This window comes from Lithobates pipiens, unplaced genomic scaffold (assembly GCF_037356315.1).
Source record: "Lithobates pipiens isolate NorthernLeopardFrog02 unplaced genomic scaffold, aLitPip1_a1.2 Scaffold_16, whole genome shotgun sequence".
In the NCBI taxonomy this organism is placed as follows: Eukaryota; Metazoa; Chordata; class Amphibia; order Anura; family Ranidae; genus Lithobates; species Lithobates pipiens.
This window is the reverse complement of record NW_027507748.1, coordinates 548,060,756-548,349,113: the sequence shown is the minus strand read 5'-3', so window position 1 is coordinate 548,349,113 and position 288,358 is coordinate 548,060,756. Positions and strand designations below refer to the sequence as shown.

At 44.3% G+C, this 288,358-nt stretch overlaps 2 protein-coding genes across 8 annotated transcripts; one reads left to right on the top strand and one right to left on the bottom strand.

Annotated features, from left to right (window-relative positions):
* Positions 1–86,778: 86,778 nt before the first annotated feature.
* Positions 86,779–218,426, bottom strand: RNF41 (ring finger protein 41). Of its 4 annotated transcripts, none has more exons than XM_077483390.1 (6): positions 218,314–218,426; positions 156,409–156,520; positions 139,219–139,490; positions 137,034–137,169; positions 101,396–101,499; positions 86,779–89,866 (listed from the first exon to the last, which is right to left on the bottom strand). In XM_077483390.1, the coding sequence occupies exons 2-6, from the start codon at positions 156,496–156,498 to the stop codon at positions 89,515–89,517; spliced, it is 954 nt and encodes a 317-aa protein (XP_077339516.1). In that variant the 5' UTR covers positions 156,499–156,520; positions 218,314–218,426; the 3' UTR covers positions 86,779–89,514. The 4 variants fall into 4 exon arrangements, with proteins under 4 accessions (XP_077339516.1, XP_077339515.1, XP_077339517.1 ...); XM_077483389.1 differs by lacking the exon at positions 218,314–218,426 and adding an exon at positions 217,888–218,081; XM_077483391.1 differs by lacking the exon at positions 218,314–218,426 and adding an exon at positions 174,259–174,280.
* NABP2 (nucleic acid binding protein 2) lies at positions 218,388–264,864 on the top strand. Of its 4 annotated transcripts, none has more exons than XM_077483393.1 (8): positions 218,389–218,503; positions 236,012–236,123; positions 240,256–240,394; positions 244,221–244,292; positions 251,409–251,490; positions 253,000–253,063; positions 253,490–253,552; positions 253,673–264,864. In XM_077483393.1, the coding sequence occupies exons 2-8, from the start codon at positions 236,045–236,047 to the stop codon at positions 253,849–253,851; spliced, it is 678 nt and encodes a 225-aa protein (XP_077339519.1). In that variant the 5' UTR covers positions 218,389–218,503; positions 236,012–236,044; the 3' UTR covers positions 253,852–264,864. The 4 variants fall into 4 exon arrangements, with proteins under 4 accessions (XP_077339523.1, XP_077339519.1, XP_077339521.1 ...); XM_077483394.1 differs by having other exon boundaries at positions 218,390–218,503; positions 253,523–253,552; XM_077483397.1 differs by lacking the exon at positions 244,221–244,292 and having other exon boundaries at positions 218,388–218,503.
* Positions 264,865–288,358: the final 23,494 nt, after the last annotated feature.

Sequence of the window (288,358 nt, the reverse complement as noted above, 5' to 3'; positions counted from 1 at the left end):
ACCGCCCAAGCTCCCCAGAACCTATTCCACATGCCAGGTGAGACGTTGCCATGCCGTGCTGCGTCTGTTGTGCCTGGAAGCAAAGAGCCACACTGGCCCGGCACTCCTTTCAGCTTTGCGTTCACAGGCAGATGAGTGGCTAACACCGCTCAATTTGACAGTTGGTAAAGTGGTGTGTGACAACGGTGCCAATCTGCTTAGCGCATTGAAACAGGGCAAAATCACGCACGTGCCGTGCATGGCACACGTCTTAAACTTGGTCGTGCAGCGATTCCTTGTCAAATACCCTGGGGTCCAGGACATCTTGCGGCAGGCAAGGAAAATCTCGGCCCATTTCAGAAGATCTTACACGGCCATGGCTCGCCTTGCTGACATTCAGCGGCGACACCATCTGCCGGTCAGACGTCTTATTTGCGATTGCCCGACGCGATGGAACTCAACCTTCTATATGCTTGATAGGCTGCTCCAGCAGAAACGTGCAGTTAACGTCTACCTGTATGAACTCTGCGAAAGAAACGGTTCTGGGGAGCTGGGTTTTTTTTCACCGCGCCAGTGGCTGCTCATGCGCGACACATGCAGACTTCTGCGGCCATTTGAGGAGATCACCAAACTGGTCAGTCGCAGCCATGGCGCCATCAGTGACATGGTACCTTATGCCTTCTTTCTGGAGCGTGCATTGCGTCGTGTCATTGATCAGGCTGTGGAGGAGCAGGAGCGGGAAGATGAGGAAGTCGCAATGCTGGATGAATTCCCAGGGGGGGCTACTCTATCTGAGACAAGTCAACAACAGGAGTCTGATGAGGAGTCAGAGGAGGATGGTGCCGGGGCGGATGAGCAGGAGCAAGAAGAGCATGCTTTAAACCTTTCTGGGATCCCTGTTGTGCGAGGATGGGGAGAGGAGAATGAAGAGGACGACATTATCCTGGATGATGAGCAGGAGCCAGGCCACCACACCGCTTCCACTTTAGTGCAAATGGGGGCCTTCATGCTCCAGTGTTTTAATAGGGACCCCCGTATAAAAAGCATGAGGGTCAAGGACCAGTACTGGGTGGCAACGTACTTAGACCCCCGGTACAAACACAAAATGGCGGAAATGTTACCGCCGTCGCAGAGGGCTGTCAGAATGCAGCACTTCCAGGCCTTGCTTCGAGAAATGCTGCATTCTGCTTTTGCGTGCGCTGGCAGAGGAGCAATTCCCACTCCCAGAGAAGGATTTGCGGGTACCAATCCAACAGCGCCTGCAAGAAGAGGCCGGTTTGAAGATGTGTTGGTGACTTCGGATATGAGGTCATTCTTTCAGCCGACCCATCGACAGGTGTCATCCGGATCCAGCATCAGGGAACGCCTAGACCGTCAGGTGTCCGACTACATTGGGTTAACGGCCGATGTGGACGCTCTGAGGAGTGATGAACCCCTAGACTACTGGGTGGGCAGGCTTGACCTCTGGCCAGAGCTTGCCCAATTTGCAATCGAACTGTTGGCTTGCCCCTCATCCAGTGTCCTGTCCGAAAGGACGTTCAGCGCAGCAGGGGGGATTGTGACCGATAAGCGTACTCGCCTAGCTCACCACAGTGTTAACTACCTCACATTTCTAAAAATGAATGAGGCATGGATCTCGGAGGAATTCAACACATGTGACCAGTAGACCATGTATATGTCTATAAACTATTTTTTTAATCAAGCACACAGACCTTCTTAATTCATTTGGCTCACTTCCTTGACCCAAAAAAGCACACCGTACTATATGCCCCTACCCTCCTCTTTGAAGAGGTTGAGCGGTGTCATATTTCTACTGGGGCTGCTTATGATATCCCTGTGCTGTGCTGACTTCCTCCTGGGGGTTCTTATTATGAAGGGATCACACTATCCCTGTGCTGTGCTGACTTCCTCCTGGGGGTTCTTATTATGAGGGGATCACACCATCCCTGTGCTGTGCTGACTTCCTCCTGGGGCTGCTTACGGTGCTGCTGTCAGTGCTGTATGTCACGGTGCTGCTGTCAGCGCTGTATGTCACGGTGCTGCTGTCAGCGCTGTATGTCACGGTGCTGCTGTCAGCGCTGTATGTCACGGTGCTGCTGTCAGCGCTGTATGTCACGGTGCTGCTGTCAGCGCTGTATGTCACGGTGCTGCTGTCAGCGCTGTATGTCACGGTGCTGCTGTCAGCGCTGTATGTCACGGTGCTGCTGTCAGCGCTGTATGTCACGGTGCTGCTGTCAGCGCTGTATGTCACGGTGCTGCTGTCAGCGCTGTATGTCACGGTGCTGCTGTCAGCGCTGTATGTCACGGTGCTGCTGTCAGTGCTCTGTATTACGGTGCTGCTGTCAGATGCCTCTATCACGGTGCATGTGTCATTCCGGTATGTCACGCTGCTGGTGATCATCTCCTGCACCCTCTTCTTTGCCTACCCTGGTCCCTGACCTTCCCTCTCCTCCATTGCCTTCATTAGCTCCATAGTCCTGAATTGTTAGAACAATTTCCCAAATAAAATAAAAATGCTTGTAGTTATCGATCCCAAATTCACCTCATACATGTATTATGTCATTGTCCAGATGGTGGGACTACGTTTTACCCCCTAATAATTACCACGTGGCCGCAAATTCGACATGAAGGTTTGCAAAGTTCGCCTCCCATTGAAGTCAATGGGGCCCGCGGCGAACGTTCGGTTTCGCGAACGTTTGGGTCCGTTCGCATTTCGCGTTCGCGAAACGTCCCGTCGGAAGTTCGTCCATCACTACTCTGCATTATGCCCTGATAAAATAAAATTTTATTACAGTGCAGGTCAGTGTGATAATCACTATGATTGCATCAGCTAGCGCTTATGTACAAGTTTCATATAAAAACACAATTTTTAACATATGTACAAAAAGTGACCTAATGGACAATTCTGAGTGAGATTCTTTTTGAACCAAAGATGTGGGCTTTATTTTTTGATTGTGCATTGTACTACAGCAGAATTAAAAAACATACTATATAAAAATATACTATGCATATACAATATACTAAACCTAGTATTGACAAGATATCTTCTCTATTAACCACTTGCCGACCACCGCACGACGATGTACATCCTATTTCTGAAGAGGGATATCTCGGTAACGGCAGCAGCTGCTGCCACAACCGAGATATCCATCTCTTCAGGCGGCGGTCAGCTGTACGATAACGGTGGTCTCCGCAGCGGATTTGCCGCGAGATCACCGCTATCGGCGGCGGGAGAGGTGCCACCCCCCCCTCCCGCCGCCCTCCCGCACCTTCTGCCGCTTACCGGAGCCGTCGGTAGCGGTGGAGGCGATCGGGTCCTCTTCCTAGCTGGGCATAGAGACAAGTGAGGCTAAGATGGCCCCCACTCGTCTCTCTATACCATAGGAGGGCGGAAGCGACGTCAAAACGTCACTTCCACCCATACCTCTTAAAGGTATATATTTTTTTTAATGTAATTTTTTCATTTTTTTTTTTTTTTGCATTTTAGCCCAAATATGAGATCTGAGGACTTTTTGACCCCAGATCTCATATTTAAGAGGACCTGTCATGCTTTTTTCTATTACAAGGGATGTTTACATTCCTTGTAATAGAAATAAAAGTGATCCATTTTTTTTTTTTTTTTTAAACAGTGTAAAAATAAATAAAATCAATTAAAATAAATAAGAAAAAAAAAAGTTTTTTAAAACGCCCCGTCACGACGAGCTTGCGCACAGAAGCGAGCGCATACATGAGTAGCGCCCGCATATGAAAACGGTGGTCAAACCACACATGTGAGGTATCGCCACGATCGATAGAGCGAGAGCAATCATTTTAGCCCTAGACCTCCTCTGTAACACAAAAAATGCAACCTGTAGAATTTTTTAAATGTCGCTTATGGAGATTTTTGAGGCTAAAAGTTTGACGCCATTCCACGAGCGGGCGCAATTTTGATGCGTGACATGTTGGGTATCAATTTACTCGGCGTACCATTATCTTTCACAATTTAAAAAAATTGAGCTAATTTTACTGTTGTCTTATTTTTTTATTCAAAAAGGTGAATTTTTTCCAAAAAAAGTGCGCTTGTAAGACCGCTGCGCAAATACGGTGGGAAAAAAAGTATTTCAATGACCGCCATTTTATTCTCTAGGGTGTTAGAAAAAAAACAATATAAAATGTTTGGGGGTTCTAAGTAATTTTCTAGCAAAAAAAAACTGTTTTAAACATGTAAACACCAAGTCTGAAAAAGAGGCCTGGTCCTTAAGTGGTTAAAGAAGAGGATATGTAGAGGTGGTTGTCCATAAAAAAAGGCAGGGATGAGGAACAAGGAAATTACTTCTCACTAGTATATATATTACTTATTTATATATTAAATTACTTCTCACTAGTTTTATATATATATATATATATATATATATATATATATATATTATTATAATATATTAAATTAATATATATATATATATATATACATATATATATATATATATATATATATATATATATATATATAAAATGACTACAGTATATTATATCATAAACTTTATGGTCAGGCAGCCATGTACCTGATTGGCGGCGTCCCGGCCATTCCAGTATTCAACCACCTCTAACACACTAACTGCAAGCTTCCGTCTGCCTACCTGATCAGCGTGTCATACAGACAGACGGGAGGACATTGCAGTGTTCAAAAGCCACGCCTCCTCATCTGTGATAGGCGGAACACTCAATTTCCCAGCATTCAGTGTTCCGCCTATCACGGACATCCGCTCATCCTCATAACACAGACAAGAATGAGAGATGCTGCACATGTATCAAAAAAGACCCACATCAAAGAACTTTTCAAAATATGCAAGGAGTCAGCAGCATCCTGCACAATGCAGAGCTATGCGGCGGGATGCAGTCGGATGGCTGCCCTTAAGCTGGCCCCTGGAGGGCATCCTGCCTCGTTGGAGATGTGCCTCCTCCTCCTCTCTTCTATCAGGCACCCACGTAGACTCAGTGACCTCATCATCCCCTCCATCCTTGTCACTGGAGCAAACCTGGCAGTATGCTGCAGCTGGGGGAACATGACTGCCAGTTTCTTGACCTTCTTGGGCACCCCCTCTCTCTGGGCTCACGTTACTGCCTTCCTCAACCTGGGTACCATCACTGGAGCCTTCAAAACGCTGCGCATCCTCCTGCAGTATGTATCTGACACTGTGGTCAAACAAAAATTGGAAGAAAATGGCAGTGGGGTCCATTTCAGATACGGCACCTCATCCCAAATGTAGGTTGCAAAGGAGGATATTTGGGAAAAGAGGGATTATTACGGTGCCAGATATTCAAAACAATAAAAGTTTTAGTATAAGAAATATTTAGTGTTCCGCCTATCACAGACGAGGAGGCGCGGCTTTTTAACACTGCAATATCCTCCCGTCTGTCTGTATGACACGCTGATCAGGTAGGCAGATGGCAGCTTGCGGTTAGTGTGTTAGTGGTGGTTACGGTTAGGGGTAGTGTTAGCTAGTGGTGGTAGTGTTATGGTGCCAACTTGCCAAGTCATTGCAGGTCATATAGTCCAAAGTCAAGTCGCAAGTCAGTAATGACAAGTCAAAGTCAAGTCGATTAATTTATTGAATTTAGTCAAGCAAGTCGCAAGTCCTCAAACAGGTGACTCAAGAGCACTGCTGGTTCCAAGGAGAAATCTGCAGCAGAAGAGGCCATAGAGGAAGAAGAAGAGGAGGGGGTGAAGGAGAGAGGTGTGGCAGAATCCCCACTACTAGCATTTTGGAGGCGTAGTGGTGGAACAAGCTCCAACAATACTGCACCCTGTCCTGCATCCTTCCCAGCTGCCAGCACAGTTAGCCAGTGCACCGTGAAAGAAAGATAATGCCCCTGTCCATGCCTGCTGGACCATGAGTCAGCGGTAATATGCACCTTACCACTGACCACCCTGTCCAACGAGGCCAAGACATTGTCTTCCACATGCCGGTAGAGAGCCAGAATGGCCATCTGTGAAAAGAAATGGTGTTTGGGAACCTGCCATTAAGGTACCACACATTCCACAAATTCACGAAAGGGGGCAGAGTCTACCAGCTGAAAAGGCAGCAGTTGAAGTGCTAGCAATTTAGCCAAGCTAGCATTCAGCTGCTGAGCATGTGGATGGCTGGGACCAAATTTCTTTCAATGGTTTAGTAACTGGGGTAGGGAAATTTGCCTGCTACAATAGGATGTTGGTGTAGTGATAGCAGATTGCCCGCAAGTACTTGGCACGCCTAATTATACACCTTCATTCCTCTCAGTGCAGGTTTATGAGAGCTGATGAGGAGCAAGGAGAGGTCCGCCTTGTTCTTTGGTGTTGGTCTTTTAAGTGCTGTTGCCAACGGACTGCATGTGAGGTCTACATATGTCTGGTCAAGCATGTGGTGCCCAAGTGGCTGCTGTTTCGGCAACGCTTAATACGCTTCAGACATATGTTGCAAACAGCAACGGTGCGATCTGCTGCACATGTATCAAAAAATACCCACATCAAAGAACTTTTCAAAATATGCAAGGAGTCAGCAGCATCCTGCACAATGCGGAGCTATGCAGCGTGATGCAGTCGGATGGCTGCCCTTAAGCTGGCCCCTGGAGGGCATCCTGCCTCGTTGGAGATGTGCCTCCTCCTCCTCTCTTCTATCAGGCACCCACGTAGACTCAGTGACCTCATCATCCCCTCCATCCTCGTCACTGGAGCAAACCTGGCAGTATGCTGCAGCTGGGGGAACATGACTGCCAGTTTCTTGTCCTTCTTGGGCACCCCCTCTCTCTGGGCTCACGTTACTGCCTTCCTCAACCTGGGTACCATCACTGGAGCCTTCAAAACGCTGCGCATCCTCCTGCAGCATGTATCTGACACTGTGGTCAAACTAAAAATTGGAAGAAAATGGCAGTGGGGTCCATTACGGCACCTCATCCCAAAAGTAGGTTGCAAAGGAGGATATTTGGGAAAAAAGGGATTATTACAGTGCCAGATATTCAAAACAATAAAAGTTTTAGTATAAGAAATATTTTTATTACAACATGATTAAGCGACAAATATTACACTCAAATGCATAGAAAGAGACAATTAAAATACAATATGGGGAGTACAAATGATATAGTGTGTAGGGCCAGAGTGGTAAAAGCTACATCAAGTGGCTCTTTCTATGCATTTGAGTGTAATACTTGACGCTCAATCACGTTGTAATAAAATATTTCTTATACTAAAACTTTTATTGTTTTGAATATCTGGCACCGTAATAATCCCTCTTTTCCCAAATATCCTCCTTTGCAACTGTGGTCGAACTGTTTGGGGGACTCCTCTGTGCTTGATGGCAGGGCTAGGGAAGGAGTGACTGATGACATTGAGCTGATGGAATAGGCTGCTTTGGCAGCTGCATTGGCAGGCAGACTACTCTGAGCCTGGGTGACAGAGGATGAGGAGGATGAGGACGGCTTAGTTATCCATGCTACCAACTTTTCTGCATATTGTGGATCAACACGGCCAGCTGCCGAAAATAATGACATGCGTGCCCCACGGCCACGTGCTGAAGATGCACCATGTCCATGAAAACGCACTGTTGGCTGTAGACATAGAGCCTGCTTGCCCTCTTTTAGTGGCCTGTGAGCATCTGCCTCTCCTTGGCGGGCTTCCAGACATGCTGTAAAATTTTATTAGCAAAACACCGCCTGAAGTTTACTAGAAAAAGTACACCAGGAATGGCCTGCAGTCAGATATAGGCTTGGCTAGACTGGAATGCAGCGGATATATATATGTAGGAGACTGTATATATATTTTATGCACACAGAATCACCTTCCTGCCTGAATATATATTTGAAAACATACACCAGGAATGGCCTGCAGTCAGATATAGGCTTGGCTAGACTGGAATGCAGTCAATATATATAAGTAGGAGATTGTATATATATATTTAATGCACTGCAGATCACTGAATCACCTGCCTGCCTAATAGTATATTTGAAAACGTACACCAGGAATGGTATGCAGTCAGATATAGGCTTGGGTAGACTAGAATGCAGTGGATATATATGTAGGAGAGTAGGAGACTGTATATATATATATATATATATATATATATATATATATATATATATATATATATATATATATATATATATATTATGCACTGCGGCTTACTGAATCACCTGCCTGCCTGAAAGTATATTTGAAAACATACACCAGGAATGGCCTGCAGTCAGATATAGGCTTGGCTAGACTGGAATGCAGTGGATATATATAAGTAGGAGACTGTATACATATTTCTTGATCATACATCATGGGACACAGGAGCTCATTACATAGTGGGTTATATAGGCACCTCTGGTGATTGGACACTGGTTAATTAAGGAGAATTCCTCCCCTATATAACCCCTCCCATACGGGAGCCACCTCAGTTTTTTCGCCAGTGTCTATGGTGGTTGGAAGTGTCAGACCTATCCTGGATCTGAAGGATCTGAACCGGTTTTTATGCATCCAGTCCTTCCGAATGCAGTCAGTTCGCACTGTGGTCTCCTCCCTGCAAGGGGGAGATTTTATGGCATCAATAGACATCAAGGATGCATATCTCCATGTGCCAATTTTTCCCGCACAACAAAAGTATCTAAGGTTTTTGGTAGAGCGGCGCCATTTTCAATTTGTGGCCTTGCCGCTCGGGCTCGCTACGGCCCCTCGAGACTTCACAAAGATTCTGGACCCTCTCTTGGCAAACCTAAGAGCTCAGGGTATAGCCATCATGGCTTATCTAGATGACTTGCTTCTCATGGAGAAAACAGTAGCGTTCCTGAACCACAGTGTTACCAGAACGCTAGAACACCTGGAATTGGATTATAAACCTAGAAAAGTCGTCCCTACAGCCTGCTACCAGGTTGGAATACCTAGGTATGTTTAACGACACCGCTCAGGGCAAGGTGTTTCTTCCAAGGCCAAAAGCCTTGGCCATCGGGGATCTGGTGCGCCTAATTCTGGGCAGGAGATCTTCCCCCATTTGGTTATGCATGAGACTGTTAGGGAAAATGGTCGCCTCCTTCGAGGCCGTTCCATTTGCCCTGTTCCACTCAAGCCCTCTGCAAATATGCATCCTTGCGGCTTGGAACAGGAAGCCCCAATCCGTGGATCTTCCTATGCGTCTATCCCCAGGGACACGCAAGAGTCTCGTCTGGTGGTTAAAAAACCAAGAATTTGCTGAAAGGCAAAACTTTTCTTCCTCTTCCATGGAAGGTTATTATGACAGATGCCAGCCTGACAGGCTGGGGAGCAGTGTTGGAGGAGACGTGCTCGCAGGGGAAATGGTCTGCGATCGAGAAGCTATTGCCCATAAATGTCTTGGAGATCCGGGCAGTTTATATGGCTCTCATAAAGTGGTCTTCCAGACTACGGGGTCTCCCTGTTCGGGTTCAGTCCGACAATGCCACAGCAGTGGCCTGTATCAATTACCAGGGAGGTACCAGGAGTCTGGTTGTGCAAAAAGAGGTGAATCGCATACTTGTCTGGGCAGAAAAGCATGTTCCATGCCTTTCTGCAGTCTTCATTCCAGGAGTGGAAAATTGGCAGGCGGATTTTCTGAGCCGCCAGCAGTTGTGCCCAGGAGAATGGGCTCTGCACCCCGACGTGTTTTGGGACATATGTCGCAGGTGGGGTACTCCAGACGTAGATCTGTTTGTGTCAAGAACAAGAGATACACTTGCTCAGGGGTCAGATGCTCTGACAGTTCCCTGGGATCAGTACAATCTGATTTATGCCTTCCCCCCATGCCCGCTTCTGTCGCGGTTCCTGGGAAGAGTCAAGAGGGAGACAAAATGGGTTCTTTTGGTAGCCCCGGCTTGGCCCAGGCGACTGTGGTACGCAGAGATCATGAAGTTGGCAGTAGGCAGGCCGTGGATCCTCCCTCTCCGGCCAGATCTGCTCTCACAGGGTCCAATTTACCATCCTGCTTTACAAAGTCTGAATTTGACGGTTTTGCTGCTGAGACCCACATTCTGAGAAACCTTGGGCTTTCAGGGCCAGTCCTTTCTACTCTGGTTAATGCCAGAAAGCCGGCCTCCAGGCTTATTTACTACAAAATCTGGAGGGCATATGTTTCCTGGTGTGAACTCAGGGAATGGCATCCTAGAAAGTATGTCATTAGCAGGATCTTGGCCTTCCTCCAGTCAGGCCTAGAAATGAATTTGGCCGTAAGCACTATCAAGGTGCAGATTCCGGCCTTGTCAGTGTTTTTTCAGAAGCCACTTGTATCGCATTCCCTGGTGCGGGCTTTCATCTAGGGGGCTATGCGGATAAGGCCGCCAGTCAAACCTTCGGTATGCCCATGGGATCTGAATTTGGTTCTCTCGGCTTTGCAGGGGGCAACCTTTTGAACCTTTGCATCTGGCTTCATTAATTCTTTTGACCAAAAAATTGGTTTTCTTGGTAGCCATATCCACGGCTAGAAGAGTGTCAGAACTAGCGGCTCTCTCCAGCAAAGAGCCGTATCTAATTGTTCATAAGGACTGGGTGGTCATGTGCCCCAACAGGTCATTTCTACCTAAGGTGGTTTCAGGATTCCATTTGAATCAAGATGTAATCCTACCATCCTTTTTTCCGGACCCACAGTCCGCAGAAGAAGAATCTTTGCACACTTTGGATGTGGTTAGGGTAATCAGTAGCTATCTTCAAGCAACGGCTCAGATAAGGAAAACTGATTGCTTATTTATTTTGCCGGAAGGCCCTAGGAAGGGCAAAGGCAGCATCAAAATCCACTCTCTCTAGGTGGATTACACAGATTATTTCTCAGGCCTATAGTGTTAAAGGGAAAATCCCTCCTTTTCAAGTGAAAGCGCACTCTAATAGGGCTGTAAGTGCTTCTTGGGCAGTGCATCACCAGGCTTCCCTGGCTCAGATCTGTAAGGCTGCAACTTGGTCATCAGTCCACACATTCACCAGATTCTATCAGGTGGATGTCAGAGGGCAAGAGGATATCGCCTTTGGGCACAGTGTACTGCAGGCTGCAGTTTAGGTCCTCCGGCCCATGGCGGTCTATAATTATGATCTGTGTCTCCCTCCCCTCAATCTGAGCATTGCTTTGGGACATCCCACTATGTAATGAGCTCCTGTGTCCCGTGATGTATGATCAAGGAAATAGGATTTTTATATACAGCTTACCTGTAAAATCCTTTTCTTGAGAGTACATCACGGGACACAGGGCTCCCGCCCCTCTTGGGTTTTTACGTGGTTTCCTATTGCATTGCTACAAAACTGAGGTGCCTCCCATATGGGAGGGGTTATATAGGGGAGGAATTCTCCTTAATTGGGGTTAACCAGTGTCCAATCACCAGAGGTGCCTATATAACCCACTATGTAATGAGCTCCTGTGTCCCGTGATGTACTCTCAAGAAAAGGATTTTACAGGTAAGCTGTATATAAAAATCCTATTTTTATGCACTGCAGCCCACTGAATCACCTGCCTGCCTGAAGTATATTAGAAAGAGTACACCAGGAATGGACTGCAGTCAGATCTAGCTAAACTGGATACAGTGGATATATATATATATATATATATATATATATATATATATATAGACTGACTGTATATACATATTTGTAGCCATAACCCTTTGCGGGACGGCCTTAACTTTTGGGCTTACCGGTTACCTCCGCTTGGCTTGTTCTTCCATGTCTAGGGGATCCCAGGGTTGGTACCCAACAACTTTAGACGCTGAAACACCAATAAAGTCCTTTTGAAAGGTTTTTATTTGCAGGGGTAACATCCAACAACACAATCTCGTATGGGAACAGAAGGCAAGGGTGAAAGAACTCAGGCACCTTGAACTGCTGATATAACAAAGTCTCTAATACCACCCAAAGAGTAGCCACTCGCAGCTGGGCACTTCAAGGCTGAACAAATCTCTAGCTAGAGATTATGGCAATCAGCGCTTCAACTCAGAACTTGTGAAATCTCTGACCTTGAACAAGTTGCAACTGAAAGTGAACAGGAACCTTTTTCCTCAGTACCTGGAATGTTCTCGGTCTCCTTTACAGTACTGGGAAAAGCGTGGATTCGTCAATGTCCTTCACAACTCAGTAACCAGGCACTTCTCAGGATGCCAGCTTTTGGGCCCTCCTCCGAAGAGTCCTCCCCGGTCACTTGCATGAGCTGCGGTGACACTCCAAACCAAAAGCACACCCGGACGCCTTGAATCCTCCCTCAGTTACTGCACCTCGGACCAGCCGGTTCCGAGACTCTGTAACAGACGGATCCTTACCCCAGACCAGGCGGGTCTATTGGGGTTAACCAACCAAATGCATGTTGTGGAGCGTCCGATGCTCCCGTGATCGGGACCCCTCGTGGGGCTACCCCAGTCCAGAACCAGGAAGAGACCGCTAGGGCCTCACGAATGAACCACACGTAACACGTGACCTCAACATCTTAAGTACCCCTCCCCAGACTCCTCAGCGGGGCTCGGCACACCCACTGATTGGCTCAGAGGAAGCTGATACCCAAAACGTCCAACCAGGCCTGGTTCTGGCCTGTCATGTGCACCTCATTGTACACATGACCAGGCAGAACTCTCACACAGTCCAGCCAAACTGATGTCAAAGTTAATCTACATAATTAACCCTCAGAACCCCATTACCGTTCTGAGGCAAAAACTAAATTTACACTAGAATGACACTTTGTCCAAAGTGTCACCGCTACATATTAAATACACTGCAGCTAACTGAATTGCCTGTCTGCTCAATCTAAATGAAATTACACTCTCTCGGTCAACGCCAGCAACACACGTGCAGACGGCCTTATATAGTGTGGGGCGTGGACTAAACCTCCTGAGCCATAATTGGCCAAAGACACGCCCCATAATGTTCGTATTTAGACGAACAGTTGAACAGTCAATGTTTGACCTGTACATAAAGCTTGTCCCTAGTTGATATTAACATTGGTAGTGCCTTCACCCCGCGCATGGCTTCTGTGTACAGAGGGGGTTCCCTTCCTGGGAAATAATCCAGTAATCTAATCAAAGTACTTGGGAGCAGAGGTACTACTGTACCCAGCATGTAACATTAGCCTCAAGTATATAGATGTATGCCAGTATGGAAATGATACAAGCTTTATATAAGAAATGATTAATAATAGTACATACATCCAATGTATAAAAGGGTATTTCTGGCAAAGGGCTCAATAGGTGGTCTGGTGGAATTGTACACATATACCGGAGTATATATAGTCATTAATAGAGATATTGTACCTCCATATGAATGTTGCAGCAAAGTTCAGTTGCAGGGGCACCTGAGGAAGATTGCAATGCAGCCACCCTCTCTTTGTCAGAGACCTGAAGATAAGATCAGTTGTGATGGGCAGATCCTCCAAATGTTTTTCAACCAGCCTGGAACGCAGCTTACCAGAAAGATGCAGATGCAGAACCATGGTATGGCACTTGAACTCAGAGTAAGCCTATCTACTTTGCACTTTAGTCCCTCCCAATTAGTTCTAATATGACATGCAATCGGACTTCTAAGTACCAGATGTGGTCATTGGATGCCTAACATGAATCTAGCCTATGCTGTTATTGAGTCCTAAACTTGCGCAGCCCTGGTAATCCTAAATTGTTTCTGGAAGGAAGAAGTCTCCAACCCAGTGTCCAGGTTTTGACAGTAATCAGCAAGCTGAGTGGGCAGATGTTCACAGCCCTTATAGTCTAGAACCTGACAATAGTTCTGGACTTCACTGAGAGACACGATGAGCCCAATTCTTCCTCAGGAGTCAAGGAGGCTGCACGCGGCAGCCAGAGCATGTATGTGGGATTAAAGGTACAGAGTGTGTACAAGAGCATTGAGGTGCTGTGTTAAATTGTCTGGAGGACCAAGGCAACAGGCCTGAGCAGCGGTGCTGCCAGAGAGAGCCATGAGGCTACATTTAGTTTATGTTTGTGCTGATGTAAAAACCCCTTCCGGTAAACTAATTGTCTGTGTAGCACTGACATTTTTGCCAACTAATGCAATGTTAATGTGAATACAATGTAAACCTATGGACAATGTTATTTGTTAGTATTTGGCGCCATCTAGTGACCAAAACTGGAAATGGACTTTAGTTATTTTCCTTTTCATAGTGTTGGAAAGATAACAGGAAGTGACTGTGTTTACTTTTGTTATTTGACCTTATCTACCCAGAATGCCAGGTGACCTACCCATGATCATCCTCTACTAAACTGCATACTGTGTAGGCTATAAAAGGGCCCGTGCGGCCATTTTCTTTCGCTTTTGGACACATGGCCTGCCTGTGAGGACCTGTGAGGTGGTCTCCAGAGAACTGCAGCCTGCGGGGCAGTTATCTAAAGCCAGAGGAGGACTTCAAACCACAGCGTGCTGGGACAGCAGTGTGGTCAGATCAGGAAGGATCCAGAGGCACCCTGACGGAGGTAACTGAGAGCTCATGGTGACCTTGTGAAGCTGAACAGCGTGAAGGCGTGGCCCCAGAAAATGGACTGTGACCAGCGGAGTGGAGCTGACTTATTCTTCAGACCCAGTTTGGTGAGAGGGCTGTTGCCCACAGTTTCTTACGCACTTGCATACACCTAGACTTTAACACAGTGTTGCTGGGACTTGTAGTCCCATGGAGGAGAATCTAATAGACAGACTGAGTTAAAGCAGGCCTCAAGCCTATTCATCACAATACTATTAGCACTGTGTTACACCAGAGGCAATTACAAGTGTATCACGCTACAGGAACAGTTCTAATGTTCATCTCATGTTAACCCTTGTTGTTCCACTGCCGGATTACTGTTGGATTACAATTGTTACAACAACTATAGCTATCAGAGGAAAAGAAGATCAAAGACTGCATCCTTTATTGCAAGGTCTTGCATCTTATCAAAGCAGGGGGAGCTCCCTAGGGATTGTGTTGTAATTCATTATTGATCCTGCATTTCTATAACTACTAGTGTGCTGGAAGTGGGAAGGTGTCCAGAGTAAGGTGTGGTCCCTCTGAGCACTAGCCCCAATTGGAGCCGCATTCTAAGGGGTCATTTAAGACAACTGTACAGGTATAATCTGTTGTGTATACCTACTGTGCTGTTACATTATGTTTATGTGACAGTACAAATATTGTACTTACCATTTTACTTTACTCAATACAAATTCCAGTAAATATATACGTTTCTGGTTAAGTACTTTGGTATGGAGTGTTCCTTTTTCTCCCAGCAGGTGGAGCCACTGAATCCTGAGGTTACAATACAGGTATATTGCATTACATTATATTGTACTGTATTGTGTTGCACCACAGCTGTGTCAAGGGGACTGAGTTAATTCAGGGGGGTTCATTGGCAGAGTGCAGACCCGAATCAAAAATTCAGCTACTCCTTCGGGGGTAAGTGCTGCATCTATATAAACTTTTTCTGTTTATTAATAAAAGTGGGCCAACAAGCCCTTAAACATCACTTCTGGAGTGGACTGAACTCACTGAGAAGTACTACTATTGAGTGAAAACCCCCAAAACAGTGAGTTTGCCTGAAATGGTGTGTGCTCTGCAGTATGTGCACCAGGTGGTGTGTATGCAAAAGAAATGCACATTGCAGCCCTTAACACGACTACTCCAAACTTTTATTTTTGTGCAAAGTTCAGGTGTGAACTGTGTAACAAGCCAGTGTGTGCGACTCGAGAAGATGTCTCCATATGAAGATGTTTTGGATTAATGCATTTGGCACCTGGCAGCATTAACCCTGAATGAAAGGGAAGTGCGTACTGTTGCCTTGAGCAGCATGGATTCAGATGTGCTACAATGCAAGAAGTTGTCTCATTCCACCTGTATTGATTGAAGTTGAACCAGGATATGGCATTGGGTATAGCGTGAGGGAAGTATCCCTTAGCAACTGGGGAAGTACCTCCATGGGAGACCCAAGCTGTAGTCATGAGTGGAAGTCTGCTGTTGAGTGTCTCTGGTCTCATGAAGCTGCATCTGTTAATCCATAGGAGCAGAAGTCCAGGATTGCTGCACTGATATTTGTGTAAATGGGTGTGCTGTGGCGACAGAAAGGAAAAAACAATTGTACCTGTAGGGGGTGCCAGAGAGCACAGGAAGCCTGTTGAATCATCATCTGGCCACTTGGGTGAAGTGGCCAGTCACAGTGAAGCAGAGCTGCGTAAGCCAAGGAGGATGGGAAGACCTCCTAGGTCAGTAAGTAAGATCATCTGTGCTGCAGCGCATGCTAAGACTGTGAGACTATCTGTTATGATGCTGTAATGACTTCTATTGGAAGACCCACTGAATGTCATCTTGCCCCTGTACAATGTGTTTAATGGGAAGGCTAATGCCACTGGTGTAAACATAATGTGGAATACTGGTAATAAAAAGACTCACAATGATAATGGGTTAATGCAGCCTCCTAAGGCTGACAATGTAAATGTTGGGAGTGGAGCACCACCAGTACACGGTGGTGAGAATGTTGTATTGCAACCGTCTATGTCTAAAAATGTGGTATTGCAATGTTATTTTAAAACAGACAAGTACAATGTGTCTGATGCTGTTGGTCCATCTGCATTTCCTTAAGCAGGTGGTGTGGTGCTGCAGAGTGCCAGAGGTTGAAGCACAATTGATTGGGATGGTTAGGCCAAGAGGCTAATAGCAACACTGAACACAGTGCTGGCTGCTGTAGAGGTTAACTCTCTCAAGATAGAAGTACTGAAAATGAGGATAAATGCACAGTGGGAGTTTTGCCCACAACCCATAAAGAAGTTACCCTCTTGACGCCGGCTGCATAGGTATACTGTATGCGGCCCTGTGTAAACCACTTACCTCGCTGAGAGCGTGCTCCCAGTGTGGTAGCCAGTGGGGATCGGTAAGCTCCCGATGCATACTTGTGATTGGGAGCTTTTAAATCATGTGACCACATCACATTGGTCACATGAACCGAATGCCCACCTCTGCCTTCTGGCTTTTAGAACTCTCAAAGGGCCAGGAAGCAGTCGGTGTGAACGGGTTAATGATATGGTATACTAAACTGACATTGTCCCTAAAGATGACCTGCAACAGATTATTGTCACAGCTTGAGAGATTTTTGGTGAATCCCACACCTAGCAGCACTTTGGGAGAGCACCATTATTGTATCAGGTGCCTCCAGTGGGGAGGAAGCCCATTTAAGAAATATAACCTTTAGGGCATGAGTAAATAAGTCTCTCGTCCCTCACGTCCCCAGTAATATGAATGACCCCAGGAAAGTCCTATGTGTGGAATCAGGGTGCCTTTTTTTGACAGACATTGGAAGTAGAATCCTTATGGGCAGAGCTCCAAAGGGATGAAGCTAAGGGGAAAATAATACTGGGAGTATGCTATAGGCCCCCTAACCTGAGGGAGGAGGTAGAGACGAATCTCTTATCACAATTTGGATTAGCAGCAAGGATGGGAAGTGTTATCATAATGGGGGATTTTAATTATCCAGACATAGACTGGGCAGAGGGAACCACGCATTTGTCTAAGGCTTACCAGTTCCTAAATGTCTTGCAGGACAATTTCTTGGGTCAGATGGTAGACGCACCAACTAGAAATAAATAGTTACTGGATCTACTGATTACCAATAATACAGACCTGATTACGGATGTGTAAATACGGGGAAATTTAGGAAACAGCGATCACAGGTCAATTGGCTTCAGTATAAATCACACAAATAGGAAACATAAGGGGAATACAAAGACACTAAATTTCAAAAGCGCCAACTTCCCTAAACTACGAACCTTGCTAGAAGGCATAAATTGGCATAAAATCTTAGAAACAAAGAACACGGAGGAGAGATGGGTTTGCTTTAAGAGCATATTAAATAAGGGCATTAGCCAATGCATCCCATTGGGTAATAAATTTAAAAGAGCGAACAAAAGTCCTGGATGGCTTAACGCCAATGTAAAAATGCATATAAAAGCAAAGGAGAATGCCTTAAAAAAATACAAGGTTGAGGGATCATCATCAGCATTCAGACTTTATAAAGAATGCAACAAGAAATGTAAGGGTGCAATTAGGGCTGCTAAGATGGAACACAAAAGACACATAGCAGAGGAGAGCAAAAAGAAAAACAAGAAATGATTTAAGTATGTAAACAGTAAAAAAGGGAGGACAGACCATATTGGCCCCATAAACAATGAGGAAGGACATCTGGTTACAAAGGATGGGGAGATGGCAAAGGTATTGAATTTATTCTTCTCTTCAGTCTTCATGAGGGATTTGGGGGGCTTCAGTAACCAAAACTGCAGTGTTTATCCTCATGACACATCACAGGAAGAACCTCCATGGTTAACAGAGGACAGAATTAAACTTAGACTTGGGAAACTTAACAATAATAAATCACTGGGATCAGATGGCTTTCACCCGAGGGTACTTAGGGAACTCAGTCAAGTAGTTGCCAGACCATTGTTCCTATTTTTTATTAAGTCTACGGACTGGAATGGCATAAATGACATAAACCTTTACCGTACAAAATAAGGTCCATTGGCATGGACCATACAGTGAGTACATGGATTGAAAACCGGCTACAAGGGCGAGTTCAGAGGGTGGTGATAAATGGGAGTACTCAGAATGGTAAGGGGTGGGTAGTGGGGTCCTCCAGGGTTCTGTGCTGTGGTCAATCTGTTCATAAACAACTTGGAGGATGAGGTAAACAGTTCAATCTCTGTATTTGCAGACAAAACTAAGCTAAGCAGGGCAATAACTTCTCTGCAGGATGTGTAAACCTTGCAAAAAGATCTGAACAAATGAATCGGGTGGGCAAGTCAAGGCAAATGAGGTTTAATGTAGAAAAATTTAAAATAATGCATTTGGGTGGCAAAAATATGAATGCAATCTATACACTGGGAGGAGAACCTCTTTGGAAATCTAGGATGGAAAAGGACCTGGGGGTCCTAGTAGATGATAGATTCAGCATTGGCATGCAATGCCAAGCTGCTGCTAACAAAGCAAACAGAATATTGGCATGCATTAAAAAGGGGATTAACTCCAGAGATAAAATGATAATTCTCCCGCTCTACTAAGTCTACTTAAGACTCTGGTCTGGCCGCATCTAGAGTATGCTGTCCAGTTCTGGGCACCAGTCCTCAGGAAGGATGTAATGGAAATGGAGCAAGTACAAAGAAGGGCAAAAAAAGTTAATAAAGGGTCTAGAGGATAGTTGTTATGAGGAAAGGTTGCGAGCACTGAACTTATTCTCTCTGGAGAAGAGACGCTTGAGAGGGGATATGATTTAAATTTACAAATACAGTACTGGTGACCCCACAATAGAGATAAAACATTTACGTGGAAGGGAGTTTAAAGAGGAAGTAAACCCTGATGAGTTTACTTCCTCTTTGATTCCCTGCAAAGGTAAAGCATAATGGACTACTATGCATCACATAGTAGCCCAATATCTGTCACTTACCTGACACAGGAGCCAGCGAAGTCACCGCTGTCCCCTGTAGTCCAGAGCATCCATCTTCTTGGTGGGTCTCGCTGCTCCGCCACCGTCATTTGACGAAGCCACGATGACGTCACTCCCACACATGCGCACGGGAGCTGCCACTCGCGGCATATCGCTGTTGACAGCGGCACCCTCTGTGCCTGTGTTTTGGCAAATATCTCCTAAACCGTGTAGGTTTAGGAGATATTTCTTGGACCTACAGTTAAGCCTTAATCTAGGCTTGCCTGTAGGTCAAAGTGGTTTGTAAGGGTTAACAACCACTTTAACAAGATGCGTGGCCACTCATTAAAGTTAGAAGAAAAAAAAGGTTTAACCTTAAACCACATAGAGGGTTCTTCACTGTAAGAGTGGCAAGGATGTGGAATTCCCTTCCACAGGCAGTGGTCTCAGCGGGGAGCATCGATAGTTTCAAAAAACGATTAGATAAGCACCTGAATGACCACAACATATAGGAATATACAATGTAATACTGACATATAATCACACACATAGGTTGGCCTTGATGGACTTTTTTTGGATGTGTCTTTTTTTCAACCTCACCTACTATGTAACTATGTAACTAGCTGAGATAAATGTTAGAATTTTGGAATACACCGCCAGTATATATATCTTGCCGTCTGCTCCTAAGTTGGATGAGCTGGTTCTACAGAGTAGACCTGATTGGGTACGGACTGGCCAGGTCACATTTCCCTCCTCGAGACAGATGCTGTAAGCACACCTGTGACAAACAGCTACCCACAAATCGCTGTTACATCCTCTGAGTGCTTCCAGTCGGCTTTCCTTCCCATCGCTCTTGTTGTGCATTGCCAAACTTCAATTACAATGTATGCCTTGTCAAGATCCGAGGGATAAACAGGGGCTGGGAGACACTTCAGTCACCTTAACGTTTGCTTTATTTAGCAAAATAGGAAAATAATGACAGACTATCTTTACGGGCAGCTCAAAACAACACAAGAAACTCTGCTCATCAGCACACCATAGTCTTAAATTATGTTCAGCATCCACGCCAAAACATCCACAATATTGCAAAAGACCCAATTACAGGCCAGCTCACCCAGCAGGTTCAAGACAGTGCAGAGAGGCTTCCATACAGCATTCAGGTCTCCTCATAGCTGATAGCAAAACAGCCATTAACCACCCTCCCTGACCAGCTACTTAAAACACAAGGCTGAAGGGAAAGTACATTCCTACTTCATTAACCCTCTCTTAACCTACCCCAGGCTGACTCTTTACAACCTGTTACTCTGCACCTGGATGCTATGTGTTTTCTACCCTAGCACCAGTGCCGTCTTTAATATTGATTGGACCCTGGGCAAAACTTTTCTTGGGGCCCCCTATGCGGTTTTGTTCTCCGCCTGCTCAGAGAAATACAATAAATAGCAGCTAGACTCAAAATCAGTTTACTGAATCAGATCAGGCAGCTATTGCGATTGGTTGCCAGAGGTTACAGTGTACTATTACCACTCACTGACTGGTTGCTAGAGGTTACAGCAAACATTATGGCTCACTGATTAGTTGCTAGAGGTTATAGCACATGATTGTTGATTGGTTGCTAGAGATTACTGTGGATATGACCTCAGAGGGGCATGATATACATATCAATGCCTCCGGCCGCCCCTATTTACATATGAATGCCTGTAATTTACATGTAAACACAGGGTCTGCAGTAAGTCATCTTTTCACAACAATAGGACAGAGCTGGGCAGCATTAGTAGCAGCACTTCACACTGAGATATTGGGACAGTACAGGACTAAAACCTCAAGGGATGAGGGAATTTAAACCAGGATAGTTGGCAAGTATGAGGCAGCTGCTTTGGGCCCCACAACAATGACAGGGCCCAGGGCAGCTGCCCCTTTTGCCCTGCCTTAAAAACGGCCCTGCCTAGCACCACGCTGCACCTACCCACAGGCACTTGGCAGCATTAACCTTGGATGTGAGTACTGTCGTCTTGAACAACATGGATCCAAATGTGCTACAATGCGTGAAGATGTCTCCACTTGTAAGGGCCAGTCCAAAGGGTCCCATGGTGTTTGGAGGTGGAATGGTTCAAGTGGGTCGTCTTTTAACATCCCTGGCGGTATGATTATGTCGGATTTTAGGCGCTGAAAGTGGTACAATTATTTTGCATGGAAATTTGTCTTTTTATATTGTAGTCCAGTAATTCTTAGGAATAACTCCCTTAAATCTGTCCAAACCAGTCTAGTAGACATCATGGGTATGATAAAGTTTGAAACACAAAATCATTATTAATTATAATATAATAAATAACTATAAATAATAACAAATAATATATCATAATAATACATTTTATTCAATAAATTTTAGTCAATAACATAAACAAATCAGAAACACTGACATTTTTTTGGGCCAAACAAAGGTGCAATATTACTACTCATATTGCTTCAGTAAACATCCCGGGTATGGTAAATTTTAAAACATGGGACTGCGCAAAGTCCAACATCACAGTCAGGACAATACAACCTGGTTTCTTTTCTAATTTTCCTTCCATTGTCATCACCCTTTGAGCAGCAAACTACGTACATCCTTGTGAGTGCTGCCTTTTTTTCAGTTGGTGGGATGTGGTTCATAAAGTGACGATCAGTCAGGCGTTCCGGGTAGACAACACCAGCAGCACGACGTCCAGCTCTGTTTCCAGTCATTGGTGATTGGTGGTTCAAAAAAAAAAGGTCTGCAACTTTCCAAAGTCAACATGAACCACAGGCTTGACACTTTTTTTTTAGTAGAATGAAGGCATTCCATAGGCACTGTTCAAGAAGATGACTGAAGATCTTCTTATAATATTTTTTTTGTTGTTTACTCATGGCTGGATAAAATGTCATTGCCTGGTCGGCTCTGTCAACACCTCCCATGGTGTTGTTGTAGTCTATCACCACTTGTGGTTTCATGATGTCTTTTCTGCCTTTTGTGTGTACCATGACAACGGAGGTGTTATGGATTGTACTCATTAGGCACACATCTTTTTTGTCCCGCCATCGCAGTGCCATCATTTTGCCTTTCTGCCAGGAAACGATTTCTCCCGTCTTGAGCTTTTTATTGCCAAAGGTTGGCGGGCATGTCACGCCGGTTATCCCTAACGGTTCCATAGGCATCTGTTTTCTTATGTAGAAGGAACTTATAGACTTCAGGAGATGTGTAAAAATTGTCTGTAGTTACACAATAGCCCTGATTCAGCAATGGCTCAATCAATAAAAAAAATGAAGAGGTTGCCATTCCATGACTATATTTTTTGGTTGAATTTGGTTCCTTTACCGGTGTATAGGACAGAGTTCTATTCTCGATTCACATAGCATGAACGATTTACGCCAAATCGTGCCCTCTTTGACGCTATATATTGTACACAGCTGAGCCTTACCTTGAAAGGCCATTACACTTTCGTCAATGCTGATGTCTCTATCTGGGACATAGCTCTGTTGGAAATTTTTCAGAATCATCTGATACACCTCCCAAATCTTCTTGAGTTTAGGGGCTGGATGAGTGGTTTCATCAAATGCTTCATTATTTTCAAAGTGCAAATATTTCATTACCAGGGAAAATTTGTACTCTGACATTATCATGCCAAAGAAAGGCGTGTCTAGTAATTTATTGGTTGTCCAATACCACTTCTGCAGGGGTTTCCCCACCACTCCCTGAAGAATTATGAGGCCTAGAAATTTCCAGATGTCCTCTTTGGTCACTGGTTCCCACTTTCTGCTCCTTGAAAACCTTTGAGGTGTAGCAGCTTGTTGCTCCTGGTACCTGTTTGTCTCTGTAACTATTTTTTCAATGACCTCATCTGTCAAAAATAGTTGGAGGTATGCCAATGGGTTGTCATCTTCCACATCCACTTTGATACCAGGTGCTCCAGTAAATGGGAATCTTGGGGGTGCTACGTGATCCGTACCGCAGTCGATAGAGCACATCATTGATGTTAGTCGCAGGATCGTTGCTGAAATCACTTTCTGTGTCTGATGACGAACTTCCCCATGAATCTCTATCACTCTATTCTGCAAGTGATTCTGTATCGCTATCGCTTTTTTCCAGCATGTCATGAACCGCTTTTGAGTTAGAGGAGCGCTTTTTGATGCCATGGTCATTCTGCAGTTTCCAGGCAGAAAATAGAGTAAAACTGCAGGCAAGGGCACTGGATTAAGCACTGGGGGGCAAACTGAGGTCAAATTATTAGATACAGTAATGTAATCCAATAAGATTACAATGTATGGTGTGTGTTGTGATTTATACATTTTGAATCTGGCGCCGGTTCCACCCCCTCAGTTGCAACGCTCGCAGAGAAGGGGAGCCGGAGCACACAGAGGATCGAGCGGAGGATTCGGCTGCCATACACAGCGGGAGTACATTGTAGGATCCCGGGGACAAGGTAAGTAACCTCTTACAGGATCCAACGAAGCAATCCCGAGTGTGGCTCGGGGTTACCGCTAATGGTTCTGAAATCTCACCCCGAGCCACACGCAGGAATACCGCCAAGGGGGTTAAAGATTTATGCTTGAAGAACTTGTACAGAGAGGGACTGGGGTGCTTCAAAAGCAATTAGCAACAACTGTGAGAGGACAATATTCTCCCATAGTAAAAATGAACAGTGAACAGTTTACTCCCTCACAGCTGGATATCATGTGGGGGGGGAATCACTCTGGCATCTGATTACCTTGCTCCAATGTACAGCTGCTGGTATCCAGTGCAATCTTCAGAATGCTATACAGTCACAGGAATCATTTTTGGGGTCTTTACTCACAAGTCACCCCCTTCCAGCTTCCACTGGACACCACTCAGTGAACAGCCCCCCCATTCAGGGGAAAGCGCTTCCAGTCACCATCTGGGCACACCTCCCCAGAGATTGGCTAGGCCCTGATAATCTCCAGACTAAGCATTTCAATTCTCCCTCCCTAATCTCTTCTGCAGACAGGATGAAGCAATCAAACTTCCAGCCCGTGAAACCCTAAACAGACCAGACCAAAACAAACAATCTCTGCTCCTGCTTTATTATAGAAGGTGCCAAAACTATGCTAGAAGGGTGCTAAATTTATTACATCTTAATGTAGAACTATGAGTAGAACTTTATTTTCCATTGACTATTGTAAGGGGGTGATAACGTCTGTCAGGTCTTTTTTTTTTGCCCATTGGGAAGATTTCCCTTCAAGTGGGAAAATCTCTTGCGGCAAGAACTAGTGGAAGACCTCACATCTATTAATTTTCTGGGGACTGGGTTCTGTCCAGTTCAGTAGATTGCTTTAACCACTTTGCATCCAGGCCAATTCTGACATTTCTCTCCTACATGTAAAATTCCTATTTTTTTGCCAGAAAATTACATAGAACACCCAAACATTATATATGTTTTTTTTAGCAAAGACCCTAGAGAATACAATGGCGCTCGTTGCGCTCTTTTGTGGCGCTTTTTATCTCGCACGGTATTTGCACAGCAATTTTTCGAACACGTTTTTTTCCGAAAAAAAACGGTTTCATGCTTAAAAAAAAAAAAAAACAGTAAAGTTAGCCCAATTTTTTTGCATAATGTGAAAGAGGAGGATACGCTGAGTAAATAGATACCCAATATGTCACGCTTCAAAATTGCTCGTGGAATGGCGCCAAACTTTGGTATTTAAAAATCCCATTAGGCGACGCTTTAAATTTTTTTACTGGTTACATATTTTGGGTTACAGAGGAGGTCTAGGGCTAGAATTATTGCTCTCGCTCTAACGTTCACGGCGATACCTCACATGTGTGGTTTGAACACCGTTTTCATATGTGGGCGGGACTTACGTATGCGTTCGCTTCTGTGTGCGAGCTCACGGGGACAGGGGCGCTTTAACCACTTTCAGACCGGACCATTTTGCTGGTAAATGACCAGAGGTCTTTTTACACTTTGGCACTGCGCTGCTTTAACTGGTAATTGCGCGGTCATGCAATGTTGTACCCAAACAAAATTTGCGTCCTTTTCTTCCCACAAATAGAGCTTTCTTTTGATGGTATTTGATTGCCTCTGCGATTTTTATTTTTTGCGATATAAACGTAAAAAGACCGCAAATTTTGAAAAAAAATGATATTTTCTACTTTTTGTTATTAGAAAAATCCAATAAACTCAATTTTAGTCATACATTTAGGACAAAATGTATTCAGCCACATGTCTTTGGTAAAAAAAAAGTCAATAATTGTATATTTATTGGTTTGCGCAAAAGTTGTCACATCTACAAACTAAGGTACGTTTTCTGGAATTTACGCAGCTTTTAGTTTACGACTGCCTATCTCATTTCTTGAGGTGCTAAAATGACAGGGCAGTACAAAACCCCCCCAAATGACCCCATTTTGGAAAGTAGACCCCCTAAGGAAATTGATAAGAGGCATGTTGAGCCCATTGAATATTTTATTTTTTTGCCTCAAGCGATTGAATAATGACAAAAAAAAAATTTTTTTTTTTTTTTTACACAAAGTTGTCACTAAATGATATATTGCTCACACATGCTATGGGCGTATGTGAAATGACACCCCAAAATAAATTCTGCTGCTTCTCCTGAGTACGGGGATACCACATATGTGGGACTTTTTGGGAGCCTAGCCGCGTACAGGGCCCCGAAAACCAAGCACCGCCTTCAGGCTTTCTAAGGGCGTCAATTTTTGATTTCACGCCTCACTACCTATTACAGTTTTGAAGGCCATAAAATGCCAAGATGGCACAAAACCCCCACAAATGACCCCATTTTAGAAAGTAGACACCCCAAGCTATTTGCTGAGAGGCATGTTGAGTCCATGGAATATTTTATATTTTGCCACAAGTTGCGGGAAAATTACAAACTTTTTTTTTTTTTTTTTTTTTTCACAAAGTTGTCACTAAATGATATATTGCTCATGCATGCCATGGGCATATGTGAAATGACACCCCAAAATAAATTCTGCTGCTTCTCCTGAGTACGGGGATACCACATATGTGGGACTTTTTGGGAGCCTAGCCGCGTACGGGGCCCCGAAAACCAAGCACCGCCTTCAGGCTTTCTAAGGGCGTAATTTTTTGAGTTCACTTCTCACTACCTATTACAGTTTTGAAGGCCATAAAATGCCAAGATGGCACAAAACCCCCACAAATGACCCCATTTTAGAAAGTAGACACCCCAAGCTATTTGCTGAGAGGCATGTTGAGTCCATGGAATATTTTATATTTTGCCACAAGTTGCGGGAAAATTACAAACTTTTTTTTTTTTTCACAAAGTTGTCACTAAATGATATATTGCTCACGCATGCCATGGGCATATGTGAAATGACACCCCAAAATAAATTCTGCTGCTTCTCCTGAGTACGGGGATACCACATATGTGGGACTTTTTGGGAGCCTAGCCGCGTACGGGGCCCCAAAAACCAAGCACCGCCTTCAGGCTTTCTAAGGGCGTTACAGTTTTGAAGGCCATAAAATGCCAAGATGGCACAAACCCCCCCCCCCCAAATGACCCCATTTTAGAAAGTAGACACCCCTAAATTTAGGGGTACACTAGTGAGACTAGGTAATAAATGGCGGGTGCCCTGAAACTATAAAAAAATAACTAACCAACCAGCGTCACCTGTAACAGTTATATGGTGATCACTGGTGAAAGGGTTAACTAGGGGGCAATCAGGGGGCTTTATGCGGTAGTATATGGGGGTCCCTGGCGCTATAAAAAGCTGCGGCGAACCTAAATACCTACCTGCCTAACTAGCGTCACCTGTGACACTAATACAGCGATCAGAAAAACGATCGCTTATTAGGCTGGGTTCACACTGGAGCGATGCGGGAACGCCACGAATGCGCGGCGGGTTCCCGCATCGCATGCCTCCCGGCGGCAGTTCACACTGCCCTATGCGAACTGCTGGGAGTGTCAGTGAAATGTTAATGACACCCCCAGATCAGTTCGCATATCGCAGTGCGATCTGCAAACTTGGATCGCATGGTGTGAACACCCATGCGATCCGATTCTGCTGCGGACCAAAAAAAGGGTCCCGTGCGAGTTTGCGGCGGGTGCGACACGAATTCAGCCATACTATCTGTATAGCTGAACTCGAATCGCACAGAGATCGGATGTGATTTGCACTGCAGTGCGGTGCGAATCACATCCGTTCTCATAAACCGCTGCAATGTGAACCCAGCCTTAGTGACACTGGCGACGGGGGGTGATCACGGGGTTAAACCTTTATTGGGGGGGTTAGGGGGGTACCTTAGAACTAAAGGGGGCTAACCCTAACTGCCCTAACAGTTATTAGTCACAAATGACACCTGCCGGGTGATCAGGGGGTTAAACCTTTATTAGGTAATAAATGGCGGGTGCCCTGAAACTATAAAAAAATAACTAACCAACCAGCGTCACCTGTAACAGTTATATGGTGATCACTGGTGAAAGGGTTAACTAGGGGGCAATCAGGGGGCTTTATGCGGTAGTATATGGGGGTCCCTAGCGCTATAAAAAGCTGCGGCGAACCTAAATACCTACCTGCCTAACTAGCGTCACCTGTGACACTAATACGGCGATCAGAAAAATGATCGCTTATTAGGCTGGGTTCACACTGGAGCGATGCGGAAACGCCGCGAATCCGCGGCGGGTTCCCGCATCGCATGCCTCCCGGCGGCAGTTCACACTGCCCTATGCGAACTGCTGGGAGTGTCAGTGAAATGTTACTGACACCCCCAGATCAGTTCGCATATCGCAGTGCGATCTGCAAACTCGGATCGCATGGTGTGAACACCCATGCGATCCGATTCTGCTGCGGGCCAAAAAAAGGGTCCCGTGCGAATTTGCGGCGGGTGCGGCGGGTGTGGCGGGTGCGGCGGGTGCGGCGAATGGCTGAACTCGAATCGCACAGAGATCGGATGTGATTTGCACTGCAGTGCGGTGCGAATCACATTCGTTCTCATAAACCGCTGCAATGTGAACCCAGCCTTAGTGACACTGGCGACGGGGGGTGATCACGGGGTTAAACCTTTATTGGGGGGGTTAGGGGGGTACATTAGAACTAAAGGGGGCTAACCCTAACTGCCCTAACAGTTATTACAGTCACAAATGACACCAATGCAAAAAAAAAAAAAAAAAATGACATTGGTGTCACTGTGACTGGGGGGCAGGGGTAATTGGGGGGGTGATCGGGGGGTAAAGGGGGGGTGTGAGTGTGCCTGGCATGTTCTACTGTGTGTGGGATGTGTTGGTGCAACTCACTGATCCGCTCTCCTCCGTGTCGGAACGAAAAATACCGACACGGAGGAGAGAATACATCACTTCCTCTCCTGTGTTTACATTACAGGAGAGGAAGTGATGTCACCGGGGATTTCCATTCGTCGGGAGCGATCGCGAGGGGGTGGCCATGAATGAATGGCCGTCCCCTCGTCCGGGATCGCTCCCGAACGAAAACCGACCGCCGCAGGCACCGGGCGGGGGCCCGATCGGGCCCCCGACCCGCGGGAGGCAAAGGACGTACATATATGTGCTTATGCCTGCCCGTGCCATTCTGATGACGTACATCGGCGTGAGGCGGTCGGCAAGTGGTTAAATTGTATTTATTTTTTATTGTTAATTTTATTTAAATTTTTTTTGTTTTACACTTAAAAAAATAAAAAATTGATGACTTTTATTCCTATTACAAGGAATGTAAACATCTCTTGTAATAGGAATATGTCATGATCGGACATATTTACAGTGAGATATGGGGTCAATAAGACCCCATATCTCACCTCTAGGCTGGGAAGAATAAAAAAAAACAAAAAAAAACGATCCTGGCTTCCTAGCCAGATCGGCGCCGTTAATTTGAATACAGAGGCCGGGCGTGATGTCATAACATCACGCCCGGCCTCCGAACGATCATAGAGACTCCGGGGACGATCTAGTCCGCCGGAAATCTCTATGGTAACTTGCTGGGGCCGGCAGATCCTGTGACCGACTCAACAATGGAAACGGTGAGTCGGTAGAAGCACCGGAGGGCGGCGGGAAGGGGGGCGTCCCCTCCTGCCGCCCATAAGAGCGATCAAGCGGCGGAACAGCCTCTATAGTAACTATGGTAACTTGCTGGGGCCGGCGGATCCTGTGACCGACTCACCAATGGAAGCGGTGAGTCGGTAGAAGCACCGGAGGGCGGCGGGAGGGGGGGCGTCCCCTCCCGCCACCCGTAAGAACGATCAAGCGGCAGAACAGCCACTATGATCATTCTTATGGTGCAGGGAATCGCCGGCTGAAAACGGCAATATCTGAATGATGTCTGTGGCCTCAGGCATCATTTAGATATAACCACTGAAAGCCCATGACGTCAATAGACGTAGTGTGGTCGCCAAGTGGTTAAAAAAAGGCCTGGACTCTTTATTTTTTTCCTCTATTACGTTTCTGGGGACTGGGCTCTCTCCAGCTCAGTAGATTGCTTTAAAAAAAGGCCTAGATTCTTTATTTTTTTCACTTGTACCTACAGGTAAGCCTATAATAAGGCTTATCTGTAGGTACAGTCAGAGCCAATCCACCCTATACACCCACTACACAAGCTGCGTAGGGCCCTACCGCTGTGGGGGGGCCCCCAAGGGCGTATCAGCTCTGCTCAGGGCCAGACTGGCTGCCTGGCTGCCCCTGGGGCCGCAGCCGCTATGAGGACAGGGGCGCCTGAAAAAATATGGCTGCAGGGCCGGGCCAGTGCTGTTCCGAAGTTAACCATGCTCTGGAAATGGTGGGCGCATGAGCAGTGACACGATGGCGCCGAGCGGCGCCATTTTTAAAAGTAAAACAGTAGCGCTCAGTGAGGTCTCGTCTGGCGTGTGCTGTGCCTCTTCCTACGTCCCCTCCGCAGCCTCGGACCTCCTGTCCACCCCGCAGCCTCTGACCTCCCGTCCCCCCTGCAGCCTCTGACCTCCCGTCCCCCCCGCAGCCTCTGACCTCCTGTCCCCCCCGCAGCCTCTGACCTCCTGTACCCCCCCGCAGCCTCTGACCTCCTGTACCCCCCCGCAGCCTCTGACCTCCTGTACCCTCCCACAGCCTCTGACTTCCTGTACCCCCCGCAGCCTCTGACCTCCTGACCCCCCACAGCCTCTGACCTCCTGTCCCCCCCCCCGCAGCCTCTGACCTCTCCTGTTGCCCCCCTTGCAGCCTCTGACCTCAGGTCCCCTCCCACAGCCTCTGACCTCCTGTCCCCCCAGCAGCCTCTGACCTCTCCTGTTGCCCCCCGCAGCCTCTGACCTCCTGTCCCCCCCGCAGCCTCTGACCTCCTGTCCCCCCCGTAGCCTCTGACCTCCTGTCCCCCCGTAGCCTCTGACCTCCTGTCCCCCCGCAGCCTCTGACCTCCTGTCCCCCCGCAGCCTCTGACCTCTCCTGTTGCCCCCCGCAGCCTCTGACCTCCTGTCCCCTCCCACAGCCTCTGACCTCCTGTCTCCCCGCAGCCTCTGATCTCTCATGTTGCCCCCCGCAGCCTCTGACCTCCTGTCCCCCCCGGAGCCTCTGACCTCCTGTCCCCCCGCAGCCTCTGACCTCTCCTGTCGTCCCTTCCACAGCCTCTGACCTCTCCTGTCGTCCCCTCCACAGCATCTGACCTCTTCTATTGTCCCATCCGCAGCCCCTGACCTCCCCTGTACCATCCGCAGCCCCTGACCTCCCCTGTACCATCCGCAGCCCCTGACCTCCCCTGTACCATCCGCAGCCCCTGACCTCCCCTGTACCATCCGCAGCCTCTGACCTCTCCTGTACCATCCGCAGCCTCTGACCTCCCCTGTACCATCCGCAACCTCTGACCTCACCTGTACCATCCGCAGTCTCTGACCTCCCCTGTACCAACCACAGCCTCTGACCTCCCCTGTAACATTCACAGCCTCTGACCTCCCCTGTACCATCCGCAGCCTCTGACCTCCCCTGCACCATCCGCAGCCACTAACCTCTCCTGTACCATCCGCAACCTCTGACCTCCCCTGTACCATCCGCAGCCTCTGACCTCCCCTGTACCATCCGCAGCTTCTGACCTCCCCTGTACCATCCGCAGCCTCTGACCATCTCTTGTCTTATATCACGTCTGGAGAGGAGTCAAGAGTGGGAATGCCACCAGGATGGGGGTCATGGGAGAAGTCAGACATGTATGGACTGTGGAGAGGAAACGATGGGATAAAACCAGAGCCACCAAGCTGGAGCCGACTGACTGAGCCCTGCACAGTGCACCTGAGAGGTGGTCAGTGACAGCACCGCCAGGACAGTCTGAGGGGTGGGTCAATACAATATTGTAAGGGGGCACTGATATAAAGGTTTCCTCCTTATATCAGTAAACCCCCTTATCTTAGTGTTTTCTTTCTGCGGAAGGTGGTCTCTGGTCACCAGAGTCCTCCCCACATTCCCAGAGTTCCCCCTTACAGTGCAAGGGGGAACTCTGGTGTAAAGGGCAATGCTACAGACCCTGATGTAAGTGAGAACTCTGATGTAAAGGGGAATGCAGTGGACTCTGATATAAGTGGGGTCTCTGGTCACCAGTGCCCCCCTTTATATCAGAGTTCCTGCTTAGATCATGATCTGCAATGTTCTCCTTTATGTCAGAGTTCCCTTGCACTGTAATGGGGGAATCCTGCAGACTCCTGATGTAAGGGGGAACTCTGTGCTGGATTATATTCAGGGGTCAAGTCCTGGGGAAAAAAGTGTGGGAACTCCCACCCAAGATCCACTCCCCCACCAAAAAAGTAAAAAATAAATAAAGGTACGCTCATATGCATATATATTTCACAGAAAATACAGTACATTTATTGTAAAGTGCCAGTTTACAAAAACAAAATAAGTTAACTTGTCAAACAGAATAATCAACACAATGGGTGATGATCTTTCCCTCGCAGGGAATTTCTAACACAAATACACCCTGTTTCAAATTCAAATACAGCAAATTAGAAAATATCCCACAAACTGGAATAACGTTTCCCTTGCCGTGCAAGATTATCGGCAACGGATCAAAAAACTCACAGATCAGATCATTCCTTGGATCAGAGTCACAGATCGGATCATTTTTCGGATCAGCAAATAATGATTGAATTTGCAAAAACCTGTGAAAATGTCACCACCATATAGTCCCCACTGCAATATACATCTCCCCCACTGTAATATCCACGTCATCTCCCCCAATAATATTTTGGCTGAGCATGGATGGGTATGGCTGGGTATTAGCAGAATATGTATTGGCAGGGTAAGTATTGGCAGGGTATTGCAGAATATTGGCAGGATAAGTATTGGCAGGGTATTGCAGAGTATTGGCAGGGTATGGAAGATTATTGCTGGGTATTGCAGATTATTGGCAGGGCATTGCTGGGTATTGCAGGGTAAGTATTGCAGAGTCTTGACAGGGTAAGTATTGCAGAGTAAGTATCGGCAGGGTATGTATTGCAGTGTATTGGCAGGGTATTGCAGAGTATCAACGGGGTATGTATTGCAGAGTATTGGCAGGGTATTGCAGAGTATTGGCAGGGTAAGTATTGCAGAGTAAGTATCGGCAGGGTATGTAATGCAGAGTATTGGCAGGGTATGTATTGGCAGGGTATTGCAGAATATTGGCAGGATAAGTATTGGCAGGGTATTGCAGAGTATTGGCAGGGTAAGTATTGCAGAGTAAGTATCGGCAGGGTATGTAATGCAGAGTATTGGCAGGGTATGTATTGGCAGGGTATTGCAGAATATTGGCAGGATAAGTATTGACAGGGTATTGCAGAGTATTGGCAGGGTATGTATTGCAGAGTATTGGCAGGGTATGTATTGCAGAGTATTGGCAGGGTATGTATTGCAGAGTATTGGCGGGGTATTGCAGAGTATTGGCAGGGTATTGCAGAGTATTGAGTAATGCAGAGTATTGGTGGAGTAATGCAGAGTATTGTGTAATGCAGAGTATTGGTGGGGTATTGCAGAGTATTGGTGGGGTATTGCAGAGTATTGAGTAATGCAGAGTATTGGTGGAGTAATGCAGAGTATTGGTGGAGTAATGCAGAGTATTGGTGGAGTAATGCAGAGTATTGGGTAATGCAGAGTATTGGTGGAGTAATGCAGAGTATTGGTGGAGTAATGCAGAGTATTGGTGGAGTAATGCAGAGTATTGGGTAATGCAGAGTATTGGCGGAGTAATGCAGAGTATTGGTGGAGTAATGCAGAGTATTGGCAGGGTATGTATTGCAGAGTATTGGCAGGGTATGTATTGCAGTGTATTGGCGGGGTATTGCAGAGTATTGGCGGGGTATTGCAGAGTATTGAGTAATGCAGAGTATTGAGTAATGCAGAGTATTGATGGGGTATTGCAGAGTATTGGTGGAGTAATGCAGAGTATTGGTGGGGTATTGCAGAGTATTGAGTAATGCAGAGTATTGGTGGAGTAATGCAGAGTATTGGTGGAATAATGCAGAGTATTGAGTATTGCAGAGTATTGGATAATGCAGAGTATTGGATAATGCAGAGTATTGGTGGAGTAATGCAGAGTATTGGGTAATGCAGAGTATTTGTGGAGTAATGCAGAGTATTTGTGGAGTAATGCAGAGTATTGGTGGAGTAATGCAGAGTATTGGTGGAGTAATGCAGAGTATTGGTGGAGTAATGCAGAGTATTGGTGGGGTAATGCAGAGTATTGGTGGGGTAATGCAGAGTATTGGTGGAGTAATGCAGAGTATTGGTGGGGTAATGCAGAGTACTGGGTATTGCAGAGTTTTGGCGGAGTAATGCAGAGTGCAACTTAACATACTAGTGACTAACCTGGTTTACTTCTCGGGAGAGAAGTAAACTGGTAGCAGTGCAGCGGCTGTGGCCCGAGGAGGCCTGGACTGTCTGGCACTGGGTAGAGGGGAGGGAGGAGACAGTCCGCATCCCAGCGGTGTGTGTCTGTCGCTGGCTGCGCTGACTCCAGTGCGTGCCCACGTGTACGGCCGACGTCATGTGACCGGTTGCTAGATGCGGAGCGGCCCTAGCCTAGCAACCAGTCACTCGGGCGGCAGAGGAGCGGCGGACTACGCACTGAATAGCCTCAGGCGGCTAATGGGAACGTTGTGGAAATAGTACGGGAACGCCGTTCCCATGCGTTCCCGCAGGACTCGAGCCCTGATTATATTGATCTTCATGTAAATGGAGAAATATGGTTTTTGACTTTTGTTTAACCACTTGACCACTGGGCACTTAAACACCCTTAATAACCAGACCAATTTTCAGCTTTCGGTGCTCTCACATTTTGAATGACAATTACTCAGTCATGCAACACTGGACCTATATGACATTTTTGTCCTTTCTTTCACACAAATGGAGCTTTCTTTTGGTGGTATTTAATCACCGCTCGTTTTTTTATTTTTTGTGCTATAAAAGAAAAAATACAGAAAATTCTGTAAAAAAATGAATTTTTCTTTGTTTCTGTTATAAAATTTAGCAGATTAGTAATTTTTTCTTCATAAATTTTGGCCAAAATTTATACTACTACATATCTTTGGTAAAAATAAGTACAAATTGGTGGATATTATTTGGTCTTTGTGAAAGTTATAGAGTCCACAAGCTATGGTGCCAATATCTGAAAATTGATCACACCTTAAGTACTGACGGCCTATTTCAATTCTTGAGATTCTAACATGCCAGAAAAGTACAAATACCCCCCAAATTACCCCTTTTTGGAAAGAAGACATTCCAAGGTATTTAGTAAGAGGCATGATGAGTTTTTTGAAGTTGTCATTTTTTCCCACAATTCTTTCCAAATCAAGATTTTTTTTACTTTTTTTTTTTTTTTTCACAAAATTGTCATTTTATCAGTTTATTTCTCACACAGCATATGCATACCACAAATTACACCCCAAAACACATTCTGCTATTACTCCCGAGTACGGCGATACCACATGTGTGAGACTTTTACACAGTGTGGCCACATACAGAGGCCCATCATGCAGGGAGCGCCATCAGGCGTTCTGGAGCACCCAGGACAATTCTGACATTTCTCTCCTACATGTAAAAATCATCATTTATTTGCTAGAAAATTACATAGAATCCCAAAACATTATATATGTTTTTTAGCAAAGACCCTGGAGAATACAATGGTGGTCGTTGCAACTTTTTATCTCGCACGGTATTTGCGCAGCAATTTTTCAAATGCTTTTTTTTGGAAAAAACAGTTTTGTGCTTAAAAAAAAAAAACACAGTAAAGTTAGCCCAATTTTTGCATAATGTGAAAGATGAAGTTACACCGAGTAAATAGATACCTAACATGTCACTCTTCAAAATTGCACAGGCTCGTGGAATGGCGCCAAACGTCGCTACTTAAAAATCCCCATAGGCGACGATTTAATTTTTTTTTTACTGGTTATATGTTTTGAGTTACAGAGGAGGTCTAGGGCTAGAATTATTGCTCTCGCTCTAACGTTCGCAGCGATACCTCACGTGTGGTTTGAACACCGATTTCATATGTGGGCGGGACTTACGTATGCGTTTGCTTCTGCATGCGAGCACATGGGGACTATGGCTGGGTATTGCAGGGTATCACCGACTATGGCTGGGTATGGCTGGGTATCTCAGAGTATGGCGTTGCAGAGTATTGCGTTGCAGAGCATTGCAGGATATTGGCGGGTGTTGCAGAGCATTGCAGAGTGTTGCAGGGTATTGGCGGGTGTTGCAGAGCATTGCAGAGTGTTGCAGGATATTGGTGGGTGTTGCAGAGCATTGCAGAGTGTTGCAGGGTATTGCAGAGCGTTGCAGGGTATTGCAGAGCGTTGCAGGATATTGCAGAGTATTGCAGAGTATTGCAGGGTAATGCAGAGCATTGCAGAGTATTGCAGAGTATTGCAGGGTATTGCAGAGTAATGCAGGGTATTGCAGAGTATTGCAGAGTAATGCAGAGTAATGGCAGGGTATTGCAGAGTATTGGCAGGGAATTGAGGGGTTAATTTTCGGTGAGCAGCGATGTGGGCACTGCAGATGCAGCCCACATCGCTGCTGACACCGATCTCTTCCCCCTCCGCTGTTCCGATCGGTACAGAGAGGGGGAGGGAGGAACCAGCGTCATAACATGACGCCGGTTGGTTTACAAGTGATCACTCCGTCATTTGACGTAGCGATCACGTGGTAAACGGCCGCTATGAGCTGTGGACCCGGTGGTCACGGATGCTCTCGAGTGCGCGCCCCAGGGGGCGCGCGAGAGCGGAATTCTGGGAGGACGTCATATGACGGCCTCCCAGAGTTAAGAAACCGCCCTGTAGCTGTCATTCGGCTATAGGGCGGTTGTTAAGTGGTTAACTTAAACACATTGCTAATAGCTTTAGCTACAGCTAAAGCTGTAACTATAGCTTAAATGATGATATTTGCACTGAAAACTGCCATGTTAGGCATTTTTATTGCAGTGTCAGTAAAAAATATGTCTGTGCCAGTAAATGACATGATTTTTGCCAGTAAAAAATTGGTGTTGTTTGTAAATTCCACGTCTCTCTTATCTATATATAATACGAACAGACTATCATTCTGAGCCCAGCATTTTTCTTTCCCGTCCCAATCATTTTTGGTCACTACTGTCTCTTGATATGTAAACCACTTTGATAAATCTTACTGATCAATAAGAACATCTAGTTAACATCATTAAATGTAACACAAGAAATATGTTCAACAATGCAATACCTGTCTCAAGCTGGGCCCCACCACATGTTGCTGCCTGGAAGGCCCAGGTTGGACATTGGAAGCCTCAGCTGGGGGTGAAGGATGCCTTGAAGGAAGACTGGAGAGTGGTGGCCTGGGTACCCCCTGGTCTACCAGAAAATGCAGCCTCTCAAAGTAAACCATCCTGGGGTAATAAACGGCATCTGTATCTCCTGCTCTCAAGGATTTCAGGTGCTTCTTTCCCTCCCTGAGATATGTAATCTTCATGGCCCCAATTTTCCTATTCAGATAGGCCATGTCTGCCGTGGGGACCATGATCCGCACCAAAGAAAGAAGTTTCTCCAGTGCTGCGTTCCTCTTTGTTATGTCGGCATAAAACTCGTTGTGGAACTGCCACAGGCAGGGCATCTCCTTGTAGAGTTCGAGGAATAGCCCCATAAAATTTGGGTTTTTGAATGGATCCATATTGTCTGCAAGACACAACACAAGACAAACCCTCAAATACTAATAATGCCATTAAAAACCCTCTTAATCTTGTCTCAACATCGGCCTAGATAGAAGCAGTCTAGTCTAGTAATGCACCAAGTTAAAGATTTTACCTTCGTTTGCACGTTCGTCGCGTCCGTGCCTCACTCTCTTCCCAGATCGTACGGACGATACACGCGTGTTGCGTTTTATATACAGTGCTCATGTGTGAAACTCCGCCTGCCCCTGACGTTCTTTCTAGACTATTCCCCGCCCCTTCGCTTCCGGCGCAGTGGGGAGAGCACATGGCGGAGAGAACGCAGGTGCGCACTAATAATAGTTCCACTAACGAGGAGGAGGGTGATGAAAGCCCGGAGCCTGAAACGTCCTGATCCAGGAAGAAGATTTAAGGCCTCAAATATGTCTTTTGGAGAGATGTTGGAGATGGTGGACATATTGAACAGGATCGACTATGATGAGAAGTATGGCCCTTACCCAAACCCAAATATCAGAAAGGCCAAGATCATGTCTAAAGTTGTGAAAAGTCTTCATAAGAATTTTGGGGTACGCCGATCCAAGGATCAACTGAGAAAACGCTGGTCAGACCTGAAACTGAGGGAGCACGAGCAGTACCTAAGGATCAAGCGTGTTCTTAAAAAAAGTAAGTAGTTGTCGTGTGTTCATATGATTATTCTTGCTTGCATACTGCTCCATGTGCTTTGATTTAATGTTGTGCATTTTAAAATGGCCACTTTCAAGTTCATGGTTTCATTAGTTCGTAAGAAACATCGTTCTGCAGGGAAGTATTCCAGCTTAACAAAGTGTCCCCAATAATGTTCTCACCTTGGAACTCGGCCCAAAAAACACAATTGTACAACACTTCCAAGCAATGTTTCAGATTCCTATTTCTGCCCTCTGTGTGCTAATTATTCTTTGTTTACATTCTTGTAGGGGAGAGAAGACTCGGCAAGTATGAGGACACCAGGGACCACACCCCTCTCAAAGAAGGGCAACTTCCAAAAGCAGAAACAGAGGAGCAGGAGGAGGAGGAGGAGGAAGGAGAGATCGTGGAGGTTGGGCAAATTGTCACCACAACAGGTGAGTGTCGGAGAGCACAGCTTCCGGTAAGCTCATCAATGTATGTCACCATATTTTTATTACATGGTGTGTTTTTTTGCTTTGTTTTGTAGGTGATGTGGAAGAAGATTCCGTTTTACCAGTGAAAGTGCCCAGATCCTGATTGGGGAAATAATGGGGTGCAATCGTGATTTGGAAAATATACAGCAAAACATCAATGATGTTAAAAATAAAATGAAGAACATCATTGATGTTTTGGGGAGAGTGTGAAACACACAAAACTAGATAGGGTTTTATTTTTGATATTTTAAACAAAAAATGTTGTATTTCTCAAAATTACAAATTTGGAAGATGCACAGAGTGTGTAAACATGCGCTATCTCCCATCATGGGGGATCAATGTACGTGTTTTGTGTAAAGTGTCTGAGATGAAGGGGTTGCAGCCCCAAAGCATGTATATTTATCCCCCATGATGGGAGAGAGCACATGTTGACACACTGTGTGCATCTTCCAAATTTGGATTTTTCAGGGGTGAAACCCCATGTGATGAAGGCAATATCAGCCCAGTTTGTACATACTCATGTCTGATATTGTCTTCACTTTTCAAAGTTGAACTTTGTAAGTTCCTGTGTTCTGTATTTTACGGTTTGATACATGCCTGTTTACACAAAAACACCAAGTAAACAAAATTTGGATTAAACTCTGTTTTTGATACACACAATTTCTTGGTTTGTTGTAAAAACCTTTTCGAAACGCACATGTGAATGTGCTTGTATTAAAAAGTTTAATTATCAACAATGTGTGGCTTACTTTTTCATTGCACCAAAAATGTATTTGTAGTAAAATTGTATTTTGTGCTGAGAAGGAGTGTGATTTACTAAAGGCAACTCCACTTTGCACTCCAAGTGCAGTTTCAGGTGTACTTTTGCAGTGCACTTGTAGTGCATAGTGGATGTGCCTTTAGTAAAAAACACCCACAGTGAGGTGTAAATTTGGACAATCATGCCATTTTCCTGCCATGGTGCAGAAAATGAGCATGATTTTGGTCAGTAATGCACTACATACATTAGTTACAAAAACAAGGTGTGTGTGTAGCAGACCCATAACATAATAACATTATCTGAAGAAGAGACTGTCCCCTCATCTCGCTCTGAACTTGGGTTTGCACTGTTGGTGAAAAAGGCACAACTTGAAAAAAACTGGCAAAGTGGGAGGCCACAGTCTGACATTCCTGTGGCGTTGAAGGACACTGTGTAGTGAAACAAGAACAAAAAATTAGTAATTTGACAAATCAACATTGCAAGCAGATTAGACACCAACATTTTTGGACAAAATTAGTATAACATTTTGGGTACTGAGTATTTAAAGCCTAAAGTATAAGGTCCCCTTATGAGAGTCATCACCCCCCCCCCATCTGATGGGCCCTTGCTAAAAAATGAGGGGGGATGTTTAGGACAGGTAACCCTCTCCACTTGATTGAGAGCTGAATGCCTAAATAATGTGTGATACTTTGGGAAGCCCCTCCTTAGTTACACTATTGGCAGCCCACCGGACAGGTAATAAGTGTCATCATACCAAAAAGAAAACAAAATGGAATCTCATTTTGACATTCTGCTATTACATATCAAGATAATTAATAGGTTAAAAAAAAAATAGCATTTGAAAGTATTGAGGCAGGCCCTTGCACTGCATGCTTAGGTGAATTCATCCATAAATGTGATCATCAAAAAGGTAGGTATAGTGTGTATTGGGTTTGGTCAAGTCATCAGATAGAGGATTGCTATCAGCTGAGCTAGCAGTTGGGGGGAGGGGGGTTACTAATGAGTTTGGCACAACCACAAAAATTTAAAAAAGGTCACTCTGCATGAATTGAAGCACACACATAACATTTTTAGACATTTTAGGGGGTGTTTAGGGAAAAGCAATATTATGGAGCTGACAAAAGACATTGGTAAGTGACTAGACTATAGTTTTATGGGCCAAGAAGAGCATGGTGGGGAAGTTAGTGAGGCAAATATGCCTGAGGACAAAGGGGCAGAGCATATGAATTAGAGCATATTGCAATGATGGTATTTAGGGAATGAGGAAAGAAATGCAAGACATTAGCAATCATGAAATACATAGAATGTGATGTTTAAGGCGAAAGCTTCATATAGTCCTTCTGCGGGACCTGAATGATGGCAGAACAGGTCTCTGGAATAATGATCCCCTGAGCCTGGGGGGAGATGCCTGTAGAGAACTTGAGGTCCTGAAGGCTTCTCCCTGTCGCCAAGTAGCGCAACGTGGCGATGAGCCTCTGCTCCGGAGTGATGGCTTGCCGCATACAGGTATCCTGCCTGGTGATATAAGGGGTCAGCAAAGCCAGCAGACGGTGAAAAACGGGGTCCGTCATCCAGAGATAATTCCTGAAATCATCAGGACTATTCTCGCGGATCTCACGGAGCAAAAGCGTGTGCGAGAACTGGTCACGCTGGCGCAACCAATTCTTGGTCCACAAACGCCTCCCCTCCATGTTCATGGACCGGGCTTGTGTCAAATTAAGAACCCCAACATGAAGCCCCTGCACAGCACAAACTCTACGATGAGTACGTAGACGAAACATGGTTTCAAAACGGTCGGCTGGTCAGAATGGACAACAGAAAGCACCAATAAACAGCAAGGCCTGAAAGAACGACCTGAATAGCAGAAGCAAGCAGACAATAAAAAATTCCTTTCAAAGCGTACTATACCAAGATATAGTCCACAATGAGAAACAAATACATAATGACTGCACGCACTGATTATCAGATACGCAAAGAAAAGCACAAACCGAAGAGCAGTAGCGATCTGAATCACAAATCTGAAAAGCACGAATCGTCTCTCACCAAACTTCTACTAACACGAGATCAGCAGAAGGAGCCCAAAGGGTGCCAGATGTGGTGCTGAACTTCCCTTTTCTAGTCCCGCCATACACGGCTTATGTCACCGCGTTCTTAGCAACCGCAAATTCCGGCAACTTGGTCCGACCGTGTGTATGCAACTGTTTCGGACTAAATCTGTAGGACAAAATCCGCCGGACAAAATCCAACGGATTTGGTTGGCAGAATGTCCGACCGTGTGTACAAGGGCTCAGACAAGCTAAGTACTGCTCAAAGAAAAAGGCTGAGTCATCTTCCAACAGCCACACCAGAGACTCTACCTGAGCTGCACTAAAAGGGGGTGTATAGTCATCACCTCTACTAGAGGGGTCAGACAGGGCCAACTCTGTACAGATCAGAATCAATGGCTGCACGTCCTCAAACAGAAAACTGCCCTGATCAACAAAAACATGGGCTATACGGATGCATTCCAGCAGCTGCTCTCTAGTGTATACACTTAATGTCTGATGACAAAAATCTCCGTCATCTGTTGCCAGGAGCAAAAGATACAGAATATCTTCCAGATGCATTTTTTTTTTTTTTTTTAGCAATAGCAATTGCCCAGACCCAATTCATAAGTACAGCCGATCTGTTTGTATGGCTTCAGTATTCTGTCATGGCATCCAGCACAGAGTAAACAGATCAGTGGGCTGCACTAAAGGAATCAGGCACAAAAGTAAGTGAAAATATATATATTTGTAGCACTGACCCCCGAAGGAGCTGCTGGTTTTATTGAGCTTACCGTTACCTTCTTGACCTTGTGTGCATCTAGGGGTTTCCCAAGGTAGATGGCCCAAAGAATTGTAGGAACTGATACTGGATCCTCTTTTTGGGATATTTATTTGAAAAGACAAGTAACACAGCTTCTCAATGAAAGGTAGAGGGTTAGGAAGGGAGTTCAGGTACTTTTTGGAACTGCAAAAATAGTCTCTCACTATTGAAATCCAGAGAACTACTCCTCACAACTGGATTGTCACAGCCAGTGGATAGACCTCCTCTCACCAGGCCTAGCAGCCGATAGAGCGTTTAAGTAAAGCAAAGTCTCTGCCACAGACTTGGATGTAGAACACTTGTGAAAAGTCTCTGCCACAGACTTGAATGGAACTGAGGGATATGGATAAATTTAGAGAGCTATCATACGGTACCAGTATCTTGCAGCCGGTCCGGCGACACCGTATAAGTGTAGATCCATTTAGTGTCCCTCAACGGAGCCTCCAGGCTCTTTCTGAGAAGCCAGCCTTATGCATGGCCTTCTCCCAAAGAGTCCTCCCCTGGGTGCTTCTCCAGTTGCTGGGACTCTCCTCAGATGAGACAGCACTGGACCACCTTTGAATCCTCCTCTCAGTTACTTTGTCTCGGGCTATCCAGCCCATCTCCCATCCCAACTCCAGGCCATGAGGGCCATGGGGGCTGGTCAGGAGGACCAGGACCAAGCAGACAGAAAGATCTTCTGGACCGGAACCCAGAAGCACATGATGTCAGTACCTTAAATACCCTCTCCCAGGATGCACAGCAGGATGACACAACCACTGGGCTGGTTCCGAGAAATAATGCCACTCAATACGCCTAGCTAAATGGCTTTCTCACACTTGCCAGGATTACAGTGACACCTGTGGCCCAGGAGAACCCAGTGCAATCCAGCTAGACTGGTACTGAAACCATAATTTGCCATAAATTAACCCTAAAACCCAACTGTGGTTTTAGGAACATTAAATAATAAAAAAAAAAAACATAGCGCGTGCTCGTCAGGAGCCGGAGCTACATGTTTATTAAAGATAAACACATGTCGAAAACCAAACACAACAAACCATGAACAAGCAAGAAATGCAAATAATACACAGCAACCCCAAACACCTAATCTAACTAACTATATATATATATATACACAAGGAAAGGGAACACATATACATCAACAAAGCAGAGACGAGAGAAAGGGGGAACAGGAGGTCAGATAGAGGGAGCAGAAGCAAGGGGAAGCTGGAAGCAGGAATCAGGGGACAAGTCACAGGAACAGGGTACAGGAAACAGAATCCAGGACAGTACAGGAAGGGGATCAGGAATGGGTTTCAGGCAACAGATGAGATCAGGCGGGGACAAGGCTTGCAGAGGATGGGCAGCCATCAGAAATTGTAGGGGCCCTTAGACAGCTTTAGGCCTGAGCCCCCCCAGGCCTGACCGCCAACATTTCCCAGGGCCTGCCCACTGGCTGTCCCATCAAGTCCTTCCGTGCACCGTGCACACACCTTTTATTTTAACACTTACAACATCATATATGAAAATTAACAGTGTATTATAAGTCATCAGTGCTTTCATATTTATATTTTGCCCAAAAGAGACATCCCAAACCAGCAGCTGTACAGCAGCATCTGGGGATTTACATCACCCCAAAATTCCCCCCCCCCTTTCGCTCCATCAGGGCCCTCCTACTACAGTGGAAAAAACATCACATCTCCCTATTGGGGCAGATAGAATCCATAAATATGTCAGTCTTCCCAAAATTACTGTATCTGTTCCAAACTTTGCCTATCCCTGTACCCTACGGGCATCTGAGAAAGCTTCGGACTGACTTGCTCCAATATACGGGGAACTAAAAAAAGACACAGAATTCCTTGTTCAGTACTAATGGCGGTGTGGTCAAATGGGGGCCTAGCTTACCCTAACCTTATTAAATATTATCAGGTGGCCCAGTTGCCGGCCATAGCTTCTTGGTTTACCCAGTGCTCCTATAAAAAATGGATGGAAACTGAAAAGCTGTGGCTTGCCTCAATACACCCAACAATCTACTTTGGAGTGCAAACACAGAGGTAGACTCAGACCGTTTGTTGGGCCCAATGTCTCAACTTTGGCGAACATAGCGCAAGCTGGCAGGCAAACATAAGCTGTCCTCTGACAGCTCACTCCTGACATCGTTTGTCTGCAATCCCAAGGTGCCAGATAGACTTACCCACCGAATGTCCTCAGCGTGGGCGACGCGGAATCTTTTCCACTTTGGGAATCTGGTGGATCCCCAGACTCGAACTAAACTACTACCTTTTGCTGAGCTACAGGCCAAATTTGATCTACCATGCCAGGAGTTCTATGGGTACCTCCAAATACACCACTATACCTTGACCTTTGCACCAAACCTGCAATTTTCTCCTCCAACCCCCTTTGAAAATCTAATATTGGCAGGCTCAGCCTAGAAGGGCCTAATATTCGATATATACAAAATACCGAATGCATGTCCATCCGAAACGGTGGGCGAACATGCCTATATGATTAGATGGGAAAAGGCTCTTGGCGAGGAGATCCCTATGGAGCAATGGCGGGTGATTTGGTCTCAGGTGGCGAAAAAGCTCGCTCTGTATGCTTATAAAATCCTCTACTTCTGTTATATGACTCCAGATGTATTCCACGCCATTTATCCTACTAGCTCCGATCTCTGCTGGTGGTGCCTGGGGGCTAGAGGAACCCTCCTCCACGTCTACTGGAGCTGCCCACTGATCCTTTCTGGAACTCCTACTGCACTCCTTCTCGAAAGGCCGATCCCCACCACTCCAAAATTTTTCCTACTGGGTTTATCACCACTGAAAATCCCCATCCCCTATAAGAAACTGACATGCCATTTACTTACAGCAGCACGCTGTCTTGTGGCACTAAATTGGAAACGTCGTTCCCCTCCCTCCCCTGAAGCCCTACATGCCAGGATCAAAGATGTGGAAATGATGGCCAAAATGACTGCCAGAATACAGAACAGAATGAAGGCCTATGATAAGGTTTGGGAGTTGTGGTACCTCCGGGAGGACCCACCCTGATCAGGTAGATGAGCCAATTTATTGACTTATTACTTCCTTTTCCCCCCTCTCTCCTTCTTTTTCTTTCACTATGAGTACCCTAGTGACTCCTATTTTCATTTATGCAAATTAATATATCTAATTGATAACAATGTCAGTGCATTTGCAACATTCTAATAGCATAAGATATGTGATCACTGTCGCCTTTATGTAGGACACTGCATGATCGGAGTGATAATGTAAAAGATTGTGCTGTCTGCGAAGGTTGATGCCTTCCCATTTAACCACTACAATACTGGGCACTTTCGCCCCCTTTCTTCCTAGCCCAATTTTCAGCTTTCAGCCCTCTTGCACTTTCAATGACAATTGCGCAGTCATGCTACGCTGTACCCAAATTACATTTTTATCATTTTGTTTGCACAAATAGAGCTTTATTTTGGTGGTATTTATTCACGACTCTGTTTTTTATTTTTTGCGATATAAGCGAATAAAATGCGTAAATTTGGAAAAAAAACAATATTTTCTTCTTTCTATTTTAAAAGGAATGGAATTTTGTCATAAATTTAAGCCAAAATATATTCTGCTACATGTCTTTGGTAAAAAAATGTCCGTTAAGTGTATAGTGTATAATAATTGGTTTGTGTGATCACGGACATATGTACGCAAATGATCATGTACAAATGTGTGCAGGTGATCACGGACATATGTGAGCAGATAATCATTGGGACATGTGATTTTAGTGGGACATATGTGGGGGACATGTGTTTTTATTATTGGGGACATGTGTTTTTATTATTTGGGGACATGTGTGGGGACATTGTGTTTATACTGTGTTTTACACTAGGTTGGTGATCAGTGAGTCGCTCTCCTCTCCTCAGCGACGACTTCCGTGTGAGGAGAGGAAAGCCGATTGCTTAGCAACTGGCTGTTTGTTTACATCACATGATGGTTGTGATTGGACACGGCAGTCATGTGATCAGGAGGGCCAATCACAGAGCCCTCCTGCTGATCCGAGATGCGCCGTGTCCAGATGACACGAGCGCATCGGGAACCCGCCGCTGTGCGGGCACGCGCGCAATCCCCCTACTTCTAAAGGACGTTCAGGAACATCCAGTCAGAAGTAGAGAGCTCCCATCCGGCCGTATATAAACATTGGCCGGGTGGGAAGTAGTTAAGTAACCATGTAATGCACTGCATGAGTCAAAAAAAAACAAAAAACTTTATAAATAAAATTATTTCGAAAGAAAAAACCTCACAACAATCCAGCTGTCAAGATTGGGTGGAAACAGCTATGTGAGAGAAAAGATCTAGTAGTTCGTCCAGCCTATAAAGGCGGGGGGCATTGTCCTCTTGGACAAGTGTGAAATGCTCTGAATCCTAAGCAACCAACGAACCCATAGTGATTTAAAGGGGTTGTAAAGCTAAAACAATTGTTGGCGATATCTAAGCTATATGCTATATAGATCATGAATCTAGCTGTTATTTCTGCCCAAAAAAGTATTTACTTGTTAGATAAATAGGCTTTATGAGCACTTCCTCCTTTCCTCTCTGTATGTTCTCCTTAACTTCGAGCTTGCTCCCTGCAGCAAAGTCATGGCTTCTAAGGAACTACAATTCCCTTGATGCTTAGCGGCATCGCACATTTGCAGTGCCGCTTTTTCACTGTGTGGCAATGAACACTTCCACTTCAGCAAAAAAGACGGCCAGTAAAATCGATCCCTGACTAACTTGGAAGTTCTATCTGGGCCTATGTGGCTGTGATCACCATGAAGAGCGATCAACATGACTAGTCTGTGTTTCTCAGGCAGGAATAGTTGACGAACACCTCCTGGTTCCTCAGATGGACCTCTTTGGTATATGACTCCATAATCCAACCGCATTCATTGTCACTCTCTATGGACTACTTTGGCCCCTCAACGGGGCTAATCAACAGTATCTGAAGGTCCTTGGTGGATAATGATTTCCTTACCAGACTCCCCAATGGATCTTCTCGTTGGTCCCTTCTCATATCCTCTGGTCAGTCTCTCCAACTTATAAGGGTCAGTTGCTATTCCCTCAGCTGACACGACATGCCCCAGGTATGTGACCGAAGTCTGGTAGAACTGGCACTTTTTTAACGACAGCTTCAGCTCCTCTGTGTGTAGTCAGAAAACTTTCTCCAACCGAGCTTTACGCTCTTCCAACATTCTGCAGAACATGGTGATATCATCAAGATACACTAGCACTTCTACCAAGTTCATATCTCCCACAGTGTTCTCCATCAATCTCTGGAAAGTGGAAGGAGCCCCTGTTAATCCTTGTAGCATTCGGTCAAACTCGAAAAACCCTAGAGTGCTGATCAAAACCGTTTTGTCTTGGTCATTTGGATGCATAGGTATCTGGTAGTATACACTCTTTAGATCCAGCACACTGAACCTTTTAGCTCCCGATAAACATAGCAGGGCCTCTTCTATGCAGGTGGTTGTGTACTGATCTGGTATAGTCCTTCAGTTCCAGGTTCAGTAGTAGATGCACATCTGAAGGGACCCATTCTTCTTCTCACTACCACAATTGGGGAAGCATAAGGGCTCCCGGACTCCTTAATGACCCCTGACCTCTTCAGCTCAGCCAGCTGCTGAGGAAATTCGCCTGACCCTTTCTTCACCTAACGAAAAATTCGTATTTCGTACGAATTCGAATTAACAGCTAATACAAAATGGAATGGAACAAAACTAAACAAATTTATTGACGGCGCACATGTCTACACTATAGGGGAGGGCCCCACTAAGTTCTGTGGCAGGTTTACTGCAGGTGAGGTGACTATGGTCTAAACAGCCTCTTTGAAGGCAGTGGAGTTGGTCTAACTACTCTTCCTGCCCTTGTCTTCCCTTCCCTAAGGATTTTGTTTCTCTTATGTTTCTGGGTAAAGAAGTGGAAGGGGCAGCAGATGATTTTTGACCTTTTTTCTTATGTCTTTTCTTGGTTTTGGAACGCAGTTTTCCCTCGGGACTCTCAACTAGCTCCTACACTGAGGTCCCCTGAAGTTTCCCATTGGCTTTGGGAAAAGTAATTTTTGTATGGCTCTCAGAACTTCAGCGAGTAATTGAGAGCTGATGCTTGGGCCACTCAGCTCAGAAATGTCCAACCTCTCCACACCCGTAACATCTCTTTTCTTGCCCTTGGGACAGTTTTGGCTCCCCTTGATGAGTCCCTTGTTTTTGAACCTTCACTTGGGTCTCCATCACTCGCATCAGAGAATGATACACCTGGGTTTGTGCCTGAGCTACCTGGGCCATCAGTTCAGTTGGCCCCAGTTCAGTTACTGGCTTGTTAGTGTCAGGAGTGGTCAATCCCACCGGTTCAGACTCCCATTTCCGCATGAACAGCTCAAGCCAGCACCTTCTTTCTATTCTGAAGCAATAGAGCTTGATTGTCTCGATCTTTGGCTTTTCTCTTCTAATAGATCCTCCTCCTCTCTTACTTCTCTTATGAATTCAGGGTATGTGGGCCTTCACCTGGGTTCTCTTCAGTAGCAACCTTAACACGATAGGATGGTTTGGCCGAGCCCATTGCAAAACCCGGTCTAGGTGAGCTTGGTCAACATCTTTTGGGTCAATACCCCTCAAAGATAATTTGATGCAGAATTCTGTCTACTCAAGATATTTATTCAGACGGACTCTCCCCTTTTGTTGTCGAGTGTGGTTGAATTTGTACATCAGGTCTGTGGTAGTTTCAACCCTCCCAAATACAGTATACAAAGTATCTATGTAGTCCATGGCAACACAAGTTTTCTTGCCCATCCTCAGATTACAGATCACATCAGTTACTCTGCCTCGAAGACTCTAAGCCTTTGCCGCTTCACAGCCTCTGAAACACTCCACTTTTCCATGGCCAAACTCATCTTCCCCCACAGGAGTTGGCAACTGCCATGAGAAAAACCTGAGTCTTCGATAGCTCTGGTTGGCATTTCCAGACCCATTCTTCACTAAGCTATTGACTAGCCGGCTCATATGCATGTAGAAAGTGAGGGGGGCATTGGCCCCTTGAGAGTCAGCTCAGCTCCCACAGGTACAGAACCCTTCTCCTGTGCACTGGTCAATGGCTGCCTCTCAGCATGCTCTCCCTCCACTTTGATTGGGATCACTTTATCAAACACCCCTTCAGCCAGACGTACCTCTACCTCCTGAAAACACACAGGTATCTCTTCCTGCCACTCTAATAGTACCCTGACTTGATCCAAATCGTATGTGGCTTCAGTTTCCACAATGTAGGCCCGGTGTCCTGGGGCCAGAGCTCTCAGCCATCTTCTGATCTCTCGCTCAGTGTGCTTACTTCCTGAGATCTCCAGAACAGTGCTCCTCTCCATTTGAGCTCCCTGACTTCTGCCCCAGGCAACGGTGGCCTCTGAAGCATCTTCCCAAGCGAATTGTGGCTCTTGTCTAGGTTGACTAGGGCTGGCTGCAGACAGCATCCCGGACGAGCCCCCAAATGTAGCACAAACTCCTTGGGGACTGCTTCGATTCACCTGCTCATCTGCCATGACCTTGTGAACATTCCAACCCACCTGACACTCTGGGTTCAGACATCTTTGCACCACATCGAAGTAATAAGTAAAACAAATGCGTTTATATTCTATTAACGTTTGCTGGAACAATTCGAAGAGGATATTGTTACACAGATGAGGCAACAGATCTACTGAGCTTTGAGTAACAGTCCTGGATCAGTAGAGGAATCTCTCTAGAGGAACATAAGGCAAGATAATTTGTAGATAAACTGTATATTATATACACATATGTACAGTAGAATACTACTTGAACCTGAAAGGATGAGCAAAGGTTAAGTGTTTATACTGGCAAACTTCTAAAGGGGGAATCCATTCTGGCCTTTTAACCTTTAATCCTAATGAGATCAGGCTTAATAGAAATGGTATGAGGGCCCTTTAAGTAGTAATGACAGCAATGTCCCCGTTGCAGACCTGATGGTCTTCACCGGCAGTCAGAGCTCATTAATTATATCCAATAAGGTGCAGTAACAAGTGTTCAAAGATAGGTGCAGTCAAGGTAAAGCTGTCTATACACAGTGTCCCAGTGAAGTAAAAAGGAAAGGTTTGCAAAGGTGGGCAATTGCACTCTCACCAACGTTCTAGGCGGATTCAATGCCTTCTGGACATCAGCTCCCGGAGTGATGCCCGTGCAGCAGATCTGCTGTGATGAACTCCCGATGCGAAGCTTGAAGCACATGTTGTCGGATGACCAAGCTGGTCCTTGATGGATGTCTGACGAACAGCAAGCAGTGCTAGGCCCTTCTTATCTGGGTTTGAATGCTTTACTCTGTGTGGTAGGCCACGGCCCCACTCCCCATGCATGGAGAGGTCCGTCACGCATCAGGCCCTGGAGGAAAACAGCGTGGGGCAGGTCTCTGGCTTCTTTTATAGCTCCTTTGAGCAATCTCTCTGATGGTAGCAAAGATCCCTGGGATATGTAGTCCAGGTGTATAGTAATGCAGAGCAATTGCCATTCTGCCTAACTACTAACTCCACAATCCCTTTAGTTTGGCTCACGAATATGATGTCAGTTAGTAATGCTGGGCACTAGAGGAACATGCAATATATAGAAATAACAGAGGATCACTGTACTTTGCAATTGTGGTCCAATTGCTACAAAAAATATGTAAACCCAGCCCACTTTTGTCTTCCAGTGGGTGCACTAGGTCATGTGACAGCAGTATGAAAAAAACAAACTGTAATCCCTCGGCCACTGAAGTCGCATGCCCATGACAGTCAACAGTTTGAGGAAAAACAAGCCATAAGCTCCACCCACAATGACATCACAGTGGGCACAATGCTATATAAGGCAGCTGCAGGAGCACTCAGGATCACTTGGACTGATCTGCTGTGCAGGTAAGTTGTGTCTCCCATCTCTCCTAATTCTTATAATAATCGTCCTACACAGAGGCGACTTTCTAATTAGACAAATTAGGCAGTTGCCTAAGGTCTTGCCCTCACAGCCACCTAATTTGTCTAACTGAAGAGCCACTGGAAGGTGGAGGTAGGAGAGAAGAGGTGTCTGGGCCGCCCCTCTTCGGGGCTGTCGATCAGGGCGGGGGGATCAGGGGGTCCAGCTGAAGGGAGAGACACAGCTACTATACCACAACCCCCTGCAGCCAGCTACCACCACCATCAGAGAGAGACAGGCCCCCCATCCCTGCTCCTCCAGCATCCAGCATTTATATCCACCCCCTGTCCCATCCCCTCCTGATTATCAGTGCCACAAGCAGTAAGGACAGCTCAGTCCTCTTCCAGTGTGCCAACCTATGATTAATAGCCCTTGATCCCTTCCTCCGCCCTACCCTCTCCCCTGCCTATGCAGGGCTCCACTGCGGGAGGGATGTGAGGTCCCAGTCCAGTGCTGATCCTCAGCCATGGTGGGCCAGCCACTCCACGTCCTGAGCTGGCACTGCCTGCTTATTGGCTTTTCCAATGCTGTCTCCCACCAGAAGCTCTTTCCCTACAGGGAGTCCCTGGGGGACCTACTACTACCCGACGAGGATGACGAGACCTCCGAGGTGGTGAAACTCGAAAGCTCCTGCTCTTCTAGGAGGTCGATTTCAAAGAGTTCTATGAGTACAGCACTGAGAGAGAGAGAGAGGTCTCTGAGCAGAATATGATAAGAGTACATCAGAACGGAGATAGAGAGCACTGACACCAGCACTATAAAGTTCTTAAGATATGCAATTTATACAGTTAATTTTTTTTATCGCTTGAATTATTTTTCCCATTATGGGCGTGAGTATGGCCTCATGTCTAGGTTTTGCCTAAGGTCTCATCTGGAGCCGCCTCTGATCCTACATCATTATTAATGAAGCTTGATTTTTATTTTAATACAAGGTAATTGACAGATGGATGATGGATGGATACTTAAATTGATAGTATATACAATGACGGGATTTACTAAGACTGGAGCTGTTGTTTACACCAACTAATCATTTCATTTTCAAAGCTAAGCCAAACAAGCTGAAGCTATATGCTGATTGGCTAATCTGTAGAGCTGTTCCAGATTCTGTCTGCTCCAGTATTGGTGAATCCCCCCAATCAGTAGATGTATTCAGTATAATGATACTCCCATTGACATTATGCCCACAGATGAAGACTCATACCTCTGGATATGACGCTGAGAACGTGCATTCAACTTCTCTGGTTGACCATGGCGAGGCCTGTTTTGAGTGGAATCTGTCCTGTTAAACAGCTGAATGGTCTTGGCCACTGTGCTGCAGCTCAGTTTCAGGGTCTTGGCAATCTTCTTATAACCTAGGCCATCTTCATGTAGAGTAACAATACTTTTTTTCAGATCCTCAGAGAGTTATTTGCCATGAAGTGCCCTGTTGAACTTCCAGTGACCAGTATGAGAGAGCGAGAGTGATAACACCAAATTTAACACACCTGAGACCTTGTAACACTAACGAGTCACATGACACCAGGGAGGGAAAATGGCTAATTGGGCCCAATTTGGACATTTTTACTTAGGGCTATACTCACTTTTGTTGTCAGAGGTTTAGAAGTTAATGGCTGTGTGTTGAGTTATTTTGAAGGGAGAGCAAATTTAAACTGTTATACATGCTGTACACTCCCTACTTTACATTGTAGCAAAGTGTAATTTCTTTAGTGTTGTCACATGAAAAGATATAATAAAATATTTACAAAAAATTTGAGGGGAGTACTCACTTTTGTGAGATACTGTATATATATATATATTTGTAATCAGAGTCTTCAAGTGTGAAATGCGATATTACTTAAGAAACAAGGCCTGAGCCATGGCCTGGCTGGTCAGTATGCCTGATAAGAGGGCATACCCTGAATGTAAGAATAAGAAAAAAATACTATGAGTATGAGTGACAAAACTGGGGGAAACGGGTGGGTGGGCACCCAGAAAACACCAACCCTGGCCCTGACAGAGGAGGAGGGTAAATAGTCTCTCAGACTCCTCCCACAAATACAGGCTGGCCTAGGGCCAGCCTTTCCACTTGTAATCGGAGTCTTCAAGTAGGAAATGCGATATTACTTAACCACTTCAATACCGGGCACTTAAACACCTTCCTGCCCAGACCAATTTTGAGCTTTCAGCGCTGTCACACTTTGAATGACAATTGCGCGGTCATGCTACACTGTACCCAAATGAAATTTTTATCATTTTTTTCCCACAAATAGAGCTTTCTTTTGGTGGTATTTGATCACCTCTACGGTTTTTATTTTTTGCGCTACAAATAAAAAAATACAGAAAATTTTGAAAAAAAAAATGTTTTTTTTTGTTTCAGTTTCAACACTTTGTAAATAAGTACATTTTCTCCTTCACTGATGGGCACTGATGGGGCTACACTGATGGGCACTGATGGGCACCAATGAAGTGGCACTGATGAGGTGGCATTGATGGACACTGATATGTGGCACTGATAGGCGGCACTGATGGGCGACACAGACGGACACTGATAGGTGGCACAAATTGGCACTGATAGCTGGCACGGATTGGCATGGATGGGCGGCACAGATGGGCATGGATAGGCGGCACAGATGGGCATGGATAGGCGGCACAGATGGGCATGGGTGGGCATGGATAGGCGGCACAGGTGGGCACTGATAGGCGGCACAGGTGGGCACTGATAGGCAGCACAGGTGGGCACTCATAGGCGGCACAGGTGGGCACTCATAGGCGGCACAGGTGGGCACTCATAGGCAGCATTGGTGTTATACTATAGTAATGGATGCCAATCAGTGCCAAACAATAATGCATGCCAATCAGTGATGCCCATTGTGGGCACTGATTGGCATCCATTATGGGCACTGATTGGCATCCATTGTGCTGACTGGCATCCCTGGTGGTCTAGGGAGGATTACCTTTTCCCTGGTGGTCTGGTGGCGTCCCTGGTGGTCCAGTGTGGGCATCCTCGGGGGGGGCTGTGCTGATAATCGATCAGCACAGACCCCCCCTGTCAGAGGAGCAGCCGATCGTCTCTCCTCTACTCGCGTCTGACAGACGCGAGTGAGGGAAAGCCAATCACCGGCTCTTCCCATTTACACTGTGATCAGCCGTGATTGGACACGGCTGATCACGTGGTAAAGAGTCTCAGTCGGAGACTCTTTACCGAGATCGTAGTTGCCGGGTGTCAGACTGACACCCCGCAACAACGATCGCCGCGATGCTCGCCCCCGGGGCGCACAGCGGCTCATAATCCTGATCACGTCATATGACGTCCGGTCAGGATTATGCAACCACTTTGCAGCCGTCAATTGCCTATAGGGGGGGCGGCAAGTGGTTAAGAAACAAAGGCCTGAGGTGTGCCATGGCCTGGCTGGTCAGTATGCCTGAAAAGAGGGCAAAAAGACGCAAGTTTATGTAGAAAAGGGAAGGTAAAGATCCCACCCATAGAATGACGTATGCACGGATGGCAACAGTAAGTTACCGGTAAGTATCCGCTGTGACAGTAGAACCCACCGACTCCTGACCTGGAATGAGAAGGAACCCCCTTAGAGCCTGCAAGCTACGCAAACCCAATTGAACGTCTCGTGAAGGATAGGATGAGCCTGATGCCCAAGGTAACCCAGACATGAGAATGAACTGCTTGTGAATGAGAGGATACGTGGGGAAAAGGGGGCAAGGGCTGGCCCGAGGAACCCCTGCAAGACGATGGCTGAGCAGACTGAAAATACCTACAACGGACACCAGTGAAGTAGCACTGTGAAAACCCCCCAACCCCTGGCCTACCCATACCTGGTATGAGGAAGTGAGAGGGTGAGTGCCAAAAATACCAGTGATAGGAGAGGAAAAGCTGGCTGCCTGATGGATGTGATGGAGTAGGTGCCATGGCAATGAGCATCATCAACATGGAGACACCATGCCAGACACAGGACACTGGTCCCACCGGATGCGAACAGGTCGTGCTTCAGCCTGAGACCTACCAACCAAGACCGAATCCTTAACTGAGGAAGGAGAGTCAGACTCCAACCCAGGGAAATAAGTCCCATGGCATGGTACAGCCATGCCTCAGTGACTGAAGCCCCCCCTCCCCCACCTGGAACAGACCGGGGATCAGCAAAGATGACTGGACCGATGTCCCTGAGCAGTACTCCAGGCAACCTCCTAGACAAAAGCTCAGAGCTGAGAGTGGAATCCAGAATCATGACGACGTCGCCCAACCTACCACCTAAGGACCGTGGCTAGGACACACCCTGACTATACATCCCTGGGCGGTAACCAGGGCCTCAACACAACAGGACATCAACTGAAGAAAATTGATGACTGCTTCTGACCCAAGGGTGAGCCCAGTGGCGAAACGATATCAGCACCAATCAGCTAGCCCCCCAACAACAGCCAGGCTGAAGGAAGTGAGTGCAAGCATGGTCGATATTGGTATGGATGCCAAGACGGCCCAACCTAAAAACACAAACTAGACAAAAGACAGACAATCAGACATGAGAACAACAACGCCCCTCTGCCTACCTAAGAATGAAACATGAGCAGAAATGTCAAGACCACTGCGCGTACATGAACCTGATGACAGACCCCCCTTGTGTAAGTAGCAAGCGAACCCGAGTAACCTGCAGCGCAGAGACAGGTAATTAACTGGAAACTCAGGGCTAGTGTACCCACAGGCCGTGGTGGGTAGTCGTATAGATGTGGTGAATGAACATGCATCGTATGACGTATGGTATACGGGCGAGAAGATTGTGGACAACAATCAATTAACAAACAAAACCTCAGCCCGTATGGATCTGTAGACGTGACAGATCCCGATGTGCGAGCCCTAGCTAACTGACCCCGGTACAAACATGAACACAGATACGATGAGACATGACAATCAATGAAGACAAACCTACCAGAGTATGTCATAAGTGAACAACGCCCTTCTGAGAACTCTGAGGCTAAACACCGTGGTTGAAACGCTATGACAGAAATGCTGGGCAGAAACGCTATGACAAAACGCTATGACAGAGATTCTGACAGAAAAAATGTCATGAAAATGCCATGACAGAAATGCTAAAAGTTAATGTTGATGCAGAAACGAAGTGACAGAAATCCAGGGCAGAAACGCAATGACAGCAATACTAAGACCAAAAAGCTGAGGCAGAAATGCAATGCCAGAATTCCTGGGGCAGAAACACTAATGACAGAAAGCTGAGTATGTAACGGCAAAAATCCTGGCCAGAAATGCAATGACAACCACACTGAGACTGAAAATGCAATGACAAAAATCCTGGGGCAGAAATGCTATGACCGAAATACTAAGACTGAACGCTGAGCCAGAAAAAGCTGGGCAGAACACTGACAGAAATCCTGGGGCAGAAACGCTATGATAGAAATCCAGGGGCAGAAATGCTGTGACAGAAATCCAGGGGCAGAAACGCTGTGACAGAAATCCAGGGGCAGAAACGCTGTGACAGAAATCCAGGGGCAGAATGCTATGACAGGAACCCAGGGGCAGAACACTATGACCACCATGCTGGACAGAGCGCTATGACAGAAATACTGGACCAAATGCTATGACAGAAAAAGCTGGACTGAATGCTATGACCGGAACGTGGACAGAACGCTATGACAGAAATGCTGGACAGAACGCTATGACAGGAAAGCTGGACAGAACACTGTGACCGAAATGCTGGACCGAATGCTATGACAGAAATGCTGGGCCGAACGTTATGACAGAAAATGCTGGACAGAACGCTGCGTCAGAAATGCTGGACAGAACGCTGCGACAGAAATGCTGGACAGAACGCTGTGACAGAAATGCTGGACAGAAAAGCTGAACAGAACGCTAAGACAAAAATGCTGGACAACGTTGTGACAGAAATGCTGGGCAGAACGCTATGATAGAAATGCTGGACCGAACGCTGTGACAGAAAATGCTGGACAGAACGCTGTGACAGAAATGCTGGACAGAACGCTATGACAGAAATGCTGGACAGAACCTTGTGACACAAATGCTGGGCAGAATGCTGTGACAGAAATGCTGGAGAGAACGCTGTGACAGAAATGCCAGACAGAACGCTATGACAGAAAAGCTGGGCAGAACGCTGTGACAGAAATGCTAGGCAGAACGCTATGACAGAAATGCTAGGCAGAACGCTATGACAGAAATGCTGGACAGAACGCAATGTTAGAAAATGCTGGGCAGAAAGCTATAACGGAAATACTGGATGGAATGCTATGACGGAAAAGCTGGACTGCACGCTATGACAAATGCTGGCAGAACGCTATGACAGAAACGCTGGCAGTACGCTAAGACAAAAACGCTGGCAGAAACGCTATGACAGAAACGTTGGCAGAACGCTATGACAGAAACGTTGGCAGAACGCTATGACAGAAACGTTGGCAGAACGCTATGACAGAAACGTTGGCAGAACGCTATGACAGAAACGTTGGCAGAACGCTATGACAGAAACGTTGGCAGAACGCTATGGGAAACGCTGGCAGAACGCTATGACAGAAAAACGCTGGCAGAACGCTATGACAGAAAAGTGCTGGCAGAACGGTACGACAGAAAAGTGCTGGCGGAAGCTACCACAGAGAAACCCGGGCAGAACGCTGACCGCAATAGAAACACCGACCAAAGAAAACAAACCAACAAGCAAAAGCAGTAACCTGGCTGGACTGAAATCCTCCGTCACTGCAGCAGAGATGCCAGTCTGCGTTGCGGGGAAGAAAGGAGCAACAGGTGGGTGACAGCCCATCCACCTTCCGAGCACCAGGACTCAAAGAGAGATGCACACTCAGACAGCCGGCCGATACCAACCCCCCCCTCGCCACATGAACAAGGGGAGAGAGGATCCAGCGGCCGGCCGATCACCAGGTGGGCTCTCGGCAGCTCTGGTGACAGACGTGCACGGGGAGCGGAGCCAGCGGCGGCTGACCCCCCCTCCCACCGCCGCCATAAGAGTAAGGGGAGAGAGGATCCAGCGGGGGGCCGATCACCAGGCGGGCTTCCAGCAGCCCCGCAACAGATGTGCCGGGGAGAGAAGCCAGCGGCGGCCGATCACCCCCTCCCCCTGGGAGAATTAGCCAACAGCCGCCACGTGGAGCAATCAGAGCCTGGGAGAGAGGAGCTGGCAGCCGGCTCACTAGCAGAGCTAGAAGCATGGGGAGTGGGCGGGGGGGAGAGTGATAATGAAAGGAAAATGACGGATGCCCCCCCCCCCCCCCGCATGAACGAGGGAGCCATGGGTGGTGGTGTTGGAGGATGGATGGGTGGGTGGGTGGACTGCCCCCCCACACACACACACACGCTGCTGGAACATGTGTTGCAAGGCAGACAGCAGGGCGGCCTCCACCCAGAAAACACCAACCCTGGCACTGACAGAGGAGGAGGGTTAAATAGTCTCTCAGACTCCTCCCACAAATACAGGCTGGCCATATATACTGTGGGAGATTAGCTTGTGGGGATCACCTTCTCTCGAAAATGAAGGCCAGCGTGCAGGAAGTTTCTTTAAAATCTGGTGGGTTGCCAGCTTTATTTACAAGTGGTTTGCAAAGTCATAAAAATAAACAAAAATGGTAAAGTAAATCCTTGCCATCCTGCGCTAAATGAAACAGTAGACTGCTCTCTATATGGTGTGGGGCTGGTCCCCGTCACCCACAAAACATGAGGTAAAGCCTCCAAACAGAGATTCCCTTCTCTCACATTCCCTTCTGAGTCTCAGGCCACAGCCCTGCTGTTCTCTCTTCCTGGTCATTTAAAGTCCACCTGAGCATGGACTCAAGTGGACCACAACACCCAGACTGGAACCAAGAATGCCACAGAGGCTGGAAAAACCTGGGCCAGATTCCGGTTCAATAGAACGAATGCGAGGTAAAATATAACAATTATCGATGACCTCACCTCGCATACCGTCACATATCTTCCCCCTCTGCTCCAGCCCCTGCGGCTGAGCAATTGTCCCAAACATACGGTGCATGCGGGAGAGGGCATCTGCATTGTTTTGGAGCTTGCCTGGCCTATACTCTACTGTAAACTTAAAGGACTGTAAAGCCAGGAACCACCTTGTCACAAGGCCATTTTTCTCCCTGTTGTCACACATCCAGTTTAGGGGAGCATGGTTGGTGACCAGCTTAAATGACCTCCTCAACAAGTAATACTTCAGGGAGTCTAAGGCCCATTTAATAGCAAGACACTCTTTTTTTGACAATGACATAGTTTGGCGGTGCTTGTTCAGTTTCCGGCTCAGGCATACAACCAGGTACTCCTCACCATCTCTGTTCTGGGATAGTACAGCCCCCAGGCCCACCTCAGAGGCTTCTGTCTGTACCACAAACTCCTCTGTGAAGTCAGGGGTCATTAGCACCGGTAGTACACAAAGGGCCTGCTTTAAATTTCTTAAAAAGCTTCCTCGTCTTCAGAATTCCATTTAACCATGACCGACCCTCTACCCTTCGTCAGGTCGGTCAGAGGGGCGGCAATTATGGCAAAGTATAAACCGTCTGTAATACCCCATAATGCCCAAACTTGTTTTTTGTTTACTGGTTGGGGCCATTTTTGAATTGCCTTAACCTTATTGACCAGTCCCCTGCCAATAACGTATCCAAGGTATATGGCCTCCTCCAGGTCTATGGCACATTTTTTTGGGTTGGCCGTGAGACCTGCTTCCCCCTAAGGGAATCTACCACTGCTTGTACTCGGGGCAGCTGCAATTCCCAATCTGGGCTGTGGATGACCCTATCGTCCAAATAAGCAGCTGCATACGGGCGATGTGGTCACAAAGTTTTGTCCATCATTCGCTGGAACGATGCAGGGGCTCCATGCAGACCAAAAGGCATCCGCTTGTACTGAAATGAGCCCTCAGGAGTGGAAAAGGCAGTATTCTCTTTGGCCAATTCAGTTAGCAATATTTGCCAATAGCCTTTCTTTAGGTCTAGGGTTGTTATGTAACCGAGCCTGTCCCAAAGTTTTGTTGACCCGAGGCATTGGGTATGCATCAAACTTAGACACACTGTTGAGTTTCCTAAAGTCATTACAAAACCCGATAGTGGCATCAGGTTTTGGGACCAGCACTGTGGGACTCTTCTATCATGTCCAACTCTTAACATATTTTGGTTGGTTCTGTCCCTATGTCATGGTGGATCACATTGGTCAGTCTGGGTAAGGGGGAGAAAAAGTCTCTATTTTTGTACACAAATGCCTTAACATAAATTTGTTGTGCCACGGACAAGGAATCTGTTATAGGGACGTCAGGTGTCACCGGTACCCGTCTGTTGGAGGCGGGGATGCAGCCAGTAAAGTCTCTCTGTCCTTCCAGGGCTTTAAGAGATTTACATGATAAATTTAGTGTGGTTTCCTTTTCCCTGGCTAATAGACTTTATAGTTTACCTCCCCCACCCTTTTCACAACCTCAAAAGGGACCCTGACACTTGGCTAGGAACGTACTTTCCACCATGGGAACTAGTACCAACACTCTGTCCGGGGCTGAAAGTACAGTCCTTGGCATCCCGATCATAGACCCTCCTCTAGGCCTCCTGAGCTTGCTCCATATGTTCTTGTACCAGGGGCAGAACAGCTGCGTTTTGATCCTGCATCAAGGAGACATGCTCTATGATGCTTCTATATGGGGTGTCCTCTCCTTCCCACGTTTCTTTGGCGACATCTAGTAGCCCCCTGGGATGTCTACCATACAAGAGCTCAAAGGGGGAATTGTCAGGGCTGGCTTAACCCTTCCTCCTCTGGGCTGGCCACTCAGCTGTCAGCTAATTGCCAGCTCTCTTCTTTTTCCACAGTTACCAGCTGTTCCCGATGATGCTCGTATGACCTGCCTATTTAAAGCCTCTCAGCTCACTTTTTCCTTTGCCTTCGTGTTGGTCACATCACAAGGAACCATCTCCTGCTGTTTGTTTCAAGACTGGCTTGCTGACATCCCTCCTGGCTTCTTATCCTGCTTGCAGTTGCTCTCCTTGGATCCCTGACTTCTGGCCTGGCTGATTACCCGATCTGGTTAATGAACTTTGGACTGGCTGACTACCCGATCTGGCTACTGGACTCTGGCTATGCTTGACTACGCTTTTTTCTATTTACCTTTTTATTTTTATTAATAGATTTGATTGTACTTCTGTCTCAGTCTGTTTCATGGTTTCTGACAGAAATAGCCAGTGGATGCCTGTAGAACCTCATGTATGGCAAATATGAGATTATGGTAGCAAAACAATCCCAGTTTCTCCCATCTTTGTCAACCACCTTTTTCAGCATACTTTTCAAAGTTTTAATAAATCTTTCCACCAGACCATCAGTTTGGTGGTGGTAGACAGGTATGGAGATAGGAGAATTTGTATAAATTATAAAGTTCCTTGGTAACCCTGGACATAAATTGGGTGCGCTGATCGGTTAAGATCTCTTTTGGGATCTCCACTCGAATAAACACTTGGACTAACTCCTTGGCGATAGCCTTAGCCGAGGTGTTACGCAAGCGATTGGCCTCAGGATAGTGCCCCATAGTCCAAGATTACCAAAATATGCTTCTGACCCCGGGCAGACTTCACTACCAGCCCCACCAGGTCCATGCCAATCCTCTGGACCTCAATTATTGGTAGAGGAACACTGGGACTGTGAAAATGTGGTGATGGTGCCGACATTTGGCACTTGGGGCACGGTTTACAGTACTCCCTGACATCTGCATACAATCTGGGCCAAAAAAAATTCTGGGCGATTCTCTCCCTGGTCTTTTCGATACCAAGATGTCTCCCCATTACATGACCATGGGCTAGGTCTAGCACCACCCTATGGAAGGGTTTGGAAACCAGTAGCTGTTCTACCTCGTCCTTTCCCCACTTTATTACCTGATACAGTAAGTTGTTTTTAAGGGCCATGTAGGGGAGACACCCCCAGTTAGGATCCACTGGTTCCCCATCCACCATCTTAATGTTTTCTCTGGCTCTCATGAGGGTGGCATCTCAGAGTTGCTCGGTAGAGAAATCCTCTCTCCTGACCTCTAAGTTGGGTATCTCTGGCTTACTCGATCCCACCAACGACATCCCCTTCCCTATGGCAAAAGGAGTCTGGTGAGAGTTCCCATGCTTCCCCAGCAGGGGGAGCTCTATCAGCTTCCCTTTGCTCTCCCATAATTTCCAAAAATGGCGAAACTCTCTCCCCACTAAAGCTTCATGAAGCAGTGAAGGTACCACCCCCACTGAATGTGTTACACTGCCCCAGGGGGGATAAACCTCAACCACCACTGTCTGGTAGTTTTGAGTGTCCCCATGGATGCAAATTACCCCAATAGTACTGGGGTGTAGTTTTATGGGGTTTACACAATCATTCCTAACTAGGGTCACCACACTACCAAAGTCTAGCAAGGCTGTGAGTGGCTTCACATCCACTGAAATAACACACATTTGTTTTTCAATGCAGGTCTGACATGATGCAGTACATGCGACCTGTGCAAACAAAGAAATGTGTCTTTTCATATAAGTATAATCGCATTGGATAGGTTCATCATTTAAAGGACAGCTTGCAGCAATATGCCCTAATGCAGGGGTCTCAAACTGGTGGCCCACCAGCTGTTGCAAAACTACAAGTCCCATCATGCCTCTGCCTGTGGGAGTCATGCTTGTAACTGTCATCCTTGCAATGCCTCATGGGAATTGTAGTTTCTCAACAGCTGGAGGGCCGCCAGTTTGAGATCCCTGCCCTAATGCATGGCAATGAAAACACTGTATATGCTCTACCCCAAGTCCTCTTAACGGTTCCAAAGACCTTCCGGGCTTCTTTGGCCAGTCTCTTCAGATGCAACATCAGTCTTATCTAACTTTCCCATGCTCTTGAACCCCAGAACAGTCTTAACAGAACCGCCGGGGGATCTTGCACGCCCTAAGCAGGGCATAGACAGGTTCACCAAGTCCTTAGTAGCACTGAACCTCTCCACTAGGTCCACCAATAGGGCTGCAGTTTTGGGGCCCCCCTGTCAGACACACTTCCTCAAGGTAGCAGGGAGCGCATGCAGATACTGGTCCATTACCACACGTGCCGTGATCTGAGGGCCCATGTTAAGGTCTCTGGCTGCAAACCACTTCCTGGTGAGGCGGACCAGGTCGAACATTTGAGAACGGGGTGGCTTGTTGCTGGAGTAGGTCCACTGATGGAGGCGCTGGGCCCGGACTACCATGGTGACGCCCAAGTGTGCGAGTATCTCTGTCTTCAGTCTCATAATCCTGGGCCTTATCCGGTTCCAGTCAAAATAGGCTTTTGGAGGTTCTCCCGTCAGAAATGGGGCCAACAGATTCTGGCAATCCTGCTAAGTTCACAACTTCCTGATGTCTGGGGGGATAATCCGGTCCTCCCCATGACTAGAAAGCGCAATTCTACTAAGGCAGCTACTCCAAATTCCTGGGCTCAATCGCCTAACACTTACGTGGTGGCCATTTTGTCACTGTCCTGCCTCTGGCCTCTGTAGCGGTGGCTCTCTTGGCATCGGATCCGGAGGGATCCTCTGCAGTACCCCGGGCTGAACCAGAGCTACTGGGAGAGCAGCTAACGGCAATGATCCTGGCAGCCATTGTGGACATTAAATCATCTGTGGAGGGGAAGACAGACACACTGATGATCGAATGTGGGCTGAGAAGGCAGGATATGGACAAATTCAGGGGTCTCCTTACTGAAGCCAAGCAACGCATCTCAGCGGTGGAAGATACTGTTGCCTCCACTGCACAAACTGTGGTGGAACTGCAGCAACAGGTCAACATCCTTATGGTCCCTTTGGAGGATGCCAAGAACCACCTCCGACGCAACAATGTCTGGGTAGTTGTGTTTCCGGAAGCTGAGGAGGGCACCCTATGGTGTTTGCTGAGGCCCTTTTTAAAACAGCTGCTGGGCCTGCAACACTTGTCACCAGTGTACATTGTGCACTCAGGGTGCCCACTGATCGGATGCCTGCTGGTGCATGGCCATGTGCCTTTCTGGTCTGCCTGCTAAACTTCAGAGACAGAGACTTGCAAACATCCTGAGCTGAAATCTGAGAATGCCATCATACATCAGTATCCACCAGAAAGAAAGGCGCTCCTTTACTGATGTCTGCAGATGCCTGAGGAAGAAGGGCCTTGTGTACAACATGCTGTATCCCAGCCGCTTAAAAAGTCATCCACCATGGCTCTGAAAAGTTTTTTGATCCCCCCGAGGATGCAGTTGACTGCCTGGCTTCCATTGCCTAGCCTTGCAATCAAGTTGCCTGTACTACACGTTTGGTGCCTGAGGGCTGGGGGGGCACATGCTTACTTACCTTCTTGCAGTGATGGTGCTTGGAGTTGTGGTTCCTGTTGTTGTGGTTCTCTGTTAGAGCCCTGTTCTCCTACTGTGACTGCTTCCCGGATAAGTGGATTGTGCTGAAGAATCCAAGCTCATCTTTCCAGAGTGGATGAACTCTTGGAACAATCCATTAATGTCTACTAAGTTTTTGGGGCTAAAGTTTCTCTGGCGTTTTTTTTCCCTTTTTGGTTCTGTGCGCCTGGAGCAGACAGAGAGTTGGGTTCTTAAACTGTTATTTTTTTTTGTTCTCCCAATTTTTTTCTTTTGGGATCTTTTTCTTTCCCGTTTGTGTCTTGCCTTCAGAGCTTACCCAAATGGGGGGACTTTTGTTTGCCTTGTACAGTATATGATGTGTAAATGCTGTTATGTGATGCTCAGTAGCTGTGTCCAGGTTCTTCTCCCTCGGCCTCCCCGCTAAATTTGATTTCTCCTGTCCCCGTGATGTACATTACCCTAATTAATGAGTGATCTCAAACTCCTTTCATGGAATTTCCATGGATTAAACTCCAAATTCAAATGCTCATTGGTCCTTCAATGCCTTAAATCCCAGAATCCCCATATTGTCCTCTTACAAGAGACCCACCTAACAGGCAACAAAATATTGTCCCTAAACTGGATACAGAGAGCTATACTTTCCCCTCATATGCCAGGGGAGTGGCCATCTTGATTCATAAGAAGTTATGGTCTATTGAACATGTGGTAACTGATCCCCATGGGACAGATATAGTAGTGGTCCTTACAGTTGAATCTCAGCTACTAGCACTAGTGAACGTATATGTTCCACCCTCTCTTAAGCATGAAGTGCTATACCAGGTCCTGTCAAAGGTTGACACTTTTGGAACATTGAAGTTGCTTGTAATTGGCGATTTTCATAACATCCTGAATTATGCTCTGGCCACCTCTAACCAGACCCGGGTGCAGAACATGGAGCTTGGACATTGGGTGGACTCGGGGGGTCTGGAGGAGGTGCGGTAGTGGAAACATGCTGACGAAGTTATTCCTATCTTTCTCATGTTAGTACCTCCTCCTCCTGCATCGATTTGGCCTTTGCCAATTCAGCTCTCAGATCATACCCCCTGCAGGTGCTGATGATTCTTGCCGGGAGCGGCCATCATAGGACTTGGAGGCTGCATCCAGGGTGGGTGTAGGAGTCCTCCATGGAGGCACTAGTCTCACCACATTTAAAGGAACATTGGGATCATAATGAGGGCTAGGCCTGTAGCATGGGAGGGGTTTAAGGCACCCACTCGAGAGCTATATATATCAGCCATCAAAGTGGCCAGAGCTAAGCAAAATTCAGAATCCAAAGTGCTTCAGGCTCATGAAATACAATGTGCAAAGACCCATGCTGAGGCCCACTCCTCTCTAACAGAGTTACAAATGACCATTAAGGTGTTATTGGTGCACTTCCAAAACCTTACCTAATGTACCTTTAAACATAAAGCTGAATAATTGTTTGAGAAAGGGGACAAGAGCAGGAAAATGCTAGCCTATCTGACTGATGATGCTTGGGCGCATACAGCGATCTCCTGCGTCTATTCACCAGAGGGTATTCTTATGAGGGACAGGGAGAGTATCATGCAAGCTTTGTTTCCTATTATTCTGAATTGTACTCTGCTATCCCACCATATGATCACCAGGTTCTGATTGACCTGCTGGATCCCCTTCAGATACCAGTGTTGCCACGAGTTGGCAGCCAGTCTTGAGGTACCTTTCACTGACAAAGAATTGGCAACTGCTATTTCCTCCTTTTCTAATGATAAGTCACCGGGCCCTGATGGGATCCCGGCAGAATGGTACAAACAATATTTAGACCTTTTATCCCCCAGACTTCTACAGCTCTATGGGGATTGTTTTGAAACAGGGATCTTATCAAATTCCTTTTATGAGGCTCATGTGGTACTACTCCCCAAACCTGACAAGGACACTCTCTTCTTACAGGCCCATAACATTGTTAAATATAGATCTAAAAATGCTTACCAAAATGATTGCCAATAGGTTATTGAAAATTCGACACCACTTTAACACCTGACCAGACTGGGTTTATGCCAAAGAACTCAGTTGGATACAGAGATTTCATCGGGGGGGGGGGGGGGGGGGGGCTCCGGTGTTCTTTGCCAATGAAAAGACCTCCGATTCCATCAATTGGGGATTCATGACTAATGTATTGCAACACATTGGGTTTCGTCCTACGTTCCTTAAATGGATATCATTGTTGTATGACCATCTGGTGGCAGCCCTCTGTTTTAATGGAGGGGTGTTGGGCACCTTTCTAGTGGCCAGGACACCAGACAGGGGTGGAACCTTTCACCAGGACAATTCATACTGGTTCTGAAACTTCTGGCAAATGAATTGCGCTCCTCCCCCCCCCCCCCCCCCATATCCAGGTGGGATTGGTGTGGGCACCCTGCTGGAGAATACAGCTCTTTATGTAGGTAACCTAGTTTTATTCATCAGGGACACTAGACCCTCTTTGAAAGCTGCACTGTCACTTCTCGGTAGATTTACAGTGGTCTCTAGCCTCAAGGTTAACTGGACTAGGTCCAAAATACTTTCCTTGCATTCTCAGCCCGTACCTGGACAGGCTGACCTCAATAACCCCCTTTAATGGGTAACGCAAATTAAGTACCTAGGACTCCAGATTTCTAATTCAGTGACTGACATCATTAGCCTTAATGTTTCCCCTCTGCTTGCCATCCTATCTAAGAAACTCCACATCTGGAAAAATTTCCCCTTGTCCCTTATTGGGAAGATAAACATAATTAAAATGAAAATCCTACCCTTACTACTATAAACCCTCAGGAGCTCTCCAGTGTGGATTCCAAAGTCGATTTTCAAATCAATTGCCAGCACAAGCTCATCCTTTTTGCGGCAGGGAGGCACCCCCCCACCTTAGATTAGCCATACCACAGCAGCCATGGGGAGAAAGGGGGCCTTGCGGTACCCAACTTCTATAAATACTTTCTTACTGGCCAATTGACTGTGGCTCACCGCTCCTCTACATGATGCCTCAGTGTCTCTGGAGGCTGCCTGTGTGGGTTCAATATGAGGCACTTTTCACCTTGTTTACAGGGATCTGAAAGCTCCCTATCCACCGACAACCTCCATGCGCTCAGTGATAAGTGCATGGTCTTTGACTCAGGGACTGAGGCCATCTAGCCCTAGCAGGTTCTCTCCCCAATCTCCCTCTATGGGGAAATCCTAATTTAACCACTTCAATACAGGGCACTTTCGCCCCCTTCCTTCCCAGCCCAATTTTCACCTTTCATCGCTCTAGTGCTTTCAGTGACAATTGCGCAGTCATGCTACACTGTACCCAAATGAAATTTTTATCATTTTGTTCGCACAAATAGAGCTTTATTTTGGTGTTATTTATTCACAACTCTGTTTTTTATTTTTTGCGATATAAAAAAGCAGAAATTTGAAAAAAAAAAACAATATTTTCTTTTTTTCTATTTTAAAAGAAATCCAATAAAATCAAATTTTGTCATAAATTTAAGCCAAAATGTATTCTGCTACATGTTTTTGGTAAAAAAAATTCAGTTAAGTGTATAATAATTGGTTTGTGTGATCACGGACATATGTACGCAAATGCTCATGTACATATGTGTGCAGATAATCATTGGGACATGTGATTTTAGTGGGACATATGTGGGGGACATGTTTTTATTATTAGGGACATGTGTTTTTATATTTTGGGGACATTGTGTTTATACTGTGTGTTGATGTGTGTTTACACTAGACTGATGATCAGTGAGTAAAAAGCTGTAAAAAAAAAAAAAAACAGCTCATACTCACTGATCATCAGCCGGCTGCAGCGATCTGCTCTCCTCTCCTCAGCGATGACTTCTGTGTGAGGAGAGGAGCCGATTGCCTAGCAACCGGCTGTTTGTTTACATCACATGATGGCCATGATTAGACACGGCCATCATGTGATCAGGAGGGCCAATCACAGAGCCCTCCTGCCGATCTGAGATGCGCGGTGTCCGGGTGACACGAGCACATCGGGATCGCGCCGCTGCGCGGGCACGACTCCGCTCCTTCTGAAGGATTTTCAGATATCAGAAGTAGACGGCTCCCACCCGGCCGTATATGGGCATTGGCCGGGTGTGAAGTGGTTAACACACCTTTTTAACTACCCAGACCCAACCATCTGGACTAAATATGGAATTAAGATTTTACATCACATTGTACTGAATGGTGCCCTAATGACATTCAGTGAATTGAAACTCTAGTACGATTTACCTCACACTTCATTCAGTTACATGCTTTTTGTTCTCAATTTGGCAGAGCACCACTTGATCTTGAGCCCAGAGACTTAGAACTACTGACACGCAGTGACTCTTTACCTAAATCAGTCTCCAGCCTATACAAGGACCTTTTGCAGGAAATGGACAAATTGCTAGAGCCTTGAAGATGGGCTTGGGAAGCTGTAGTCCTGGGGTTGGACAGGGCTGACAGGGGCAACAGCATTTCAGTACCTAGTTTCTACCAGAGACAGACTGATCCATTGTAAATTCCTACATAGAATTGATCTCACCCCAGCTAGGATTGACTAAATTCGACAAGGTTTGAGGGGGCTGGATGGCTTCCATGGACACAGCTTCAGATTAATTCTAGGAAAGTCATAGCTACTAATCCTTGATATAGAATACAAGACTGCAGCAAATGCAAAAGGGGTATTGATAATTACAGATTGCCTAAAATGCATGTGTTGAGCATTCTAGAGTGGGGAATTGTTCTCTTCACATTGGATATCATTGTTCGGGGGAGGGGGGGGGGGATTGCAGTACTGGAAATATCCAGTAGGACTACATGGAACTATATCACGCTGTCACTAGTTTTATGTACACCAGTAAGTTACTGTAGCCAATAGTGATTTCCACAAACTGTGGCTTGTGTTGTCTGTATGTTATAAAATTTAATAAAGAGAAATTTGCACAAATAAATAAATAAGAGCAGCACCAAGTGCAGCAGGTAAAGAGGTTGTAATCTCGGGGAAGGAAACCAAAAAAAAAAACCTAGCTTCACATAATAGCTTATTATAAAATACTTACCTCAAAACAATGCCCGGAATCGGAGTCAGCACTCCGAGTACATGGCCGACGTCTTCCACCGGAGTTACTTCCAGGTTTGCGGCTCTGGTACTCTGATCGGCGGGAGCTGCGGTCACAGCACGGCTCCTAAAGAAAAGGCACCAGAGGCCCATTTCTTCAGTGTGCATGCGCCCATGACATCAGCAGCGCATATACTGAAAATCTCCTAAACTGTGCAAGTTTAACCACTTGACCACTGGGCACTTAAACACCCTTAATAACCAGACCAATTTTCAGCTTTCGGTGCTCTCGCATTTTGAATGACAATTACTCAGTCATGCAACACTGGACCTATATGAAATTTTTGTCCTTTTTTTCACACAAATAGAGCTTTCTTTTGGTGGTATTTAATCACCGCTGGGTTTTTTATTTTTTGTGCTATAAAAGAAAAAATACCGAAAATTCTGTAAAAAAACGAATTTTTCTTTGTTTCTGTTAGAAAATTTAGCAGATTAGTAATTTTTTCTTCATAAATTTTGGCCAAAATTTATACTACTACATATCTTTGGTAAAAATAAGTACAAATTGGTGGATATTATTTGGTCTTTGTGAAAGTTATAGAGTCCACAAGCTATGGTGCCAATATCTGAAAATTGATCACACCTGAAGGACTGACGGCCTATTTCAATTCTTGAGACCCTAACATGCCAGAAAAGTACAAATACCCCCCAAATGACCCCTTTTTGGAAAGAAGACATTCCAAGGTATTTAGTAAGAGGCATGATGAGTTTTTTGAAGTTGTCATTTTTTCCCACAATTCTTTGCAAAATCAAGATTCTTTTAACTTTTTTTTTTTTTTTTTTTCACAAAATTGTCATATTATCAGGTTATTTCTCACACACAGCATATGCATACCACAAATTACACCCCAAAACACATTCTGCTATTACTCCCGAGTATGGTGATACCACATGTGTGAGACTTTTACACAGCGTGGCCACATACAGAGGCCCAACATGCATGGAGCGCCATCAGGTGTTCTGGAGCACCCAGGACAATTCTGACATTTCTCTCCTACATGTAAAAATCATCATTTATTTGCTAGAAAATTACATAGAACTCCAAAACATTATATATGTTTTTTTAGCAAACACCCTAGAGAATACAATGGTGGTCGTTGCAACTTTTTATCTCGCACGGTATTTGCGCAGTAATTTTTCGAATGCTTTTTTTTGGAAAAAAAACTGTTTTGTGCTTAAAAAAAAAAAAAAAACACAGTAAAGTTAGCCCAATTTTTGCATACTGTGAAAGATGAAGTTACGCTGAGTAAATAGATACCTAATATGTCACTCTTCAAAATTTCACACACGCTCGTGGAATGGCGGCAAACGTCGCTACATAAAAATCCCCATAGGCGACGATTTACATTTTTTTTACTGGTTATATGTTTTGAGTTACAGAGGAGGTCTAGGGCTAGAATTATTTCTCTCGCTCTAACGTTCGCAGCGATACCTCACATGTGTGGTTTGAACACCGTTTTCATATGTGGGCGGGACTTACGCATGCGTTCGCTTCTGCATGCGAGCACATGGGGACAGGGGCGCTTTAAAAAAAACATTTTTTTTTATTGTTCATTTTACTTTATTTATTTTAGTTTGACATTTTTTTCCCCAAAAATAATTTTTTTGATCACTTTTATTCCTATTACAAGGAATGTAAACATCCCTTGTAATAGGAATATGGCATGACAGGTCCTCTTTACAGTGAGATGTGGGGTCAATAAGACGCACATCTCACCTCTAAGCTGGGAAGCCTGAAAAAAAAAAAAAAAGATTCTGGCTTTGATCGTATTAGCGATTCGGTAGAAGCACCGGAGGGCGGAGGGCGGCGGGGGATGTCTATGGCTGGGTATTGCAGGGTATCACCGACTATGGCTGGGTATCTCAGAGCATGGTGTTGCAGAGTACTGCGTTGCAGAGCATTGCAGGGTATCGGCGGGGGTTGCAGAGCATTGCAGGGTATCGGCGGGGGTTGCAGAGCGTTGCAGGGTATCGGCGGGGGTTGCAGAGCATTGCAGAGTGTTGCAGGGTATTGGCGGGTGTTGCAGAGCGTTGCAGAGTGTTGCAGAGCATTGCAGAGTGTTGCAGGGCATTGCAGAGTAATGCAGAGTATTTGCAGGGAATTGCAGAGTATTTGCAGGGAATTGCAGAGTAATGCAGAGTATTTGCAGGGAATTGCAGAGTAATGCAGAGTATTTGCAGGGAATTGCAGAGTATTTGCAGGGAATTGCAGAGTAATGCAGAGTATTTGCAGGGAATTGCAGAGTAATGCAGAGTATTTGCAGGGAATTGCAGAGTATTTGCAGGGAATTGCAGAGTATTTGCAGGGAATTGCAGAGTATTTGCAGGGAATTGCAGAGTATTTGCAGGGAATTTGCAGGGAATTGCAGAGTAATGCAGAGTATTTGCAGGGAATTGCAGAGTAATGCAGAGTAATGCAGAGTATTTGCAGGGAATTGCAGAGTAATGCAGAGTATTTGCAGGGAATTGAGGGGTTAATTTTCGGTGAGCAGCGATGTGGGCACTGCAGATGCAGCCCACATCGCTGCTGACACCGATCTCTTCCCCCTCCGCTGTACCGATCGGTACACAGAGGGGGAGGGAGGAACCGGCGTCATAACATGACGCCGGCTTGTTTACAAGTGATCACTCCGTCATTTGACGGAGCGATCACGTGGTAAACGGCCGCGATGAGCGGCCGTTTACCGTGATTCGTGATGCGCCGGGTCCACTGGACCCAGCGGTCACGGATGCTTTCGTGTGCGCGCCCCAGGGGGCGCGCGAGAGCAGAATTCTGGGAGGCCGTTAATTAACGGCCTCTCAGAGTTAAACAACCGCCCTGAAGCCGTTAATCGGCAATGGGCGGTTGTTAAGTGGTTAAGAGATATTTAGGGTACCTACAGGTAAGCCACTTAAAGTACATTTATTTAACCCCTTCCCGCCGAGCGTACGCAGATCTGCGTACTCGGCTTCCAGGGGGTATACCGGGATGATGCCCGCACCTGCAGGCATCATCCCGGTACCGTTTTTTTTCAGCAGGCGATTGGCTATCCAGCCATAACAACCGATGCGGCTGAAAGCCTCTCGGCTGTTATACCGGAGGAAAGGGAGAGGACATATTCCCCTCCCCCACCACCACCACCACCGCTCGATCGGGAGCACCGATTCAAGTTCCGCTGGCTCCAGCTGCTGGGGAGGAACTGGAACGAAGCCATAATCGGCTTCATTCCAGTCTCCTCATAGTAAACACGGAAGCGACGTCATGACGTCACTTCCCGTTTACTCGGCTGCCAATGGCGCCGGTTTTAAAAAGATATACGGTATTCAGAATCGCCGTTTTCGGCAATCTGAATACATTGAAGTGTAGAGGAGGGGTGGGGGGTGGGGTCTTTTAGAACCCCGATCCCTCCATAAAGAGTACCTGTCACAACTTATTACTGTCACAGTCATTTTAAAATAAATTTTTTATTTTTTTTAAAAGCGCCCGCCGTCCCTGCGAGCTCGCGAAGCAAAGAAAATGCATACAGAAGTCGCGCCCGCGTATGTAAACGGTGTTCAAATCACACATGTGAGGTATCGCCGCGATTGTCAGAGCGAGAGCAATAATTCTAGCACTAGACCTCCTCTGTAACGCTAACCTGGTAACCGTAAAAAAAAAAAAAATTAAGCGTCGCCCATTGAGATTTTTAGGTACCGTACTTTGTCGTCAATCCACAAGTGCGTGCAATTATAAAGTGTGACATGTTTGGTATCTATTTACTCAGCGTAACATTATCTTTCACATTATGCAAAAAAAAATTGGGCTAATTTTACTTTTTTTTTTTTTTTAATTCATGAAAGTGTCCCTTTTCCCAAAAAGTTGCCTTTAAAACACCGCTGCGCAAATACTGTGTGATATAAAAAATTGCAACAATCGCCGTTTTATTCTCTAGAGTCTCTGCCAAAAAAAATATATATAATATTTGGGGGTTCAAGTAATTTTCTAGCAAAAAAATATGGATTTTAACTTGTAAACACCAAATGCTAAAACTAGGCTTAGTCATGAAAGGGTTAAAGTGGTTGTAAAGGCTGTTATTTTTATGGGGGGGGGGGGGGGGGGGATAAAAAAAAAAAAAAAAAACTAACATGTTATGTTATACGTACCTGCTCTGTTTCAGTGGATATGCACAGAGAAGCCTGAATCCTCTTCTCCGATAACTCCCTCCTGTTCAGTGCCCCCACAGCAAGCAGCTTGCTATGGGGGCACCTGAGCTGAAAAGTTTCCATTGGATATTGTGCAACTCACTTTTGGTGGAGCAAAACACCTTTAGGTTGACGTCAGTCCCGATAACACTCCCTTTCAATAGGGATGTACAGGCAAGGATTGGATGAATGCTGTGGCAGCTGCTAGGACCCAAATGCATAACCTTAGGGACAGGGGATGATTATTATTATTCAGGATTTATATAGCACCAACAGTTTACGCAGCACTTTACAATATGAGGGCAGACAGTACACTTACAATACAAATCAACACAGGAGGGATCAGGGGGCCCTAGCTTACAATCTAGAAGATTCTGTAAGGGGCGATTTTTAATTGGTATGGACCTCTTTCACAAAATAATCCACCAAGGCCTTTGGTGTGTAAGATGGGGAACCCATGGTCCAGTCCTTAGGAGGAATGATCCTTGTGTCCATCCTCTGAAAAATGCATTCCTTTCCACCTCCTCATTCTGCCACAAGGGAGGAGAGCAAGAGAAGCATTTGTTTGCAACCCAGAATGCAAAGGATACTGGGGAATCACAACCCTCAAGAACAGACCTCCTGGGGAGGTATCGCAAGGTAAGCTTCAGCCACATTCCTCTCTGCCTAATAAAAAGGTATCTGGGACCTGTTATTTTGGCAGCAGAGCATCCCGCGCCACCCCAAACATAACCCAGTAGCGCTCGGGGCAACCAGACCATGTGATCAGACTACAGCAAGTGCAAGCACACTTAAAATATAGTATACTCAACAGGCTCTAAACTTATCCTTACTATTCATTGACCCTACCACTGCACCAAACATCTACTACAGCTGCCACTTTACATAAATATGAAATAAAACTCAGCAAATTACCACAATCTAAACAGCAGTGGTAAATTGTGGTGCTGGCATTTCATAATGCACTAAATGCCCTGTGATAAGAAAGGTGTAAATATAGTCCAAAATAAAGGAGTACACAGCTGGAACAGTAGAGCAGAGAGCCCATGCAGGAACACAGATTAAAAGATGCCACTTCTCCCCCATATACTGTACACTCACCAGAGATAATTGCCTCACGCGCATGTTTGGCAAGCAGACATTGTACCCCTCAGGGTTATGGACAATCCCAACATCGCCTGCACGCTAATGGAGCAATGGAAAACTCCCCTCTGTTTGCGAGATCTCCCTTCTAGAGCCTGATTTTAGAGAGAAGCAGCAAAAGAATTTTCATACAATATGGGGAGAAAAAAAAAAAAAACCATCTATTGCAAGGGTCCAGGAGCACCTTTTCAATCCATCAGCAAACACCAAGCAATATTCTCTTTTGGATTGAAAAGGTGCTCCTGGACCCTTTTCAGTAGATGTTTTTGACTCTGGTCCTTCACGAGATACAACACACTAGGGATATGACAAGGTTCATCAGGAACTACTGACAACATAGATGTGCCCTTCCCTACAGTGTTAGTCCCACTCCTCTTTTTTGAAGACATTTACAAGCCACAAAAAGAGTACCTGGGTTTAGTATTAACACACCTCAGAAGGGAGACCCTTTAATAGAGCTCACCAAGCCTCTATGCAACAATCCCACTAAGCACCTTTAGCTTGCCAAGCAACACCTGGTGACACGTGACCCAGGTAAGGAGACATGAACCGCTGCAAATGCCTGATTCAGAGCCTGCTTTGTGTCCGAGAGCAGCCGTATTTACACATGACGCAAATCTTCGCATGCCCAGATAAAGGCTTTGTGAGTGACATTTCTGACAAACTTCTGAGCACAGCAGCGCTCTTGTGAATGCACTTGTGCTATGGGGAACTAAGGTGAAATAGTGCACAGTCGTGCGCCATTATACAGGTAACAAACAGCCAGACACTAGCAACAAAAAAAAAAAAAAATAAAAAAAAAATAAAAAAAAAATAAAAAAAAAAAAAAAAAAAAAAAAAAAAAAAGGTACACTTTTCAAACACCCACAGCTAGCCCAAAACTTCCCCATATGGTCACCACACACAGCTGTCCAGCCTCTAGCTAGCTTGATTGATTGTTACAATCACTAGGACACCCCACAATAAGTAATTAAGGTGGTTTTCACTTACTCAACCAGGTGCAGGGCAGCTTAGAAACTAAGAGCCCAATCTTCACCCATCACGGCGGATTCCTGTCACTTAAGGACCTTCAAGGACTGGGTACCCTTTTCATGTTTAGGGTCCACTCTCTTGGACCTGTACAGCACCCTGCAGGAATGCCTTAGTGCTATGGTGTCCAGGATTCCACTTCACAGGGTTCAGCGCCTGGAAATCACATTACAGGATCTTGAGTCTTCTTTGCAAAGCTAGGGTACCATTTATCTAAGCATATAGAGCCTGTGTCAAATGGATCCAATTGGTCAATCCCTTGATTCATTTAAGAACTGTTTGTGGGACTAGAGACCTGGAGCTCAGAGAGCTCAAACAAACATGCCCATCCACCTTGCAGACACTGGTTAAAAAAAAAAAAAAAAAAAAAAAAAAAAAAGACTGAAGTACTACCTGTATACAGTAGTGTATTTAGGTTTTGTGCTGCCCTAGGCCTGACTAAACTTGTGCACCCTCCAATTTAAATACAACCCACCCCTTCCTGTCAAGGCCACACCTCTTGCTGTTTAAGATCCACACTGAAAAATTTTCAAGTGGGGACACACGTTCTGAGGGCCGGGGGGGGGGGGGGGGGGGGCAATGGATTCCCTTGATTTGCATAGATTTCCTCACTTCCTGTTTGGCTATGGGGCAGGAAGTAAAGGTGAATCGCTGGGGAGGGGACGGTAAAACAATAAAACTGACGGGCTATAAACCTTCCTTACTCTATCCAAAAAGAAGGAATTTGTTGCCTATAGTTATACTTTAAGCACAAATTTCTGATAATTTTATGGAGAAGACCAAGATATAGATATAACCATGCCAACGGTGCAGCAGAAAAAGAAAATAGCATAGTGAGGAAGGTTTTGGTCCAGGATGAGAGGACAGTCGAAATTAAAAGTGGCACCCCCCCCCCCCAGTTTCAGAATGGCAGCCGCCTGCATACCGGAAGCAGAGAAGCCACTTTATGGGGGCGCTAGACTATTTTGCCTCTCAGCCCAGTCCGCCCCATAAGACTGATGCTACACTAACAGTGTAGCGCAAGCAAGTGGGGACCCTTTCCTTGCTGCCGCCCTTGGCCAGGATATAGCATTACCTGTAGAGTAGGGGTTACAGTGGGGCAAAAAGTAGTCAGCCACCAAATTGTGCAAGTTCTCCCACTTAAAAAGATGAGAGGCCTGTAATTGTCATCATACGTATACCTCAACTATGAGAGAGAAAATGTGGAAACAAATCCAGACAAGCACATTGTCTGATTTTTTAAAGAATTTGCAAATTATGGTGGAAAATTTGCATTTTGTCAATATCAAAAGTTCATCTCAATACTTCGTTATATATCCTTTGTTGGCAATGACAGAGCTCAAACATTTTCTGTAAGTCTTCACAAGGTTGTCACACACTTTTGCTGGTATGTTGGCCCATTCCTCCATGCAGATCTCCACTAGAGCAGTGATGTTTTGGGGCTGTCGCTGGGCAACACAGACTTTCAACTTCCTCCAAAGGTTTTCTATGGGGTTGAGATCTGGAGACTGGCTAGGCCACTCGAGGACCTTGAAATGCTTCTTACGAAGCCACTCCTTTGTTCCCCCGGGCGGTGTGTTTGGGATCATTGTCATGCTGAAAGACCCAGCCACGTTTCATCTTCAATGCCCTTGCTGATGGGAGGTTTAACTCTTTCACGTACACGGATCAGTCATCCTGTTCCCTTTGCAGAAAAACAGCCCCAAAGCATGATGTTGCCACCCCCATGCTTCACAGTAGGTATGGTGTTCTTTGGCTGCAACTCAGCATTCTCTCTCCTTCAAACACAACGAGTTGTGTTTCTACCAAACAGTTCTACTTTAGTTTTATCTGACCATATGACCATATTACATTCTCCCAATCGTCTTCTGGATCAGCCAAATGCTCCCTAGCAAACCTCAGATGGGCCCAGACACATACTGGCTTAAACAGGGGGACATGTATGGCACTGCAGGATCCGAGTCCCTGGCAGCACAGTGCGTTACAGACATAGATTTTTTTATTTTTCGGTACATCGGACGACCATGCAATTGTCAGTTAAAGCGTTTAAAAAAAAAAAAAAAAATGGCCTGGTTATAGAGGAAAATCTTCCAGTCTGTAAGCGGGTAAAGAGTAATATTGCCCCCCCAAGGTACTGGCACTTGGAGAATACACTACCAGAGAACTCACCAGTCCATGCAGCAGTAGCCCCGAGGGTTCAAAACGTCATCCATCTTTGATGGCACAGGCCTTCAGGGAAACAGTTTAGGGATCATCAACCTGGACATTTAAAGCACTCTACCAGAACACCAGACAATAGAAAAATCCTCGAATGCTGGGCCAAGTGTCAAAAGATCATATTGCAGGCCATCCCTACATGACCAAAGCAGGGTATGGGTACTAGTTTCCTTGGCAACTTTACCCATAGGTAACAGATAAAATGCATATGGGGGGGGGGAATAGGATTTCTGTACTCACCGTAAAATCCTTTTCTCTGAAGTTCACTGACTGACGCAGCTCTGTTATTCTTGATCACAGGGTTATTACACCACCATCAGGAGAGGACTAGGCAGAACATTTTAACATGTACAAAAACAACTTTCTAGTTCCCCTTTCCCCGGGCCCTTTAATAACAACCCTCCAGCCTGCTTCCTGCAGCTTCAGTACGACAACAAGCAGTATAACGTAATCAATAGGAGGGGAGGGTGCTGTGTCAGTCAGTGAACTTCAGAGAAAAGTATTTTACGGTGGGTACAAAAATCCTATTTTCTCTTTCGTTCACTGACCGACACAGCGCCTTTATTCGTGACCATAGGAATGTCCCCAAGCAGTGTCATAACGAGGAGTGGGGAAAAAGCATAAAAAAAAAAAAACAACTTCACCCACAACCAGAAGTGCTCCCTAACAGGGGAGATACCACCTTATCTATTCACATCAGAACTTGCGGTTAAACAATGGAACAGTGCATTATACTCAAAAAAGGCAACTATTTTCTTATCAAAAAACAAACAAAAAAACAGAAAAAAAATAAGTGCAATTGCAACATTACACGGCTGCCTGCAAAACTTTGCACCCAAAACAAGCATCAGCCAATGCACTTACATCCACTTCGTAGAATTTGGTAAAAGTGTGAACAGACGACCAAGTTGCCGCCTTACACACTTGAGCGACTGACTCTTGATGTCAGAACGCCCAAGAGGTTACAGTTGCCCTGGTGGAATGGGCCGTGACCGGAAAGGGGGACACCTGCCCCTTCAAGGCGTAGGCCTGTACCACAATCTGTCTGAGCAACCTGGAAATGGTGGCCAAGACCACCATACCTTTTTTCGGACCAGCTACCGAAACCAACGAAGTCTGACTTCCAAAAGGGAGCCGTGGCAGACAAATACATCCTAAGGAGGTGGCCCTTCATTCCCTGGATGTGGTCTGGGCTCTAAGGGTGTGTCCGTTTAGGACACAAAGATGGTAACACAATGTCTTCATTGATGTGGAAGGCCGAAACCACCTTCGGCAGAAAAGGTTGTGGAGGCAACACCACCTCATCCTTATGGATAACCAGATAGTGAGACTTGCAAGACAAGGCCACCAGCTCCAAAACCCTCCTGGCCGATGTAATGGCCACTAGAAAGACCACAAAAGGCAGTTTCTGAAACACTGATAACACCAGGTTCAGATCCCACGGGGGGGTAACTGGACGCACTGGAGGAACTACATGTTGGACCCCCTGAACAAAAGGTGCTCACTAGAGAGTGAGACGCCAGGGGTCGCTGGGAAGAAGGGAAAAACAAAAAAAACAAAAAAAAAAAAACACACCACTAAGGCTAATATTTGTCTTTTAATGGTGCTCAAAGCCAACTTCTGGTCTACTCCTCACTGTAGAAACAGCAGAATCATGGAAATGGAATAGGTGCAGACGCCATCCCTTCTCACACAGATGTAGGCCTTCGAGGTACGAGGATATATCTTCCAAGAAGATTTCCGTGCTCTCAACGTAGTTGAAATCACTGAGTCCGATAGGCCCTGGTTCCTTAGCACCTGGCTCTCAACAGCCATGCCATTAAAACCAGCAATGGTAAGCAGGATGGATCTCGAGACAGGCCTTCTCACATCGGTAGTCGCCAGGAAGCGTCCGCAACCAGGCGTACTAGGTCGGCGTAAAAGGGATGCCGAGGCCAATCTGGGGCAATCAGAATTATGGGAATCCTCTTGGTCTCCACTCTGCAAAGCAGATGCAGTAGTAGCTTTACCTTTTAGAGGAAAGGTATAGATCAGTTGGTGCTGACCCCACGGAGCCACCAGCATGTCTGACGCATCTGCCCAAGGATCTCTTGTTCTGGATACGAATCTCGGCACCTTCCAATTGAGATAGGAAGCCAGGAGATCCACGTCTTGCGTGCCCCATTGCAGGCACAGTAGCCTGAACACCTCTAGATGCAGCGCCCATTCTCCTGGGTCCAGCATCTGGCGACTTAGGCAGTCTGCCAGTTCTCCACTCTGGGGATGTAAATGGCTGATAGGGCCGGTACATGTCGCTCTGCACACTGAAGGATGCGAGCGCCCCCCCGTGCTGCAACCGAGCTTCTTGTTCCTCCTTGATGATTGACATATGCCACCGCAGAGTTGTCCAACTGGATCCTGATCGGATGCCCTCGGAGTCTCATTGACCATGTGGAGAGGGAAAGATTGATCGCGCGTAGCTCGAGCACATTGATCGGCAACTTGGATTCCTCCCCTGACCAGAGGCCCTGGGTCGACCGTACTCCCAGTACTCCACCCCAGCCGGTCAGGCTGGCATCCATTGTGATCACTGTCCAATGTAGAGGTAGGCACTATAAGTCAGTATAAGCACCGACTTTATGTTCAACAGCCACATAAAATCCTGCAGGGTTTGCATGGTGATCGCCACATCCTCTAATTCTGAGCTGGAAGATGCTCTCAGGAGGAGATTGTCTAGGTAACCTACGAATGCTATCCCGCATTGTCGCAACAACGCCAAAACTGGAGCCAACTGGTAGAGACTCAGGGCGCTGATGCCAAGCCAAAAAGGAGAGCCACAAACTGGTAGTGGGCTTCCCCAACTGCGAATCGCAGAAACCTCTGATGCTGGAGGAATATGGGTATGTGGAAGTACACATCCTGGATGTCCAAAGACACCAGGGAGTCCTCTTGGAGTGCAGCGACTACTGAGCGAACAGATTCCATTCTGAACCTCTGTACTTTCACGAAGCAATTGAGGGCTTTCAGGTCCAAGATTGGACATACCCCTTCCATTTTGGGGACTACAGATTGGAGTAGAACCCCCTGGAACGTTTCCGACTCCGCACAGGTTCTATTACCCCGCCCCCATGTCCCTTACCGCCACCATGAGGGCCTATCGGCAAGCTGGGAGTAAGGGTATGCTGGCAGGGAAGAATCTGTTTGGTGGCCAAGAGAGGAACTCTATCTGGTAGCCAGAAGAAATCAGTTTTCAGACCCATTGGTCGGACAGCCGAGAGGCACACCAGACTGCAAAACTCCTAAAGGTGACCCCCCCACTCGAGAGATGGGCAGGGGCAAATCTTCATGCAGTAGCACTTTTGCCTGCAGGCTTGCGGTTCCAGGGATGCTTGTGTCCCTCAGAAGTCATCCTGGGGATGTTTTGCCAAAGCCCTGGGTAGATGAAAAAGCGGGCCCTTGCCTATAGCGTGGCTCCTTAGGCTTCCTGGTCTGTGGGAGCAAGGTACTCTTCCCACCTGTGGCATTCTTAATGATGTCATCCAACGAGGCTCCAAAAAGACGCTCACCAAGGAAGGGTAGATCCTTCAGGGCTCTTTTTTAGATGCCTGGTCCGCAGACCAGCATTTTAGCCAAATCAGGTGACCCAGGGACACTGCTGACACTAAAACCCTGGATAACAGAGGGAGGGTATCCAGGGCCGCATCAAACATACTTAAGGCCTTGCACTAACTGGTCTGCTAGTTCCACACAGACAGGAGAAGCCCGTTGCTCCAATTTGCGGTGCAAAAGTTTTGCCCACTCAGTAAGTGTCTGACAAGTGCAGAGGCCAGTACTGGTCGCATTGCTGACCCCACAACCATAAACAAGGAACGGGCCACTGCCTCAGCCTTCCTGTCCGTGGGGTCCTTAACGCAGGAGTTCCCTCTACCGGGATCGTGGTTACTTTATTTAACCTGGGTCCACAACCAGAGGAGCCGATTTTTTTTTTTTTTAAGAAGGCTCTCCTCAAAGGCATAACGCACCACCATACTTTTTGGGGTACCGAAAAGGTCCGTTGCGGGCTACCCCATTCCTTGTATATGAACTTATCTAAATAAGTCAGATTCGGAAACACCTTAGGTGCACAGGGTGGCTTACGGAACCCAAAAGGGACCGCTACATCAGCAGAGGGATCTGCTGTATCCAGAATCTTCAAGGTATCACAAACAGCTGTGATAAATGCTCCAACTAGCGCTTTATCGCGCGTGGACCCGGACGGGGAATCATCCTCACTGTCCGATCGGTCCTGGTCAGCATCAGCTGAAACGACAGAGCAGGGGCCACCAGTCTCAGCGGGGCCCCGAATCGGCATCAGAGCTCTCCACTGAGGATGGGGGGGGGGGCAGGGGCCACTTTTTACCACCTTTGCGGCCAAGCGTACAGAGGCATTGAACTGTTTGCAGACGAGCCGGTTGCAATTGCCAGGAGTTCGGGGGAAGAAAGACCAGTTTCTGAAGCCATGCTGACCCAAGCTGTCTGCCACCTGTTGGGGACTTAGGACAGGTGTATAGTCCCACCCTCCTAGCTGCTGCAGGCCGAGGGGCCCCACTGCAGGACTCAGAACCCCCGACCGAGTTCTTCACCGTTTAGCTAGTAGTGTCTGTGTCCTGTGTCAGCTCCCAGGTGTCCGAGTGAAGAAACCGCGCTGTTCTGAGCCTCAGGGACCAGTGATGGGCATATAAAAATGCACTGGGCTACAACAAAATTGCCGCCGAGCATCCAGTATAAAGGACATAATCACAGGGAAAATGGCTGCTGAACTACAGTAAAATGGTTCCTGACCATGCTTCTCCCTGAGACACACCAAACATGGCCACCAAACAACTGTACACAGAGGGGGACAGTGGGGGGGGGGGGAACAAAAAAAAAAAAACTACAAAAAAGGTGGCAGAACAGCGCTATGGCGATCAGCATGTGCAGGCCTCCAGCCACCCAGGGGCACAGCGACCCAGCACTGCCCCCCCCCCCCCACCCAAGGTGAGAGCACCCCAGGGGACCCCTATATATGGCACCCACACAGCAGCTCATGCGCTCACCGGCCGACCCTGGAGCCTAAAGGGCATGTCATGACCAACCCAGCGCGTAGCTATGGTCTGCACACGCTCGATGGCCAGACTGGGGAGACTACAAGGATAAGGGTATCCAGCCTGGCACCCAGCCGGGTGTTACTAGCAGATCACAGGCTCTTATCTTGCGCAAAAAATGCCAGGACCGATGTTCCCTAGGTCCATCTCCTTCACTGGGCAGAAAAAAAAAAAAAAAAAAAACAACCTGAAGGAAGCAGGCTGGGGGGTTGTTACTGAAGGCGAAACTAGAAAGTTCTGTTTTTGCACGTTAACATGTTCTGCCTAGTCCTCTACTAAAGGTGGCGTAACAACCCTATGGGCAAGAATAAAGGAGCTGTGTCAGTCAGTGAACGAAAGAAATTGAAGCCATGCCTAGCTGTGAGGGAGTTTTTCCTTGGTGGGGATTTCCTGTCTTTAGTGCCAGTATCCAATTACCTGCAGATGGTAGCATAACCCTATAGTAATGGATATGAAGATACCCCACATCCTGTTATATACAATAAGGAAAAGAGGTCCTTGTAACTAGAGGTCGACCGAGACGGGTTTTCTTTGGCTGATGCCGATATTTAGAAATCATGGCGGCCGATGCCGATATTTAGAAATCATGGCGGCTGATATATGATGCCGATTTTTTTATTTTTTATTTTATCCCCCTTCATCTCATAAAATCTGACACCTTTTCCACTGGGGCATTTTTGGGCTAAAAATAGTGCCTGCAAAATGGGTCCCCTGCAGTCTGTGTGAACAATCTATAAAACCTTTGAAAAACAGCGCTGGTCTAAACAAAGTGCTAGACAAATATATATGAAAAAATCAAGTGTAAATAAAACAAAAAACTTGATATAAGTGTTAATACTGACAGTAGTAAGTTCTTGCTGCAACCCAATGCGAGACACACACAATATACAACAATCAAAAAATATAGCTGCGCTAAAACTTATAAAACAAAATTATAAAGTGACATAATTTTTCAAATTTACAAAAAATCCCAAAAACATGCAAAAATAGTGCCAAAATAATGATTTCCAGGCATATAAGCAGTCCAAAGAAAAGGAAAGATGGATAGGATGCTGAATCTTAGTCCATTTTCGGTGACTCTCAGGTACCCCAGGAAGAAGTCACTTTTGACGAAACGACATAGGGTTAGCGGCGTGCTGACGTCACCGCATTTCCACGTTAATCCAGAAGGGCGGGCAGTGCAAACAAGAGAGAGCCGGCCGGCTCGTTTTTTATACGCTATACGCTTATACTCTGCTGGGAATTCGTGAGTTATTTTACTTTTTATATTTTAATAAATCTTTACGGAATTATGCTATGGGAGCTTTTTTTCTTCTCTCTTTGCCGTACTAAATGAATGTGGTGGAACGAGATATACCATAAAGAGGGAGCAGATAGATTGGTGTTACCAACAGAGCCCAGTGTGGGGACCAGGAACGTAACATTTTACAAGCCCGTATGATCTCCTTAAAAAGAGATCTTGACAGCTGGTAAGCCTCCTCTAATTTGGTGGTGGATAATCTTTCTACTCTGGGTGCACCTGCTACGTGTGTAAAGGGTGGTTTTTGAGAGTCACCGAAAATGGACTAAGATTCAGCATCCTATCCATCTTTCCTTTTCTTTGGACTGCTTATATGCCTGGAAATCATTATTTTGGCACTATTTTTGCATGTTTTGGGGATTTTTTGTAAATTAGAAAAATTATGTCACTTTATAATTTTGTTTTATAAGTTTTAGCGCAGCTATATTTTTTGAAAGTCTGTGTGAACAACAGAGTGCTTTCACACTGAGGTGATGCGCTTGCAGGATGTTAAAAAAAAAAAAAAAAAAAGTCCTGCAAGCAGCACTTGCCACCATTGATATTTATGGGCACCACTGCCGAAGCGCATTTAACCTCTTCCTCGGCCGCTAGCTAGGCTAGGTCACTAGCAGCCGAATAGCACCGCTAAAATGATGGTAAAGTGCCGCTAAAACTAGCAGCGTTTTACCATCAACGCCTGCCTGCTCCAGTGTGAAAGCAGCCTTCATAAGTGACAGAAAATTTCTTACATTTAAACATTAAACAAAACAAACCTCCAGTTTACTTGTATGCATGATTTAGATAAAAAAAAAAAAAAAAAAAACTAACTAACAAACAGTAAAGTTAGCACATTTTTTTTTCCTCCAAAAGTTTTGACTACCTGTTTTTTTTTTTTTTTAATATCTTTTTTTTTTTTATTAAATAAAAACAGGTAGTCAAAACTTTTGGAGGAAAAAAAAATAAAAATGTGCTAACTTTACCGTTTTATTTTTTTTAATCATTAGTGTATTTTTTCCCCCCAAAAAATTGCATTTGAAAGACCTCTGCGCAAATGCCACGCGACATAAAATATTGCAACAACCGCTATTTTATTCCCTAGGATCTCTGAGATAGATAGATAATTTTTGGGGGGGGGTCTATGATTTTCTGGCAGAAAATACAGGATTTTTAACTTTTAAGCAACAAGTGTCAGAAAAGATTTAGTCTTTAAATGGTTAAACTGAGAACTCTGCACACCAAGTTGAGTTCATTCATTCAAGTGTAAACATTGTATCTTTTTACTCTTTTCTTGGCAGACTGCCCAGAGAGGAGGAAAGTCGCTTCTATGAAGACTCAGGCTACTTGCATTGACTTCTATTACAGAAGTCATTTGCAAGTCACGTGCCTTTTTATCAGCACAATTGGCTGATGCAAGAACGGCAAATATCGGCCGATAGATCGGTCGACCTCTACTTGTAACACTGACACACATTTTAACACAATGGTTGGAGTGGAGGTCTAAAAAGGTATTCCAACGTGTGTAACCCTTGTACAGCAGTATGGATCTGCATATGGATTAGCAAATCTTCAACTGGAGGAAAGAATGAATGAGGCCCACAAAAAAATAAAAAAAAAAATAAATAAAAAAAAAAGCACACATGAAAGAAAAAAATTGCAGAGAATCACACAAATTAAACATTTCCCAAGTTTTATAATTTTGTACAAAAAAAATAAATAAAGCTGACCATACATTATAAAATTCTCTTATTAAATTTGCTTTGGATTTACGCTCAACTATGGCAGTGCAAGGGACTGACTGATTACATACAAACTGAAAGTATTTAGGTTTGACCTCTTGTTATATGGTTTTGGTAAATCTAAATAAAAACGTGTGCAAGAAAAATAAATATATAATGCATGGCTAGCCTTAGGAGCTGTCAGGATAAAATGCCCCATCTCAGACTGAGTTTCAATAGCTAGATCATCAAGCCAGCAACCAAGAAGCAGGACAGATCGGTCCATAAGAAGCATATGCAGATTAGTCTTGCATCAAGTTGAACGTACACACCAAGTGCACTTTCGGCGTTCCCCAAAACAGACATGTTACAGAACACTTCCGGATGATGGAGCCATTTCCCCTGGGTGCAGATATTAACTTCTGAAAAAAACTACCAGCCAGATTTTTTTTTTATTCCCCCTGGAATCACTGACACAGCAAGGTCCACCCAGAACAAGAACTCTACCCAACACTCCAGGTAGCTGCCCAATGATTGATGAAAACCACAAATATGCCACTGCGAACTGAACTCAGACCATCAATTAGAAGGGGAAGGCCAGCAAAGTAACAGGAAAAATATTTCATAACCGTACATCAATAAAGTTATACTGTTGATATTTGCTTATGCTATCGCCTAACTATTGGCAACTAAAAAAACAAAAAACTGTTAGACAGCATAGGATAAACCCACAATCCGAATACTTCAGCTTTTTGCTGTGTCCTCAGTAGAGTGAATGTTTTCAAAGAACAGAAGACCTCCATTCTCCTAAAGCAGGGCTATGCAACTAGCGGACCTCCAGCTGTTGCAGAACTACAAGTCCCATGAGCCATAGCAAGACTCAGACAGCCAAAGGCAGAGGCATGAGGGGACTTGTAGTTTTGCAACAGCTGGAGGTCCGCTAATTGCATATCTCTGTCCTAAGGAGACACGCAGCGCAAATGGGCAAGTCTCAATCAATGAGTTAGTGTCTTCAGCTAATCCATAGCCATCTGTCCTTTGTCATATTAAAAGGTTTCATATAGAAACAGTATAGCTATATAGTTGTCATTCAATATTTTCCTTTGACAGATGTTACAACTTGTCTAAAAATGTAAGAACATCAAGCAAAAGACTATGTTAGCTCCGTATGTATATTTATTGAACAATTGTTTTTATTTTTTGTATGAATTTGTGCTATTGGGAAATTTTCAGCACCCTTCTAAATTAAAATCCCCATCATCACACACGCCAGCTGAAACGAATACCGACAACCTGGGAAATCTGGAATTTTGAAGCTGGAGAGAAGAGGTTAACAGGCACAAAACTCCTGTTACTTGGTGCCATATTACATGCACTGGGGGCAGTGACCACTGTAGTTAGCATTTTTTTTTTTTTGTTTCTTTGGTTGCTGTGTTCAAGGTTTTCACCTGCTGTTATAATGGCTTTTACACAACCCCTTGCACTTTGCAAATAGCAGCATAAAACACATACCTATGCACAAACAAGAATCTGTATATAGACAACTGTTCGTCTTAATACAAAAAAAAAAAAAAAAAGAAGAGGAACTGATATTAATATCCAATGTTTCAGACTTCAAAAAGGACACTGCCTAAGATGATTAAGAGTACAGATTCTCCACAAGGTCTTTGAAGCTTGTATGAAAATGAGGTCTACTCTACCAAGAAACAGCACATACCAGCATGTAGTAAAGCTGCAGTGTATGCTCTGGGCATTTTGTATAAACCATCGTAGCACAAAATACACATAATAGGGAGGTCTGTTGAAGAGCATTTTCAGCACACATCACAGGTGAAGCATTTTTTAACCATTTAAATTGTGCACCGACAATTGCTTTAGGTTGATCATAAAATATAAGGTGACTTAAGGTAACACACAAAAAACATGTATTTTATGTTTTATGTATATTAAAATAGACAAAGGAACCATACATACAAAAATCAAAAAGACAAATTAAAAAAAAAAAAAAAAGAAATACTGAAGAACAAATATTGAACAGAACTGGGAAAAAAAAAAATACATATAAAGCTTTTGCAAGATCAACAAGAAAAGACAGGTGGTACTGGAACACAGAACAAGCAGTGCTCTGCATGACCTTCAAGTTTTTTTTTCTTTACACACAAGAAAAGGCACCACTGAGGTGTAAATCTCTGCAACAATTTGTTGAAAAAAAATTTACATGCTAAACCTCAAATGTGGTCAGAATGCAGATATGAACTGTAGTATTGAAAGTATAACTAAAATACTCCAATCTTTCTTCCACTGTCAAATCAACATCAAAACCTTTTCAACGCTTACAGAATATGGTAAATTTAACATGCACGCTTGACATAAAAAGTGACATTAAAGTTATGAAGAAAAAAAAAAAAAAAGATACACAAGATAAAAGCTCTGAAGCCAAGAATGTTGCACCAAAGTCCACTGCGTGAATAAATGCTTGTTTGGTGCACAGATAAGTAAAACAAATCATTACACTTCTGTACAAGCACCTCAAAATAAGTGCATGATCCCTTGCGTAGAAGGAAGGGAAAAAAAAGTTCATAACTCACAACATACATGTCCAGAGCTATATTGCTTGCCATTCATCCAATGAAGACCGAATATGGAAGATTGGAGCATTGTGTCTGATCACATTAAATCATGAAAATGGCTTGAACACAACAAACATTAGGAGTGTAGTATGATTGCTGCATTGTCTGCTGCTTATTCATATTTTATTGCAACACTGGCCACACCAGAACAGAAATGAACATCTAACAGTGCCAAGTAATAAAAGGGATTAATAAAAAAATATTTCATTTTTCTTCTAGCCTGCTTGCACAAAATATCCCTGCCAGAGCAGGTTCTAGTGGGTCTGCGCAAGTCCAATTTCAAGTTGTAGATGCCAGTGATTTAAGAGGGTGCTTCGACACCCCTAACTTACAAATGCCCATAAATCTTGCACAATGCCCCTTCTTTGTAGTGTCTTCTGTTAGTCTTTTCTCTCTAGTTTTGCCACGTTGTCCCTTCTCCTGAGGAACTAGCAATAGCACATCCAGCCAACATGAAGCAGAAGGAAAGAAATTAACATGACTTTGGACTGCGATTTCTTGTGCTGGAAGCTTGGCCATAGTGCACGACAGGGGGAACTAAAAGCTTAGCTTGAGTCTTTATTTACCAAAGAAAAAAAAAAAAAACACAACAATGGCAAGTCATCACACAGTACTCAACTAGTAGGCACCAGTGGCAAGAGCAGGGTCTGGAGACTTAGCATTTCAAATGTTATCTCAGGTAACATGATGGAGCACATGGAGAAGCAAAACAAGTGTGTATACAGTTGCCAAAGTGCATTTATATTTCCTCCACACCATGAGCAAAGATCATAACCAGGCCAGGCTCCAGCACCATGTCCTCTCCCATATGTTGGTTCTCACAGGCCATAACCACAACAGCCTGCTTTCCTGGAATCCGCTTTGCCACATAGTTCTCGTAATACCTCCGGTTCATCTGTCGTGTCTCAAGTGTAGCTAGACCCTGCGGCCAGTTGCGCTCATGGGCATTTTCTATAAGCTCATTCACAATGGATGCTGGGCAGCCACTTTCTACTAGTGAGCGTTTGATGACAGCTTGTAACACAGCGTCTGGCGTTGAGATCATTCCACCCCACCGAGTCACACGTGCAGGTTGTAAAGAGTTTACCCACCTGTGTGGGAGAATGTAATCATTACACAAGTCAGACAATCATTTAAAGCCCTTACATTCCCTAACACATACAAGTCATGTGACAGATTCAAGCACTACTTGCAATGAAACAATGAAGGCGTTTACTAGAGACAACTATGAAGTGATTCATAAGAACAACATACTTGCTGGTCCTGATTTAGCAACCTGCCCATCTATGGTTAACATTATGCGCTGTAGTCTTGAGGATTTGACCACATTTAAACAAAATCTGCGTTGCAAAATCAACACCCAAGGTAGAGGGGTGGTTTCCTTCCTGATCATGTCTTACACTCGCCTAATCTGAGTTCATCCAGATCCAGGGGAGAAAAAACCCCCAAAAAACTGAATATAGGATTTTTATAACAGCTTACCTGTAAAATCCTTTTCTTGGAGTACATCATAGGACACAGAGCCTTAAGTAATTACTTAATGGATTATGGGCCAGCTTCAGGTGTTGACACTGGTTATACCCAATTAAGGATGTTCACTCCCTATATAACCCCTCCTCCTTCCAGGAGCACATGGATTTAAGTATATTGCTTTGCTACAAAAACTCAAAGAGGGAAGGGACCTCTGTGTCCCATGATGTACTCCAAGAAAAGGATTTTACAGGTAAGCTGTTATAAAAATCCTATTTTCTTTATCGTACATCATGGGACACGGAGGCGTAATTACTTAATGGGATGTCCCATAGCAATGCTACTTGAGGGGAGGGAGGAGAGACAACCCACAGGTTATCCCCAGACTTGATTTATACTGCTGCCTGCAGCACACAAAGGCAATCTCATACCTCCTTACATCCACCTGATAACATTTTTGTATGCATTGAAGACAAAGTTGCAGCCTTACAAATGTGAGCCATGGAGGCCTGGTAACACACTGCCCAAGAAGCACCAACCACCCTGTTAGAGTGCACCTCAACTTGAAAAAGAGATCATACCCCTTAATTATAAGTTTGAATTATAACTTCCCAAATTCACTTAGCAGCAGTGGATTTCCACGCTGCCTGTCCCTTCTTAGCCCCTGTAAACACGATTGGAGATTTCGACAACCAAATCCGTCGGATCTTGTCCGAAACTGTTGCATACACACGGTCGGACAAAGTTGTCGAAAAATCAGATCTTTCAGAACGCGATGACGTAATTTCGTTACGATGGGACTACATTCAGGCTAGTAGCCAATAGCTTTGATGTAGGAATTTGATTTGAGCATGCGTGGCACTTGGTCCGATCAAAATTCTCTACACATGATCGGAGTATGTCCGATCGGACCAGTTTGTCGGAAAATATTTCAAACAAGTTGGAAAATTGGGTCCGACTGATATTCCGATGGAATCAGTCCGATGCATACCACACACAGTTGGATTATCCGACAACACTGTCCGATAGGACACATTCCGACGGATTCTCCGACCGTGTGTACAAGGGCTTAGGATACTCTGGCAGAATACATAAGACATCAGTCTTAAGAATCTGAGAAGCGGTCTTTAAATATAGATTCTCAATGCCCTCACCACATCAAGACAATGTGTATACATGGTTTTGGAAAAATGATGGCAAGACAATATCTTAGTTCGGGTGAAAACCTGAAACCACTTTTGGCAAAAGCCTGGACAAGGGCACAACACCACTCCATCTTCATGAATAATCAAATATGGCTCTTTACAAGAAAGAGCAGCTAGTTCTGAAACCCTCATTGCTGAGGATATAGCAACCAAAAATATCAGCTTCCTTGTCAGGACTATACTATAATGCTGTATTGGTTAAAATGGCTGTTTTTGTAACACTGACAAAACTAAAGTCAAGTCCCAAAGGGCTTAAAGGTGATATAACCGGCGGAGTAATCCACATCACCCCTTGTATAAAACCCCAGACTAAGCATGCGGTTTTTGAAAAAATAAAATAAAAAAAAAAAACATCGATAAGGCTGAGACTTGGCCCTTAATAGTACTCAAGGCCAACTCCATCTCTATTCCTAATTGTAGAAAGGCAAGAATTCTGCCTATGATATCTCCAAGGGTGTCAACCCTTGGATTGACACCAGGAAACATAAGCCTTCCAGAATCTATAATGTGTAGTTCTGGAAGTTGGTTTCCTTGTATTAATCCGATATAATTGCCCCGGAAAGCCCACGTTTCCTCAGAATGTGGGTTTCAATAGCCAGGCCGTTAAATTTAGTGTTCATAAAGTAGGATGAAATATCTGCCCTAGTGAAAGCAGGTCTGGGACCATGGATCTTCCACTGCCATCTTTACAATTTCTGCATACCAGGACCTTCTAGGCTATGCTAGTGCTGCCAGAATTACTGGTTTTCTTTCCAGCTCAAGCCTGCAAAGAAGTCAAGGCAGCAATTGAATAGGGGGAAATGCATAGATCAGTGAAAGCTGATCCCACGGTATCACCAACGCATCTGTTCTGCATGCAAATAGTCAGCTTTGTGTCCACAACAAAGAATCTATGTTGAACTGGACGTTAGAAGATCTACGTCTGAAGATCTACGTCTGGAGTCCCTCATATATGACAAACAGACCGAGACTATGTCCTGGTGAAGAAACCATTCCTCCTGGGAATAGCTGCTGGTGATTTAAAGCGGGATTCCGCTGACCTTTTTTCCTGTGTCATTGTAATTCGTTTGTCATGCAATTCTAGTACTACTTGTAGTTTTATTCTCCCCGGCTTGCCAATTTCTTGCTCAAAAGTTATAAAACTTCCTCCCCATTTTGCTTTTGGGCAACTGAAGCCCACAAGCATTTAGTTCCCGGGATGCGGTGAATGCTGTGCTCCCAGCATTCACCGCTCGATCCTGCGCATGCTCATTGACACCAGCGAGCAGCGCCGTAAGATTTCGGGTTGCCATCACAACGGGCGGCATTGGAAGTTTCCCGCCCTGTTGTGATGGCAACCAAATAATTACTTGCCTGCCCACTTCTAAAATGGCTTTTTCGGACATGCACTCGTCACGTAACCGGCATCTTGGTTCCGAAATCTCACAAGATTTCGGGATGACGCCGTTGCCCACTGATTCCTGGGAAGACTAACAAAGCTCCCAGGGGGCTTTGCGAGGCCTGGGAAAGGCGATCAACACGCCTACTCCCACGGGAAGAAAGCCGGAAGTCAGGAAACTCATTACTACTAAAAAGGCAATTACGGCATTATTTTTTTTTAAAGGTCATTTGAGCATCTATGGTCCTAAGGGAATTAAATTATATAAACTTGAAAAATTGAGTACAAGACCGCTTTAAGTAGTTTGCCTGCCAATTCTCTATTGCCAGAATGAAGACTGCTGATAGGCACGGAATATTTTTCTGCCGAATTTAGAATATGGTTCGCCTCTCTGCACCGTCTCTTGGTGCCCCCTTGGCGACTGATATAGGCCACAGCCATGGCACTGAAGGATTAGATCCTGACAGGACAATCTCTTAACCTGGAAGTTCAGGTCTTCAGAGCAAGATTAACTGCCCGAATTGCTAGGATGTTGATGGGCAAGGCTCTTCCGGTTCTTGACCACTGTCCTTGGACCGTTGTCTCCTCAGTACTGCTCCCCAACCTGAGGTTGGCATCTAGAGCTGAAACTAATTGATTATGAAATTAATCAATTACTATTTCCATAATCGATCGGCCAGTAACATAATGGGGGAAAAAAAAAAAAAAAGAGCCCTTTATAGTACAAAGAGCAAATCGCTACTGTAATTACTTTCATTATTCTACAGTAAAAAAACTTAACCCCTTACAGTAGTGATTATCTGCCTTTTTTCTACTATAAAAGGGCTAATTTTAGTTTTTTTAACCCCATTATGTTACTAAACGTCTTGGTTCACATCTATGTGTTTATGGTGCATTTCTGCAAAAAGCACCAATAGTTAATTGACATGGTTTCCTATGGGACATGTTCACATCAAAGGGTCAGGGAGTTTTAAATGCAAAATTTATTGGTTCAATATACTTCAATGGAGAAGCTGCAGAAAAGCATGTGTAATGCGTTTTGCAGCAATTGGAGAATTTTTAATCTGCCCCAAAAAAATGCAAATTGCAGTAAAATCACGTGCGCAAAAATCAAAAAACGCACAGCAAAAAGCACTGCAGAAACCGAACAAAAGCAAACTGCATAGGTGTGTACCAAGCCCTATGCTGGCCACACGGATCAATTTTCAGATGAGAATATTCAGACGAAAAATCTTTGTACATTCGCTGAAAGAATTTTGTTTGAAAATTTCACTTTTTAACATTCGGTTTTTAAAATGAATGTAATTTCTGAACGAAAACCAAACACTGTCTGAAAATTCCTTTGACCAAGAAGCTTTCCATTTCCAAATTTTCCAGTCACTGTGGTTGAAAATGAACATCAATTTGACCCTTTTTTTTTTTTAAAGTTATTAACCGATTAATCGAAACAATAAAATCAGCCAACTAATCGATTATGAAAATAGTTACAGCCCTACTGGCATCTGTTACCACTTTCCAGATAACAGGTCTGAAGGATCTTCCTTTCAGCAGATTCTGGTTATTAACCACCAATTGAGGCTTTGGGGCACCCTTGGGGACAGCCGCATTGGCAAGTCCAAAGCTTGGATCGTCTTGTTAGCAGATAGAATACTGTTTTGCCTACAGTCGCGAATGGAACTGGCAAAAGGGAACTGCTTCAAAAATGAAGCCACCATCCTTTCTAACAAGCTCATGCAAAGGCAAATTAAGGGATCTCCTTTCGATCTTACCATCCGCACCAATTTTATGAAGTTTTTTTTTTTTTTGCCTGGACAAGAACACACTTTTTCTGGGATGTATCTATGCTTAGACCCAAATACTCCAGCTTTTTTAGTGGGTTTTAAGGGAAACTTCACTAGGTTCAGAACACAACCCATACTTTTCCAGGTAACTGGTTGTAATGCGTACACCGATTAATCCATTAGCAATAGATCGTCTAGGTATGCCAAGGCTGTTTAAGCCCTGTGCCCTTGACATGGCTAGAGGTGGGGCTAGCACATTTGTAAACATCCGGGGTGCTGTAGCTGGCCCGAAGGCCAAGGCTATAAACTGAAATGCTGCTGTTCTACTTCAAACTGCAGAAACCTTTGGTGAGCAGGAAATATATGGACATTCAGATGGGCATCTCTGATGCCGATAAGCCCCAGAAGTTTTCCTCGATGTAGGATAAAAACTACTGACCTGATCGACTCCATAGTAAGGAGCAGATCTTCAGGAACTGATCTAGATTTTTAGATCTAGAATGGATCTGTTGAATTTCTGCATCTGTACAGGAAACGCATGAAAAAGGCAGTGGAACTATCAGCTGACTACTAGAGGTAGCTTGAAAGAGGCACGAATCTCTAAGATTTGTACCAGCCATTACTCAGATTACAAGGCTGAAAAAAAAAAGGTTCAACGCCAGTTGCCTCCTCCGCAGGAGTAATCTGTTTGGCTTTCTTCCTGATCACCTGAGGGTAACCCTTCATCCTCTACCCTCTGTTCCCTTGATAAGGAATCTAAGGTGGGGGAGGGTGATCTAACACTTCCTATCCTTGGATAGCGGATGTGGTTCAAGACGCCAATTTTCCTTCTAGACCCTGCAGGGCAGAGGAAAAACGCATTTTCAATCATGTATACAAGGGCTGAACATTTTCTCCTCTTAGAGTCCGATAGTGGAGGCAGTCACCACTGCCTAGAGGCAGCTGCCCCTGGTGTAGGGCAAGGAGTGCGTTTAAATAAAAGGACGTTTATACCTTCTTGGAAAAAATAAAAAAAAATAAGTACCCTTTCCTGCTAGAAATCATTTGGATGTATTTGACCAATTCTTCACCAATAAAAGAGGGAAACTAGTCAGATGCCTTTTTGAAAGATGCTTCGGCTGACCAACTTTTTAACCACAGGGTCCTACGCATGCGTTTTAGCACAGGCGCAAGGCGGGACCGCTTGGTGGATAGAGTCTTCTGGCGTTTATGGCAAAACATAGTGCCTTTGGTAGGAGGATTTAACAAAAAAATTCAAACTTATCTTTTGGATACTTAAGCATTTATGCATCTTTAATGATGCTGGAATCGCAGCGTCTACTCTGCTGGTACTTTTCATTCTTTGTTAATTTTTTCTCCATGATAGAGAACGGAAAAACTCTTTGGAGGGAAAAAATGCTTATCCAGATGATCCCATTCAGCATAAATAAGCCCTTCTAAAAATGCATGAAAGGCTCTAAGAGGTTTTTTTTTTTTTTTTTTTTTTTTTTTTTAAATCAAGGAAGGGACCGAACTTTCAGCGGATTCTGTTAGGAGTAGCATAAAAAGTTGAATGAATCATCTCTGTAAGAGTTCGTACCATCAATCTGTCAGATTTTGAGGTTGCATAAGGTTCATCAACTGTTTCCTCCACAGAGAAAAATTTGGCTTATTTTTCCCCATCACCTGAGGGTAATACCTCATCCTGTGCCCACTGTTCTCTTGGAAAGGAGGGGGGGGGGATCTTGCATGCTTCCTAGCCTCCAAGATGGAGGATGCGATTAAAGCCACTAATCTTCCTTCTAAGCCCTGCAGGGCAGAGGAAAATGCATGTTCAGTCACATATGCAGGGGCTGAAGTGTGAGAAGCAGTTTCATCACCAATTGCTTCCAATGATTCACCCTGGCTTGCCATGTCCGGTATCTCCAGAGAGGATGACTGCGTGGAGGCATGAATGGAGTTCCCAGTGCCTAGGGGTGGAATCCTTGGTACCTTTGTGGTAGCTCTGGAAGTCATAGTGCTAAGCACAAAAGCAGAGGCACTTTAAGAACAAATTGTATTTGCTGAACAATAGTTTTAGCAAAAAATAGGATTTTTATAACAGCTTACCTGTAAAATCCTTTTCTTTGATGTACATCAGGGGACAGAGAGCCATAGTACTTACTATGTGGGTTATAGGGCCACTGATGGACACTGGCACGCCCTAAGGCAAGAAGTGTACTCCCTATATAACCCCTCCCACTACTGGGAGTCCTCAGTTCTGTAGCCAAGCAATACAAGTATATACCAAGAAATGAGGGACCTCTCTGTCCCCTGATGTACATAAAAAAAAAGGATTTTACAAATAAGCCGTTCTAAAAATTCTGTTTTCTTTTCTTACATCAGTGCCATAGTACTTATTATGTTCGATGTCCCATAGCAATGGCAACTGAAGGGAGACAAAAAAAGTAGGGCAAAAAGGAGGCCCAAAGGCAATACCCTCATGACCTTTAATATCGATTTGATAAAATCTGATAAATGTATGAACCGGAAGACCAAGTTGCGGCCTTTCAGATCTGAGCCAGAGAGGCCTGATGATGCACCACCCAAGAGGCACTAATCACCCCGGAGGAGTGTGCTTTGACATGAGATGGAAGAATTTTCTTCTTTAAGCCGAAGCTTGAATCACTTGACGAATCCATTTGGAAAATAGTGGATTTTGACGCTGCCTATTCACATTTTGGACCCTTTGTCAGTACAAAACAAAACATCTGTTTTGCGAACCTGAGCGGTCGCCTTTAAATAGACTGATCACTCTTACTACATCAAGGGAATGTAGTGGACTTTTCTTCTGTAGATTGAGGCTCTGGGGAGAAAGGAAGAATATCTTGGTTTAAATGAAAACCTGTTACCACTTTTGGTAGTAATTCAGGATGACATAAAACCACCACATCCTTATGCATGATCAAATATGGCCCTTTACAAGACAGAGCCACAAGTTCTGATACTCTTCTAGCAGAAGAAACGGCAACCAGAAAGATTATCTCTCTTGTCAAAAGAACCAAGGGAATTTCTCATAAAGGCTCAAATGGCTGATTTTGCAAAGCCGATAAGACCAAAAATTTAAACTCCAAGGATTTAGAGGTGCCTTGATAGGGGGATTAATCAGGGTTACCCCCTGAATAAGCTACACACCAAGATTGGGAAGCAAGAGGCCATTGAAAAAACGCTGACAAGGCTGGGATCTGGCCCTTGATAGAAGTCAAGGCCAAACTTCATTTCAGATCCCATTTGCAGGAAATCAGGCACTCCCTGGGGTTCTAACCACTGGATCCACACCAAGAAACATATGCCTTCCAGACTCTATAGTAAAGGATTCTGGAAGCCAGCTTCCTGGTATTAAGAAGGCGCGGAAGTAGCAGAACTGGAGGAAATGCATAGATCTGTAAAAACTGATCCCATTGGAAGACTAAAGCGTCTGTTCCGCCTGCTAGGGGATCCCTTGTTCAACACAAAAAGTTGTTAACCTTGTTGTTGAATCTGGACGAGAATAGGTCCATGTCCAGAATACCCCCTCTCTGACATATCACTAGGATGATGTCGGGGTGAAGAGACTGTTCTCCTGGAAATAATTGTTGGCGACTCAAGTAGTCCGCCTGCCAATTCTCTATTCCTGGAATGAAAATTGAGATAGGAAAGGAATGTTGTGTTCTGCCCAAGCTAGAACATGATTCACCTCTTTTTGGGCTGCATGACTTCTCGTGCCCCCCTGGAGATTGATGTAAGCCACAGCCATGGCATTGTCGGACTGAATCCTGACAGGACAGTCCCCACTATGGAGAGATCTAGCATCAATCTTTCCAAATTAAAAATGGTGGAGAAAACACCTCCTGTGTGATATATACAGGGACTGAAGTGTCTAGCACAGCTGCAACAACAGTTTCCCCTGACGGCTCAATCGGACCAGCCGCATCCCTCTGAGGATGACGACATTCTTTTGGAAATGGATTGATTGATTGTTGTGAAACCATTGACCCTTTAGAACCCTTAAAGGAGTTCCCAGTCCCATTACCACTCATAGCCTGAGGCACTACCAGCAAAAGAATGTACACTGCTAGGCTATAGTCCAGCGCTATAAGCTGCTATTAATACCTAGCCTGGTAAAGTATGTGCCAAAGGGAATGCCTGTTTCACCAGCCTGAAACAAGCCATCCTCCTGCTCTGTCCCTCCACAGCCAGCAGCAGCTACACACAGTGCTTTAACAACATCCTCCACGCGCGGCAGATGTCTGACCCTGTTAGCTACGCCCCCCCATGCTAATTACACCCCCCCTTTCTTTCAAAAGAACGTATCTTCCCGCTTTTTTTTTAAAAGAATGCTTTTTGGTGTATAAGTCACCCTAAGGGGAAAAAAAATTGGAGGCGCAAGAGAACCAGACCCCCCTTAGCGGATATCCAGAGGATAGGAGAAATTTCTGATACAGCGCTGTTTCCAGCATCAGGCGGTGAGTGCTCAATACAGCCCCCAGTGGTGACACATAGGCATGACAACATTATACACAAAGGAGAAATTCTTAAGAAAACCTCCCTTACCTTTCCTCGTAGCAGGGTTATCCGAGATAAACCCAATCTTCACCCTTCACGGTGGGCTCCAAAACTTTCAGGAACAGGGGAAACTCAGGTTACCCACAATCCTGGACCTGCAAAGGCACCCTGCAAGTAAAAATGTTATGGCCTTACTACCGAAAAGTAATGGATCCCAGGGTCCAGCTCTCTAAAAAGAGAAGCATTCGCAAGCAAAACCTTGTTTCTTTGGACATGAGGCCCGGGTACCATTCCTTTAGCCCATGAAAGGACATCAGAAGGGATCTGGTCAGCATGGCTAGCCCCAGCAGGGAAGCTTCCAGTGGAGCACAGCACATCTTTACTCGTAACCAACACCTTAGACACTGGCTGAAAAACTGAGGACTCCCAGTAGTGGGAGGGGTTATATAGGGAGTACACTTTTTGCCTTAGGTGATGGACACTGGCACAACCTATCAGGAGCCCTATAACACACATAGTATGTACTATAGCTCTGTGTCCCCTGATGTAAGAAAAGAAAACAAACAATGACACCATAAGTAGCAGCCTTTGATGCTGAGTAACCATAATATTGCCTGTACTAGAAATGCCTGCTTAAACACCTTTACTTGCCCAGCGCTTCCTGTGTCCCTTAGTGTGACAGACTTCTGTTCTTAACATATGAACAGAGCGTCTGTGTTAAGCCTCAGGTGATAACCTGATTAGGCGTCATCGTCTTCTGCCCTAGTGTGTGAGCCGAGCCCCTCTGCAATACCCGCCCCCCCTTTTTTAAAACACTAGTCCACGTGTGCGCACGGCATTCGGGTCTGCATATGCAGACCCGAAGGAGAGAAGGCAGCGCCGGCTGCGATGGACGCCAGACAGAGTCTGCAATGCTATAGAGGGGCTGAATGTCTGTCCAGGCTCAACAAGGGCAAGTCTGATAATACAAACAGTGGAAGGTGTTACCGCACCTCTTCAGGAGGGGAGGGGAATTTATGTCAGCAGTGTTTGTTAGGCTCTCAGTTTTAAAAGAAGATTTCACTTTATACAAAAAAAATAAAAAATTGCAAATAGCCATTTTTGTGTGCTGGAATCAGGCATGGATCCCTCCTGGAGCTCCTCAGAGCACATCTTCACCCATGACCAACACCTTAGACACTGGTGAAAACACTGTTGTGCTCCTGGAAGGAAGAAGGGTTATATAGGGAGTGAACTTCCTTGATTGGGTATAAGAAGGTGGCCCATAACCCATTACTTAAGGCTCTGTGTCCCATGATGTATGATAAAGAAAGGACTGTTTTCATACAGCCATCCCAGGTCCACCCCTGCCTGCTGTGTAAATGTGGGCCCAAACTGAACCAGCAGCAGAGATGCATTTAAAAAAATAAAATAAAACCCTGATATCTGCTCACAGGTCCCCCCGTTGAATGGAGCAGACTACCACCATGTCAAAAGGCCCTAAAAGATTTGGCATTATAGGAGCTCTATTGCTTAGGCATTATCAAGCCAATGTACCCCATGTCAAAACAGAAATATTCAGCAGGCATCCTAAATCAGTGATAGTGAACCTTGGCACCCCAGATGTTTTGGAACTACATTTCCCATGATGCTCATGCACTCTGCAGTATAGTTAAGCATCATGGGAAAATTTGTTCCAACACATCTGGGGTGCCAACGTCACCATTAAGGATGAGCTTCGGCGTGTTCACACACCCCATATGCAGACCTCGCCAGGAAGTTGGTACTGTGCTAATCACAGGCAGGGAGACATTTCCCGATCTCTGAAGCCGCGCACCAGGAGAATGTCTCATTGCCTGTGAATAGTGCAGCGCCGACTTCCTGGTGGGCTCTGCATGTGGGGTGTGCAAACACGCCAGAGCTCACCCTTAGTCACCATCACTGTCCTAAGTGAACAAAAGGGGTCAGGGCAATAAAACTGAGGATGACTGGCTTGGAGAGAAAGTTGCTAGGAGAGGACCACCTTTGGCTTTGCGTACATAATATTTACTACCTGTACCCAAATCTGGTTTATAACCTTTTTCCATGTCATTCAAATATGTTTTATACCTTTCATAAATGTAACTGTTGTTGCATGTCCTTATGATTCCAGAATTAGGACCTCTTTACCATTAAATTTAGCCAGGTCAATGAGCGGAACCCAAAATTGACCAGCTAGTTAATAACTTCCAATCCATTTCAGTGGCAACAGATGCACCCAATAGCAAACAAGAATGTAAAATTTCTATCAAAGCTACTACTTACTCAAGAATTTCATTATACTCTATTGTTTCCTCCAAGTTCTGAAGATTAGGGTTGGCACTTCGGATTGCTCTCATATATGCCTTTAGTAGCTGGATGTCCCGTTTCTGTTAGGGTTAAATAAAATAAAAAAAAGGAAGAAGAGGGAGCTGTAGTTTACATTCCTATTTACCATGGAGCTTTGCAATTTGAAAGAATGACAAGCAAAATGCAGCACTACATATCTTAAAATCAAAATACATTTATTCACACGCACAAATTGCCAGTGAAAAGAATAAAAAAATATTCTATAAAAAAGGTTTCAAAATGTGCATTTCCAACTTAATTATTAAATCATTATGAAGAACATCACAGGCAATTAGAAGTGAACACAGTTTCTGAATACCACCTCTTAAATGCCAACTCCTGCTGCGCTAATATCCTTTAGGGATAAACCGAACACCCCCCCCCGGTTCGGTTTGCAGCAGAACATGCAAACAGGCAAAAAATTTGTTCGAACACGCGAACACCGTTAGTCTATGGGACACCAACATGAATATTCAAAAGTGCTCATTTTAAAGACTTATATGTCAGTTATTCATATTCATATGTCAGTTATTGTCATAAAAAGTGCTTGGGGACCGTGGTCCTGCCCCAGGTGACAAGTATCAATGCAAACCCTTTGAAAAAGTCACGAGGTTGTGACGCAACGCGTCAGGTAAGGAGCTTAGGTGTTACACTCATCACTTCCGGTCACGGCCGAGACCGGAAGTCCAGGTTTGTTACGAATTTGCTGTCATCTGCTTATATGTAAGTGAGGATATTTATTTATTAAAGTTATTGTTTTGGATACTACACATGAGAGCCCCCCCTTGTCTTTCTTCCATTCCCTATGTACCACCAACTGTAACTGGATCTATTTGGAGAAACTGGGGAAGTAATAACCGTATACGCACAGTGGTATTTAATTGAGGCTGGACGGATAATGATGGAGTAGCATCTGGGTATATACAGTGCCTTTATGCTATAGATTTGAGGTGAGAGGCTGGGGGAAACTGGTGGTGCACAAGTTTGGCACTGAAGTTTTGCGGTGGACAGTCACGCATTGGAAGTCGCTTTGTATTTTTTGCATGGACTTTGCTATATGGTCACTAATCATTTGCATGGACTTTGAGGATCACTATTTATTATTGCATTTTGCACATTATTGCTTATTCAGCATCTTTTTTATATTTTATACTTTGGAATTATTTCACTTATGATTTTTTGAATATTTATGCACGTATATGATCATCAATTTTATTCTATATTAGATGCAACATATTTTATGGTTCAATATTGCACATTACATCACTATAGTGAGGTGGATTCACTTTTGCACTTTTAATTTGCAATTTATTTCAGTTATTGCATTTTAGTGCATTAATAAATTTTTTTTTTGGTAGCGCCGCATTTATTCATTTCACTTATTTCTTTGGTGTAGAGATCACTATTTTTTGCTGGCCGCTTCCACACATATATTTGTTAGACATTTTTTAGATATTTATTAGTAGTCAGGTGGAGCGCATTAGTACCTTTCGTTTAAATACTTTTTACCTAACACAGGCACGGGGACATTTACTGGTTTATTAGAGCGGAGATGGGAGTTTACGATGTAAGGGCCTCAGCAGCCATGATTATCGTGGTCTGTTTGCAGAGGGTAGGGGATAGCCAGGCAGAATCAGCCAGGTATTACAGGGTGCCAAATTACACAGAACACTGTGCTGTGTAACATGCTTTAAAGGAACAGAATCAGTTTGTTTTTGGGTTAACACAAAACAAAAAAAACTTTGCAGCATCGTCCTACCCATTTCTGTTATCCATTTGAAGACTGTTTACATGCAACAATCAGTATTTTTTCCTAGAAGATTTTAGAGCCCCCATTTTGTTTAACCACTTAAGGACCAAGCCTATTTCTGACATTTGTTGTTTACAAGTTAAAAAAAAATGTATTTTTTGCTATACCCAACATTATATATATTTTACACCCAAACATTATATATTTTATTTAGCAGAGACCCTAAAATCACGATCTCAATTCAACCCCCCCCCCCCCCCCACAAACCTAAAAGGTTTGGGGATATTTGCAGAAATAGCAGCACCGATGTCCATGGCGCATACACACACACACACACACACACACACACACACACACACACACACACACACACACACACACACACACACACCCCTTAGGGAATAAAATGGTGATTGTTGACAAAATATTGCACCATTTGTGCAGCAGTCTTTAAAACGATTTTTTTAAGAAAAAATACACAATACAAAAAAAAAAAAAAAAACAGTAGTTAGCCCAATTGTGTATAACGTAAAAGATGATGTCACGGCGAGTAAATGGATACCCAACATGCCATGCTTTAAAATTGTGCACGCTCGTGGAATGATGACAAACTACATCTCCATAGCCGACGCTTTAAAAATGTTTTAAAAGTTACCCGTTTAGAGTTACGGGAGGAAATCTAGTGTTATGGTTATTGCTCTTGCTCTAATGATCACAGCGATAACTTACGTGTGGTTTGAACACAGTTTACATTGGTGTGCGTGCAAGCTCAGAAGGACAGGGTGCTTTAAAATTATTATATATTTATTTCGCTCCAGTCCTCCAAGGGCATAGAGTCGAGTGGGGGCCATCTTGCTCTCACTCGACTTCCTGCCCATCACTCCACCAGATCAGATAGTTTCCGCCATTGCTGATCTCTCTGGTAAGAGGCAGAAACGACCAGGAAGCTGCCCATAAAAGTGATCCTGTGGCAACTCAGCTGCTGGGACGACTTATGTGGTAGAGGACCGCCCACTGTATAAAAATACCAGGGTTATGGCAGCTAGCTGCTGCCATAACACCAGTATTTAACGTCAAAGTAGTGATGTATATACACAGTGTGCAGTCCAGAAGTGGTTAAAGCAGAGGCCCTAGAGCAGGGGTAGACAACCTTTTGAGCAGGTTGCCGAAAATTTATTTTCAAAGTCCTTGAGCGTGCCGACTTTCTAACAAATGTCAACTTCACACTCTCAATCACGAAAAGGATTTTGTATAATGTAAATGCTGTAAACTACTTAGTAGTAAGAAATTAACATCCTGCACTTACGCCTCAGATCAGCTCCAATTCCTGCAACTCAACACCTCAGATCACTGCCCCCCCTTCAAATCCGTTTCACCACCGTATTCCCCCTGCTCATCTGCCCCACCACTGTACCTCCATGAGCATTTGCTCCACCACTGAACCATCTTCTCATCTGTCCTAACACTGAACATATCTGCTCCACCACTAACCCCCTTTCTCATCTACCCTATGACTATACCTCCAGCACATCTGTTCCCTCTGCTCTTATGCCCCACCACTGTAACCCACCAATGTACCTCCTTTCTCCTCTACCAACACTGAACCCCCCCGCTCATCTTTCCAACCACCGTAACCCCCTTCTCCTCTGCCCCATCATTTTACCCCCGTTTTTCTGTCCCACTGCTGAACCCCCTTCTCATCTGCTCCACTGCTAGATTCCCATGCTCTTCTGTCTCACTACTGAACCACCTTCTGATCTGTCCCAACACTGAAACCATCTGCCGCACTCAGAGTGAAAATGAGAGTTCTATAGCCCAATGCAATCAAAAATAGGAAGGAAAGCACTCACAATGCCACATCCGAAAGTTTAGGGGAAACAGAAGAGAGGACACTTGGTAGGTATCCTTTAGTCAAACTTTAAAAAGGCATACAAAACAATTAGCAAGATATAGAAAAATAATGTTTATTATGAACATACAATACATAGGGCAATCAGAGGTTAAAAATCATATAAAAATGATAGAGTATACAATGAGTCCTTGTGTATCAACGCGTTTCACCATTAAGCTTCTTCGGGACACAATCAAGGTACTCAAGGTGTAAAAAAAAAAAAAAAAAATAAAATAAAACGAATCTGTCTTGCAGGAGAAAGCCTCATATACAGATGCCCAAGTAGTATGGATGAAATAGACTACCAACAGGAGGGGGTTATTTCTTGGTGTTAATATACAGCCAATTCCGATGATCAAAAAAGTAACCAAATGGTTCGTAAATAGGGGCAGAGCACTGCCAAACAGAGTGATCCACGACCACTAGTGACTAGCGGAAGGCTGACTCCCAGGGGCAATTTAACAATCGTCTATGCCGGAAATCAATCCATAGGGACAATCTACCTGTCTATGCACAGGAGGATCCCTTACGTGCTGGCCATTAGGGCAGTTTGGCTGTGTTGCCCTAGTACTCTGATGTGGCTAATGGTCGTGGATCGCTGTTGAGCAGTGCTCTGCCCCTTTAAGAACCATTTTGTTACTATTTTTATCCATTTTTGATCAGATTTGGCAATTTCCAATCATCTATACATCAACACCAGGAAATAACCCCTCCTGTTGGTAGTTCATTTCATCCATACTACTTGGGCATCTGTATATGAGGCTTTTTGCTGCAAGACATCGAGATTCGCTTTTCTTTTTTGTTACCTTGATTTGTCACGAAGAAGCCTAATGGTGAAATGCGTCAATACACAAGTACTCGTATACTCATTTTATACGATTAACCTCCGATTGCCCTATGCATGTATTGTATGCTCATAATAAACATTGTTATTTTCCTATATCTTGCTAATTGTTTCATATACCTTTAAAGTCTGACTAAAGGATACCTACCAAGTATCCTCTCTTCTCTGTAGCCCAAGTTTCAGCCATTGGTTCTAATGATACAATTGTAAATTCCCCAAATACTTTTCATGTTGAGATGAAATTCATCTCTCTCAAATTATCCTTGCAACAATGTTGCCACTACTTAATCTACTTTGTTTTAAAGAATAAGTAGTGTTTTCATATTTTGGTAAAATATATATTTTCCCTCCATCTCTTGTTGCTGTCCATCTCACAAAAATCTTTACCCAAACTCGCACAGGTGTCTTTACAAACCACAAATACTACCATTGCCAGGGCTGCAACTAAGGATTACTTTCATGATTAGTTGGCCGATAGGTTTGATTAATTGAATAATAACCTTAAAAAGTAAAAGAAAGGAAAAAAAAAAAGCCAATTGACTATGGTTAGGGAGTAAAAGCTCTAATACACTCTGAAAATGGCAGAAGAGATATTGTATATACTATTAGGAGGCTGAATCTGGAAAATATAAAATCAGAGATCAAATTTTTTATTTAAAAAAATAAAAAATTAAACGAGCGTTGAATTTTTTAATAGCTAGTGTGGTCAAATCAACGTTCGTTTGACCACAGCGATGTGAAAATTCAAAGGAGCAGAATAGAAAACTTTTGTCAAAAGGAATTTTCAAACCGTGTATGGTTTTTGTTCAGAAATTACATTGGTTTTAAAACTGAATGTTAAAAGCAAGTGAAATTTACAAAACATTTTTTCATTCAGCGAATGTACAAAGATTTTTTTTATATGAATATGCTTGTCCAAAAAGTGATAAGTGTGTGGCCAGCATAAGGCTCGGTTCACACCTATGCAGTTTGCTTTTTATCGGTTTCAGTGATTTTTGCTGTGTAATTAGCATTTTTGCACATGTGATTTTAGTTTTGCATTTTTTTATGCTTTTTTTTGGCCAATTTTTTTGGGCAGAATAAAAAATAAAATAAAAAAATAAATAAAAAACAAGCAAATTGCTGCAAAAACGCACTACATGCTTTGTGCATTTAAGTCCAAATATAAGATCTGGGACTTTTTGACCCCAGATCTCATATTTAAGAGGACCTGTCATGCTTTTTTCTATTACAAGGGATGTTTACATTAAAAGTGAATAAAAGTGACTTTTTAAAAAGTGTAAAAATAAATAAAATAAGAAAAAAAAAAAAAAAATGTTTAAAGTGCCCTTGAGTAGCCCCTGCATATGAAAACTGGTCAAACCACAAATGTGAAGCATCGCCGCGATAGAGCAAGAGCAATAATTCTAGCCCTAGACCTCCTCCAACTCAAAACATGCACCCTGTAGAATTTTTAACCGTCCCCTATGGAAATTAAGGGTAAAAGTTTGACAGCATTCCAAGAACGGGCGCAATTTTGAAGCCCGACATGTTGGGCATCAATTTACTCAGCGTATCATCTTTCACAATAAAAAAAAAAAAAAAAAAAAAAAATTGGGCTGACTTCATCTTATTTTATTTATTTTTTTCAAAAAAAAAGTTAAATTTTCTCCAAAAAAACGTGCGCTAGTAAAGACCGCTGCGCAAATACGGTGACCAAAAGTATTGCAATGACCGCCATTTTATTCTCTAGGGTGTTGAAATCACTTTTTTTTTTACATGTAAACAGTCCTAAAAAGGCCTCGTCTTTAAGTGGTTAACCACTTCAGCCCTGGAAGGATTTACCCACTTGCTGACCAGAGCATTCTTTGCAATACGGCACTGCATTGCTTTAACTGACAATTGGAGAGACTTTGTGACCAGAACAAATATTCTAGAACAGAACAAAATGGACACTTCACAAAACATTTTCATGATAGAACAGGCTGCTTGTACCGGGATTAAAGAACTGCAAGTAAGCACAAGGTTTATAATTTAGTAAAAAGGTCAATCCACCCAAAACTGATATCACATTTTGATAGATGCCGGACTGTTAAATTAGAACTTGACCAGGAATTTAAAAGAATTGCAAGCCGGATGGGTTTTTATTGCAAAATACATATTTGGGGGATTTATTAAGACTGGAGAGTGAAAAATCTGGTGCAGCTCTGCATAAAATCCAATCAGCTTCCAGGTTTTGCTGTGAAAAAACGTAACCACTTACAGACTGGAAGATTTCCCTCCATTACATTCTGGTCCGGTGTTCCTCTGGGTATTCATTCCAGATCCGAAACCCATGCCGTTTTTTTTCAATGATTTTATAGTGCTGGCATCCGACAATTCATTACAGCCGCTAGTAGTTTTAAATTACTTTTTCATTTAGAAATATAATTTTGCTGCGGTATTGTTCTAAACATGGGAAAGATGTGCTACCATATAGGCATACTAAGGACATCCCCCAGGAACGATATTTAAAGGAATATTTCTTTTTTATTGTTTCACTTTAAGCATTATTAAAATCCCTGCGCCTGAAAAAAAAAAAAAAAAAAAAAAAAAAAAATCCGTTTTAAAAAATACTTTTTTTTGCATTGATACATGTCCCCTGGGGCAGGAACCAGGTCCCCATACACTTTATGACAATAACTTTCATATAAAGCCTTTAAAATGAGCACTTTTGGTTTTTCATGTTAGTGTCCCATGCCTTTCGAGTTTGGCGCAAACACTGTATAATGTTCGCTGTTTGGCAAACATTGGGCTTATTCCTATTTGTAAAAAAAAAAAAAAAAGCATTCTGTATGCAGGACAACTAATCGGCTGGCCGATTAAATCGATGAAAAACAGTTGTAAACCATTTTCATAATCCATTCGTTATTTCAGCCCTAGCTGATGCAAATTTAAAATTAGAATTTGTGTTTATTATTTCCAAATGATCATAATTTGAGGACAAAAAAAAATTACCTGTAAAATCTTTCTTTGATGTACATCAGGAGACACAGAGCCATAGTAATTACTATGTGGGTTATATCGGACCGACAGGTGCTGGACACTGGCACATCCCTAAGGCATGTCCCCCCCCCCATATAACCCCTCCCATTACTGGGAGTCCTCCGTTTTGTAGCCAAGCAATACAAGTGTATAAGAAGGGAGGGACCTCTGTGTCCCCTGATGTACATCAAAGAAAATAATTTTACAGGTAAGCCGTTTTAAAAATCCTATTTTCTTTTCTTACATCAGGGGACACAGAGCCATAGTAATTACGTGGGATGTCCCATAGCAATGGCAACTGAAATGGGGGAGACAGAACAAAAAACAGGAGGCCAGAGGACTCATACTGCAGCCTGCAGTATATGCTGTGCCCAAAGCAATATCCTCATGACCTTTAATATCAATTTGATAAAAATCGGATAAATGTATGAAACGGAGACCAAGCTGCGGCCTTACAGATCTGAGCCATAGAGGCCTGATGCCATACCCAAGAAGCACCAATAGCCCTGGATGAGTGTGCTCTTAATATGAGAAGGAAGAATTTTCTTCTTTAAGCTAAAGCTTGAACAATCACTGACAAATCCATTTGGAAAATAGTGGATCTTGACACTGCTTGTCCACATCTTGTACTGGCAGTACAAACAAAACCTGTGTTTTGCAAACCTGAGCGGTCGCCCTTAAATAGACTGATTGTTCTTACTACATCAAGAGAATGTAGTGCTTTCTCTTCCCCAGATTAAGGCTCTGGGGAAAAAGGAGGAATAATATCTTGGTTTAAATGAAAACCCGTTACCACTTTTGGTAAAAATGCAGAATGAGGACATAAAACCACCTCATCCTTATGCATGATGAAATATGGCTCTTACAAGATGGAGCCGTTAGTTCCGATATTCTTCTAGCAGAAAAAATGGCAAGCAGAAAAGATGCGCTCGTCAAAAGAACCAAGGGAATTTCTCAAAAGGTTCAAAACGACTGATTCAGCAAAGCCAATAAGACCAATTTTAAATCCCATATGCAGGAAATCAGGAATCCTGCCTACTGACATACTTCCTGGGGTGCCAACCCCCCGGATCCACACCAAGAAACCTATGCCTTCCAGATTCTATAGTAAGCGATTCTGGAAGCCGGCTTCCTGGCATTAGTCAAAGTATACACTACCGAAGGAGATCACCCACGATCTTTTATAGAGTGGGATTCAACAGTCAAACCTATTAAACTCCTTGCCTGTAAAGTAGGGTGGAATACCAGACCTTGTGCTAGAAGGTCTGGCTATATTGGCAGAGTCCAAAAGGACTCCTGCTGCCATCTTTATGATCTCAGTACATGAAGATCTTCTGGGACCCGATGGGGACACCAGAATCACCTCTTTGTTCCTGCTTAATCCTGCGGAGAAGGCGCGGAAGTAGTAGAACTGGAGGAAATGCATAGATCAGTGAAGACTGATCCTAGGAAGACTAATGGTTCTGTTCCGCCTGCTAGCAGACCCCTTGTGCGACAAAGTTGTCGACCTGGTTAATGAATCTGGACGTGAAGAGGTCCATGTTCGGAATACCCCATCTGACATATTGCTAGGAAGATGTCGGGGTGAAGAGACTGTTCTCCCGGAAATAATTGGCGTCTCAAGTAGTACTCATTTTTCAGGTGAACTTCCGATAGGCAAGGAATGTTGTGTTCTGACAAAGCTAGAACATTATTCACCTTTTTGGGCTGTACGACTTCTTGTGCCTCCCCTGGTGATCGATATAAGCCACCGTCATGGCCTTGCCAGACTGAATCCTGTCAGGATAGTCCCCTAGTCTGACCGCCAAGATTCTGGGGCCAGATGTACTGCCTAAAACTTCCAAAAAAGTTGACAGGCAAGGTCCTCTAACCTGTACCATCTCCCCTGGACAGAATCTTCTTCCAGGGCTGCTCCCCAGCCTAGAAGGCTGGCATCTGTTAACACCTTCCAGGATAAAGATTTTCCCTTCTGCTGGCTAACAGCCACCAATTTAGGGTCTGACCTATGTCGGGAGCCAAGAGAGAGAGAAGCCTCCCCTGCACCTCAACAAAAAGGGCCCTGAGGACTAGATGAGAATCCGCTATGTTTAGTCCTACTATGGAGAGACATAGCAATAATCTTTCAAAAAACAAAAAAATAAAAAAAAAAGTTTATTTTTTTTAAATGGTAGAAGAAAAAAAAAAAAACTGTATGATATATACAGGGACTGAAATGTTCCCTTGATGGCTCATCTGACTAGCCGTATACCTCTCAGGGGAGGATGACATTTTGGAAAGGGTTTTTAGCTTGTTGTATACCATTGGCCCCTTAGAACCCTTAGAGGAGTTTCTGGTCCCTTGCCACTCATAGGTTACAACACAAAGCAGAGGCACTACCAGCAAAATAATGCAAACTTGCTAGGCTATAGTACATTATAATAACTGCTATTAATCCTAGCTTTTAAAGTACAACGTTGTCAAAGGGAAATGCCTGTGTCACCAAACCTGATCCAGCCAACCTCTCTGCTCTGTCCCTCCACCGCCAAGCAGCAGCTTCCTTCACAGTGCTTTAAAACACTTCCTGGACGTGTGGCTGGTGTCTGACACTGTTAGCCACGCGGAATACGAGGCCCCCAGTGGAGACACAGACATGACAATACATAGGAGAAAATCTCCCCTACCTTATCCTCGGAGCAGGGTTCTATCAGAGATAAAAACCCAATCTTCACCCTTCATGGTAGGCTCGAGACCTTAAAGGAAACCTTCAGGAACCAGGGAACTCTCAGGTAACCCACAATCCTGGACCTGCAACAGGACCCTGCCAGTAAAACTTTATGGCCTTACTACCAAGAAGTACTGGATCCCAGGGCCCAGCTCTCAGAGAAGCATTCGCAAGCAAAACCTTGTTTTTTCAGATTACAAGGCCTGGGTACCATTTAGCCCATTACAAGACATCAGAACGGATCCGGTCAGCATGGCTAGCTCTCAAAGGATTACTGCCCGTGGAGCTCAGCACAGCACATCTTTACTCGTGCCCAACACCTTAGACACTGGCGAAAAAAAACTGAGTAATGGGAGGGGTTATATGGGGGAAGTACCTGCCTTAGGAGTGTGCCAGTGTCCAGCACGTGTCGGTCCGATATAACCCACATAGTAATTACTATGGCTCTGTATGTCCTGATGTAAGAAAAGAAAATGAGGTGTACCAGCATCAGAAATAAAGTCATTGCAATAAATTAGAGGGAAACATCACTATTCTACACTCACACAGCAACCACCAAATATTACAGCATAAAGCAAGAAGAATAGCTCCTATTGTAAATCAGACACCTTTATGCCAAATAAATGCAGAATTTATGTGTAAGAGGGTTTCACATGTGGCAGCACAATGGCCAACAGGTTAACACTTCTGCCTAGCAGCACTGAAGTTCTTGATTCGAATCCCAAACATGCCACTTCATGTAGAGAAGTAGTCTGTTCTCCTTAGGGCCGGTTCACACTGCGGGCGATGCGAGGCGACACGACTTGCCTCGCCGCGATCTGACAAGTCGCCCCCGTTCTGTACAATGGAACCGTTCTGAGAGGAGCGACTCGAGTCGCTCCGACTCAGAAAAAAGGTTCCTGTACTACTTTTGGGCGACCTCGGGGCGACTTGCATTGACTTCTATACAGAAGTCATTTGCAAGTCGCCGCTGAGGTCGCGGCGAGGCAAGTCGGTGTCGCCTCGCATCGCCCGCAGTGTGAACCGGCCCTTATGTTAAACAAAACTTCCGACTCAGGTCCTTCCATAAATGATGTCTAAATGTAGTATTTATGTGTAGGAGGGTTCCACCCCCATAGCAAATTGTGTCATCTGTTTTCCACAGACAAGGAATCGAATCAGCCGTAACATTTCCTCACCAGCACTAATTGCAGCCCCTTACCAAGCCAAAACCCACAAAATGACAGACGTTTATCTCTCAGCATGCTGACAGTAATCAGCCTTAACCAGAAACACAATAGAATGGCATATGCCAGAAAAATAATAAAAAAAAAAAAGAAAAAAAAAAAAAAAAAAAAAGAAGAAGAAGAGGTTGTTCAGTCTCTCTCTGGCCTTCCACATTACATCTGTATCGATTAACTTCTTGCACACCTGGGACTGTTTTACACCACAGGGATGCAGCCTACAAACATGTGACAGCACAGTGGCTAACAGGTTAGCACTTCTGCCTAGCAGCACCGAGGGTTCTTGGTTTGAAGCCCAATCCTGCTCCCTGACTAGAGGTTTCTATGGTCATCCTCTGTTGTGCTGCAAGTTTTTCACCAGTGATTACATTTTTGATGGGTTTCACATAATGAAACCACATTATAAATCACGCAAGTGTGGGTTTGCACCAAATCTAGAACTGGGGTGTTTTGGCCCAGATATGGATGTATAATGCTGCGTAGAGACGATCGGAATGTCCAACAAACCGTGGCTTTATTTCCGACAGATGTTGGCTGAAACTTGTCTTGCATACACACGGTCGCACAAACGTTTTCAGAAATTCCAATTGGCAAGAATGCACTGACGTACAACACATACGATGGGACTAGAACAAGGATGCTTAATAGCAAGTGCGCGCCCTTTGGGTTCCTTCTGCCAATTTTGTGTTAGTAGAAGTTTAGCGAGAGACGATTTGTGATTTTCAGCCTCAAGCATGTCATATCGGTACTGCTCTTCAGTTTTTTTTGTGTGTTCGTATCTGTTTTTCAATGCATGTAGTCAGTTCATATCAGTTTTTTTAGTGCATTATTGTTCGCTCGTTTCTGATCTTCAGGTCGCTCTTCTCAGGCCTGATTTTCAGTGTATTCCGTTAGTTTGTTCTGACTATCCGACCGTTTTCTAGCCATATTGCAGGTGCGTACTCATCGTAGAGTTTGTGCTATGCGAGGGCTTGGTGTTACGGTTATTACTTTGACCCAAGCTCAGTCCATGAATATGGGGAGGAGTTGTTCATGGACGAAGAATTGGTTACCCAGTGTGACCAATTCTTGCACACGCCTTTGTTGCGGGAGATTTGTGAGAATAATCTTGATTTCAGGAATTATTTCTGGGCGACGGACCCCATTTTTCATTGGCTTTGATGTCCCCTTATATTAAGAAGCAGCACACCTGCATGCGGCAACCATCACTGCCGAGCTGAGGTTAGTCGCCACCTTGCGGTACTTGGCGTCGGGGAGAAGTCTGCAGGACATCAAGTTCTTGACTGGCATATCCCCCCAAGCTCTGGGGATCATTAATCCAGAGACCTGTTCTGCCATCATACAGGCCCTGCAGAAGGACTATATTAGGGTAAGTTTTCTCCTTTAATATCACATTCTATGTATGTAATGTTTGCCAACGTGTTGTATTTATTTAATCATTCCATAATGAAACAGGATTGTAATATGCTGTGAATGTCCCATTTGTTCTCATGCATGCTGGAAGTTTTTAAAGTTTTTTGTCCTTCAGGCATATTTTCCGTCACCAACCTCCCCAGCATGCTATCCTGGGCCCATACACACCTAGTCTAGTCACTATTTTGTCAGCTCCATTGTAGTACTTTACCCTAAACACCCCCTAAAGTGTACAAATGTGATTTTCCCCCCCCCCCCACCGCTAAATCAACCGATACCAATCCTCTATCTGCTGACTTTGCCAAACCCTTACACACTATACCTACCTCTTTAGTTTTCATATTTATGGATGAATTGACCAAAGCATATAGTGCAAGGGCCTGCCTGAATACTTTCAAATTGTAAAGTTTAAAGTTTTGTTTTCCCCTTACCTTGATAGGCAGAATGTAAAAATGTGCTTCAATTTGTACAGTGTGTATTCATATTTTTCGTTTATGACACTTATCTGTCCAGTGGGCTGCCAATATTGCAAGTAAGGAGGGCCTGGTCAAAGTAACACATTATGTATGCATTCAGCTCTCAATGAAGTGGAGAGGGTTACCTGCCCAAAACATTACTCCCCTCCAATAAAATTTTTTAAATGGGCCATGCGAGGGGGTGAGGAATCTGATAAGTGGACCTTATATTCTGGTCTTTAAATACTTCTTAAAAGAAATGATGTTGGCCAAGAATGTTTGTACCCAATCTGCTTGCAATGTTATGTGAAAAAGTACAAATTAGTTTTTTCTTGTTTGACTCCAGTTTCCTTCAACGCCACAAGAATGGCAGACTGTGGCATCCCACTTCGCCCAGTGGTGGGACTTTCCCAACTGCAGAGGAGCAATTGATGGGAAACGCATCCACATCATGCCACCCCCCAACTTGGGATCATACTATTACAACTATAAGGGGTTTAATAGTATTTGTGATGTTGGCAACATTTCTCTATGTGGACATGAGGAAAAATGGCCAGATGTCGGATGGTGGTGAGTTCTACAGACTGTTCCAGAGTGGTGGCTTGGGATTGCCATCTGAAGAAGACAACGTGGCTGGTCTACAGTTCGTCTGTTGCTGAAGAAGAGTTAGGGCTTGGTGAACACCTGATGCGGCCATTCTGCACAATGATCCTCACCCCGGAGCAGAGGGTTTTTAAATACCAGCTGGCCAGAGCCAGAAAAGTGGTGGCGAATGCTTTCAGCATAATGATCAGCCGGTTCTGCTTATTCCTGATACCAAATCATGTGGCGGAATACAAAATAAACCATATTGTACTCGCATGCTGCATTATGCACAACTTTCTAAGGAGAAATGGTTCGAACTATGTAGCCTCAGTTGGGCCTGAGACAGGATTGCCAGATCAGTCAACCCTGACAGCACTTGAAGCTGGCTGTCATGGCATGCCCCCCCCCCCCAAAGTGCCAGTGAAGTCCGTAAAAAATATCTGCAATACTTTGCGGGTAGATGGGCCATTGATATGCCAGCAAATGTTTAAAAAAAAAAAATTAAAAATGTTTCTCAAACTGAAATATTTCATTTGATTTACTGCTTGTGTTTTTTACCTGTCTCCTAGATTCTCGGATGGGCTTTTCTTTTTGCCCATTTTCAATAGTGCACATGCAATTTGATACATGGAGGTGACAATCTCTTCTTCAGCTAACCATTATGTTGTGGGTCTGACATGCACACACACTGTTTTAGTGTATGTAATGCAAAAAACACACACACACACCTTTTCAGCACCATGAATTATTGTTTTGATTCCCGAAAATGACCCGATTGGGGCAAATTTTAGAGCACTGTGGGGGTTATTTACTAAAGGCAAATCCACTTTGTACTACAAGTGCACTTGCAAGTGCAAAGTGCATTTGCCTTTAGTAAATAACTCCAATTGTCGCTGTAAACACCAACTTACTCCAAAAACTGGTATTTAGTATTGAAAGAAGAAGCCACACTGTTGAGTATAAAACATTTTACTTAAAGCACATTCACATGTGCGTTAGAAAAGGGTTTTTGAACAAACCAAAATATTTGGTGTACTTTTAGGTTTGACAGTACAAATAGCCTTTTTGGGTTAAACAGGCATGTTTAAAACCATACACAACTCAGGAACTTAGAAAGTTCTTTGACAAAGTGAAGGCAATATCAGACATTAGTATGTTCAAACTGTTTATATTGCCTTCATCAGATGGGGTGATGTCACCCCTGTAAAAGCCACATTTTGAAGATGCACACAAATTATGAGTGAAAAAACAGGATGTTTATAACGGCTTACCTGTAAAATCCTTTTCTTTGATGTACATCAGGGGACATAGAGCCATAGTACTTACCATGTGGGTTATAGGGCCACTGATAGGGCGTGCCAGTGTCCATCACCTAAGGCAAGAAGTGTATTCCCTATATAACCCCTCCCACTACTGGGAGTCCTCAGTTTTGTAACCAAGCATAACAGTGTATACCAAGAAGGGAGGGACCTCTGTGTCCCCTGATGTACAAAGAAAAGGATTTTTACAGGTAAGCCGTTATAAAAAATTTTAATTCTGTTATCTTTTCTTACATCAGTGGACACAGAGCCATAGTACTTTCTATGTGGGATGTCCCATAGCAATGGCAACTGAAGGGAGGGAGACACAACAAAAAAATTAGGGAAAAAGGGAGGTCAGAGGACTGCGCCCAAAGGCAATATCCTCATGACCTTTAATATTGATTTGATAAAATCTGATAAACGTATGAACCGAAGACCAAGTCGCGGACTTACAGATTTGAGCCATAGAGGCCTGATGATGCATCACCCAAGAGGCGCTAATCACCCTGGATGAGTGTGCTCTAACATGAGAAGGAAGAATTTTCTTCTTTAGGTCGAAGCTTGAACAATCACTTGACGAATCCATTTGGAAAATAGTGGATTTTGACGCTGCCTGTCCACATTTTTGGACCCTCTGGCAGTACAAACAAAGCATGCGTTTTGCAAACCTGAGCTGTCGCCTTTAAAGACTCTATTCACTCTTACTACATCAAGGGAATGTAGTGCCTTCTCTTCCCTAGATTGAGGCTCTGGGGAGAAAGAAGCAAGAATATTATCTTAGTTTAAATGAAAATCTGTTACCACTTTTGGTAGGAATTCAGAATGAGGACATAAAACCACCTCATCCTTATGCATCAAAAATGGCTCTTTACAAGACAGAGCCACTAGTTCCGATACTCTAGCAGAAGAAAAGGCAACCAGAAATGGCCGATTCAGCAAAGCCAAGAAACATGCCTTCCAGACTCTATAGTAAAACTATTCTGGAAGCTAGCTTCCTGGCATTAATCAAAGTAGACACTACCAAGAGGAGGAGGAGATCACCCATGATCCTTTATAAAGTGGGATTCAACAGTCAAACCTGTTAAATTTTTTGTCCATAAAAAGGTAGGATGAAATACCAGACCTTGCGCGAGAAGGTCTGGCTATAATGGCCAAGTCCGAAGGACTCCTACTGCCATCTTTATAATCTCAGTAAATCAAGATCTCCTGGGATCCACTGGGGCCACCAGAATCACCACCTTTTGTTCTTGCGGAGAAGGCACAGAAGTAGCAGAACCAGAGGAAAAGCATAAATCAATGAAAACTGATCCCATGGGAAGATGGATGCGTCTGTTCCGCCTGTTAGCGGATATCTTGTTCGACACAAAGTTGTCCACTTTGTTGTTGAATCTGGACCCGAATAGGTCCATGTCCAGAATACCCCATCGCTGACATATCGCTAGGAAGATGACGGGGTGAAGAGACCATTCTCCCAGAAATATTTGTTGGCGACTCAAGTAGTCTGCCTGCCAATTCTCTATACCTGAAATGAAAATTGCCGATAGGCAAGGAATGTGTCCTGCCCAAGCTAGAACATTATTCACCTCTTTTTGGGCTGCATGACTTCTCGTGCCCCCCTGGTGATCCATGTAAGCCACCGCCATGGCCTTGTCGGACTGAATCCTGACAGGACAGTCCCGTAGTCTGATCGTCCAAGATTCTAGGGCCAGGCGTACTGCAAGGTCCTCTAACCTGGACCATCTCCCCTGGACAAAATCTTCCAGAGCTGCTCCCTAGCCTAGAAGGCTGGCATCTGTTAACACTTTCCAGGATACAGGTAGAAAAGATTTTCCCTTTTGCTGGATAACAACCAATTTAGGCTCTGACTTGGAAAGAAACAACGCCTGAATCTTTTTATTCCAGCTCGTCAGGATAGTGTTTTGAAGCAGTCTTGAGTGAAAACTGTGCATAAGGGACGGCCTCCATTTCCCCTAACAATCTCATGCACAGCTGAATGGAAGGACTTTGTTTTGATAAGTTGAATTAGTCCTACAATGGAACGGATTCTTGTCTGGGGTAAGAATACCTTCTGTACAGTATCTATAACCAGCCAAGTACTGTAATCTCCTTGATGGTTTTAAGGAGGATTTTTCTAGGTCGAGTAACCAACCCAGAGATACCAGGTAGTTACAGCTGTGATCATACATTTGTTTAGACCTGAGACTGAATGATCTATTAAAAAGGTAGCTTGTCTAAATAGGCTAGGACCCTTGCCTTCAGGAACAGGGGAACCTCACGTTAACCACAACCCTGGAACTGTGACAGCACCCTGCCAGTAAACGTTATGGCCTTACTAGCAAAAAGTACTGGAGCCCAGGGTCCAGCTCTCTAAATAAAGCGGTCGCAAGCAAAACCTTGTTTCTTTGGACACGAGGCCTGGGTACCAGTCATTTAGTCCATGAAAGGACATCAGAACAGATCTGGTCAGCATGGCTAGCCCCAGCAGGGAAGCTTTCAGTGGAGCTCAGCACAGCACATCTTTACTCGCGACCAACACTTTAGATACAGGCGAAAAAACGGACTCCCCCCCCCCCCCCCCAGAAGTGGGAGGGGTTATATAGGGAGTACACTTCTTGCCTCAGGGCGTGCCAGTGTCTATCACCTATCAGTGGCCCTATAACCCACATAGTAAGTACTATGGCTCCGTGTCCCCTGAAGGAAGAAAATAAATAGGATTTTTGTACTCACCGTAAAATACTTTTCTGAAGTTCATTGATGAACACAGCATATTCAATCTTGACCTTAGGGTTATATAGCCACCTTCAGGAGAGGACTAGGCAGAACATGGGGGGTGGTCCTACTGGCTATAACCCCTCACTCTGCTTCCAGCAGCTCAGTTGGTCAAAAAGCAGTACAAACAAGGAGGGGTAAGTGCTGTGTCTGTCAATGAACTTCAGAGAAAAGTATTTTAGGGCGAGTACAAAAATCTTATTTAAATCTTTCGTTCATTGAAAGACACAGCATCTTCAATCTTGACGTTAGGGACGTCCCCAAGCAGTGGGAAAAAAAAAAAAAAAAAAAAAGGAGGGGTGGAACAGCAGGAAAATAACTCCCATAACCAGAGATACTCAACGGAGGAGATGCAGCCTTAATCAGCCGCCTGCAAAGAATCAGGCGATAATGCCCCCATGGAGCCACCAACGCGTCTGCCGCATCCGTCCAGAGATCTTTTGACCTGGCCACAAACTTCTGTACCTTCCGATTGAGTAGAGAAGCCAAGAGAGCCACATCTGGCGTGCCCCACTTTAGGCAAAGGAGCCAAAATGCATCCGGATGCAGCGACCATTCCCCTCGGTCCAGCATCTGACGACTTACATAGTCCGCCTGCCAGTTTCCTATGCCCGGTAGGTACATTACCGACACGTGCCACTCTGCCCACCGCAGGATGTGAGCGACCTCTAGCGTTGCAGCCGAGCTCCTTGCTCCTCCTTGATGGTTGACATAAGCAACCGCGTTGTCCGACTGGATCCTGACCGGACGCTCCTGCAGCCTCTGTGACCATGTAGAGAGGCACCGCCTGATCACCCGAAAGCTCCAGCACATTGATGGGCAGGCAGAATTCTTGCATCCAGCAAACCCTGGGTCAACTGTATGCTCCAAACTCCCACCCAACAGGTCAGGCTGGCATCCGTTGTGATCACCGTCCAAAGAAGCAGAAGGAAACGACTTCCTGGACTGAAGGGCCTGCAAGCTCAGCCACCAGAGCAGGGAATCCGACTAGCTGGCTCACCTGAATTTGATAATGCAGGGATAATGGAGATTTGTTCCATTTGGACGGGATCTCTCTTTCTACAAGACTCGAGTGTGGAATTGAGCATATGGTACCACCTCAAAAGTGGCAACCACGAGACCCAGGACCCGCATGCAAAAAACGCAGGGACGACCACCTGCGGGACACCAACAACTTCACCGCAGCTTGAAGAGTCTGTAGCTTGTCCGAAGGGAGAAAGACTTCCCGCCTCTGGGGAGTCCAGAAGCAAGCCCAGGTACTCCAGGCTTTGAGTCGGCACCAACACCGACTTCTGGAGGTTCAATACCCAACCAAACTCCAGAAGAGTCTGTATGGTGATCGCCACATCCTCCCTTAATTCTGAGGCAGAAGCTGCTCTTAGAAGGAGGTTGTTCAGGTAACTCACGATTGCGATCCCTCGTTGCCTTAGCAATGCCAGAATTGGGGCTAGCACCTTAGTGAAGACCCTTGGTGCCGACGCTAGGCCAAAAGGGTGAGTTACAAATTGGCAGTGCTCGTCCGACCGAAATTTCTGATGCCTGACGCATATGGGGACATGCAAGTATGTGTCCTTGATGTTTAAGGACGCCAGGAAATCCCCCAGATGGAGTGCAGGGACCAAGAAGCGAACTGATTCCATCCTGAATCTTTGTACTATCACCCCGTGCACCAGCAGGTCCTTTACTGCCCCGAACAGGGCTTTCCGACGAGTCAGAAGAAGATGAAGGTTGGGAGAAAAAAATGTTTGGTGGATAAGAAAGAAACTCTTGTATCCTGATGAAACCAGTTCACAGACCCACTGGTCAGAAAGTAGGGAGGTACACCGAGCTGCAAACTCCTGAAGGCAAACCCCCACCCATGAGTCAGGCAGGGGCGAACCTTCATGCAGCAACAGATTTGCTCACAGGTTTGTTTGGCTTGCGAAACCAGAGGCGCTTTTGTCCTTCAACTGCCACCTTTTCGGACTGGGAACGCTTACCTGCTGACCCGGGCAGAAAAAAAAAATAAAAAATCAGCTTCCGAGTGGAAAAGGAGGACCCTGGCCTACAGCGTGGCTCCTTTACCCTTCCTGGACTGTGGGAGCAAAGTACTCTTTCCCCCAGTAACGTTCTTAATAATGGCTCCAAATAGCCTCTCCCCCTGGAAGGGAAAATCCGCCAGTGCTTTCTTAGATACTTGGTCCGCAGACCAGCATTTTAGCCAAATCAAGCGACGTAGCACCGCAGCCGATACTTTGGCTCTAGAGAGCAAGGGGGCTGTATCCAAGGCCGCATCACAGACAGACATACTTCAGGCCCTGCACCAAATGGTCTGCCAGCTCCATGCAGACCGGGGAAGCCTGTTGCTTCTCCAACTCACAGTGCAACAATTTAGCCCATTCAGTAAGCGTCTGACACCAGGGCCTTGGCTAACACTGGCCGCAATGCTGACCCCACCACCATAAACATGGACTGGGCAAGCGCCTTGGCCCTCCTGTCTGCAGGGTCCTTGAAAGCAGGGGTCCCTTCCACCGAAATCGTGGTTACCTTATTTAACCTGGATACCAGGAGATCAACAATTGGAGGAGATGTCCATTTCTTCAGAAAACTCTCCTCAAAGGGGGCGACGGGCCGCCATCCCTCAGGACCAAAAAGGCCCACTGCGGGCTTCCCTATTCTTTGTAAATAAACTTATCAAAATAAGTTGGGTAAGGAAACACCTTAGTCGTGCGGGCCGGCTTGTGGGACCCAAAAGGGACCGTCGCCTCTGCAGATGCCCCCGCAATAGCCTCCATCTTTGGGGTATCCCACACTGCTGTGATAAGTGCTCCTACAAGAGCTTTTTCCTGCGCTGACCCAGGATCTATATTATCCAGCCTGTCACCCAGCCCGGCTGTTGATTGTAGATCAAAGTAATCAAAAATGTAGAAAAAAAAAAAAAAATAAATAAATATCCCAGGACCTACACTAGGCAGAAAAAAAATAAAATAAAAATAGAGCTGCTGGAAGCAGTGAGGTTATAGCCAGTAGGATCATGGTTATAGCCAGTAGGACCTGGGCAGTACTGTGCAGTTTTGCTGTTTTTACATGTTCTGCCTAGCCCTCTCCTGAATGTGGCGATATAACCCCAAGGTCAAGATTGAAGATGCTGTGTCTGTCAATGAATGAAAGAAATGTGGATTTCCCTCCTGATGCCCTGCCTAATGTAATCATGTGCTAGCTCCCATCATGGTGGATCAATGGATGTGTTTCAGGAGTGCAACTCCTTCCTCTCATCTACTTTAGATGGGAGGAAGGGGTTGCATCCACAAAACGTGTACATTGATATCCTGGATATCCTGTGATGGCAGAGCGCACATGTTGACACTATGCGCATCTTCAAAAATTGGCTTTTAAAATACTTTAAAAAAAAAAAAAATATTTTTTTTTTTTATTTTAAATCAAAAAAGGTACAATTTGTGTGCGTTTTAGATTCTGCCAAAAACAAAAAACTAAATCACGATTGCACACCATGATCTCCCCGATGAGGTTCTAAATCACGATTGCACAACTTCCCTGATGTGGACATGTGTACTTGCACTGGTGAAAGGAGATTCTTCCAAAACATCCACATCACAAAAAAAAAAAAAAAAAAAAAAAAAAAAAAAAAAAATAAAACACACACCATGTATTATAAATATGCAGGCATACATCTATTACCTGAAGCTGTGGTCTCAGACACTCACATGCTGTGGTCACCATTTCAATGAAAAAAGAAAACTGAGTGCACAGATGTGTACTTCTATACATGAAACAGTGTCTAGAAAAGGTGGTGGGCGGTAGCCATCTTTAGAGAGAAGCCAGCTCTGTAATAGGAAGACAAGGGAACAAAAAGGAAGCACCACTTAAGTGCAATAAGTCAAGTAGGATTTTAATGACAACAATTAATGGACTTACAGGAAGGTGAATAAAATCAGGCTCATCTGTGTGTCAGTGTTCCATAGGGAAGCCTCAGAACCGGATCAGTTTTTCTATGCAGAGATGGGAAACTGCAGCGTTTGTTGCTGCTCAGCCTGGAGCAGATCCTGTGGCCATCAGGAAGAAGCTGGAGGCTGAGGTCACGGGATCACATCCAGGGGAGGACTCCGCAGAGTGAGAAGGGTTGGATAGGCAGGCTACATGCTTGGAGTCCACTGCTCCTTCTACAGGCCTATGGGGGTAAGAGGGTTAAGACTAAAAAAAAAAAAAAATCTGTCAAAATAGAAAACATATTTAAAACTAAAATGGGAATTATATTAAAAAGATGCATGCACCTTCACCAGAGGGTGCACGTGTGTACCTGCATCTGTATGTAAAATGCATGGACATGCACTAGATGTAAAATGCAAAAATACATATACACACACTAAATTTATATATATATATATATATATATATATATATATATATATATATATATATATATATATATATATATATATATATACACATATACATATACATATACATATACACATACATATACACATACATATACATATACACATACACATATACATACAGATATACATATACATACATATACATATATACACACACATACACACGACAATAATGAACTACAATATATGCATAAAACACCTAATAAATCAAAAAAAAAAAATCCATAAATTTGTATAAAATAAGTGTAAGAGAAATCTATCTACACACACGTATAGATAGATAAAATAGTTCAGGGATATGCAATTAGCGGACCACCAGCTGTTGCAAAATTCCCATCATGCTTCTGCCACTGGGTGTTATGCTTTTGGCTGTCAGAGTCTTGCAATGCTCCATGGGACTTGTAGTTCTGCAACAGCTGGAGGTCCGCTAATTGCAGATCCCCGAAATAGATTAAGCTAAAATCGTTATACATACAAATCTGTGTGGAAGTGAGGTATGCAATGTCTACCAATAGCAATCCAAAAAAAAAAAAAAAATGGGGGGGGGGGGGGGGGGGGGGTGCACGAGTAGCATGATTAAAAAGCATGTCCATACTGAATGAAATGTTATGTACAAAGTAATGGTATTCAAAAATACACACACACACACACACACGTGTGTGTGGTGTGTACACATGAATGGTCTTGTATTCACACTGTATGGTGGCAAGCTGAATATATACGTACATCCATACAAAAAAAAAAAAAAAGGCAAGGCAGTCCATATGCTAAATGAGAGAGAATATTCTGGTGTGACCATCAATGCTAAAATACAGTGTCTATTCTCTGGAGAGGTGCAATCGCTATCAATATCGCCTATGTGTGCAGCATACTATAACTAACAGTTACATGGGATGCTATGTGAAAGATACCAAATGTGGAAAATGGACCATAAGGGTCAGCTGTGAAAGAAAACAAAGTATGGAAATGTTATAAGTAATTCCATCAGGAGAAACAAAGTCTATAGTTAGAGGAGGGTATGAACCTCAAATTCTTAATTTTACCCTCCAGGTGCCAAAGTTTGTAAAGAATAAATCCAATAGGATTCCTAATGGCAAAGTGTCTAAACCCTTCAGCTGCCAGCAATGTCCCAGTGATAGATTCCAGGACCCAAACTTTCAAGCCCATGGTAGATTTTTTTGTGTTGGCAAAGAAAATGCTTGGGGACACTAGGTTGGTCTCGTCCTGTCTCAATAATAATGTTCTCCGAAACGTGCTCTAAGGGGATTTATTCTTTAGGGACTTTGGCACCCGGAGGGTTAAATGAAGAAATGGAGGTTCATACCCTTCTGTAACTATAGACCGTTTCTCCTGATGGAATTATAACATTTCCATACTTTTCTTTCACAGCTGACCCTTATGGTCAGTTTTACCCATTCGGTATCCTTCACATAGCAAGTTCCATCCCATGTAACTGTTATAGTATGCTGCACACATATTGATAGCAATTACACCTCTCTCCAAAGAATGGACACGGTATTTTAGCATCGATTATCACACCAGAAGATTCTCTATCATTTAGCATATGATTGCCTTGCCTTTTTTCTGTATGGATGCAAGTATAAATTCAGCTTACCACCATGCAGTGTGAATAAAAGACCATGTGTGTACACACACACGATTATTTTTGAATACCATTACTTGTAACAGTTCATTCAGTATGGGCCTCAATAGCTCTTACGCTCATTGACCCCCTGTTCACGTATGGGGTGGCACAGTGGTGCCGTGATTAGCACTCTCACCTAGCACAAAAAAAAAAAAAAAAAAAAAAAAAAAAAAGGGTCGCTGGTTTGAATCCCAACCACGACACTCCCTGCCTGGAGCTTGCATGTTTTCCCTGTGCCTGCATGGGTTTCTTCCAGGTACTCTGGTTTCCTCCCACACTCCAAAGACATGCAGGTAGGTTAATTGGCGCTAGTATATGAATGGGGACCTCAGATTGTGGGCTCCTTGAGGGTAGGGACCGATGTGAGTGTACAGGGATAGGGGCAATTGTAGACGCTCACTCAGGTTGAACTGGATGGACTGGTATCTTTAGTCAACCTTACTATGTAACGTACATACCTTTAATCATGCCCCCCCCCCCCCTATTTTTTTTGGGTACTATTGGTAGACATTGCATACCTAGCTTCCACACACAGATTTATATGTATAACGATTTTAGCTTAAACTATTTTAACCATTTATTGTTTATACGTGTGTGTAGATCTATTTCTCTTACATATATTTTATACGAATGATGGATTTTTTTTTTTTTTTTTTTTTTTAAGAGATTTTTTTAGATGTTTTATGTATGCATATATCATTGTATTTGAAGGATTTGGAAAAGCCGCGCTTAGGAGTAAATTAAGGTTGTTGCTGCCCTCCAAGTCCTCAGCCCCCTGTTTGGAGGCTGTGGGCGTTTGACTGTTTATAATATTAATATGGGGCTTTAGGCACTACCTGGACCAAACAAGATGTTTGACATAGATCAATGCCCTATGGCAAAAAGCGTTATAATATACAAATTAGGCTCCCCAGTCCTAAAAGGACTTACAATGTATGGAAAATAAAATTAATTTATACACCAAACCCCAGTGCTAGGTATATATGCACTAGATACTGGGAATGGAGTAATGACCCAGAAGAGAGAGATGGAGAGAGGGAGAAAAGAGTGGCATTTGGGATCAAAATCCCCAACAAGAGATAACTTAATACCAGTTTTCACACACTTCCTACACCCCCCCCCCCTGTGTATATACCCTATCAATATAGTATGTATGGGATATGTTAGACCGGGGGTAGGTAGTGCGTAAAAATTATGTGCATTAAACCAGGGGTATGTCACTATAAATACATATAAAGTGATCAGGTGTACAGAATAAATCAAGATATAGTGATGAAAAATATTTCCAGCTAAAAAAGGTGACTATATATGTTAATATAACCCTCCTTATAAAATTATTAACATATCTACACTATCCATGTAAGGAAAGAAAGGGGGGGGGGTATTGTGTTGCATATAACAGTAAACCCAGATCTTTATCTCAAAAGGTGCAAACAACCAGTGCAAAAAATTGCAAAAAAATTTGCACAAAAGTGCAAAAAGTGCTAAAAAAAGTGCAAAAAGTGCTAAAAAAGTGCAAAAAGTGCAAGAAGATATAAAAAGTGCAAAAAACCCAAAAAGTTGCCTAAAAAAAAAAAAAAATCAATACAAAACAAATTATAAAAAAATTACAAGATATCTCAAATAATGTTCAGAATTGCATTAAGGTGCTCAATGTCTATTAAGTTGCAGTATGTATCCAAAGCGTTCAATCAATATATTATAAAGTTCTAGACGAATCAGAAAGAAAAAAGGTGACTTCCGTGTCCACATAAATCCAGTGACTTCTGTGCTCACACCCCTTTGGGTCCCCACTCACCAGATTCCTGTCCCCCTAGGGGGTTACAGGCATGTAGTGTCTCCACCTGTAGGCACCCTGTACCAGATTCTTCCACCTTCTTGCTGTATATTAATAACCTGAATGGCAATCCTTTTGAGATGGTTAACAGCAGGCAGACGGTTCCTATAAGGCAGGGATGTCCAAACTTTTTTCAAAGAGGGCCAGATTTGATGAAGTGAACATGCGCGAGGGCCGACCATGTGGCCTGACATTCTTTGAACCATTAAAATTCGATCTAAGTGTGTTCGTCCAAGCACTAATACACTTCCCCACAAGAATTCTCTTGCCTTTGTGGCTGTGTGTGGTGAATATTTGAACTCAAGTGTATTTGGATACACTGTATTTATTGGTGTATAAACACGCACCTTCACTTTAAGAGGGAAGCTTCAGGGAAAAAAAAAAAAAAAAAAAAAAAAAAAAAAAAAAAAAAAACGTAAAATTTTAAATAAAGAACTGTGAAGCAAAATAAGGGTCAGTGTCCATCTGCAGACCCACCATTGCTGGGAATGCAGTGCCCACCATTGCCAGGAATTTCATCCACCATTGCCAGGAATGCAGCTCCACAATTGCAATTGCCAGGAATTTAGTCACCATTACCATCAGTGCAGCCATGGAGGGGACATGGAGGGGGCAGGACGAGCGCCAAAGACATCTTACAGGAGAATCTCCTGTTTACACAACGGCCTCTTTAAGAGAAAGTCCTCCTTTGATGGACAGCACGGTCGTCCAATGGCAGAGATGGGACTTCCTATTACAACTGCCGTGTAAACAGGAAATTCTCCTCCTGTGTGCATGGCACTCGTCCCGCCTCCTCCCTCCGATGCAGCCGGACTATATATCTTTTGTGGCCCCGGCGCTGGGAGATCGCCAGGGGCCACAAAAGATATGTTTAAATAACCAGGCGGGCCGTTCAAAACCGGACCGTGGGCCAGACTTTGGACATGCCTGCTATAAGGTGTTCCTAGTCCCAGATCTTGCTTCCACATGCAGAGGGATGCATGTGCATCTGGTGAGTGGTGACCCAAAGGGGTGCGAGCACAGAAGTCACTGGATTTATGTGGACACGAAAGTCACCTTTTTCTGATTCGTCTGGAACTTTATAATATATTGAACACTTTAGATACATACTGCAACTTAATAGACATTGAGCACCTTAATGCAATTCTGAACATTTGCTGAGATGTCTTGCGGATGCGGTTTTTGCACTTTTTATATCTTCTTGCACATTTTTGCATTCTTTAGTACTTTTTGCAATTTTTTTGCACTGGTTGTTTGCACCTTTGAGATAAAGATCTGGATGATTTACTGTTATATGTAACAATACCCCCCCCCCCTCTTTCTTTCCTTACGTGGATAGTGTAGATATGTGAATAATTTTATAAGGAGGGTTATATTATTAAAGAAGAAAAATTACACCAACAATATTGCGCAAAAGAAAAAAATAATATATACTAAGAAGTGTATAAGGCTAGCAGCCCGCACGCTAAAACTAGGGATTTTTTAGCTAAGAAATTGATGAGAGGTATAGTGCAAGCGCTCGACCTATATATACTTCCTATAGTGCTACAAGGTGATATAAATTACAATGTATATATATGATAACCCAAAAGACAAAAAAATGAATATGATATTATACAAAGTGCAAAAAATATAAACATATATATAGTGACTTATATGTGTATATATAAAAATAGTAATTAGTAGGGTATTGTGTCCCAAAAAAGAAAGCAGTGACTGTGGGTATCTGCAAACCCTAATCACAGTGATAAAGTCTATAAATGGATGTATAGTCCAAAACAATCGTGCAGAGTGCCGATAACAACCAGGGTTCTGTGATGTTGTGACCGAAGGAAACAATATTTCACCATGTGAAGATCCCGCCACCGTATAAAGTGCAGGCTTACCGGATCTATATGACCCTAGCAGGCATACGCCTCAGGGGTCAATCATAGCTTGCGATCCCAACAAGGTCTCAAAAGTTGGATGTATCAGTCATATCATATACGATCCCAGCAGATGGCTAGATGCAGTCAATATTCCTCATGTGTATGTACAAATCCAACAACGACTCATAGATAGGCATAAAGGATGAGAAGACGGAGCCAACATAGCATAATAACGTTTTTAAAAAAACTTTAATAAAAATTTTTTTACTAAAACTCACATTTCGAGAAGAACAATCAAGCGTGTCAGAGAGATAAAAATGGCAGTAGCGGAGTCCTCCCGACGCGTTTCGACCCACCGGTCATCATCCGTCCACCCCAGATGATGACCGGTGGGTCGAAACGCGTCGGGAGGACTCCGCTACTGCCATTTTTATCTCTCTGACACGCTTGATTGTTCTTCTCGAAATGTGAGTTTTAGTAAAAAAATTTTTATTAAAGTTTTTTTAAAAACGTTATTATGCTATGTTGGCTCCGTCTTCTCATCCTTTATGCCTATCTATGAGTCGTTGTTGGATTTGTACATACACATGAGGAATATTGACTGCATCTAGCCATCTGCTGGGATCGTATATGATATGACTGATACATCCAACTTTTGAGACCTTGTTGGGATCGCAAGCTATGATTGACCCCTGAGGCGTATGCCTGCTAGGGTCATATAGATCCGGTAAGCCTGCACTTTATACGGTGGCGGGATCTTCACATGGTGAAATATTGTTTCCTTCGGTCACAACATCACAGAACCCTGGTTGTTATCGGCACTCTGCACGATTGTTTTGGACTATACATCCATTTATAGACTTTATCACTGTGATTAGGGTTTGCAGATACCCACAGTCACTGCTTTCTTTTTTGGGACACAATACCCTACTAATTACTATTTTTATATATACACATATAAGTCACTATATATATGTTTATATTTTTTGCACTTTGTATAATATCATATTCATTTTTTTGTCTTTTGGGTTATCATATATATACATTGTAATTTATATCACCTTGTAGCACTATAGGAAGTATATATAGGTCGAGCGCTTGCACTATACCTCTCATCAGGGTTATATTATTAACATATATAGTCACCTTTTAGCTGGAAATATTTTTCATCACTATATCTTAATTTATTCTGTACACTTTATATTTATAGAGACACACCCCTGTTTTAATGCACATAATTTTTACGCACTACCTACCTCCGGTCTAACATATCCCATTCATACTATATTGATAGGGTGTATATACAGGGGGGGGGGGGGGGGGGGTGTGCCATAGGGCATTGATCTAGGTAAAACAACTCATTTGGTTCAAGTAGCACCTAAAGCCCCATATTAATATTATAAACAATCATTGTATTTGTCTTCCTTGTGTGATAGAGTGTATATGTATATATACACACTATATCACACACGTACATTTTATATCTAATGCAAGTCCGTGCGTTTAACATACAGATGCAGGTACACACATGCACCCTTTGATGAAGGTGCATGTATGCATCTTTTTAATATAATTCCCATTTAGTTTTAAATACAAGTTTATATTTTGGCATATTTTCTTTAGTTTTAACCTTTTTTTTTTATATATCCCTTGGTCCCATTTTTGGCCCCTCCCCCTGGTCCCTCGTTTGTCAGATCATGACAAACATAAAAATAAAAATAACACTGATATTAATAACATTTCTCTGATATATTAAATACTTTAGTTATAAATCAACCATAATCCAATTCCTTTGTTCTTAAATATGTTGCCGTTAGTGGAATTATGGTGTGCTGGTGCTTGTTGTCCCACAGGCAGCTTGGCACATAAAAATAGCTCCTCACTAGCAGTACCCCCCATAGGCCTGTAGTCCTAGAAGGAGCAGTTGACTGAGCATGTAGCTTGCCTATCCAACCCTTCTCACTCTGTGGAGTCCTCCCCTGGAAGTGACCTCAGCCCCAGCTTCCTTTCTTCCTGATGGCCACAGGATCTGCTCCAGGCTGAGCAGCAACAACTGCAGTTTCCCATCTCTGCATAGAAAAACAGATCCGGATCTGAGGCTGCCCTACGGACCACTGACACACAGATGAGCCTGATTTTATTCGCCTTTCTGCAAGTGCATTAATTGCTGTGTCATTAAAATACTACTTAAAGAGGAGCTGCACAAAAAAAAAAAAAATATTAAAAGCCAGCAGCTACTAATATTGCAGCTGCAGACTTTTAATATCACACTTACCTGTCCCAGGTTCCAGCGATGTCGGCGGCAGATGACGAGCGATCGCTCGTCTCGCTGCAGCCACCGCAGCCATCCTCCGTCAGGGAATCGGGAAGTGAAGCAAGAGGGCTTCACTGCCCGGTTCCCTACTGCGCATGCGCGAGTCGCGCTGCGCTGGTTCCCCGCTGTGTCTCTGGGAACTGTGTGTTTCCCAGAACACAACGGGGGGCGGAGCCATGCGGCGGTGGGCGGAGCCATGCGGCGGTCTGGCCGGAAGTGGGTGCAGTTACCTGGATTATCCAGGTAACTGCACCCCCCTCCCCCCCGAAAAAGGTGCCGATTGTGGCACCGGACGGGGGAGGGATAATACTAGCGGAACTTCCCCTTTAGGGTGAAGAACCGCTTTAACTTAATGCACTTAGGTGGCGCTTCCTTTGTTTCCTTGTCACCATTTCGCTCACTTCATAAACCTATCCTGTCTCCACCTATCCACATATCCTGAGGTTGTGGTGTGGTGACTTCCCCCTTTATGAGGTTGGGGGTCCCTGATGTCCTCTGATGCCCCGAGTATTTTCTCCCCATCAGTTGACCCTCTTCAAGATGCCCATCTCCACCATCTCTACAAAGGACATATCTGAGGCCTTAAAAGGGGCGCTACGGCCGCTTTTTTTTTTTTTTTATAAAGTCAGCAGCTACAAACACTGTAGCTGCTGTCTTTTAATAAGGACACTTACCTGTCCAGCGAGCCCGTGATGATGGCAGCCCAAGGCTGATCCGGCCATCGGATCGACTACTGGCGCCTCCATCTTAACGAAGGGAAACAGCCAATGGAGCCTTGCGGCTTCACTGCCCGTTTCCTACTGTGCATTCGCGAGTCATGCGGCGCTTTGTGAATGGCCCCGTTTTCTGGGACACACGTTCTAGAAGGCATCGGGGGTCGCTCTCCAAAGTGGAGGAAGTGCCACAGAATAGGAAGAGGCATATTAGGCAGACTGCCTAGCAACAGCAGTTTCAGGTAAGTTACATTTATTTATTTTTTTAAAGAATTTTAATGACATTTTTATTTTAGGGTGGCCCTCCACTTTAAATCTCCTGGATCGGGATGTTTGTGGCTCCTGGCTTTCCTTGTCCTTATTGCTGCTCTCCTCTGCATGCACTTGCTCTTTTTACTTTGCCACGTGCTCTCCCACTGCGCCGAAAGAGAAGGGGTGGGGAGTATACTAGAAAGAAGGTCAGGGGCAGGCAGAGTTTCACATATGTACAGTGTATAAAGTATAACACAGGTGCATCCTACATACAATCTGAGCAGACGACGGGGTAGCAGAAGCCTCGATCGTGCAAATGAAGGTACCATTTTAACTTGGGGCATCAGTGGCCTATATTGGGACAAGATTAGGAGAGTATAGCCTGATGTTAGGGTTTGTCTTGTGTCTTACAGATAAAATGGATAGATTCAATGATCATGACTCTCTCCCCCCCCCCCCCCCCCCCACTTCATAAATACAGGGAAGCTGCCCCATCTGGCAGGAGAAACACCCTTTTAATACTACTAAAATAAAGAGGAAGGCAGCGCTGGATCAATTGGTGAAGCCAGCGATTCCCACGGCAACCATCCCCTATTTGAAGTGCAAAATTAGTGACATGAGGAGCACAACACGGTCCAGGATTCCATGAGATACCGAGCAGCAGAAGACATTTATGTCCCCAGGCTCTGGTACTATGACAGACTGTTTGTCAGTCCAGAGTGAAATCAGGCCATCACTCTCAACCCTTCCTTCCACACTTCCTTCCACCTCAGATGAGGCTTCTGGACGTACAACCAGGGCCTTCCACCCAGGAAGATGTGGAGGAGCCCAGCTTGAGCCAGGTATAGCATTTTTCAACATATTTCTTGTGCAAAAATTGAATGTTAGTATTGATCACCAATTTTGGAATTAACCGCAGCCACGAGGCGGCCGGGGCAAGTGGCAGCCACGAGGCGGATGGGGCAAGTGGCAGCCACGAGGCGGCCTCCCAACGAGCCGGAAGAAGATGAAGGTTGGAGGAAAAAATAAATTAAAAAAATCTGTTTGCCGGACAAGAAACTCTTGTAGCCTGACTAAACCAGTTTGCAGACCCACTGGTCGGAAAGGAAACAGGTCCACCGGACTGCAAACTCCCAAAGGCAAACCTTCCCGTGTCAAAAAAAGCAACTGGTCTGCCAGTTCCACACAGCTCGTGGTGCAACAACTTAGCCCATTCAGTAAGCATTTGTGACACCAGGGCTGTGGCTAACACTGGCCGCAATGCTGACCACACCACCGTAAACATGGACCAAGCAACCGCCTCTGCCCTTCTGTCAGCAGGGTCCTTGAAAGAGGGGGACCCTTCCATCGGAATCATCACCTTATTTAACCTGGATACCGGGGGGAGTCAACAACCAGAGATGTCAGTTTTTCATGAAACGCTCCTCAAAGGAGCAACGTACCGCCATTCGTCTCAGGACTTAAAACTCCCACTGCGGGCTTCCCCACTCCTTGTAAATAAACTTATCAAAATAAGTTACATAGGGAAACACCTTAGCAGTGCGGGCTGGCTTGTGGGACCCAAAAGGGACCGACACCTCTGCAGATGCCCCCACCGTATCCTCTATCTTTAAGGTATCCCGCACCACTGTGATAAGTGCTCCTGCTAGCGCTTTTTCCTGCGCCGACACAGACTCGGAGTCTTCCTCATCACTGCCTGAATGGTCCTGGTCCACATCCTTTGAAACAGAGCTCTCCCCAGAAGATGGGGGGGAGGGGGTGTTTTATCCCCTTGCGCCCACACGCCGCTTCCATCCTGGCAACAAAATGATTCCACGACCGCTGACGGGAGCCGGTTGCTATAACAAGGGTGTCTGGAGACAAAGTGCCAGCCTCTGACACCATGCTGAACCCACGCTCGCCTGTCACCCTTAGGGACCTAAGCCAAGCAAACAAATGTCCACCCTCCTAGCTGCCACAGACTGAGGGGCCCCATCGCAGGACTAACCACCCTGACCCAGGTGCTGCGCTGCCATCCGCCTTACTCTCTGCCTGCCACGATGTGTCCTGCCGCTCAATGCTAGAGCACAACAGACCTGAGGCTACCAAATCAGTTGGTCAGAACTCTGAATATCAGCAGCAAAACAACTTTATTATGCTAGCATTATAAAGAAGGAGAATGTGCTACATTAAAAGATTAAAAACTTTGTAGCCTGACGAATGTGCCATCTCCATTACGAACGCTAGTTTTACCAAACCAAGTGCTTCCGCCTTGTAACTGATGCAGAGCGTGGAATTTTGTGCATCGGAATTGTCTACACATGCTCGGAATTTACGACAACAGATTTTGTTGTCGGAAAATTTGAGATCCAACTCTCAAATTTGTCGGAAGTTCGACAGAAAATGTCCGATGGAGCATACACATGGTCGGAATTTCTAACAAGCTCACATTGAACATTTCCCTTCAGGAAAGCCGACCATGTGTACTAGGGCGTTTCATTTTTCCAAAGATGTGATTTTCATATGACTTTGCTTACGCCCCAAGTCTCAGTGATATAAAAGATATATATGCCAAATTTCAACTTCACATTGATCTGTGGGCTTCACTTGATAAGACATCATATACTACAATGCTTGATGAAGAAAGTCCCGTTCAAGGCTTTCTAGAAGAAAGAGTGAAAATGGTTAACTACATCCAAAATGTCCTAAAAGACGGAAGTCATCCAAGAGAAGACTACAAAGTTATTATAACCCTCACTCCTGTACCTAGGAAGTTGGTTAAAAAAATAAATAAATAACTTCAGTTTCAGGATCCCAGGGGCACTGCACCAAGCAAGGTGGATGACAAAAGCAATATATGCACTTAAAATTATCCTCTTCACTAAAAACAGTTGAATATGCCTCAGCGACAATTGGAAGGAATGAAACGGGTTGCACCTTTTGTCGGCCTCATACATGTTCGCTTTTGGCATGAGGCAATTGTAGGTTGATGGGCTCCAAAGAATGATTTGGATATGCTACAGCTTTTGAGCACTTACCCAGATGCAGACGTCAAAAAATGTGCTCACAGTTGCTAAGAGACACCTTTGGTATCTGTCAGAAACTAACGTTGGATTGGCTTTTTTGGACGAACGTATTACTCAGCCTGTGAAGCAAAATAGGACTAAAAACTTAGAAACCAAACCTGCAAAGAAAAAGGAAGTAAAACTATTAGAGGGTAAAAACATGGTTTTTGAAGGAAAAGACTCAAGCCATTTCGTTACTGATAAAACAAAGATGTTCTTTGAATTGTTTGGGATCCACAACATGACAGAATACAAAGGGATTGCATCGTTCAAAGTTGATTAATATAACACGTTTTGCCTATCACATTACCCATTAATCTTAGTGTATAGTTTTAATAGTATTTTAAGTTTGTGATTTCTAGTTTTCCCAACAAAATTAACATTGAAAAATCGTATTTTTTTGCTTACTTTTACATGTGTGCAACCTCTAAATATTATCCAATGTTCTTGAAATTTAGCGCAAAAATATAATATATACACACACACACACACACACACACACGTGGGAAGAAGACTCTCCCTCTCTCCCCGCCCCCCCCCCCAGCCAATCGCACAAGCTGAAATGTTGATTACCGCTGCTGCGAAGTGACAAGGAAAAGTAATGTTTAATAAGTGGATGTAAACCCACTCATCCTTTCTAAAGTACTGCAATATTGGTTATCTAGAAGGATATACATGCCCCCTGCATGTATACTTATCTGTCAAAATGTCTCCCCTCTGTCTGCTACGAGACCCTAAAAACTGCAGATTTTGTGGGTGGGTCTATTTTCCAGGGCTTAGTGGGTGGAGTTGTGATATCAGTAGACTCCCCGGCCGCCTCTACACCCCCCCTTAACATGCATTTTCTCCTGTGTATTTCTTACACTGAACTTCTGCTATGATCACCAACATCCAGTCAAAACCCAGAAAAATCCCCACATGACTTCAGCATGCCAAATCATGCTGAGGTGTGGACCAGCCAATCCTTGCAGAGCTGCTGAAGAAAGGAGTGGGGGGTGAGAATTAAATAATGCATGTCTAAGGCTAGCGCACTAGATATGTAAATCATCTGTCAATCACAGCAAAGGGGAAGAGCGGAGAAAGATTTCACAAGTTTGTCCGTTTTATTTCACTGAAAAAAGATATGATTGCTCAGAGCTGGATTAACTCTTTGTGGCAAGACTGAGCACAGCTGATCTGAAATCCCATACTCTATATTGTGCCAGACAAAAATAAAAATAAAAATTTGGGGTTTACATCCACTTGAAAAGGATACGTTTACTTATAAAATGTTTTTTTTTTTTTTGGAGCCTGTAAAGCATTGCACCAGCGATCAGCAGATAGGTGGTGCCATGCAGGTCTCCTGCAGATCTGTCACCTTCTGTATGCCCGTACATCAATCCCCATACATCAATCCCCATACATCAATTCCAAAACCGGGCAACGGCCGCTGCATTGGGAACAGGTTACAGGTTCCACCAAAAATGGAATTTGTATATGCCATTTTTTATTTGCTACACTTAACAATTTCACATAAGGTTTCATACACATGTAATTCTTGCAAGATAAAGAAGATTTAAAGCATTACCTGTTCAGACAGCTGATGCTTGTTTTCAGCGGCTGCCTTTTCTAGTTCCCCTATACGTGTTTGTTGCTGCTGAACCACAGAACGGAGATGTTTTATGCAGTTGTGGTTTGGTAGTTCATCTTTAGGCATTTCTAGGCTGTTGGACATTAAGATACATAATACAAGTAAAGCTTAAAAGACTCGAACATACATAAAATTCAAAAACTGTACAAAACTCGATCATGCTAAACATGTTACCAATATGCATACAAAAGTTATAGCACTTTTCCCTGTAGTTTGTAGAAGGTAATTGTTTGGGCTTGCATTTCTTCTTCCTTACACCCTGGCCGACGCAACGAACACTAGGTGGTTGGCAAATCCAAATAGAAGTTGCAGGATGAGTAACCTAAGGAATAGGTTTTAAGATTAAAGTTCCCCCATCATCACGCTAAGCCTAGGCTCACATATATGCGGTGTGGGAAAGTAATCCTTGCAAATTTTCTGCACTGCAATCACATAGTTTGCAACTCACCACTGGTGTCAAAGCTAAAACGGCACCCAGAACACATTGCAAGCGCAGTGCGGTTTGCCTGCATCAGTTCACATTAACAAAATGTGATCCGGTTGTGGTGCGATGTAAAAGATGCTGGGAGATCTCTGGGCAAAAAAAGACTGTAGAGAAGACTCTAGTGAAAGAGGCAGGCAAGTTTTGGGGCACCGACAGACTGCATGTGGTGAGAGGGGGAGGGAGGGGCACCAACAGGAGCAATTTAATCTTCACCAGCAAAACAGAAGTCAACTAGGTATTTGAGAAGGCGCAAGCAAAACTCAGCAATTCAAAACCCTGATACAAGGGGGACATCAGAGCAGAGTGAGGGTTGTAAGCAAGATGTGTTATAGCTCTGAAGAGTAGACGGGCGCTAGGTAGTAGACCTAACTGCCCCACATAGGGTCACTAGGACTCTTCTCACCAAGTCAGCAATTCTCAAACTCTGTGCCAGGACACATTTGCAGGTGTGCCGTGGGGATCCTGAGAGCTGTAACCAACTGTCGAGCCGGGGTATGGCCGCAGTTGCATTCTGGGAGTTGTAGTTTGCGCTCAAGCACAGAAAAAAACGGCAACTCCAGTAGACTGGAGTCTTGGAGGCAAGGTGCACAAGGGTATCAGAACCCACGACTGGCTTGGGCTGTGGTGCTGGCAGCAACTTTACCCCATAAAGGTGTAAAAAAAATACTGCGCTGTGAAAAGATGTGTTCTACCCAGCTGCCAACACTACTGAAGACTACACAGTAACATACAAAAATTAAAACCAAAAACTATGGCGCTTAGGTGGCAACAAACCACATGAACCAGTAAGGCACTAATTCAAGCAAAGAAAATGACATACACTTCAAAAAAAAGAAATTATGTGTAAATTCCGTTGTATATTAAGAGATCTTACTCCCAGGTGGAAGAGTGCATGAACCTCATGCACACAAAAGGTTAAGGTAAATAAAATTAATTTAACATATACAGTCCATCAAGTGAACGTCTAACAGTTCTTGAAATGTGTAATATCAATCACAATTCCAACTTGAGGTGACGTGAAATTCAACTTCTGATGTGTAGAATAATACCACCACCGTGATAAAGGGGAGAGGAGGCTTACCAAATGACGTAGACTCAGAGGAAGGCTTACGCCTCTCGAGTCATATGGGCCTGCAGGTTAGCAAACCAGATAATCATACATCTAGTATGTAATCGCCCGCAAGTCTTCAGGTCATGAAATCATCCGTAGCGATCCTCCTATAGTGCTCATCCCACGAAAATAGGGGGCTCAGGTATCAAAGACCATGGAAGTAGAAAACTAGCATAGCGCGATAACGTTTTAACATCCAATTTATAAAAAAAAAGAATAAAAAAAAAAAAAAAAAAAAGAGGACGGCTGTTTAGTTGAAACGTGTCGGGTGGACCCCCTTACAGACATCTCTACTTTCTGACTATGTTATTATGATTGAACCAAATGTGAGTGTAATTTTATTATTATTTTTTAATAAATTGGATGTTAAAACGTTATCACGCTATGCTAGTTTTCTACTTCCATGGTCTTTGATACCTGAGCCCCCTATTTTCGTGGGATGAGCACTATAGGAGGATCGCTACTATGTAAATGTAAACTTACAACTAAGGCTTGTCACTTTAACAAGGACATAAACTGCTACTTACCCACATCCCTGCTCACATGTTACTGGTCGCTTTGGATTGTGTTCACAGTCGTTAAGATGAGACATGAGGTTATCAAGTCGCACAATCGTGGTACAGCCAAATACTGCGTTGTCACAAGTAATCTGTAATTTGGAGAGCATATTCCGCATGATGCGGGGGACTGGACGGAGATGAGCTACCGTTACAACACTGCGATCCACAGGACAGGTCTGCTGCTGGGAGAACCACTGTGTGATGCAGGCATTGCAAAAGGCGTGTTCACAATGAGGAGCCTACAGATTTAAGTAGAAAGAAAAAAAAATATATATGCATTGTAAACTGATAAAAACCAATAGCATTTACTAAGATTTTTTTGATTTTTTTATTTATTCAAACATAGGACACACTCGAGAAAATACATAGGAGAAGAAGCTTTAACAGATTTAAACATGCTTAAAAACACAATTTTATGTTGTCAAACCCGCAAGTTAAATCTGCATCTAAAGTAACTCTTAAACAGGCAAAAAGTCCATATCCTGCATCCCTTGTAGTCAATCCACGGAGATATATCCTCAGTATGCTTACCAAAAGAGGGTTTAAGTAAATTCCCCCAATTGTCTACATTAGCTATTCAAATTATCCTCAAAGGTACGGCCCTCCTCCGAGGCCAGAAAGCTGTTCCAAGGGGACCATATTCCAGAATCTCTCTTGTTGGTGTCATGTAGTAAGGACCAGGTCTTCTAATTTACCAACATCTTTCACTTTGCGCAACCACATCCCTGTCGGTGGTGACGTTGATTTCCATGTTAATGTGACACAAGCATAAGCAGCATCTAAAAAGATGACATAACAGATTTCTCATATTCCTTTTTTGGTATGTAGGGCACATGAAGGAAAAAAGGCAGAGTCATCTGGGATCCTACAGTCTGTAATAGTTTGGAGAATGCGTCTGACCTCTATCCAGAAAATATGCAACATGGTACCTTGGTCTCCTTGACATCTCCAGCAGAGATCTGAAGTGTCGGGGAAGAACTTCAATCTGGCGTTCTATACCACCGAGTAAGAATTTCAAAATTAGTCTCTTGAGTTTTCACACAAATAGACAATTCATGAGAGCACTCCAGAATCTCAATCTGAACCTACCCCCTTGTTCCATCAACTCTGGGATAGTCAGCCACGTCCCCCTTTTTATATAACTAGACACTTGTATAGCATCAGTGTTCAATAGGTGTTTGAAAGCCCTATCATCAATCCCCAGTGGAAATAAGGAGTTCCCCAATACTGGACACAAAAGAGGTCTCAGGTATTATACCAATAGTGGGGAACAGGGTTGCACAGATTTTAACAGTATTTCCTAGGAAAGGGTGTTTGATGAGGTCTTTAGACAGATGTGCGAAACACTAGGGAGCTCTTCCCAAGAGAACGGGTGACTGGGCGTATTCCATCTGTACCCAGAGTTTAAGATTTATAGGTCTATTCCAGTCTACTACCCTACTAAGATGTATAGCACGATAGTATTTCCATATATCTGGTACAGCTAGCCCCTCCCTGTCTTTTAGGAAGTGTTGATTATGCCGTAGCCATGGTTGCTTAAATGCCCATATGAAAATCAAAAATGTACTTTTGCCACTGTTGGCAGATGGAATATGTATCGGTAAAGCCTGTAAGAGAGAAATTTAGGAAGAATACTCATCTTAACCTTACAGTGCCCTAACCATGAGTGCAATCCTGTTTTCCATTTGCCCAATAAGAGCTTTACTTTTTGCAGTAGTGAAGGAAAATTTAGCTCAAAAATCTTAGTTATATTAGGAGACAGCACCGTACCCAGATATGTAAGCCCTTTATCCGTCCATTTAAACTTAAAACTTTAAGTGGTTCAATTGATGTTTGAGGGCAATTAACCCCAAGGTATTATTGACCCTCACCTTTCTGTACTCCTGTGATATCTTGATTTAGACGTATTGTGCAGAGAAACGGTTCCATGACAAGGCAAAAAGGAGTGGTGACAAGGGGCATCCCTGGAGTGTCCCATTTGAAATCTGGAAGGCTTCTGATAGTACTCCATTGGCCTGAACTCAGGCCACCAGACAGGAGTAAATCCACCGCAACATTTTACTCTCAACATAAAACTCCAATTTACCCTCTCGAAGGCTTTCTCCTCATCTGTATATATAAACACACATTGTAGCTGAGTTTTTTTTCACAAGGAGGAGGGAGGAGGGCTACCTCCCTAGGTACAGTTCTAATGCATTCATTTTACAAGCAATTAGATTGCAGAGAATACGACATTCAAAATGGCATAGAAGAAAGTTTTGTTTTCATTTTGGTTAGAGTAAGGGAGGGTTATAACCGCTCAGTTCCCCCCCGTCTGTGTCCCATTGGAGGATTTCCCTTCACTTCCTCTCCCACAACCAAAACAGGAAGTAAGTAAAATCGCTGAAAAATTAGGAGAAAAAAAAAAAAAAAAGAATTCTTGGGGATCCCCAGAACTAGTGACCCCCATTATAATAATATTTCCCCTCTATCATTTTTTCAGGGGCCAACCCAAAATTTGGGATTCCTTTACCTTCACTAATAATGATAAACAGGACAAATTGGATCTCCCCAACGGGGGTCACAGAAAGCAAAAGAATAAATAAAAAAAAAAAAAAAAATGGATCAGCGTTTTAATCCCTATGCCAGTGATGGCGAACCTTGGCACCCCAGATGTTTTGGAACTACATTTCCCATGATGCCCATGCACTCTGCAGTGTAGTTTAGCATCATGGGAAATGTAGTTCCAAAACATCTGGGGTGTCAAGGTTCGCCATCACTGCCCTATGCACCATTTAAAACAAATTGCGACTTTAGCTCTACTTTAATAGCGCAAACCACACTCTGCCCATGTAGGCTTAATTTTTTTGTTCGAAAGATGAAGCGCATATTTATCATCGTATCAATTTTCCACTTTTGCATGAAAAGAATACAGATTCAGAATACACTGAAATAGTAGATCAATTTCTTTTGTTCCTCAAACTATAAAACTTTAAAAGGCTGAATCAACATAAGAAATGCAAGCTGGGGTTTGGTCACATTACCTTTAACAACGGCTTGATAGCCTCCCTTTTGTTCGGTCCACACACATTTTTGAAATAACCCCTTTCCACTCCGCAACACCTAATTCTAGAGGTCGACCGATATGGGTTTTTCTCTGGCCGATGCTGATATTTAGAAATCATGGCGGCCGATGGCCGAAATATGATGCCGATTTTTTTGGGCCGATATGTTAGGCAGATTTTTTTTTTTTTTTTTTTTAATCCCCATTCATCTCATAAAATCTAACAGACCTTTCCCACTGGGGCGTTTTTCAGGCGCTTTTGGGCTAAAAATAGTGCCTGTAAAGTGCCTTTCACACGGAGGCGATGCGCTGGCAGGATCTTTAAAAAAAGTCCTGCAAGCAGCACGTTTGGAGTGGCGTATACTGCTCCTCCACCACTCCTGCCCATTGATATGAATGGGCACCACTGCCGAAGCGCATGCAATGCGGTGCTTCACGGGCGCATTTAACCTCTTCCTCGGCCGCTAGCTGGGTTTTATGTGTCCCACTAGCAACCAAATAGCACCGCTAAAATGATGGTAAAGAGCCGCTAAAACTTGCAGCTTTTTACCATCAACGCCTGCCCGCTCCAGTGTGAAAGCAGCCTTCATAAGTGATACAGAAAATTTCTTACATTTAAACATTAATAAAACAAAACAAACCTCCAATCAGTTTACTTGTATGTATGATTTAGATGAAAAAAAAAAAAAAAAAAACTATATATTAAATAAAAAAACAGGTAGTCAAAACTTTTGGCCGAAAAAAGAAAAAAAAAAAAAAAAAAAGGCTAACTTTACTGTTTTTAATTTTTTTTTTTTTTTAAATAGTGTATTTTAATTCCCAAAAAAATGCATTTGAAAGACCTCTGTGCAAAGGCCGTGTGACATAAAATATTGCAACAACCGCTGTTTTATTCCCTAGGCTCTCTGCTAAAAATATATATATAATTTTTGGGGGGTCTAAGTGATTTTCTGGCAGAAAATACAGGATTTTTACTTGTAAGCAACAAGTGTCAGAAAAGATTTATAGTCTTTAAATGGTTAAACTGAGAACTCTATACACAGAGATGATTTCATTCATTCAAGTGTAAACATTGTATCTTTTTGCTCTTTTCTTGGCAGACTGCCCAGAGAGGAGGAAAGTCCTTTCTATGAGGACTCAGGCAACTTGCACTGACTTCTATTACAGAAGTAATTTCCAAGTCCTGCTGTAGTTCTAAATCGGCCTTTTTATCAGCACAATCGGCCGATATATCGGTCGACCTCTATCCAATTCCTCCCTCTTCATCTCTTCCTCTATCTGGTTATCTTTTTCATACTGCTTTAAGGGTTCTAAAATAGGTTTCTTGCTAAACTGCCCTTTTACCTACCTAGAATTTCTTTCAAACATGCCTATTACTTTAAAATGAACATCACAAGGTACAAAACTTGTTTGTATTACCACCTTCTACCCATGGCAGTTTGTCTCACACAGTTAAAGAGAAGATCTGCTCACCCCTGGAAAAATTAAAAGCCAGCAGCTACACATACTGCAGCTGCTGATTTTTAAAAACAGGACACTTACCTGTACTGGAGTCCAGCGATGTTGGCACCGCAGCTGATGTTTCCATCAGCTGCCGACATTGTGATGGTGGTGGTGGGGGGGGGGGGGGTCGACAAATTGAGCACAAAAGATCCACTTTTTGGTGGAAGTTTGCTTTACAAGAAAAACCTTGATGGCCAGGTTCAGCGGGGACTGGCATGAGATTAGAACCATGTATGGGCAGACTGGATTGTACCAAAGTTGACCGAGAAATAAACTTTGGTACAATTACATCGATTTCTTACATGCAATTTGATGCCAGTGGTTATAGCCACTATCAATCACTGTGATCCCCTGGCAGGGATGGCACCCCGCTTCCCCTGCCAGGAGAACACAATAGCCCTGCTGGAGGTATTTTCCCCATAAACACTAGCTGCATTGAGGGGGGAAATTTGGCAATTCTTTTTCCTGCAACCCGTGGTTGCAGGAAAGAAAATGTCATCTATAGCACAATTTTTCTATTTACCCCTTTGTACAGAGGGGTAAACAGCTGCTTGTTCTTTAATGCACAAGTTTGTAGTTCCTTACAGATTCTTTGTATAGCATCCTGAAAAGTGACCCTTTTTAATCCCAGTGCAGAAACCCACAGCATCTAGCCAACATTTTACTTTCAGTGGGCTGACCCACATCATTGGAATGCATTAGCAATGTTTACAAATTTAATGCATTCATATACATATAGAACTCCTTGTACTGATTTGATTTTACTGGGAAGGCTTAGTTCTAACTGAAAAAAAAAAAAAAAAAAAATTTAAGAACTGGCAGCTATTTCCTGCCAGCAAGGAACGGAAAGGTAAACACTTCAAATATTACCAATTTACCCTGCAAAATATTTTAAAACAGTCAATCTCTCTCTAAAAATAGACCAAGTTACACAAGCCTCGAGTTGCTAGCATCTACTGCCATTTAAAAACAAGGTAGAAAAAAAAAAATCTCCATCTCTAATCTCCTACCAGCCTAAAAGCACTTGATTTTTCTTTTGCATTTAAGCATCAGAATTAAACAAATATTGCTGAAGATTGAAAAACATTTGATTTCATCCATTCCTGCTACACAGCATGCTGAAATAAAATTGAGAACTATGTAGGCAGCCACTGCTAACATTTCGAAATTTGCCTGACCACACCTGACTTCAAAATACTTTGAATCCTTTGCCACAAACAAGAATGCAGCAAGTGAAGTCTAAGGGTCCTTTCACACGGGGCGGATCAGTTCTGATCCGCCCCGTGGATGTCCGTTTGCTCAGCGGGGATCACTCCGCCGATCCCCGCTGAGCAGGGAGATGACAGCTCCGTCTCTGCACACTGCGCAGGGACGGACCTGTCACAGCGCCGCTCTCCCCTATGGGAGATCGGATGACGACGGACCGCAGTGCCCGTCGTCACCCGATCCGATCCGCAGATGGATGGAAAAATAGCTTTTTCCTCCGTCACACTTTTTCGGATCGGAGCGGGTCGGATGTCAGCGGACATGTCACCGCTGACATCCGACGCTCCATAGAGCTCTATGGAGCACCCGTTCAGGTCCGCCTGAAAAACTGACAGGCGGGCCTGAACGGATCGTCAGTGTGAAAGGGGCCTAAACCAAGTAAAATCTCCTGAACTCAATAGCCTAATGATCAAGGCAGAGGCAGGAGTGAAACTGCTAATTAGCAGGAAACAGTTTTTCAGGAGAAAAGCGACAGCTAAAAATTCTTAGGACAGGTTGTCAGAGCATGCATTTTAAAACTGAACCCATCAGAATAGGAACGTTGAACCTGCCTCTGCTGTACTGTTGTCCAGGTGTAAACATTATCCTTGATGAGTCATTGATCTAGAACAGGGGTGTCCAAACTTTTTTCAAAGAGGGCCAGATTTGATGAAGTGAACATGTGTGAGGGCTGACCATTTTGCCCGACATTCTTTGAACCATTAAAATTCGGTAGTTTGAGCACTAAAACACGGCCCAACAAGAATTCTCTTGCCTTTGCCGCACTCGTTCCCGACACACAGACGAATGCTCTGCTCTTTAGGGGTACTGTTAATTCTTAATAGTACCCCACACATTGGAAACACGGGGTGCTTTTGGAGCAGTGCAATAAAAAAATAAATTAAAAAAATAAAAATAAAAAAGCTCTGGGACTTCTTTCCCTGCATTTTTGTGGGTAGGGAAGCCCATTGAAATGCATGGGCTGCCCTACACACAGCATGCAGCCACGCAGATGTGAACCAAGGGCTTATTGGAGAGGCAGTAAAACCACACGGTTAAGCTGCTTTTACCACCCCCAACTTCTCCCCCTTTAGCTGCAGAGGGAGCAGCTGGGGGTGTACACATGCTGTGGCTGCAGCTGGAGGTATACCCAGGGTGAATGGGCCTGCACTGCAACTACCCCGCAAATGTGTGGATTGCACAGTTGTGGTATAGTGATGCTGCATTTACGGGCTTAAAACAGGTGGTGAGGAGGCAACATAATGCCTCTGAAAAGCGATCTGTGTATGGATTGCTTTTCAGGGGAGCAGCAGTCCTGGCTGCTAACACACACACACCCCACAAAAGCAGTTCTGATGGTACAAGAATGGGGGGGGGGGGGGGGTCTGGATTAAAAGTAACAGACAGGCAGACAGACATGCACGCACACACAGACATGCACGCACACACATAAATAAAGCCCTTTTAAAAACAAATCTAGCTTGTAGCACAGTACTGACCATTCCAGCTTCCTCATTCAGCCGGGTACTGCACTGTAGGGGGAAGCAGAGAGCACAGCACACTCCCCTGCAATTTATTTTCACTTTTGAAGCCAACAGAGCTTCTCACAGTGCAGGGGATCGGGCTCATCTGACAGCCCTGATCCCGCAGAACACCAGGCGGGCCATTCAAAACTGGACCGAGGGCCGGACTTTGGACATACCTGATCTAGAACAATCATGTGATGGGACACCTGGTATGCACACATACCAAGAAAAATATATGTCTTTAACCACTTGCCGACCAGACTATAGCCTAATGACAGCTACAGCGTGGTCGCCTAGCTCTGGGAGGGCATACTATGATGTCCTCAAATTCATTGTGCTTCCCGTCAGCAGGATTAAAAGCACAACGCTAACAGCCAAAAAAAAAAAAAAGAAGAAGAAGAAGACTTAGCCGCCTGAGAAGTCACGCTCCATGCAGTGCAAGGGATTCATTCTAGTAGGAGCAACTCAAGTCACTCAGACTTCGTAAAAGGTTTCTGCATTACTTTGAGGCGACTTTGGTGCGGCTTGCATAGACTTCTATTAAAGAAGTAGTTTGCAAGCCACGCTGTGCGGGGCGGCTTCAGAGCCAGACATCTTTGAAGCCAGCCTTGTGTGACCTGGCACTTAAGAGTTGCCAAAACCATGTATTATGAGGACCCACCTAACAACCCATTACCGTATATACTCGAGTATAAGCCGAGATTTTCAGCCTCTTTTTTGAGGCTGAAAGTGCCCCCCTCGGCTTATACTCGAGTCATCGCTGTCTGTCTGCCCGATCAGCGTGTCGAGCAGACAGACAGCGGCCATTCTAGGATTCAAAGGCCGCGCCTCCGTCTCCGCCTTCGCCTGTGATAGGCGGAACACTGAATTTCCCAGCAGTCTGTGTTCCGCCTATCACGGACGTCCTCTCATCCTCGTCCGTAGTATGAGGATGAGCGGACGTCCATGATAGGCGGACCACTGACTGCTGGGAAATTGAGTGTTCCGCCTATCACGGACATCCGATAGGCGGAACACTCAATTTCCCAGCAGTCAGTGGGAAATTGAGTGTTCCGCCTATCACCGACGGAGGCGCGGCTTTTGAATCCTAGAATGGCCACCGACGAAGAGCTGCGGGACGGGCCGGGACGCAGGCCGGGACGGGACGCAGGCCGGGACGGGACGCAGGCCGGGACGGGACGCAGGCCGGGACGGGACGCAGGCAGGCTGGACACAGGTAGGCTGCACGGACACACACACACACACACACACACGGATGCATGCACACACAGGGATGGATGGACACACACGGATGCATGGACACACACACACACACACACACACACACACGGATGCATGCACACACACAGGGATGGATGGACACACACACACACACGGATGCATGGACACACACACACACACGGATGCATGGACACACACACACACGGATGCATGGACACACACACACACGGATGCATGGACACACACAGGGATGGACGACACACAGGGATGGACAGGCATGTCTCACCCTCGGCTTATACACGAGTCAATAATTTTTTCCAGTTTTTTGGGGGTAAATTGGGGACCTCGGCTTATATTCGGGTCGGCCTATACTCGAGTATATACGGTAATTTGTATCAAAAAATCAGACAGGCCCTTGCACTACACAGTTGTTAGTAGATCTAAAAGGAGATTGGCAGTACACTATACAATCTACAGGCTCTTAAAACTCTAGATGGAACCTAGAGTAAAAAAAAAAAAAATAATAATTCACAGGAATCCCTCTGCTCTTAACATTGCATCACTGAGAATCGCAGGACCTTTCCCCCTAACCCAAACGAGTGGGGGTGCTCCTTCATGGGAAGGCCTTAGCATTCTGCTTTATGGGCTTTCTGCTGCTGCCCCTGGGAATGGTCTCCTGAACCTGACAATTGAGACCGTTGAGACTGCCTAAAGGCAGATAACCCAGGCATAGGAGAGGCTGCAAGATTAAAAGGAGAACTGTTTGAACCTCCTTTTACTGGTAAAGAGAGCTTTACCCCTTCTGGATGTACTTAGCCAATCTGTGTCCCTTCCTGGGGAAAGACTATTTGGAGTGGATAAGTGTTTTCACCTGGTGCTTCGCTGATCAATATTTCAGCCACGGACCTCTGCAAAAATGCACTAGTCCAAGTATAAGCCATAGGGCTTAAACGATCGAGTCCTTCATAGCATCGGAGAGACAGTGCGTCAAATACACAAGGCCCCTTGCCGGGCCTGCTGATCAGGTAGAACTTTCAGGTATCTCACACCTGTTCCTTAACCCCTTGGAGTCCAACACCTTAGACACTGGCAAAAAAAAACAAAAAAAACACGAGGACTCCCAGTAGTGGGAGGGGTTATATGGGGAAAGTTAACGCCTTAAGGGGCGTGCCAGTGTCCAGCACCTGATGGTCCGATATAACAGTTATTACTATGGCTCTGTGTCCCATGATGCAAGAAAATAAACTGACTTGATTCTCCCATCCACATCAAGTGGATCCTCTCCGCTAAGCTATTGTATTTTAACATGGTGGAAGCTTTCCCATCAGACTGACCAGTGCTGTCAGCCATAGCCGGTATATTGATTTCTGTACGACCATACTTGAATCGAAAGTCAGCCGGTCCCTGGTGAAGCGGACAACTTTTAATCCTTATGGCAGGCTTTACCTCCCTCCTAAGAAGCTACATCAATGAATTGCTCTTTAAAACCCAAAAACAAACCTATTTGCTTCCTTTTGATTGGTTAAATATTCCATTTAGGAAAGCCTGTGTCCTCTACACACCTGTTATAATCCTAATCTTGGACTACAGAATAATTAAACTGACTATATATGCTGGGAGGAGGAGGAGGAGGAGGAGGAGGAGGAGGAGGAGGAGGAGGAGGAGGAGGAGGAGGAGGAGGAGGAGGAGGAGGAGGAGGAGGAGGAGGAGGAGGAGGAGGAGGAGGAGGAGAAGGAGATCATCAGCACAATTCATAATCACAGAGACGTGACAATTTCTATATGTGTATGGCCAGTTTTAGCCTTTACGTTGGAAAAAAAGATCAGAGTGGGAAGTCTGAGTAGTTAAGAAAAGGACACTGGGCCCAATAAAATAAACTGGTTTCACCCTAAAAGCAGGCATAAAGCACAAAAGTCTCACTTTAGGAAACTACGAACATACAGGCTTCTTTATTGCAGAAGAGACATGCATAGCTCCTTCTGCAATAAAAAAAAAAAACAAAAAAAAAAAAAAAAAAAACACACACACACAAACACAGACGCACCTGGTCGTAGTCTTTTTTTAAATGAACACTGAACTGCACAAGTGCAGCTCTGTTTTTACATTCCTGCACAGCAACTGTGTGCTAGGATGACTGGTCCTGCGCATGTGTAGGAGTGCCATCATTTAGTGCCGGCAAATGAAAACGGACATAGTCAGATGTTGATGGATGTCAGACAGCTGAAGGGAGTTGAGCTCCACTTTATAAGCAGAGAGCATTTCTGGTAGATCTACAGGTTTTTTTGTGTACGTCCAGGGTCTTAAAAAAAAAATAAAAAAAAAAGGTATGCACCATGGGGAAATGTGTTTACATTGCAAAAACGTGTTGCAATTTTGTTTTCCTTGAATACACTTCAAGGAGTGGTGGAGGTGCATGATCTATTATGGCCTGTCACTGCATGATGCTCTGAAGAAAATATGCAGCAACAATACCATGCACAGAGATGCGCCACATGCAGCATACCAAGCACATTTAAAACAAAGCAGAAACTGTTCAAACAATAAAAATACAGAATTTTTGTTATCACATTCAATTACACTCACAACACTAAAAAGGCTTGTACCAGTTTTCCTTATAACCCATCTTAACTAAAATATTTATCTATGTTCCAGCACCAACAAAAGCCTTTACATCAGAGATGTGCAATTAGTGGACCTCCAGCTGTTGCAAAACTAAAATTATGCCGATATTGCTCAAGGTCAGACAGTCTACCTTTTACGCATTCTGTTTTATCCATGCCAGGTTGTCAAGGCTTTCTGTGGCAGGAACAATATTACCAGCCTTCAGCTCTGCAGAACTGTCATACACTGCAGGACAGCTGAATACTATGTATGCATACACTGCAGACAATGGGAGAAACGATCTTGTATAGCTTTTGCACCGTGAAAAACAGCAGCATAAGCAGATGCAAGTGGACTGCTTCACTTGGGACACTGCAATGTAGACAACAGCTTCCAGATTGCAAGTTGACTCATGTGACAGGTACTTAGGGCACCCACGGGAAAAATGAATGTGTACTCTAGGCATAAATGCTTTGCACTGGCACAGAGCCTAAATTTATACCAATTGGTTTACAAGCGAGGTCCTGAAATGTTGAGCTTTCAAAACATCACAAGGTAAAAATAGCATACATTTCATGGTTTCTAGTCTTGAAAAATAGGTATGGTACTATGCAAGCCAACAGGCAAAAGAGAACACCAGGATTTTAAAAGTGTAAACATCAGCTAAGGGGCAACTGATCACACAATTCACAAATCTAGGGATTTGTAAAAACTAGCAGAAAAAAAAAAATAGAAGTGAAAATAAAAGGTATGTCAACTCTTAAAGCGGGATTCCCCTGCCTTTTTTTTTTTCTTTTTTTTTTACCTGTGTCACTGGTGGGCGATTCCTACGGTGTCTTTGCAGTCACGATCGGCGTATTTTTAACCCCCGGCGCGACAATTTCATTGCTAAGGAAAACTTTTAAAAAAGCAGTCCAGAGGTTTCCATTTTCACTGTGGGCGTTTGAAGCCCACAGGCATTTACTTCCTGGATGAGATGACGCTGAGCTCCCAGCATCCACTGCTCCATCTTGCACATGCTCATTGAGTGTCCTCTTTGTTTTCCTTCCTCTTGCCTCGTGTGCTATAGTGGTAATGGCAGATAGAGCTGCCTGCCCACTTTCAAAATGGCAATTTCGGACATGCTCTCGTCATGTGACCGGCATCCTCCTTCCGAAATCTCACGAGATTTCGGCATGACTGTCCCCCACGGATTCCTGGGAAATAGCTAAAAAAGTTCCCAGGGACCATTGCGAAGCCGATAAACACGCCTACTCCCACAGGAGGAGAGCCCGGAAGTCGGCGTAAACATTAAAAATAAAAAGGTAAATACTGCATATTATTTTATTTCAATGGTCATAACTGCATCTATGTTCCAAAGCCATTTGAATAAGATGAACTTGCAATTTTCTGTACAAAACCGCTTTAATGATGTGTCCGTTTTATTAGTAGGAAAAACAGGATTGTACTGCATGAAAACTTGATCTGATAAGATGGAAACAAGTGTTGCAATTGAACAGTCTTACATGTTGTCTTGAAAGCATTTGACAAAGAATGTCACTATATTGTTCCTTTAAAAGAGGTTCAGGAGTGAAAAAACAAAAACCCACACACGCATTCAATCCAGTACAACCAGCAGAAAAAAATAAAAAAAAAAAAAATAAAAAAATAAAAGTGTTTACAGTCAACCAGGACCGTTTTTAAGGCAGGGCAAAAGGGAAAGCTGCCCTGGGCCCCATCATTATAGTGGGGCCCAAAGCAGCTGCCTAATACTTGCCAACTATCCCAGTTTAAATTCCCTTATCCCTGGAAGCTTTAGTCCCATGCTGTGTCCCGCTATCCCAGTGTAAACTTCTGCTGCTGCTGCCCAGTTCTACCCCATTGCCATATACAGATGACTCACCTGCAGACCCTGCATTTACATGTAAATAACCTGCATTGATATGTAAATAGTGGTGGCATTAATATGTAAATAGTCATGGACCGTGGCATTGATATGTAAATAGTCGTGGACCGTGGCATCGATATTTAAATAGAGGCGGCAGTCCCCGAGGTCCCATCCACCATCACTTCTGCTGAATGCTGCCCACTGGGGGGGGGGGGTAAAGGAGCATGCTTGAAAGTCCTGCCTACAATTGTGGTAATTAAGCTTAACATCATGTCTTGCAAAAGTAAGCAAATTGGAGGTGGATTCTTCAAAATAACATGGTGCCACAGCACCCTGAATATTGGTGCATGTGAATATGCAGGCAGGGAGGAAATTATGTGCTGTAACCTTTAGCAGCCAATCAGTGAGCAGTAATTCTATGCACTAACCTCTTGCAACCAATTAGTGAGCAGTAATAATGCGCTGTAATCTCTAACCACCATTAGTGAGTGGTATAGATGTTCAGTAACCTCTAGCATTCAATCATTGAGCAGTATTGATGTACAGTAATCGCTAGTAACCAAACAAGCAGAAGTCATGTGCTGTAATCTCTAGAAAATAACAGTGAGCCATAATATGTGCTGTAAACTCTAGCAGCCAGTCAGTGAGCAGTAATGATGCACTGTAATCTCTGGCAACCAAACAATAACAATCGCCGCCTGATCTGATTCAGTAAACTAATTTTGAGTTTGACTGCTATTTATTGTATGTCTCAAAGCATGCGGAGAGTGAAATTGCATGAAAGAGGGGCCCCGAGAAAATGTTTGCCCCGGGTCCAGTCAATATTAAAGACGACCCTGCAGCCAACTAATCACTGAAAATAAAATACAGCATAGCTTTACATATACAAAAGTAGACAAGCACAGAGTCGACAGAGCCCTTGCAGGTGCACCAAAATAGAATAAAGATGTAGCTCCGGCCTGTGACTCAGCAGCAAACCCGACTGAGGGGGAACAGAATCTCATTGAAGCGCTTGGGGGTGGTATTAGCAATCTATGCATTATGAAATCAATTGGAGCAAGGCCTGGGGGTGGCCAGCCAAGCCTCCCAAAGCTTTGAGCATTTCCCAGGGTACCCACGATCAGTCGCATCTCAGAATGACTTCATATTTAGACTCCAATCCTCCAAAGTCGGGGAGTTTGATTTCCAACATAAACCAATGGCTTTATGAGCCTAAAACAGTGCTTTGGAGAGTGCTTCCAATGAACACACATCTCGTGTGAGGAGATCCAGGGCTTCCAATAAACAGTTTCAGGTTGTGCGATATGGTGGTCTGAAAAACTGAGTTAAGTGTAGCAACAGATTCCCAATGCTTTCGCAATTTCAGGCAACGCCATAGCATGAGGATGAGATCCCCATATTTCCATTTACTAAAAATGGGATCCTGTCATGGCTTTTTTTTTTTTTAGAAAAAAAAAAAAACACAACAGTGATTTTAACAAGCGTCAGAAAAGGGTTTAGTCTTTAAGTTGTTCAACTGCCCTCATTCCACGGATTTAAAATAATGAAAATGTTACAAGGTCTCTTTATCTTGCCTGAAGGATGTTGTGATAAACTTGGCTGCCCATTTATTTTTTTGACATTCGTCGGCTTGAGCAGAAAACTCTCTGCACTAAAATCGAGGAAATGCTGTGTCAAGATCATGAGGGGGGTTGGATTGTGATAGAGTTTTTAACGATTAATCATGCAGCTTTACACAGCAGATATGCTTTTGGAATAGCCAATTTTAGGCCCATTTGGATAGCACGGAACTTCCCCACCAGTGCGGGAAATCCAGCGAGTTATGCAAAGCATAGAGTGGCTACTTTGAGGCCTAACAAAAAAAATAAAAATAAAAATGAAGAAGTTTCCATGACAGTCAGAGGAAATGCTGTTAAGGATTCTGAAGTTACACTCACTACATTTGTCACACAGGTAGCAGGGAAGGATTCCCTTCACCAAGAGTAGTGGGCTATACAAACTTCTCTCCTGCCCCCATTCCTTTAAATTATTTTTATTAAAGTTTAATTTACATAATTATCAATGCTTATAAAATTACTACAATAGTTCATACCAGTACTTACTCTCTACACCTCCTGAACATATAAATAAGACTCAGAACTGGGCCTAAACACCCAGGGCACGATGGCTCTGGCAGTCTTTCAAAACAAAAGAATTTTCTTGGTGCATAGCATGTCCTATGTATTCTAGAAAGTTTTTGTGTCGGGGATAAAGATGTTAACTTTACCGATTTTAAAATACAGTCCCATTGAACATCCGTTAATCTTCCTACATCAGCTTCTCATTTTACCCTGCATGGAAGGTCCAGTTTTTCAATTTTGATATTAACCCTTTAGGAAGAGGCACTAAGATTTTAGGAGAGGGGCCTTATTCTATTCTAGCCTGGTTATCTTAAAACCTGGACTGTCAATGTGCATCTTATCTGCAAGTACTGATAGAAACTTTTGAAAACCTCAACTTTTCAGGACTCTGGTGCTATATAAAATCGTGACAGCCTCCCCACTCCCTTTTGTTTTCAGTTGTTGAGGTTCTGCAGTCTCTCAAACATCTCATAAGTTATTATCCCATAATGGTGTGTATTCTGTAAACCCTGAATATCAAAGTAGGGAACATATCCTTTGCCATACTTTCAGTAATAAGTGCATTGCAAGACTGTCCATGTTCATCTTGAGGTATCTTGATTCTAATGCCTCAATGTATGTGAAGTGTGGTGTACAGGCTTGCACTGCACATGTACCAAAACCTACAGCTTCCCTTCCCAATACACACCCCCACAAATGCCGCAATTGCGCTGCCATGAAAAAACTCCCGGCGTGTGGAACTGCTAGGCCACCCCTATCTTTTGGCAATTGCAGTACACAAAGCCGTATCCCGGCCAGCTTCCTTCTCCACATTAAATCCCTAAATACAATATCTTCCTAAATCAAACCAACTTCCATTGATCCATACTATCGAGTTATGCAAGATGTGTAAAATTTGAGGCATCCACACCATCCAGATTAAGCTACAATATTCCCCCACGTCTTAGGTTTTCCTTTTAAACCCTCCAATAGAGGAACCAAAATTGTTTGATATAGGATTTGGGATTTACAATTAGGTTTATACCCTAATATTTAAAAAGGTTTCCACCACCCACAAGTGCCTAGTGCTATCAGGTAGTGGCCCTTGTGTTTCAATTGTTTTACTAACAACAATAAAAATTAAGATAGATAAGAGACCTACAATTGTGGGGCTTAATAGAGATTAATGTAGATCATAACATGTAAGGTTAGGTCTGCCGTGACGCCCCCAACACACTAACTAAAATATAAAGGCAGGACAGTAACAAATTATAAATTAACTGATAGAACGTTTGAACTTCATGAACTCTATGAGGCAACCATCCGACTAGGCACCTAGTGTAGTGTGTGTATGCAAGACAGCCTGATCACAGATGCACAACATTGCTAATGTAAAACCACAGTAAGTTGGTCTGGGTGGCTATGGAGCCTCTTACCGTTATGTAATAAGTAAGGCTGGGGGGCTACAGCTAAGACAGCTGAACATGTCTAGAGGGAGCTCTGCCAGCCACCTTCAGAATCCATCACCATATTGCTTATTCCTGGCTGCTCCCACAGACCAAGCGTTCAGCTACCTCCAAGAGGCTGAAAGATCGGCTGAAAGAATTTGCCCGGGGCTGAAAAACAAGATTGCGACTACAGACCTCCTCATGAGGAGCAGTGGAACAGCACTCCTAAACATGCATCCACAGAGAAAGCGTCTTGCTCTCTCTCTCTCTCGTTATCCTATTTACACTTAGGAAATAATCCAGGCCTTTCTTAAAGTAATCCACTGAGCTGGCCGTAACCACCTCTGCAGGGAGTCTATTCCCCACTTTTTTTTTTACAGCTCTTACTGTGAAGAAACCTTTCCGTATTTGGAGATGAAATCTTTTCCTCTAGATGTAAAGAGTGCCCCCTTGTCCTCTTTGTTGACTGTAAAGTGAATAACTCGACATGAATAACTCGAATACGTTTTATCCCACAGTCTACACTTGTAGTATCTCAATGTCTTTTTGTAAGAGGTCTCCAGAATAGGACAGTATTCACAGACAAAAAGTAAAAACATCTTACTTGCACTGGCTCCTCCAAAACCCCACTGCATATGGGGCAGATAAGATCTTCGTCCACATCACCCTGGAAGCGTGTTACATCATAACCCATCGCTCATCACCGACACTGAACACTGACAAAATAAAATATAGCATTACATTTTAAACAAAAAACATTTTATTATGTTGCTCATAGCATTCAGCTCCTTCCTCTCCCTACATGCACAGATCAGCACTGCTAAATTCTAATTGCTATGGATGATATAAATGCACCCTCTTCATAATGTGTTATAATGTCAACCTCTCTTCATTCAAACAAGGAGCATACATTTAGAAAACAACAACAATTACACCGTATAGTAAATTTTTTTTTGGTTGAGAAAAAAAAAAAAAAAAAAAAAAAAAAAAAAAAAAAGCGTAGAGAAGGAGGATTAGAACTTCTGTTCAGTCCATACCGCCTAGCTACAAAGATTTCTCCCTTTTGTTTTATGTTTCATTATCACTGGGACAGATGTATCCAGAACAAGGGCAAAGGAAGCAATCCCCCTAATTTTGGAGAGATTGCCTCATTTTCTGTTGAGTCTCCGGCAAGTTTAAAGAAAGTTTCACCAATGGCACCCAAAAGTTAGCGTTTTAAGATTCCCCTTCCCTTTTTATTCCCACTCCTATAAGGCTTGTCCATAGGCACTGTAAATATCACCTAAACGGTGCACCTTTTAGAAAATATTTACTATATATGCAGCCAATGACATCAACGCATTCGCTCTGAAGGAATGGTCGCCTGGGAGCGACGTCATCGTGACTCTAGCCAGTCACTCCAGTCCGGATCCAGAGGAAGACTGGGTGAAGATGGAAGTGGCCATCGCATCGTGGAATGCTTTGCTTTCAGGCAAGTTTCATATAAACTAGCACATTATGGCTTTACAAAAAGGGGGGAAAAAAAAAAAAAGGAAGGAAGGAAGAAAACCACGCTAAAAGCAGTGTACGAGGCCGCAATATGGTGCCCAGAATTGCTCCTCAGGAACTCAGGAGCTACTGAAAAGACTGAATATGGATCTTAAAATGCAAGATGTTTTTATTCTAGTTTATCATAGATTTTGTAACTAAATCAGTTTGTATTATGACTGGATAGTTTTCTCACAGCCTTGCAGACTAGCCCATAGAATTTCTCAACCCAGTTCTCAGTCACACTCTAACTTCTTGACCTGGGAAGGGCTGATATTTTGTATTGCTGCAGCAAGGAATTTCACCAAGACTTAAAACGCAGTTCAGAAAATTTCAGTTTAGAAGGCCACACGTTAGGATCGCATTACAGAAAATAATTGTAGAACAAAAAGTGAATTTGCGTCATATATATATATGAGCCATCGGTGCTGTCGGCTCGGTTCTGAAATTTTCGGACTGACATGCAGGAATGAAATTGTGCAAGTTAAGCTGAACTCTTACAATTTCAATCCTGCAGCAGTGTGAACCTGGGCTACGATGTGTGTATGTGTGTATGTGTGTATATATATATATATATATATATATATATATATATACACACACACACACACATACACACACACACACATCGTAGCCCAGGTTCACACTGCTGCAGGATTGAAATTGTAAGAGTTCAGCTTAACTTGCACAATTTCATTCCTGCATGTCAGTCCGAAAATTTCAGAACCGAGCCGACAGCACCGATGGCTCAGTTCTCACAGATCTGAGCGGAAAGCTGCTGCCCATCAGTCAGCAGCTCTCCTCTCTGCTCACCGGAGCGCCAAGCTGTGGAGGGGCGCGGAGCGGCCGTCTCAGTCTCTCAGCGGCTCATTGAGAGGCAGAGACAGGCATCAGTCCAGGCAGATCCAGACTTGGTCATGATGATGCGGTGGCTGGACTGATTTCAGACTGCTCTCTGCTGAAACCGGGTCACAGGAGTGCAAAACAAATTGCACTCTTGTGACCCATAGGAGAAGTCCAGCCAAATTAGCTCAAGTTGGACTACTCCTTTAACCACTTGCATCCCAAGTAAATTCTGACACTTCTCTCCTAAATGTAAAAATCATCTTTTGCAAGAAAATTAGAACCACAAACATGTCTTACTCTGCTCACAGGTCGCCTACGTAGCCCAGAACAGAACAGAAATTCCCCGCTGGCGCAGCAGCACCAGAACTGGGGCCAATACTTTCCTGAAGACCGGAGGCGAGACCGAAAAAGGGCAACGCCGCAAACTGATTGTGCGCCTCTCCCACAGCAAAGCGGAGGAACCACTGGTGCTGTGCACAAATCGGGATGTGCAGGCAGGCATTCTTGATGTCGATGGAAGCAAGAAAGTCCCCTTCATGAAGGGATGCTACCATGGAGCAAATGGACTCCATTCTGAACTTCCGCACCTGCACACAGCAGTCCTTGAGGTCCAGAACCGGATGTACCGTACCCTCTTTGTGGGGGATCGTAAATTGGTTTGAATAAAAGCCCTGGAAATGCAGACACCAGAACTGGGACAATCCCCGCTTGGAGAAACAGGTCTTGCACCGTGCCCGGAGGGCTAACAAGCAGTCTGGAGACAGATGCAAATTGGACAGAAAATATCTGCTTGGGAGACAGGTCTGGAACTTCTGGTCTTGTAACCAGATAAAATTACTTTGTGGACCCACTAGAGAGGTCCACAGGCCCGGAAACCAGTGAAGATGTCCCCCCACCCAGACTGCGGGTGAGGGCGCCTCTTCATGCCCAAGGAGCCTTATCTGGGGGGTCTGGAAAAGCCCACTCTGGGTTTGCCCGACCAGGGCTGCTTTGGACAGCCCAAGGGGAGCTTGAAAGACTGAGCCTTGGTCAGTGGACCCTGAGGAGGAGCAACAACAAAACACACCCGTTTCCAGAGAAGGAAGGGCCATGCTGTCGTGATGACCCACAAGCACAAGGGACAGAACACGGAAGTATGTGTAAACACACAAATTGAGTTTTGTTCTGAGAGGAATGATAGATTATGTGTTGCCATTAGCTAGGAACCAAGATCTATCAATTCCTCTAGTCAGACCAAGCACCCTTCAGTTAGAATCACCTCCCAGGGAACAGTTAACCCCTTCACTGCCATTTTTACAGCACTGATCACTGTATAAATGCCAATGGTCCCCAAAATTGTCCGATGTGTCCGCCATAACGTGGCAGTCATGGGGGGAAAAAAATAAAAATATTTAATAAAAATGCTATAGCTCTATCCACTATTTTGTAGACAATATAATCAATGTACACGTGTTGATTTTTTAACAATTTTATTTGGGTGAAATGTTGCACGGCCACACAAATTGTCAGTTAAAGGGACGCAGTGACGAATCGCAAAAAAAATGGCCCGGTCATTCTGCAGCCAAATCTTCCGGGGCTGAAGTGGTTAATAGAAAAAAATGCACATGTACCATTTTATCTGCCATTTTTTTTTAAACCCAAGTTGTAACTCTTATGCGCCAAACAGTAGCTACTCAATGCCAGAATTATTACCTCTAACAAAACAATGTTTGGGAAGGGGGGGGGGGGGGGGGGGGGAATTGGTAAAGCTGGCGCAGAAGGACACACACACACACACAAATCTGCTGCCTGTAGCATGATTTACTTACACTTCATGACCTGACTGTAAAACCAGAAAATCAAGTTTCTCTGCCAGTTTGGGGATTATAGCTTTCCATTGCTAGGAATACATCTGGAAGTAACTCAACACACAGAAATTAAAAGTGGATGTAAACCTTCACATATACCCAGAGAAGTGAACAACCTCGGATGATACAGAGATGAAAAATCTCCCTATATAAAAAGGTTTTACATTGATATCTGCTGTCTTGGTATACAGTGCCTCACAACCTGGAATTAACATGCATTGTTAGAGGATTTGCATCATTTACAGAACATGCCCACAACTTTGAAGATTTTTTTCTTTCATTGTGAAGCAAACAGATAGGACAAAATTACATAAAAAGTCAATGTGCATAACTATTCACCCCCTAAAATCAATACTTTGTAGAGCCACCTTTTTGGGGCTACCACAGTTTCAAGTTGCTTTGGATGAGTTTATGAGCTTGCCACTGGGATTTTTACCTATCCCTCCTGGTAAAACTGCTCCAGCTCCTTCAAGTTGGATGGTGTGTGTTTGTGAACAGCCATTTTTAAGTCTGACTGCAGATTTTCTATTGGATTGAGGTCTGGGCTTTGACTAGGCCATTCCAACACATTTACATGTTTCCCCTTAAAGCGGACCTCCACCCTAAAGTGGAAGGTCCGCTCATTGGAACCCTCCCCCCCTCCAGTGCCACAATTGGCACCTTTCAGGGGGGGGGGGTGCAGATACCTGTATAATCCAGGTATCTGCACCCACTTCCGTGACAAGCTAGCCGCAGATGCCCCGACCCCCCTGTTGTGTTCTGGGAAACACACAGTTCCCAGGACACAGCGAGGACCAGTGGAGACGCGCAGCGCGACTTGCGCATGCGCAGTAGGGAACCGGGCAGTGAAGCCGCAATGCTTCACTTCACGATTCCCTGACAGAGGATGGCGATGGGGCAGCCGAGAGCTGTTGCCAACATCGCTGGACCCTGGGACAGGTAAGTGTCCATTTATTAAAAGTCAGCAGCTGCAGTAATTTGTAGCTGCTGCCTTTTAATTATTATTATTTTTTTTTTAAAGGTGCAGCTCCTCTAACTACTCAGGTGTTGCTTTAGCAGCGTGTTTGTGGTCATTGTCCAGCTGGAAGGTGAAGCTCCGTCATAGCCTCAAATCACAGAGTGTTACAGGTTTTTCATAAGAATACCCTTGTATTTAACCATCCATCTTCCCTCAACTCTGACCAGTTTCCCAGGCCCAACTGCTGAAAAACATCCCCATAGCATCATGCTGCCACCACCATGTTTCACTGTGGGGTTGGTGTTCTTTGGGTGATGTAATGTGTTGGGTTTGTGCCAGACATTTCTTTGATGGCCAAAAAGTTCAATTTTAGTTTCATCAGACCAGAGCACCTTCTGCCATGCATTTTGGTAGTCTCCCACATGCCTTTTTGCAAACTCAAAAAATGTGACTTTTTTGCTCAAAGTATCAGCTTTCTTCTGGCCACTACCATAAAGTCCAACACTATGGAACGTACAACTTATTGTCGTCCTATGTACAGATAATGCCAGTCTCTGCTGTGGAACTCTGCAGCTCCTCCATGGTTACCTTAGGTCTGTGCTGCCTCTCTGATTAATGCCCTCCTTGCCTGGAGCCTTTCAAAAAGGTGGTGTGTATATATGTAATGACAGACCATGCGACACTTCGATTGCACACAGGTGGACCTCATTTCACTAATTATGTGACTTCTAAAAAGGTAACTGGTTGCACCAGAGCTTTTTATGGGCTTCATAACAAAGGGGGTGAATACATACGCACATGCCAATTATCAGGGTGTTTTTTTTATTTTTAAATCTGAAAAATAGTTTGTTGTATATATTTTTCTAATTTTACTTCACCAACTTAGACTATTATGTTCTGATCCATCACCTATAATTCAAAAAAAAAAAAAAACTGAACTAAAGGCTATAAGTAAAAAGCCAAGGGGGGGTGAATATTTTTGCAAGGCACGGTATATCCTTTAGAAAGTGCTCTTCGTGTTAAAGATTCTTTTCCTGGTTAGCACTGGGAGTGTATTATTGGCAACACATACTTCTATCTCCAGTCTAGGAGAACATGTGACAAGTTATCAGGGTGATAACAGAGCAAGAGACAGCAATGGCAGCTTTGGAGAGAGACAAGAGTAATGTGCCCAGCTCAAATTTCATGAATCGAGTTTACATCAACTTTAAGGTTTAAACCGCTGGCAACAAAAGAGTACAGCCCTAAGTGAAAATGTCCAAATTGGGCCCAATTAGCCATTTTTGCTCCCAGGATCATGTGACTAGTTAATGTTACATGGTCTCAGGTGTGAATGGGGAGCAGCTGTGTTAAACTTGGTGTTATGACTCTCACTCTCTCATACTGGTCACTAGAAGTTCAACATGGCACCTGGCATGGTACTGAGGATCTGAGGAAAATAAATAAATAGAATAAAAGAAGATTTGCTGCTCTACATAAAGATGGCTTAGGCTATAAGAAGATTGCCAAGACCCTGAAACTGAGCTGCAGTACAGTGACCAAGACCATACAGCGGTTTAACAGGACAGGGTTTCACTCAGAACAGGCCTCACCATGGTCGACCAAAGAAGTTGAGTGCATGTATACTCAGTGTCATACACCAAGGTTGTCTTTAGGAAATAGATTTATGAGTGCTACCAGCATTGCTGCAGAGGTTTAAGGAGTGGGGGTGGTCAACCTGTCAGTGATTAGACCATACGCCGCACACTGCATCAAATTGGTCTGATGCACAAGAAAGTCTGCAAATTTTGCTGAAGACAAGCCAAGGACATGGATTACTGGAACTATGTCCTGTGGTCTGATGACAAAAACAATTTTTGGTTCAGATGGTGTCAAGCATTTGGCAGCAACCAGATGAGAAGTACAAAGACAAGTGCGTTTTGCCTACAGTCAAGCATGGTGGTGGGAGCGTCATGGTCTGGGGCTGCACGAGTATTGCCGGCACTGGGGAGTTACAGTTCATTAAGGGAACCATGAATGCAAACATGTACTGCAACATACTGAAGCAGAGCATGATCCCCCTGCCTTCGCAGACTGGGCCGCAGGGCAGCATTTCAACTTAACGACCCCAAACACACCTCCAAGAGAACCACTGCCTTGCCAAAGAAGCTGAGGGTAAAGGTGATGGACTGGCCAAGCATATCTCCAGGCCTAAACCATATTGAGCATCTGTGGGACATCCTCAAAACGGAAGGTGGAGGAATGCAAGGCCTCTAACATCCACCAGCTTTGTGATGCCATGATGACTCCAGGGGCAACCTGTGAAGCTCTGGTGAACTCCATGTTCAAGAGCATTAAGCCAGTGCTGGAAAATGATGGCCACACAAAATATTGACACTTTGGGCCCAATTTGAACATTAACTTTAGGGGTGTACTCACTTTTGCTGCCAGCGGTTTAGATATTAATGGCTGTGTGTTGAGTTTTTGAGGGGACAGCAATGTTACACTGTTTTACAAGCTGTGCACTCACTACTTTACATTGTAGCAAAGTGTAATTTCTTCAGTGTTGTCACATGAAAAGATAATAAAACATTTATGGGGTGTACTCACATTTGTGAGATACAATATAGAGTGTGTGATGGAAATTTTTTTTATATATATATATATATATATATATATATATACATACATACATACATACACAGTGTCAGTGCACAGGTATATGAGGTAAATAAGAAAAAAGAAAGGTCTCCATATTACTGGATAGAAAAAGGATGGGGTAGTCTTACTGCTTCACAAATTCGACATAACACTAATATTTTATGTTGCATTATTAATGGGGCACATTTTTCTCTGTTGTAGAACAATGAAGTGAGATGGTCACTGGCATGCATAGTAGCACTAGAGGCTGCCAGATAATTCTGTAGTTTAGATGGGGGAAGAGGAAAAAAAAAAAAAAAAAAAAAAAAAAAAAAGGAGAGGGGGGGGGGGTTAACAGAATTGGACTTTTGTATTTAACCCTCAATTCAAGCAGCTTTCCCAGCTGTCTTGGTCAAGAAGGTTTTGGTTTTATTTTGCACAAGTACATTTTTGGAATATCACATTATAAGAGCCATTGCTTATCATTTGTGAGCTGATAAATTTCTCCAATTTAAACTTCCCAGCCCTCATTTATACAATCTCTCCATCTACCTCAGAATAGATATGCAATCCCGATAGAAAGCATACAAACATTTTGCTGCCAAAACAATCTGCCTACCAATCAACCTGGATAATAAGAGGGATGACATTTAAATCCCTATTTTAAGCCATGGAAAGGTTTTGCTCCGCTACCTTCTGAAATAAAACATTTTTAAAAAGTAGACTGAAGCGCTGTATAAGTCGCACATTTCATAACATATATACAAATATGATAAAGAAATTTTGTTCTGCATAAAATTTAAAAGAAAGCTGCACAGTGAGAAAAAAGCGCGCAAACCATTTTCTTTTAAAAAATGTAATCATTTGTAGAATAGTCAACGAGTGACACCAGTATTACATTCTCAGCAGCTTTCATAGTTTACAGTAGATCTGGGTTAATAGCATGCAAATGAGATGCACACAAGTCTGGATTTTGCCCCTGCAGCAGTCTCTGCCTTATAAAGTGGTTACGCTCAGACATGTTAAAACCAAACACACAAAAAAAAAAAAAAAAAAAAAAAAAAAACACATGAAGGAACGTATGAAAGAAATATGATGGTATAGTGGACTGAAAAATGGGACAAAAATTTTTTGTTTTCCTATTTGCATATCTTTGTAAAGCAGTAAAAATTTATGAATTAGAAGGGGGGGGGGGGGACCAAACCAACACACACTATAAAAATGATTACTTCAGCAGGGTCCCTCGGCGTGGTCCCTGCATCCCTTACATGAGTCTTTCGTTCAACTGCCCCGACTGTTTGTTGATTAATCAGTGTATTCCTCTTGCCTGCTATTGCCAGTGGTGCTGATTGAGCAACAAAAACCCGACAGAATTGTAAAGAAGTTGATTGGTAGATCAACTGCACATCCTCTCTGCCCATACATGCATCGAAATTCAGCTTAAAGCGTTTGTTGCTGCAGCATTTCATATTCCCGATATGTGTTTGCTGTACCATGTACTTGTACGAGAATGTATCCTGTTCTCCTTGTATTGCTTCCTTTATGTGAAATCCGTGGTGTTCCTGCCAGATCAGCACACCATGGTCAGTTCTCTAGCTATGCTGGGAACTCAGTAGGGCTCCAACCAACAATTATTTTCATAATCGATTAATCGGCCGATTTTTTTTTAATCCGATTAATTAAAAATAAACTGAAAAAAAAGGGGAGAAACACACACACACACACACACACACACACACACACGTCCCCCCCCAGTAAAGATGACACATTCCTCCCCTCTCACATGGTGTCACTGCCCCACCTCCTCTCAGTGCTCCCCCCCCCCCCCCCCTCCGGTGTCTCAGGTTTTCTCACCCCTTCATGGTGACAGCGGCTCCTCCTCGGTGTGCCAGGGTGATGTGGGGCGGAGTCTCAGTCCAGATCCGCCACACATGACTCGGTCGACTCCTCCAAATGAAGCGAAGGGCACCCCGAAGCCGGGAGATGGATGCACGCATGTGCAGAGCACAACCTCCAATCACGGCATCGCTGGAAAGCAGCCCGGCGAGGGCTTGCCACGCCGACGCTCTGCGGTGGGTCTACAGGAAGGCTGTTGGTTGGGGGGGGGCAGAGCCAAAAGCAGCGCAGGCGCGTTGCTGGCGGGATGTCAGCTGGGTGGAGAATGCAAGCAGGCGTAGCTGCGTGCTCATGGACATGGTGCATGCATAGGACACTGGAGGATACACAGGATTCTAACGGACCAGCAGGTGTGAAGGTGCGGACTAGGGGTGCAACGGATCAAAAAAGTCACGGATCGGATCAATTTTCGGATCAGCAAAACAAAAAAAAAAAAAAAACACAATATCTCCGCCCCCCACAGCCACATAGTGTTATACCTTTTTATTTAAACAAACAAACTCCACCCCCCCCCCCAATAAAATGCAACTTATTACAAGCATAAAAACCATAGTCAGCATATCACTGATGATTTGCGCCAATAGGCATCCCGGGACTCATCACGGTGGTCTGTTTGGAGGAACTTTGGTCGGTGGGGAGCTTGGCGCAAATCATCAGTGATATGCTGACTATGGTTTTTATGCTTGTAATAAGTTGCATTTTATTGGGGGGGGGGGGGGGGGGGGGGTGGAGTTTGTTTGTTTAAATAAAAAGGTATAACACTAACAAACAAACTCCACCCCCCCCCCCAATAAAATGCAACTTATTACAAGCATAAAAACCATAGTCAGCATATCACTGATGATTTGCGCCAAGCTCCCCACCGACCAAAGTTCCTCCAAACAGACCGCCGTGATGAGTCCCAGGATGCCTATTGGCGCAAATCGTCAGTGATATGCCATGTTTTTATGCTTGTAATAAGCTGCATTTTATTGGGGGGGGGGGGGGGGGGGGGGGGAGAGATAGTGTTGTACCTTTTATTTAAATCAACAATGTGGCTGTGCCGAGCAAGTGGAAAGGCTTAGATAGTAGTTAGTTATTAGCTAATCCTATCTAATAGATAGTAGTTAGTCATTAGGTTAGATTAGGCAATAAATGTAGTGGTACCTGCATAAAAGAAGAAGTTTTGAATGAGGGCAGGCAAGGCATCCACCGTGACGCCTCCAGAATTCCTTCACTTGGGCTGACACAGGCTGAACAATGCCTGTCGTCACCCCCAGCTCGCCGCCACTGGGTGTACCAAGATAGCCGCCAGCTCTGGAGCTAGGCCCACTCCGCGGATCGCATGGTGCAGACCAACTAGTCGATAATGAAAATCGTTGACGATTTTCATCATCGATAATATTGATTAATTGTTTCAGCCCTAGAACTCAGCCTGCTGTCCTCCAATGATCAGACTTGTCCTGACAGCCCCGGCTGCACAGCTATTCACTGGGTAGCTCAGTGTGCACTGCAGTTTCTCCTCCCAGCTCTTACACAGCATTACACACATTTTGCCTCTCATTTCCATTTCAAAACGGAATAGGCTGTTTTACATAGTTTGCAATCTCTTAAAGGGGTTGTAAAGTTTTGTATTTTGTTTTCTAAATAGGTTCCTTTAAGCTAGTGCATTGTTGGTTCACTTACCTTTTCCTTAGTTTTCCCTTCTAAATGTTTTTTTTCTTTGTTTTTTGTCTGAATTTCTCACTTCCTGTTCAGTAAGCTGTTCTGGTTGACTAAACACCACTCGGGTGATGGTTTGAAGTTTACCGAGAACCAGGAAGTGAGAAATTCAGACAAAGAAAAAAAAAAAAAAAAACATTTAGAAGGGAAATTGAAGGGAAAAAAAAAAAAGTGTAAGTGAACCAACAATGCACTAGCTTAAAAGGAACCCATTTAGAAAATAAAGGTGCACCCGGCCAGTGTCTCACTCTTGCAACATCAATTTCGGGGTTAATGGCCATAAATTGTACTGGATGCTGAGGGACCCTCCCACTGACTGGAGAATTAGAGAAGGCAGAGCTGGAGTGTGGGATAGGGTAGAAAGCAATGCCTGTTCCTGTACCCCTAGGGACTCTCTCTCTCCCCCCAAATTCCTAGCGTTGGGCTAAAAAAAAAAAAAAAAAAAAAAAAAAAAAGTTTAAAGCTAAACTCCAACTTTCTTTTCACTAGAACTGAATGGAATGATCAGTCCCAGCATAGATCATACCTCTGTACTTACTGTGTTGATCTGATGTCTGCAGATCCCATGATTTTATGGGTTTAGTTGTGTCTTTGTACCATGTGACTCTATAATCTGTGTAGACAGAATGCCTTCCATAGCCACTTCCTGCTGCATCTCTAGTCTAAGGACTCTGCAAAAATAGTTTCCTTCAAGAGGAAGTAAACCCTATATTTTCCTCTTTTTTTTTTTTTTTTAAGAAATTATAAAGCAATGTATATGGAAGTCTTACATGCTAAAGTGTAGTTAAAACGAGGTTTGGAAATACTTTTTTTTGCTTTTATTAAAACATTTTTCCCTTCTTCCAGGAATTGGCTGCGCCATCTTTACTATTGATTCCTGGCTCTTCTGTGGACATAATTTCTGCCTTTCCTTTCCTGCCCTGTGTTAAACTTGCGCAATCGCATGTAAACCAAGCCTCTAACCAGGAAGAGGAGGGCGGATAGTGAAACGGCACACATAGCGTGCCGTTAAAGACGCTACGGGCTGGGCATGCGCCGGTGACATTACAGATTGCAGGACGGATTGTGAGGAAACTGTTAGCATAAGTGACATTTCACAGGCAACGATCAGCTGCCTGTTCTATGCAGATTATAATGAGCTGAAGTTGAAAGAGGGTTTGCAACTACTTTCAGATCTGATGGTGGGTTGGATCTGGAATACATCCTTATTAGCATTCAAACCCACCTACAGGAAGAGTCCAAAACTTCCAAGTCCAACCTCACAGCATTATTCAAGAACTAAACCCCTTCATGCATAGCCTGTTTAGAAAGCTAGCTGTGCTGCCGGTAGGCAGGATTGAATGGATCACAATTAGCATTCAGTCCTGCTCAGCGTGAACAGGGAGAGTCCCACCGTCCGAGAGCCCTGCTCTCTGAAGGGATACATTTACATATGAAGGAAACACCTCTCAGTCTCTTTGTAGTGTTGTAGAAAGACACTATTCTTTGGCATGCTCAGAGACAAAAATGGCACATTTACAGGTGCTTTGCAGTCTGAAGAGTGCTCTGCATTTGGGTCACTCTTCAGAGAGCATTTGACAGGCGGTGCAGAGTTGCATCACCTATTTGAATCCCATAAATGCTGCAGTACTGCTTCCAAAACATGCACATTGTGCACAATTGCAGAGTGCCTCCATTTAATGGAATTGGTTGTGTCTGGCAGGCAGTAGTGCCCACCAAGCACTAAAGGAGGTACAGTTCCCACCACAGCCATGAAGCAGAGTATCGCAGCCGTGGCATGTGTGCACGCCAAGCCACTGCCTCATCAGCTAAAGGGGGAGCAGGTGGGGGGGGTGCAGTAAAAACTTGTGGCTGTGCTGCATTTTTACACCATTCATTGTAAATAAGCCCCAAGACTGCAATGATTCTAGAAAGGTAGTGGTCCCTTACATCTAAGGCCCCATTCACACTTTGTAGGAGTGTGAATTTCTGCTCACAATTTGTGTGTTTGGTGACTGCACATAAATTTTACAACAACCAAAAGATGTGTGTGAGACTAAATAGGGGTGTGTGCAAACATATGTATACACACACACACACACAAATCATGCCTTCAAAGACAAATTTGCAGTTTCTGTTAAAAAGAATGAGATCAACACAAAACCGCACACACACACACACACACACACACAATCAATCTGACATTGGTGAGCCTTTTATAGCTAGAATGGCCCATTTCTTCTCCAAGAGATGGTTTGTAAACTTACACATCTTACTATACAGCACTCTCAACTGCAGAAAGGAATGGAGTGTGATTGGCGAGAGCAGTATTCCAACTCTCTTCTTTCACCACCCACAGTAACCCTAGGACCCTCCCACAACTCCCAAAACTGCTACAACTGACTCCCATAGCCTAGGTTTAGACAAATTGTCGAACCTGGCAGAATATGGAACGTCCTGTGACGTAGCATCAGCTGTTCAGCAAATCTGTGCGCCATAGATAACGTCAGTGCACTCAGAAATTTGCATGTCAAATTCTCCGCCTGACGATGCAGAGCATTGAAAAGTACACTAATGCCTGCTAAATTTAGTGTTTTGCAGCTACTCTGTCAACCACTAACTGCATGTGTGCAGTCAGTGTTTAACTACTGTACTGTGTTAAAATAGAAGCAGACTTTATTCATACTTCGTACGCAGTCAGCCAATCATTCAGGCCGACTGCACGCATGCGCAATAACGGTGCTTGACAGTCATAACCTCTGCATCGTCTGTCGAGAAATATGACATGCAAAATTTCTGTGTCCCGATGTCAGCGCCGACGTAACTAATGGATGCAGTGTGTGCGGTTAAGTGAAACAGCTGATGTCAAGTCACAAAAAAGTGATGTGGGTTCCACATTCTGCCAGGTTCGACAATTTGTCCAGTCACCTGCCCTGAAACTACAGAGGCTCAAAAGGATCATGGGACATGTATCAGGACTGGTACAGGAAGTCCGAGAACTTTGAAATTCAGCCAGGTGAAGGCACGACAGACACAGAAACCTACTTTTTTTACAGCTAAAGTAGGCATGTTACACACAATCTGACAGTGGGGTTGTGATTCATTTACATGTACAATGCGTCAATTTTGGGGAGGAAAAGCTGGAGTAAAATTTTTACTATTAATAACTAGATTTAAAGGATGAAGTGAAGCTTCGGTATTAAGAAATCAGGATAGAGATAAAGATTTGAGCTGAAAGTCACACCAGCAAGCAAACCGCTACATACCCAATTACACAGGTGTAATGAACTTGCACATTCACAGTTTGCTTGCTGGTGTGACTTTCAGCTCAAATCTATCTCTATCCTGATTTCTTAATACCGAATTTATCCAAACTAATTTGTGGCTATTGCTTGCTGTTTGGTCTCTTTTCTGTGCATACCAGATTTGATAAGCCCCAGCATAACACTGAGTCAATTTCACCCTATAGGAGACCGGCTAGGTGGACATCTCCCCTGCCCATTTTGGAAATTGCGGTCTAGCTATGGCAGCTCCTGATACCTATGTGGGGGTTCAGTTTCTTTAACCTTGATCCTACCAGGTTATGATTTTTAAATTATTTATCAATCTATGCAGTTAATACAAGTTTCTCTCCAGAGTCGCGTAATTTTATGCGATTCAGGAGAGCAATATTATGCCCTTTTAATCAAAGCGGGATTTTTGTTTTCCTCTTTTTATAGCATATATTATATTATTATATTATATTATAGTATATTATAGCATATATTTAAACTGCTATTTTGAAGCACCTATTATATCATATATGAAGCATATATTTGGCCTGGATGGTTTCCCCATCCCTTTATCTTCCACTGAGCCTCTCAATTTTTTGCAATACGGGATTTTGATCTATTGTGTAAATATATATTTGGTAAGTATGTGATCTTTCAGCCCCCATGATTCTGAATGACCCAAATGTTTTGTTCCCTAAATACCCATTTATTTGAATTTTTTTATTTATGGCAATGCTGTATGTAGCAATCATATTGATTTGTTTTGCTTTTCTTTAACCACCTCGCGCCCGCCCTATAGCCGAATGACGGCCGTAGAGCAAGCGCGTTCGTCCGGGAGGCCGTCCCTGGACGTCCTAATGTTTACTTCCGCAATGCGCGCCGCCGCGGGCACGCATCGCGGAAGTTCTGTGTTTGCCGTGTCCCCCGGGGACAGGCAAACACAGATCGCTGTAAACGGCCAATCACAAGGGCCGTTTACAGCGTGATCGGCGTATCCAATGGGAGATGATCTCATATGTAAACATATGAGATCATCTCTCAGCGACGCTCTCCCTCCTCACACAGACAGTGTGAGAGGGGAAGAGATGAACGGCTGCAGCGGCAGCCGTTCTGCCTTGAGCTGAAGAAAAAAAAAAAAAAAAAAAAAAAAAAAAAAAGTAAAAAGTGCCATCCGCCCCCAGCAGTGCCACCTGCCCCCAGCGCCACATAGTGCCATCTGTCATCAGTGCCACGTATCAGTGTCACGTGCCATCTATGCCACTTATCAGTGCCATGCATCATCGGTGGCACGTATCAGTGCCACGTGTCATCAGTGCCACATATTAGTGCCATCTGTCATCATTGCCATCTGTCATCAGTGTCACGTGTCATTGTCCTGGTGCTTAAAAAGCGTAATAAATAGTCAACAAGTTAGATGTGTAATTTATGTTCCTAGAACACATGATGGCGCTACCTGCATGTTGGGCCTCTCTATGTGGCCAGGCTGTGAAAAAGTCCCACACATGTGGTATTGTAATACTCCGGAGGAGTAGCAGAATTTTTTTGGGGGTGTCATTTGTGGTATACACATGCCACGTGAGAGAAATAACCTATTACAATGATAATTTTGTGGAGAAAAAAATAAAATAAATAAATGAAAAATCTTAATTTTGCAAAGAATTGTGGGAAAAAAAAAATGACATCAAAAAGCTCACTATGCCTCTTACTAAATACCTTGGAATGTCTACTTTCCAAAAAGGGGTCATTTGGGGGGTATTTGTACTTTCCTGACTTGTTCGGGTCACAAGAAGCGACATAGTCCACCAGTACATCAGATGTGATCAATTTTGTGCGATTCGCACCACAGCTTGTAGACTCTCTAACTTTCACAAAGACCAAATAATATCCACTAATTTGGGTTATTTTTACCAAAGATATGTAGCAGTATAAATTGTGGCCAAAATTTATGAAGAAAAAATTAATAATTTGCATAATTCTGTCACAGAAACAAAGAAATATGAGTTTTCTTTCAAAAATTTCGGTCTTTTTTCATTTATAGCGCAAAAAATAAAAAACCCCAGAGGTGATCAAATACCACCAAAAGAAAGCTCTATTTGTGGGAAAAAAAAGGACAAAAAATTCATTTGGGTATAGTGTTGCATGACTGAGTAATTGTCATTCAAAGTGTGAGAGCACCGAAAGCTGAAAATTGGTCTGGGCAGGAAGGGTGTTTAAGTGCCCAGTAAGCAAGTGGTTAAAGCTCATTGTGAATAATGGAATTTGCACTATTTAATGTTTGTCTATGTGTTTATCCATGCAGTACTATTCGTGTCAATGATACTCTAAGCTCCTGAAGAAACTCGCTTACGAGTGAAACATGTCGAGCATCATACTACATTGACTGAGTTCACAAAATGATTCTTCCCGATCTCTATGTATATCTGTATTCATGGTGCTGTTTTAGCAAAATCTGTTATGTTTTTGTATAATACATTTCTAAGAAAATTCGTTTTAAAAAAAAAAATTTTTGATTGCTATGCGATTTTTTTCATATGTAATGTTTGATACCGTTAAAAGTCCCGTTGAGGCTAGTCACCTCTCCCCCCGCTTTCCTTGTTTATATTAATAACTAGAGTTGAGCAGACACCTGGATGTTCGGGTTCAGCCGAACTTCGGAAAAAAGCTTGAGTCCGGGACCCGAACTTGACCCTGAACCCCATTGAAGTCAATGGGGACCCAAACTTTTGAGGCCTAAAATGGTTCTAAAAAAAAGTAAATCGAAAGGGCCAGAAGGCTGCAAACGGCAACAACATGTTAGAGCATGGCAAGTGCTCTGCAAACAAGTGTGGATAGGGAAATAACACTAACACACACACACACACACACAATATGCTGGTAGGGCTGCAACTAACGATTATTTTCATAATCGATTAGTTGCCCGATTATTGTTTCGATTAATAACCTTAAAAAAGATATAAAAAAAAAAAATATATAGAAAACTGCTTGGTCAAAGAAATTTTCAGACAGTATGTGATTTTCATTCAGAAATGATATTAATTTTAAAAACAGAATGTTAAAAACAAGTGAAAATTTCAAACAAACTTCTTTCATTCAACGAATGTACAAAGATTATGCGTCTGAATAGTCTCATCTGAAAATTGATCCGTGAGGCCAGTATAAGGCTCAGTACACACCTATGCAGTTTTATCTTTTGAACTGTTTTTGCAGTGTCTTGATTTCAGTGCATGCGATTTTACCGCAATTTTCGTTTTTGCATTTTATTTTTTTGAGCAGATTAAAAAACATAAAATTGCTTCAAAAAACGCATTACGTGCTTTTCTGCAGCTTCTCCATTGAAGTATATTGAACCAATAAAGCACCATTTTGCGTTTAAAAGTCCCTGACCCTCTCTAAAAACGCAGCAGCTGAAAAGCACAGATCTGAACGTAACCCATAGGAAACCATGTAAATGAACTGTAGTCCAGTTCTGCAAAAAGCACCCAATAAACAAACATAGATGTGAACCCGGCCAAAGACACTTAGTAACATGATGGGGTTAAAAAAGACTGAGCCCTTTATAGAAAAAAAAATACGCAGATAATCACTACTTTAAGGGGTTCATTTTTTTACTGTAGAACTGTGAAAGTAATATTTACAGTAGCGATTATTTGCCCTTTGTACTATAAAGGGCTCTTTTTTTTTTTTTAACCCCATTATGTTACTGGCCGATTAAGCAATCGATTAATTTCATAATCGATTACTATTTTCATAACCGATCAAATCGATTAGTTGTTTCAGCCCTATATGCTGGAGGCCCCCCTTCTCCTCACCTCAAACTCAATGGCACGATGCCACACAGTGGGAATGCCCCAGAATATGCCCTTTCTGGAAAAAAAAAATATATATATTAAATTTAATGGATAAGCTAGCGGTAAAATAAAATACTTTGAAATTTAAAAAATTATAATCTTGACCTAGGAGGATGAGATCCATATGGAGTAGGAGGTTGAGGTAGCGGTGGTATAGGTGGAGGACGAGGTAGCCAACACTGATTCAAAAATACAACAACAACAATGGCTGGGTAAGGCCAGCGACATGTTGAAATCTGTCCCCTGTCGGATAATGTCCGTCCTGTACTGCGCTTGCTCAGGATGTAGGACAAGGGGATTTCGAAAATCTCCGAAGACCAAAACGGCACTGCGCGGCGAGTCCAGGTTCAAGCAGAGCAAATGCAAGGCCCTGCCCGAAGCGTGGCGAGCGAAGTGAGCCCGTGAGGGGCCCTGTTACTATGTGCTACTGTATGGCCACTTGGATGGTGGGGCTTGGACCTGCACTCACTGCGCAGGCGCGGTTCATCTTCCAAGATTTTCGGAATCTCCTTGTCCTCGGGCCGGACACTATCCGATGGCCAGACAGTTTGTCAGAACACCGGTATACATGTCTATTCTGCACATGGTATGGACAAGTCCTGTGGGATCCATGCCTGGTTCATTTTAATGAACGTGAGCTTGTCCACATTGACTCTGGACAGGCGGCTACCCTTGTCTGTGATAACGCCCCCTGCCATGCTAAATACACGTTCAGATAATACACTGGCTGCAGGGCAGGCCAGCACCTCCAAGACGTAAAGGGCAAGCTCAGGCCATGTGACCAATTTGGAGACCCAGAAGTTGAAGGGGACAGACCCGTCATTCAGTACGTGTAAGCGTGTGCACACATACTGCTCCACCATGTTGGTGAAATGCTGCCTCCTGCTAAGACGTGCCATCTCAGCTGGTAGTGCTGGTTCTTGTGGCGTGCGGACAAAGCTTTTCAACATTTTGGCCATGCTAACCCTGCCTTCTGAGGTGCTGGCAGTGCCCCGGCTGCATTGGCGACCTCTTCCTCCGCCTTGTGCTTCCACCGTACCCCCACTGTCAGGTGGGAACGCCACTAGCAGCACGCGCTTCTTACAATCACGCTCCGGTGAGGGAATTAAGGATGGTACGTTGTCCTTGCAACAGGGATCCAGCAGGGTGGCCACCCAGTAATCAGCACCAGTTAAGAATGTGAGCAACTAGGCGGTCGTTGCTGACACACTGCGGCATGAAATCGCTCATGTGTGCCAGGCTGCCCAGAGGCAACGAAAAGATGCCCTCTGTATTCCCCAAGCCACGCACACCAGTGATGGCCATGAGCTGGTCTGGGTGCCACCCTGCTGTGAACATGGTTCCTCCTCTTCAACCTCCTTCTCATCCTCCAGAACTGTGCCCTTGCTGCCGGACAATTGTGTACCTGGCGTTTGTTAGTGCAGGAACCCACCCTCAGCCACTTGTGAATGACTACAGCTTGAGGACCACAGACTGGTTTTGGGCCATACTGACATTCCTGTTTATTCTTTAACAAACCCGAGATGCATTAACCACTTAAAGACAATGCCTCTTTTTCAGACTCAATGTTTACAAGTTAAAAACAATTTTTTTTTGCTAGAAAAATTGGAACCCCCAAACATACATTTTTTTTCCTAACACTAGAGAATAAAACGGTGGTCACTGCAATACTTTTTGGCACACTGTATTTGCGCAGCGGTCTTACAAGAGCACTTTTTTTCTTTTTTTTTTTTTTTTTAAAAACCACAGTAAAGTTAGCCCAATTTTATATTTTTTTACATTGTGAAAGATAATGTTACGCCGAGTAAATTGATACCCAACATGTCACACTTCAAAATTGCGCCCGCTCGTGGAATGGGATCAAACGTTTACCCTTAATCTCCATAGGCGACGTTTAAAAAATAAAAAGGTTGCATGTTTTGAGTTACAGAGGAGGTCTAGAATTATTGCTCTCGCTCTAACCATTGCAGCGATACCTTACGTGTAGTTTGACCACCGTTTTCATATGCGGGCACTACTCACGTATGCGTTCACTTCTGCGCACTTTCCACTCTCACTTATTCCCATTACAAGGAATGTAAACATCCCTTGTTCTCTTAAATATGAGATCTGGGGGCAAAGAGTACTCAGATCTCATATTTAGACTTAAAAATCGAAATAAGGGGGCGGTCCCTAGGCTACAATCCCCACAGTCTGTCCTAGCATCCTCAGTACGTTAACAAGCAGTATAACGTAATGCGGGGAAAAAAAAAAAAAAAAAGGAGGGGCGGGTGCTGCGTCAGTCAGCGAATTACAGAGATAAAAGGATTTTACGGCGAGTACAAAAAAATCCTATTTTCTCTTCTATTCACCAACCGACAGCTCCTCTAACAAAATGGGACGTCCCAAACGAGGGGTGGGAAAAACAGCATTAAAAAAAAAAAACTCCATCCACTATGGCAAGTGGGAACTGGTGAAACTAAACCCACAAAAAAAAAAAAAAAAAAAAAGTCACCCCACACGGCAGAGCAGTGCATGGAAAAACCAACACCAAATAACTGGGTATTCTCAACAGGAGTGACCCCCAAGACCACAACCAACTGTGGAAGTAATGCAACAGTGCATTAAAAACTAACAATACTGCGTTTTTTTTTTTTTTTTTTTTCGAAAAAAAAAGAAGAAGATTGAATATGCAATTGCAACTACACGGCCGCCTGCAAAACTCTGTGGCCAAAACAGGCATCCGCCGATGCACTGATGTCTACCTTGCAGAACTTGGTAAATGTATGGACAGATGACCAGGTTGCCGCCTTACACACCTGAGCGACCGACGCTTGGTGTCGGAAGGCCCAAGACGTTCCGATTGCCCTTGTGGAGTGGGCTGTGACCGGAAAGGGGGGCACCTGCCCTTTCAAGGAGTAGGCTTGTACTACAATCTGTCTGATCCACCTGGAAATGGTGGCCGACGAGACCACCATACCCTTCTTTGGACTAGCCACCAAAACAAACCGCGAGTCTGACTTCCGAAAGGGAGCCGTGACAGCCAAATACCTTCAGGGCCCTAACCCCGTCCAGAGCGTGAAGGGCCACCTCCTTGGGGTGCTTCGGCTTAGGACACAATGATGGTAATACAACGTCCTCATTGATATGAAAAGCTGAGACCACCTTCGGTAGACAGAATGGTTGCGGACGCAAAACCACCTTATCCCTGTGGATAACCAGATATGGCGACTTGCAAGACAAGGTTGCCATTTCCGAAACCCTCCTGGCCGATGTGATGGCCACCAGAAAGACCACTTTCTGGGAAAGAGTCAAAAGGGGAATCTCCCAGATATTCTCAAACGGCGGTTTCTGAAGAGCCAACACCAGGGTCAAATCCCATGGAGGAAACGGACGCACCGGAGGGACTACGCGTCATACTCCCTGAACGAAGGTACTCACTAAGGAGTGCGATGCAGGGGTCGTTGAAAAAAAAAAAAAAGGACAGCTAAGGCTGAGATTTGCCCCTTGATGGTGCTTAATGCCAGTCTCTGGTCCACTCCCTGCTAACGAAACAGCAGGATCCTGGATGCCATCCTTTCTGCTCACACATGGAGATTTATGCCTTCCAGGTACAATGGTATATATCTTCCGAGAAGATTTCCGTGCCCTCAACATTGGTTGGAATCACTGAGTCCGATAGACCCCGGTTCTTCAACACCTGGCTTAATAACCATGCCGTTAAAGCCAGCGATGGTGAAGCAGGATGGAAAGTTGGACCTTGAGATAGGAGGTCCACTCGCAACGGCAGTCGCCAGGGAGCGTCTGCCACCAGACGCACCAGGTCTGCGTACCAAGGACGCTGAGGCCAATCAGTATTACTGGGATCCCCTCGGCTTCCACTCCGTGAAGCAGACGTGGCAACAGTTTCAGTGGAGGAAAGGCGTAAATCAGCAAGTACTGTGATCCCACGGAGCCACTAGCACGTCTGACGTGTCTGCCTACAGATCTCTTGTCGTGGACATGAATCTTGGCACCTTCCGATTGAAACGGGAGGCCAGTAGATCCACATCTGGTGTTCCCCACTTCAGACACAGCAGCCTGAATGTTTCTGGATGCAATGCCCATTCACCTGGTTACAGCATCTGTCGACTGAGATAATCTGCCTGCCAGTTCACTCCCGGGATGTAAATGGCCGACAGGGCCGGGACGTGTTGCTCTGCCCACCGAAGTATGCGAGTGACCTCCCAAGCAGAGGCTGAGCTTCTTGTTCCCCCCTTGGTGATAGACATACGCCACCGCCGTGGCGTTGTCCGACTGCATCCTGATCGGACGCCCTTGAAGATTCACCGACCATGTGTGGAGACACAGCCTGATCGCTCTCAAGTCTAGCAGATTGATCGGCAACTCCGATTCTTTCGTCGACCAGAGGCCCTGAGCCGACTGAAACCCCATCACGCCATCCCAGCCGGATATACTGCCGTCCGTAGTGATCACCGTCCATTTCAGAGGAAGGAATGATTTTCCGGACTGAATCACCGGGGACCTCAACCACCAGATCAGGGAGTCCCTGACTGGCTGGCTCACCTGATCTGTTGATCTAGGGACAACTGGGATTTGTCCCATTTTATCTCCTTCTGCAGCACTCTGGTGTGGAAGTGGGCATAGGGTACCGCCTCAAAGGAGGCTACCATGAGTCCCAGTACTAGCATGCAAAACCAGAGCGACGACCACTTGCGGTTAATCAGTAGTTTGACCACGGATCTGAGAGTTTGCAATTTGTCTGAAGGGAGAAATACTCTCGCTTCCCTGGAGTCCAACAGCAAACCTAGGTACTCCAGACGATGGGTCGGTACAATCAACGACTTCTTTAGGTTCAACAGCCACCCAAATGCTTGCAGGGTCTGCATGGTGATGGCCACATCCTCCCAATTCTGAGGCGGAAGATGCTCTCAGGAGGAGATCATCTAGGTAGCCCACGATTGCGATACCACGTTGTCTCAGCAACGCCAATACTGGAGCCAGTACTTTGGTAAAGACTCGGGGGGCTGATGCCAGACCAAAGGGAAGAGACAAAAAAATAAAAATAAAAATAGGGATGGGGGGGGATTGCAGAGGCCGCTTTTTAGCACCTTCTTTCCCCCCCCCCCCCCCCCACGCACCGCCTCTATCTTGGCAACGAACAAATTCAGGACCGCCGTCAGGGTGTCCATAGGGACTGGGCAGTCCGCAGGTGACCCGGTTACAATTGCCTGGATTTCGGGGGAAGAAACACCAGTTTTTGAAGCCATGCTGACCCTACCCTGTCTGCCATCCGAAGGGGACTTAGGACAGTGACAGTCCCACCCTCCTTGCTGCTGCTGACTGAGGGGTTCTAACCCGCTGGGACTCACCGCCCTCAGGAGTTCTGCTCTGTTTTACAGCAGTGCCTGTAAATCCCTAGCGCTCCCAGATGCAGAGGGACCAAAGCTGTGTCAGTAGCAGTCCGTCAGCACGATCAGTGAACGATCTGAAATGCGTATCCAGATTACACAGAAGGCCTCCCAGCGCTCTGTGATGACAAAAAAGGAAGTTTAGGACACAGGAGCTGCTGCTAGAGCACAAAAACGTGGTCTGGCTTCAAGAAAATGGCCACCAGTGTTCCAAATAGGGAATCACCGGGAAAATGGCCGCTTGAAGCCCAGAAGCATGCTGTCCCTTGCCCACACTGAAAATGGCCACCAGCCAGCACCATGAGAGGCAGAAAGAACACGTGGCAGACACAGCGCTGCACCAACATGGGGCAAACCTCACAGGCATTCTCCAGGAATAAAGCACTCAGGACCCAGGCACCCTAGCACAGCTAGAACCCAGGGCACACACACCGACCGCTCAGTATCCATGCACAGGCCCCCTCCCCCGTGAGGGGGGGGGGGGGAAGGAGGGGAGTTAAGGACAGGGGAGAGAAGGAGCCCCCGAATAGACCTCCCCGGGAATGCCCAGCAGCTCAACCCTGCTGAGACAGGGAGAGCTGTACATACCAGTCCTGAAGAGCTGGGAGACATTCCATTGTAGCCAACTCCTGATCAGTATAGGGAAATCTACTGGCCCGGCATACTGTGACACAGACATCAGTAGCCTGGTCATATGTGTGCCCCAGAGCATAAAAGCTCCCCGACCACCTGTGGAGCTGAGGTATGTCATGGCCTGCTGAGCCGTAGCTGCGACCTGCACACGCTCGATGCCTTGACTGGGGAGACTACAAGGATAAGTGAACCAGCCTGTCACCCAGCCGGCTGTTGATAGAAGATCACAGGATCAGTCATCTTGCGCAAAAAGCCAAGCTTCTGCATAAAAAAATAAATAAATAAAAACACACACACCTGGACCTATGGGCCTGCAGGTTCCTAGGTGTATCTCCTTCACTAGGCAAAATAAAACTGAGGCTGCTAGGGCAGACTGTGGGGATTGTAGCCTAGGGACCGGCCCCTGGGCAGAATGAAAAGTTCTGAGGTGTTGTATTACAACTTTGCCTAGTAATCTCCAGTGATAGGGCCAACAACCATTTTGTTACAGAGAGGAGCTGTGTCGGTCGGTGAATATAAGAAACGTCCCTTTAAAAATACTTATGGGTGGAAGCCATCTTCCCCTCACGTCGCCATACCCAGCCACAGATAGGTCCCGATCACCTCTGCCCCCAGGCAGCGGCAGACACTGGAGAGCGGCAGCCCCTCTCCCGCCGCCAATAACGGCGTTCTCACGGCAAATCCGCCACAGAGACCACCATTATTGCAAACAGGACTAGAGGCTAAAAAAAAAAAAAAAAAAAAAAAAAAAAAAAAAAAGGATAGCTGCTGCCATTACCAAGATATCCATCTTTAAACTGCCGACGTAAATGTACAAGAGTCGGTCAGCAAGTGGTTAAGGATTGAGCCTCTTTTTGAGATGCGTTTCGGGGTTCCAAGTAATTTTCTAGAAAAAATTGTTTTTAATTTGTAAACGTCACACCGTATTTGCACAGCGGTCTTACAAGCGCACTTTTTGGAAGACAAACATTAAAAGTTAACCCAATTTTTTTTTTTTTTTTTTTTTTATATTGTGAAAGATAATGTATCTACGGCGTTCTTTTGAGGGAAGCGGGAGCAAACACCTGTATTAGACCCAAAAAGGTGGCAAATATGACACTGGAGGACAACCCACATTTACCCAAATTGCAGACTGTCCCAGACTACAAATTGTGGATTGACGGGGGGGGGGGGGGGGGGTCATAGTTAATGGCACGCTCATGTCTTTTCATGCCCTTAAATAAAGATGGCTTTGATCTGCCCAGTCATGTTTTTTCCGCTACCGCCAACTCAGATACTCCCTCAATTCTGTCCCTAGCCTTGAATATTTATACCTGGCGGATCTGGTCTTAAGTCAGGATCCTAAGAAATGAACATCCTCATTTTATAACTTCAGGGAAAGAGCGCACAAAAAATAAACCCCCCCTCCCCCGGATGGCGAATTTCTCTCAAGGGACCAAGAAGAGGCTGATGTCCGAAGAACCTAATACGAAAGGTTCAGGTTTGCAGGAAAGGTGGTTGGTACAGTCTCACTGAATTGATCCGCTCCACATTTTTACCGCCAATAAGCGCAGTCAATCGATAAACCCACTTCTGGTTTGGGTTCACCAAAGCATCCTCAATCCCGGATAAGGACAAGGGATCTGATGGCATAGGGAACAGATGCCTTAGTTTTTCCGTGGGATCAGTTTTTCCCTGATCTATGCGTTCCCTCCTGTTCTGCTGCTTGCATGCCGGAAGGAAGGTTCTTGTGCATCTTGGTTTGCCGAGATAGTAATAAAAAAAAAAAAAAAAAAAAAAAAAAAAAAAACAACAACACACACACACACACACACACAGCGGTAGGTGAACCTACCGCTATGGCCAGACCTTCTCTTGCAAGGTCCGGTATTCCATTCAACGCTAAGTTGTCGGCTTTAATCAAATACCTGCTTTAGTATACAAGTGTATTGCTTTGCTACAAAACTGAGGTACTCCCACTAGTGGGAGGGGTTATATAAGGAGTGCACTTTTTAAATTTAGGGCGTGTCAATGTCCATCACCTGGAAGACCCCTCCACCTGTAATGATTCGGCGCTTGTTATCATGGATGGTTGTGTGTTCCCAAGCAGGAACAACAATCTCTCGCCTCCTCTAATCAGCGCCATTCAGCTCCACAGTTACAACACATCCAGGGACCACATTTAAACCCTTAATCGCCCCCTAGTTTTAACCCCTTCCCTGCCAGTGACATTTACACAGTAAGCAGTGGGTATTTTTAGCTATGATCGCTGTATAAGTGTCACTGGTCCGACAAAAAAGTGTCAAGTGTCCGACGCAATGTTGCAGTCCCGATAAAAAAAATAAAAAAATAAACTCAACTCCAAACTATATAGCAGTCTATCATTTATTTTTTACTTGTGTGCCAGTAGTAAATGCATAGTGCAGTGTACACTTGCAGCATCTGTAGGATGGTTTAAAAGGAAACAGGACAAAACAACTTTGTACAATTAAGGATGCACAGATACAGCGGCCACCAGAAATGATCATCCGAAATCAGGGTTATCTGCATTTTGCCAATAGAGAGAAAAAAAAAAGTGCCAATAATAGCCAACGAAAAACATGGACGCGTTTTTTGCCACAATGTCTTTGCATTTTAATGGGGACGTGAGCAACACTGCAACGAATCCGTTTGACAATATAGAATTTAAAAAAGGGATGCATTTCTTTTTTTTATAAAAACTACCAACACACACAAAAGTGCTTCAAAAACGAATTAAGTCAAATACAAGATCATGTTTTTTTTCCCCCCTAAACCAGCCATTTTGGTTTTTGGCCAAGTGCATCCAGAATTTTCAGTTTCAGTCCAGAATTTGCATTTTGGTGCACCACTATGTACAATGGTAGCCCAAGAAGATGGAAGTGTAAAAAAGTAATAAGATGTCAGCAATCAAAGCAAAAAGTAGGGGTGTGGTTGAATAATACTGTACATATTCACGTATTAAGTTAAAAGATCTGAAGACCTGCAGTAAAATTTCCCTTCAGCTCAGCGAGAGCTGCTACCTCCCTAGTTGCTCCATCATCACTGTCGTCCAGTTTTTCTATTGGATTGAGATCTTTGGCCATGATGATGGGCCAGCCAGTGACAACGTTCCTGCAAATTATTTAAAACATCACGTGTGGGTCAGTGTACATTTAGAAAGATATTGTTTGCAAACTAAATTTTTTAAGCTGAAGCTTTCGTTACAGGACTATTGCCATGATGGAATTTGTTCAGATATTTTCTAATATGAGGTAACATATGTCCTGTATTGTCAAATCACAATCACGATGAAGAATACGGCCCGTTTGCACCTGAGCATATTGGAATCGCAAGTAGAAATGTGCGATTCTTCCTGTGCTTCCAGAATCGCAACAAAAACATTCACACTTGTGGTTCCCCATTTTTCTTAGCAACTCAAATATGATACGATTTTTCCACAATAAGCGTGGCAAAACAAAATGCTAAATTTGCCTGGCTCAGTGTCAAAATTTGGCACACAAGCTTCTGTGGTGCATTTTTTGGGTTCAAACTGAATGGCGCGGCTCTAAAAAAAAAAAAAAAAAAAAAAAAAAAAAGCATACAAGCTGCTCTGCTGAAATATATCGTGGAGGCGTGATTTCCCAATTCTACCAGATTCACTGAATAAACTCAGCCAATTTGAGTCTCACCACTTCGCAGTTCTCAGTTATGCTGTTACTTTTCTAAAAATATCTAGAAGAGGTGCTAGCTCGAGAAACAGCAGAACTACAGTAGACAACGATGAGCCAATTTAACACAACTCTAAGCACAGCTAGAAGAAATCTCTGTTGCAAGTACATGTGACCACTTGCCAAGGCCTCCGATATGCGTGTATCTGATGGCATTTGGCATTTTTCAATGCAGACAGTGTCCAATAAACATTCTAGCCAGTACTAGTTAAATCTGGCCATACAGGGATCCAGATTCGGTTGGTTCAAGCCATGTATGGACAGGCTGGTTGTACAGAAGTCGATCCAATGATCTACCAGCCAGTTGGAAAATTTCCCCCCGGCACCGATCAGTATCATTTGGCAAGGAAGTGCCCCTGCTGTGAAAAACGAAACACCTGTGTGAATGATTCTCTCTCGCTCTGACCCCCCCCCCACCCACCCACCCACCCACCCCCTCCCCCTACCTCTGATGTGTCTTTCATTCAAATTGACGCTCTATTTTTTGTTCATAGCGCAAAAATAAAAAAAAACACAGGGGTTATCAAATACCACCAAAAGAAAGCTCTATTTGTGGGAAAAAAAAAAAAAAAAGGAAGTCAATTTTGTTTGGGAGCCACATTGCATGACCGCACAATTGTCAGTTAAAGCGACACAGTGCCCAATTGCAAAAAGTGGTCTGGTCTTTGGCCAGCAAAATGGTCCGGGGCTGAAGTGGTTAACATAGCTACTCACGGCTGATCACAACTAAAATATAAAAAAGGATCCTAAAATTAATAAAGCACTACAAATTACTGTGGATGTGTCAAAGGCTTCTCACTCAGAAGCTGTGTGTAACTCCCACTATACCCACTCCCATTGTGTGAATGTCCAAAGCAAAAACTTTATACTGTAAGCTGTAAAAAGCTTTAGCCACACATTATAGAGATGACTAGTGCTAGGTATGTGTAACAAACTACTTTAAAGTGGTTGTAAACCCTTACAACACACTTTGACCTACAGGTAAGCCTAGATTAAGGCTTACCTGTAGGTCCAAGAAATATCTCCTAAACCTATACGGTTTAGGAGATATTTGCCCAAAGACAGGCACCACTGTCTATGGCGCATGACGCGCAGGTGCACTGAGCGTGGCATCGTCAACGAAGATGCCGCGCGTGTCGGCTCCCGTGCGCATGCATGAGTGACGTCATTGCGGCTTTGCCGAATGACAGCACCGGAGCTGCGAGACCCCACAGAGAAGATGGATGCACCGGACTACAGGGGACAGTGGTGACATCGCTGGCTCCTGTGTCAGGTAAGGGACCCATAATTGACTACTATGCGATGTATAGTAGTCCATTATGCTTTGCAGGGAATGAAAGAGGAAGTAAACCCATCAGGGTTTACTTCCTCTAAGCCTGTATACATGTGTGGCCAATTCCTCTGGCCAAATCAAGGAAAGGAATTTCAGGAGATGGCCTTCAGACACAAAAGTAATTCAAATGCAGTATGCTTTTAGATGCTTCAAATTGCCTTTCAGATTCTCAATGGAGTTACATCAAGTGTCTGAGTGCAAAAAGCTGGTGTATATTTGGTCTCTCTAGGTCTCACCAGCTGAGTCATTCATTCAAGAAAGCCTAGATGTCTCACAATTCACAGTGAGGCAGCCACCCAGCTAAGGCAAGACTTTCATAAGTAGAGGTTGACCGATATGGGTTTTTCTCTGCCCAATGCCTATATATGGAAATCGCGGCAGCCGATAGCCGATTTTTTTGGGCCTATTTTAAAACATTTTCCTCTTGAGTACTTTCACACTGAGGAGATGCGCTGGCAGGATGTAAAAAAAAAAAAAAAAAAAAAAAAAAAAAAAAAAAAAGGACCTTCAAGCAGCATTTTTGGAGTGGTGTATACCGCTCCTCCACCACTCCTGCCCATTGATATGAATGAGAACCAATGCCGAAGCGCATGCAATGCGATTTGGCAGCGGTGTTTCATGGGCGCATTTAACCTCTTGGCCGTTAGCTGGGTTATATCCGCCCCACTAGCAGCCGAATCGCACCGCTAAAATGGCGGTAAAGCGTAAACACCTGCCCGCTCCAGTGTGAAAGCAGCCTTAATATCTGATACAGAAAATTTCTTACATGTAAACATAACAAATCTCCAGTTTACTTGTATGTAGAATTTAGATAAAAAAAAAAAAAAAAAAAAAAAAAAAAAAAGGGAGGGCTAAACTTTACTGTTTTTTTTTTTTTTTTAAATCATTAATGTATTCTTTTCCAAAAAAGTTGCATTTGAAAGACCTCTGCGCAAATGCTGTGCGACATAAAACATTGCAACAACTGCCATTTTATTCCCTAGGATCTCTGAAAAAAAAAAAAAATAAAAAAAAAAAAAAAAGTATAAAATTATGTGCTCTCAGCCAAACTATCAAACCATCCAATGGCTGGTGTCATAACAAATCACATGTGCAGCACCATAGCAGTTGAAGATTAAACAGAGGCAAAAATGGCAGCTTCCTTGGCTGAAAACTATAGGGGAGTTTACTTCCACTTTAAACTGAGAACACCTACACACAGAGCTTAGTTCATTCAGAAGTGTAAACATTGTATCTCTTTGCTCCTTTCTTGGCAAACTACCCAGAGAGGAAAGTTGCTTCAGTGAAGACTCAGGCAACTTGCATTGACTTCTATTACAGAAGTCATTTGCAAGTCGCGCTGTAGTTATAATCTGCCTTTTTATCAGCACAATCAGCCGATGCAGATTAATAAAAAAAAAAACGCAAATACCGGCCGATATATCAGTCGACCTCTATTCATGAGCATCAAAAAACACCTCCAATATGTATCCACAGACACCCTGAAATCCAGACTGGTCATTTGTTAAACAATGTAGTGCAACCCCCAATCACAGCCAAGATCTGACAGCCCACCTGCAAGGCCATGTACACAAGATCCACTGAGTGCACCCAAGTTTGTCACGTTTTGTAAAACAGTAGTTATGCCTCACGGCGTGATACGTTTTCCTGGCTTTTAGGAAGAGTTGTATAGACAGCACATAAACAGCCTTAGAGCTCAGCAAATGCACACTCTGCATGGTGTAAAAGCTGGGGACGTCAAGCATTTTTGTCAAAAAGTTGTTTTTTGGCAGCACCTGTTAGTGGGCATCTACTCCCCTGTTGCCACCATGTCCCTGCCCTTGTGTCACTGCTGCATCACCAGCCTTCCATCCCATTAAAGTGAATGAAACTGTCAGTGAGTCAACAGGTCAGAGGAGCAGCTGCGAGACAGATGCTCCATCAAAATTAGGATTTAAAAACAAGCATTTTTACTAGTTTACTCAATTTAAATAAAATCCACCCTGATCTTTATGCATCTCTCAGGTAAACAAAGAGCATCTCTAGGTAAAGCCATTTTTAGTTTTGGATAGAGTAAGGAAAGGCAACACCCTCAAGTTTTTATTACCATCTGTGCCCCTGCTAGGAAGGGTTAACCCCTGCATTTGTACTAGTGACCATTGTCATCTAGAAAGAAAGGCGAGAGGAAATCCAAGAATTTTGAATTGATCCTAGAACAATTAGTAATGGGAAATCTTCCAAATGTGGACACCTGCACAAGGGAGAACTAAAATCGGGATATAAACCTCAAAATTCAGCCAGTTCAGCAGGAGCCAGACGAATTTCAGTATGGGTGTTCCGTCAGGAAAACCAGCATTAGATCAGAATACAAAAGCGGTGATCCACATTGCTTGTGTTGATGTGGAGGATCGGTCTGTCTTTTTGTTCAACCTCTTACAACAAAAAAAAATAAATAAAATAAAAACAAAACACCACCACACACCAACCCATGTATACTTTGACTTACTTTGGGAGATTTCCATTAACTTCCTGTTGCTTTGCTAGGACAGGAAGTGAATAGATTCCCCAATTGTACACAGGAAACATTACCTGGTAGGGGTTTTAACTCTTGCTATTCTACCCATAACTAAACATACACTAGGATTTCATGACAAATCTTTGCAATGTAAAAATGAATGATCACCCACCTGCAAAACCGGATACAGAAAACAGTAGCAACAACCCCATGAACTGACACACGAAGCATCTGAGTAGAAAACAAGGAATGGCCAAAAGTGCCTGTGTACTAGTCTTTACAGCCTCGTTAACATGACATTAGTAAACTGCAATTGCTAACAAAAGCAGTAACACTTTTTTACTACATATCTTAATGGGACAATGAGCTAAAAGGGACAATGTCAACTGCCTAGTCAGGGCAGAGATGTCATCTATCAGAGGTTACACAGGGTTGTAGCAGGGAGTTAATAGTTGGAGCACCAAGCTTCAATTTTACTTCAATATTTTTCTTGTTAATTCCCAAGAATCGTTTTTATTGTAAATGCCAAGTTAAGCATGACGAGTTTACATGTGGTGGTTTTGCCAGCATGAACTACACAGATCATAAGCATGTCTTGGAAAAATGTCCAATAGCTTCCAAACAACTGATCAGAGAAAAGTGAATACTGTCAGTGATGCAATTTTTTCAGGACAAGCTTTCGGGGTATGTTAGTGCAAAAAAAAAAAAAAAAAAAAAAAAAAAGAAAAAAGAAAAGAAAAGAAAAAAGCGCATCATGGACAGTACTCAATTGTCGGTCACAATTGCACCAATATGGCTACAAGCACATCAAGTATAAACAACTGATCAAAAATACATGCATGTGGACACAGAGGATGAGTCACTAAAACTGGAGAGTACACAATTTGGTGCAGCTGTGCATGGTAGCCAATCAGCTTCGTCAATTAAAGTGCAACTCCACTTTTGTTGAGGGGGAAAAAAAAATAAAAAAAAAATTTAAATTAAAACTTTAAAAAACCCATTCCCCTCTGGGGTGATCGATGTACATTGCAAGGAGCATAAAAAACAAAAACCAGGTCCATCTTTGGCCATCTCCACATATTGGAAATGGTTGTGAAGACCTCCAGATTCAGAGACCACTCTGCCTCCTGAATAGGGTGCCTGCTTAGGAAATCCGCCACTCTGTTCTGGGTCCCCTTTAGGTGGATTGTTGACAGGGATAGCAAGTGTTTCCCCCGCCCACAGCAGGATTTCCGTTGCCAGTGCTTGTAAGGACCTGCGCCTTATGTCCACATCTGTTTAAATAAGCCATAGCCTTGGTGTTGTCCGCCAACACTTGAACATGGGGAAACTGGAGGAGATCTTGCTCAAATATATTAGTAGAGATAAAGCCATCGCCTTCAGCTCTCTCCAATTTAAGGACCTTGTCCTTCTTGGACCAACTTCCTTGGGCAAAGTTCTCCTCTAGGTGCGCCCCCCATCCCCAAGAGCTGGGGTCTGTTGTCAGTCTTCTTTTGAATGGAAAGACCCCTTGATAGGATCTCCTGACTCCACCACCGTAATGACCTCTTCACCTGGGTTGGAATCTTCACCTACATGTCCAAGTTTGTAGACACCTGAAGTGCAATCTTGCCCACTAAATAGGTGGCATGGTTGAAGTCAGTACCCCTAATGCTGACATAACTTGTCTTATCAGCTGGTTGGTCTGCAGCATCGACAGTGCACTGAACCTTGTCCTTTTTCTCTTGGGGGGAGAAAAATCTTCTGTTCTACTGAATTTGATAGCCCAGAAAGCAAGCCTCCTTGCTTAGGGAGGATTTCTGGAGGTTTAGAATACATCCTAGAAATTCCAGATGGTTGCGTGCTTTGGCCAAGTTGTCCTGCAACCTGTCCCTTGAGGGGGCGAAGAATAGTAGGTCATCCAAAAAGGCAATCACTGCTATTCCCTGAAGACGAAGCGGAGCTAGGGCTTCCACCATCACCTTGGTAAGGCAAGGCCCTGAACTGCAGATGATGAATCACGCCCGGAATCTTCTCCCCCCCCCCCCATGGTGCTATGGCTGACCACTGCAGAAGGAAATATTGCAGGCTTCCGCCTACCCGCAGGGTCGAGTCATTGGGATTTTTTGGCTTGAGTAGGAGGATAGAAAAGGATTCTGCCTTTACCTTTAACTTTTTGTGCGGACCAATTCTTCCTGCTCCCCCTGGGACTTGTCTTGATCCTTGAGCTCTTTGAGGTCAAAAATAAATAAAATTAAAAGCAATTCAGGGTTTGTTTCTTCTTCTTCACCGGGAAGGACTTGTTCCTATTGGCAGTCCTGTCTAGAATGGTATCTAGATCAGGGCCAAAGAGAAGGTCACCCAAAAAGGGAATACCACAGAGTTTACTTTTTGATGCCGCATCATCAGTCTTCAGCCATAATTATCTTGCAGAGTTTGTTAAGGCTGCTGATCTAGCCGACATGCTAATTGCGTCGGCTGAAGCATCCACTATATGCTACTGCAGAGGACAAAAGGCAGAAAAAGAATCCAGAATTTCCCGTTTGGGTGAATCCACTACTATATGAGAGAGTCTTTAGCTGGTTAACCCAATATTCCAGGTTCCTGGCTATGGCTGGCTTTAAGCAGATCCATATGCTTATCCATTGGATTCCTTAGGGCCCCATGTCTTCAAAGGCCAGGTCGGTGGATCTAAAGACCTGGGAGAAGGCAGCAGCCATCCTGGGGACCTTCACAGTGGGGCCTTCCTTAAAAAATGTCTCGGGGGGGGGGGGGGGGGTGTTTACCATGTTCTCTGGTTCCTGCCATTCTTTTCTTAGTGTCTGAAATGACAGAATGAACCAGAAAAGTCTGAAACTTAGGTCCACCTAGACCAGGGATATGCAATTAGCGGACCTCCATCTGTTGCAGAACTAAAAGTCCCATCATGCCTCTGCCTCTGGGTTTCATGCTTATAGCCGTCAGAGCCTTGCTATGCCTCATGGGACTTGTAGTTCTGCAACAGCTGGAGGTCCGCTAATTGCATATCCCTGACCTAGACCCATGTACATGTGCAACTTCTTCCAGGGATAATTTAAAATTTAGATGGGGCCACCTACACCCTCTCATCCTCCTCCTCCTCCTCCTCTTCTGAACCATCAATGGAAGGGACGGGGGATTGCCTGGTAGAAGGATCTTCTAAAAGATTTTCTGGGACAGAAAGAAACCTGGGAAGACTAGGATGTGGAAGGCTGATGAGCTGTTGGATTGGCCAACAGATCACAGAATGACTGGATCGTGGCAAACAGCTCCTTTTTTACTGAGACAACCAAGTCAATCGACTGAAGCCGATTCCTCTTTGACCAAGGAACCAATGCAAGTGCTGCATAACGCCCCATACACTATCAGATTTTCTCCTTCAGGATTTACCAAAACCATGTAATATGGGGTCAAACCTTAGGAGTTTCAATTCGTATGCAATCAGGCAGGCCCTTGCCTGACATGGTTGTCAATTCTGAAGACAAAAATCAGCATAAATCTGATAGTGCGTATGGGGTTTTAGGCTCTTTTCCCCAATTCGCCCCCATTTTGGCTTTGTATGTGGGGCATTGCTTTTATCAGAGCTTTTGGCCCAAGAGTAAACAAAAAAACCACACCAAAAAGGAGGCCTTTGCTGAGACCCAGTCTCAACCTGTGGACCACCCCAAGGTGCATAAAAAGTATAAACAGCCTAAATTGCCCAGACAGACCCCCAACAGGGGGAAAGAGGACCAGAAACCCCAAGTAAATGAATGGGCAGATTTAAGCTGCCCCCTACCCAGGCCTTGCTTGCACCTGTGCCTGTCCCCACCATTGCAGAGCCTGCTGCGTCCACCATAGCGGGTGTGCAGCGCCTCACACGCCGCTTCCAGACTCCCATAGTGCCCCTGCATTTGGCCAGAAATAGGTGCCAGCACCAACCCTGCCTCTTCCCTCTGCGTTCAGCCGCCAGAAATTACACCGACTCACCCTTAAGTGATGTCACTTCCGGTGCGTCCGAGACTCTTCTCGACCACTGCAAAATGTGCGCACAGCCGTCGCTTAGGCAGAGCAGAGCGGGCCGGATCCCATTGTGGCTCTTTCCAAGCACCAAAGAGGAAGAGGAGCCTGGACATACCGCTGCCAAAGTCTGGGTAAAATCAGGAGGGCTTTGAAAAAAAAAAAAAAAAAAAAAAAAAAAAAAAAAAAGGGAATTTTTTTTTTTTTTTAATACATACATTTTAATCTTAGATGCGATCTTGAAAGACACCTTAGGAAAAAGTCCCTGCATCTCTTTTGTGCGAGTCCAATGCAAATTCAGTCAAACTGTATGGAAGAACTCGCATCAGCAGAGGGGGTGCGAATCACATGCAATGTGTTTGCTACAGTGTGAGCTATATAGTTCTATTTTAAGGTTACCAGTCTGGGAGGGTGCCCCTTGTATTTCAAGCTGTTCCACGGCTTAGGCTAGACACTTCCATCATGCCTATACTCCTCTATCCTGCATTGGATTTGGACTCATCCTGTTTTGTATTGATTTCAGCGTCGGATTCTGGTTGGGACTCTGTTCCAGTCTGTCTGGTGTACACTTGCACAGTCCCCATCTGTCCGGCTAAGCAAACAGACTGCATAATAAAATGCAGGAGCTCATGGTGACAGACATTTACAACCCAACTGGCAACATGGTATTTATCCGTTTGCTTGTAGGCACCCTGTGCCTGCTCCTTTGTGTCTGCACTGTGCTCAGACCCAGGATTTATACTGTGTCCCCGTTATAAAGTTAAAGAGGAAGTAAACCCTGATGGGTTTACTTCCTCTTTCATTCCCTGCAAAGGTAAAGCATAATGCACTACTATGCATCGCATAGTAGTCCATTATGTGTCACTTACCTGACACAGGAGCCAGCGAAGTCACCGCTGTCCCCTGTAGTCCGGTGCATCCATCTTCTCGGTGTGGTCTCGCAGCCCCGCCACTGTCATTCGACGAAGCCGCAATGACGTCACTCCTGCGCACAGGAGCCGACACACGCGGCATCTTCGATGTTGACAATGCCGCGCTCAGTGCACCGCTGTCTACGGGCAAACATCTCCTAAACCGTATAGGTTTAGGAGATATTTCTTGGACCAACAGGTAAGCCTTAATCTAGGCTTACCTGTAGGTCAAAGTGTGTTGTAAGGGTTTACAACCACTTTAATTTGTCCAAGGGCTTCCAAAACTCTAGTGATTGATGGCAGGCATCAATGACACAGATCTGTATGAATAATTGAAATACTTGTATAGCGCACAATGCGAACTGAAATCGCCTCTAGGCGCTGTGGCGAGCTTTGATCATCTGCTAAAAGAGGAAGGTCTTGAGTTTTCCTAAAAGCCAGGTGATTTTCTTCCAGGCGGATGTTGATTGGTAGAGCATTCCATAGCCGAGGCCCTTGGACAGCGAATCTCCGATCCCCCTTGGATTTATACCGGGCTTTGGGCACGAGGAGGTTTTTGTTGGCTGATCGAAGACTGCGGTTTGATATGTAATGATTTATTTTCTCCATTAGGTATTGCAGAACTTCTCTATGCACACATTTGTGGGTGAGGCAAAGGGTCTTGAACATGATCCGATTTTTTACGGTTAGCCAATGTAAGCTCCTCAGCGAAGGAGAGATGGATTCCCAGGGTTCCCCCCCCCCCCCCCATCAGCCTTGCCGCCGTGTTTTGGATCAGTTGTAATCGCGCAAGTTGATATTGTGGTAATCCTATGTAAAGCGAGTTTGCGTAGTCCAGCCGTGAATTAATGATTGTTCCAACTACCACTGCTTTGTTATTCTTTGGGACAAAAGGGATGAGTTTGCGAAGCATGCGTAGAAGATGGTGAGATCCACTGACTACAGATCCTATTTGCGCATCCATTGACATTTGTGCGTCTAAAATAGCCCCGAGACTCTTCGCTTTGGTCTTTGGGGAGATAGTCTGCCCAAAGACGGTTGGTGGAGACCAGGGGGTTTTGTTTGCGGGCTTATGATTTGGGTGTAAGATAAGAAGCTCTGTCTTTGATTCGTTCAGCTGGAGGGAGTTAGTGGTCATCCAGTCCTCTATTGAATTGAGGCAGTTTTCAAGTTGTTGTTGGTGATCTTTTTTCCATTGATCCGGAAATAAAGTTGCGTGTCGTCAGCGTAAGAGTGGAAGCAGAGATCTGAGCATCTGATGATTTGGAGAAGTGGGCGAATGTAAATGTTGAAGAGAACGGGTGATAAAGGAGAGCCTTGAGGGACTCCGCAGGTGACTGCCCGAGTTTCGGAGAGGAATTTTCCTAGTTTCACTGTCTGTGACCGATTTCCTAGGAAGGATGCGAACCATTGGAGATCTATGTCTTGGACTCCAACTACTCTGTAGTAGTTAGAAAGCTACATCATTTGCACATTCAAGTATTCACACTGTCTCGTGTAGACGCCATATATTTGTGTCTTCTGGCCCAATCTTTATGTCATTTCAGATAAGAAATCATGTAGATTACTCTTCGATTTTTTTTATTTTTTTTAACCACTTATGGTCTTTTTGCAAGGGATTTAAAGCTCAATTCCTGTTAATTTTATTTTGAGTAAATGGTTCCAATACCAAACTTCCAATACAAAAATATAGTACATTTACAAAAAATGAAATCAATTTTGAAAGGGAGTCTAGTGGATCACCCACTAAAATTCTTATGGTGTTTAGGTCACCGCCAAAACAATAGTCTCACACCTTTTGTTGTATTTTCCATAAATTGAATATAAACAAACATCAATGACAAGTATAATGTATTTACTGGACAAGTTACAGATTACCGTTTTACGCGGTGTACACTTTTGACATATACAAATTAAAGAAAATGTTGAACAGAAGTCAGCAATTTCACATAAAGATATGCATGAGTGAAAGGTAATGAAAATAAAGCCAGAAATGTTAAAGGTCACGCAAAATACTTGCAACTATAGACCTCAATAAAAGCTTGTGGAACATATGCAAAAACAAAGTAATTCAGGAAAAAAAAAAAAACCCTGTTCATAGGTTGATTAAACCACAAATCCTTAATCCAGGCATTAGAATCATCAAGAGTAATTAATCTCCTCCCGCCCGGTCACCGCATATAAAAACGGCCGGGTGGATGTTCCTGACCATCCCTCAAAAGGAGCGTGCCCAAGCAGCTGCAAAATCATTGCGAGATTGTGTTCCCTGGACACAGCGCAACACTGCTCGGCAGGAGGGCTCAGCGATTGTCCCCCTTGACCACATATTGGCTGTGTCCAAATCAAAGCCATCAAGTAATGTAAACAGAGCTGTTTTAACGGCAAGCTTCTTACACAGAGCCCATCAGTGAGAAAGAGAATCTGTGCTGCCAGCTGGGGATCAGCGAGTTGGGGCTTTCCATATACTGCAGAGTATGTCAGACAAGTGTAGCAGAGAACTCTCTCATCATACGCTGATATAGAGTATGAGTCAATAGAAAGCAGTGGCTCTGAAATGCAAACTGAGGGAGGATGGAATCCTAACAAAAAGGCAACGCAATAAATCCTGTGGCATCCATCAGTAGCGCATTACTCCAAGATAATAAGCAAGCATCCAGCAGCAATTCTGCAAGTGCTTGTGCAGCGGCAAGCACAAGCAGGGCAACATTCCCAGATGCTAGTAACGGGGTGTCCCATCCACAACGAGGCAGAGGCCAGGGCCTGTTGCTTACACATGCATTTGCAAATTTGTGCAACTAAACCCATTAAAAAAAAAATAAAAAAATAAAACACTGCATACTGTTAGAAAGGTTAATCTGGTTGGCAAGTAGAGCTTGTCATTTTTCCAAGGATCATGTTTGATATGCGTTGCTTTTCAATACCCCTTGCTGCAAAGGACAGTGGCACATATTTTGTTCCCATACTAGCCTCCCAGACGTATTATATTCCACACGCTACTTGGGCAGAACCTACAATTCCCCCTTTTACAGCGCAGCTCAGATAAACAAACAAAATGTAACCCCAATTTGTTTTTCCACTGATGATCTGCCAAATTACATTCGAACTCCATGCCTGCCCAACCTATCCATCATATGCCATGCCTAGAATCCATTACGAAATTAGATTGCCTACCGCCTCCCTCAAAATCATCCAGATTATGACAAATTATTCAAAATTCGGCCCCTAATCAACTTTTTTTGCTCTAGCTTCAAGCAAATGTTTACCCCCAAAATAAGTTTGTGTGGGTGAATCCCTAGCACACTTCACCGGATGACTTGGCATCAAGCAATACCTCTAAAAACGGGCCAAATATAGGGTAAAATTTTACAAGGCATGCAATAGGGTCTTGGGTTATACTTACGATTAGGGATGCACCGAAATTTCGGCCGCCGAAACATATCGGCCGAAAATGCCCCTTTCGGCAAATTGCCGAAAGAGAAAAACGGCCGATAATGGAGCCGAAAATGGGGCGTGGCCTGTGTGGGGGGCGGGGCTCCACCCCCGCCCCTGGTACCGCCCATCATGGGGGTGTCCTGTAGCGGAGGAGAGCCACCTCCGGAACATCACGGCTTTCATTTCAATGTGTGCCCCCATACTGCAGCCAGCCTGTGAAGGGGAGAGGAGAGCGGCGTCCGCTGCCTGTGTGGTCACAGCGCTGGGAACATCACAGCTTTCATTTCAATAGCTGTGTGTTCCCGGCTGCGCCGTCACACACAGCCCCTCCCCCTTGTCCGGGCACTTAGATAGACAGATCACCCGCAGGATTGGACGGATGATCTGTCTATCAAAGTGCCCGGACAAGGTGGAGGGGCTGTGTGTGACGGCTCGGCCGGGAACACACAGCTATTGAAATGAAAGCTGTGATGTTCCCAGCGCTGTGACCACACAGGCAGCGGACGCCGCTCTCCTCTCCCCTTCACAGGCTGCCTGCAGTATGGGGGCACACTCTGGCTGCAGTATATGGGGGCACAGTATGGGGGCACACTCTGGCTGCAGTATGGGCTCACACTCTGGCTGCAGTATGGGGGTGCAGTATGCGGGCACACCCTGGCTGCAGTATGCGGGCACACCTCCTGTACCACATCCTCTGTCCATGACGTTCTCCTGTACCACGTCGACTGTCCATGACGTTCTCCTGTACCACGTCGACTGTCCATGACGTTCTCCTGTACCACGTCGACAGTCCATGACGTTCTCCTGTACCACGTCGACAGTCCATGACGTTCTCCTGTACCACGTCGACAGTCCATGACGTTCTCCTGTACCACGTCGACAGTCCATGACGTTCTCCTGTACCACGTCGACAGTCCATGACGTTCTCCTGTACCACGTCGACAGTCCATGACGTTCTCCTGTACCACGTCGACAGTCCATGACGTTCTCCTGTACCACGTCGACAGTCCATGACGTTCTCCTGTACCACGTCGACAGTCCATGACGTTCTCCTGTACCACGTCGACAGTCCATGACGTTCTCCTGTACCACGTCGACAGTCCATGACGTTCTCCTGTACCACGTCGACAGTCCATGACGTTCTCCTGTACCACGTCGACAGTCCATGACGTTCTCCTGTACCACGTCGACAGTCCATGACGTTCTCCTGTACCACGTCGACAGTCCATGACGTTCTCCTGTACCACGTCGACAGTCCATGACGTTCTCCTGTACCACGTCGACAGTCCATGACGTTCTCCTGTACCACGTCGACAGTCCATGACGTTCTCCTGTACCACGTCGACAGTCCATGACGTTCTCCTGTACCACGTCGACAGTCCATGACGTTCTCCTGTACCACGTCGACAGTCCATGACGTTCTCCTGTACCACGTCGACAGTCCATGACGTTCTCCTGTACCACGTCGACAGTCCATGACGTTCTCCTGTACCACGTCGACAGTCCATGACGTTCTCCTGTACCACGTCGACAGTCCATGACGTTCTCCTGTACCACGTCGACAGTCCATGACGTTCTCCTGTACCACGTCGACAGTCCATGACGTTCTCCTGTACCACGTCGACAGTCCATGACGTTCTCCTGTACCACGTCGACAGTCCATGACGTTCTCCTGTACCACGTCGACAGTCCATGACGTTCTCCTGTACCACGTCGACAGTCCATGACGTTCTCCTGTACCACGTCGACAGTCCATGACGTTCTCCTGTACCACGTCGACAGTCCATGACGTTCTCCTGTACCACGTCGACAGTCCATGACGTTCTCCTGTACCACGTCGACAGTCCATGACGTTCTCCTGTACCACGTCGACAGTCCATGACGTTCTCCTGTACCACGTCGACAGTCCATGACGTTCTCCTGTACCACGTCGACAGTCCATGACGTTCTCCTGTACCACGTCGACAGTCCATGACGTTCTCCTGTACCACGTCGACAGTCCATGACGTTCTCCTGTACCACGTCGACAGTCCATGACGTTCTCCTGTACCACGTCGACAGTCCATGACGTTCTCCTGTACCACGTCGACAGTCCATGACGTTCTCCTGTACCACGTCGACAGTCCATGACGTTCTCCTGTACCACGTCGACAGTCCATGACGTTCTCCTGTACCACGTCGACAGTCCATGACGTTCTCCTGTACCACGTCGACAGTCCATGACGTTCTCCTGTACCACGTCGACAGTCCATGACGTTCTCCTGTACCACGTCGACAGTCCATGACGTTCTCCTGTACCACGTCGACAGTCCATGACGTTCTCCTGTACCACGTCGACAGTCCATGACGTTCTCCTGTACCACGTCGACAGTCCATGACGTTCTCCTGTACCACGTCGACAGTCCATGACGTTCTCCTGTACCACGTCGACAGTCCCTGACGTTCTCCTGTACCACGTCGACAGTCCCTGACCGTCTCCTGTACCACGTCGACAGTCCCTGACCGTCTCCTGTACCACGTCGACAGTCCCTGACCGTCTCCTGTACCACGTCGACAGTCCCTGACCGTCTCCTGTACCACGTCGACAGTCCCTGACCGTCTCCTGTACCACGTCGACAGTCCCTGACCGTCTCCTGTACCACGTCGACAGTCCCTGACCGTCTCCTGTACCACGTCGACAGTCCCTGACCGTCTCCTGTACCACGTCGACAGTCCCTGACCGTCTCCTGTACCACGTCGACAGTCCCTGACCGTCTCCTGTACCACGTCGACAGTCCCTGACCGTCTCCTGTACCACGTCGACAGTCCCTGACCGTCTCCTGTACCACGTCGACAGTCCCTGACCGTCTCCTGTACCACGTCGACAGTCCCTGACCGTCTCCTGTACCACGTCGACAGTCCCTGACCGTCTCCTGTACCACGTCGACAGTCCCTGACCGTCTCCTGTACCACGTCGACAGTCCCTGACCGTCTCCTGTACCACGTCGACAGTCCCTGACCGTCTCCTGTACCACGTCGACAGTCCCTGACCGTCTCCTGTACCACGTCGACAGTCCCTGACCGTCTCCTGTACCACGTCGACAGTCCATGACCGTCTCCTGTACCACGTCGACAGTCCATGACCGTCTCCTGTACCACGTCGACAGTCCATGACCGTCTCCTGTACCACGTCGACAGTCCATGACCGTCTCCTGTACCACGTCGACAGTCCATGACCGTCTCCTGTACCACGTCGACAGTCCATGACCGTCTCCTGTACCACGTCGACAGTCCATGACCGTCTCCTGTACCACGTCGACAGTCCATGACCGTCTCCTGTACCACGTCGACAGTCCATGACCGTCTCCTGTACCACGTCGACAGTCCATGACCGTCTCCTGTACCACGTCGCCAGTCCCTGACCGTCTCCTGTACCATGTCGACAGTCCCTGACCGTCTCCTGTACCATGTCGCCAGTCCCTGACAGTCTCCTGTACAATGTCGCCAGTCCCTGACCATCTCCTGTATAAAAAAATTTTTTTTTTTTAAATATGTTTCGGTATCGGTGCTGTTTCGGTATCGGTTTCGGCCTAGTGTATTTTTCATTTTCGGTATCGGTTTCGGCACCAAAAAACCCATTCGGTGCACCCCTACTTACGATTTCAAAATTTATGGGGGGAAAAGGACAGCCAGCTAAACCCCCCCCCCCGGTGCCCTACCTACATGGGGACAAGTGGCAAAAGCGTCCGGCAACTGAAAACCACTATTCAGGAAGTGTTACTACCTATATGTAGATCATTTCTACACAAGCCTCCTACTTTTTCATCATCTCTACCTGACTGTGGCCTCGGACAGCACAGACCAACCGTAAGGGCTTCCCACAGAGACTAGTTACCACGATACTGAAAACGGGGGGGGGGGGGGGGGCCAGTATACGGAATGAAGGAGGTACTAGCCCTAGAGTGGAGAGATAAAAGATGCCATCCTTTCCACAAAACATGACGACACCGTTGTGGAAGGGTATGGCCATTCCACAAAAAAAAAAAAAAAAAAAAAAAAAAAAAAATTGCTCTGATACATTAGCCAGACTTCATGAAAAGGCACTCCCATTATACCCTCCCTCTTACACAACATTTTTTGGGGGTTTGCAGCCTATTAGGGTGTGTTCAAGCAAATTTATTTGCCTCGACACCCAATACTACTGTCCCTAATGTCCCTCCCAGCCAGGCCTCTGTATTGGAGAATGCCATCACATCTACAATTAGTGAAAGTATATGTGAAGATATTTTTCCAGTTTCCACCATCTGTTATTTTTGTGTATGACCTGGACGGTTTATTGACTATGCCTCTGCCAACCACATTTCTGCCTTTCATGTGCATTGACCTCGGCCTCTTAAAATGACCATGTGCCCTGCCACTGTATTAGTGGGATTGAAGATCACGGAGGAGGAGGAGAAGGGAGAAGGGAGAAGAAGCCCTTCAGGATGAGGGACACTTGAAGGAAGTAACCTTGCATAGCACACCACAGCAAATGTAGGTGTGGTCAAGCTTCTGACAGTGGAAGGAGCTTAAGGGGCAACAAAACTCGTGTTTTCTTGTACCTATAAAATATGCTAATAAATTATAAAAGCATGCAGGGTTCTGGGATGAGTCATGTACAGAGACCTTTGCTGGTATTTCTGCCAGTGTGGACTGGGAATGGTGTCATCAGTAGGGCAGTGGATGGGGTCAAGTTTTTAAATTTGTAATTTTATATATATTTTTTTTAATTTTTGATAGGAGGAGGTGGCAGTGGAGGGCAGTGTAATTTTTTTGGGGGGGGGCGGGGGACACTGTACAGCAGCATGGCTGGAGTGAGGGCAGTGTATGAGAGTGAGCAGAGTGACCATGAGCGTCCTCGGGGCAGGGAGCATTTCTCCTACCTTTCTTCCAGAGCAGTAACAGACATCAGCAAAGACCCTGAGTCGGGGGGCAGAGCTTAGGCACGATGGGGGGATTCTCCTACAGATTGCTCTGAATTCTGGGGCCCTGCTCTCCTCCCGGACAGTGTCCATCAACCAGTTTGGGCAGTGAGCCAGGCAGCGCCTGGGGGTTAATAAAGCACCGTGTGTCTCGGCGAGCAGTACACCGGGCAGGGAGGGACAGCAACGCCATTTTTAGGGGCCAGATTGGCCCAGGGGGCAATTCCAGGAAATTTTGTCCCAGAATGAATGTGCCCAGGACACACCTACCAAGGCAGGACTTTCATCGGCAAGCCGGAACGGTTAGGAGGTATGGATTAGGGTCTGGAGACTGAGGCTGCAAAGAGATTTGGGTGGGAAGAAGCCTCTACTTGTTCTTAGGTCTTACCTGACCGAGGCCCCAAGGCTTATAGTGCTGCCTGCTGACACCAGTACAGGACATGCCTCTTGCCACCTGAACGGCCTGCTTATGGACCATTTTCTTGGCTGCTGTGAGGACCAATACTTTGGCATCTCTCTGCCTGAACTCCTTTGACTGTCTGGATCAATGTTTTGCCTGTGCTGGGACAGTATTCCTGCCTGCTAAAACCACAGGTTTTTTTGTTTACCCTTTGCTCAGCAGAACGTATTTTTGGGTGCAATTATAGGTATGTACATGCCAAGTGTTAGAAATTATAGGTATGTACATGCCAAGTGTTAGAAATATCTTATAAAAATTTACAACCTTTCGGAAAAATGTGGAAAGTCAAAAAAACTTCAAAAAAATATATATACAAATATTCAAAAGACTCATTATGCCTTTTAGCATATACATTGGAGTGTTTTTTTTTTCCCCAAAATGTGGTCATTTTGTGGGTAATGCCATTGTCCTGGTGGTCCGGGGCCTTCAAAAATGTAATAGGTAGTCAGGAAACTAAAAGGTGTAATATATGCTCCTAGAATAACCGATGGTGCTCCCTGCATATTAGGCCTCTATGTGGCCAGGCTGTGGAAAAGCCCCTTGGCAGAGACCCATCCCCTAGAATCCTGACAAACATGCTCCATCCCCAAACACAAATGGGAACTATTGACCTTAAACAGACAAATCAATTTGATCCAATATAAAACCTAAAAGCGGCATTACAAGTTTGTCTGAAACAATGCTATGAATCAGGCAAATAAGTGTGGTTGTATGCTGGCCAGATCCCTCAGAGAACAAACCCTGGCAACTTATAGTCCTCAAAATTTCAACTCCAAGAATTTAGAGAATTATTTTCTTCACTTTATAATCTTCTCGTTCCATCTGCCTCTCAGGCCGCGTACACACGGGCGGACTGTTCGCCCAACTTTGTCCGCTGAACAGTGTTTGGGCGGACAGTCCGCTCGTGTGTGGGCTTTCAGCGGACAGTTTGACGAACAAGGTTTTTCGGAAATTCCGTAAAACTGTCCGCTGAAACCTTGTTTGAGCGAACAGTCCGCCCGTGTGTAGGCTTGTTCGACAAACTAAGTTCCGCGCATGCTCAGAAAGGCTTAACACGCCGAAAGTTATAATGCAGTGTATAGGACGTCGTATTTTTCGTCCCGTCGTACGTGCCGTTCACGTCATCGCGCACGGTTTCAGCAAACTGTTCGTTCGTCGTGTGTGGCCATGTCCGTCCATGCTAATTTTGAGCGGACTGTTTGCCGAAACTGTTTGACGGACAAAGTTGGGCGAACAGTCCCCGCGTGTGTACGCGGCCTCAGACTCAGAGGACTACCTAGTCTTGTCCCATTTGCCTACATTATCTTCTGAGGTGAGAAACTAGAGGTCCTCATCACACTAGGAGCTCCAGCAAGCTGTAGGTGCACCCAAAGCTCCAAGACCCAACAGCTTTACAGTACAATACAAACTTTTGCTCCCCACTCTTGGCCCTTACATGGTTAAACCGTTTTATTCACTCGGATCAGAGACAGTCTCTCTCAGGGAAACTCTAAAGGCCCATATTTCGGTTATCCCTAAAGAGGGGAAAGATTCAACATCTTGCGGGAGTTATAGGCCGATATCCCTGCTGAATGTTGATCTCAAGTGATTAACAAAAACGTTGGCCTCTAGACTCCAACATCTATCACAACTGCTACATTTGGATCAAGTTTGGTTCCTACTGACCTGTGAACACAAGATAATACACAGTGAAGGTCCTTACTCTGATCCATGTGGCTAACGCGAACTGCATCCCATGCGTGTTCCGGGTACGAATGCTGAGAAGGCATTTGACTGGGTGAAATGGCAGCTCATGTTCTCGGTCTTCAGACACATGGGCCCTGGTGAGACTATGCGTAACCTGACAGCACAAGTTAAAGTGGAGGTAAACCCATCGATTTAAACAGTTAAAAAAAAAAAAAAAAAAAAAAAAGGCATGCCGGGAATGCTAACTGCACATTGGCTGTGCTCTCAGCCAAACTATCAAACCATCCAATGGCTGGTGTCATAACAAATCACATGTGCAGCACCATAGCAGTTGAAGATTAAACAGAGGCAAAGATGGCAGCTTCCTTGGCTGAAAAAAATAGGGGAGTTTACTTCCACTTTAAGGCTAATGGAGTTCTCCAAGCCATTCTTAATTTCTAGTGGGACAAGGCAAGGGTGCCCCTTATCCCTCCCCTCGTTGCCCTGAACCCTCCCTCTGCAGAATTAGTTTGAACGCGGATATCATGGGCTTGGATGTTGGACAACAGAAGGTACTTCAAACAAGCCCAATCTATATTCATTGACTATATCTGGGCACATAAACACCCTAAACCTAGTCACCAGCTGTAGTTCCCAAATCAAGGAGGATTGGCAGTTCCAGATATCCAAAAATATCATCAAGCGGCCCATTTAGGGAGATTCACCGACTGGTGCAGCCACTGCGACAGCAAGCTCTGGCCTCAGCTTGAACAGGCTCAAAGTCAGGTTCCAATCTCTGGAACGCCGTGGTGTTACGAGGTACTACCCCGTGCTTTTGAAACGACACACTCCTCCCCCCATAGGGCCTTTTTTCTTCTTCAGGTTTCTACCATCCCAGCAAAAATTTACAAGCGATCGGTTATTAGTCACCTCCTTAACACCAAGTCTTGCATTCCTCCTATTTGGAAGTGTCCATAGACACCGACTATTGGCCTCTGGCTTAAAAAAAAAAAAAAGTGGAATAAAATGGGGGTCTTACATTCACGCTTATGCTGTGATGCGAGTATTAACTCAAACTTGGACTCTGTGCAATAGGTTTGTCTGCTCTGAAGAGGGGAAGGCTCTTTTTGATGAATAGAGTGTTGTTTGTAAGAGACTGGGTTCCTTTGCCGATATATACTAAAAATCTATCCATAGAATTAACTTTTCTCTCTCTCTCTCTCTCTCTCTCTCTGGGTATCCAGTGTTATAATTCACAGTCCTATATGATAGCATTGTTTATTATTACCTCATGGGCACAATCGAAAAGGTTTCATTGGTGTCTTGATTCTCCTTATTGCTTGGTTGTACTTATGCTACATTTACTGCAATACCGCTGTTTATGGTCATGTTGACATGGATAAATAAAAAAGGTGATCAGCGATAACTATATACCATATATTACTACAAAGATGGAATATCCTTGTTTGATATGCATTCTACCTCATAGATAAAGTGCAATAAATCAATAATAATACCAATACTAATGGTGAGTCCTAGTGCAAACTGTGCAACACATTACCATAAAGTAAATAAAATAGCTGCTGTTGTGCAGATTATATAAAAAAAAAAAAAAAAAAAAAAAAAAAAACACACACACAACATAGTGCAAAATCTTGAAAATAGTCAGGTGCTAAATATTAAATAATAATTGAACGAACACTAAATAGTGCAAAACCATAAAGAGCCCTTTGGGAAGTTATTGGATTAAAGCGGGACTGTACGGCGGAAAAAAATATTAAAAGCCAGCAGCTACAAATACTACAGCTGCTAACTTAATAAATGGACACTCACCTGTCCCGGGGTCCAGCGATGCCGGCAGACGAGGCCGATCGATCGCTCGGCTGCTGCCGCCACCATTCTAGGTGAGGGAATCAGGAAGTGAAGCGGCTTCACTACCCGGTTCCCTACTGCGCGAGTCGCGCAGCGCAATAGGAATTGTCCGCGCTGTCTCAGGGACCCGTGTGTGTCCCAGCAGACAGCGCGGCAGGACAGGAAATGGCATAGACTTCCACAGGAGTCTATGCCCAGAAGTGGGTGTAAATACCTGTCTTTGACAGGTATCTCCACCCCTCTCCCCCCTGAAAGGTGCCAATTGTGACACCGGAGGGGGGGGAGGGTCCGATCAGCGGAAGTTCCACTTTAGGGTGGAACCCCCGCTTTAAGGAGCAAACGGAAGTGACGCATAGAGATGTTTGTAACACCGCACATTGTTTGATCTGCCTGCCGTTTTCAGCATTGTTGCAAGTAGCCATTTTTTTAAAACATAAATAAACCTATTTATTTGAGACCTATTACGCTATGGGATCTTCCTCCTTATTCCCTGCTTTCATTTGCTGTGGATGAATGGGCGAACTAACCAACTGGGAGCCACTATTGCAATACAGCACTCTTAAAGTGGTTGTAAACCCTTAGAAACCACTTTGACCTACAGGTAAGCCTAGATTAAGGCTTACCTGTAGGTCCAAGCAATATCTCCTAAACCTATATGGTTTAGGAGATATTTGCCTGAAAACGGGCACCGCTGTCTACGGCGCATGCGCCGTAGACAGCGGCGCGCAGGCGCACTGAGCGCGGCAGTTCCAAGAATGGAGCTGCCGCATTTGTCGACTCCCGTGCGCATACGCGGGAGTGACGTCATCGCGGCTTTGCCGAATGACAGCGGCGGAGCTGCGAGACGCCACCAGCAAGATGGATGCGGCGGACTACAGGGGACAGCGGCGACTTCGCTGGCTCCTGTGTCAGGTAAGTGACACATAATGGGCTACTATGCGATGCATAGTAGTCCATTATGCTTTACCTTTGCAGGGAAAAAAAGAGGAAGTAAACTCACCTGAAGAGGTGCCTGTCACATTGCTGCACACCAGCACTTTTTGCACGTTTACCGTTTATGGGTATCACTAAATATAAATAGGACTGTACTGGTACACCTACACAAAGGATCATTTGATACTCAGCACTTTATGATAATCTTGCACCATTTTGCACTATTTAGTGTTCGTTCAATTATTAATACCTGATGAGGATTGTCACGATTTCGCACTATATTGTTTGTTTTAACCACTTCCTGCCTACGGCAGTCATAGGTCGTCCTGGACTTTCAGTGGGAATATCTGAATGATGCTAGCAGCCACAGGCATCATTCAGATATCTTTGTTTTCAGCCGGCGATTCTGTGCACCATAAGAACGATCATAGCGGCAGTTCCACCGCTTGATCGTTCTTACAGGCGACGGGAGGGGGCACCCCCCTCCCGCCGCCATCCGGTGATTCTCCGGGCTCTCCCGTGCCATCAGGGACCCGGAGAAAGAATCGTCCGGCGCCGGTTGATGACGAAAGATTTCAGGTGACCAGATGGTCACCAGTCATCTCTATGACCGTCGGAGGACCAGGCGCGACATTATGATGTCAACGCCGGGTTCCCGGATGTAAACAAAGCTGCGATCGTGGCTGTCAGCAAGGGATCGTGAAATTTTTTTTCACGATCTCATGCTTTCCAGCCTGGAGGAGAGATGTTAAATTTTTTTTTATTTTTTTTTTCTACTTTTTTTTTTTTTAAATGCCCCCGTCCGCAGTAGCTCGCGCTCAGAAGCGAACGCACATTAGTCCCACCCACATATGTAAACGCCATTCAAACTACACATGCGAGGTATCACCACGTGCGTTAGAGCACAAGCAACAATCCTAGCTCTAGAACTCCTCTGTAACTCTCAATATGTAACCTGTAAAAAAAAAAAAATTTGAAGCGTCGCCTATGGAGATTTTTTTTAAGTACTGAAGTTTGGCTTCATTCCATGAGTGTGCGCAATTTTAAAGTGTGACGTGTTAGGTATCTATTTACTCGGCGTAACATCTTTGACATTATACAAAAAAAATGGGCTAACTTTGCACAGTAGCAGTTTGCACAGCAGCTAAATAATTGCATGCGCAGCAGCAATTTGCACTAGGACTCAACATTAGTATAATTATTGATTTATTGCATTTTATTTATGAGGTAGAATACATATCAAACAAGGATATTCCATCTTTGTAGTAGTATATGGTATATAGTTTGCGCCGATCACCTCTTTTATTTATTTATTTTTGTTCGAGTGCATGGTATAAACTTTAGGTTTCTAACCGACATACCACATTCAGATATTTTTCACTTTGAACCCCATATTGACATGGAACTAACTTTTAATTGAAAATGTTATATTAGATTCCTGCAGATCTGTGGATCCCAGCAATCAACTTCATCCCAATTTCAGTGCACTCCTGGACGCTAAAGCCAAAAAAAAAAAAAAAAAAAAAAAAAAAAAAAAAAAACTCTGCCCAAAGAGCAATGTACCCAGACAGAGGTCTCAAGCCTTGAGCTTCCAGGTGGCTGGATGACTACCCACCTCTACCACAGTGGACTATTTTTCTTCATGGCCCACTTCTGGCAATTTTTAAACCACACCTTTGGTTGTGGGCTGGGAACACCAGTATCCTTTCTCTGGTGTCTGTACTGCAAGGAACCAAGCAAATCACATTCTGCCTTCCTGAGGTGCCATGCATTATTACTGGTGGAACTCTCCAGTGGCAGAGTGCCTACTATAACAATTGTTCCTTTTTGCACCCAGGAGCATTACCTTAATTTTCCCTTGCATTATATATGGTTTGTGACTACATGACCTCTTATGCCAGTTTTACCACTTCTAGTCCCTATGGCAGAGAAATCAATCGGCATCCAGGTTTTATTTGCCGATTGGTTTCCATGAACAGCTGCACCAGATGTTGCACTCCATTTTTAGTAAAAACAACCCTGTAGTGTGTTGTATGTTTTTTGGCCAATTTGCTTTTGTTCACCAATTCCTTATATGCCACTACCCCAAAGCAGTTTGTATTTTTACTACCCCTTCTAGCACCTTTTTTTAGTCCATAAATTTAAGTGTGGGGACCTGTTCCCATCATTAGGTTGTTGAGATGGCTCACTGCCCCACAGATCCAGTCTCAAAGCCTAATCCGTTATACTAGGTTTTAGGCCCGATTCACACTTCTGCAGGTTGCATACTGCTGATGTATTTTGCATTTTCTCAATACACATCTTTAAACCATTGAAGTCTATTGACCCAAAAAAAGAAGGGGGGTCCTGTGCGAGTGACGTGAATTGAGCCATACGAACTTTATGGCTGAAATTGCATCACAGATCGCATGCGATTTTCACTGCAGTGTGGTGCAAATCACATCCAATCTGACATCGCACTAGTGCGAACCGGCCCTAAAAAGGTGAACTTGGCCCTTAAAATACAAGGTACAGTAGCATTAATAAGGCATGTGCTCTCACGTGTCTAACTTACACATTCCTCATTCAGCACAAGGAAGTTGATTTCAGCATGAATGAAATGGAGGCATGCTGCTACACAAAAATATAAATAGGGAGGGGGAAGAAGGATTGCCTTTTAGATCATTTCTGAACAAAACGTATTTAAAAAAAATAAAAATAAAAATAAAAAAATAAAAAAGGTATTTAAAAATCTGAGCCATCCTCCCAAGGCATTTCATACCTTGTTCAACAAACTAAAAAAATTGGGGATACAAATAACAGAACTGATTGTTGCCACTAAAAAAATTAGGAGCACCGTGAGCACCTCTGGATACACTAGCAATAAAGTGCAATTTTAAACGTCATTAAGTTCTTGGGGGGGGGGGGGGGGGGGGATGGGCGCAACCTAAACCTAGATGGCTGCAGTTGTACCCCATAGAGGGAAAAAAAAATGTATTTAAAAAACCTGATCACTCAGGTTTTCGGGTCCACATAGAGCAAGATGGTCAAGCCGCAATCAGTATGGCCACACCTCCATCTATAGAGCAGAACCAAGTCCAGGTTCTTTTGTCAGACTCCTGACCCACTACAACTCACCTGTTTAAACCCACAATACCTTGTCCAATATATAAGAGGAGCATGTAACTTTGTCTTGGGATACAGAGCTCAACCCTATGCAGCCAATCACCAGTTCCAAACACTGTCAGAGAACAATGGAGATGTTAACCCAGAGTAAACTATGTCACTATCTGACATGGAGCTTACACAGGGATTGGACTTGTGGCTTCAACTGAGAATCTGATAACGATTTGGGGGGTGCTCTTACGAAAGAGCCCCATTTCACTCCGATTAGGCAGACAGAGGCAAATTAACTAAAAATGGTGTAGCTGTGCACAATAACCGATCAGCTTCTAGGTTTTAGGCCGGGTTCACACTATACTACACGACAGTAGTACAACTTTCATCCTACTTTGCTGTGACATCAGTCCTACATCCATCCAACCTTCATGAACAGGATACTACTTTGACCAGACTTTTCAGATAGTTTTGATTAGTCAAAGGACAAGTCGTACTAACACACAATGGGAGGGTCTACAGCAGGGGGCAGGAAATAACACAATGTTGATGGTTAGGACACGGATCGGACTTTGACTATCATTGAAGTAGGATCAAAGTCCGACGAAAGTAGTGCAGGGAGCATTTTCAAAGTCGCACCAGTTAAGACGGCTCCCATAGGAAAACATCGATTTAGGCCGGGTTCACACTGGTACGACAAACAGTCTGACATTGGGAGCTCATGATGCATGACGTGTGAAAAATCAATGTTTCCCTATGGGAGCTGTCTTAACCGGTCCGACTTTGAAAATTGTCCCTGTACTACTTTGGTCCGACTTTGAGCCTACTTCAGCCCATTGACTATCATTGAAGTAGGACCAAAAATCGGACCCTTGTCCTTACCATCAGACTTTGGCATCTGACATTGCGTTATTTCCTGCCCCTTGCTGTAGCCCCCTGCGATTGTGTGTTAGTTTTGATTGGTCAAAAGACAAGCCGTACTATCTGAAAAGTCGGATCAAAGCAGTATCCTGTTCATGAAAGTCGGATGGATGTGGGACCAGTGTCGCAGAGTAAAGTAGGATGAAAGTCATACTACTTTCATGTAGTATAGTGTGAACCCGGCCTCACACGTCATGAGACATGAGCTCCCAATGTCGGAGCGTTTGTCGTACCAGTGTGAACCCGGCCTTAGGCCCCTTTCACACAGGCGTTCTGTATGTCTTTTTTCCTCCTTCCATTGATGGATGTAGACCGGAAACAAATGCATTTCTATGGGCAAGAAAATGATCAACCGTTGACATCTGCTGATGTCAGCCTTCATCAACATCCGTCTTTTTTTTTTTTTTTTTTTTTTTTTTTTTTTAAATGGAAGTGGACCTAAAAAAAAAAAAAAAAAAAAAAAAAAAAAAAAAAAGGATGTCAGACAAACGTTCAATTTTTTGCATTGCTTGTTAGGAGCCGGCACCGCCAGCATCCTAACAACCAGCGACTCATCTCTTGTCAGTGGGGGAATTCCCCACTGACAGAATGTAAACAGAGGACCTCACTTGTCAGCACCAGTAAAGTTCACACTGCTGTATCGCATGTTTCCTGGCGGCATATTGCAGTGGGGTCTGCAAACTCAGACAGGAATCGGATTGCTTGTAAAGTATAGGTTCTGTCAGATAAACCATCTAGAAAAAGAGATGTTGCAGAGTATTAATCACAATTACCGTATAACACGCACCCCAAGTTTAGGAGGGAATTAAAAAAAAAAAAAAAAAAAAAAAAAAAACACCCTTACATTTAAATGCCCATCAATGCAGCCTTGTCAGTCATTTGCAGCCTTGCCAGTTTGTTTGCCATTTAAAAATGGCACCGCCGAGATACAGAGTGGATGTCCTGGGTATCTCAGCTGCTCTCGGCTTTCCGAAAGCCGCCGAGAACGGCCAAAAATACCCGGAAGCCGCACGGCAGAAAGGCTTACAAACAGCGGGGAATCGGCATATAACATGCACCCCTGATTTTAGGGGGGGGAAAAAAAAAAAAAGTGTGTGTGTTATACACCAATAAATACGGTACTTTTAGTGACAGTCAGGGCAACATAGAACAACAAATGTGATAAATAATAACCCTGCTGCATCTAACAGACATTTATGCAATAAATATATTTTTCTGCTGAAAACAAAAAATGCTGAATCATGCATTTGTTTACTAGAGAAATGGAGGAGAAAAGGACAATGAAGGATAGTCGGGGCTTATGAGTATGCTTACCCAAGATATACATGCATCAAAAGGTGTGTGGTAACCGAGAATGATTTTTTGTGGGCATGGTTGAAGTTCCTCTGTAGACTTCACTTGGCCAGAGTGCATAAAGCATAATCTCTATGCCCAGGAGTCATAAGCATTTAATTATAGCCATGGCCAACAAGACCATACAAAATCAATGACAGGCTGCAGCTCTACACATTTACCTGCACATCTGAGCAGTTACTTCAGAGTAAGGGCTTGTTTACACATCAAACATGCTTTTTTAAAGCTCCCTGAACGCCAGTCAAAGCACCTGTCACTAAATAAAATTAATACCCCACAGTCCTGTTTACACCTTGGGTTTGCTTCACAAAAAAATAAATAAATATAAAAAAAGTACCCCATATCACTTTAGTGGTGCTTCAAAAACTCCATACAAGTCAATGACAAAGCTCACTTGAAGCACCTGAAGATTTTGAGAGGCATCAAGTCAGCTTTAGCTGCGCTTTGTTTTGGAGAAATTGCAGGTATGAGATAGCAACACACATGACATCTGCCAAGCTTCAAAAAACACATATTAAAATCGTTAGGCGCTTTAATGTGTGTTGAAGTAAAAGCAAGTGTAAATGAGCCCTAAAAAAAAGGGACAGATAAGCAGTTCTGAAAGCAGACAATTTGTACCCAGGGCCAGTCACCTGCTGTACACGTGTAACCGCTCTGATGTGCGTACAGTGGCGTCTGCCCCCCCCCATCACTGATTTTTCCAGGCTGCGCATGAACACCTGCAACTCCTAGGCACAGAGATAATGCCCTTTTTATGTTGCCTGTGCCTCTGCAGCCGTGTGAGGTCTTTCATGTCTGACTAGACGTAGGCACATCACAAGATCACTTTATTAGAAGGATGAACATCCCTGTACATGACTTTATATCACATTAGAGACAATGAAAAGCGAGACTAAAAGAAACCAAAATACTCACCTAAGCTCCAAAAGATCCAATGCCCACAGGGTTCATTGCCACAATCTTCCCCGTGTTCTTAGAGGTGTAGCTCTTCAGTCGTTTTAATTTGGTGGCACGAGATGACATCACTATCACACACACACAGGAGTGTAATCTGTAGAGGAACGTAAACTGAGCTGCACATGCTTGTCGTACATTCTGCAGGGATTTGTGAACAGGCAGGTATTTTATTTTAGAAGAGATATTGAAGGTTTCTTTGGCAACAAATGCCTGCCAGTTCGCAATTTTTAATTTCTTGTTCTTACATCCACTTTAAAGTGGTTGTAAACCCTGTTACACCAATTTTACCTACAGGTAAGCCTTACCACCTGTAGATACCTTGAATATCTCCTAAACTTGCAGTTTAGGAGATATTCAGTATATGCGTCGCTGCTGATATCATTTGTGCAGTGAAGAAACGAGCTGCTGGTGCCGTTTCTTCAGTAGCTGTGCTGTGACTGGTGGCTCCTGCGTGCATGTGTGGGAGTGGTGTCATCGTGGCTCCGGCCAATCAACGACAGAGCCGCGAACCCGGAAGTAACTCCGGTGGAAGTTGTCCGGCTGTACTCAGGCCAAGCAGATTCGGGGCATCGTTCTAAGGGTAAGTATTTTATAATGAGCTAGTATGCGATGCATACTAACCCATTATGGCGTTTGTCTTGCAGGGCTTTTTACACTTTGTAGCACCTGCAACATAAAGTATACAGCACTGTATTCCAGCGAGACAGGGACTTCCCATCCCATAACTATATCCATCCAGGCTGAGCAATGAGACGTCCCCATCTCAACGCCAGAACACATTGCTGTATACTGTACGAGTAATGCTACATACAGTTTATACCGAGCTCCCAGCTTTAAACTGGTGTAAATGACAACGGCAGGAATTTGCTGATTTTGCCACCTGTGAGCAGCTAGCTGTGCCCACCAAGCCCATACACATTAATGATAGTGGTTACCTGTGTCAATCACTGCTTAACATAGCAATTTGTGTGCGTCCAACATCGATCACCGCAGCTCAAACAGTCACAGATAGGTCAGCTGTCAGAGCAGACAGGCTTGGCAGCCTCAGCTAGAGGTTTTCGGGTGCCACAAAAAAAAAAAAACTCCTGCAGGAATCATACCAGTCTAATATTAAAAAAAAAAAAAATATTTTGCGCTGTAAAAAAATTAAATGCACACAGAGCAGAATCCACTAAACATCAGAATATTGGATGTTCATGTATACATACGAGTATCTGGATGAGTATCCAGACAAAAAAAATAAATAAATCCAGAAACATCAAGTGTAAAAACATCTGATTTAAAGCAAATTTAGATTTTTAGCAAAATTAAAAAAAATAAATATATAAATAAAAAAAAACCCACACAATCTAAAGATAGTTTTCTATTTAATATACATTGTTAATTTTGTTTATTCAGCATGAAATGGAGCTTAGTTATGTAGCTGTATATTCTGCAATATTTACATTTTTGGTAACCCGTTCAATAAATCCAAGCTCTGTAAGCTGAGATAACATGCACTGCATTGATGCATTCACACAATTTCACAGTAACCATGAAATAAAACAAAGTTCAGGAATATTCCTTTATCCCATTGTTTTGCAAATCTATGTGAACTGTATGACTGAATTGATTAAGACATCGCTGTTTTACTAACCTAACATCTTATTCTAAATAGGAAACCTTCATTTTGGTTGCAAATATTAAAGATTCTAAACTACCAGCATGAATGAGTCCTTACATTTAAAGAGCACCTGTCATTTCAGATCCATCACACAGCACCCGTTAGCCGGCATCCACTCACCTGCTGCCGCCACGTCCCTCACTTTGTGTCACTGCCGCATCACCAGCCATCCCATTAAAGTGAATAGGACCGTCGGTGAGTCAACAGCGGGTCAGAGGAGGAGCCGCTGTGGGACAGAGATGACAATTGCTTTTTAAGAGTTAGGATTTAAAAAAAAAAAAAAAAAAAATCTAGCCTTTTTACTAGCGATTTAAATCAAATTCACCCTACCTCTGTCTATGGGTTTTAAATAAAGTTTGTTTTACACTATGTGTGGCCTCTGTTCTCTAGGAGCGTGGATACAGCCTGCTCTGACATGCTGATAGTTGAAAATGGAAGTTGGTATCCTGCTTTTGCCATTGTCTGGAGGTCTGTTAAAGTGTTAGTAAACCCAGGATGCTGCATTCCCGATATCTGGTCTCTCACAGTACACAGAGAAAAGCAGTTATTTTAGAATATATAAATGGCAAAATAGCTTTTTGCATCAGCAGTATATAGCAGTCTTGTGACTTCCATCAGTGTCTGTTAAAGGCTTGAAGTAGGAGAAGTTCTCATTCTCCCCCGATTGTCCTATGAGGTTATAGGACCCCTGACCCTGTGTCTGGACAGTGCTCATTGGCCCTGTACTGATCACATGCACTCTCCCAAGAAAAAAAAAAAAAAAAAAACTCCACACACACACACCCTCTTAAGTGATACATACTAAACTGAGCATGTGCAGAGTGCCCCCATTGCTCTGTTCTATCTGGAGATAGAATAGCAGCAGTGGAAGAAGGGGAGGATTAACCTCTTCCACAGAGAGTATAACAAGCATGCTTTACTGCACATACAGACTGATTTTACTGTTGCGGGTTCAGGACCACTTGGAGCCGGGTGGACGTCCTGTGATGGCCTCGACTTTCCAGGGTTATATCTGAATGATGACTGAGGCTACAGACATCATTCAGATATCAGCATTTTCAGCCAGCGATTCCCTACACCATAAGAATGATCATAGCGGCTGTTCCGACGCTTGATTGTTCTTTACGGGCGGCGCCGCTTCTACCGGCTCACTGCTTCCATCGGTGAGTCGGACACAGGATCCGCCAGTCCCCGAATGGTGATCATAGAGATTTCTGGCGGACCAGATGGTCACCGGAGTCTCTATGATCGTTCGGAGACCGGGCGCGATGTTATGACGTCAAGCCCAACCTCTGCATTCAAATAATGGCACCGCCTCGGCTGGGAAGCCATGTTTTTTTTTTTTTTAGGCTTCTCAGCCTAGAAGCGAGATGTGGGGTCTTATTGACCCCATATATCTCACTGTAAATAGGTCCGATCATGCCATATTCCTATTACAAGGGATGTTTACATTCCTTGTAATAGGAATAAAAGTAATCTATTTTTTTTTTTTTAAAGTCTCAAACAAAAAAAAAAAAAAAAAAGAAAAAAAAAAAAGTGAAGCGCCCCTGTCCCCATGAGCTCGTATGCAGAAGCGAACGCATACACAAGTCCCGCCCCCACACATGAAAAGGGTGTTCAAACCACACATGTGAGGTATCGCTGCAAACGTTAGAGTGAGAGCAATAATTCTAGCCCTAGACCTCCTCTAACTCAAAACCTGTAACCAGAAAAAAAAAAGAAATTTTAAAAGTGTCGCCTATGGGGGATTAGATACTAGAGTTTGGCGCCATTCCACGAGCACGTGCAATTTTGAAGCGCGACATGTTGGGTATCTATTTACTCAGTGCATCTTCATCTTTCACATTATGCAAAAAAAGATGGTGCTAACTTTACTGATTTGTTTTAAAGCATGAAACTGTTTTTCTGAAAAACCGTGTTCGAAAAATTGCTGCGCAAATACTATGCGAGATAAAAAGTTGAAACAACCGCCATTATATTCTCTAGGGTCTTTGCTAAAAAATACATATATAATGTTTGGGGGTTCTATGTAATTTTATAGCAAAAAAATTATGAATTTTACATGTAGGAGAGAAATGCCAGAATTGGCCTGGGCGCGAAGTGGTTAATTACACGCCTGGCTGAACTCTGCGGTGGGAATCTTTCATATTTGGTAAGAAGTTAATCTTATTTGTGGTAAAGGGAACGAGCGTCTTGGTCATCTCTTCAAGATACTTTTACGGAGTGGGTGGATAGTGAAGGCCAAGTTCACACTGGTCTGATGACAGCCATTGCATGTGATTTTTGCACCGCATACCTGTGCATGTCACATGCAATGCCTGTGCAGTGCTAATTCGGCCATACAGTTTGCACGGCTGAAAATGCATTTGTACGAAAATGGTGGAGGTCCCCCTTTTTTTTTGTCTGCAGTGGAATCAGATAGCATGGGTGCTCAGACCACTGGAGTCAAGCCATCAGACAGTTACAAATCAGTGGTCTTGCTATCAGACAAATTGGGGCTCTGTATCTTTGAATTTCCACAGTAAAATCATACCATATTGTAAGATATCATAGAGGGGGGGTGTGTATGACACATCTGCATTGTAAACATATTGGTCCAATGGGAGATTCTGTTTTCAACCCATTTTGAAGTAGTGCCAAAATGTCACTTTGTAGCCAAAGGGTTGCAATTTGGGGCTCTGTATCTTTACATTTCCACAGTAAAATCATACCGTATTGTAAGATATAGAGGGGGGTGTGTATGACACATCTGCATTGTATGTGTCTTGGTCCAATGGGAGATTTTGTTTCTGATCCACTTTGAAGTATTGGAAAAAATGTCAGTTTGTTGCCAATGGGTTGATATTTGGGGCTCTGTATCTTTCAATTTCCACAGTAAAAATCATACCGTATTGTAAATGTTAGAGAGGGTGATGTAATATATAAAATAGTGATTACACAGAGCTGTCACACATACATTATGTTATATTTAGTTTTTCTGTGTTGACTATCCAACCAAAAAAAACTTGTCTGATAGCAAGACCACTGATTTGCAACTGTCTGATGGCTTGACTCCAGTCTCAGACCCATGCAATCTGATTCCATAGTTTGTACTGCTTTCTGCAAACAAATCTGGGGGTGTCATTAACACCCTTTGTGGTTCGCAGAGAGCAGTGTGAACTGCCTGCGATTCAGATGCAATAACCGACCCAGGAATCACCAGTGTGAACCCAACCTGAATGTTTTCACTTGATCCGGGACTTCTGTTGCTGCCTGTGCTTGTGGTCTGTGTTTCAGGTGTTAGCATGCAAGGGTGGCTCCATGGGGTCTATGCAGGGCAAAGGAGCCACTCCATAAGAAAAGGAAGCCTGCAGCGGGGGGGGGGGGGGGGGGGGTATCCTTGTACTGGCTCACTGAAAGAATAAAGGCAAGTCGCTGGAATTGATATTAAAATGTTCAGGTCTGATAACACTTTAGGGTTTCATTAAAAACAGTAAATATAGGAAAGTGGCTGCACAGGAAAGGACTCCATTCCACCAAAGGACTGTCAGACATGGAGTAGTTTCATTTACAAACCAACGTCCCATAGGAGACCGGTTATGACGCCTAGGACTCCCCCAGCCTTCACCATTCATTCTAATCCTGTGGTCACTAGGTTTGTTTCCACGTACATACGAATAGCTGTCAGCAGAACATACAACAGCTGTCCACCGTCTCCCCCCCTAAGCACAGGGCCTGAAGTGCCCACCACCATACAATACCACACAGTTCTCCACACCTGCCTGCAGCTTCACCCCCCCCTCCAGCGGCCTCCTCTTCACTCACGCCACACCGGAGACACCCGAAAGTACTTACCGTAACCAACCCCCGACCCCAGCGGAGCGGACGCCGCCTCTCCCGGGGCAGGGAGCCTACGGACCCCGGACACTCCGTCTCTCCTCTCCCCCTGACAGGCGCTGACGCCACCACCGGTCTCACAGCGCTGCTGCTACGCAACCCACCGCTAAGCCACGCCCTCCATTCCCTGACCGACTGGCCGTCTCAGCAAATCTCGGAAGCGAGCTGTCCTAAGAGCGCGTGGCCTCTGCGCTCCGACAGCCAATGATAGAAGAGAGGGGGCGGGGCTAAAAAAAGAGGGCGGGAGAGTAAAGCTGGATGTTTCCTGGGGATAGGAAAACCTTTAAAGTACAAGTTCACCGAACCCAGCCCCCCTTCCTTCTCCTCCATAGACCACTCATCTAATGTGAGCTGGACCCCCTCCACACCCACGTGCTCACCCACCTCTCCGTGACGGCGGGGGCCTCCTCCGGTGTTTACATCTTCGGTGCAGAATCTCCGGCGCTGGCTGCCCCCTCCTTGGAGTACAGCCCCATTCAATTCTATGGGGAGTTACTGCGCAGGCGCGGCTGGTGCCGGAGATTTCTGTACTGAGGATGTTAAGAACGGAGGAGGCCGCTGCAGTGACGGAGAGGTAGATACACTCCGGAGTGGGGGGCTCTGCTCTACATTAGGTTACAGGATTATGAAGGAGGGCTGGGGAGAGTTTGATGGCAAAAGTGAGGTTGTCCTTTAACTCATTCTTCAGCTGTTGACGCAACGAGGCTGCCCGTCCAATCAGGAGGGAGTTGCCAGTCAATGTTTCCTGACGTCACGGGCCTCGATACAGCCAGCAATTACGGCATTCAGTACGTGTAGCCGCCATTTTGGCTATTTGTAGTGTTCAGGGGGGGTTGTAGGACTTCACAGGAGGTGATTATTTCACTTCAGAAGTCAGCAGACCATTACTGTCCATAATGACAGGCAAAGCCAGGTCACTTCATGCAGAAAAGTATCCAGGCACAAGGAAGTCGTTTATTCCTCATGTACTATGGAAGTGCATGGTGATAATCTGCATACTTTGTATGTGCCACCCCATTGAGCCTACAGTCACCCGAGCGTAGCGATGCTTCCTATTTTAGCGTGATGACCCATCGACTTGACTGGACTTCCCATTGTGTGAAAAATGTGCCAAAAGAATAGCTAATTTATCCCACAAGCCAAGCATATTTGCAGATATGCATTTTAGCACACGCCAAACATCCAAAGGTGCACCCAAGTGGAACTTTACCCATAACAACTTGATAAAAAATAATATTCTTTAGCAAGGAGCATACATTCCACATTAATAATTATGCTACCAAAATTAGAGTGTACTGTAAATTGCCTCCAGCATTATTCCGTGCTGGACGTGGCCATTTTGTCGAAGCCCAGAGCTGCTGAACAGTGGTAAAACATCAAGTGGAACTAAACCCATCAATTTAAAGTGTTTGTTACCCCCCCAAAAAAATGGATCTTGTTTAAAGCATGTTATAAAGCACAGTGCTTTTGCTGTGTAATTTGGCCCCCTGAAATACCTGGCTGACCCTGTCAGTTTCTACCCGCTCCTCTGTAAACTGACCACAGTTTATCATGGCTGCTGAACCCTGACACTGGTCAGTTTATGTGCCTCTCATCCGCTCTCCCCCGTCCCCTCCCTATCCGTCAGCTCATGGCAGTGCCTGCCCCTTCCCCTCCTGCTGCTGAAAAGTGCTATGGGGGGGGGGGGGGGCTGATAAAGGCAAGCAAAGGGCCACATCTGACACCTGGGCCACAGTTTGGAGACCACTCAAAAAAAATGCTCAGTCTTATTCACCAGCAGACTCTGACTCTGAGGTGCTTAATATTCCTGGGTTTATGGGGGATCTTCCCATATAATTATCCGATGATGTGGCTCTTTTTTCCCAAGAGGAGCATGGGGTGTCACTGGCTGATTTTCAGTTGCCTTTTATGTCACAGAACCAGTAAGAAACTGTTCCCTTTCTATTCAGTGCTGTGCATTCTGCCTTAAATTTACAGATTTTTACTATGACTTCACCTGAACATGCCTCAATCCCTTTTATCCCACCTTTTAAAAAATGTATTTCCAAATGTATAGCCCTTTCCAGAAGATTTTGTCAAACAATATCTACTCTTTCCCAAGCTTGACTCTTCGGTGTCTTAAAGTGGTTGTAAACCCTTACAAACAACTTTGACCTACAGGTAAGCCTAGATTAAGGCTTACCTATAGGTCCAATAAAGACAGGCACAGTGGCGCGCAGGCGCTCTGGGCATGCTGCTGCTAACAGTAGAGGTCGACCGATATATCGGCCGATATTTGCCGTTTTTTAAATAATCGGCATCGGCCGATTGTGCTGATAAAAAGCCGATTTAGAACTACAGCAGAAGTCAGTGTGAGTTGACTGAGTCGTCATAGCAACACTTTCCTCCTCTCTGGGCAGACTGCCAAGAAAATAACTAAATGATACAATGTTTACACTTGAATGAATGAAGTCATCTCAGTGTGTAGAAGTTCTCAGTTTAACCATTTAAAGACTAAATCTTTTCTGACACTTGTTGCTTACAAGTAAAAATCCTGTATTTTCTGCCAGAAAATCATTTAGACCCCCCAAAAATTATATATATTTTTTTAGCAGAGATCCTAGGGAATAAAATAGCGGTTGTTGCAATATTTTATGTCACATGGCATTTGCACAGAGGTCTTTCAAATGCATTTTTTTGGGAAAAAAATACACTATTTAAAAATAAAATAAAAACAGTAAAGTTAGCCCATTTTTTTTTTTCGTCCAAAAGTTTTGACTACCTGTTTTTATTTAATACATAGGTTTTTTTTTTTTTTTTTATCTAAATCATACATACAAGTAAACTGATTGGAGGTTTGTTTTGTTTAATAAATGTTTAAATGTAAGAAATTTTCTGTATCACTTATGAAGGCTGCTTTCACACTGGAGCGTTGATGGTAAAACGCAAGTTTTAGCGGCTCTTTACCATCATTTTAGCGGTGCTATTTGGCTGCTAGTGGGGCACATATAACCCAGCTAGCGGCCGAGGAAGAGGTTAAATGCGCCCATGAAGCACTGCTGCCAAATTGCATTGCATGCGCTTCGGCAGTGGTGCCCATTCATATCAATGGGTAGGAGTGGTGGAGAAGCGGTATACACCACTCCAAACGTGCTGCTTGCAGGACTTTTTTTTAAGATCCTGCCAGCGCATCGCCTCAGTGTGAAAGCACTCCGTCTTTCACACAGACTGCAGGGGAGCCATTTTGCAGGCACTTTACAGGCGCTATTTTTAGCCCAAAAGCGCCTGAAAAACGCCCAATGGCAAAGGTGTGTTAGATCAAGGGGGATTAAAAAAAAAATAATAATAATAATAATAAATAAAAAAGTAAAAAAATAAGTAAATAAAATAAAAATCGGCCTAACATATTGGCCCAAAAAAATCGGCATCATATATCGGCTATCGGCCGCCATGATTTCTAAATATCGGCATCGGCCAGAGAAAAACCCATATCGGTCGACCTCTAGCTAACAGCGATATGCCGTTAGTGGCGGGTCCCTGCGCATGCGCCGGAGAAATGTCATCAGTTCTCTGGCGCTGTAAGTGGCCAGAGCAGTGATACCCAGAAGAAGATGGATGCTCCGTGCTGCAGGGGACAGCAGTGACATCGCTGGCTCCTGTTTCAGGTAAGTGACACATAATAGGCTACTATGCGATGCATAGTAGGCCATTATGCTTTACCTTTGCAGGGAGACAAAGAGGAAGTAAACCCATCAGGGTTTACTTCCTCTTTAACAAGGCATCCCTATCTAAGATGCTCCTTCTTTTAAAGACCCTACTGAAAAAGTTGGAAGCACTTTCTCAATCCATCTAGTCCTTAGTGGGATGGGTGGCTGCTGGTGTTGATCACCAGTTTAATAATTGTGTGGGTCAGATGATTGTTGCTTCACATTTTATGTGCAGTGTAAGGTGCTTGGCAAGTTTTTTCTCGGCTATACCTTTATTTGGTTCGGATGCACACAGCAGTTTGGCTTAGGTGCTGGTCAGTGGAGCCACAGTGTAAGAAGGGATTGTTACAACTGCCTGTCACGTACCTTACAGCGGAGTCAGACTGCTGAGGGTGGCCTCTCGCACGGTTCCGGTCTCCACGCCCCTGGAGATGGGAACAGGGAGCGTGAGGACAACGAAAGGGTGCAGGTGCCTGCAGGTGGAAGTTGAAGACCTTGGAGACGCTGGGTCCTCACGGTAGGAGAGGTGTAGACTGGTCACGGAGGTAGGCAGCGGAAGTTCAGCAGGTGTGCAGGAAGCACTACGTGTCTGTAACAGGCAAGGTCGGCAACTGGCGGGCAATGCGGTACAAGAACAAGAGGCAGGTGCGTAGTCAAGGACGAGCAAGAGTCTGGTAACGTGCTAGCAAATGAGGTACAGAATCAGGAAGCAAGCCAAAGTCGAAGTCTTTGGCGATTCAGTTCGCATTGTGCGCTATATAAGTATTTCATTCATTCATTCATTCAAGCCAAGGTCAGAGGTAGTCCAGGAGATCGTAACACGAGGTATCCAAGGAGTGGGTATCAGGAACAAGGTCACAGGAACAAGGATCACAGGAGCAAGGTCACAGGAACAAGGATCACAGGAGCAAGGTCACAGGAACAAAGATCACAGGAACAAGGTCACAGGAGCAACGATCAGGTCTTTCAGGAGTAGCTGAAGACGATCCAGCACTGGTGTCAGGCCAGGATCCTGTTTATATAGAGGGAAGTGAGCCAGGATTGGTGGAGGTTGCCGTCCGTGCGTGAATACGTACATACGTTCAGTTTGCGCGGGTGCCTCCGCGTGTTCGGATTGGCGTACGTCCATGTGTTCGGATTAGCATACGTCCGTTCATCCCGGAACTCGTACGTCTCTGACGGGGACACCGCGCATGGCGCCTGGAACGAAGGGGAACTGCTGCTATATGGGGACGGGCATACGTACGGTGAGTTCCCTGACAGTGCCCCCCCCTTAAGGGCAGCCTCCGGGTGCCCCTTTGAACCGACCTTTGAGAGTGATGAAAAGCCCGTATAAGCCTCTGGGCATGAAGATTTGCTTCGGGTTCCCAGGAATTTTCTTCAGGACCAAAGCCTTTCCACTTAATCAAGTATTGGTTTTGTCCTTGATGCTTCCTGTAGTCCAGAATGGCTTCGATCTCAAATTCCTCCTCCCCATCTATCAATATAGCTTCTGGGGAGCCTAACTCCCGATCTGGAAAAGAATTAGGTACATCAGGTTTAAGTAGAGAAGTATGAAATACAGGATGGATTTTGAATGAGCCGGGAAGTTCAAGTTCATAGGCCACTGAATTAATTTTCTTCTTAATTGGAAAAGGTCCCAAATATCTGGGTCCCAATTTTTTAGAGGGACACGCCAGTTTCAGGTTTGCGGTTGAAAGCCATACACGATCATCGATTTTTAAATCCAATTCTCCCCTTCTCTTCCTGTCAAACATTTTTTTATCGTCCTCCTGTGCCTTGAAGAGGGTTTCTTTAAGTACCTGATTGTTGGTAACAAAGAAATTCAGCGTATCCTGGACGGCTGGTACAGGAGAATCCAGTAGGGATGTTGGCAGGAAGGAGGGATGAAAACCATAGTTAGAATAGAATGGTGACTGGTTTGTGGCAGAGTGAGTAGAGTTATTGAATGCAAATTCTGCTAAGGGTAGTAATGAGGCCCAATCCTCCTGAGAAAAAGAAGTAAAACAACGTAAATATTGTTCCAACGTTTGATTAGTGCATTCGGTCTGCCCGTTTGTTTGGGGATGGTAAGCTGAAGAGAAATTTAACTTGATACCCAGAGCTTCACACAATGATTTCCAAAATTTTGACATAAACTGGACTCCACGATCAGAGACAATATCACCGGGAATTCCATGGAGTCTAACAATTTCTCTAATGAATACTCTGGCTGTCTCGGTTGCAGATGGAGTTCCCTTCATGGGGATGAAGTGTGCCATTTTGGAAAAGCGATCCACCACCACGAAGATAGAGGAGAATCCTTCAGAGGGAGGAAGCTCAACAATAAAGTCCATTGCGATCTTATCCCATGGTCTTTCAGGGATAGGTAATGGCCTCAACAATCCCCAGGCTTTATTTTTGCTATTTTTATTCCGGAGACAGGTTGAACAAGAGCTAACATAGTTTCTGCAGTCTTTTGCGACCAGAAATGCCTTTGAACTAAATTTATAGTCTTGTGGCCCCCGAAGTGACCTGCCAGGGGATAGTCATGACAAGCCTGTAGAACGGAGGTGCAAAGGTTTTGAGGGATGAATAGTTTACTCCCTCGCCAGAGGAGACCATCTTTTTCTTGGAGGTTAATATCTGGAGAAACGCTCAGAGGCCCACAGAAAAGAAAGGGATTTTCTTGTCCTAATCCACGTTTCCATTAGCCGTAGGCCATAGGCTAATGGAAATGTGGATTAGGACAAGAAAATCCCTTTCTTTTCTGTGGGCCTCTGAGCGTTTCATATCGAGACCACTGAACAGATTATTACCTTGGAATCACCGCTAAGGGATGGAGTGCTGACCCAGCTGAGGAAGGTTTTACTTGGACGCCATCCATTTATCATTTATATATGCTTTATTCCATATATTTTCTGGTAAGCGCATTTAATATATGGTGACGGGTATCTCACGCGCCTAGGAAAGTGCTGAACCACTGTGGTGCTGTCATTTAAGAACACTTATGTCCGCCATTTGGATTCACCTGTGAACTTTTCTTTAATTGGACTTTGTATTTTTATTTTTATTTTTATGCCATTTTTGGCTTTTTTGGGTCACTTTCACATTTTTTGAAACCTATTACTTAATTGTACTAGTCTGTATTCATATTATATATGTAAGGGAGGGTTGGCGCGGCTTTGTATATTCTTTAATATCTGGAGGGGCTGATGCACCTCGAGATGACTGCCGAACCTGTGATAGAAAACTGGTTTGTGTTAATAAAAAGTTCCCAGCTTGCAAAATAGTGTCTGGAGGGGATGAGGCTTCAGTTTCAGAGAACATACGGGATAATGCGTCAGGTTTACTGTTCTTGGATCCTGGTCTGTAGGTTATATGGAAATTAAAACGGGAGAAGAAAAGAGCCCATCTTGCTTGCCGGGGCCTGAGACGCTTGGCTGTTCTGAGGTATTCCAAATTTTTATGATCTGTAAAGATTAATATTGGATGTGTTGCCCCCTCCAGAAGATACCGCCATTCTTCTAAAGCCAATTTGATTGCCAGAAGTTCCCGATCTCCCATATCGTAGTTCCTTTCTGACGTATTTAGTTTTTTGGAAAAGAACGCTACAGGATGCATTAATAATTTAAGCCCTTGGCGTTGGGACAGAATGGCGCCTACAGCGTTCTCTGAAGCGTCCACTTCCAGAGTGTAAGTTAGAGCAGGGTCAGGGTGTTTGAGTATTGGGGCCGATGTGAATAGTCCTTTTAGTTTATCAAACGCAGCTTGAGCCTCGATGGACCATTGAAAACGGTTTTGTTTGCTGGTGAGTTGCGTGATGGGGGCTATAACACTGGAAAAGTTTTTGATAAACTTCCTGTAAAAATTAGAGAATCCAATGAAGCGCTGTACCCCTTTTTTGTCAGTTGGAGGTGGCCAGGATAAAATGGCTGAAACCTTTTGAGGATCCATCTCTATTCCCTCTGTTGATATCACCAGACCAAGGAAGTGAATGGTCTGACGTTCGAACTCGCACTTCTCGGCCTTGGCGTAGAGCCCATTTTGCCTTAACCTCAGGAGAACTTGTTTTACATGGTCACGATGGGTTTCTAGAGAGTTTGAAAATACCAAAATGTCATCCAAATAAACAATTACAAACAAATCCAAAAAGTCCCTGAAAATATCATTAACAAAATATTGAAAAGTAGCTGGTGCGTTGCAGAGTCCGAATGGCATGACCAGATACTCAAAATGGCCAAAACGTGTCCGAAAAGCCGTTTTCCATTCACCCCCCTTACGGATTCTGATTAGGTTATAGGCCCCTCGTAAATCCAGCTTTGTAAATATTTTGGCTGATCGAAGTCTCTGGAATAATTCTGGAATCAATGGAAGGGGATAGCGATTCTTAATCGTCACTTTATTCAAATCCCTGTAATCGACACATGGGAGGAGCGAATGGTCTTTTTTTTCAACGAAGAATATTCCAGCACTGGCTGGAGAAGAGGAATGTCGGATAAATCCTTTCTTGAGGTTCTCATCGATGTATTCTTTGAGGACCAGAAGTTCAGGTTCCGATAGGGGAAATATCCTCCCGAACGGAATTTCGGCTCCAGGCAATAACTCGATTGGGCAATCGTAGACCCGATGAGGAGGGAGCGTGTCCGCCTTTCGTTTGTCAAACACGTCTAGGAAATTATGGTATGTGGTTGGGACCAATCTCTGGAGCTCAGATGTAGGGCCCGAACAGGCAATGACCGGGACCAGGTGGTTTGAGATTTTGATACAATTTTGGAGGCAGTAGGTGGACCGAAACACTACCTCACCGGTTATCCAGTTTATTTGGGGATTATGAGCTTGTAACCAGGGCATTCCCAAAATGATTGGGAATAGTGGTGAAGAAATGACATCCAGGCGGATTAGTTCTTGGTGATCGGATAGGATGTTGGCGAACAATGGTTGAGTCTCATGGGTAATGGGACCTGATCTGATGTTGGATCCATCCGCTAACCGTATGGAAAGTTGGCGTTGCTTGAGTGTCAATGGAATGTTGTGTTGCAGAACGAGAGCATGGTCAATGAAGCAGCTACAGGCGCCAGAGTCAATTATAGCTTGAACCTGGAGTGTTCCTTCTGGAAGCTGTAAGGAAAGGGGAACAGCAATATGAATTGATCTTGTCAGAGGTAATGCATTGGATACAAGAGATGAGTTTTTGAACTTACGAATCTTATTGGGACATGTATTCGCATAATGACCAGCTTCCCCACAATAAAGGCAAAGATTGTTCTGGCGTCGGCGTAGCTTCTCCTCTGAAGACAATGGTGAGCGAAGTAATCCTAATTGCATTGGCTCTGGAGCTTCGGAGATGGGAGCAGGTGTGGAAATGGGAGGATGATTCGGAACCTTGGGTAACATCCAAGTGGGGCGAATCTGGCCAATTCTTTCAGATCTCCGTTCCCTGAGACGGCGGTCGATTTGGATTGATACCTGTATGAGGTCCTCTAAAGAACTGGGAACTCCGATACGGGCCAACTCGTCTTTTAATGGTTCGGACAGTCCAATGCGGAATTGGTAACGTAGGGCGGCGTCGTTCCATTGAGTATCAGAACTCCACCGCCTAAAGTCCGTCACATAATCCTCTACAGGTCTGCGACCCTGTTGCAGAGCATGGAGACTGGCCTCAGCAGTTGTGGCATGCTGAGGATCGTCATATAATTTAGCCATCTCGTTCAGAAAAGAGTCCATTGTGTCAAGTAGAGGGCTGGCCTGTTCCAATAGGCGATGGGCCCAGGTCTGAGGTTCCCCCTGAAGCAAGGAGACGATGAACCCCACTTTTGTGCTTTCCAAGGAGAAGGTGCGAGGCTGTAGCAGAAAGTATAATTGGCATGCATTACGAAAGGCACGAAATTTGCTGCGATCTCCGAAAAACCGCTCTGGAGTAGGAACTCGAGGCTCAGGGGATGGCACCACTATTGCAGGCATAGATGCTGAAGTTGCCGGACTGGCGGACCGGGATGCTGTAGCCCCTTGGGAGGCAGTAGTGTTTGGTGTTAATGACTCCACTCTCTGCTCAAGTTGATGGTAACCATCTTGCAGGGCCTGAACTGCTTGGGTAAGGGCAGAGATCTGTTGGCACAAAGCTTCCAAAGGTGAGGCCCCCCTGTCTGACTCCATGTTTTTGGCTGGATCGTACTGTCACGTACCTTACAGCGGAGTCAGACTGCTGAGGGTGGCCTCTCGCACGGTTCCGGTCTCCACGCCCCTGGAGATGGGAACAGGGAGCGTGAGGACAACGAAAGGGTGCAGGTGCCTGCAGGTGGAAGTTGAAGACCTTGGAGACGCTGGGTCCTCACGGTAGAAGAGGTGTAGACTGGTCACTGAGGTAGGCAGCGGAAGTTCAGCAGGTGTGCAGGAAGCACTACGTGTCTGTAACAGGCAAGGTCGGCAACTGGCGGGAAATGCGGTACAAGAACAAGAGGCAGGTGCGTAGTCAAGGACGAGCAAGGGTCTGGTAACGTGCTAGCAAATGAGGTACAGAATCAGGAAGCAAGCCAAAGTCGAAGTCCAAGCCGAGGTCAGAGGTAGTCCAGGAGATCGTAACACGAGGTATCCAAGGAGTGGGTATCAGGAACAAGGTCACAGGAACAAGGATCACAGGAGCAAGGTCACAGGAACAAGGATCACAGAAGCAAGGTCACAGGAACAAGGATCACAGGAACAAGGTCACAGGAGCAACGATCAGGTCTTTCAGGAGTAGCTGAAGACGATCCAGCATTGGTGTCAGGCCAGGATCCTGTTTATATAGAGGGAAGTGAGCCAGGATTGGTGGAGGTAGCCGTCTGTGCGTGAATACGTACATACGTTCAGTTTGCGCGGGTGCCTCCGCGTGTTCGGATTGGCGTACGTCCATGTGTTCGGATTAGCATACGTCCGTTCATCCCGGAACTCGTACGTCTCTGACGGGGACACCGCGCATGGCGCCTGGAACGAAGGGGAACTGCTGCTATACGGGGATGGGCATACGTACGGTGAGTTCCCTGACACTGCCCTTCATGGGAGCAGGGCCGCTGTTAGAAATCATAGGGCCCCATACAGCCTACCTGACGGGGCCCCATTGACCCCACCCACAACCCATCCTGGCTCCGCCCATAACCCCACCCCTGCCTCCACGCTGTCAGGGCAGGAGGCAGGAGCTGGAACATTTAACATTTACAGCGCCCCACCAATCATTACTGCATCTGAATGGGAGAGATGTCAGTGTTTTGACATCTGTGCCCATTCAGTTTGTGTCTTCATACGGAGCTTTCAATCAGGTCTGCATGAAAAAGGACCTAATTGCAAAGCTTGGGTGAAAGGTTATGAAAGGAGAGTGGTTTGGGGGTGGTAAAAATGCAGCTTGGCTATGTATTTTTACTGTCCCTTCCCCCATCACATGTGTAAAAGTAGCATCTCACTATGTGCTCATGGTCATTATCATTATGATGATCAGAGCACAGCAGGTGCTGTGTGGCTCTGTCAGTGTAACATAACTGTGTGATGCTGACTTTGTTATGGCTGTGCTGTGTTATAGTCTGTAACACACAGTACATTCATATATCAGGAAAGTCAGCACCACACAGTCATGTTACACTGACAGAGCCATACAGCACCTACTGTGCCCTGATCATCATAATGATAATAACCATGAGCACACAGAGTCTAGGGACTGCACATGCTACAATAGTGTGACCTGTCAGTGTGTGTGTGTGTGTGTGTGTGTGTGTGTGTGTGTGTGTGTGTGTGTGTGTGTGCAGGGGACTGCTTGCCTGTGCACCACTGCCATTGTCCAGATTACTCCTGCTGCTCTGTCTGTCTCAGCCGTCCCAGTGATAAGTCCCTCAAGCTGCAGCACTTACTGGATGAAGGGAGCCGTATAACAGTAATATCCATCCGCCGGAGAGGCATACAGTGAGCAGGAAGAACTTTAGTTTGTGCAGGTATACTGAGAACAACATGCGGCACAGCATTGTATCCCTGCACCCGAAAATAGAAAAAAAGTCCCTCTTCTGCTTTCACCTCCTGGGCCCCTCTGGTAACCTGATGGGGCCCAGGAAATGAATATATATTCCTTATATATGTTAGTAATCAAGTGGGTGCAGGTTAATATAGTTTTTTTTTTTTTTTTTTGCTAGAAGTTAAAAGCTGCTCGGGCCCCCCCTGCTGGCCGGGCCCGGTACAACAGGGCTGGTTGTACTGCCCTATCAGCGGCCCTGCATGGGAGATCATGTTTTTTAGCACTTGACTGAATGAAATGATTAAAATAGAGGTAAAAGTACCCATTTACCCTAACTAGCACTCACTTACCCTCAAATGGGAGAGACAGGAACAGGAGAAAAAAAGGAGACATCTGCGTCAACACCATCACCAAAATAAGTGCTCAAAGCACCAACCAGAAACCCAAACAAACCACGCTTCCTCTCCACATCTGAACTTGGGGTAAAAAACTCCTCATGCCATCATCGGGCACCTGAGCAGCAAACAGCAGGGTTAATAGTGATGGGAAACAACAAAGGAGAGATACAAGTTGAGACTCACCAACCAGTCATTTAGACCAGGCAATGCTAGCCCCAGCACTAAGGGCATTCCCAACAACTGTCATTCAGAAAACATGGCATTCAATCTGTGTTTGAAGGCCCAATATGGTTTTTCCCTGTTTGTTTACATTTCAAGTGAAAAAAAACTTCGTTGCCATTTTCTTCTTCCGCTTCATTCTTTAATTTCCGCTAATCTGCGATCTTATTCATTCAAATTCTTTTGTGTGAAGACCATACTAATTACTAAGGATGAGCTCAGGCATGTTCACATGGTCCACGTGCAGAGCCCGCCAGGAAGTCGGTGCTGCTCTAATCACAGGCAGTGAGACATTGTCCCAATGCGAGGCTGCAGAGATTGGCCAATGTCTCACTGCCTGTGATTAGTGCAGCGCCGCGCCGATTTCCTGGCGGGCTCTGCACGTGGACCATGCGAACACGCCTGAGCTCATCCCTACTAATTACAAGATAATCATTAGATCTGTTATCTGATGGGAACAATTTTCTCTCATGTTCCTTCAGAAACTTTTCTATGAACAGTCGTGATCTGATATCGAAAGCTGTGTACTAATGGTTAGGTTATCAAAAGATTGTTATTCACCGTGATCGTTATTTTCATTCAAATTTTCTAATTGTGTAGGCTAACCATTACTTTCATTAAAGAAACAGAGCATGCGCAGTTTGGTGGCAAGGATCCAGAAGCTCTATAAGCCTGCAGGTCATTGCTTCCACCAAGGAACTATAGGCGACTGTCAGTAGGTTTTACGTAAAGCAGGGGTTGACAAATTTGCTTGGAATCTAGGAGCCAGCTTAAAAAGTTAGGAGCCAGGTCCGTGACGGCGATCCGGACCTGTCCCTGGCCTGACATGGAGACGAGTGAGGGGAAGATAGCAGCGCCGTCGCCGCCCCCCCCCCCATCTCCAAGTCATTGCCCATAGCTCTTAGAGGGACATTTTATTTATTTTTTTCAAATGACAATTTTTTTTTCAATTGCATTTTAGTGTAAATATGAGATCCGAGGTCTCTCTGACCCCCCGGATCTCATATATAAGAGGACCTGTTATGCTTTTTTTATTACAAGGGATTTTTACATTCCTTGTAATAAGAATAAAAGTGACACAACATTTTTTTTAAAAGAACAGTGGAAAAAAAAAAAAGTTAAAATAAGCAGAAAAAATAATAATTTTTAAACGCGCCCTGTCCTGCCCGCATATAAAATCGGTGTTCGAACCACACATAGGAGGTAGCGCCGTGATCGGTAGAGCGAGAGCAATAATTCTAGCCCCAGACCACCTCTGTAACTCAAAACGTGCAACCTGTAGAATTTTTTTAAACGTCGCCTATGGAGATTTTAAAGAGTAAAAGTTTGTCGCCATTCCATGAGCGGGTGCAATTTTGAAGCGTGACATGTTGGGTATCAATTTACTCGGCGTAACATTATCTTTCACAATATAAAAAATAATTGGGCTAACTTTACTGTTGTCTTATTTTTTTATTAACTAAATTATTTTTCCCAACAAAAGTGCGCTTGTAAGTCCGCTGCACAAATACGGTGTGATAGACAGTATTGCAACAACCACCATTTTATTCTCTAGGGTGTTAGAATAAAAAATATATATAATTTTTAGGGGGTTCTAAATAAAGGGAAGAAGAGGCAGGTAATATAAAACATGCAGAGGAAGCTTCATTAGCATTGCTGGTTTGTCATACCAACGGCGACCACAAAAGGGCGCCAGATTCCATAAGGAATCATAGGACCGCAGAAGGCCTCAAAGCCGCGGCCTAAATTTTCGGCCGCCGGCGGAACGGCCCGACGCGATCACGCTGGGGGGGTCCACAGAGACAGGATACCCCCGGCTGTGCTGCCCCAGGCGCGAGGTCGCTATTTCTAGTCGCCAATGCGACCTGGCGCCCGGGTTTTGTCGAGCCCTGACGTAAAGCATTATGTCAATTCAAACACATGACATTAATACATTCATTTATGGACCTAGTTGTAGTCTTCTCTGCTGTTCCATGTGACACTCCTGCATGCCACATGGGTGGCCCAAGGATGGTTATTGCTTTGCATGCCACATGGGTGGCCCAAGGATGGTTATTGCTTTGCATTGCTCCGTTGTTTATCCATGCTGTAAAGGTGAATATGTGGGTATGAGCTCTAAAGATCACATGATTGATTAAAAAACAGTCTAAAGTAAATAATATTATGTGAAACAAACCCATGGAAGCAATGGTTGTTTTCATGTGTTTGACTTCTCATGTTTTTTACATTTAGATTTCGTTTTTTAACCACCTCAATATAGGACACTTTAACCCCCTTCCTGCCCAGGCCAATATTTTAGCTTTCAGTGCTGTCACACTTTGAATGCCATTTACTCATGCAACACTGTATACAAATTCGATTTTTGTCATTTATTTTGAGAGAGATGGAGCTTCTTATTGTGGTATTTATTCACCACTGGGTTATTTTTATTGCTATATAAACAAAAAATATAGACAATTTTGAGTAAAAAGTTTTTATTCGTCTTTTGTTATAAAATGTTGCAAATAAATCTTTCAGCGTTGTTCCATTTTCCACCACTTCAATTGTGCAATCCCAGACACTTGGTGGTGGCACACCACCTAAGGTACCATGCTTTATATCTGGTGGGACTGGTAATCTATCCACAGTTTCTGGGAGTGAATCCTTACTCCTTACTGCAAGCTTATGGCTACTCCAATCCCATTCTCTTCCATATCAGCACTCCTCTCCTTGATTCCTGGACCCCTTAATTCCACAAAAAAAATGTCCTTGGGCACTTCCTACTTGCGGCCAGAATGGTCTTACAACCTTATTGGAAAACAACCTCTATACCTCCTATTGTGGCATGGGCAACTGAATTTGATTTCATCAGAGACCTGGGACATTTGCTGTCACAGGAAAATGGAAGGTAAGAACAGTTCAGTAAAACTTGGACCTCTTTGTCTAAGTTTCACTACTCATCTGCATTTCGACAAAAAGTGGAAAGGTGGGAAAAGGTGAGAAAGGTAGGAAAAGCGAGGTTCAGGTCCACATCTCGTGTACAACATCTAAAAGAAAAGTTCCATCTGCATTTCAGGATTGGATCAAGGAAGTCATTCCTCCAACCCCCAACATACCATGATGAAGTGGCAGTGAACTTCCCTCTCCTCTTCCTACCCCAAGTCACTCCTTTTTTCTGACCTCTAGCTTCCCTTGCTACTAGAAAAACCTGCTAATCAAGTTTTTCAGTTGTCACTATGTTACCCAGAAAAGACTGTTAAACTGTTAACACTTCTATTTTTGAAAGCATTCAAGTGGTGGCAAACACCTTTTTTATTATTTTTACCTAAAGGTAAGCTTATAGTAAAGCTTTCCTGTAGGTAAAATGAACGTGAACCATTTATGGGATATTCTAGTGAGCAGCAGCCAGTGATGTCACCCACAAAAGCGTTCTGAAGGAATGGCATACCTGTGCCGTTCCTTCAGAGCTGTGTGCAGCGGCCCCGACTCTCATGCGTGTTTGGGAGAGTGACATCATTGTGGCTCGGCCAATAAGACGGCCGAAGTCACCGAACCCAGAAGGAGCCCCGGGTGAAGATGGAAGCCTCTCGAGCCGTGACAGCTATAGGGCTTAGGCCGCGTACACACGGGCGGACTGTTCGCCCAACTTTGTCCGCTGAACAGTGTTTGGGCGGACAGTCCGCTCGTGTGTGGGCTTTCAGCGGACAGTTTCAGCGGACAGTTGGACGGACAAGGTTTTTCGGAATTTCCGAAAAACTGTCCGCTGAAACCTTGTTTCAGCGAACAGCCCGCTCGTGTGTAGGCTTGTTCGTCAAACAAAGTTGCGCGCATGCTCAGAAAGGATTTTCACGCCGAAAGCTATAATGCAGTGTATAGGACGTCGTATTTTTCGTCCCGTCGTACGTGCTGTTCACGTCATCGCGCACGGTTTCAGCAAACTGTTCGTCCGTCGTGTGTGGCCATGTGTGGACAGTCCGCGCGTGTGTACGCGGCCTTAGTTTTACGTTAAGTCTGCATACTAGCACATTATGATATTGCCTTGCAGGTGGAATTTATTTTTCTTAAAGACTTTACTACCGCTTTAACCACTTGGGATCCGCGCTATTGCAAAATGACGGCAACAGCGCGGACCCACATTTCCGGGACTACGTCTATTGACGTGGTCCCGGTTACGAGCGGCCTGCGCGCCCCCTGAGGGGCGCGCGCGGCGCGCTCTGTGATCGGCGAGTCCGTGAGACTCGCCTGATCACCGATCCGTGTAAGGGGTCGATCCCGACCCCTTATCACGTGATCAGCTGTCAGCCAATGACAGCTGATCATGTGATAAAACGGAGCCGGTAATCGGCTAGTATTCCTCCTCGCGCTGACAGCGCGAGGAGAAAAAAAAAAAGCCGATCGCCGGCGGCCGTGTTCGGGACCAGTCCCGATCACGGCCAGCAATTTAAACGGACACCTGCCCCCTGCCAGTGCCCACCTGCCACCCGCAGTGCCATCCTGAAATAAAGTAAGTGCCCCCCTGTCAGTGCCACCCAGCAGTGCCCATAGTGCCCACAGTGCCACCCAGCAGTGCCCACAGTGCCACCCAGCAGTGCCCACAGTGCCACCCACAGTGCCACCCAGCAGTGCCACCCACAGTGCCACCCAAAATCTGCCTCAAAGGTGCTGCACCCCAGTGCCGCCCATCAGTGCCCAGCAGTGCCGCCCATCAGTGCCCAGCAGTGCCGCCCATCAGTGCCCAGCAGTGCCACCTATCAGAGCCACCTATCAGTGCCACCTATCAGTGCCCATCAGTCCCATCTATCTGTGGTACCTATCAGTGCCCATCCGTGCCACCCATCCGTGCCACTTATCCGTGCCACCCATCCGTGCCATCTTATCTGTGCCCATCTTTGCCCATCAGTGCCGCCTTATCTGTGCCCATCGGTGCCGCCTTATCTGTGCCTATTAGTGCCGCCTTAACTATGCCTATCAGTGCCCACCAGTGCAGCCTATCAGTGCCCACCAATGCAGCCCATCAGTGCCCACCAATGCAGCCCATCAGTGCCCACCAATGCAGCCTATCAGTGCCGCCTAATCAGCGCACTTCAATGAAGGAGAAAAATGACCCGTTTGCAAAATTTTATAACAAACTATTAAAACATGATTTTTTTTTATTTTTTTTTTGCATCTTTTTTGTTTGTTTAGCAAAAAATAAAACTCCGAGCTGTAACTAAATACCACCAAAAGAAAGCTCTATTTGTGGGAAAAAAATGATAAAAATTTCATTTGGGTACAGTGTTGTATGACCGCGTAATTGTCACTCAAAGTGCATCAGCGCTGAAAGCTGAAAATTGGTCTGGGACTGAGGGGGGTTTAAGTGCCCAGTAAGCAAGTGGTTAATTAACAGGATTTTTTCATACCTGCCTAAAAAAAATATCTAACACCTAATTAAAAGATGGAAAATTGGAGTAGAAAAGGCAGTCTGTCTGAAATTCATAACAATATTTTTGTGTAAGTACCATTGCTAATAACTTGTTTTATATTAATGAGGCTGGTGTGCTGAACCATTGATCTTACTAACAACTATAATAAACAAAAAAGTTCCACACAAATCTCTATAACCTGCATCAGTGTTGTGCGATTCTTCACTCTGCTAAATAATGGGGATGATGAATACATATAAAGTTATTACATTACGTAATTCATGATAGTGATGTTAACAGTCATAAAGCCACGCAGGTACATTATTATGGAATATGACTTTGTGGACACTCCTATTGTGCTGGTTGGCTTTTAGTTCTAGGTAGTTAACGCAGAAGAACTACATCAATGTGCATGAATAACTGTTGAATTATATTTTTTTACAGTGATTAAAGCATCAGCTTTACAGGAGGACAATTATGACTACTGAAACCTTTGTAAAAGATGTGAAGCCTGGTCTAAAAAACCTGAATGTAATTTTTATTGTTCTTGAAACAGGTATGTAAAATTTCATGGTAGTTTTTATTTTTATGGTCTTGAAAGAATATTTATATAGTATGACAGGCTTAATCCACAAATCTAATATACAGTACTAGGATAAAGTTCATTGTTTTCAAAAAAAGTGACAGTCCAAAAAAGCTGAGTCCAGAGAGATTTAAAAATTACAGTCGCATGCATGGCTGAAAATTAAAATACTTATCCTTATGCAAATCTTCATGATTTCAAACTTTGAATTTCTTGGGTGTATTATCTTACTTTAGTAAACTCACCAGATTGTTAACTATCTTGCGGGATCTAAAGCCAATATTTGCCATTGTTCAATGCTCACAATAGTTATATACCCAACCAAGACTTTAATTTAAGGTTGAATATATATTTTATTCATTTTAAAGAACAATAAAATAGAAAAATACAAAAGTATGTCCAAGCCATATGCATAACATCACATAATAACATATATCCTGATAGTGGGATGAGGTAGGCTGAATGGGAGATCGGGGAGGGGTTGGGAGGGGGGGGGGAATTAATAGAGGTAGACAGAAACACCAGGAAGGGCAAATAACAATGCAGAGGTCCAGTCACCCTGCTTCATAATTTATCTGCATGTGATGACAACAACCCCTAGGCCCATAATCCCTGATCAGCAAGCACAACATATATCAGACGCCGTGTGGCGCGCTACCACAATTTGGTCCCCGCCCAAGGTGTCCACCACTTAACAGTGCTCCATCATCGGTTAGGGGGTAACAGGTGGGTAGGGGGAATACATGCTAGAGTTTCTAGCATGTAAGGGCAGAGGAAGCCAACCGGCTTGTCTGCTCAAGACCTTGGACTGTATAATATAAACCACCGCCATTTGCTTCAAGACCGCAGACCGCCCAAAAAACGTCCCGAGGCGGCGTGGTGGCACCAGAGGGACCATAGTGCGACAAATTTGTCGTAGCTGTCATCTACCTTCGCCTGTAGCTCCTCCATGACCATGGAATTTTTGTGCGACTTAATTGAGCCTGGCATGATAGATAACAGAGCAACCAAAGGCGAAGGGGACAGAGAGTTCTGGTACATAGCATTATATGTTTCAAAAACTTTATGCCAAAAAGGACAAACTTTAATACATTCCCACCATATATGAAGAAATGTTCCTCTTCCTCCGTGACATCTGCAGCAGGTATCTGTTGTATTGGGGAACATCCTGTGTACCGAGACTGGAACTCTATACCACCTTGAGATCAATTTAAAATTCTTGTCTTGTGTGAAACCTGACCTGGACGATTGGGGGGTGAGTATGAAGGCTGTATGCCATTGTTTTGGGGTTATCTCCACACCAATGTCACTAGACCATTTGTGAGTGTATGTCGGGAGAGTGGTGTAGAGGTTGGCTTGAATGTCTTTGTACAGAAGAGATAGGGTGTGTTTAGGGGTATGTGGAAGGTTGCAGAGTTCCTCAAACGAAGTGAGCGGTATGTGAGTGCAACGACCTACAAAATTGATTCAGGGATATCCTGGAAAGCCAATCCAAGGTGGCCGAGGACAGTGGGGTTAAAGGTGTTCTCAGTTGTCTAGTGGAGGGGTGAATAAATTGATTAACCGTAGGCCAATCCTCTCTTTTGACACGTGTTCCAGAGAGGTAGGTGGGCAGGTGTGCATTGTCAAAGAGGGAGGAGAGAGGGCTGGGGTCCGTGGACAGGCCGAGTTTACAAGATATGTCATACCATTTGGAGAGGACCGCTGTCATCAGCAGGGAAATCTGTCGGAACATGCAAAATCTGCCGTGGTATCCCCACAGGAGGGCTCTCAGGGCAACTGGGACCATATCTTGTTTGATAGTAACTGAGGGTTTGATCAAGGGTCTCGGAAACCATTCCAGCAGCCTGGAGAGTAACGACGCAGTGTGATATAATTGGAAGTCTGGTAGTCCGGTGCCACCTTTGTGTTTGGGGGCACATAGGGCCTTATGCTTTAGCCTAGAAGGGTGGTGTTGCCAGATAAATTTAATTATGGAGTGGAGGGAGAGGAAAAAAGCCCTAGGGAGAAGTATGGGTAACGTCTGAAATAAATACAAGGCTTTAGGTAATATATCCATCTTAATGACGTTCATCCTCCCCCACCTAGTAAGCTTCAGTTTATGCCATGTTTCGAGTGAGCGTCTAATATTGGTCAGCAGAGGGCTAAAGTTTAAAGGGTAAATGTCTTGTATGTCTCTAGGGATTTCAGTCCCTAGATATTTAACTGAGCGTGATTGCCACCGAAATGGGAATTTTTCCTGAATTGCGGTCAGCTCCTGATGGGGTAATGAGATGTTTAGGGCTTCTGTTTTCATGATGCTTAGTTTCAAATTACTATAGCTTCCAAAGCGATCCAGCTCCATTAAAATTAGTGGAATGCTAGTACGGGTTTGGGTGACATATAGAAGTAAGTCGTCGGTATATAGTGACAGCTTACGGGGAGCCAATGGAGTGGGAATCCCATGGATAGAGGCATTGTTACGTATGGCTTGCGCCAGGTGTTCCACCGTTAGTGCGAACAACAGCGGCAAAAGAGGGCAGCCTTGTCTCGTGCCGTTACTAATAGTAAACGGAAGACTTTAATTTAAATAAACAGAAGTGACTACAGCATTCTTAGCTTCAATTATTATATTGTATTAAAGGGAATACATACTTTTATACTGTATTTTTTTGTTTTTCATTTGGTTTAGAGCAGGGGTCTCAAACTGATGGCTGGAGGGCCGCCAGTTTGAGACCCCTGGTTTAGAGAAATCTTATTTTGTTTCTTTTAAAACATTTAAAGTGTATGGGCAAAATCAAACATTACATTTTATTTTTTTGTCAATTAACTGTCAAGCTATATTGCTACCAACAGCAGGATTGGAAACTGGCAAAGAAAAAATTGTAGGCCAGTACAGAAAAACCCATTTTGATAGTGTCCTAGTACTTTTTTCAGTTCTTCTAGGAAGTCTCTCTAATCTTTTGCTAGGATATTTTCTCTCGAATAAATCAAGATATTTTTGTACGTAGATTTTGAACTAGTCTCTACATGACAACTTTCTGCATTGACATTTGTAAAACTTAGCTTTGGAGTTTCATACTCAGACCTCGTTGGACTGGACAATACGAGGCTAGTCTGGAAGTAAGCTTCGGGCACTGGGTTCAACACAAGGTGCCTTCCAGACCTTGTTCTGGTAATGCGTTAGTGAGGAGGGCTTTCCACGTCCACAGTGGCTGTGTCTCAGCCAATCAGGAGGAGATGATTGGCTAACTGGCGCCGCTGCTGTGTCTCAGCCAATCGGGAGGAGAGTCCCGAACGCTGAGGAATTAGTGGACAGAGATGGGGCTCAGGTAAGTATTAGGGGATGTTGGGAAGGCTGCTGCACACAGAAGACTTTTTATCTTAATGCATAGAATGCATTAAGATAAAAAAACTTCTGCGTTTACAATTCCTTGAAAGTGGAATTAAACTCCACTTTTGAACTTGTACTTTCCGGTAGGCCTATAATGAGGCTTGCCTGTAGGTACAGTGAATATCTGCTAAACATGCACTGTTTAGGAGATAATCACACAGCATGCAGCCAGCGACATCACTGATGCATGCGCTCTGAAGGGACGGCATACCATCCAATGGCTCCTGCGTGGGAGTAACATCATCACAGCCCCGGCCACTCATACAGCTAGAGCTCGCAAACCTAGAAGGAAGACCGGGTGAAGATGGCAGCTTAGGGGAGCTGTGACAGTGCTGCTCTGGAGGGCTCCATGTACAGGTAAGTCTGTCATAATGTGCTAGTATGTGGTCTATATTAGTATATTATGACTTAAACCTGCAGGGGGGCCCATTGTTTGTTACTACCACTTTAAGTACATGCACTATGTTTACAATATTTTTCAATCTATCTGTTTATTTATCTTTCTATTGCTTATATTTTTATTAAGAAAGTTAATTAAGCAGTACAACTATGCAATTTCATTTTGCTTATAGCAGAAGCAGGAATGGGTAAAGAAATAGAAAAAATCAGCATTACAATTTTATTTATTTAAAATATAGAATGCCATTTACAATTTCCCTAATAATGCATAATTATGTTTCATTGTAGGAATAACATTTTCTATTAACCACTGTTCACAATTTTAACTGTCAGGCAGGGTCACCAAGACAAAGGATGGACATGAAGTGAGAACTTGTAAAGTGGCTGACAAGACGGGAAGCATCAACATCTCTGTTTGGGATGATGTGGGAAACTTGATCCAGCCTGGGGATATCATCAGACTTACAAAAGGGTAAATGATTGGTGGAGATGATGATTGTACAGGACATATAAACTGATTACGGTTATAGATTTGGACACCATCTTGACTATATCTCCGTTAAGTGTCTCATCATAGCTGTAGTTTTGACTTAAATATTTTAGATATTCATTAACATTTACAGCACATTCACAATGTGCTATTTTTCATGTGTTGTATTATTATAACCTCTAGTGCAAGGGTGTCCAAACTTTTTTAAAAGAGGGCCAGATTTGATGAAGCGAACATGCGTGAGGGCCGACCATTTTACCTGACATTCTTTGAACCATACGCACACACACATACAGACAAATGTGTGCACACACATACAGACATATGCATACACATACATACAGACACACAGACAGACACATGCACACACATACATAATACAGACATTCATACAGACACATGCATACACATACAGACACATGCACACACATACAGACATATATACAGACACATGCACACACATACACACACATACATACACACACATACATACAGACACATATACAGACATATATACAGACACACATACAGACATATATACAGACACATGCACACACATACATACCGACATACATACAGACACATGCACACACATACAGACACATACATATATACAGACACATGCATAAACATGCATACAGACACATACACATACATACAGACACATGCATAAACATATATACAGACACATGCATACATACAGACACATGCACACACATACGTACAGACACATGCACAGACATACATACAGACACATGCACACACATACACTCACACACACCTACATGCACAGACACATACAGTCACACATGCACACAGACACAAACACATACAGTCACACATGCACAGACACATGAATAAAGCCCTTTTAAAACGAATCTAGCTTCTAGCACAGTACTCTACCTTTCCTGCTTCTTCATTCAGCCGGGTACTGCACTGTAGGGGGAAGCAGAGAGCACAGCACACTTCCCTGCACTTTACTTTCCCTTTTGAAGCTGGCAGAGCTTCTTATAGTGCTGGGGATCAGGCTCATCTGACAGTCCTCATCCTGTGGCACACTTATTGAGAAAGGCTGGTTAGATAGCCAGACGGGCCGTTCAAAATTGGACCGCGGGCCAATCGTGGCCTGCGGGCCGGACTTTGGACATGCCTGCTCTAGTGGAATAGGGGATAGAAAAGGATTTGGGGGCTCTTGTAGATCACAGACTTAGCAATAGCATGCAATGCCAAGCTGCAGCAAGCATGGCCTTCAGACTACTAGCATGCATGAGGAATGACTACAAACATGAAATTATTCTCCCTGGAGAATAGACACCTAAGGATATTTAAACATTTTGTCATGTTACAACCAAAAACGTAAATGTATTTTATTGGAATTTTATGTGATAGACCAACACAAAGTGGCACATAATTGTGAAGTGGAAAGAAAACGATAAATGGTTTTCATTTTTTTTTTTTACAATATCTGAAAAGTGTGGCGTGCATTTGTATTCGGTGCCCCCCCCCCCCCCCCAAGTCAATACTTTGTACAACCACTTTTTGCTGCAATTACAGCTGCAAGTCATTTTAGGGATGTGTCTACCAGGTTTGCATATCTAGAAAATACAGTTTTTGCTAATTCTTTGCAAAATAGCTCAAGCTCTGTCAGATTGGATGGAGAGCGTCTGTGAACAGCAATTTTCAAGTCTTGCCACAGATTCTCAATTGAATTTAGGTCTGAACTTTGACTGGGCCATTCTAACACATGAATATGCTTTGATAAACCATTCCATTGTAGCTCTGGCTATATGTTTAGGGTCATTGTCCTGCTGGAAGGTTAATCTCCATCCCAGTCTCAAGTCTTTTGCAGACTCTAACATGTTTTCTTCTAAGATCGCCCTGTATTTTGCTCCATTCATCTTCCCATCAACTCTGACCAGCCGAAAAGCATCCCCACAACTGATGCTGTCACCACCATGTTTTACTGTGGGGTGGTGTGTTTAGAGTGATGTGCAGTGCTAGTTTTCCACCACACATAGTGTTTTGCATTTAGGCCAAAAAGTAAAATTTTGGTCTCATCTGACCGGAGCACCCTCTTCCACATGTTTGCTGTGTCCCTAACATGGCTTCTTGCAAACTACAAAAAGGATTTCTTATGGCTTTCAACAATGGCTTTCTTCTTGCCACTCTTCCATAAAGGCCAAATTTGTGGAGTGTCTGACTAAAGCCGCGTACACACGGGCGGACTGTATGGCCTACTTAGTCCGTCATACAATCCGACGGACAGTCCGTCCAACTTTCGAATGAACGGACTTGACCACACACGGATAGCCAAACAGTCCGTCGAAAGCTTGCGCGATGACGTGTACAGCACGTACGACGGGACTAGAAATAGGAAGTCGAATACACAGCAATGCAACCTTTCGCCGTGTAAATCCTTTCTGAGCATGCGCCATTCTTAGCCTACTGACGAGCGGATTTCCGCTGAAACCAAAGTATGACGGGCAGAATTTCGAAAATTCCGAAATACTTAGTACGCCAGACTGCACGCTGAAAAAGTCCGCTGAAGCCCACACACGAGCGGACTGTCCGCTGAAATGTGTTTCGACGGACTAAGTAGGCCATACAGTCCGCCCGTGTGTACGCGGCATAATAGTTGTCCTGTGGTCAGATTCTCCCACCTGAGCTGTGGATTTCTGCAGCTCCTCCAAAGTTATCATGGGCCTCTTGGCTGCTTCTCCGAATAATGCTCTCCTTGCCCAGCCTGTCAGTTTAGGTGGATAGCCATGTCTTGGTAGGTTTGTAGTTGTGCTATACGCTTTCCATTTTCGGATAATAGATTTAACAGTGCTCCGTGAGATGTTCAAAGCTTGGGATATTTTTTTGTAACCTAACTCTGCTTCAAACTTCTCCACAACTTTATCCCTGACCTGTCTTGTTTGTTCCTTGGCCTTCATGATGCTGTTTGTTCACTAAGGTTCTCTAACAAACCTCTGAGGGCTTCATAGGACAGCTGTATTTATACTGAGATTAAATTACACAGGTGTACTCTATTTACTAATTAAGTGACTTCTGAAGGCAATTGTTTCCACTAGATTTTAGTTAGGGGTATCCGAATAAAGGGGGTTAAATACAAATGCTCGCCACACTTTTCAGATATTTATTTATAAAAAAAACTTTGAAAATCATTTATAATTTTCCTTCCACATCACAATTATGTGCCACTTTGTGTTGGTCTATCACAAAAAATCCCAATAAAATACATTAACTTTTTTGTTGTAACATGACAATATGTGGAAAATGTCAAGAGGTTTGAATACTTTTTCGAGGCACTGCAACTATTCTGCAGCCGGTCCGGTTTTCAGTGGCGGAAGCTGTGTGCAGGAGAGGAACGACAACAGCTGTGAAATGACTGTTAAGTGACATCACCTATATACTTACTATGGGGCTTCCGTTGTCAGCTGCCTCTCCTGCACCCGCCTCCACACTGAAGCTGCCGCTGTCAGCTGATGCTGGGACCGGATCGGCTGCAGAACAGGTAAGTATAGAGATTTTTGCTTTACAGGGTTAGATTAGGTTTTGAATGTGGCAGAGAGCAGGTTTAGCGTTAGATAGATTTTGCCTGAACTTCCACTTTAAGTCTCTGCTTGTCCTGTCACCTTGGCAAAGATTCAAGAATTATTCGGCATGTTGACTTCTCTAATCATGCATTATAAACATCTGACTGAGGTTCGAAGCCCTACCTTATTTTATCCAGAGTTAAAAAATGTTATTGATTTGGTCTTTAATCCTCTTGTTTGCTCTCTGATATCTCTCTGTCTATTTGCAGCTATGCTTCTGTCTTCAAAGGTTGCTTGACTCTTTACACAGGACGGGGAGGGGACTTGCAGAAGATTGGAGAGTAAGGCTTTACTACGACACTTAACCACATTATGTTTTCAACTTTCAGTTCACAGAGCTTTCATTTGTACTACACCCCTGCAAACCTATTTACCTGCCAGGGCTTTAATAAGTATGCCTAGCAGGACATAAGGCATATATATATATACATGAAAATAAATTTGTTTACATTGTTATTTATGCTCTTGCAAATCCACTGCCTGCTGTGGAGGCTGGCTCCTTGTTGTTATCTGTATAATATACAGAATATAATTTGACCTCCTCTATATCTCCTTTCACAGTCACATGATTAGCAGTTCATATTCTTGTATACAGCATACAGGTTGTATAAATATTGACAGAAAAATAGAAAAAATCTGCGCTTAGTAAGAAAACAAATAAAAAAAAATCAGCAGCTGAACACCATAACAGGGATACTGAGCACAAAGAAAATAAAAGGAAAAAAGTGCAGCGCTTGGTCACTAAATGTGAATGTGACTAAAAAACAAAAGTGCAGAAAAAAATGTCAGAAAAACTGTGAAACCGAATAACAAATACTGTGAAAAAAATATTGTGGGAAAAATTATGAACTCAAGTGTCCAATAAATTAATATAACAGACATATTGTGAATTCAAATGTCCATATGTAAGTTAATACAAAAATATAAGTAATGTCCAGTGTATATGTGAAAGTAACTGTAGAAATAACTGAAACTTGATTGTTCAATGAAATTGTACTTGACCGCGTGGACCCGTCACCTCTAAACACCACTAATAGATGGAGGCTTACCAGGTCCCCAGTGACCCCCCTGTTAGGGGAGGTCAAACTGTGCGAATTCAATCACAGATCACATAGACGTCCTGATACCCAGATGCCGGAGATTATCCCGATCTTTCGGATGTCCCGTAATCTTCTGATTCGCACGGTTGCTCTCAGCACGCCTCCAAGCGAAGTATCACCATAAAAAAACAAAAATGCGCCAAATCGTGTGATATGGTTTCAGCAAAATTTATTTAAGCCGAATACTCAAGCACTGAGTCATAAGAAAAAAATACAAGCACCGTTTAAAAACGAACGGAAATGCTAGCAAAGATGAACAAAATGAATAAACTCATCAACGTGAGTTTGTATTGCGATCGCAAATGCACAATGGGTGTGAGCGTGGCTACCCGACGATCGTTTCGTCAAAGGTCTGACGTCATCAGGGGTACGCCCACACCATTGTGCCAAAGCTTTTTATAGCCTACTGGTAAGGAAAGGAGCCCTGCCATAGGTTAAAACGAACGCCCTATCAAGGGCTTAGTATACTAACCACCGGAAGTGCTAAACACTCGAAAAAAAGGGGTCAATATCACAAAGAAATCGAATTAATAAAAACATCAAATTAATAAAACGGCCGTAGAATGATACAAACCGATCGGGATCTATAAACATCCAAATTTCTATTTTATGAAAAAACTTTTCTGTAACTTTAGAATAGAGAATGTAAAAGATAAAAAGGAAAAACTTTATAAGTAAAAAATTTAATTAAAAAAATGCCGCCATCTAGTGGTTGCAAAAAATATCACCATTTGAACAGTGGTTATATGCTTAAACCAGCTACCCATTATTATTATTATTATCATTATTATTCAGAATTTATATAGCGCCAACAGTTTGCGCAGAGCTTTACAATATGAGGGCAGACAGTACACTTACAATACAAATCAATACAGGAGGGATCAGAGGGCCCTGCTCGTTAGAGCTTACAATCTACCTATCATTATCAATAGTCTACTTCCAAAATAGCCTTGTAAATAAACAAATAATAAAGTAAAAATAATAATATTTCAACCATTAGTGAGGTTTAGCTCACATTACAAAAACATTGTAAAAAAAATGAATACATCGTATCTATCAAACTCCTAAATCCTGTGTCACCAGCATGCGATGAATTTGCCCACTATAACATGCCAAATAGAGGGACATCAACTGTTATTAATAAAACAGTTGATGTACCACTCCACATTTAGGCCCCCAGGAACATGCGTGCCTAGTTTATATATCCAATTGGTCTCAGCTCATGAAATGATGCGCTTCCCATTGCTGCCACGCCAGTGGGGCACATATTTTTCGATGACTAAAAAGGTAGTGACTTAAAAGGTTTTTTCCCTTGTGGCAAATGTAGAGCCTGTAAGTTGAATGCACTACGGGGGAGAAGATTTACAGAGTTCACTTCAAATGGTACGGGGTTTACATATCCCATTCAAACTTTTATTACATGTTCCACTAAGTGTGTCGTGTATCTCCTCAGGTGTCCCTGCGGCTTAGAATATGTGGGATGTACAGTTCGTATGTTGCACATACGTTTGGGTGAGCATATAACTAATATCTGTAAGGGCTTTGATAAGCATAATGTGAACAAACATTATGACTTGAAAGATAATCGTGACCCAAGAGGCACCACCTTTTTAGCCATCGAAAAATATGTGCCCCACTGGTGTGGCAGCAATGCGAAGCGCATTATTTCACAAGCTGAGATCAATTAGATATATAAACTAGGCACACATGTTCCTGGGGGCCTAAATGTGGAGTGGGACATCAACTGTTTTATTAATAACAGTTGATGTCCCTCTCTTTGGCCCGTTATAGTGGGCAAATTCATTGAATGCTGGTGACACAGGATTTAGGATTTTGATAGATACGATGTATTCATTTTTGTTACAATGTTTTTGTAATGTGAGCTAAACCCCACTAATGGGTGAAATATTATTATTTTTACTTTATTATTTGTTTATTTACAAGGCTATTTTGGAAGTAGACTATTGGTAATGATGGGTAGCTGGTTTAGGCATATAACCACTGCTCAAATGGTGATATTTTTTGCAACCACTAGATGGCGGCATTATTTTAATTTTATTTTTTACTTATATGTTTTTCCTTTTTATCTTTTACATTCTCTATTCTAAAGTTACAGAAAAGTTTTTTCATAAAATAGAAATTTGGATGTTTAAAGATCCCGATCGGTTTGTATCATTATACGCCCGTTTTATTAATTCGATTTCTTTGTGATATTGACCCCTTTTATTCGAGTGTTTAGCACTTCCGGTGGTTAGTATACTAAGCCCTTGATAGGGCATTCGTTTTAACCTATGGAAGGGCTCCTTTCCTTACCAGTAGGCTATAAAAAGCTTTGGCACAATGGTATGGGCGTACCCCTGAGGACGTCAAACCTTTGACGAAATGATCGTCGGGTAGCCACGCTCACACCCATTGTGCATTTGCGATCGCAATACAAACTCACGTTGATGAGCTTTTTCATTTTGTTAATCTTTGCTAGCATTTCCGTTCGTTTTTAAACAGTACTTGTACTTTTTTCTTATGACTCGGTGGTGTAGTTTTAAGCGCTTGAGTATTCGGCTTAAATAAATTTTGTTGACCTAATCCGATCATGTGTAGAGCATTTTCATCGGACCAAGTGCCACGCATGCTCAGATCAAATTCCTACATCAAAGCTATTGGCTATTAGTCTGAATTTAGTCCCATCGTAACGAAATTACGTCATCGCGTTCTGAAAGATTGGATTTTTCGCCAACTTGGCCCGACCGTGTGTATGCAACCATTTCAGACACAATCTGTCGGACTAAATCCGATGGGCAAAATCCGACGGATTTGGTTGGCAAAATCTCTGACCGTGTGTACGTGGGCTAACAGGGGGGTCACTGGGGACCTGGTAAGCCTCCATCTATTAGTGGTGTTTAGAGGTGACGGGTCCACGTGGTCAAGTACAATTTCATTGAACAATCAAGTTTCAGTTATTTCTACAGTTACTTTTACATATACACTGGACATTACTTATATTTTTGTATTAATTTACATATGGACATTTGAATTCACAATTTGTTTTTTATATTAATTTATTGAACCCTTTGATTTCATAATTTTTTCCACAATATTTTATTCACAGTATTTGTTATTTGGTTTCACAGTTTTTCTGACATTTTTTTCTGCACTTTTGTTTTTTTGGTCACATTCACATTTAGTGGCCAAGTGCTGTACTTTTTTTCTTTTATTTTGTATAAATATTGAAGCTGAATCATTTCTGTTTGCACTACAACTCTTTTTCCCCTTATGAAGTGTTGGCAGATATACAGAGACACAGGAGAAGAGGGATGGGGGACTTCTATAGACTGCTGGCATTATATGCCATAAAAAGCTATAAGTTTTGTTTATCTGTGACTAGATCACTGTGGGATGTTAGGTGCACTTTTGCTAGCAACTCCAAAACATTTTTAAATTGGAAGATATTGTTATATATGTTTAGATTATATTTTGCCTTATCAGATTCTTTTTTTTCCCCCTTACAAACATGCTAGTTGCATTTAAAATAAAACCTTTCAATTTTTTTATTACATACCAGTGCCATCAACGGTGGGTGAAATGCAGACAGGTGGTGATGGTGGAAGGTGGTAGGAGGGATCAGCAGGGTGCTGTTTCTAGTTTACTGAAAACATCACATCGCCATGTCTCAGTATGCTTCTGAAGAGCCCTCAGACCTGATGCAAGCAGTGGTTTGTGATTTGTCCACCGGAACAGTGCAGGTGCTGGCATTGCAACTAAGGAAAACCAGCAGTGGAGCCTTCAGGCTTTACAACTGGTTTCCTACTGTGCATGCGCGAGTGGTGCAGCGCTTTATGAGTGGCCACCTCATCTTCTGGAACACACACAGGTCCCAGAAGGCAGTGAGGGAGAAGGAGGAGGGCTCACCGCAGGAGAGGAAATCATGTACCGCCGTGGCCCGGCTGGGATGGAAGTACACCTTTGTACTTCCTAAAAGGTAAGAAAAATAAATAATAATATATATACGGTATCTCACAAAAGAAAGTACACCCCTCACATTTTTTAAAATATTTTATTATATCTTTTCATGTGACAACACTGAAGAAATGACACTTTGCTACAATGTAAAGTAGTGAGTGTACAGCTTATAATAGCATCAATTTACTTTCCCTTTAAAATAACTCAACACACAGCCATTAATGTCTAAACCGCTGGCAACAAGTGAGTACACCCCTAAGTGAAAATGTCTAAATTTGGCCCAAAATGTAAATATTTTGTGTGGCCGCCATTATTTTCCAGCACTGCCTTAACCCTCTTGGGCATGGAGTTCACCAGAGCTTCACAGTTTGCCACTGCAGTCCTCTTCCACTCCTCCATGATGACATCACGGACCTGGTAAATGTTAGAGACATTGTGCTCCTCCACCTTTTCGGTTGATGCTTGGTCAGTTCATCACTTTTACCCTCAGCTTCTTTAGCAAGGCAGTGGTCGTCTTGGAGGTGTGTTAGGGGTCCTTATTATGTTAGAATACTGCCCTGCGGCCCATTCTCTGTAGGGAGAGGATCATGCTTTGCTTCAGTAGGTCACAGTACATGTTGGCATTCATGGTTCCCTCAATGAACTGTAGCTCCCCAGTCCGCCAGCACCCATGACATTCCCACCACCATGATTGACTGTAGGCAAGGCACACTTCTTTGTACTCCTCACCTGGTTGCCACCACACACGCTTGACATCATCTGAACCAAATACGTCTATCTTGGTCTCATCAGACCACAGGACATGGTTCCAGTAATCCATGTCATTAGTCTGCTCGTCTTCAGCAAACTGTTTGCGGGTGTTTGGTTGTGCATCATCTTTAGAAGAGGCTTCCTTCTGGGACAACAGCCACGCATACAATTTGATGCAGTATGCGACGTATAGTCTGAGCACTAACAGGCTGACCCTGCACCCCTTCAACCTCTGCAGCAATGCTGGCAGCACTCATACGTCTATTTCCCAAAGACAACCTCTGGATATGACGCTGAGCACGTGCACTCAGCTTCTCTGGTCGACCATGGCGGGGCCTGTTCTGAGTAGAACCTGTCTTGTCAAACCGCTGTATGGTCTTGGCAATCTTCTTATAGCCTAGGCAATCTTTATGTAGAGCAACAATTCTTTTTTTTCAGATCCACAGAGCGTTCTTTGCCATGAGGTGCCATGTTGAACTTCCAGTGACCAGTATGAGAGAGTGAGAGTGATAATACCAAATTTAATGCACCTGCTCCCCATTCACACCTGAGATCTTGTCATGAGTCACATGACATCGGGGAGGGGAAATGACTAATTGGGCTCATTTTGGACATTTTCACTTAGGGGTGTACTCTTTTTTGTTGCAGCAGTTTAGACATTAATGGCTGTGTTGAGTTAATTTGAGGGGACAATAAATTTACACTGTTATACAAGCTGTAAACTCACTACTTTGTAGCAAAGTGTAATTTCTTCAGTTTTGTCACATGAAAAGATAGAATAAAATATTTACAAAAATGTGGGGGGTGTACTCACGTTTGTCAGATACTAAACATACAAAAATGAGGGCTGGTCTCTAATTTAAGACCTTCTTGTAAAGTTGGGGGGAGCTCCGCTTTAAGCAATTTCTGTACAGGAGAGGAGCCGGCACAACTGTGCATGACTTAAGATATGGCTGGAGTTCAACTTTAAAGTCAGTCTACATTATCCTAAAATGGCCCGACCCCCCTTCTAACACCCATACTAACTACCCTGTGGAAGAAAGATGTATATACTCGCTTATTTTCAATTTGCTCTTCTCCGGTAACACGATTAGCTCCCATCTGTCAGCTAGCAACATCTTCAGGGGAGAGGAGGGAGCCCCGACAACGGATGGACCATAGTAAGGCTTTGGGTGATGTCACTGCTTAGGCATTCCAGCCCTTGTCAGAAAACACCCTTATCGACCCTGTAGCTGGCACTGCCTGACACAGGGGACATCACAAAACTGGACCAGAATAGCCTAAGTATAGGTAAGTATATGCATATTTCTTCCTCTTGGTAGTTATTATAGGTGTTAGAAGGGGGTGGGGGCAGTTTTAAGTTTAGTTAGATTAATCCCGGAATGCTACAGAATTCTTCAGTAAGCTTGCAATGATGGATTCTCAGGTATACCTGGAACCTCACCAAAGGATTGGTCTATGTGGATCCTTCAGTATTTTCTTTGTTCTGTACATTACTTTTAAAAAAAAACAACATCTGCTGTCAAATGTTTGATCGTTTTCTGATTTTATTGATCCATTTTTGTGTTAATTGTCAATTTTCTTTTGCAGATTTTGCATGGTATATTCTGAAGCGCCTAATTTTAGTGAACCAAACCCCGAGTATGTGGCACAGCAATCCCAAAACAAACAGGTGAATGTCTCTTCTGTTGGCAGTAGTAGAAAACTCATGCATGATAATTTCTGGTGGGGAGGCTCCATCTTATCTCAGTTATTAAATTCTGTGTCGTAACCTCTTGTGGCAATAGGCCAAAGATCAGACCACATAAAGGTCCCTCCTGGAGAGAGAAGATAAATGCTTCTGGCAGTCAGACATCTTTGCTATCAGGAACAATTTCTAAGCTGTAGAAAAATCTCTGTTAAGATAGAAACCAACTGCTCTCTTACCTCTGAAGAAAAGGGAATCAGTCACTAACCACATGTGTGTTGCATTAACCTGTCAGGTGAAGATGAAAGAGGAGTTTTGTTTGTCCTGATGACGTGGCACTCAAAGATGGCACAGTCTTACTACATATTCCTTGGAATTTAGTAAAGGTGTCATAGAATCTTTATAATTCTGCGCTTGTCAGAAAGAGGTACATGGATTTGTTGCATGGTGGGGGATGGCATTGAGCACCTGTCCCTGCACACCTTTTAAACTCAGATATGCAGGTATGTCTGTACAGCCGTTGCATACCTGTTCACTTACACAGGCTGCTTGCATGCAGCTCCAAGTGGCTTCAGACATGTAAACAAATGACTCATTCATGCTGTGCACAACACGAGACTCTAGACACATAAAAAGGGCTCTTGCACACAGACTTACATTAGGGCATACAGTCATACACAGCTAAATATGGTGTCTGTTGTGGTACCTGGGAGCCACGGCTGCAGTATAACTTTTCCCAGTGATATGCATTACAGAATACGCTGTGCATGTTTATACATGCGTAACTGCCTGCACTCACTCTTTATGTTTTGAAAAGTACCACCCATACGTGTGCAACTGTAAATGCGAATGCTGTAATTTTGACACCTTGTCACCTTGTGAACCCTAATTAAGGGAAGATAATTCCTGTTGTGATGAATTCCATGTAGTCCCATGTGGAACTACAAAAAACAATGAAGGGAAAGGCGCATGTGAGGTTGCAGAAACTTGGATTTTTTACTTCATGGTATCCTTCCATGTACATGCTATATACATGTGCACCTTTGTGAGTATGCATTTCATTGGTTGCTTTTAATATCAATAAATTCCTTTTTTCTGGGATAATGCACTAGTGGTTTGTGCCTTCCCCTTCTTTGTTTTTTGAACTTGGTACATTCAGCCTGCCCACATACGGTTCAAATCTCTGCAACTGCAGTCAGGGAGGGATTTCTATCGGCAAAGGAGGATTTTATCTAACAAAAGAGGCATCAGCACAAGGGACACTTCCTGCTGACTGTAAGTTATGTCCCTTGTGTTGATTTTTGTGGTTTTTATTTTGGCTGCATTGAATCACAAGGTTTCAATTTAAAAATGATAGCAGATCTTATGACAATTCTGAACGCCCTTTTTAACACTTTTACAAATTATCAAAGTCTCCAAGGGCTACAAGATTTCTCTTGTAGTCGTGAGAGCTTTCTGTTGGCTTTTAACTAACATTTGACTTTGTAATTTCAGGCACAAGCAGACAGTCTGCCAGGAACAGCCAATCACAGCTCCTCCAGCAGTGCGGCTCCAGCAGGTAATCGTGAAAATAACTTTTTCAGTGTATGCACCTTTAGTATATATATATATATATATATATATATATATAAAATCCAACAGAATACCTACATGTTTACTTAATATAAGTAGAAATGCAACCATAAATATAGCTTAAAATAAACCTAAGCTTTGCCCTTAAAGGGAATGCACAGGTTCACTGTAATGGCAATCCCCCACATCTGCTTTTTCTTCCTTTCTCTTCACTTCTCTGCCTTTCTATTTGCCAAGCTAAGTTAAGTTACATACTCAGTAATTCTGGGCATTGAGGATCATATGACTCGCTTTTCTTCCTCCCACATCAGAGTGCTAGTGCTTGGTGATTGGCTGCTTAGGCGCCCAGCTTTGTCACATGTGGTTGGAAATAGTCATCAGCCCTGTGAAATTTTAAATTCATGACTTACAGCTTACACTGGGCTCTTTCTCCTCACTACCATAGATCAACACAGTGATGGGAAGCAAAGGGAAGGTAAATATAAGCATTACATTGAACAACTGTTTTATCTGCATGGGCAAAGCATAAATTCATTTTATTATAAAGAAAGACAAGATGCCTGAAAACTTAGAATGTCTCTTCTCTCATTTTCAGCTTCTGATTTGCCCAATGGTAATGGAACTAACAACCAAAGCAGTACTGTTCATCCACCCCCAACAACTGCCCATCCATCAAGCGGACGGATTACACGTAGCCAGCCTAACCACTCACTCCCTGGAGCACCAAACTCCATCAGTAATGGCAAAGAAACACGGCGGACTGGGAAGAGATAGCAGTTCTGATCTCATGGCCAAAGCTGTGTTCAGCCCTCCATCCCATGCACATCCATTTAGTTTGTATTCAGGGAAGAGCAGATTTTTTTCATCTCTGGTCCCAGTAAGGCTACCCACAGACATTAGATAGCAGTTTGAAGAAACAGGCTATTTATTTAAGAATGTTGCCAAAAATATTGATGTGCAGAAGTGGGATTTTATGGCAGTTTACCATAGGATGAACATTGTTTTTGCATCTTTAAAGTGTATGCAAACTTTAGCAATTGACATCTCTTATCTTCTCCCCTTTGGTCTGTTAAATTTATCATTGAAAGCATTTTTTAGATCTCTGGCAAAAATACCCAGAAATCCAGTGGGTTTGTAACTTCCTGTATTAAGCGAACAATGAAATTTCAGACCTTCTTATCAGCCCTATCCCGTGCCCTCTGAATTACAGAACACCTCTTTCAGTGTTCTAGAGATGAAGGGATGGGGAGGTATTCTACCCTAACACACTTGCTACTAGCAGGATCACAGGTGAAAAAAATAAGAAAAGTATAAAATGAATGCAGCCACCACAGCTAAAGACTGGTAATCTGCATTATATTGCATTTTTGTTCTTGGGTTTACATACACTTTAGGTAAACCAGCTCTGAGAAAATAATGGAGGTGGCCAATGCCTCCAAGATAGCCGAACAAATAAACACAATTTGTTCCTGTGCTACAAGAATACCTTTATATCGCCAGAAATACATGTCTGTTTTTCAGATGATCCATTCATTTTTTAGTAGATAAGATCACTGCAGCTTTAGGAAAGGGCTCTGTCTTTTGTGTGTGGATGGCTTAAGGAAACACCTTGGCCTTGGCACCACTGAATGTTTCCTACGTGTCTAAGCAGAATCACCAAAACCAACCTGTGGATGAATTTAAAGTGAAAAACTAAAGCTGGCCATACAGAAAAAAAGATTTCTGTAGATACCCCCAACCATGCTAAACTGCGTGGATGGACAGATCTCCTACTGCCTGTTATTTTATTCTGACAGCTGGCACCTGTGGTTGTCAGAATACCTAAACAGTGACTTCAGCTAATTCAGTTACTTTTCAACCAACTTTTTTTTTTGCCAGGCTCCATTGATTTTATCCAGCTGGATGGTGTTGGCAGGGCCACCTATGGCTCAAATTTGAGCAGTTTACAGAAATTGGCTAAAATTCTAGTCAGGTGTGGCCAGCTTTGCCCCAGCAAGAGGCTGCTAACATAATATGTTAGTAAATACTTGCTGCAGATTGGGGGAATTAAGCTGTTGATGGAGGAATCAAGCAATTTTCTTTCCTTCCACATGTGGTGGAAGGAAAGAAAATCAAATCATCTATGACTTGAGTAAGAGAACTATAGCCAAACCTATTTCCAGGCTATACTTAAAGGACATCTGACTATATTGTTGAGATCAGCTGGCTGCTTAAAGTGAAAATAAATCTATGGATTTAACAGTTTCAAAAAATAGTTACATCTCCGGCACGTGCCAGGAATGTAACTGTCACATTGGTTGTGCTCTTAAACAAACTGCCACACCATCTAATGGATAGTGTCATAACTGATCACATGTGCAGCATCATGGCAGTTGAAGATTAAACAAAAGCCAAGATGTCAGCTTCCCTGGTTTACTTCCAATTTAATTGACAGCTTGCTATGCCTTTCAACTTGCGGGTGAGAGTTGGAGCCAGCCTCACCCTCTTCCCCCCAGCCTGTTCCTCCAGTGAGCGATGAAGGAGTTAAGTGGGGTGAAGTGACTGACAGTCACTGTTTTTCACTGCAAACAGACTGAGAGGTGACAGGTAAGTGGTCCTGTGATCTGTCAACTGTCTTGGGACAGCTGCAGCGTCAAACGGATGCTGCAGCATGGACGTACATTTGTTTTTATTTTTTTTATTAACCAAATAATTCTTATTTAAATCACACAGTGATTTCTTATTTCTCTCAGGGACTCTGATGGCAAGATTTCTGTGCATGAGTGCCCATGTCTGCTCTACTGTCAGGGCAATTATGAGAGGGACCCCTGTCCCCACTAAATGTTTATTTAATATTATGAAAAGTTTAGCAGGAGGAACAGAAGCACTTTTGTTGTAAGATGGGAGTGAGAGGACCAAGTGGGCCACAGCAGAGCTAGGATCCACGGTAAGGAGATCTTACTACTGGAATCTTCAAGGGATACAAGAAACCAGCAGATGATTTGGCCAACCAGACTTCACATCATAAGTAAATTATCACTCATGAGTGGTATGGCCCATTATTACTTTCAAACCATGATATTTGAAATTAAGAGCAGAGTGCTTAAGCACCCCTTAGGGCCCATTCAGATATACAGTTGTGCTCATAAGTTTACATACCCTGGCAGAATTTATGATTTCTTGGCCATTTTTTAGAGAATATGATAACACGAAAACTTTTCTTTCACTTATGGTTAATCAACCATGTTTACTCTTTTTAAATCATAATGGCAACAGAAACTACCCAAATGACCCTGATCACAAGTTTACATACACTAGTTCCTAATACAGAGTATTGCCCCCTTTAACATCAATGACAGCTTGAAGTCTTTTGTGGATGAGGTTCTTTATCTTCTCAGATGGTAAAGCTGCCCATTCCTCTTGCAAAAAGCCTCCAGTTCCTATAAATTCTTGGGATGTCTTGCATGAACTGCACGTTTGCGATCTCCCCAGAGTAGCTCATTGATATTGAGGTCAGGAGACTGAGATGGCCACTCCAGAACCTTCACTTTATTCTGCTGTAGCCAATGACAGGTTGACTTGACCTTGTGTTTTGGATAATTGTCATGTTGGCATGTCCAAGTACGTCCCATCCGCAGCTTCCTCGCTGATGAGTGCAAATTTTCCTCCAGTATTTTTTGATAACATACTGCATTCATCTTGCCATCAATTTTGACCAAATTTCCAGTGCCTTTGTAGCTCACACATCCCCGAAACATCGGTGATCCACCTCTGTGTTTCACAGTAGGAATGGTGTACCTTTTATCATAGGCCTTGTTGACTCCTCTCCAAATGTAGTGTTTATGGTTGTGGCCAAAAAGCTCAATTTTGGTCTTATCACTCCAAATTACTTTGTGCCAGAAGGGGTGAGGCTTGTCTCTGTTCTGTTTGGCGTATTGTAAGCGTATACTTTGTGGTATTTGCGTAGTAATGGCTTTCTTCTGGCTACTCAACCATGCAGCCCATCTTTCTTCAAGCGCCTCCTTAGTGTGCATCTTGGAACAGCCACACCACATGTTTTCAGAGAGTGCTTTATTTCACCTGAAGTTATTTGTGGGTTATTCTTTGCATCCCGAACAATTTTCCTGGCAGTTGTGGCTGAAATTTTAGTTGGTCTACGCGACTGGGGTTTGGTTTCAACAGAACCCCTCATTTTCCACTACTTGATTAGAGTTTGAACACTGCTGATTGGCATTCTCAATTCCTTGGATATCTTTTTATATCCCATTCCTGTTTTATACATTTCAACTACCTTTTCCCAAAGATCCTTTGACAATTCTTTTGCTTTCCCCATGACTCAGAATCCAGAAACGTCAGTGCAGCACTGGATGAAAGATGCAAGGGTCTGTCAGGAGTCCAGAAACTCATTAACCTTTTATACACACAAACTATTTACAAGCAAACAGATCACAGGCGAGGAAGGCTACCTTTACTAGCCATTCAAACTTTGTGTCAACTTGTGTGCATGTTATTAGGCCAAAAGCACCAGGGTATGTAAACTTTTGATCAGGGTCATTTGGGTAGTTTCTGTTGTTATTATGATTTAAAAACACAGTTGATTGATAATACATGGCTTCAGCCAAACACTAACCAAGAGTGAAACAAAAGATTTTGAGTTATCATTCATATTCTCTGAAAAATGGCCAAGAAATCATAAATTCTGCCAGGGTATGTAAACTTATGGGAACAACTGTATATGCTGCATTATGGTCTGTTAACCTGTGTTGTATTAACACAGCCTGTTCATTTTAATTGAATGCAGCAAAATCTGGATATGCAATATCTTTTTGCAGATGCAGCGCACCACGGCACAGAGTAGTGCGTAACCATGCATTGTGGTGCATTAAATTAGTAGTCTGCTGAACATGTTCATCAGATTTCAAATCTGACCTTTTAGTTGGTGCTCGGTTCAGCTAACAGTACTCTAAGTTCTAGTTGTGTTTCACATGAATATAAATGTTTCTGTATGTGCATATTTGACAAGCACTGTTCTCTTCAGATTTCACATTTAAAAATTATTATTTAATCCTGTTTTAATAAATATTTGACATGTTGAGTGTCTTTTAGATAGATTGCTATGTCCAAAATTCATTCCAGCATATTATGGTTCAATTGTTCATCGACTACTAAAGGGATAACTGAAGTATCTCATTATTTTGATAGATATTGTTTATATTTACCTTCAACCCATAGTGTTCAAATATTTAAATAGTAACTTTTCATACAGCTGATCATATTGTTAATTCTGATAATATATTGAAGAGGAATAGATATTCTAGGTTTGACATCATTGTAGTCTATCATGCAGTTTACCGGTATTTGGTTTCTGCCAAAGAAGAGATGATGCAGTATTAGACATAAACAATTTTTTTCTGTTTCATTCATTGATGTTTATGAAACCTATTTTCCCTTTATTCAGACCAGTGATTATTCATAGAGTCCTATGCCCTTCATAAGTATGTTCATCTTTTTATATTTCTTTTACTGAAATACACAAATGAAAGTCTGATTCAGCGTTATTTAATTTAAAGAAGTGTGCATATATCAGACTATTACAGTCCCAGGGATGAAGATGAAAGCAATTTGTGTTAAAGAGTTATAACATATTGGTAAAGAATTGCACTTAACAAATAGCCAGGTGTGTGGGTGCACTTTAAATGAGGGATTGTTGACTCTGTTATAATGGACCATTAATCTCAGCAGCATTCTTAAATGCCAAGCATGCTTGGCGTATATCAGGGAGGTAATACAAGCACCCCCATATAGGTTGCCTTTAGCAAGATACAGTGTTATGTTAACGAGGTTCCCTAGATATCAATCAGCTACTTCCAGCATTTTCTTCCAGCCAGCAGCAAAACCATTTGCCTTTCCATATTACAGAGTAGGGCTAACTAAAGCCACATACACACTACTAGGTTTTGTTTGTTCAACCCAGTGGGTTAAAAAAAACTGTCAGCTCAGGTCGGAGCCGTTGTTCTAACAATCTGATGTTAGTACAGTGATCTCCCCTGCTATTATTTTGTGTTCTGACAGGGGGCAGGACCCCGCCAGAACACTCCAGTCAGCGCTCTCAGCTATTGGCTGGGATCGCTGATAGGGAGCCGGTTGGCAGACCTCAGACCATTTTCAGTTATGTCCCTTCAACAGAACCTGATCGGCTGTAGTACACACAAACGGAATTGTTTTCTGTTGAACCGGCCGATGCTGCCTGACATTTGGTCCTTGTGTACTAAGCTTAACTTGTTTTTCTTGTAACAGTAAATCGGAATACAACTGTAATTCTTCTGCTGCAAATTAGAATTAAATGTGAGCTGAATGATGAGTGGGTGCTGTTGGCAACGAGGGCTTAGCCTGAATTTAGCTAAAAATACAAAAGTCAGTCAAGGAACGTAACTTGCAGTTAGTATGATGTGTCCCTTGTCTGGATTCTTCTGCTTTCAGTAGACATCTTCATCTGTCTTCCAACTCCTCCATGACCGAAGGGAGCGGAGCTTTTAATAATTCTGCCCACCCCCCATTCAGAGATCCTGTGTCACTCATAGAAGCTATAATATGGCTTCTATGCCCTTTAGCTGCCCTTAGCGGAAGGTTATGGCAGCCAGGGAGGTTGACTCAATTGTAATGTACCATTAATCTCAACGCCAGTCTTTTATGCCAAGCATGCTTGGCATATATCAGAGCGGTAATACAAGTATGCCCATGCATGGTGCCTTTAGCATGATCCAGTGTGATGTTAACGGTAGCATAATTGGTAAAAATGTTTTACTTCCCAGAGAAAACTTGATAAGGGGCTCACTACTGTGATCTTTGTCCTGGACCCACTGACATCTTAATACTACCTGAAATTGTGTGTACACTACTGTTATTGATTTTGTATTCCATTTATTGGCCAAGTGAGGTTGTCGTTAAATATAATTTTTACATATGAAAAAAAAATGTTAATTTCTCTCTAGCAAACCACTATCTTATCTTTTTAACATTTTAACTAACATTTCCATTCATAGAACACATTCTGCAGCTATACAGAATCCAGAATGATCCCCCTTTCTGAATTACTCCTAAAGTCTATATTTATTTGATCAATCCTGACTTACATCCAGGCACAGGAAGCTGTAGGAAAACAAGATCTGAACATACTTGTTGGGGTTCTACAAATTCACAGGACTACAGGTTGTGTGTGTGTATATGTGTGTATATATATATATATATATATATATATATATATATATATATATATACCCCCATGCTACTAACTTAAATCACCAAAATAAAAAATGGTTAAATAATCTGAACGGAGTATACAAAAAGCAGATAGACACCCCTGTGAAATCATTAACACACAACGTTAAAAAAAAACTACAGTCATCGGTGCAGCTCTCTTTTAAAAAATATGTAATAACACAAAATAAATATACATTTCATAACAAGTGACATTGTGCAAATTAAATTGAGCTATAATACATAATGAATACAGTGTGCATATGAAGTCCAATATACAAAACTTCAAGAGCGCCTTACTCTGATACCGTGGACCTTACTAATATTGTAGGGTCAATAACAGCTTAATATTGCACTCTTTCCACAAAGATCCTCCTCAGCTCAGCAGATTCTAATGCCGCATACACCCGACCGGACTTTCCGGCAGACTAGGTCCAACGGTCTTCCCGACGGACTTTCGCCGGAGTTCCAACAGACTTTCCAAACGAACTGACTTGGCCACACACAAGCACACCAAAGTCTGATGGATTCGAACGTGATGACGTATACCCGGTCTAGAACAAGGAAGTTCATAGCCAGTAGCTGCCTAGCGTCGGTTTTCATCCGTCGGACTAGCATACAGACAAATGGATTTTTCGACCGGACTCGAGTCTTGTCGCAAAAAGATTTGAAACATGTTTTAAATCTAAAGTCCATCTGATTTTTAGACAGCAAAGGTCAGATGAAGCCCACACACTATCGAATTGTCCGGCGGATTCGTTCCGTTGGACCTTTGCTGTTGAAAAGTCCGGTCGTGTGTACGTGGCATTAGACTTGCTCCAGAGGTTCTCTTACTATCCCATATGAACCGTCAGAGTCATCCAAGGATATATAAACTCATAGAAACAAGAAAAGCTTCACAGTGTGTACCACTCATTTATTGTAAAAAATAAATTAAAATTCTAAAGTAAACATTATCTTGTAATCCTCCAAGTATTTATAGATCTACTATAGATCACAATGTCACAATGACACTTTATTTAATAAAAAATATATAATTTTTTTGTGTTAAATATTTTTTAAGTAAATGCTGCCACTGATGATTGTATAGATTTCACAAACTTCAGTCCAGCCAATGATGTTTTTTGCCTGCTCTATGATATAAGTAAATAAGTAAATAAGTCACACTAAAGGTTACCCTTGCAGGGGATTTTCAGCATTCCATTCCCATAACACAAATATCTTCAGCCTCCTGTCACCTGGACTGTGTAGACCTTGAGTCTGTCCTGCACTGACTCACTACTTAATGTCAGTCATTTACTCAGCCTCCCGGGTAACAATGTTCCCAGTTTGGGCTATACAGGCTCCTGCCAGTTTAAATACTCTCTCTCTCAATACTTCATATACAAGTAAAAATTTAATTATATTTTCTGTGCATTATACACACACACACACACACACATCATTGATATCAAGAATACAGTATCAATTTTGTTCAAAGTTTGAAAAAGCAAAAGGATTGTCCATTGTGTGAGTTAGACATGAAGCCACTATTGCCTAAGCTAAATGTTTTTTGTCTTAGATTGGGTTGTGATCTCATGTCTGTAGTGACAGATAGACAATCACCAGCTGACAGGGAACATTGATCAGGTATCTTAAAAAACTTGTTGCGGCATCTATTGTTCTCCGGTGGGATACGTGATGTCTGTTGATCTACTTACTTCAGTACTTACTGTTTTTTTAGACAGGTACCTGTTCCCTCTTCTGGGAGACAGTGCAGCAGCCCCTTCCCTCGGAAGTTTGCCCCCCCCTCCTCCACCAGGCCATTTAGAAAGCTCAGCCGAAATGCTTCACTGCCGGGTTCCCTTACTACAAATGAAGGTGGCAGCACCCAAAAGCCTTCCCCATGGGAGAGAGCACAGTGATTATCGCTAATGGCTATAGCAAGCCACTAGTGATAATTGTAAGAGAATCCAGCAGGCTGGTTGTACCCAAGTTGATTGATCGATCAACTTGATACATTCTGCCTGCCAATTAACAGTTCGAATCTCGTCCGGTTCCTGGTGAACCTGCCGAGATTTGAACCGTGTATGGTCGGCCTCAGGCTTGGTCACACTAAGGTTCCCTAGATATCAGCACCTCCCAGCAGTTTCTTCCAGCCAACAGGGAAACCAATCGCCTTCCTATATTACAAAGTGGGGCTGTGACAACACATTAGAATACAACTGTAATTATTCTGCTGAAAGTTAGAATTAAATGTGAGCTGGATGATGAGTGGGTGCTGTTGGTAATGAGTCCTAAAAACAGAAAAAATCAGCACAAGGGACGCAACTTGCAGTTAGTATGATGTGCCCCTTAATCCAGATTCTTCTGCTTTCAGTAGAAATCTTTATCTGTCTTCCAACTCCCTCATGAATAAAGGGGAGGGGCTTTTAATAATCTCCCCCGTTCAAAGATCCTGTGTCATTTATAGAAGTTATAGTATTGCTTCTAAAAATGGCAGATAGTGCAGGAAAGGCAGACATAGTCAAGCTCTCTTGATGAGAGTGTCTGACAGACCTTTAGCTGTATTAATCCCCACTTGCATGGGAAGTTATGGCAGCAGGGAGGGGGTGGGGGTTTTGTTGTAGCAAAGATAAAGATTTATATTGAAAGCTGAAGAATCAGAATAAGGGACACATCATACTAACGGTTATATCCTTTAGTTTCACGCTAAACGTAGGCTTTAAACTGGCCATACACTGTTAGCTTTTCAAACAACTGTTCATGAAAAATTGTTTGACATCTTTTAAATTTTAATTTAAGGCCCCTTTCACACTGGGGCGTTTTTCAGGTGCTTTAGCGTTTAAAACGCCTGAAAGAAGAAGAACGCCTGTAAAACGCCTGAAAGAAGCCTCATCTGCAATCCCAATGTGAAAGCCCGAGTGCTTTCACACTGAGGCGCTGCGCTGGCAGGGCGTCAAAAAAAGTCCTGCAAGCAGCTTCTTTGCACCACTTTTGGAGCGGTGAATACAACGCTCCTAAAGCGCCTCTTCCCATTGAAATCAATGGGAAGCGCCTGCAAAACGTCTGAAAGGCGCCCTTTATTTTGCCACTAGCAGGCGTTAAAAGTGCCCCACTAGCTTCAGAAAAATGCTGGTAAAGCGTCGCTAGTTTAAGCGGCGCTTTACGAGTGTTTTTCGGGCGCTGGCAGTGTGAAAGGACTCTTAAAGTGGAGGGCCACCCTGAAAAAAAAAAATACATAAAAAATTAGAAAAAAATCAAAAAAAAATTAAACATTTTTTTTTTTTTTTTACTTACCAGAAATGCCTGTTGCTAGGCACATCATCCTTATCTGCCTCTTCCTCCTCCGCGGAGATCTTCTTTCTTCTCTCCTCCGTGCGACGTCTTCTGGGTAATGGGTCGCGCTGTGTTCTGGGAACTGTGTGTCCCAGAACACAGCGCGTCCCATTCACAAAGCGCTGCGCGACTCGCGCATGCGCACTAGGAAACGGGCAGTGAAGCCGCATAGAATGGCGGCGCCGGGACCCGAGAGCCAAGGGACGGGTCGGCCTCGGGCGGCCGACATCGCGGGCGCCCTGGACAGGTAAGTAGGCTTATTAAGTCAGCAGCTACAGTGTTTGCAGCTGCTGACTTTTCATTTATTTATTTTTTAACCGGCCCTCCTCTTTAAAGCACTTGGGCTTTCACATTGGGATTGCAGATGAGGCTTCTTTCAAGCGCTTTACGGGTGCTTTTTTTAACGCTAAAGTGCCTGAAAAACGCCCCAGTGTGAAAGGTGAAAATTTTCATTCAGTTGCCATAGCAATGTATAGAATTTAAATGATTTTTCCTGACTGAGAATCACATTAAAGTCATAGTAAACCGCTTTAAAAAAAAAAAAGCATACTAGCACATTTTGACAGACTTGCCCGTGAAACGGATCCCTCCAGTGGCGTCTTGTCACCGCTGACAAGGAATCCATCTTTACTAGGTCGTCCTTTCGGGTCCGCAGGCTCTAGCCGTTTAAATGGGCGAGCCACGATGACGTCACATGTGTGGGAGGCAAGGTCACGGCACAACTCTCTTAATGGATGGCATGGCATCCATCGAGAGCACAGTGCGCATATGCCGGTGATGTCACTGGCTGCAACAACAAAGGGAATTTACTTGTACTTTAATAGTTAAGATTTAATTTTTTACAAATAAGTAACAAACAAAAAATGTCCATTCTGAGCCTTACAAAACGAACAAATGTTTTTAAAAAAAAATTTAGGCTAAATTCTACCAGTGAATGGCCAGTTTTGTTCCCTTTAGTTTTCTAAATCAGCACCAATATATTTTAACATGGAATATGGTGGCAATATTGTTACAATTATTACACTAAAGATACCACATGCTGTATTTTATCAAAATATGTGGATGCTAAGGTCAATGGATTTTACTTGTGCACTGTGCTTGAATTGTTTCTTTGCTATTAAAAACAGGTTATGTTGATATACAAATGCTTTCCAATTATTTACTGCATGAATGATTTCTAGCTTATGAAGAGGTGATTGTTGTACAGATTAATAAAATGACTTTGATATATTATGCTGTTCTGCTGCGTGATTTTAAAATATATATACAATATATGTATTCAAAAAATGGCCAAATCTAACTTTTTTTTCTTTTTTTTTTTTACCTTTAACTGAATTTGTACTACTGAGCCTGTTTTTTTCCTTCTAAAAATATTTGTCAGTTTGTCATGCTAGTTCATTGGTTTTGGTACTTTCTGACTCATTGTCTCAGAATGAATGTGTAAATTGTGAGTTCTGACTTCACTCTGACGCAAGTTGATGCATTTTTTTCTCAGGTCAGTCTCTGTAAAGTATTAGGGCCAATGATAGCCTGGCAACTATTATTTTTAGGACAGCAATGGCATCCTTTATAGTTCTCTTGTTGTAGATTTCCTTTAGCCACTTGCCTACCGGGTCCAAGCCATTTTTCAGCTTTCAAGGCTGTCGCACTTTGAATGACAATTGCGCGGTCATGCCACACTGGGAGGGGGACTGGACGGGGATGACTGAAAGGAGATCTGGGATTTTCCCTTCTCCCCCCTGGTTTCAGCCAGAGATAAGATAGTTCAATATAAAATATTGCACAGAGCATATTGTACACCTCACAGGCTCCACAGGATGACTACGGAACACTCCCCATTGTGCGGGAGATATGCGCACCAACCTGGGGAGTTTTTCCATATCTTTTGGAGCTGCGAAGCAATACAACTATACTGGCAAGAGGTCCTTCAAGTGATTAACAAGGTAACCAAGCTTCACATACCATGCGCCCCGAGATACTGTTTGTTAGTTTTGGTTGAGAAACTGTCATTGACCATGGCCAGGAGAATACTTATCAGTCTACTATTATTTTCCGATTGCAAAGCCATCACAATGTATTGAAAGGAATCATCCCCTCCTGTCCAATTCTGGAAGGGACTGATAAATGCCAGTCTGCCCCTGTATAAGGCCACTTATGCAAACAGGGGTTGCCCTAATAAATTTAATACTGTTTGGACATGTTGGCTCTATGACGCCACTACGGCAATAGGAGATTAAGCCTAGTCTAGTCAAACTATAGTCTCTGACCACTTATTCACAAGATAAACATTTTAATTTGTATCCTAGTATCCCAGGTTTGAGTATAGTTAATTCTGAACTGAACCCTCTCCCCACATCGGGTAGTAGTTTAGCAGATTGTTTTGTTTGGTTCTTGTGTTCTATGTGCTGTATGAAAATGGGACCCGTTGGTCTTGCCCCTGAGTGGGATACAGCTGTATGTGAAATTGAAAATTCAATAAAACAAGATTTTTCCAAATATAATAATAATAGTGTATAAACAATAAAGCACATATGGAATAAATCCAACATAATAATTACACAGTACTCTTGAATAACCACTATAGATGAACAAATATGAAGTGCAAGTGAAAAAGTGACAATATTGGAATACAACCTTCAGATAGGGAAATATTAAAGTGCTAGTGATAAAAAGTCCATATGAATAATTCTATATTAAAGTACTACTAGTATAGAACATGTCCATATTAAGGTGAACTGAAGCCATGAAGTGCTGCTCTAAATGACACTGTGCAGATCAAACATGGTGACTTGGTGATTAGATTCTTCAGTGTGATTAAACCTCTATATAAGATGGTCCTTTATCACTATTATAAGGTAACAGCGTGAGAGAGTACAGAGACGACTAGGATAGTCTGGGTTCCTGCAGTGGAGTAAAGGTATTTCCTCTGCATAACTGAGCGATAAAAATAATGAGGGGGAGATCCAGGTCCAATGCAGTGTATAGAGGAGAAGGAAAGAAAAGGGGGCCCAGATCGTGAAGTGTGTTAAAACTGGATACGTTTATTGAAAACACAGCCTATCTGAAGATTGTATTCAAATATTGTCACTTTTTCACTTGCACTTTATATTTATTCATCTATAGTGGTTATTCTCTAGTACTGTGTGATTAGCATTTAGGATTTATTCCATATGTGCTTTATTGTACCCACCACTATTATTATTATTTTAGTTATTACTTAAAGCACAACACCACTCATTGACTTTATTTTATTTATTTTCTGGGCTATGGTTGACCTATCTGGTGTTTGCTGCAACTAGTATCCTTATCCCTGTAGATACGAGCAGCGTGGGAATACTCCTTTTTTTTAAAACATTGAGCAGTTTTAAAAAATGATAGTGTTGGGCCCTGTCCTCCCAGACCGTCCACAAGTAGTATTCAAAGGAGTTCCTCCCCTTAAACTTTGAGTAGCACCTAACATTCTAGACACTCCCAATAGAGTTCATTTTTTTTCAGAAAACAAAAGGTTTCTATCCATGTCGCAAATGTGCTGTCTGCCATCTTAATAGAAACAAAGATAGAAACATTTGCAGATTTAAATCTAATGTTACATTGAAAGAGTATGATATTAATACATTCATTACTTGCACGCCCCCAAAACGCGGTTTACATGTTAACCTGTCCATGCGGTCTACAATATGTGGCTAACATCAAAAAGGGGTTTACTAAACATACTATTTCCCATCATTACTTAGAGTGTCACAACAAAAATCCAGCGGGTACTACATTTACAGCTATTGATAGGTTTACCCCATATTGGCCTGGGAGTGTCACTAAGAGAGAGATCTTGTGTATGGAAACCCACTGGATTTATTATTTAAAATGCTTGCTACACACAATTCGGGTTAAATGTAGATTGGGACATGAATAGCTTCATTAATAACAGTTGAGGTCAATTAATTATCCTTATAGAGTTGATTGCTCAATACAAGGGTATCAATAGGTAGTAGTACCAATAGTAATGACTCTAATATATTATGTTTTTTAATATTTCGATGGGTGATAGTTTACTAAATGTCCAGTAGGGGCGCTTTAATTCTTAAAGAGTATAGCTTTTATTTTTTTACATATTATTTAATTATTATTATTATTTCAGGTGCTTGTGTGGCACCATCACTTTGTGGGGCACTTTACATATGTGCTGTACATTTACATTGGTCCCTGCCCTCAGGGAGCTTGCGGTCTGGGGTCACTAACTCACATTCATGCATGCTGTGGTCAGTTTGGACAGGATCCAGTTGACCTGCTGACATGTCTTTGGAGTGTGGAGGGAGGCCGGAGTGGGTCCATGCAGGTGTAGGGAGAGAATGCAAGCTCCAGGCGGGTGGAGTCATGGTTGAGATTTGAACTGCTTGGTGAGGGTGCTAACAACTATGCCACTGTGCCGCCCATTTAATAAAAGTTTTCCACATTTTGATTATGGTATAACACACCGTATGGCTCATGTGATCCCTCAGTTAAGAGGTGTGTATCCTTAAGACATTTGTATTGTAAAGCAATGCCATATTATGTGGCATTGCTTTACCAAATGCATTTTTCCATGTACAGTGTCTCATAAAAGTATAACCCCTCTTTGACATTTTTCATGTTTTGTTGCCTCACAACCTGGAATTAACACGGAGTAAAGGCTGTCATGTAAAAAAAATAGGTTAAAAGCCAAGGGGGAATACTTTTGCATATATATATATATGCACTCATTTTTATTGTATTCCTTTATTTCAATTTTATATATGTTTTTAGACATTGCATGACTTATGTGATCCTCCTACAAATTAGTTTTGTATCCTAAAGCCATTTGTATATTATTTAAGCAGCATCGCTATAGTAAATGTATTTTTTGTGCATGTATATACATAGCGCTGACATGATAGCATCTAGCAGCTAGAGGATCTGTTTTCCATTGGTGCATCTGTTCCGGGTGCTCCTCCCCTGTCTATCGCATCTGAGAGGCATTTCCTCTGTATTCCAGCAGAGTATTTCCGGGTTCTCATGTCATCCAGGGGGTTTATTCCTCCATGATTCACATCACCTGGTGACACACTTAAAAGGGCGTGCTTGTGTGGTAGAGCCACGCCTCTGATGAAATCCACTCGGATGAAACATGTCAGGCTGAGCCACAAGCACGCTGAATGCTGCGGCTGTTTTGTTTTATGATGATCGTTCTTATTGACTGTACATAGGCGTCGACAGGGGGTGGCTATCGAGGCTGGAGCCCCAAATGTGGAGCCCATAGTCCGAGTCTCAGCGGGTGTGGAGGAGAGACAAGCGGGTGGGTCGCGGCTGCAGTGGGCGGCATTGGAGGAGAGATGAGCAGGCATGTACTGGCCATCGGGACTACCAATGGCGTAGTGCTTACCTCTTCTCCCTGCTTAGTTATGCAGTGCGGCTGACAACAGACATAATCCTTAGGAGTGGACACTGAGAAGCTCATCGTACGATCCAGAAGACATGCAGCCGCACACAGCTGTAACATAAACTTCCTCGGCACTCGTTCTTTCCTTCCCCCGCTCTCATCTAGATTCTCCGCAGCAGCAGACAGGATGGAGAGTGGTGGAAGGAAAGAACAAGAGAACGAGTAAGTTTATGTCACAGCTGTGTGCGGCTGCATGTCTTCTGGATCGTACAATGAGCTTCTCAGTGTGCACTCCTAAGGATCATGTCTGTCTGTATACTGTCATGTCTGTATGCCGTGCTGCATAACCAAGCAGGGAGAGGAGGTAAGCGCTGGGGGGGGGGGGGATAGAGGAGCACGGGGACCAGAGCAGCAGCGGGGGACCAGAGCAGCCTGTCAAAGTTGGCTGGTCTGGATGAAGTCCAGCCCTGGAGACGAGCGGGAAGATGAGCAAAGATTACATCATCTCTTTCCACCAGCCCGTCACCACTCTTCCACCCTCACAGCCGGGACTTCAATGTGGGAGCGATGTGCAGCAGGGAGCAGAGAGAAAACATCATCTCTCGCTGCCTGCCACACATCAGCGCTCTTCGGCCCTCACAGCGCAGGCCTTTTAAATGTCAGAGGTGTGGCGGGGAGCAGAGAGATTATATCATCTCTCACTGTCCGCCCCACATCTCTGCTCTCCTGCCCTCACTAAATGGGCCAGTGCTGCCAACCTGCCACCACTGCAGCGAGAATGCACATTTGGTGGCACTGGCTAGCATGGCAAGTGATAATCTGCAAATGGTGGCAAGTGACAATCTGCTAATGATGACAAGTGACGTGGCAAGTGACAATCTGCTAATGGTGGCAAGTGACAATCTGCAAATAGTGGCAAGTGATGTGACAAGTGACCTGGCAAGTGACAATCTGCAAATGGTGGCAAGTGACGTGGCAAGAGAATCTGCAAATGGTGGCAAGTGAAAATCTGCAAATGGTGGCAGGTGACGTGGCAAGTGACACGCCCAGGGCTCCCACTGATTCTGCATTATGGTGAGTTGAACCACTTCATTATATATTACAACATAACAATAGAAACAATGCACTTCGATCACCCTGACACCATATCAACCATGGTGCCATGATGATTGAAACGCCAACATCAGTTCCCCAGATCTTTTGCAGACCTAGCAACACCTCTGACTGTACATATAAGTTGCTACAATAAATCCTTTAACTAGTGAGACGGCTTCAGTATATGCTGTTTTATTTCCGTTTGGTGATGATATCCCCTTGATTGGGTGAGACGGCCACTGACTGCTGGATGTTTACTGCTTTGTTGCTGCCTGGGACAAGTGAATAGATGTAAGCTTTGCAGTGTATTTTAATCATCTACTTACTGGTGATTGATAAGTTCAGATGTGATCTCTTGGGAAGTTATTAATCAATGTCTATCACTTATAAAAATGTATAAATACTGCGCTAAACTCTAAATAAGGCCAAGAAGCAGCTGCTAGAAGTATGATACATACAGTAAAAAATAGAGAACATTTATGTAGCAGAGCTAAAAAAATAAGTGCCAGTTAATTGAGTGCCAAGTGATTAAACCAAGTGAAAAATAATAATTAATCGTAGTGACAATATCAAATCAATAAATCATTTCAAACAAAAAAAAAAACATATAAATAGAGTGAATTACATGCATAGGAAATAGTGATTGCAAATAAATGAAGGAAATAGTCTTTAGTGAATAAAAACTCTGAAGTGAAATCAATATCAGATTCTTCCCTTCGTGATTATAACACAAAAAAACAGTAATTCCAGGTAAGATCCACCACCGCATGCAACCACTTTAAGAAATGGAGGCTTACCAACTTGCAAGCATGTCTATGTCCCAGAACCAAGTAGGAGCTTCTAGGGATCCGCACTCCACCAAACACAGAGGGTACCTCAGCGGGCTCTCCTAAGCCTCGATAAGATGTTGGAGGAGGGGATTTATTTCTAAAAACACCCCCCCACCTGGGCAGAAGCTCTCCCCCCTCCCGAATAGGCATGGGGAGCCCAGACTGTGGATGCTGCTCCACTCTTTCACTGCCTTGGCACGGTGGTTCTCCATCTCCTCTCCTCCACCGCCCCCCCCCCCACACATGCCAATCCCGTCGGAACAGAGGGGCATTCAGAGGGGGGCGCAGTGGGAAGACGGGGTCATGGCTTATCACAGCATTTGCATGCGGCAACATCCAGTGCGGGACTGCATAATAAAAAGCTCAATTTGCAGACTGCAGGCTGATGGAGGGACACAAGAGCAGAAGGGGACATGTAATTCGTTAGGTGGTGACACAGGCATTCCCTAGGCACATTTACTGAACATCAGGCTGAGCATTAATAGCAGCGGCAGTTGTCGGACTATTTGCTCAAGCAGTGGGTTAATTTTCTTCTGGCAGTACCGCTGCATTTGTGCATCAGTCTATGGTCAGAAGGGGAGGTAGAAACACCCCAAAAAAGAGCCCAAAAGTGTCTCTCTCAGGCTCTATGGACCCTAGTCTCATTTCTATAATGTCATCCTTCCCTGAGAGATCTCAGGTGGCTGGTCAGAGTGAGCCATTGGGGCCGTCAAATGTTGCAACTGTTTCCAACACTGCAGCCCTTGTCAATATTACTGAGGAGGTTTTTTTCCTCATCTTTGGTGGGATTGGAAGAAAGATTAGTGGCTTTAATCGCATCTTCCCAGAGTAGGAGAAAACACGACAGGTCCCCTTCCACTACCCAGGACCCTCAAACAGAGGAACTGGGGGCGGGAGAAGGTGAATTCCCCTCAGGGGACCGTGAAGAGGCTGATGACTCCTCTTCTGAGGGGTAAATTGCGGAAGGACCTCCTTCAGCTTCACAATCTGAAAGATCGATGGTGCAATCTCTTACTGAAAAATGGTCGGCTCCACATTTATGCTACCCTTAACAATCGGTTGGTAAGCCCACTTGTTGTTTGGGTTAGCTAAAGCCTTCTCAAGCTGTGCATGCCTTTCCTGTCCATTCTTTGCTTGAACAGGTTCTGTATTCTGAGTGAGATCACCCAGATAAGCATTTTTTTTCCCTCCTAAAAAATTCTCAGTACTTTATCCCATGGAAGAAAAATTCACAAAAATGTGGGAGATACCAGCAATTGACGCCGCTATATCCTCTGTGAATAAAAGTTTGACTTGTCTGGTAGACAATGCTCAAATGCTTAGGGATCCATCTGATAAGAAATTGGAATTCCTGTTAAAAAAACGCATTTTCTTTGGCAGGTTCAGTGACTTAACTTGCGGTGGCAGCAATTGGTGTAAGTCAATCCTTGAAAGACCAGTTTAAACAGGTGCTCAAGGTTATCCCTGATCAGCAGGCCCAGGATTTAGCCGAGCTACCTTATGTTTTGCAATAGACGCTATGAGAGATTCTATTCTTCAGACCTCATGCCTTACGATTGGGCTGGTGCATATACGTAGAATACTATGGTTGAAAAATTGGTCAGCCAAAACGCCATGCAAAAAACTCCTGGCTAGTTTTCCTTTCTGCGGTGAATGGCTGTTTGGGGATGATTTGGATAAATACATCCAAAAAATGTTTAGTGGAAAAAGTACCCTTTTGCCAGTTAAGAAAACGAGTAAACTTATTTCATTTAAACAAGCTCCTTCTCCAGTGCCAGGGGCATCAGTCTCCAAGCAGTCACGATGGCCTCCGCCATCAGGTTCAAGAGGTAAACCTCAGGGTCAACCCCAGGGACAAAAGAAGTCCTAGGGGAGAAAACCTACAAAGCAAAATACTAAAGCATCCTTATGAAGGGGCGCCCCGGCTCGCAGAAGTGGGGGGGAAGACTTCTGCAGTTCTCAAGGGTCTGGGAGGAAGAGTGTTGAGACAGGTGGGTGATTTCCTCAATAGCTCTAGGGTACAAACTAGAGTTTCGAGAATTCCCGTCTCCTCCTTTTCTCAGATCAAACGTTCCCAAGGATCCAGAGAAAAAAAAAGTCTCTCTTTCAAGTATTGGACCGTCTCTTGTCTCAAAAACTGATCATGGTGATCCCCATGGAAGAGGTAGGGGTTTTATTCAAACCTTTTCATGGTGCCAAAACCAAATGGAGATGATAGACCCATTCTAGATCTCAAGGATCTAAACCGGTTCCCGAATATCCGCTCTTTTCACATGGAGTCAATGTGATCAGTTGTCTCCATCCTATAAGGGGGAGAACTTCTGGCGTCAATCGACATCAAGGATACATACCTCCATGTGCCTATTTCCCCCGCTCACCAGAAATATCTATGTTTCGAAGTAGAAAATCTTCTTTATTTTGTAGCTCTGCCTTTCAGTCTAGCTACTGTACCTTGGGTGTTTACAAAGGTCCTGGCCCCTCCTCTGGCCAGATTAAGGGCCCAAGGTATAGCGATTATAGCTTACCTAGATGACCTGCTCTTGATAGACCAGTCAGTAGCCCGCTTAGACCAAAGTATGGTCACCACAGTCAACTACCTGGAATACCTAGGTTGGATTCTCAACCTAGAGAAATCTTCCTTAAAACCATCAAGGAAATTAGAATACTTGGGTCTGATCATAGATACAGCCCAGAAAAGGGTAATCTTGCCCCAGGCAGATCAGTGCCATAAAGGAACTGATTTAGGTGGTCAAAGCAAAGAAGAATCCTTCTATTTGGCTTAGCATGAGGTTGTTGGGAAAGATGTTGGCTTCATTCGGGGCCGTTCCTTATCCTCAGTTTCATTCGAGACTGCTGCAAAACTGTATCCTATTAGCTTGGAACAAGAAGGTCCAAGTTCTAGATTTCCCAATGCGTCTGTCTCCAAAGGTGCTCCGGATCCTCAGTTGGTGGTTAATAACCAAAAATCTGCTGAAGAGAAAATCCTTCCTACCAGTTACCCGGAAGGTGGTAACAACAGCTGCCAACCTTTCGGGTTAGGGAGTAGTCCTGAAAGAGGTGACTGTCCAAGGGAAATGGTCCAGATCAGAAATGACTTTGCCCATCAACATTCTAGAGATTCTGGCAGTGCGCTTGGCCCCGAGGGCCTGGACATTCAGGTTGCAGAATTATCATGTCAGGATCCAATCCGACAATGCCACAGCAATGGCCTATATCAATCACCAAGGGGGCACAAGAAGTCATGCAGCCCAGGAAGAGATGAATCATATCCTAACTTCAGCAGAAAACAATGTACCTTGCCTATCGGCAGTCCTCATTCCAGGAATAGAAAATTGGCAGGCAGACTACTTGAGTCGCCAGCAGTTGTTCCCGGGAGAATGGGCCCTTCACCCCGATATCTTCCTGGTAATATGTCGGAGATGGGCGATCCCAGACATAGACCTGTTTGCATCCAGGTTTAACAAGAAGATTGAAAACTTTGTGTCAAGAACAAAGGATCCTCTAGCATGCTGAATGTATTGCTTTGGGGGTCCCGTGGAATCAGTTTTCACTTATTTATGCATTCCCTCCTATTCTGCTGCTTCCACGACTTCTTCACAAGATCAAGCAGAAAGGGAAGTCAGTGATTCTTGTGGCCCCGGTGTGGCACAGAAGATCTTGGTATGTAGAGATCCAAAAGATGGCGGTAGGGGACCCATGGACTCTACCACCACATCCGGACCTACTCTCGCAAGGTTTGTTATTCCATCCTACCTTACAAACGCTAAATTTAACGGTTTGGCTATTGAGACCCACATTCTAAAAGAAGCGTGGGCTGTCAGGTTCTGTGGTATCTATCTTGATTAATGCAAGGAAGCTGGCCTCTAGAATCATGTATTATAGAGTCCGGAAGGCAGGGCTCGAGTCATGCGGGAACTCGTGGGAACGGCGTCCCTGCACTTTTTTCACAGCAGGAACACCGTTCCCTTTGCAGGACTAGAGCCGTCCGAGGCTCTAGCACAGGCATCAACTAAATGGCGGACCACGGGCCAAGTCAGTAAATGATCTGTGCGGCCCCGTCGCGGTCACGCCATTTAAAGATTTGCTTTCTGACGCTGCCTGCTAGCTGTGTTGTCTTCACAGAGCTGACATCGGAAGAGCAGCACAGCGATGCATGGAGGGCAGGGGCTGGCCCAGTTAACTAATTGGTTAATAGAACCGCTCTGCATTCAACTATCAACCAATCAGTTAACTGGGGCAGGTCCCACCCTCTGTCCATCCCTTTGCTGCACTTCCGATGTCATCTCTGTGCCTCCGATGCCATCTGCTGTGTCCTGTGTAAGGTAAGACAGGGAAGAGGGCACTGTTCTTAAGGAGGGAGGGGGAAAGTATCAGAAACTGAAAGGAATGAGGAGGGGTGATATAAAAGGGAGGCAGGGCAGGAATGTGAAGGGGGGTTCTACAAAGGGGATGAGGACAGGAATGTAAAGGGGGTGCCATAAAGGGGGTAAGGAAAGGAATGTGAAGGGGGGTTCTATAAAGGGGGTGAGGACAGGAATGTAAAGGGGGTGCCATAAAGGGGGTGAGGAAAGGAATGTGAAGGGGGGGTTCTATAAAGGGGGTGAGGACAGGAATGTGAAGCAGGTTGCTATAAAGGGGCCAAGGACAGGTTTAAAATTTTAAAACGGCTACTTGGTCATCTTCTGTAGTATTTCGCATTCACAGTCTGGTCATCTCCTGTAGTCGCATTCACAGTCTGGTCATCTCCTGTAGTCGCATTCGCAGTCTGGTCATCTCCTGTAGTATGTCGCATTCTGGTCATCTCCTGTAGTTGCATTTGCAGTCTGGTCATCTCCTGTAGTATGTCGCATTCGCAGTCTGGTCATCTCCTGTAGTATGTCGCATTCGCAGTCTGGTCATCTCCCGTACTATGTCGCATTTGCAGTCACTGTATTTTCTGTGAAATATATATATGCATATGAGCGTATCATTTTTTTTTTGGTGGGGGAGTGGATCTTGGGTGGGAGTTCCCACACTTTTTTCCCCAGGACTTGACCCCTGCCGGAAAGCATATGTTTCCTGGTGTGAATCCAGGGGTTGGCATCCCAGAAAGTATGTCATAGGAAGAATCCTTGCCTTTCTGCAAATGGGGTAAGTGATGAAGCTGCCTTGAGTACTAACAAAGGCCAGGTCTCGGTGTGATCAGTATTGTTTCAATGACCACTTGCTTCTCATTCTTTGGTCCTTAGCTTTATACAGGGGGTAACATGGATTAATCCTCTGGTTAGGTCACCCCTGAACCCTTGGGACTTGAATTTAGTTCTGTCAGCATTACAGAAACAGCCTTTTGAGCCGATACAGCATATTCTCTTGATCCTTTTGACAAGGAAGCTAGTTTTCTGGTAGCCATATCTTCCGCAAGAAGGTATTAGAGTTGGCTGTTCTTTCTTGTAAAGAGCCATATTTAATTATTCACATGGATAGAGTAGTATTGCGTCCTTATCCTAACTTTCTACCCAAGGAAGTGTCAGGTTTTCATCTTAACCAGGATATTTTCTGCCTTCTTTTTTTCCAGATCCCTGATCTACGGAAGAAAAGTCACTACATTCTCTTGATGTGGTGAGAGCAGTCAAAATTTACTTGAAGGTGACTGTTCAAACTAGAAAAACTGATGTTTTGTTTGTGTTGCCTGAAGGTCCTAAAAGAGCACAGGCAGCATTGAAATCTACTATTTCTTAGTGGATTCGACAAGTAATTGTTCAAGCGTATGGTTTGAAGAGGAGGTTCTACCTTTTCAAATCAAAGCACACTCCACCAGGGCTGTTAGTGCTTCACTTTAATTTTGAAATTTGAATGGGTTCACTAAGATTTGGTGGATGAATAAAAATATGCTAAAAAAATTCTCTATTCTATGATAAGTATTGTCAACATTAGGGATGAGCCGAACACCCCCCGGTTCGGTTCGCACCATTACTTTCGAACGGACCCCAAATTCGTACGAACTTTAGAACCCCATTGAAGTCTATGGGACTCGAATGTCCGAAATTAAAAGTGCTAATTTTAACGGCTAATATGCAAGATACTGTCCTAAAAAGGGTTTGGGGACCTGGCTCCTGCCCCAGGGGACATGGGTCAATGCCTAAAATGTTTTTAAAAATGGCCGTTTTGGCGGGAGCACTGATTTTAATGACGATTAAAGTGAAAAAAAAAAAGTGAAATATTCCTTTAAATATGGTGCCTGGGGGGTGTCTGTAGTATGCCTGTGAAGTGCCACGTGTTTCCCGTGTTTAGGACAGTCCCTGCACAAAATGACATTAAACGGAAATAACATAATTTAAAACTGCTTGCGGTTTTAATGTTATATCTGGTTCCTGCAATATGGTTGAAAATCATTGAGAAAAATGGCATGGGTAGCCCTCCCTGCCCATTACCAGCCCCTTTGGGTTTTGTACGCATATTAAGGGGAACCCAGTACCCATATTAAAAAAAGGAAATGCGTGTGACCCCCAGGCCCTATATACTCAGAACAGCAGTATACAGGCGGTGCAAACAAGACAGGGACTGTGTAGGTTTGTTGTGTTAAGTTGAATCTGTTTGTGATTTTCAACTGGTACATTTTTAAAGTGTAGCTCCAGTCAAAAAAACTATTTTTAAGCTTTTTGGAAAACATAGGGAAGGGTTATCACCCCTGTATAATTTGTTTTGTCGTACATCTTTTTTCATCTCACTTGCTGTTGTCTCCTTCCGTTTGCAAGTAGGAGATGTTTGTAAGTTGGATGTTTGAAAGTAGGGGCCTGCCCTATATGCTCTGCAGAAATGGCGGATCAAGGTGTTGGTTTTGCCACAACATTGTAAGCCCTCAAAGTGACTCTTGGTGGGCGCTGGAGCGCCCTGCTGTGAAGGATTATATCAAGAATTGTAATTACATGCCATTGTTGAACAGTGGTAGAAAAATTGACCTTTGGTGGTTGTGGTGCTGGTGCCACAACACTATAAGTCCTCACAGTTACTCTGGGTGGGCACAGGAACGGGCCCTCCTGTGAAATATTATATCAAGAATTGTAATTACATGTCCCTGTCAAACAGGGGCAGAAAAATTGGGCCTTAGGCACTGGTGCTGGTGCCACGACACTGCAACCTCTCCCATATACTCTAGTTTTATTGCAGGAATTAGCCCTGCTGCAAAGCATTGCATCAAAAATTGTAATTAAACGCCCCTGTTAAACAGGGGCAGAAAAATTGGGCTGATGGCATCACCCAGAACCAGAAATGTTCTTCCAACATATCAGCGGAGGAGGAAGAGGATAGACAATCAACATAACAGGACAGTCACTCAGCATCAGCATAGGCAGTCTTGAAGGGATGTGATATTTAAAAAAAAATTATTCGGTTACATCAGCTTCAGGTGCTTGGTAGCTGTGGGTGATCCAAGACTGATTCATCTTGATGAAGGTCAGTCGATCAACTGATTCGGTGGACAGGCGCACCCTGTGCTTGGTAACAAAGCCGCCAGCAGCACTGAAGGTGCGTTCCGAAAGAACGCTGGATGCAGGACAGACCAGTAGCTCAATTGCATACTGTGCAAGCTCTGGCCAGTGATCCATCCTCAAGACCCAGTAAGCCAGAGGATTTTTGGTGGGAAAGGTGTCCAAGTCTGACCTTGCCCCTAGGTATTCCTGCACCATGTAAATCAGACGCTGGCAATGGTTGCTGGAACCGATCATACCTTGGGGCTGCGGACTAAAAAATTGTCTGAAAGCATCAGTCAGACGGCCACCTTCTCCACCGCTCCTTCTGAACGATGCCTCAGCAACACGTTGTCCAGGACCAGGAGTTTGTAACCTCCCAGTCTCTGGGAACGCGTTGCACAGACCTTTCTGCAAGGCCTCCAGGAGATGTCTCATCCTCTGCTCCCTCTGTGATGGCAAGATAAGGTCGGCAACCTTACCCTTGTACCGTGGATCAAAGAGAGTGGCCAGCCAGTAATGGTACCTCTCCTTGATCCGAAGAATACGAGGATCCTTCTGCAGGCTTTGCAGGATCAGGGAGGCCATGTAGCGTAGGTTAGCTGAGGCATTCGGTCCGGAGTCCTCTGGGTCACTAAGGACAACATGATCCACAGCTACCTCCTCCCAGCCACGTACAAGTCCACGTGTTTCTTGGGACTGTAAATCATCCCTACAAGATTTCTGCTGCTGATGCTGAGTGCCAGCCTCCACCTCCATGCTGACACAATCATCCTCCTCCTCCTCCTCTTCCTCCTCCTCATCCTCTTCCTGTGTGATGGGTGGCCCAGCAGCAACACTGTCTGGATAAAGGGGGCCTTGAGAGACAAGGAAGTCCTCCTCTTCCTGCCTCTGTTCTGCCTCAAGTGCCCTGTCCATTATTCCACGCAGCGTATGCTCCAAGAGGTGGACAAGAGGTACAGTGTCACTGATGCATGCACTGTCACTGCTCACCATCCTTGTGGCCTCCTCAAACGGTGACAGGACAGTGCATGCATCCCTGATCATGCCCCACTGGCGTGGTGAGAAAAAACCGAGCTCCCCTGACCCTGTCCTGGTGCCGTAGTCGCACAGGTACTCATTGATGGCCCTCTGCTGCGTGTGCAGCCGCTGCAGCATGGCCAACGTTGAGTTCCACCTGGTGGGCATGTCACATATAAGGCGGTTCTTGGGCAGGTTCAACTCCTTTTGGAGCTCAGCCAGCTGAGCACAGGCATTAAATGATCGGCAGAAATGCACACAGACTTTCCTGGCCTGCTTCAGGACATCCTGTAAGCCGGGGTACCTGCCCAAGAACCGCTGCACCACCAGGTTAAGGACGTGAGCTACACAGGGCACATGGGTCAGTTGTCCCTGTCGGAGGGCGGAGAGGAGGTTGGTGCCATTGTCGCAAACCACCATTCCTGGCTTAAGCTGGCGTGGCGTCAACCACCTCTCGGCCTGCCCCTGCAGAGCTGACAAAACATCCACCCCAGTGTGGCTCCTGTCCCCCAAACAAACCAGCGCAAGCACGGCATGGCATCGTTTTGCCTGCGTACTTGCGTAGCCTCTGGAACGCGTTTACGGAGCACCGCTTGTTCTGAGGACAGAGCACTGGAAGAGGCCATGGAGGAAGAAGAAGAGGAGGGGGTGGAGGAGAGAGGTGTGTCACAACCAATAGTAGCATTTTGGAGGCGTGGTGGCGGAACAACCTCCAACACTACTGCACCTTGTCCTGCATCCTTCCCAGCTGCCAGAAGAGTGACCCAATGGGCCGTGAAAGACAGGTAACATCCCTGTCCATGCCTGCTGGACCGTGAGTCAGCGGTAATATGCACCTTACCGCTGACCGCCCTGTCCAGCGAGGCAAGGACATTGCCTTCCACATGCCGGTAGAGAGCCGGAATCGCCTTCCGTGAGAAAAAGTGGCGTTTGGGGACCTGCCACTGAGGAACCGCACATTGTACAAACTCACGGAAGGGGGCCGAGTCTACCAACTGAAAAGGCAGCAGTTAAAGTGCTAGCAATTTAGCCAAGCTAGCATTCAACCGCTGGGCATGTGGATGGCTGGAAGTGAACTTCTTTCGCCGGTCCAGCAGCTGGGGCAGGGACATTTGCCTGCTATAATCGGACGTGGGTGTACTGCTAGCAGAGTGCCCGGAAGCACTTGGCTGTGACACACCTAATTCTACACCTTCATTGCTCTCAGAGCAGGTTTCAGAGAGGACTGAAGGTCTAGTGGGGTTGGAGATGCCAGCTGATGAGGAGCAAGGAGAGGTCTGCTTTGTTCTTTGGTGTGGGTCTTTGAGGTACGCTTGCCAACGAGCTGCATGGCAGGTCAACATATGTCTGGTCAAGCATGTGGTGCCCAAGCGGCTGATGTTTTGGCCACGCGAGATACGCTTGAGACATATGTTGCAAATAGCAGCGGTGCGATCTGATGCACTCGTCTCAAAATAAGGCCCACACCAAAGAACTTTTAGAATAACGCGCAGAGGCAGCGCCCTGCACAGGCGGAGCTCTGCGGTGGGATTCAGTCGGTGTGCTGCCCCTAAGCTGGCCCCCGGAGGGCATTCTGCCTCGTTGGACATGTGCCTCCTCCTCCTCCTCCTCCTCTCTCCTACCAGGCACCCACGTGGAGTCAGTGCCCTCATCATCCCCTCCCTCTTCATCGCTGTAGCAAACCTGGCAATATGCTGCAGCTTGTGGAACATGACTGCCAGATTGCTGTCCTTCTTGAGCATCCCCTCTCTCTGCATTCACGCTACTGCCTTCCTCTAGCTGAGTGTCATCATCAGAGCCTACAAAACACTGGGCATCCTCCTGGAGCATGTACCCAACACTGTGCTCAGAGAGTTCAGGAGACTCCTCAGGAGGACGTGGTGGGTCTAGGGAAGGAGTCACTGATGATGACATTGAGACGTGGGAAGACGATGCGTTGGCAGCTGCTTTGCTAGTACCCTGAGACTGGGTGAGAGAGGATGAGGAGGATGAAGAGGGCTTGGTCATCCACTCTACCAAGTCGTTGGTATGTTGCGGTTCAACATGTCCAGCTGCCGAAAAGAAGGACAAGTGTGTCCCATGGCCACGTGCTGATGACAATGCACCGCGTCCATGACCAGCACTGTTGTCTCTAGACACAGAGCCTGCTTGCCCTCTTTTATCGGCTCGCGCCTGTCTGCCTCTCCTTGCTGGCCTTCCAGACATGGTAATGGCCTGAAGGGAGTTGGGTAAAAAAGCAGTTGGGTAGTGTATATTGTGCTGGAGGCACACAACACCCACTAACTCCTGCAGATGCCTTTATTATAGAACACCAGAGATAAAGGGGTATACTGTATTGGAGTCACACAACACCCACTAAGCCCTGCAGATGGCTCTATTAGAGAACAGCAATAAAGGGTAGATACAGGTGTATATTGTGCTGGAGGCACACAACACCCACTAACTCCTGCAGATGCCTTTATTATAGAACACCAGAGATAAAGGGGTATACTGTAATGGAGTCACACAACACCCACTAAGCCCTGCAGATGGCTCTATTAGAGAACAGCAATAAAGGGTAGATACAGGTGTATATTGTGCTGGAGGCACAAAACACCCACTAACTCCTGCAGATGCCTTTATTATAGAACACCAGAGATAAAGGGGTATATACAGATGTATACTGTGCTGTGCTGGAGGCACACACAACTTCCAATAACTCCTGCAGATGGCTCAAATAGAGAAGAGCTATGTAGGTGGATATAGCAGTGTGTACTGGGTACAGAGCACGCAGAGAGCACACACAAGCTCCTAACACTACTGACTGCAAGCTCTATTATAAAAGATAGATCACTAGCTATATAGGTGAGGTGAATATAGCGGTGTATACTGCGGTCAGGGCACGCAGACAACAACCACTACAGAAGAGCAAGATCGAAAATCGGCCGATAACGATCGGTGTGTACTGTGTTGAAGGTACACAGAACACCCACTAACTGCTTCAGACGCCAACACACTACACAAGGCCGCCGTGCTGGCGGCCTTATATAGTGTGGGGCGTGTACTACACAGCCTGAGCTATGATTGGCACCAGGCATCCTGCCTGTGGCCAATCATGGCTCTCCTCGCTGCTGGCGTTGTGATTGGCCAAGCATGCGGGGTCACAGTGCATGCTTGGCCAATCATGAGCCAGCAATGCACTGCGATGACGCTGTCCATTGTGGGCCGTGAGCGCCACACGAATTTGGCACGCATGTCCCATAACGTTCGGAATTCGCTGAACGGACGAACAGCCGATGTTCGATTCGAACGTATGTTCGACTCGACCACGAAGCTCATCCCTAGTCAACATAACTGTAGCACTAAACCTGCAAGAGCCACTTAGTAATTTGGATTCTCTGTTCTGTGCCACAACCTCAGTCCCTCTGACACACCTAGTTGTATTAAAGCTACTGCAAACATTTATTGGAACATGAGTACCTTTAAAGTGGTTGTAAACTCTCCCCCACAACTTTGTCCCATGTAAATCAGCATAAAAAACTCTAATGAACACTGCTTGTATATATCTCGCTTGGTATTGTTGTAATCCTTTTTGTTCTTTAGAATGACATCACTGAGCATGCCCAGATCTCCCCTGATTTACAGCACACTCTCTATGTGCTTGTCTATCTGTTATCAGGACTTCCTACGGCACACCACTATTTCAGGAGGTTGCAGAATCATTCAGAGCTTCCTCCTACACACCATGTGACATCACGTGCAGTGTAAATCTGGCCATTACTGCAGTCTTATCAGCTGAAGCTGAAGCTGATAAGACTGACAAAGGCAAACATTAGACAATCGGCACAAGTAAATACTATGAAATAAAACAATTCAGCTATGAACAGGGAAGCAGGGTTGCCATAGAAACGTTGGATTGAGAAGGCGGCTTGGTTAACAGTACAGGAAGTGCTCAATGTAAGGGCTGAAATACACTCCACTGTGGACTCAGAAAACAATACTTAAGATGGCGCTGCCTAACCCCCAGAAACAAGTTTTTTTAAGTTTCTTTAAACAGTAAGTAATATGCGATTACAGTGTCTATAGTCAATTACTTATTATAATGGACTAAATGAAATGAAGCATCAGAGTGGGAGAGTTTACTTTCTCTTTAACTCAGCTGTGAGTTAGTACTAGGAAATAGACACAAGACCGTTTACTAGTAAATTAACTCAATGTATTGGTACGGGTTATGCCGCGTACACACGACTGAACTTTCCGGCAGAAAAGGTACGACGGTCTTCCCAACAGACTTTCGGTGGAGTTCCGACAGACTTCCGAATGAACTGACTTGCCCACACACAAACGAACTAAGTCAGTTTAAAAGTCAGTTAGTTTTGAACGTGATGACATAAGACGTGACTAAAAGAGGAAGTTCAATAGCCAGTAGCCAATAGCTTCCCTTGCACCGTATTTGGTCCGTCGGACCAGCATACAGACAAACGGTTTTCCTGATAGGTATTGAGTAGGTAGGACAGATTTGAAACATGTTCTATTTCTAGGTCCGTCTGATTCTTTAAATTAAAAAAACAATCTAATTGGTCCACACATGATCGGAATGTCCGACGGACTGATTTCGTCGGACCTAGTCTGCCGGAAAACCCGGTCAGATGTACGCAGCATTCGAATAAATGTTGGTTTGAGCATGAATGAATACACAGACACAATCCACTAGATAGTATAATCACTATGCTAAGGTAACTTAAAATAGAGCCCTGTACCACGAGACTGGGATTAACTCATGAAGTCAGCAATAAACAGTGCGTATAAACAATAACTGCAATGTGAATATTTATATTATAACAAGTATAGAGTACACTCTAGGAGAATGGCTAGGATATGGTGCAATGCCTCCTTAGAGGTACCTCTTAGCATAAACAATAAGTGAAGGTCTTTGCATAGCAGCTGCAAAGGGAGAGTATGGTCAGTAAAACTCCATAGAAACAGCCCACCAGTCCCAGTGTTATTGCAGCTCAGCATCCTGTCACACACATCAATTAGTCCTCTGTCTTCTCTGCACCTATGTGACTCTGGCTGTCAGCAACCCTGAACTCAGTGCTCCAGATACTGCTAAGGCCACAGATATGCAGCAGTGGTGGTGCACACTGGACAGCAATGTGCATTCTCCAGTTTCCATCTTCACAAGAGGAAGCTGTGTCCTGTAAACACTGAGAAAATGCAGAACTTTTCCCTCCCTTTGTTAATCTGTCTCTGGCAAATGCAGTTCAAAAGCTTTTGATTACAATAGAGTCTCTCTCCACTGCACTATAATTCCCTTGATGCAATGCTGTCTAACTCAGTCTATTCATCTCTTCTTGCTCAGTAGCTCCCTCCTCTTGCAGATTGAGCTATTAACCAGTTCAGCACTGCTATCACATACCTGGTGCTGGAGGCCAATGGAGAGAGGACTTTCCTTGCTGCTAAGTTCCAGACTCCCCTGAAGGTGGAACAGGAGGAGTCAGGCTCAAAGAAGCATGGGTCACTTACTTGAGTTGCTTGCAGAAATGCTCTGACTGGAGTTTTGTCAGACACCAGGATAATGTCTGCAGACAGGTGGTGCCTGTGGGAAGTAGCAGGTTTTAGGCAGAGCAGGAGTCAGGAGAGAAGCCAGTTGAAGCCAGGGTCAGGTACCAGGTGTGTTTAAGAGCAAGTTTGGTCAGGAGGGTAGCCATGGTCATACACAGTAGAGCAGGATAAGATAGTCCATTTTAACAAGCCAAGGTCAGACAAGGAGGCAGGCAGAAGATCCAGGGGCAAGCCGAGTTGGCAACAAGTATCCAGAGATGCAAGGTAACAAAAACAAACCGAGATGTAGATCAACCAGCAATCACAGAAAGGAATTGGCTCCCTTATAAAGGCAGTTTGCCGCCAGTTCTGGCCAGCCGTGCATTTGTGTGCGCACCTGTGCGTGCAGGTGTGCATTCCCACAGCAATGTAAGATACTGGCAGGAATGCCAGGTCTTTGTGGTTGTCTGCTGTGGATAGAGTCCTGACAACCACAGGGCAGCAGCTACAGGGAGCAACTGTAGCCAGTACTTCTCTCACGCTCCATACTTAGCCATTCTGGTTACGCAACATTTCCTTTAAATAAATACTCAAATACTTCAATGATTAGAGGGCTTTGCTTTGGAAAAAGTTTATTTCATAAGACTATCAGTGACCTTGCAATCATCTGCTAAGATTTACACTTTTATATGTCATTAATTCACAGAGCACCTGCTATGTCACACAAATAAATTTCTGTCAAAAATCTACTCTGTGTTAAATAATCATGCACCTGTTTTTAGTTGCAGAAGTGCACAGTGATAATGCATCATAGTTTCTATAATTTATCTCCTTTGTTGTAAACCGATGCTGTTGAAAGAATATGAATTTTTGAGTAATTATGGTCTCAAAAAACAGGATGTTTTAAAATGAATGATCACTGAGTTTATCACATTAACCAATTACACTTACCTACTTGCTCTATAACAACAGTTAAAATGCAGTACAGTGCTAGAAGTGCAATCTTATGTATATACTATGTGTATGTTGATCTTTATTTATCATTCTGACTGTCAGAACAGTATGCCATAATGGGAGTTGGAGTATTTTTCTCCTGTGCACACTAACTCCACTTTAACATACTGATGAGGAGAGGAACCATAAAACCTGTTATTCTCTGGTAATTGCCAATGTAATTATAAATGAAAGAGGCAATGGTTTAAAAGATGTACACATGTTACAGTGTGTGCACATCTAAGGGTATGCATTTTAGGGACACCTGATTAAAATGACCTAGTTGACCTGTATGTCAAGGAGTAGTGAGGAGACAAGTGATATCCAATGCCAATCCGAGGAGACTGTAAAGATTAATCCTGTGTCTAGGGTGGTCCCTTAACCTCTCAGACCTTGGATTGATGTATTATGCAATTTATGTCTTCAATCTCTATAACTTTCTTTAATAGACTGTCACCTACAGTCATGAAGGGCATCTGCTGAGTTGCAGCAGCAGCTTCTTTCTCTTTCCGCTGTATCCTTTGAGCTCTAGTCTCATTTTGTTTTCCTGATGGGCTTATTATGTTAGTTATACCAAATCTGTCAGTAATACGGGATCCTCCCATTGCTTCATTATCCCTACCTTCCTCAACATTCGATTCTTCCTCTGTATCGCTTACTGTGGATGAAACTATGGCTGTTCTGTCTGCCTGTTGCTGTGGTTGTTGTGGAGGTGGTGCCTGTGGTCTTTGGGGAACAGGATTGGGAGGATTAGGGTTAGGGTTGTCGGTTTGTGTAACATGGTGACCTGCTAGTCAATCTAAGTCCTCGGGACTCAGACTTGGATATAAACCTTTCAGGGCAGTGGGAGTTGTAGTAGCATTATAGGGTGGGAGCAGGGTGATGGCAAAGCTTCTATGGTTTAGAGATTTCTCTAACTCATGTTTCTTCTCAATCAGGTAATCAGGCCATCCTCTCGCTGGATGCAGCTAAGGCCTTCGATAGTGTTGAGTGGCCTTACCTGTGGAAGGTTATGGAGAGAATGGGATTAGGTACTACATTTATCCGTTGGGTTAAACTGCTATATGCTAGGCCAACGGCCCTAATCCGAGCTAATGCAAAATTATCCGAGTCATTCATGCTGTTTAGGGGCACGAGACAGGGGTGCCCTTTGTCGCCCCTGCTCTTCGCCTTGGCGCTCGAACCACTGGCGGCAAGAATGAGAACGGATCGGGAGATTGTTGGAATTAAAAGGCCCACTGGTGCAGATGTGGTATCCTTATATGCGGATGACACACTTATTTACTTAGGAGATACTCAGGGCTCCCTGACAGCGACCATGTACTTGATTAAACTGTTTGGTACGTTGTATGATTTTTCAATAAACTGGGACAAGTCTGTATTACTGCCCTTGTCCCCACTGACGGCACCTCTTCCTCGCGCGACCATGAATCAAACAGTTGCGTCCTTCCGATATCTAGGGGTGCAGGTATCCCCCGAGGTTACGAACTATGCCAATCTGAATCTCCTACCTCTATTACTTAAATTCAGGGAGAAATGTAAAACTTGGTGTAAACTACCGCTATCTGTAGTGGGAAGGGTGAACCTTATAAAAATGGTGTGGGCTCCGCAACTACTTTATACCTGCCATAATTCCCCGACCTGGATTCCTAAACGGTGGTTTGATAAAATTGACTCCCAGTTTAGGGAATTAATATGGTGTAGAAAGACAGCCAGGCTTAGTCTACATACCCTGCAATATAAAAAAGACGAGGGGGGTTTAGCACTACCACATGCCAGAATGTATTTTTTGGCTTCGCAGCTGCAGCAACTGGGTGGATGGGGGTTGGATGATCCCCTGGATCCGATACGTAGGCTGCTTGACGACATTCACGACCTGGACACGGTATTGACCAGGCTAGAAGCAGGTTTTACACACATGGATAGGAGCTCCCCGACTATCAGCATGCTAAATACTCTATGGTCCTATGTCAAATGGCTGCTACAAATACGTGTTTTTTTAAGACTCACCCCTATCTGGAGGAATGCTAACTATGGCGAGCTCTTTAAACTTAGGGGCTTTGGCGCTTGGAGAATGAGAGGTCTCCGGTACCTCCCACAACTATATAATGGATGGGTGCTGAAATCCTTCACGGAACTGCAGGCTGAGTTCGGCATACCGCGCAGGGACTTTTTTAAATGCCTACAGTTGCGCCATGCACTACAAGTGCAATCCCGCGGGGTGTCGCTTCACCTGACGGACCATGCTGTGGTACAAGGGATACTAATGCAAACTGAAAGAAAGGGTATGATATCTAGAGGGTATGACATTCTTCTTAATGCAATACAGGACTCGGCAACTCTCCCATGTCGGCAGAAATGGGAGGCGGACCTGGGACCGATGGATGCGGAGACCTGGAACCTTTGCCTGTCCTCCGCCCCCTTGGTGT

Excerpts from the sequence above, each read along its gene's own strand:
- RNF41 (XM_077483390.1), bottom strand. The coding sequence starts at position 156,498 with ATGGGTTATGATGTAACACGCTTCCAGGGTGATGTGGACGAAGATCTT. Across the intron at positions 101,500-137,033 it reads AGCATCAGCTGTCTGAACAG|AAACGGGACATCCAGCTACT; the intron begins GTAATGCTTTAA and ends TAACCCTAACAG. Across the intron at positions 89,867-101,395 it reads GAGTATAATGAAATTCTTGA|GTGGGTAAACTCTTTACAAC; the intron begins GTAAGTAGTAGC and ends TCTCCCACACAG.
- NABP2 (XM_077483393.1), top strand. The coding sequence starts at position 236,045 with ATGACTACTGAAACCTTTGTAAAAGATGTGAAGCCTGGTCTAAAAAAC. Across the intron at positions 244,293-251,408 it reads GACTTGCAGAAGATTGGAGA|ATTTTGCATGGTATATTCTG; the intron begins GTAAGGCTTTAC and ends TTTCTTTTGCAG. Across the intron at positions 253,553-253,672 it reads TGATGGGAAGCAAAGGGAAG|CTTCTGATTTGCCCAATGGT; the intron begins GTAAATATAAGC and ends TCTCATTTTCAG.